The 238,317-nt window shown below is 41.6% G+C and overlaps 1 protein-coding gene across 3 annotated transcripts; it reads left to right on the forward strand.

The window, feature by feature from the left end:
* The first annotated feature begins 44,690 nt into the window (after nucleotides 1–44,690).
* Nucleotides 44,691–216,672, forward strand: EPB41L4B (erythrocyte membrane protein band 4.1 like 4B). Of its 3 annotated transcripts, XM_030490937.1 has the most exons (26): nucleotides 44,691–45,049; nucleotides 96,325–96,429; nucleotides 107,301–107,343; nucleotides 109,546–109,624; nucleotides 113,045–113,089; nucleotides 113,889–113,941; nucleotides 118,229–118,349; nucleotides 118,994–119,081; nucleotides 119,608–119,696; nucleotides 120,382–120,451; nucleotides 120,624–120,793; nucleotides 120,891–121,000; nucleotides 123,002–123,032; nucleotides 123,527–123,560; nucleotides 124,601–124,668; nucleotides 142,326–142,507; nucleotides 148,166–148,281; nucleotides 157,850–157,975; nucleotides 161,413–161,487; nucleotides 169,204–169,271; nucleotides 181,765–181,869; nucleotides 186,158–186,296; nucleotides 186,768–186,845; nucleotides 205,809–205,877; nucleotides 210,052–210,215; nucleotides 211,833–216,672. In XM_030490937.1, the coding sequence occupies exons 1-26, from the start codon at nucleotides 44,768–44,770 to the stop codon at nucleotides 211,900–211,902; spliced, it is 2,580 nt and encodes an 859-aa protein (XP_030346797.1). In that variant the 5' UTR covers nucleotides 44,691–44,767; the 3' UTR covers nucleotides 211,903–216,672. The 3 variants fall into 3 exon arrangements, with proteins under 3 accessions (XP_030346797.1, XP_030346806.1, XP_030346817.1); XM_030490946.1 differs by lacking the exon at nucleotides 161,413–161,487; XM_030490957.1 differs by lacking the exons at nucleotides 142,326–142,507; nucleotides 148,166–148,281; nucleotides 157,850–157,975; ... (6 more) ...; nucleotides 210,052–210,215; nucleotides 211,833–216,672 and adding an exon at nucleotides 127,474–128,917.
* The last annotated feature ends 21,645 nt before the right edge of the window (nucleotides 216,673–238,317 follow it).

Raw genomic sequence — 238,317 nt, forward strand, 5'->3', positions numbered from 1 at the left:
CTTTTTCTGATTCTGCTTAGACACTACACACAAGGGGTGGCTGAGAAATTCCTTTTGCTATATTTCCTCTCTGGATAGATTTGTTTTTTCCAGCTCTGAGCTGCTGCTGAAAGGAGATGAGCATCAAAACCTAGAAAATACTGAAATTGTCTCCTTAAAAAAGAAAAATCTTCTAATAAAACCAGCTCTAAATATCAGAACTTCTCTCGAAAGAAGTATATAGTGTTCTGACGAGTCCGCCTGACCTAGCATGAAATTGGAAAATGAAAACCAGAAACACTCCCATCACTCTGTCACGAGTGGCCCTACTGTGTTATGTGCTCTGATTTAGAGTGCGTTTGTAGTGTCATCCACATATCACAGGATGCTTTCTAACGCACAAACGTGAGACCTACATAAATGTGATGGTGATTTTGAGGGGTGGCCTTCATCAATAAGATGTAGGATTCACAAAAAGTATAACTTCCAGATACCATCACGAATACATAGTTTCTCCTCCTGTTCATGTTACTAATGGTTGTGCCCAAAAGAAGGCTCTAAAATCAGGCAGAAGAGATTAATGGGGTAATAGCTGGTGGGTACAGATTATAAGACATGGGAGAAAGAAGGGAGGAAAATAACTGTGAAAAATAGTAGCATTGTTTGAGAAATCAAAGTGCAAGTATCCTAGGAAGAATAGTAAAAGTAATAAAGAACTGCAGAAATACAGAGATGTAGGCTTTGGAGTAAGCTTTAAAATCCTCTTTGCCTAATGCAGATAAAGTGCTTGAAGAGGGTATTTCACAACATATCTGCAAGTGCCTGGTCTCAAATCTCAGGAGCAGAAGGAAGGCATCTTACGTATAAAATGGATGTAGCTGAAGTGAATCAAGTGAATAATGAACAGCCACTTGGCCACGCCAAGGGACTACCGGTTAGACACCAAAATAAATGAAAATAGACTGTTCAGCACCTATGCAGGAATAGAAGGTTGGATTGCTTCTCATACAGAAGTCAAAGCTCAGATGTTACAACTCTGCAGCTGTAGCAAATGACGCAGAATTAGAATGTGCTTGTAGAAAATCTATTAACAATTACCAACTGTTTCAAAGTCTTCTTTCTCCCCTTCTCTTTCATGAGTGTTTCTTAATTAGACTATTTTTCAAATGTGGTTACTAGCTAATGAGAACCTTCAAAACAAAACAGGGTTAAATTGACAATGATTGTGAAAAGATGCCCAAGTTTTTTTTGCTTTAATCCTTTGTGCCAAACAAACTGATGTTTTCCCTACTTTCATAACTTATTTCAGAAAATTTGGTTGCCTCAGAATAAGTATCTGCAGGCAAACAAGAAGACAGAGGTTGCTATAAATACACCCGCACCCAGTTTTCATTCTCAGCTGCTCAGCATGGGTATACTAGTGCAGGGAAATAAGCAAATCCTACTGTAGCTAGAGTTCATTACAGAGCTGTAAGTATTTATCACTCATCCCTTTAAGCACATTTTCCAAATAATGCAAATGCAGAGCTACCTACCAACCTTGTATTCCCTGGTGCACATTTTTATGAAAAATAATGTTTACAGCGCTCTTGCTGTCCATACATTAATTACTTCAGCTTCTTTAAGCAGGTGTGGATTGGAGCTTTACTGACTGAAGTGCACACAGCAGTGAAGAGAAGCTTTATTCCTGGTGATATTTTGATCAAAGGAAGTCCAGGAGGTATAATGCCAAGGGGCACAGAAAAGGCAGTTTCTGTCATGGTAACACATCCTAAAGCAATTGGATTCACAAGAACTGGAGGAGGAGGAGAGGGGAAAAAAGGTAGGGTACATGGCAGGAGTTAATTTCAAGGGAGGGCACCGTAAGGAGCTGCAGGGAAGAGCAGGGCATCAGTGAGAAGTCAGAAAAGCCCGGAAAAAAAAAGGTGAGCTGGCAAGGCAGAGGAAAAGATAAGGATGGAAGTGTAATCGAATGCCTTGGAGTTACACTGAATGTTAGATAGAAAAATGGAAACTAGTTTGTGTGTCTAACATGGCCTACAAAGTGAAATGGAAAAGTCAGTGACGGAAAAGGAAAGAAATCCTTGATGCAGTTCAAATGTCTGAGAAATAAAGAAGAGAAGCCAGGAGAAAGAAACTGCAGGTTACAAAAATGCAGGTTCTCCCATGTTTCTCTGGGTATATTTTTTTCTTTTTTCTTCCTAAAAAATCTAGATGTGGAGGGCTGTTACAACTTAATGGCTTTGGCCAGAGACGCTGAGATCCCCAAAGTTCCTGACCCTGCAGAGAGTCCAGGTCAGTGAGACCACATGGGAAGTTGATGCTGGTCCCCACGACCAAAACCTTGCCACATAAACCCAACGGTGACTTGCATAGCTAGATAGGTCCTAAGAGTAGTCAAGATGGAAAATGGGACTTCTTTGATCACAAGTTAAACAGAAGAAAAGGAGAAGGCAGGTATTACCTCATCCGTATTTGTAGGACTCCGACACTACTGCCATTAAAATAATTGGGATAAAACCCAAAGAGTGTTACAGAATGCAAGTGTCTCACTGTCTGCCCTGAGTGGTGGGGTACAATGATGAGGATTCTATGGGGATTTCCAGGTTTTGGCTCATTAGTTAGGCTTCCAGGGGCAAGCAGTTGAGGGTAAGAGAAATTATGATGGCAAGTACAGGAAGGTAAAAAGACGCAGGATGTTACTTTTCAGGGGGATTGTTAGTTATAAGGTAAGACAAATATCATCTGTCAACTTGACACTTTTCTATGCTTTCCTACATATATATATGTATACATATATATAGGTAGTCTTTCTTTCAAATGCTTAGTTATAACTCAACAATTTCTTAGAAAGTTTCTTCCCTGGTACTTTGCATGTTTTATTCCCAAGACAAGAGAAAAGAGGTGGAAACAAAACTGTTCTCAATACAAATCAGATCAGCCCCTTCAGTTTCTTTGTTATGGTAATTGGTAATTACAGGAAAAAAAATACCTTAATTTAAGATGAAGATTGCTCCAAGTACCTTCCCTACACATGATCTGTCAGCAGCCCACCTATGGATGACACCTACACTGGGGGTTAGAACAGGTCATACAAATTCTCTGAGCAGCCACCAACCACAGGTCTCTGCTCCCCTTTCCCTAGCACCTGGGGAACAACTACAGCAGTACTGAGACTTGGAGAATCAAAATGGGATCCAACGAGAGGCAGCTCTGTTACACACTATGTTTTCCTCCTTGTTTAGCTCAGTGGATTGAAAATTACATGGTGCTGGTGAAGCCTTTGAGCTAAAATCAGAAGCTTAAAGAGGGTTAACCCCTCTAAGTGAAGAGTCGTTGCCTCATCATCCTCTGATGGAGCCAGAGAGATCATTGTCCCTGTAAGGATGACTGTGGCTACAGGGTCTCTGCACACCTGCCTCCATGAACAGGACCTTCAGAGCAAAAACCTGCCCAGCTTCGTGCCTGCCCGCTGTACTTCAGCAGAGCGCTTAAGTGACTCCTCCAAAGCCAGCTTCTGCACATGTCCCAAAGGTGCACTTAATTTCCAGCTGGAGACCTGACACGTTTCTGACCATCACTAGGCTACAGCACTTGCACTAACTTGCAAATTCAGAGTTGTATTTGTACCCAGTTCTTGTTTTCATCCTGGCTTGAACCCTTGGTCAGAGTTACAAGGTTCACTGAGGGCCTCGATCACGGGGCTTGACACTCCCCCAGCCTGCAGGTGAGTTTTCCTGGCAGTCTTTGGTAAGCTTTGCTCCCAGCAATGTGGAGGAACTGCTCTGACAAGTACCTGGGGGCTTCCATGGGGAGAACAAGGGGAAATGGCTAAGGTCTGATGGAAGGCTGTTAAACATATTTCCCCAGCTGCTTAATTACCTGGTTGCCTTCCTGGCCATGTCTCCTTGCTCACACACATGGGCATGTGTGTGTCTATGCACAAACACATACATAAAGCACGCCCTTCCAAGTTCAGATTAGAGGACTGCTATTCAAAACATGAAAATTTTTTTATTTTTTATATTTTTTTTTCCCTGAAGCAAACAGGTGTCATCCATGCTGGAGAGATTAGATATGGATAAATTCAATGTAAGGCTAATATCAGGCAATTTTCAGAGCAGAACCAACATTTTGGATGTTGTGGATGCCCCATCCCTGGAAGTGTTTAAGGCCAGGCTGGATGGGGCTTTGAGCAACCTGTCCTAGTGGAAGGTATCTCTGCCCGTGGTACTGGGGTTGGAACTGGATGATCTTTAAGGTACCTTCCAACCCAAACCATTCTGTGATTCTGTGATTTTTAAAATGGTCTTGGAAAAGGGGGAAATATTCATACTTCAGAAAAGTATTAGTTAGCACTGCTGAAAGCAGTCATAATTTGATTCAAGGATAGCCTTGTCTCTTTGTTTCCTACTGAATGCTTTCAGGAGCTTGCTTTCTAATCTTGACAAGATACTTGCGCTTATGTATGCCCATTTTATATTCCTGTGCTCTTGTTTTTTATTTCTGAACTATTATAAAAAAAGGAAACAAAGGAAAAACCACTGATGGGAAAGAAATTTCCAGCTGAATTTGGGTGCTTGACAGTGTTTATAGGTGCACTGAACTAAAAACACAGCCTCTCAGAAAATTTAAAACAGGCATTCATGCATGCTGTATGTGCTGTATGATACAGCACAAACAAATTTGCCAACAGGTAATAAATGACTAATGTCAGTGACTACTAACCTCAAACAAATATATTTCACTGTTAACCAGGGGACGTGTGCACTCAAATGCAGTCACAGATTATACAGTACCATTTTATACAGTACCATTTTATAGGACATTGTATTTGTCCATGAAACCTTTAAATATAAAGGTAGAAGGAACTGACTGTGTATATTCAGTGAAAAATACTGAGTAATCATGCCACACCAATGGGAGATACTATTGTCTGGAACGGAGCAAGCTCAGTGTTGAACCTTACTCCCATTGAGAGGCTGAGCAGTACTGTATATAGATAGTGTGAGAAAAGCTACTGAAATCTGACATTATCTGGACTTTCTGGTGTGCAGCAAACACTTCTTTGTCTTTTACTGGCAATTTCTCAGTTCTGACTGACTTAAACTGTAATTGCATTGGTATTATCACTAGCGCTTTGCAATCTGGTTTTGCTTTATGAGATTTTTCAAGAGTTGTTTTGGTGTTCCCACTAATTCTTTCCTTTATAGTAAAACCAGTTACAGGATTGCACTCTCTCACTATTGATTTTGTATATGTTGTGTTTGTATAATATGTTGCATCAGAACTAAAGTAACGATTTAAGTGGTAAGTGAGCTCATATGGGAGCATCTCAGGGTGTGCACTGCCCATGAAAACATAGCCACTACATTAAAAATAATGCTTACCCCACAGAACCACAGCAGTTTCACACTCTGAGTCACTCGTTCCCTATTTTTTTAGCTTTTGGCCATTTGAGCCTTAAATAAGAGCAGCCACCAGCAGCATCCTGTATCCCCGACAGCTGACTCTCTTGGCACTGAACTGCAAAGGCTTTCGCTGGACCCAAGGCAGCCACTGTGGATGGGGAGCTGCTAACAAGGATGTCACTGTTTTCCACAGAAATAAACCTCAGGTCTTTCAGCTGCAGTTAGGTGACAAGGAGGGGCCGGCAACAAAACTTCCAACAAAGAGCTTTCCTTGGGAGCCTGTTTTTAGTGTCCACAGCTGCCAGAATTCCTCCATCAGAAGTCACACCTGATGCCCCATCATTTCTGCACTGGTTCAAAATACCAAGAGGTCAGCCTGCCTTGGAGGGGCAAGTACCGGCTCATCTCCTAGGGGTCCTGTTGGGAAATGCCAGTGCTTTCTAATAGCCACAGGCAAGCACCTTCACCCTGGCTCAGTAATGCAGAAGTGCAAGAACTCCTGCCTCCACCACCCTCTGCCAGAATTCTATGGGTTCTTCTCCAGGTCTCCTGTTCACCTACTGGCCAGGCCAAAGCTTTACTGACTCCATTAGCTCCATGAATTTATAAAGGCTCTGAACCCCACACAGCAGCACATTAAAACTGAAGCTGTTATTACCTCCCAGCCACCTGTCATGTCTTCTTGCTTTAGCAGACCAGGGTGAAAACCCAGCATAAACCTGTTCCAGTCAGATGACTCTCTCATAACACTAGTGAACAGTATGGGACCATCCATACAGGAACCAGGACTGCAGCCATAGCTGTCCCTATGTCAAGCATGATGGCATCTAGCATGAGATTTCATAGGTTGTAACTTGCCCAAGCTGTCCCACACATGTCCAGTCACAAACTCTGAGCAGCGTTCAGAGAAGCTGGACACATTGTCCAGGGATAGCTGGCAAACTGATTGGAGTGGCAGCAGTTGCTCTGACCTGCCTGCAGAGGTCCAGAAACATCAGGCAGGCCAGCTCTGCCTGCTCCGATCACCTTACAGGGATGCTCACAGCAGATCTGATGCTGGCAGGCAGATCAGATGTATAGCGTGTGCCCCGTGCTGCCTTCATCTACAACTGAGCAACTGCACTTGAAATGCATTCAGGCCACAGCTCATGTGGCACGTCACATGGGCCCTCGTGCTTCGCTCCAGAACTTCCCAGCTGGTCTTATAGCAACCCCATTTCTATGTCCTTGCTCTCTAGAGCTGCTTGTTGCAACATACTGGCCTCAGTCCTTGTGGGTTTTGGTGGTGTTATCGGCGCAAAGGTTTGTGATATTTTTAAGGTATAAAAAAATCCTGTGCATTAGGTCACTACTTTTATAGAGTCAAATATTTGGTGCAAAATCACATTCACACTTCATTTACCAGATCCCATAGCTCCAGAGGAATCAGAACCATTTGTTCCTGACCACACGAATATAACTGAGAACAGCAATGGAGAGCAGCTGGGAGAGGTTATCTAGGTGTATTTTGAAGCCGGTTTACAGGTCAATAAATATAGGTATATTCGCTATAGTTGTATCCGGAAGCTGCACAGATAGAGTTGCATGTTTGCAGACCATAACGCTTTCTAATGTTATTTAAGAAGGGTAACACTGAAATTGCTTCCTCTGCCCTTCATGAAGGTGTGGTGTAATGAATGACAGAGGAAAGCCACAGCCTTTGCTCAGAGACAATTTACACTTTCTAAGTGGCTCCTGAACAGCTGAAGTCAACCAACTCATGTCAATGAGAGTGGAGTCAATAAAGATAATTGTATTTGCTTAGCTCAGGGGACTGGAAGGATAGGTGAACTATGCAGTAGCAGAGCTTGTTGGGAACCTAAATGTCTTTTTTGACTTTTTAGGCAGGGGAGAAATCCTTCTAAATTGGAACCAGGAGACAAAACTTTCAAATTTTACACTACCTAAAATTTCTGGCAAATGTTGACTTGGTACTTAATAATTTTCTCTTGAGTCATGTCTGAGCATTTCAACAAGATAAAGACCTTTGTTTTTCTTTACCTTTGTGGTTAGTTTCATTTATGGATATGTCATACGAAATGTAATGTAAATTCCCATAAATATTCAATGGGAATCTCTTCTGCCTCAACTTTTTGACCTGTTGCAAACAGTATCTACTTAAGAAATCATCACATTCCCAAAAGCTGGTCTCTTTTATGTGTATAACAGAGTTACAGTTATGGCTTTCTAGGTATTTTATAGTCAGATATTAATCCCGCACTTGTTACATTGCAGTTTCAAGGGTCAGATTGTTTCTCTGTTGGAGCACATTCTGGGAGGGATAGGAAAGACTTATTGGAATACCCTCTGTCCTCTTAAGTTTTCATCAGTATTAACCTGCAGCTTCCTCAGTCCCTCTTGCTTCCATTTTTTCTCTTTAATGAGCACAGGGAGAACTGGTCTGTTATGAAATACCAGCAAGATACAGACAGGCAATATCAACTGAAAGCATAGCAGTATGAATAGGTTTTAGCAAGATAGCAAGAAAAGCTCAAGTTCTACTCCCACTCTCCCCATACCTTAAAATCCTAAGAAACTTGACAGCACTGATCCTGGGACTAAAAAGTAACTTTGTTCTTGTGAGATGAATGAGGCCAGGCTGTATTCGGGGCTGTCATACCACAATACATTAAAAATGGCCAAAAAGATCAACAAAAGCATCCCTTTCACACAGCCTGCCAAACCTGTGTGTCTCCTGGAAGGCCAGCATTCATTTAGGTACATCAGAAAACACCTCAGCAAAGGTGTTCATTATGCAGAATTCACTGTATTTCACATTCAATTGATTTAAAATGTTATTTCTCACAAGATGTAATAATATACTACTTTATAAAAGTACATTGTATTTTAATTTTTATTTCTTTATACAAATACATACAAATATATTTCCATGTGCGTGTTTATACAAACTAAATTTAGAGTTGTGTTGACAATAATTTGTTGGGTTTTCCTTTCATCCCTTTATCTGTTTTTGCATCTCTTGGGATTTCTTTGAGTTTAGCTCAAATTAGTTGCCTAATGTGGGGATGCGATGCCTTTTGAGATGTTCTCTGCTCTCCCACCTGGCCTCCAGCAACTGCTCCAGGGACCTGCCAGTGCTGTGCAGACCCGTCTGCAGCCTGAGGGTGCCCAAAATGGCACTAGACACCTAAAAAGCTGAATTCCAGTTGGCAATCCCTTCACTGAGGGAAATAATGGAGGGAGAGAAGCATGAGGCACTGACATGGAGATTCAGGTTTATAGCTGCTGCTGCCCACATTGCTGCTTTTGCAGTCTGGTAGTTGTTTCCTAAGTGCTGCTGCAGGATGGCTTTGCGTTTTTAGTCTGCTTACACTGTTGTTAGAGATGCCTGTCAGGAGCTGCAGCCCTTCTGTTTCCTGACTGAATGTGCTTGTGTGGGGTTGGATTTAGTGAGGATCCCCATGGGAATGGCTTCTAGGTGTTCTTGGTTCCCTTCCCAGCCTGGTTTCTCCCTGTGCTACAGACACCAATCCAGGTGCTGGGGGTGGAGGTGTGTGGGATTATCTGCAGTCCACACGGAGCAGGATTTAGGATGCTTAGCAGAAGCAAAGGGTCTCATCTCTCCAGCTCACTGGCTGCAGCATGTTGCCTGGGCTGGAAATGATGCTCTGGTTGCCCAGGGCCCACCACTCAGTATGACTCCTCAAATCTAACCCATCTCCTGCACTTTGGTTTTTTACTTCTCCCTCTTCCCAGTTGCCTCTCAGGATGTCGTATTGTATTCACTTCATTTGAGAAAGCCTAATGCTTTGAAAATACTTGTGTGCCAGAACTTGATGCCCATTTCAGTTTACTGACAGGAGGTAGTTAACAGTGGCTCACGCAGAGCAGACCTCTTACATATTTGGGGGACAGAAATGGAGCTGCATGAATCACAGGTCTTGTCAGGCTGGTTTTAACCAATGGTCCCTCTTGTCACATCTTCTGTGTCCAGTGATGAGGCATCCTAGAGATGCTGGTGCTCCTTTTCAAACAGGAACATGCATCTTAGCCTCCTCATGTGGGGATTGTTCCATGCCCTGAAACACAAAACCTTAAATTCCTCCTACAAACACGGTTTCACTTCTGTGAACAGTTGAGCCATCTTCCACCTTTTTTGAAGCAGGAAAAAAAAGGAGAATTATTAGAAGTAAAATATGTTATTAAATGAGAGCTGGCATGTGTCAGGCTTATTGATGGGAACTTGCATAAAATGTAATATTACTTCATTCCTACCTTAATTGAAGATATTTTCAGCCTAAGTGATGTGTAACTGCTCAGTGATTTAGCTCTCTTTTATGAATAATTACATTACATGTATTCTCTCTGGATATTTCCATTGATACATAGGATGTGTCTCTCAGAATAGCCTGTAAAGGGGTCAGGCAGATCTTGCTTTATTGAATCCCTTTGAAAACAGCATATATTGCCTTCTTAAAGTCAATGGTTAAATTAATAAACACAATGAGAAACCTTTCAAATGAGAGGAACATTCCCTCTGCTTATGATCTAATTCCCTGGACACCCACTTACTAAAGACTTGACAGGAGTAACATGAAGCTACAGCATTCACTATGTGGTTCATTTTTTATGAAACAAGACAGAAAGAATGAAGCCTTGTCTGTGTTTGAAAGCTGTATCGTGTTTCTGCCATTTCTTTAGGCATTCTTACAGAAACCTTTCAGTTCTCCCTTTCTCATCTTCTGCAGGCTAATGTATTAGCAACAGCTTTTCAGCGATTAACAAAATGATGGTGACTTCTGCATGAAGCATAGGAAGAGACTCATTCTTACCTGTGTACTCACGAAACAACCAATTTCAAACTGTGACGAAAACAGAAATAATTATAAACACTTCTGCAAATAAATCTTCAAGAGCTGTATTTAATATTAAACGCCACACAGAAAATTTCCCAGGCAACAGGCCAAGCTGAGATTAACTGCATATTTTTAAAGAGGCGTTTGTAATGTAAATTCAAAACCAAACAGTAAAAAACACAGTGACAAACCTTTACATTATTGCCACGATCTCCATCTAGACCCAATAAAATAATAGACCGGAAAGCTGCCAGCATCCAAGCCAGGAGTATGCAAATGCCCTATTCTGCAGCTCACTGATAGCAGCTGGAGAGCTGAATTTTAAAAGCACCACTTCAAAGCTTTTCTAGGAAATAATTAAACACTTAATGATTTTAAAGTTCCATGATAGCTCTAATGCCAAATTGTTGTTTAAATTAATTTATTTAACTAATTATCAACACATGTGTCTGGAGGATGCTTCTCTGTGCATATTTGTGGCTCTGTTATAGTGATGACTAAAACAAGAAATGCGGTGGGGCACAGGGCTTGTCCCAGGGCACCAGGGCAAGCTGGGTAGGCAGTTGGTTCTGGATGAGGTGAAAAGTCTCTGTTTCAGACCACAGAGTTACTTGATATAGTCTTTTTTGGTGCCAACTGGGTCTGCTTCCAGAGTGAACTAGGAGGGCATCTTCAAAATGCAACAAAAGACCCAGACTTGCCTACAGCAAGGAAGAAATAGCTTTTGCTTAAGGCCTTGCTGGGTGATTTCGGTGTTTCAGTGACAGCTAAGTTGGCTCCTGCCAGTTTGAGGGAGAGAAGACAGAGAGGTCAACCAGCAATGCCAGGATGGGGCAAGTACAGGAACTTCCATCTCTGTGCCTGAGGTGTGGGGCAGAAGTCCTGGCAAGAGGCATCGCATCAGGGAACCTCACTTGGGCAAGGGGAATGAAGGTGTGTGAGGAGGGTAATCCAGCAGATAAAGGTCCACAGTAACTTCAACAGCTTGTTCTAGCAAATTGCCTCTTGCACAGTTTTGAGGTCATTTCCCCTCCCAGAGCATTTATACTATCACTTCATTTTTCTCACCCTCTGTCTCTGCTTGTTTAGATTAAAAAGTCTGCAGCACATGGGCTGTGACTCTGTAGGTGAAACCAATGGGCTTAACAGAGCTTTGCTCTGAAGTCAGCTAGCTCCCGTTTGAAGTGAGAAATAGTAATTTCAACAAGGAGATAAGCTGGGTGAGAAAAAGCAATCAATCCCAAAATCTAGTCTCACAGTGCAGAACCCCTCCATTAAAACTGCAGTTGTGTTTTCTCAGTGTACTGATGCCATCAGTGAGGACATACAAAATTTATGAGGATTCTTGACAGAGAAGTGAGGGAAATGTGACAGAAGCCTTCACGCTCAGAAAAGGTGGGAGAAAAATGCATAGGAAATGATAATTCACAGTTTCTCTGAGTGCTAAGGGACACTCTGAAATGATGGGGCAGCCCATTTAAAGTAAAAAGCAACTCTGTTCCACGCCACCTGTAATTGAAATGTGGCCTTCATCTCCATGGTATATGTACCTCCATTACATGAGGTGAAGGTCGCCATGTGCTCCCCTTGTTCCTACCCACTTCCCATGTCCTAAGGGAACTTCATTTGCACCACCTCTAGGTATTCGCACTACATTTGTCATGCCTTGCCACCTTTGCTCATCGCCTCTTCTGGTCCCAGAACTCACTGTAACTTTGCCTGCTCTTCTATGGGTCAAGCTTGAAGTATGCTGAAGGGTTACTGCAAAGATATTCATAGTGCCAAGGGCAAAATAGTTCTTGCCTTGTGGATAAATAGGAATTTTCACCCGCTGGGTCTCTGAATTAAAACACGTGGCCTCAAAAGGCCGTAAGTCATGTTGGTGAAAAAATTCTTCACAAAAACACTGTGTGGAAAAAAGATTGAGAGCCTTGTAGCATGAAAGGGGGAAAGAGAAATTCCAACCAGCCTCGTCTTGTAGAGGGATTAATCCTTCTTTATAAATTAGCCTCTTTGTACCTTTGAAACATGTTTGATCAGATTCCAAATCATGGCAGTGATTTGTGCCAAGTGGGAAGCTGAGGAATAGAAGAATGTCTGATATTTAAATATTTTACCAGCCCTCCATCTGGGTTAATATTTTATTAGCAGCAAATATGCCTCTCTGCTAAGGAGCCTACAACTACTACTCACTGTGGTGAGATAACAGGTGGTCTTGCACAAAGGTAGTGTGAAAGACAATTGTTGATGCCGCTCACATCTCCTTTCTCAAGAATGCACTGAATGCATCCACATTGATGGGCTTTTGCGTTCTCTGTGCCTTGATTTGCAAGTCTGAGGCACATACTCCAGCTTTTTCCCCATTCACATTGCTTTCTGCAGTACATACCAACCTCTGAATAGCTGCATCATCCTAACCATACCAGACTGCTGGGTCTGTGTCTGATCAGGATGGTGCTGTTAAGGCAGCTGGCAGGTCAGTGGGATGGAGAGGTTTGCAACACTATGTGTAAAAGTTGTTCAAGCCTAACTCTGAGAAAGTGTTTGCCAGTGGGACAGGCATGCCCATGATTTGCCTTCCTTCTTTCCCCAGAAAATGTTTCACTGCAAAGGGCTGTCAGCCTCTCCTTCTGTAGGGAACACAAGCACAGTGAGCTCTGGCAAGAATCACATCACCAGGTCTCTGCAAAGATCAGGCATGGATATGATAGAGCAACCAGCAAGTCCCTTGACCACAGCAGGTAAGTGTAAGCACTGTTATTTGAGAAGATTCTGCTTTTTTTCTGTGTCTTAAGGCTGTAAACTGGAGACAAACTTTCAGTTTGTTTCTGGGATGGACTATGCATCCAGAGGAGTGAAACAGGGTGGTGGTGATGCCTCCTTAGTCATCCATATACCAATAAAGCGGATGTTGTATATGTGACTACAGGGTTCTGTGCCCTGCATAGTCTGGGACACTTCCACTCCTGGAAAAGCAGGATTCTTGGTTCACCAGGCACTCTTCATACTATTTCATCTTGGGATGTCTCCTCTCTTCTCTTTGCTCTCCTTTCTTTATTTCTTTTAGAAGAATGCAATTCCTTCAGCAAACAGTAGGATCTTGGAAGATGGTTAGCTCAGGGCTCAGGATGCAAGGGCCAGAGGAGGATGCAGGAGTAGATTCTGTACTGTGCTGCAAGCTGATCCAGCCATGAGAAACCATCTTCAGTACAGAAAATGTAGAAAATGTAGATCATTATTTAAAACAAAACAAAACAAAAACCCAAAACCAAACCAAACAAACCCCAAGACAATTTCTCTGGCAAGCTGCCTCTGAGGAGCATATCAGTCAAATGGTAGCATAGGGGTGAATTGGCAGGCTGGGAGTATGGGAGGATGTAATGATATTGTAAATTGTCCACACGAAAAACTAATATATTAAAGAAAATGACTGATGCATTAAAGTAAAACTTGTGGGAAATTTGCCTGATCATGTGATGCTACCAAGTCTTGAAACTTTCTTTTCTTCTATTTTTATGCATATCTAGCTAATCAGTTACACCCAGGCTTGCTGGCTGGCCAGCTCATAGTGGAATATTTATTCTACCAGAAATACTAAAAGTATTTTCTTCCAGTATTTTGGTTGAGGAACGCACAGAAGAGTACCTGGAATTTGCATGAAATTTAGTATTTGTAGAGATTGTGGTAGTGACTAGGACCACCCTGCTTTTGCTCCTTCCTCCATTCTTTCATACTGGATGTCCCACTAAATTAATTAAAAAATTGGGGAGCCCTCCAGTGGCTAAAATTATAGAGCCTAAATTATGTGTATTAAAGAGGCATCCAAACATCTGATGGTGTCTTCGGATTTCGCAAAAATCCATACAATTTAAATATGGAATTTTACAAAATGTTACCTTTTTATTGAAGAGAATTTTTTTTTTAAGGTAAATCCAGTAAAGTACTTGGGGAAAAAATTCCTAAAGGTTCTTTTTAGAAAACACCCCCAAATGCAACATATAAACTATCAACCTCCAGTTGTTAGAAAACTCCCTTTAAATGTAAGCTGCAGGAATTTTAGAATGATTTGCATTTGGCAATAAAATTGTATTCCTGCTCCTCAGAGTGGTACTTGGTATTCTGTTCCTCATTCCTCAGAAAAGTCAACCTTGGGGTGGTGGTGGGAATCAGACTCTTGACTCTTGTACAATCTCTACACTGATTCTTTAAAAGCCTGTATATTGCAGATTTATGCAGAAGTGATGACAGCCAACAAAGTTTGCTGTTAAAAGAAGGGAGAAAAGTATGCAAACCTAAATGCAGATTTGCAGCCCAGAGCAGTAGTTTATTGAGGTAAACAAAAAGTGTTGAGGGACTCTGCTCTGGATTGTCCTGGATCTCACTTATAAAATGCTTATTGATTTCCATGAGAGGAGATTTGGACTAGAAGTCTGTGGGGAGGTGTTGTGAAGAAAAATACAATTTTTTAGTCCTTAAGATAGTGACTGTGTTGTACTACATGCTTGATATTTCTGTTAGATCATGGAATTAAGCACAGAGGGAAAATAAGCAATATATTTATAAATGAGGACATTTGGGACCATTTCATCTGTGCCTAATTCCAACAAACTGGAAACCCAATGCAAAGCCTATTTAAGTTGATAGCTTTTGGCTCAGGCTCTTGGAGAAGGATAAGTGGATCAAACTAAGAAAAATGCTAAATCTCCCTTTGAGCCATGAGACAATCTTTCCACAGGAAGCAACTGCTGGGCTGCTGGCCGGCTTCGCTGTCAAGTGGGAGATGCCCAGTCCAAAGCCTGAGCTCACGGTCACCTATGGCTTGTTGTCAGCGCAGAGCAGCCATGAAGCAGAGCCAGTTCAGTCACCAGCCTTGAAGAGCCTCCAGTTCTCTAATTAGCTGCGAAATGACGTTGGCACCTTCAAAGACTTTCTGGTATTTCTTTTCCCCTCCCCTCAAATATTGCAACAGGTTTCTGTTGCCTTGAGCACTGCCTCACAGCCTACAGGTGATCGCAGCGCTTCGTAGGCAGCCTGAGACCCTTCTCCCAGAGCCCACACAGTGGGACCTGCATCATACTTCTCCCACACAAGAGGAGGGCTGCACCATCTCAGGGTATACATCACCAAGACAGCTGTGTACCGACATAAACCCTGGTAGAGCTACACTGCAGGGAACAACAGCTACCATAAGAAAGTTGGAGCATCAGCTTCAATCTGATGGAAACATCTTTCCACGTGAGTATGAGGACGGCCAACACCATGGACTGCTGCACCACAGCCACCATCTGCTGCTGCTGTCTGGAAGGCCCCCTCCTGTCTGCCATTGCTTGACAAGTCCAGCAGCTCTTCCCTGAAGAAAAGGAAGTGCACACAGCAGCCTTCGATCATCTGCAAAACACAAAAATAGCATGGGGTGCCTACAAGTTGAAAGCGGTCTGTGTCAAGAGCTGTCAAAAGCTGTGGTTGCCACAGGGATAATTGGTTTGTGCCAGCTGTAGTTGATGGGTACCAAGCTGATGAAAGGAGACAGGATAATATGCCTTCTGTTGTTTAATTAAGGATTTTTCTAAATCTGCAAAACCGAAAGCTCTGGATGCTGAAAACCACCCGAACGTACCCCGATATTCGCAGCAATGGGAGAATGCTAGGAAACAGGATTCCTCCCAAAATGCTCAGGCATCTACATAAAGCACCCCCTGTGCAAGAAAAGGCCGTTTGGCGATGCTCTTGCCCTTTATTTCCCACTGAATTGCTCCCTGCAGATTAATGTTTGTCAGAATCTTCCCTTATCACAGGGGTTGCAATCTTTACTTAATTCCCTGAGGGAGGGACATCTTGGGTTATTTTGCACAGTGCAAGTGATTGAAATACAACAGCAAACCGTTAACATGATCCCAAAAGCACTGGCTCACAGCCCAATATCTTTTCTACAGACGTTTCAAAGAAGGTGATGAATAGCACGTCAGAGAGCTGCTCTGTATACCAAGCACTACTTGAAGGATTGTAAATAGATAAAACTAAACAATCCACAAACATACGCTGATATAAGGACAGGTACACAAAAGGTGCTGGGAATCTCAGTTTTTGAATTCTACTTTTAATGGTTAGCTAGGTATCAAGAGGGGATGTTAATGATAGGTATCGAGAGGGGATGAACAGCTCTCAAATTTGCAGCTAATCTCATAGTAGGAGGCAAAGACTCCATCATGCAGGCAGTAGCCTTATCTGGAGGATATAGTAATAAAATCCAACCTGGACAACACAAGCTAATACACCCAGAAGAAATAAAGAAACATATGTAGCTGTTTTATTGGGCTGGAGGTACTTGGAAAGCAGCAATGTTTGAAAAGTGCTGGGGAAAATGACTTGGGGAAAAGCCAGAAAACCAGCTGTAAACTCACAGTGTGGCAGGCAATAAGGCTGGGCAGTTTAAGAGCCTTGGCTCATGGTTGCAAGTCTGGGCAACACGAGAAGGGTGACATTTATCTCACAGAACTGACTTCAAACTTAGAGGAGATTTTCAAATGTAAACAGGGGAAGTTCAGGTTAGATATAAGGCAGAAGTTCTTTACTGTGAGGATGGTGAGGCACTGGAATGGGTTGCCCAAGGAAGCTGTGAATGCTCCATCCCTGGCAGTGTTCAAGGCCAGGTTGGACAGAGCCTTGGGCGACATGGTCTAGTGTGAGACGTCCCTGCCCTTAGCAGGGAGTTAGAACTAGATGATCTTAAGGTCCTTTCCAACTCTAACTATTCTATGATTCTACGACATACTGGGGGGAAAAGAAAAAAAAGACCATTTCTATGCCATCAAGTATTAAACTTGTGAAGAAGGGGCTGGTGATCTCACACACCTCCCCCTCTGAATTCTCCCACGTCAAGGGACCTGCTCCCGGGGTCAACTCCCTTGCAGGAGGAGCAGTGGTGGCACAACCATCCAAATCAGCCAGGGTCCCCGGGGCACCCGCTCCTGCTGGGGGCTGGTGAGTGCCCTCCAGCCCAGCTGTGCTCTGGTCCTCAGCTACAGAGGTGACAGGCATCATCAGAAGAGGTGACAGGAAGAGGAATAGAGGTGCAACATCCCCTGCCCAGCCTCAGGTAAAGCAGAGTGGCTGGAGAAGAGAAGAAGGAGGAAGAAGAGTGGGGCAGACGAAGCAGGTCAGGCCTGTGCTGACTAGTGCTAGATGCAAGGTTGGTTTCGCAGCTACAGAGATAGTGCTAGCACCACATAACTGAGGTATTGCTTAGCAGAGGGCATATTTGTCCTCATCTCTAATATGAGAGGATGGGAAAAAGTTCAGAGATGGGTAATTAGGATCCTCAGATGTGTGGAATGGCTTTTATACCAGGAGCAGCCACAGAGTCCAGGACCATCCAGTCCAGGAAAGGATGTATCCAAGGATGGATGTGCTAGAGGTCCACCAAGTGGCATGAGATCATGGGTAGGGAATGACTGTTGATTGTACTATGTGGGCCTGGTGTCCCACCAGGACCCAGTGGCACCAGAGGGTGGCCAGGGCAGAACTGGCAAAAGGAAATGGTTCTTCACAGAGATGGAGGAAAATAGTCACACTGGATCAAAACCAATAGGGTGAACTCACAAACATCCATGGCAAGCTTTTAAATACCAGAATAACCCTTTGGATCAGGAGCTGAAAATATTCAAAGGCTGGAAGAATATTCTGGGAAAACACGCCTAACCTGTTCTTGTGCTCTTGCTTATGTGTCCACTATGATTGTGGTCAGAGGCTCGATACTGGGTCACGTTGACAAATAGTCTGACTCACTATGGCCACTCTGAAGTCTCTGATGACATATAAGTGCCACAGGTTTCCTTGTATATTTTCTCTTGCCACAGCTCCTCTTGCCACAGCACAAGGGCTGCACCAGGCCACTCCTGGTGCCTCCCTTCTCTCTGTTTTTATTGAGACAGCTGTTCATGATAGAGCTACATGTTTCTATGCCTCCAGCGACTGTCTCTTCCAGAGGTCAGTATCTTCTCCAAGGCAGGACAGGCAATAACAGCCCTCAGCCCCAAAACAAATATATGCTGTGTGACTGCATGCTGCTACTGAGTTGGGGTCTCAGGTTATGACCACTCTCCTCTCCCACGTGCACTGGGCTTGGATCAACCCCTTGTTACTTTGCAGGTGGCACTGGCATCGGCAGCTCCCCGGAATATGCATTGCATGTTCAGCTTCTCCATTTCTGCCCTGAGGTACACTCTGGCTGCTTTTGAAGATTGTAAAAATAATCAATAATAGACTAAATTGCACGTTTTCTTCAGGCGCCAGGTCTGCTTACACATAATGAGTGTTTAGGAACTGAGGAAGGCATCCCAAAACTACAGAAATTCTTTGGTAAACCTGAACCTAGATTTTTTTTCTGTCTCTTCAAGCTCTGTGATACCAATTTTATTGTGGTTAGGGGCTAAATTTAAATCACTAGCACAGATTTGGATGGTTTTGCTTTTATCACATTTGGAAACAGAGGGCTAGTCCTCCCTTACACTACTATTTCTTAATGATGTGCTTTTGCCAGTGAAGATGAGTTGGTAAAGACATGAGGATTACATTTAAATTCAGCTGTATTTGTAGTTTAAACATGCGGGAAATGAGATGAGGGGAGGAAGAGCTTATGCTAATCCAAACAAATGGGAGAGCTCATAACGTTTTCACATGGTTTATTTGAAATCACATTAAATTCTGTTTACAACCTGATGCATCTGTGAAACTGGGGGTGCCAAAATACACTCACCGGTTGTAATACAACCCCTTCTGGTCTTGTCATGAACATGTGCAGCTCCAGGGATGCTTAAATCATGTGTTGCATATGCAAAGCACAATAGAATTTATTAAATAACTAATCCATAAAGCCCATCTTTTAATTCATTCAGGTGGGCAAATGAAGGCAGAAAGAGAGAAGTGACCAGCTTGTGGCCCCACAGCAAACCTGCCGGAGCTGGGATGGCAGTGCAGGAATCTGGCATTACCCTCCCAAGCCCTAATTGTCCTCCCAAGGCTGCAGTAAGCCTGCACCTTGGCATCCCAAATGAGTGATTAAGCACCCTCAGCAGTGTGTCTCCCAGCTCCGAAGGAGAGATTACTTTGCAGAGGAAAACAATGCTGCCTGGGCAGCTAATTAATCACCTCTCTCCTCTTTGAAAGGCAGTATCGGCCCTGCTTCACACCACTCAGAATATGCTCATGAGCCCCTTTGGCTTGGCTGTTTCTCAGAGGTGATGCTGGTTCCCTCTGCCAAGCGCTCCATCAGCCCTAGTCATACCCCATCCCAGCTGAGTGGGACAGTTGATCTTGAAGCCCTTGAGGAGATGAAAGACAGAGGGCCCCTCTGCCCTGAGCCAAAGATTTGACTTTCTAGTTGCAGAGCTGGCCAGAGCAGTGTTTCTAAAGGCGGAATTGTCTAGTTTGTGTTAATTTCATCCTTCACAAGGTAAAAGAAAACAGATATAATAGGGGTACTAGAAGAAAACATCCTGCCAGGGATTGGTGGGGTGGCCCTCTTTGAATAGGGAGCTGCTCCTATTCAAACTCTGCAGACACTGCCCAGATCTACAGAAAGAGGACACTACCCTACATGTATTAACCTTTTTGGTTAGCCTAATAAGCACTTCTGTGAAGAATCAGAGAGGGCAGCTCACCAGGTGGTTTTTACTGCTCCTTGGTAAGCCACTCCAGCACGAGACATCAAAATGACACCACACGTCCTCATGAAGCCATTCAAAAGTGTGCATGCAAAATCCTTATTCTGAACAGAAAGTGGTGTAGGTTTTGTTTTCTTAGGAAGTCATTCTTTACATCAACATATGTATTCAACTGTTCGTTTCCCTAAGAAATAAATACACGTTTGGGATTTTTGGAATCTTTTTATCCACTTTTGTTTCTATTCCTCCCTCTTACTGCTTTAAAACAAGCCTGCTGGCCTACATTTGCAATGCTGATAAAAAGTGTAACAACATTTCCAGTATTAAATATTTTTGTTGAAATCATCTTGAGAAAATAATTTTTAATGAAACACATTTACTACTTCTCATCTCTGTGCTATGTCTGATTTCCTGACTCCTCAAAATGACAAAAAACATTTGTCTGTTCAGAGATGCTGGCCTAAAGCCCATTACACCCACAAGCTGTAGTTTTATCATATGAAATGTTCGCCTAATTCTCTATACCATGGAATTATAACCTTAGTTAAGGGAAGAAAAAAAATGCTGTTACATAAGCAATCCCACCAGAACATGGAATTAAAGGACAAATCCAATCTAGGCAACTCAGAGGAGTGGACATGTACTTACTCTCTGAGATTACCTGTTGGCAAGTGCTAAGATACCACAGGGAGAGGTGCTGCTATAAACAGAAAACTCAGAATGCTGGAGCTAGAGCTGAACTGCTCCGGAGAATAACAGAAAATACTTCTGCTTCTGCTTTCTAGCACTTGTTCTCATGCAAGTGTAGCAGGTACCCTGTGCAGCATGGGATAAAAGAAAAAAGGATGATAGTGCTTCATTGTGCAAGATGCAAAACAGCTCAGGTAGATGTTAAATTACCTCAACTCTTGATTTCAGTGAAAGCTAGAAGTGCTTTGTTACGCCACCGGATGAGGCAGAAGAAGGAGGATGATGTGCTCAAGGCTTTCAAGCAGCAGCTCTGCACATACGACAGCTTTCTTTTGTTATGGATGGAATGTGACACAGGTGGAATTTCTTCGTGAATTGTGGGTATTTCTGCAAATCAATTTCGTGACATTGCAGCAATTCCAACAAATAACATGACATTTTTCCCCTCTTTCTTTTATAAATCACTCATTTGTGTTTTGTAGGCTTAGGAATATAATCATCGCCCAGTCGCATTGTTCAGTAAAACATTATGTTTCTTTCTCACTTTCTCCGGTGACCTAATCTAACAATGTGCAAATAGTTTTTGGTTTTACTGTGTCTACTTTGTACCTCCTGATACCACAAACTCCTCTCAAACAATAGATGAACTGTTTCTGTAGCTTTCTTTTTACCTAAAATTGATGTAGCAACTTCATTTTGAATATACCAGTACTTCCCAAACTCACATTTTTGAGGGACATTACGCTCTGCTTCTCAGCACACCCTGACATGCTCCTGCCTTGACAATGCTGAGCAGCATGGGGGCCCATCTCTTATCGCATGCCTCCCTTCCCAGCTCCTCTGTCTGTCCCACCAGCAGAGCCCAGTTTGAGGGTGACATCAAACTCCTGCCCAGGAATGTGCCATGACAGCTGGGCATATGCAACTGCCTGTGTCCAGGAAGGCACAGTCCCCTACTTATGCTGCTCCCTTTTGCATGGGATAAATAAATGTTCCTTGAGGGTGAGAAAAAGTACAAGAATGAACATGCCTCTGCGCAGCCACAGTTACAGCTGATGAGCTTGTGCATAGGGAAGTGCGAGATGAGACATGCTCCAAGGCTTGGAACTCAGCCCATGCCCTGTCCCCAGTGGAATGCTGTGACTACACTGTCCCTGGGTCACCTATGTTCTCTTTCTCTCTTCCACTCGGTGTTTAGCAATGCCATGTAAAGAGGGACAGCTTCTCCAGAAGTATGAGTGCCCCAAGTCCTATCTGTCCACATGTTGCAGCCTGGGGAGGTGGAAGATGCAGACTTAAACTGTCCTGCGCAGGGAACAGCCTTTTGCCGCCTGTCTGCAAGTGGTTTCTTTGGGCTACTTTGTGAGCTTCCCTGTTGGCATGCTGACTCCGCCAGCACCACTCCTGCAGCTCCAGCACAGGTTACCAAGTCAGCCTGGGCACTGCCCTGCCATGGGCTTGGGCCTTCTTAAATGTGAGTGAGCATAGCTGCCACTCACAGAGAATCCCAAAATAGAGAAGAGCAGCTGACCACATGATGATATGTGAAACAGGCCCCTATAAAGGTAAGCATTGCTTACAAGGACAGCCCTACATCAGTGGCAGTGGCAGCCGCCACACTCGCTGCTTTCCAGCCCATGGTGAGCATGGTTGTGAGTGGGTTGGCCATGACAGCAGCACCAGCAAGGCATTAGACAGATAAGGCTGTGCAATAGGATGTACCCTGCTCAAGAGGGAGATATCACTGTCTCAGGACAGACAGCCACTGGTGGCTGCTTGGCAAGCAAGACGCCAGTGGTGTGCTGCTTGCCAGGAGAAGAGGAAGCCCATGCAGCACAGCCAGCCCAGGGTGAAGACGGGTCCTTGACAAGGGTGGGCAGGCTAATGAGAGCAGCAGATCCAATTTAGCAGATCCTGTGTGCGCCACTGAGCGTGCAAGCACTGCAAGGGCAGGCACCTGCGTTCAACAAGAGCCTTATGCACCAGCTAGCCCAAGGCCTCCTCTCTCTGCTGGGCTACTGTAGCTGCTCCTCTTTGCCTGTGAATGGCTTCCTCCATAAACACGCATCAAGAATATACACAGCATATGCATCAGGGAGCCAGCTAACTCCTGAGGGCACAGTGAATCAGCTTTTAGAAATGGCAGCAACTTCTTTCACCTGTTTTTTTCATGTTAGAGTAGCTGAAACAAATTAGTTACTCTGCTGCCTTAAATCACTGATTAACTTCAACAGAGACTGTATTTTTGTCATGTGAGGTTTGCAGGCAAAAATATTATTGTCAGTTAGATCAACTGGTATAGTTTGAAAAGTAGCCGAGGTTTGGGACATTAGTTTCTTTTTTCAATCTGGAGTAGAAGAAGCATAACTAATACATTTTTTTTGCAGTACAAGTGAATCAAAGTGAGTTCTTCTTTTATTTTGACAAAAGTTTGTATTTTTTGCACCTGATTTGCACACCAGGTAAACATCAGAAAAAAAAACCAAAATTTTTGTTTTCACTAATAATGGAATAAACTTAGTCAAAAGAAGCGTTCAGAACCAAAAGTCATTTTGCCATGAAGATTATGTATTTGTGACAAAAAATGTACGTTCCAGACTAGAAACAGTTAATGAAAACTCCTTGTTCAAAGAACATACACTCATAGCCATATTCAAAACCCATTGAAATCAGCAGCTGTATCTCAATAAGATCCAAATGACCTTCGAACAGGTTCCTTTTTAAAAGAAAAGAAAACCACAGGGCTGTTACAGTGAAGCTCCCCCTTCATTAGCTCAATTAACAATAATGATTGCAAACACTTAACTCCTTTCCAGGCTCTTCTTCATTGGTTTTTGCAAGCAGCAAAGTAAAAGTGACCGTATCAGTGTGTGTAGTTACTCTACACCCTAAAAGTTCAAAAGAGAAGTGTTACCACATACTCAGGTTGCACTGTAAGGCTTCCAGCAGCTCTGGAAGAGGTATCAGAAATGCAATTGATTTGCACCCACTGCTGTAAATTCATTGTTTCTCTCCTGTCAGTCACTGTCAGGGGTAGTGTAGGAGAATGGCTGAGAAGCAGATGGCTTCATCTAATAAATTTTGCAGGCTCATTTTTAAACTAGTGAAGCAGTCAGCACTGACGGCGCTACGTAAAAACCCTTCTACCCGTCCCAATCTTTGCAGCAGCACTGAAAATGCACTGTGTCCCTGCTGGTCGGTAGGCCAGTCAGGTAGGCAACTCCAGCTCCTGCTGGGACTGGTGATAGCCCATTTCTCAATTTCCAAAACGGTGGTGCAAGTTTCTCCCTCGATATCAAATATCTTCTGGGGGAGTCGAGAAGAAACCTGGTGGATGGGAAGAAATAAGAATATATTCTTCTTCAAACCATCAGCTTGCACCTACTTTGATGTTCCCTGATACAGCAATGTGTAGGATTGTCAGGTCCTCTTCAGTATGCATAAGCAATGGGGACTAATTGGTAGAAGGTGCTGCTGGTGGTTTTGCTATTCTCGGTGGGACTCTCTTTTTCACTTCCTGATATTTCCGTCAGCTATTCTCAGCATTAGGCCAGGAAGGCCCAAGCAAAATGCTGAATATGCCTCCAATAGCTTTTCCAAGTAATGCTACTTTATTGTACATATATATGCACTATTCGTGTATATATATACTATAAAAGGTATGCACTATGCAAATAGAATCATAGAATCATAGAATGGTTTGGGTTGGAAAGGACCTTAAGATCATCTAATTCAAACCCACCTGCCACGGACATGAACGCTTCCCACTAGACCAGGTTGCTGAAAGCCCCATCTGACCTGGCCTTGAACACTGCCAGGGACGTAGCATTCACAACTTCCTTGGGCAACCTGTTCCAGTGCCTCACCACCCTCACCGTAAAGAACTTCTTCCTTATATCTAACCTAAACTTCCCCTGTTTAAGTTTGAACCCATTACCCCTTGTCCTATCACTACAGTCCCTGATGAAGAGTTCCTCCCCAGCATTCTTGTAGGCCCCCTTCAGATACTGGAAGGCTGCTGTGAGGTCTCCACTCAGCCTTCTCTTCTCCAGGCTGAACAGTCCCAATTTTCTCAGCCTGTCTTTGTATGGGAGGTTAGACAGACCCTTTTTGCTGCTATGGCAAGCACCTTTTCTCTAAGGAGAACACAGTGAATCAATTCTTGTCGTCAGTAGAATCCAGGGGGGAAAAAAAAATAAAATCTTTCTTCATGGGTTCATGTAAGTGAAATATTTAACATATTCTGGAGACAAAAGTTAGTTTTCTCATTTTATTTCTCCAATTTTACAAAGAAAGTAGTAGTGCATGCATATTCATGAGTATATGAAATTGATGGGAATAATTATGCTATTCCGGGTAGTAGTAAAAATGGTTACATTTTAGTCACTTTTAGCCTGAGAACCACTGTGGAAATAGTCACTCGAATGTTTAGAAAATAGATTATTGAAGAATAGAGGATTCCTGAAGTTTCTGTGTGTCAGAACAGTCTCCCTTTTTAGAAGGTCTGCAGAAAGTGGACTTGATTGTTTATATATTTTTTTATATTTTATATAGCATATCCTTTATATATTATAGAAAGTATATATAATGATATAATACATTTTAAATACATATTATTTTTTAAATATGTAAAACATGAAGTGAAGCAGGTAAATTGTTGTTACACTTGTTTTGCCTCAGGAGCGAAAACATGTTGTAGGGTACTCACCAGTATAACCAGGCAGCTGTCTTGCAGGTCTCCACAATTATCCATCGTGAAAAAATCCACTGTGGGGAAAAGGAAAAATGTCAAAGAACTGCTAACAGAGTTTCAGAGCAAAATCACGTCAAGATTTATTCTTCAGCTCACACTGCAGTTATATGAAAATTTTGAATGACTTTTAAGCGATAAATTCCTGATTAAGTCTGAAATGTTCTTGGTTTGCTTTCTGTCTATATTCTTGTATAAAAGCAAACCATTTGGTTGAACATTCTTGAAAAGCTATTTTTGGTATGCATAACTATCCACAACTTGCAAATCTTGCATATCAAAATGCAACTCCGCATTTCAAACATCATTTAAATATCATCAAACATATAATCACTTCCAGGTTACAGAATGCTCCCTGTGCAATACTGAAGATTTTAAACAGAGAAACTTTGCTGTGAAACCAGCCTTGAAAAAAATGGTCATTGAACACCTGATAAAAGGGCACTCTGCTCAAAGACAGAATGCTCAATTCACTGACAGACAAAGCAAAACTCTTGGTACAACTATGGCATCTCCCGTGTGCTTACAGAAGCCCTGGTTAGCGTCAGATGTAATGGCTATAGACATAATTAATGCAAATTATGCAGTGCTGCAAGAAGATGGGGTTTCTAGAACTCATGTTCATTGCTGGCCTCTGCTTCTCCAGGCTGCACCTGTTTGGGGAAACATTATGTATCTACTAAACATGTCCTTTTTACTTTGTCATATGCTTCTGAGTTTTCCTGTTAAAGATCAAAGGCAGCTGATACCTTCCACCTTCAAATAGGTGGAAATTCTGAGACAGGGAAATTGAAGAAAAGAACTTTCACCTTTCTCAAACTCCAAGTCTGGAACTACTCATATAGTATTAGAGATGGTGTTTTGTAATAGAGACTTTTGCTGATAACTGCCTCTCCAGACATGCTTTCCTCAGACTGAGGAAGAGAATCTATGACTTCAATGACCAGAAGTGCCTAATACGTCCTATATGCCCTAGCACTATGGATATACAGGTATAAGGACTTCCTTACATAAATCTTCTTTCCTAACCGAAAATATTTCATCATGGATGTGAAAATAATGTAGAATCCAAATAATACTTTTAATAAAATAGTGGCAGGATTCAAACCCTGCTGTGTTTGCTTACTGCAAAAAATTACTTTGGTTTTGTGAAGAGTCAAGTAAGACATGGCACTGTATAATTTGCTTGCATATGGATTGAGATTGCACTTAATTACTGTTTATGGAACAAACCTTTGGAAACTGGAACGTTTCAAGTAGTATCCAAAGCAGAAGGTACAGGGTTTTGCTGTTTCTTTTGTGTACTTTTTTTTTCAGCAGGTATTTGGCCTATGAAAATAGGGCATGGCAAGAAAGCAGGCTTGTGAGCCTTCTTCCAGATTCAAGAGATTTGGTCTATTATTGACATTTCAGCAGGCGCAGAACATCCAATTATGCTCACAATATACAGATATGCAATCCTTGCTCCAGGAGAAATATGCTTCAAAGCCCTGATCCGACTTACAGATGTGGGCAATTCTATCCTTGCAGGTGATGCTATTGAAATCAGGGAAACTTCTCTCCTGATGCAGTTTCTAGCAGCTGGAGATGTGCTTTTTTGATTTGGCCCTTGAACATTATTTGAAATATGTTGTGATGCATTTACTCACGGTGGGTAACACATTACTCTGTGTGGACTCCCACTGACTTCAAGGAGTCTGCTCACAGCCCAAGGACCCATTCTGCAGTCAAAATCTGGTCTCCGGCATAATGTATATTATCACAACAAAAACCCTTGTGCACCTCTGGGGGTGATAGCCACCAGTGTGTTTGGTGCTGCTTCCTATTTATTCTCGACGCAGGAGGGAGGAAAATCTGCATCAAGTCTTCTTTTGAGGCTACACGTGTCATCAGGAGAACCAGCAGAGCATTTCTTACAAGCTGCTATGTGCATTGCTCCCACCTTTTAAGGCTGCAGACTTTTGGGTCCCAATCAGTGTGCTGCCCTGCCCCATTTATGAGATCCAGTGAAGTTATTTCTGTGCATTGAATGCATTTAGATGCCAGGACAGCGGGATGAGTTTTCTAGCCCAAATAAGATCCTCACAGCTAAGTTTAGGGGAAACTCCAAAATACCCTATTGATGTTTGGAGGTTTTTTTCTTCCCAGTACTTTATTCAATTTCTTCACTCTAGAAGTATAACGAAGTGATTGGATTGCATGTCCCATTTACCAGGATGTCATTCAAAGACAGTGACTGCCTGCTTTTAAAAGGAAATGGACTCTCTTTGACCATTTCATCTGAAGGGGATACATGCACAGAAGCAGGTAAGAAATTCTGTATTAGTTTTCAGTGAAATACTAGTAGCTATATGGCTGGCCCACTGCAAAACTCTGAGTAGAAAACACCAACACTGTGCTTACAAATGCAGGGATTTCATTCTATTGAGATATTAGTCAACTTCTGTCAGAGTATAGAGGTATTTTTCATATCGGACACTTTCACACTGAAACCATGTGATTGTTCAAAACAAATGTAATAGAAACCAACCAAAACCTTTCTTCTGGGGAAGGAAAGGGGGAAAGAGGATGAGAATAAGAGCCTCTTTTTCTATCTTACTCATCTTGGTGACGAATAAAAGAGTGTGGTCCCATGCTTAAGACTGAGATATAAATAATTGTCACTTTTTGGCCTCCAGCAAAACAAACCATATGTCTACACTGCAGCCACTGCAGGTCGCATAAGCAAACCCAAGTCAGGCTTCAATTCACTGGCTGGATATCGCTCCCAGGCCTGCCTTGGCAGCAGGGAGCTCAGTGCAGGCTCACCTCTCCAATCAGCCGGCAACTTGGACAATATTGCTGCTGCACCTATGGTCAGCAGCAGTGTCTAAGCCAGCTGGCAGCTTTGCCTCTCGGAGCCTCCCCAAGGTGAGGAAACAGTACAGACAGAAAAAAAAGGGGGAAAAGGAACAGTGAAAATGGTAAAAATCAGTATTCCCTAGAACAAGAGCAGTTGCAGCAGCTGCTCTGTGTTAACTGGTGACTCCCTTTGCTATGCAGAGACATGGGTCTGTTGGTCTGGTCAGGCTTCTCTGCTTCATTTCTCCTCTCCAGACATGGCAGAGCTGGCTGTCCTGCATGCTTTCCTCCTGCTGATGCAATGCGTGTCATATGAAAGCCAAGAGAGAGGGGAAAGCAGAGAGGCACTCATGAAGGAGGAGAAAGCAGAGCAAGGTCTTGGATGGCTCGCGCTGGGGTTTCAGTGCTCACTGGTAAGTGTAGCCAGTGGTTATTACTCTTTCATTTGCAGTGTCTGAGGTCTAGGGGACCATGGACCTCAAGGTATGTGAGCAACTGGCCGTGTCTGAAGGCTGAGCCACAGCAGCTTTAGCACAGTGTCCTTCTATATTTCATTCCATGGAGGATCCTTTTGCTAACAAGTCCCCCAGGAAATACCAATGGCAGAATAACTGGTCGACACTTTTGCCCCCCTGGCCCTGTATCTGTTACACCCAACTCTTCACACTCTTGTTCATTGATTTTCGGTAGAGTCCATGCCACATTTCTCTTGTTTACCAGACAAATGAAAATATCAGAGGACTAAACAAGTCATTTGGTCTCCCTTTGGCACTTCTCCAAACACCAGCATTTAGCATCCCAGGTAAGTGGCACACCTTATGGTCCTCCCACAGGCGGCTGTGGCTGCAGCTCCTGTGCACCCTCGGGTGCCTGTGACCAAGCCACAGCACTGCACCCTGGCAGGTGGGCACAGTAACTCCTGCATACAGGACAAACTAAACACAGCAGAGTATTTCACAACCAGGTGATACACAGTTACAGGCACAACCAGATTAAAATCAGGGTTATTCCAATACAGAATTATGGTACAGTGTGTTAGAACAGTCAAAGTCAAATGAGACCCATGTTCCTCCTTCATTCCTATGGCATACCAATTTCCTGGCTTTGGTGCATTTATCATTAATAAGGGGGGATTCAGGTGAAGGTTAGATCCTGTGCTACACTCTCCCTCCCACCTCAAGTCAGGAAACTAAATGTAGAAAGAACTCCACAAGAAAATTAGAGTATTATGTTTCTATAAAAGAATTTCCAGAAAGTAACAGGTGACTAATATTACTGATGCAACATGAATACAATAGATGAATTTCAACAGTAAATCACAATTATGATACATATGCCTTAGGATATTAAGACGTGATGTAAACTTGAGATCTTTAGAGACCTCTGATCTGTGTTCCATTACAGGCACCCAAAAGCAGTGTCTCATTAAAACAAGGGGGGGAGGGGGGAGAATGATATAACACTGAGTCTTTAAAAAGCTGCTGCATTCTGCCATAGGAAAGATATGTTCTTATCAGATTTCTGATGTAATCATGAGCCTGCGGCATGAGATCTTGACGTGCTATGGTGATAAAATTCTTACTGAAAAGTTTCTGTGGTCTCGGTTTTCTTTCATTATATTTAAGCAGAGCTTCAAACAAAGAAGAAAATTACTGGGAATGGCCACAACCAGGTAAAACAACACACTTCTTTCTATGACAACAGTCCAACTGGTTCCAACTGGATATAAGGGAAAACAAATCACCCTGAGGAAAATTAGGGATTGGAGCAGGTTGCCCCAAATTGTTGTGCAATCTCCATCCTCGGAGGTTTTCAGAACACAGCTGGCCTAAAACCCTGAGCAACCTGGTCCGATCTCGGGCCTGACCCTGCTTTGAACAGGAGGTGGGACTAGAGACATCCTGAGGTGTCTTTGGACCCAAATTTTTTATGTTCATCATAATAGTGGGTGACAATCCTGCTTTGTGGTGATTTATTTTTTAACACAGACAGGGGGTTTCCTTTCTTATTGGGGAAAAACAAAACCTTTTGAACATTTACATGAAAATGGAAATGTAGGAGTGTCAGCTGCACCTATCTGAGCCTTCTGGCTAGGGTGGTGGCTCAAAAGGTGAGAGACCCAGCTTCACATCTCTGCTGCATGACTCAGTAGAAGCTTGCACCCTGCATCCCTCCAGATGGGTCGCAAATGGCACTCCATTTGGATTAATGTTTGCATCAGCCTGCTAGCCATCCTTGATTTGTTTGCAGTCACCTTTGTGCTTTTGGCTCAGCGTGGTTTGAGGATTAAGTCCTAAACTGACTCCAAATCCAGCAGCGGTCAAAGGTGGTACAGTGCCTGCTGTGGCTTGGCCCAGCCCCAGAGGTTGCTGTAACTTGTTTGTGGCCCCTTTTTGTTCACAGGGCAGCTCTCTAAGATTCCACAGTAGCCTGAGAAAAGATGTGTTGCTGATTTCCTCTTTCTCCTTGGCACATACCTGGCACAGCCCGGTTCTGGAAGGTAAGTATCAGATAACAAGAGATGTCAACACACAGATCAGTCTCTTTTGCCACCTCAGAACCAGCATACAGAGACTGCAAGGGAGCCCTAAGAGGGGAGCAGTGTTTTCAGCATCAATCTGAGAGGCCATTCAGTACCTTTGGAGACTGACTATGCTGCACAGAGCAAGGAGCTTTTGATGACTAACCCTGCTCCTCGAACTGTCTCCTTCTGCGGCCTCAAGCACAGCATTTCACCTCTCTGTTGCAATTTTTTCATCTGTAAAATTGGGATAATGACATTTTACTAACTCGCAGGACTGCTGTGAACTTTAATTAAAGCGGGGTTTGTAAAATGCTTTAATGAAGGAAAGCACTAAGAACAAGTAGATTATTTGTTTAAGCTGGCTGATGTGGCACTGCTAGACTTGCCCAAATAACTCAGGATCTGTATGTACACACCACAGATTATTATTCTGTATGCTTTTAAAGATACGCACTGCAGGGCTTGGGTCTTGGGCAGGCCCGATTCAGTCTGGAAGTGCCTCTTCCCAAGACCAGTGTACAGCACTTACCTTCACTGCCCACCTTGTTTACCTTTATTTTGCAGACAGCAAACAACTTTGATCTACCAAGGGCCACTTTAAAATGAGGTACAAAGTCAGATGGTGGGATAGTCTGCAATACCAAGGACCAAATGCAGAATGTCCTTTCTGATCCCTTGTTTCCGGGTATAGGCAAAGCCACTGGTACATACAAATTACAGATAAGAAACTGAACGATTTCTGTACTGCAGTGGCAGGTATTACAAGGTGACAGCACTGCATCCTCTTCCTTAGTGTGTAAGCAGGAGCGGTGCTCTGTGATGGAGCTGCTCTGCTTTGCTGTCACCACACAGACACAGACCCTCCTCTGCCTTGGGCTGTAACTCGCATCAGGCAGCTGAGGCAGAGTTTCTTGCAGAGAAGGAAGCACCATCTCCAGGGTGAGCTGCAGAGAGAGGGAAGGGATTGCCCTGCCTGCTGTCTCCAACTCTTCACATGCTCTCAGACATCATGTCGCTATTTTCCCTGCACCGGGAAGCCAGCCAGCGAGGCTTTGGGCATCTGGCAGTACTCAGCAGAGGGGTGACTATCACATAAATCTATTCAAATACAGTGTCTCACAAGTATAAGTCCATCCAGACACTGTCTTTCATTTTGCACCTTACAGCAGGCAGCGGGTGATTACTCTGTCATCCTTGCATCTTCCAGTTTCTTTCTACTTTTTGGGCCAAGAAAGAATTAACTGCTGTGAGCTACACTGAACATCTGAGTAAGTGGATGGAGAAAGGCATCACCACAAGAGGCAGAACTGGAACCAGCAATTCAAATCTGACAATCAAAGGTAATTCAGGCCCAAGCTGCGCGTCTGGTCCTTCAGGCAGGCAGTCACAAGGAGACTGCTGGGACAATGTTCCTCTCTGTGGGGACCTTTCAGTGTCCTTCTTCTACACCTACAGAGGTGTCTTCACTTCAGTCTTACCTAGGGACCATGGCACTGCCCCGCTCCCTCCCTGCTTGCCCACTGCCTGCTTGTATCCTCTTGGAGCATGAGAAAGGACCAGTCCCTCCGGTTAATTCATATGGAGCAATGGTGAGGCCTGTCCATGTTCTTCTCTGAGGAAGATTTAATCTGTCTGGCTCTTAATACCACCCTGTTGCTCTTTGATCAAGGATTATTTAAGCTATTATTGAAATATTGTGCTCAGACCTCTATTACGGCTGGTATTCACAGAAACAATACTTCTCTCTAGCTGAGCAAATAATGTCGAGCTGTTTCTTTTAGACAGAATTCCACATACTTGCTTTATGTTACTTTCACGCTGCTGGTCAGGAACAATGATACTTGTCCAGGGCTACAAATAATTACTGGGAATCATATTTTGGTGACATTTCCAGCAAGCTTCTACAATGGAAATCCCTTTGCAGCATTTCCAATTCCTAGGCATGTCTTTAGGAATCAGACATCCAACTGGCTTTCAGGTTTTATATTCTGACAAGACTTCCTCACTGCGTTTCCATTCGTTAAATTTAAGCCATGTTTGCAAAACATCAGACATCTAAATCAGTTTTTCTTTTGTCAGATATGAAACATTATTGTCTGGAAAGATCAGCAGCCACTAATTAGTGAAATCCATGCTGTTTGTTTGAAGGACGTACTATGGACACCTTGGCTCTCAGGTATTCTCAAGATTGAGTACTAGCACAATATCTTTTTAGGCAAGATTGTTCAGAGCAGTGGATACGCAGTCAGAGCAGTGACCACAGACAAAGATTAATGATTTTAAATGTTTGATGTGGCTGCTCAGTTTAGATACCTAACACGGAATATGGATGGACATGCATTTTCAAAGCAGAGATGCTTAGTCCAGCCTGAAAAATCAAGCTGCTGAAGCGAGCTACAAGTCAGGCATAACAAATTAGTAGGTGCTATTGATAATCATGAACTTATGGCAAAGTTCCTGACAAGTTTTTTTCTTGTTTTGAAACTGTTCTTGAGAATCACAGAATCGTCATAGAATCACAGAATGGTTTGGGTTGGAAGGGACCTTAAAGATCACCTAGTTTCACCTGCCCTGTCATGGGCAGGACTCCTTCCACTAGGCCAGATTGCTCAAGTCCCCATCCAGCCTGGCCTTGAGCACTTCCAGGGAGGGTGTACCCTGCCACCCTGTTTTGTTGTTTGTTTTTAATGAAGGTTCACAAAGATGTTTCTAAGGTACAGGAAGAATAAGAGAACTCCAACTGCTGCCCCACTTAACAGAGAGTATTTGCACTTGCTGAGCTTTGTCATGCATTTGAAAACTATTGTGTTGCAAATCCAATAATCCAAATTATTGTTTGCTAATCCAATTAGGCATTTTAATTAAACTGTGCAAAGTTCAGTGCTGCTGTGAGATTTTATATCTGGGGTTTGGTTCATTTTATTTTATAATTCTTGGGTGTCATCAGATGAAGGAGCTTTAGCTCAGAAAAACAAAGGTGTCTGCATACTGGCATACCCAGCAAGTAGCTCTCAAACATTCCCGTCACTTTCTCTGAACAGCCAAACTAGATAAAATTGCAGATCCTATCATTAGCAAAGGCATCCAGTCCAATCCTCTGCCACCAGCATGCTCCCAGCTGTATATTTACTACTGTATCCTTGTGACCTTCACTTAACCTTCAAATCAGGCCAGAATACTCCTACAGGGTCTGGGCCCAAACTGATGTGAAAGTTTTGTTACATAAACTAGCAAAACCCAGAAACAGACTGAGGGAGTGGGTGCACATGAACTCTTGTTAATTCACCAAACTGAAGTATAGCTAAGCTGTAGTTGCTTTGCACTTGACAAATGAGCCCTGCTATTCAAGCACACCCTTCACTCCACAACATGTCTTGCTACATCTATTCTTGGGCTTGCAGGAGAGAAGGAAGAGGAGAACGATAACTCCTCTGTGGCCACACAAGTGAGCCCTTTCCGTTTATACAAAAGAGTGAGCGATCCACACAATATGCTCTTCTTCCTAAGAAAAGCAGGAGGGATGCAGAGAATCAACCCTCCCAAGGAGAGAGGTCTGATGAGCTAATACATCCTGGCGTGCTGCTTTCAGGGTCAGCATGAGCTTCGATCTAGCAGCCAACTAGGCTCCAAGAGTGCAACCTTTCCTTTTCCCTATGCACAAATAATGCTGTTTCCGAATCAACTAAAAGTGACTGGCCACCCTGGTAGGCAAGCAATATGACCATGACTCCTCATCCTCCATTTGTAGACCTTGCCCACCAATGGAGGGATGGAAGAAACAGCAATACACTGCCCTAAAGGCACAGGGATAGGACAGGCATCCATCTCTCCTGACACTTCTGGGAAGGCAGACTAGTATAGCTTAAACTTTCTTCCATGCTGCTACAACAACACCAGGTGGACATGAGGGAGAATAGAAAAGACATCCTATATATCTCTAATTTTATGCTTTGGAGCCTTCCTCTTTTCTTTGCCATGCTCATAAAATCAGATTAATTTATTTTATTTTTAATTACTTAAAGTAGTATTTGATTCTTTTATTTTCATTATTTTGAATTTTATTTTGAATGATTTGGAATTTCTTTCATTTTGAATGATCTTACACCTCCAAATGTCTCCTCCAAATCTCTGTTTCAGGGCCCTTTTCCTGCTGTGGTGTGGCATGTTAGACAACCCTTCTGGTTGATGGGTGGAGAGTCATATTTCATGCTGGCACTGGGGTTCTCATCAATTGCTGATTGAGGTTTGTAAAATTACACATTAGCTGATAGCCGAAATCTATAATTGCACTATTAACTATGCCTGCCAAAGGAGGCAGGAGGAAGATTCAAGTCAGAAAGCCAAATGCAGACTATCATTCTTGTTAGTATGATCATTTGTTCTGTCCTGCATCAGCATTTAGGATCAGCATTTACGATACGCATTACCTGGGACTGGACTTCAAGTCCACCCACAGGCACCAGCAGCCCATCTACCCATCTATCACGACTCTGTGGAAAACTCAGCATCAGTGTCTCCCAGGTTGCAGTGTCTGCTCAATCGGTGGTTTTACTCTGTAGCAAGGTTATTTATGATCTGGACTATGGCCACCTTCCTGCTCACCCTTTTCCCCCGCCACCTGCAGAAGCAGCCGGGGAGCTTTTCTCACCCCTCCTGACAATTGTTCTGTATGTCAGAGCAGGAGGTATTACCCCTGGACGGCTCCCAGCTTTCCCAGTTGGCTGGGCAGAGCTCCAGTTTGGGATCCAGTTTGGGATTGCTGCCAGTCTTATCTTATCTATGGAGGTTTTTTGCCTGAAGCCAAGGCCTGAAGGGTTCTCGGTCCTCACAAGTGAGTGGGATTTTTTGGTCTGACTTACCAAGGAGGCTATACCACTCTGGGTTCCCTTTCTTCTTTTTATGTAAACAACTCTGTAGTCTGTGTAGATGTGCCTCAAGGCACGTATAGGTACTCTTTAGGAATTGAATAAATACCTCAGCTACACATTTAATCTTAGCAAAAGTAGGGAGTTGCTTCACCCTGCAAGATGGCCTTTATTATGTAGATAGATAAAGAGGTAGTTTTCAGAGCTACATCTCAATTCTAGCTTACTAGCTTATACCTGGCAATGTTCCTATCTATCTGAGTTATCTGAAGTCTCTAAAGTAAGATTTTTCTGTTCAATGTGCTTGAAAAATTCGGTTTTCATCCTTATAAACCCCTCAAATTTTCATGACTGGGCATGCTTAGTTTCAGAGTTCGAGGGAAGGGAAGGAGATGCACGTGAAGCTATGACATGATGTTTAGCAAGAGCACACGGTAACAGTGATCCGGAAACTAGGCAAGGCTAAGCAGAGTCCCATTTCTTCTGTTGCCCTTGGAAAATAAAATGGGATAACCTTTTCTTCCCACACCTAAGCAGGTCTTTCATAGGCACTGCCTGACTGGCCGAGGGGGCCGGGCACAACACAATTTTCTGACAAGCTGCTCTTTCAAAGAACTTGTGCATCAACAAGTAAATACTCATCTCCATCCTATTTATTGTTTTTTTAACCTGAGACATGAGTCTTCCTCCCACAGTGAAGGAACACTTGGTAAATTCCTGACTGGGAGCCCAGCCTCTCCTAATATTAGCTTGCACCATCATGCAAATGTAGTCCTGGTGTTCCCACACTCTAGTGAGGGACGTGATCCCAGCTTCCCACCACATCCAACAGCTGCCTACAGCCCATGTCCTGCCACCACTGAAGATTGGATCACTGTGATGAGCATTTGCTTCTCCTTCAGCTCTGACTTGGGTTTTGCTAGCCTCTGTCACTGGATGTACTTGTTGCAGCCCTGTGTTTGAGAGTCTCCCTGCTCTGGTTTTGAAACGCAGTAAAACATTAACTGCTGAGAATACACAACATCGGCTGCTAACATTTAAGAGAGATGGTGAAAGCAAGATTTTAATCGTAATGCTTTATCTCAATGTCTACATGTAAACCTAATTCAGTAACTTTCTGTTTACCTTTTCTGGATAACTGTATAAACCCGCTCAGAAGTTTCAAAAGACACTGAAAAACCACAAAACCCTGGGTATTTTATTTTTTAATTTAAACTCCCAGCAAAGCCTGAGAAGACATTAAAGCTCCTGAAAAAAAGTAAGCAGACTGTTTCTCCACATTCAAGAGATACCAGTAGCACATTGAACTTCTTTTTTCACTCAGGTCAAGTAAACTATATTGCCTCCAGTTCTCCATTAAATAGGATCCCAGCCTGAACACACTGAAGCTTGAATATTACAGGGTTCCAGGTTGATAGACCCTAATGCATGGCTTGATAGGCCTGAGACAAACTTTGTGCAACTCATGCCTTGGCAGAGACAGTAACATGGTGCTATACCCCTGTGGAAGACCAGATCTAGCAGAGTTGAGATCTCCCTTTTCTTCCCACCTCTCTTCAAAAGGCCCCCTCACCACCCCGGAGCACAGAAGGGGAGCAGACAGTAAACCTCACTGCTAGCCACAGTCCCTGTTTCAGTGAAGCACCTAGAAATCCTTCCCGGCTATCGTCGATCCTCTGCATTGCTTCATGTAGGGCAACCTCACTGCACAATGTTTACAGCCGTCTATTTTCCCATTTCATTTTGCTGATCCGTGATGGTAAGAATACTTAAATATCCAAACAGAGACTACTTCTGTTTGCCTGCCTGTTAGCGCAATTTTTTTTACGCCTGCCTCCAAAACTGTAAACATGGGAATCAAACATCTGTTGTGCTTTCAGCAGGACTAGGGATTAGAGTGAGGTACAACTACTATAATTTTATTTCTGGCTTGGATTTTTTTCATAATTGCCAAGAGTTTTAACACAATGATCTTACACACAATATAAAAGAACTTACATTTAAATAGGCTTACAATTATTTTCACTATATATTAATAATTTGGATGACACATGCCTTACTCTTTCATGAGCTGCCAAGGCAAAAAAATCTCATCCAGCCCAGCAAACTTCTCTCTGCATGGCTTCACACCAGTGAACAAGAAAGGAATGCTCCCCAAATTTCCAAGCTTCACCTAAATCTGCCCAGTGACTTTGCCATGTCTGCAAGTGGTGCCATCTATCAGGGTTTAAGACAGACATATTCTGCACTGCAGCTGTTAGGAGAATTCATGTTCAAACTTGTAAAGGAGTCAGGCCACTGCATCAGAAATATATATGCAGTCAACTGAGTTCAGGTGTGGCTGAAAGCATGCCAAGTATTTAGGAGAAAATACCTATGAGATTATTGTTCTTACAAAAACTAAAGGTATGTAAATGGATTTGTTCATATCAGGCAGAATTCTTTTTATCAGTCATGTTTGCTTTTAGAATGATTTGATTTTTAGACAGATTTCCGGTGTGCTGTAACCTGGACTACACTTCAGGGAAATTTAGATAGAGTTGTTTCTGTCTCTTCATCAATATTTTCTAATATTGCCAAAGCTATCAAGCTTTCTTATGAAAATATTATAAAAACATTTCTTTATAATTAAGTACTGGGATACATATAAGGAAAAGGATACATATATGTTTGACACTAACTGACCTTTTCTTTTTAACTTGCCCTGATCAAGATGTGGTACTCAGCACTTTGCTGTATGTTGTTATGTAGCCCTGCCTCCCAAGCAGTAAAAGTCCTTCACCAAATGTCTTCTGATGTTTGTTTTTCCGAGAAAACATGTCTTTCTGTATCACTGTCTGACTTTTGAAAGATGAGAAAAGTAAATTAATTTCTTTGCATGCTTGGCACCCACTGCCTGTCCTCCTGATTAACTTCAGAAGACACAAATTTCCTTCCAGTGATGTAAGGAGGATCCTTCTGATCTTTCTGCGTGCTCCAACCAGTCTACATCAGTTTACTTTTGGGAAAGGGCTTCTACAAACCTGAGAGAAGTTTTGCCCTGTGATTCCAACTGCCAAATTGCTATAAGCATAGCAAAATCTCAAAAGGAAGATGAGATGGACCCTTTTCTACCCTCAGCAGCATCTTTCTGTGGTCTAAGCATCACTCCACCTTACATTACCATCATCTGACAGAGGATCTAGAGAGAATAAAAATACTGTTAAATAAAAATGGGTTTATGTGACAACAGAAAAGAAAACAGCCTCAGCAGAACATTAGTGTTCTGAGGCTGTCATTGCAAGATGGCACAGGACAACGTATGTAGCATAGCGCAGGGCAATAATAAGAAAGAAGTGTTGGGCAAGAAGGAACCTCTGTTGACAGTATATGTATACATTAATACTTGATGGAGGAGGTGAAGGAGAGGAAAAGAATTCAGAGAAGATTTCCTTCAGCTGGTGCTGTACTTCTTATGAAACAAAACCCCCACAAACTAAGCAGGAAAGCAGCATGTCAGAAAACTTAAGTGATCAAGTAGCTGTTAACAAATTTAACATCATCATCATATTTTTCCCCTGTGGGTCACATATCACAGAGGTCCTGCACTCCAGTCCTACCATGGATTTTTTTTCACTGTAAAATAATCTTGGATTTGTGGCTGACAACTGAACTTGGAAGCTAAAAAAAAAAGCCTGTATACACACGAGAGGACTGTACGCTTTCCCACCAATATGCCCTACAACAGGAATAAAAAGCCATACTGTGGGGTGAACAAGTTATTCAGCCCTCCTTCAATTTTCCTCTTTTGAACATCAATGCAGGTTCCATTTGAATGGCAGATTCTTGTTCTGTGGGAAGTAGATGGTGTTATTTCACTTTATACTTAGGTTATCAGACAGACACTGACTACATTTTAATGAATATATATTTTATATACTAAAATGAGCTGTTTGCTGTCTAGAAAAATGCAGTTTCTAAAAAAACAACAGTGACAGAACATTTCTACTGTATGATCTACTTTGTAATAATTCAACAGTTTGGTTCCATGTCCCTCAGTTTTCAGCAAAACCTGTGCTAGAAAATGTAAATTTACAATTTGGAAATAAAGATTGTATTCCTCTTATTACTGTTTTTATTTAAACTATTGGCACTGATGGTTCAGTCTTTCAGCCCTGATTTTTCCTTCCAATTTTCTTGTTCGTGGTAGACATAGGACAAAAAAACTGACTCGACAGCCGTGGCAGAGGATGCATCTTTTTCTTTCTTGTGGCTTTCCCTTCTGTTCCCTTAGAAATACTTTGCTTGACTCAGCTCTTCATTTGTTGACTAGTTTGTCTCCAACAAGCTCCTATTCCTGCAAGTACAGTGCCCTGTCCTTCTTCTGTCCCTTGTTCTCTGATTCTGAAACAGTCCAAAAGATGAAGCGTCCAAGTCACCACATGAGGAGAGGATCTCCTTTCTGTTGCCAGCTTAATGTCCTAGCAGTGGGGTAAAAGCTCTTGAGCAGCTGACTTACTTAAGCTTCTTTCAATTATCCACAACTAATGTGAGGTTTATTCATTATAACTTCCACCTTTGTTTTATTTCTATTGTGATTTTTGATAAATGTTGAAGGTTTCCAGCTTTTTCACAACCGGTTCATTGCTCCATCATACCTATGCAAGGTACCACTCAACATTGGTGTGTCAGTCAAAGGGTTCTTTATCGCAAGATTCAGATCTTATTAATTCCTGCACAGCACAAGAAGCCATGGGTATCTCTTTTCAGTGGAGATATAATTAAAAGACATGTAATTACTGTCAGAAAATATTTCAAGGAAACATTAGTGTTTCAGCATGTGATGTTTGTTTATAGGTAATATTCTGAGTAGTCTTTCAGGCTCCCCTAAGATTAATATCAAAACAGTTTACCAGCGGAAAGGTGCCTCTATTTTTCAGCTGAGCATCTGATACCTTTGCAATTTAATGCAGCATTGAAAAACTTTTTCACTAATGCTTTAAACCTAATCATAGGTTTGAATATAAATAATTTCTATGCATTGAGGTTGGTACAAATCTGATAAGATCCTCACCAAAGGAAAGAACATTTGATTAAGTCATATTGAACCTGCTCATTGTAGGCATTGCAAAGTGTTCACTCAGCAAGAAACATTTTATTTCTGTAGATTTTCTAATGGAAAGGTTTTTGTTCTTACATCTTTATCAACAAACCTCTCTGGATATACTAGAACGGCTCTTTGAGTGGACACACTTAGTCTGGAATGAGCCACTTTTTTATTTATTCTGACAGAAAGAATAATTTTTTTTTTCCCCAGAATATAAGGATTATCATGAGCAGCAATAACTGCCAAAATTCATGCCTACTGTAACACCGGTATTATTCCAAATGGAGAAGTATTAAGTTTCTATGCTAATACTGTTCTTTTGTAACACATTGCGGAGATAGTTGAGGCAGTATAAAGGAAAGCCCAGCCTACGACTGTGTGGTACCTTTGCAGGAATACATCCACTAGCCCCAGCATCACGGCCATACCATTTGCATAACAACATTCTGCCTATCCAAGTTCATACTTCCATGACAATTGTGTAAGAGGGATTCTTTCTGCTGCTAAATAGCCACCGCATTTCAGTGTTGGTGAAATAGTTCTACATACAGTTATCCTTTTTTTTTTTTAATGAAAGTGCTTTGGGCTCTCTCTAGCTGAAAGATGGCATAGAAGTGCAAATTATCCTTAGCTGTGTAACGCAAAATTACCTCTTGATCTGTATATAAAGCAATCCTGAAAAACAGAGGCATTAAGCCTGCTCATACAACTGACATGCTTTTGGGGAAAATGAACAGATAGAACTGCCAACTGCTACATGAATGTAATCCAATGAATGTTCATCCTGAACTCCTGAATCTCCTTTTTTTGACAAAACAGATTAATTACATTTATAAGTTTAGAAAAAAACAAAACCCAACAAATTCATACCCGATAGATGAGCAAATGTATGTCATAACTCCCTAAGTTTCTTCACCCCCCTCCCCAGTTTTATTAACACAGACATTTACGGGACTGTTAGTGGTTTGCTCCCTATCCCCATTAGGGTGGCTGGCTCCATTATGAAGCTTTCAAATAGCAATCAGAAAAGATCTGAACAAAACCAAAGAGAGCAAGAATAAAGGGCTTATCATGCTTTTATTTTGTTATTTAGCCATGACCAGCAATAGCGTTTCCAATGCTTACAGATCCCCCATCTTGCTGCCGCTACTCAAATGTCAGTAAGGATTTTGATAAATACTCTCCCATTTACACGCTGCTTAGCATTATGACAAAACCACTGCTAAGCCTGGTTACTTGCAGGGATTGCTACTAGAACTATGATATTGGTTAGTACAACTAGGTCACCACCTTTCCCATGGCAGCAATCAAATACTCCATCAGAGGCAGACGTTGCAGAGGGCAGATATTTTGATAAAGATTTACAAATAATGCCCTTAACTACAGCACAGATAAGGATCACAGCCATTTCTGCTTGTGCCTCTCATTGAAAGGCAAGCAAGTAGTAGGCACCCTAAGGAGGGACTGCAGGGCAGAGGCACCAGCAAACCAAACCACTTTAGGGCTTGCCCACCTAAAAATGAAGAGAGGATGTAGATGGGTGGAATGTATAAGTACAATCCTAAATGTAAATACTAGTTTAAATACCTCTCATCTTGCAATAAATGTATCATGACATCCTCAGTACCCACAGTTGCTCAAGCCTCTTGTTTCATGGCTAAAGATAGCTCTGCTGTTAACATGAGACAAAATACTGGTGGAATTGTTTTACTCCAGAAGAGGCTGGGTACTAAAGAACAAGCTTTATGTCCTCCCACCACCAGCTCCTTCGGGAAGATCCTTTACCATGAGCATTATGTCATATTGCTTACTACGAGATTTGATGGCAGTTCTGTAAATACAGCACTGCCTCTGGGGTATGGCCACTGGCTTGTACTGTGTGTGCTGCTAATGCAAGTCAAGCAAGCCTAGGTTTATGTAGTTTGAAATACCAGACTTCTATTTTCATGACAGAAGTTGAAAGAGACAAAGGGCTAAAGTCTCACAGCTGAGTAAATAAGCTTTTTTAGCATTGCAAAGACCTGCCCAGTTTTCTGCCAGGCCAGACCTGAGTGATGCCAACCTCCCTTCCACCCCACTCTCCTTTGCTGGAGCTCTGTCAAGAGACAACAGTATTTCTGCTGAATTGCTAACCCTTAAGATCATTTGTGTTGCTTATGGTATGCAAACGAGCTTTATGGTACTGTGATATCTTCATAGAATCACAGAATGCTTTGGGCTTGAAGGGACCTTGAAGATCATCCAGTTCCAATCCCCTGCCATGGGCAGGGACACCTACCACTGGACCAGGTTGCTCAAAGCCTGGCCTTGAAATCTTCACAGTGTTCAAAGCAGTGACAGAATCCCAAGGTATGCTGCACAGGATCTGAAAGAAATTCTAACTCTGCTCCTAATGCAAAGAAAAAAAATTAGGAACCCCCCCCAAATAAGTGTCTGCTCTTGATTGTGAACATCAGCAGGCAAAGATTAGCACCTTTCCACTCTGTTTCTATAAAAGTTCTTTTATGCAGCTACGCAGTGCAGAAGGGCTGGAGATGCATCCCTGCCAAAGACCATGCAGTTTAGTGACAGTGTTGGCTGATAAGACACTTCAAGACCTGATCTAGTGCACTAGAGAAACACGGAAAAGGATGCAGAAGCAGCAGGTAGTTACCTAACGCTATCAAGTCTCAATAAAAAAATGACAAGCTGAGACATTTTGGCAGGCTTTTTGAATACCTAATAGGGCAATGCTTGTGTAAACCAGCCTGGAAGCAAGGTTAATAAATCCACAGCAGAAAAAAACCACCAAACTTTAGAAGCAGCAAATTATTTCAGCTCAAAGCCCCTTAGATCACATCTGACCATAGGGTGACAGCATTAGTCCTACCGATCGTGTCCGTGGGACATGATTCACGTCCCACGTGAATTTTATACATGGCAGTATTTTATACATGGCAACTCAGCAAAAGCGCTCCTGCCCGAGCCAGAATAACCAAATATTTAACTTATTGGAAGAGCTACTGCGTGAGATAGTGTTTGTGCCTATGGAGTTGCTATGACACTTAAATAAACACATACTGCTTCCTCACAGCTGCAGAAACTAAAGGGAGTGAAACCTCAGGAAGGTCTGGCTGGCCCGCTTTACCACGGCATCATATTCTCCTATGTTTCCTCAAACCACCAGACCACGTTGATTGCAAAGGCAAATGCGGGAGCGTTTTCGCACACCGGGCAGACGCGTTTGTGTTCAACGGCTACAGGCAGCACCACTGTCGGCGGTGGTGGTGGTAGAAGCGGTGCGGTGTCCTCCTCCTCCTCCCCGCGGAACCCGCCGCTTCGGCCTCCCCCGGGATTGTTACTTCTCCATCCCCGCTCGTCGTCATATCGCTATTAACCTCCCTCGTCCCCTCTCTCGCCCGTCCGAAGGGGCGGAAGCGGCAGACGGAGGGAGGGAACGCGGGGCGGGCGCAAAGCAGAGAGCTCGGCGCAAAGGACGGGCTGCCCCCGGCCCCCGAGTGCGCGGCCGGGCGGCACGTCCCGGCGGGCCGCCCCCCGAGCGGAGCCAGCGTCGGGAGGCGGCAGCCCCGGCTGCAGGTCTGACCGGGGGAGACCCCGCGCCCTCTCCCCGGCCCGGGGGCGGTGGCGAGGGGGCAGCCACCGCGCAGACACCGCCCCAGCGGCCAGCGTGATCGTTCCGACTACTGCAGAGCCGGGGCAGTTGCTGGAGGAGCGGCGCCGCTCTGCGCTTCCCCCGCTGCGCTGCGGTGCCGCGGCCGGCGGCGAGCGGGGCTGAGGCGCTGGGACCCGGCGGGCCAAGGGCGAGTGCCCCAGCCGCGCCACCGCCGCCGCCACCACCACAGGTGGGCTCCCGGCTACCGCCTCAGCAGCTCCCCCTGCCCGCCGCTCGGGTTCCCCCACCTCAGCGGCGGCAGGAGGGGCCGCGGCGCGTCCCGCCCCGCCGTGCCGGTGGCGGGCGGCGCTGCAGAGGGCGGGGCGGCCGGCGGGCGGCGCGGGCTGGCTCCCGGCGGGCGGCGCTGCTGCGTTGCCCTGGGAGGCGCCGCGGGGCCGGGCGCGGAGCTGCGGGCTCGGGGGTGTGAGCGGCCGGGCAGGGCGCCCCCAGGATGCTGCGGTTCCTGCGCAGGACCTTTGGCCGGCGGTCGATGCAGCGCTACGGGCGAGGAGCCGGGCGCGGAGGGCTCGGCGGCGAAGGGGACGAGCGGGACGGGGGGCTGCGGGGAGCCGCCGCCGTCGGCTCGGGAGGCTTCCCCTCCTCGCCGCACCCCGGAGGGGTCACGCACAGCGCCGGAGCCCCCGTCCACATCCCAGCGGCCGGCGGCAGTAAGCCGGTGCTGCAGTGCCGCGTCCTTCTTCTGGACGGGACCGAAGTCAGCGTGGAGCTGCCGGTGAGTAACGTGCGCTCGCCTCCCCTGCCTGCGGAACGGCGCCTGCATCTCCCCTCTCCCCTCCTCCGCATCGTCCCCCCCTGCCTGGTGACAGGCACCTGCGAGTGCCCCCCGCCGGCTGCACAACATGCGCCGTTCTCCGGGAAAGCCTCGCTAGTTTCTTCCTCTCCGCGGGCGTCGTCGCCCGCTTGCCTGCACCTGCTGCCAGGTGCGCGCCGCGCCTCTCCGCTATGACCGCCGCTCCGCTCGCCCCCCGCTGCCCGCCCGCCCGCCCGCTTCCTGCCGGCTGAAGCCGCCTGCCTCCCTCTTCCCTTTCCCCGGAGCGAGCGTGGAGGTGGGCACCTGCTCTCCTCCCCCTCCGCAGCCAAGAAACAGCCCCCTGCGGCGATGCCTTCAGCGGCGCCGCTCCGGAGGGGGTCGCCCCTGTGGTGCGGGCGCTACCTGTGTGTGTGTCCCCAGCTGGGGAGAAGGGGGTTTGCCCGCATACCCCTCCCGGCGGCACTGCCGGCCTTGGGAGTACCACGGCATGCCGGGGCGGGGGACGGGGACCGCAGCGCTCTGCGAGGGAGCGGTGCCTTTGGCCTCCGCAGCCGGCCGGGGCGGCCGCAGCACCTGTGGCGCCGGCGGGGAGAGCGCAGCAGGGCGAGGCCGGCCGTGAGGGGAGACCGCGCTGCGCCCACCGCGGCGGGGGGCGGCCGGGGCGCCGCCTCTTCGTCTCTTGTTTCTCTCCCGCCCCTCTGCTGGCGGGAGGCGAGTGGGGATGGCCGGGGGATTGCGGCGCGGAGCCGCATTGCCCTCCGCCTGGGGGGTTCCCGAGGTGCTGCCCCCGTCCCGGGCAGGTGTCCGCGCCGTGCGGGGAGGGACACACGGGCGCAGCGCTGCGGTCCCGGGTAACCCCCGCGGCTCTGGGGCTGCCCTCCAGCCGCCGGCCGTGAGGGGCGGCCGGGCCGCCAGCGCCTCAGGCGACGGGGGGCCGGGTCCGCGGTCCGGGCGGGTGCGCGGACGGGGCCGGCGCTGAACTTTTCCCCCTGCTGCTGCCGTGCTGGAGGAATGAGGAAGGGCTGGTGCCGGCCTGCGGAGCCGTGTGTGCGCGTTTGCCTGTGCCTGCTTGGTGAACTTGGGCCGCGTCTGTAGGTGTGTTGGCATCCCCTGAGGCCGTTGTGTGTCCTCTTGTTTCTCTTAAAGGAAGTTGCGCGGTGTATATTACTAATCTACAGAGTTTGCCTTGTGCCAGACATCCATTCCCCACAGCTGCTAAATACTTGATACCCGTCCTTTCTTGCTGACTTTTCCTCTCCCTATTGAAAACCAAGTTTCCCGTGAAATAGGATGGAAGTTTATCATAATTGAAAAACATTTAATCTTCTTTCCATTTCAACCCAAATAGTCACCAGCCATTAAGCTTGGTCTGCAAAAACAGGTGGAGAAACTTACTAATAATGACAGTCACAGTCTAATAAATTCTGAGTTAATTTATTCTCCAGTAGTGTAAAGGAGAGAGTTGGAGTTTTTTTCATGGCACTTTTTTAATCGTGTTAGGTGCCTTTCATGTTAATAATTATTTGTGTATATTGGCATCATTTCACTAAAACATGGAATTTGGCAACCCTATGATTTCTGTTTAAAAGAAACTGAAGAGATGGAGTAAGACTCTTACAAGTGAATGTAGAAGTATGTGCATAGAGCCACCTAGAGATACTTGCTGTAGAATTATCAGGCCTCCCTTGCCATACAGACTAGATTGTGCATTTCCAGATATTGGAGATGCTAATATGTTTCCTCTCCTCATATCTCCTTCGTAACTTGCTGCAGTCCTTCTAACATCCTGGCACAAATATTTTCTTAAAATGACATGGTGAATGTTATCAGCATGCTAAGGATTTACTTATAGAGGTCTTTGTAGATAAGTTCAGTAAATATTTTGCTTAAGGTTATACTCCGTCTGATTTATCAAGAGTTCAGCTTTTGCCGAAGAGCCTGTTTAGGATGATTTGTGGTTTTGAAGCATCAGAAAATGAAGTGATGGCAGTCTTTGTAGTCCTTGAGGGTTGAAAGTAGATGGAAGTATCTGCTTGGTCTTGCTTGAATTTGACCTCCAAATGAAGCCTAAACTGCCTGTGCTTGCAGAATGTGAGCTGCACATGTGGTGGCTGTAGTTCATTTGTCCAAAGATGGGGTAAGAAGTTGGTATTTTTTCCCACTGAAATATCTAGACTGGTGGAGGGCTCTGGAGAATGTAATAGCTGTTAATATTTTCAGGATTAAAAACTGTTCTGTTGAATTACATATCTGTTCTTCATGCTTTTTCCCTTTCTTTCACAGAAAGAAACACCCACACTGAGAGTTAGAAAAACTGAAAGAGGCGTTGCACCATTTATAGCAGTTCATCAGTAAAGTTTCTCTGAGCTTTGCAGCTCTAGATTTTATGGCCTGGAACAGAACGTGCTTTAAATGCTCGGAAGTTGTGGTACAGGACCAGTTAAACTGAATGAATCAAGTAGCATCTTTTCCATTAAAAAAGTAAATAGTGTATGGTTGTTTCTCTCCATTTCAGCTCAAATCTTACGAAAGGGAGGGAATGTGAGCTTCATCACCAGTGAGCAGCTTACCCATGAACTCAAGCATGTAGATAATTGCAGAGGACTTTACTGTGCTGCTGATTGTGTCTTCAAGCACTTTTCAGGAGATACTGGCATCTGTAAAATGGGCTCTTTTTACTACCTGCTAACATTACACCCCGGTTGTCTCACCAGTGGAAAAAGGAACTTGTTGATACTAGGACATGATACTCTTGAAACTACAACTTTTTAGGCTTCTATCTACGGCTTCACTTAGTAGTCATTGAAAAGTTTATTAGATTTTAAAGACTACAGGGTCTATTTGTTTGGAAGAATGACAGGAAAGATGAGACTGGCAGAAAAATGTGTAGAAAAAAACGTTTCAGGGTTTTTTGTTGTCGTCTTGTTTTGTTTTTTTTAAATATTCAGGTCAAGCTAAATCCTTGAAACTTTTGCCCAGGTTAAATGTAGCACTCACCACCACAGTGTTTTCTCATATGTGGGGGCTGATGGTGGCGTTGGAAAAATAAATCCTACATCAGTAAGTTGATAAATGTGTTTGGGGTTAACATTTTCATTTGTGAGATAGTGTCTGTATTGGAAACTGCACATCTAGTAAGCTCTTGTCTGCTCATGCTGGTAACAGAAATAGAGATCTAGCCTGATTGCAGAATCCTTCCTTAGCTTGTTCTTTAGGCTGCATAGCAATATTGTGACCACTGTCACCTTTCTTCTCTATTTGCCTTTCCATGCCCACTTCATTCTTTTTAGTGCATGTCTTTTACCCCCAAACTACCCCATCTGCTAGCCTGCTGTCCGGTGGAGCTCTTTCAGTTGTAGGTGTTCTCTGGTTTCCCTAAACTTGTTTTCCACTCAGCTGTCCCCTTACAAATATCAGCATAAGGTTATTCTGAGCACTGTAGATACCCCTGGACAATGGTTTCTATACTCAGCTTCTTGCATGAAATTTCAAGGATTGCTTAATGAATGATGCTTTTTTTGTTCACTCCTGAGGCAAGAGTCCAAGTACTTTGAAAGTATCCTTTCTAAACAGGATAATGCACTGGATGGCTTTTTAAACCCACGAGCTCCTCGAGGCCCTGTAATGAATGTGAGATGCTATTAAGGTTGGATCTGTTGTATAGGAGTGAGTGGCAGTTGACCAGTTCTGTTGCTGTGGGGTGATTTCCCATGGGAAGGGGAGCATGAATGGTGCCATTACTTCCTCTTGACCTGATATCACATGTCTGCACATCTGAAATCTGGTGATAAGAATTGACGCAAGGAGAAAAATACTTGCATTACAAGCCGTCCTTTCCTCCCTCTCACATAGATATCCGTGTATTTCTTTTTACCCTCAAGAACCTGTTTAGTGTCTTTTATGTTGCATCTTCACTTACATAGGAGGCTGTTATTCGTTTAGGGTTTGTAACTCAGCTGTAGGTAGATGGAAGGCCACTTGCTCACTGCTGTCAAAATGATCCTGCCTCTATTTTTCTGGAGGACTCATGACTTTAATGAAAGACAAACTGGTTATGGGTGATGCTGTGTTCCTATATAAAGAATGCAGGGAAAGATCATTGACATTTACGAAGCGGTGATGATGCTTGCTACTTAATACGTAAACGGAACAGACTATAGATGGCTTTCAGATGGGGCCCAAAAGTCAAATCTTTGTTGACTTTCGGACATGGTTGTTGGCATTTCTAAAACTGGAGTCTCTGATTTTTAATTCAGTGCATCTTACGAAAGCTTAAAGGGAGGATATGAAGGATGGCTATTCCATGGGAGTGTCCAGAGTAGCAGGAATTAATGTCCCTTTCTTAATGCCACTGAAAACAGTATTCTGTGCTAAGTTGGGGGAGGGCAGGAGGGGAATGAACACATGTAAGGTGTTCCTGGGTTTGTGTAATCTAAGTGGGATAAAAAGGAACAATGATAAGCTTACTCTACTTGGAAATCCTCATCCTGCAAAGCAGATACAGGATACCTTACATTTTCTGTGACATGAAGCTAACAGCAGTCAATGTGTTGTTTGTTATAAATAATCCTTTCTAAAAATCTCCTTGCTCTGATAAATTTCTGTGCTGTTATGAACATCATTGCAAAGACCTGTGTGATGTATTCGAAGGGTGATGTTTAATGATTAAATTAATGAACAAGTCAAATATAACTCTTCAAATCTATGAATTGTTTTCAGATGGAGAGCTTTTGTGTTATTTCTTTGCCTTCCTTTTGGTGTATCTCTTTTAATAATTGTTTCAGCTGCTATGGAAACACTTCAGGATAGGGATAGTAAATATTCTTCCCTACTTTTTTCTCATCTCTAGTCTTCTATGTATTGTATTTTTTTCTTGTTGGAGTAACATAAAAATAAAATCTGCTATCTGGCCTCTATGCTTACATCAAATGTAAATATTAAATTAACTCTTGAGTAGTCACCTCTGTCTTAAAATTGTTGGTTAGTGTATTTGATTTGATAAAGCTATAAATATTGAGAGAGAAGTACAACTAATTTTTTCTTTTACATCACACGTGATTTCCTAATAGCATTTCAGGAATATTAACCCTAGAGAAATGCACTAATATGCATATAGACACTTGGATTCAAGTCATTCTCTGGAGCCTTCTAACTGAGGAGTTACCCTCCACCCAGATAGATAAATTATATGAGATGGGAAACAGGACTTTTTATTAATTCTTTAAAACTGTTGTCATTTACGAAATTGATAATATGCCGCCTTTATGCAGAAACTACCTTTCAACAACATAAAATTAGAGTACTTGCTGGAAAATGTTAAAAGCATATTTGCAGCACTGGAAATGCCTCTCATGCTCATGAACTCCTGTGGGAACCAGCACCTGCAGTCCACTTCATAACAGATCAAGCTCCACTTTTAGAAGGGGTTGGGTATTTTGCTTCTGCAGCTCATGTTGAAATGCTTTTTCATTACCTTGCAGCTCAGATCAAGTAACTGTAGCTACAACTCAATGTACTGTCTTCTGGCAGTAGCCTTTGATTATGTTATCCATGTATGTTGATGCATTGCTATGAAAAGTATTCATAGTAGAATCATGTACAGAATCAGGGACATACACAGCCCAGAGAAAGAGGAATGAGATGGGGTATGCACATGTGACTGCAGCTGTGCTTCAGAAATGCAGTGTTAGGTTCCTAAAAGAGAAGAGGGAATTTTAGTCCCTTCGTGTACTCACCAAACATCCCAAGTAAATCTACAGCAGGCAAAAGACATTTCAACACTACATTGTAGAAGAGGGAGACAATGGACAGCGTTTTGTTTTGGCATATGTTAGTTCCATTAGTTATTTATGGAAACCAAAACCATTTCTTAGTGCATTACAGATTGACAGGATGACAGGACTGCTGCTACAAAGAGTTGACAACCAGTGAGGGGGAGAAAGCCAATGATGGGAGTAGTATACTGCAAAGATAAAAGTATCGGCACCTAGTACTAATTCTCTGATGGAGAGCTTATGCCTCTGAAAAGATGAGGAGAAGATAAGGTTGATGTATGCATTCTTTTGGAAGCCTTTTTAGAATGGACTGTGTTTAGTCCATACAACTATGCTTAGGAAAGTAACCATGTGAAACCTCAGTGTGGCTGGGCCTCTTGTTTGTCAGCACAAAAAATGCAGTTCGGTAGCAGCTGTTTGCACTGGGTGTAACTACATGATCATAAATGCTGGAGAAACTCTGAAGACCACCATGGATTTGAATGGAGATGCTCTATAAGAAAGAAACCTTCAGAATAGTTAGAAAATAACTATTTTTTTATCAACAGTGAACACCTATTATGTTGGGGTTTGGTTTGTTTTGGTTTTTTCCCAGTGATTGTGTTCTACAGCAAAACTGTAGTTTCAGGCTCGTAGTAGAGGTCCTGAAAAGGAAAAAGAATGGGTATGTAAAAAGATCCTACGAGGCAGGAGATAGGAGCAAAGATACTTTGGAAATGCAGCCCATATAGAAGAGTGAACAGAGGACTAGTTTCATCTGGATAGCAGGAGATACATTGTCTATCCATCCTTTCTGAAATTATGAGGGGACAGATATCTCTACTCTTGTAGACAGATATCTCTACTCTCTACACAGCACTCTGTGCGTGCTTTTCTTCATTTGTTTCCTTATGCTTCTACTTGTGATGCCTCTGTAAATACCTTTTTTTTCCTGTAACTTTCTCTGAGAGACTGATTTCAATTAGTGTGTCTCCTTCTCCAAGCATAGGTCCATTTCCCAATTCAGGGCTTCTGTTTTAAATTCCCAACCATTTCCACCTACTCTTCTCCTTTGCAGTCTCCTCTCTAAGCTATTCTCTATACTTTTTGTGTGTGGATATGATCTGTATTACTAGCATGATACCTACTGATTTTTGGTTTGTGGTTTTTTTTGTTTTGTTTTGTTTTAAATGAGAACAGATTTCTTCTAGTTTTGTGGGGTTCTTTTATCTTCCTCTGTTTTCCCCATCTATAAAAGCAGTTTTCTTTGCCTGCCAGGTGCAGCTACACAAGCTGTGAAACAGTTTACCATGGAGGATCTCTTCTGGGAGACAGTTCAAAGAGCACTAGAGGTCCGCTTCCTTCTGGATTGGGCCTCAAGCATAGTTCTCTGTCCTGTTCCCTCCTACCAGTTTAGATAATTTCTGTGGTTCTCTGCAGTCCTGTTCCTTCCCCATGAAAATGCAATTTCCCTGCTGTGGCCAGGGGTCTGTGGCTGGCTCAGCAGCTCATTCAGCAAGCTTAACTAGCCAAGTGCCCTGTCTGTCAGGGCACAGATGGTGCAGGTGACCACTTGTCCTGACCATTCCCACTTGTAGGGCAGACACTAGGGGAACATTGGTAGCGATTGGTGAAATAGTTCATTTAAAGGTTAAACCTCCTCACTTTTAAAATGGATGTTTTCATGAGACAACAAAATTGGACCTGAAAACTCAGATGGTGTGGAAAGGAGGTTGGGAGAAGAAGGGAGAACATACATGTAATCGAATTTACAGACCCTTTGCAAAATAAAATATAAGGATAAGTACAAATAATTTCTTTTCTTTTTTGCTAGAAGGATGAAGTCAACAGCTGTTAACTGTACATACAGTGTTGCTGGGTTAGTATTTTAAGTCACTTGAGAAACACATGGGGTTTTTTAGTATTTGTTTTCCAATGCAGACTGTGGTTCTTTTATTCTTTTATTAGATGTTCTTTTCTTTCCGCATTAGAAATATAAGGTTTGGAGGGTATTGCAGTGTTTAGAATGACCATCTGCTCTTCATTTGTCTTGCTATTTCCATTTATGGATCCATCTATGCATCAATTTAAATATGTCCCAGACCACTAGATATATAGTGATGAGATTATTTTCAAATAGTTGTTGAAGTTCAGATTCAGACTCCAGCTATGAAGCATGAAAAAATATTAAGACTTAATTTGTATTATCTGGTTTTGATCTGTACAGATTCAGGTTATTTCCCTTCCTTGTTGTTATGGAACCACAGTTAGTTTATCCAAACAAAAGACCAAATGCTGTCCTTTTTTCAGTATACTGATAAACACATTGAATTGAGATGTTACTGTATTTCATTATTTTAATATATGTGGTACAGTTTATATGATAGAGACTGGAAATCCTAATAGATTGAATTAAATGTTTGTGAAATACAAGTAACTTTACACAAATAAGTGCAGAGTATAGGTCTTTTCTTTAGAAGAACTCATGTGAACATACCAGTATCAAATATATGGTTAGAAAAGCATGGTGCTATAACTTAGGGATTGTAACCTGTAATTAAATTACTGTAACCTGCAACATTATTTCAGGGAATAACTTATCCAAGGATGAATTGCATTGTGGCTGATTGAAAATAATGCTTTTCATAGTAGTTCTTTGTAGTACTAGTAATTGATCTTACGTGTTGTTTTTGTTGGTGTTTTATATATACATATAAAAATAAACATAGACTTGAGAGGAATTTTGTAGCTTAGCAGTCTTGGCTGGGAAAACACCAATTTGTTTTTCTGCCTAAATTGAGACTGAACAAGAAAATCACTTCCCATTTTTATGTTCAGAGTTTCTTACTGTGTATGTTTCCCTATGTGAGGTCTTGCAGGTTAGATGATAAGGAATTTCAGTTGGTTGTGTTAAGCTTTACCATTATTCTAGGGTGTGAACAAATTCTCATTATTGATGGAGAAAATAAACACTCCAACTGCATCATATCTTTTTTATTGGTGTTGAATGAAATTGTTTAATGTTCTAATGTTACCTGCTTTAACTGTGCAAGTGAAGGCTTTCCTCATTTTCAGAGACAAGGAGCAGTTCTATTAAGTTTTTCCTTCTTCTCCCTTGTTCCCATCCAGGATCGATCGAGGCTGTCATTTAAATAAATCTCTTTCATACCTTGTTAGTGGTTCCCAGAGCTGTGATATGGTATGATTTTAAATTGAGGGCTTACATTTATGTGAAAAGACCAAACCCAAGAACTTTCATTTTTATAAGCAAATCTGAAAACACCAGTACTCTGTACAATCGTTGTGTTGCAACAAAGATCACTATTCAGCAGAGATGCAAACCCTCAGTATGTAGGTTTTATATTCAGGCTACTTACTGAGTAGAAATTCTTCCCGAATAATGAACCTTCCATGAGTGCTTTGCTTTGAGAGATGATGAATGATGAGTCTGTTATCTCTTTGAATTAAGCAAATAAGTGAAGAGTGGTGGTATTCTTCAAAATAGGTCATATCGTAGGCAGCACCCTAGAAGTGTAAAGACCAGTGGGCAGTATCCACTTACTTTCTCTTATGTTGTGATCTTTGGATGCAGATGTATATCTATGTGAATTAAAGCATCCTGCTGTAGCTCTGTGGAAGAAAGAGCTTGTTTAATAAAGCAGCAATATAACATGTTTGCTGTGAAAAGACTTTGTTTCTTCTCCTCCCTCTTCCTTCTACTTCATGTATTGGGCTTGATTTAGATTTTTTTCTTTTTCTTTCCCTGCTGTTCAGCAATGAAGAGAGGGTGGCAGGACGCTTTCCTCTTTGTTACCAACATGCCCTTTCCCTGAGGAGGAGTGTTCCCAGACCTGCTCCAGGACAGCTCCTGAGCTGGAGTCTCATCTGCCAAGGCCACGTTGTGAGCTGTGGTTTGGAACGCATAGCTGCAGGGTTGGCTCTGCATGAGCACAGGGTCAGCCTTGCAAAATTAATTCTGCGCACAGCTCTCAGCAGTGTGTTAGAGTTCTGCTCTTGACTTCCAGTTAATTAGATGTTAATTGTGATGAGTTTTCTTTTTAATGGGGGGGCCTGCTTACTGAGACAGCAGAGATTGCTGTTTCCTTTTACAGAGGCCAGTGAAGCCATTAAATATTGACTGTAGCATTTTTCCTTTTCTCCTTCCTCTAAGCTCATGGCTTAACCTATCATCTGCCTGTACGTCTGCTCTGTCTCCCTTCACTCCCCTCCTCTCCTACAATGGTATTTCACAGTTGGCTTTTCTCTGTTCATGATGAACTGTTACAAAACTTATAAAATAGGGAATGAAACCGTTGTTTTTAGGTGTGAAAATAGGGGAGCCTTTGGGCCATCAAAACATTTGCCACAGTACTCAAATTGTTTGTTGTAAACAGTAGGCACTTGGGAAATTTTTTTTTAATTGATGGATTTTTGTAGTTCATGAAAGGTGCTTAAAATATTTTAGAAGGTCAGTCTATGAAGAAATAATCTGCACAGCAAATATTTGTATAGTATTCTTAAATTTAGAACTGGAAACAAGCTGGGGTTACTCTCTGCCTTCACTTCTTTTACCTCTTGAATTCTCAGAGCCGTCCCCTCTTTTGTTGGTATTACAGTTGCTTTTTTCCTGTCTAGTATGTTGATGTGCAATTCGCATTATAAATTTATCTGATAGTAAAACCTTTCTGACGCATCAGAAGTTTACAAAGTATGAGGAAAATGAGGAAAGAGTTCGAGCGTTTTGTCTGTAAATTAGCAAAAAAAAAGACTGGAGTTGATGGCTGCATTTCCTGCAGGGACTGGGAATAGAAAAATTCAGCGCTGAGAAACAAAAACAGTTGGGTTTTGTTTGCTGGTATTGAAATTTTCTAGCAGATATTCTCATTTTACAGTTTGTGTGGTTGGATTTTAATGTATTTTCACATTAAACACCCAGCATATTTTGGTTTATAATTTGAACACACAGTGTATTTATTTATTTATTAAAGTTCAGCTGTTTTGACAAACGTTTTGCTTCAAGAATATGGTTATGGTGGGGAAAGGGGATCTTAATTTCTTCCCCTCACATTATGGTGTTAGCTAGTGATAGAAGTACTTCTAGAAGTATTTAATCTTTGACAGAAAGGGATCGTCTGATAACATTTCCAGCGTGATCATAATCTGAAAAATTGTCCGACACAGCAAAAAAGATGTGACCTTTTATATATACAAAATATTGTTAGTGAGAAGTTTGTTTCAGAAACCAGATTTTTCTCTGTTACAACTGTCAGTTTCTTAGCATTTGTGTAATGTCAGTCGTCTTTCCCAGCTATTTCAGTAAGCTGAGTGCTGGAAGCTTTCTAGGAAGAGAAAATAGTTTGAAGAACCTCTGGCTTCAATGTGACTTTCAGGAGCTGTTGAAAATGAGCAAACTGAAGTGCAAGTGCTATCTTGAAGGATAGCCCTCAAAATGAACTCTCTCTCTTTTGCTTTCAGGATTTCCAAGGCATCTTACTGTTTACTGAAATCAAAAGTTACTTCTTAATTTAAGGCAGATACAGTTTTTAAGTAAAATCAAAATCTTCATCAGGCTGTTCAGAAAAGCTGGTTTTGGCAAGCTACAGGGCCAATGAACGGTTTGGTTGCAAAGAAGGTAGGGCAATATTTAAAGAGTGCAAATTCCTCTTTCTTGCATATGCACTAACCTCATTAACAGGATAAGGCTGTCAAGACTAGGGCAGCGCTAAATGACTTGTGGGAGCTACTAAATACAGATCCCGTGAAAAGTCCCAGGCCTGGGGAGCTCTCGCTGCAGAGAGCAGCTCTGGGCAGTGCTGCCTGCTTTCCTGCAGGAGTTTTGGGTCAGACTCCAAGTCTCAGTATGTATCTGGGAAGAAAGCTTTTCTCCCGGTTTTCCTTTCGTGAGTCTTACAAACTGGTACAAAAAGTTTGCAGTCTCCTAAGTCTGTCTGCATTGCAGAGCTGATACAGGTGAGATGGAGAATGAAGATGTTCTTTTGTTTCTGTGGTCTTGTACAACAAAGCGAAAGCACTCATTGGAAACAAACAGCCAGATACTTGTCTGATCCAGTGCAATCCAGCTGCAGTTTGTGGTGCTGAAAAAATGTCCCTGAAGGCAAAATATGAATTCAGTGCAGTTCCAGAGAGACAAGATGTGACCACTTTGTCTACTTCCCAGACTGTCACCTGCTTTGTTTGAGAAGTATGTTCTGTGAAATTCCAAACTTGGGTAACCTCTGCACAGATGGAGTACAAGTAAGCTCTTTGATAGACAAACCAGGGAGTGAGAGGCTGGGTGCAGGGCTGATGAGGAAATATGTGCTCTGGAGTATACTTCTGTTTCTGCCCTATATGGGGACATAACCTGCAGTGCTAATAAACTTGGAGTGGTTTCATCACTAAAGGATAGGTTATAAGTGCAGAAACAGGCACCATAGTTAGAGCTAGGAGGCAAGCATGCAGCTTTGGTTTCAGAGCTAAATGAATTTATAGTGTTCTTCAAAGCAACTTTTGTGTCTCAAAAGCCCTTGTGAGGCTGTTGGTTCCTACGGCAGAAAGCAGTAGAATTGATGTTTGAGGTACCTAGGATTTATGATTTTCTTTTTGTAGTTCTGTGCTGGAGTAGGGAGAGAGTGAGTTTTCATATGGCCTGAATAAATGAATACAAACTTATTCATGCTAACAGGACTTCCTGGGTTTTTTTACATTCAATTATTTTTCAAAGTGAATTGTTGGAATGAAGGATTTGTAGAAAATCTCTGATATGCTTATTGTTACCTGTTTGTATCTTCCCTCCTGAAGTCCTGGCAGTTTCATCACCACTTCCAATAAAGCTACCGCATTTACTATATAAGAAAATTTGTTTTAGATAAGTGGCTAGCAGAGGTTCCAGCTGTCTCTGTTCCCATTTGTTCCTCCTTTTAACATCTTTTGTTAAGGCTGTTATGATGGTGATAAATGGAAGTCAACTGTCTGTCCTCCCTAGATATCATTTGGACTATCACTCTTTAATAAAGAGTCATACGGCTGGCTTGTAAATGAATAGGTTCTGAACTGTAGATTTGTTTCAGGTCAGAAAGGATCATTGTGAACACTTAATCTGTTCTCCTTCCCTGATCAGTCTCTAGAATTTCTTCCAAGAACATGTTTTAAGCCTGTCACTTTTTAGCATCAGCTCTCTCCTTGGGTCTCATTACTTTGTCTGCCTGTAAGTGTCTTTAATGAGAAGCAGTTACTTATTCAGGTTATACATGGACTCTTCACAGTGATAACAGGTATTTTATTGTATCTGATATTTTTATGGTTCCTGGTATGTCCTGTCCTGATATTTGAGCAGGCATGTGATGAAAAGTCCTGGTACTATGAGGAAAAATACATGAAGGTATGTGAAATTCACATGCAAGCCACCTCTTAGTCTTACCTTTGATTGTCTAAATAGATAAAAGCAAAACTTATTTCCAGATGCTTTTCAGACTAAAATTATTCTTTGTAGCTTTTCTTATGACTTTGTGCATAATGTGCAGACTAAGCTGGGCACAGCAATGTTATAATGGCTTGCTGAATGCTGTATGAAATGGCATTGCCCTTTATTTGATGTTCCCTTATTAAGCATTCATGGCTCCTTTCTTGGTGTAGCGTTACACTAAGAGCTCATAGTCAGGTTTTTCTGTTGTTACACCAGAGTTCTTACAGTGCTGTTGAAATCCAGGGCACTATCTTGGACCTAGTGTGTGTGAGTGAAACTTGTTCCTCTGTGTGTGACCTGTGATTTCACTGAATTCAGCTGGTGTGTTGATGCAGTTCTGCGTCCCCAAGTGATGCAAATCAGTATGTGCAACCAACAAGACCCATCATCTCCTGCTACTGTGAAGTTTTGTGAAGTTCGGCAGGGGGGATTTTACTAGTTCCCTCCCAGGAAAAACGGAGTGACTGTAAGCAAAACACTTCAGGATTGCATTGACAGTGCTTGGTGGCTGCTTTCCTCCTTTCCCTTCCTGATTTTTTTTTTTCCACTTTAAATCTGCCTGTTGTGGACTATACACATCTATTTTAGGAATACTTATGCCTGTTTTTGTTGGACTGTCTCATAGGCTGTGTTTTGAGAGTACAGATATTTCATGATCAATAGGAGTTCAAAGAATTCTTGGCTTCTCGTTCCAATCCTGGTGCTGTAGGCAGATACCTGCCCTTTCAGCTGTTTGTGGGACTGTGCTGAAAGCCAGGTCAGGGATTGGATCCAGGGATGTTTCACTGTTTTTAAAAAAAAAAGAGGAAAAAAAAAAAGAAAAAATATCTTTTGTGTCATTGAATGGCAGAAATTTGTTAAAGGTATGGCATAAGTCAGGGGCCAAGCAGTATGGAAAAACCTGATGGAGGGCACGGGGGGTCTTTAAAGTGAAAGTGCTTTAAAAGCCTTTGTGTTGTTTAGTTGGGCCTTGAGGGTATAAATCGCTTTTTAGGACTGGTTTGATTCATGTACCTTGTGTTCTTGTAGTTTGATCATGTGAGTGCCCCTCGTCTGCCCCATTGAAGTCAGACAGATTAGTATGAAGTGGAGAAGAAACGCTTAGTTGCTGCAGCAGTGTGGTTCAGTGACAGAAATTGTGGCAAGTAGCTCACGCTAGATCTGCCAAAGTCAGATATCATGCAGAAACATATTCTAAGGTTCCTTATTGTGCAATCAAATAAAAGTGTAGGCTTATGGAGGAAGAAGTTAGACTTGTTTATAAGACTTCATTTTCTTGAAATCATGATGAGTGGTATAAATTATGCTGCTGTTGTTTAATTTATTGCTGCCTAGACCCAGCCATCTCTAGTTTTTATTTTTGTAGTGTAACAGAGAGCCAGAATTGATAAGGACAACGAAGCTGATACGGAAATTAAAGATTCTAGGAATTTTAGAGAAGGTCACCTTTTTCTAGGTTCCACCTCTGGGGTTTCTAAATAGAACCAGGGCTGAAAAGATCTTCTTATGGCCATTACATGATATGAGTATCCTGTGAAGAAGTACTTATACACTCTTTATTCCTTTAAGGCTGGCTGTAAGTGAGGTGAAAGTCTATGCTGTTGAATGGAAATGACGTTACACTGAGCAGAGTTTGGATTCCTAACCTGTCAGGGATCCATTAAATTCAAGTGGTTTAATTGTAAATCTTTATTTGTAGATATTCCAGAATTGAGTCTTACTGCTAGTACAAATCCAGTAATTCTTGATTGTGAGTAAAATGGAAGAAACAATTTGAGTTGACACTTGTAATTCTCAGTTTTATTTATTTGTTTCCGAGCGAGAGGCTGTAGATGAATTTGACTTCATGTTGCATTTTCCAAATTAACTTTACAAGGTTTAGTAATTAAATCACTTTTATGGAAAGAAACTTTGTTTAGGAACATGATCTAAACCAACATTTTTAAGAAGCAGGTGGAAGATTATTTATGTCTTGAAAGCGCAAATGGGCAGTTCTGAATAATGTTGAAAGAGTTTCAGTGGAAAATATGCTTTTAGCTCCAAATCCACAAGTTACTACAGAAAGACAGGAAGACAGGTTTCAACTAGAATTACAAATATTTTAAACATTTGAATTAACATGCTTTTTTTTTTCTTTTTTTGAGAAAAACAGTTTTATGGTTTTGCTTCAGGATTTTCTTTCTTTTTACCAGCTAGCTGTGTTCTTCTGATGGCTTGTGGAATAAACCCAATTTTCAAAATGCTTGAGAAAACAGAGTTCCCAAGCCATCTGGTGCTTCTTTGTGTACATGCGTGCCTGCATCCATGTACAGTCAGGGATGTTGCACTGCAGCTGCAGGGTGAGTGAGATAACTTGGGTTCCTGGTCTGGGAAGCTAAAGGGTGAAGGCATGCTGACCAGAGAGGTGCTGGTTTTAGTGTTCGTGGGTGAAGGTTTCTAGTTTAAGATTTGATTAATTTTTGCTTATTATTATTTACTTATTTTCAGCTGCAGGCATTTGCTGCTCCTCTTGTGATGCTCCCAAAGCATCTTTGGAGGTGTTATACTGTCTGGGTAGTAAGGTGACAACGTAATCCCCATCTGGACAGAAAGACTTGAAGCTTTGATAAACTGCTGCAAAAAGATTACTGGAGATTGTCTAAGACATTATTGCTTTTAGCTGTCTTGCTTTGTGTCTAAAGTGGCAGAAGGCTGTGTGTGCGCCTGTATCTCAGCCTGGCTGTTGAATAACCAGATGTGAGACCATGAGATTCTGCAGTGCAGCAACCAAGACAAAAGTCTCTGTTTTGTGGTGTTGGAGGAAATGGTGATCTCTAGCAGAGTCATGGGAGCAGGTGCTTTGTAGAGAGTGCTGATCTATTCAAGACCTGCAGCAAGATTGCCAATTGGGCCTCCATCTTAGTAAGGAAAAGTCCACTTTTCTAGCATGCTTCACCAAGAGAGTCACCAAATCCATTGCTCTTGTGTTACCATGAGCTCACTGTTTCAGTTCACAGGCACTCTGTGGCTGTAGTGTGACAGATGTCATGAGAGTGGTTTTCTGAGGAGCTGGGAGCAGCAGTTTCTTGCCCTATGAGGCTTCTTGGTATGATTCTGTATTGCTCTTTCTGCATCCACAGTATTCCTCTGTAGGGATTTTTGTCTGGAAAGCCCCCAGAAACTACTACAATTTTACTTCAGGAGCAACCTTTGAGTTTTATACTGGCCAAAATGGGATATGAAACCCTGTCTGCAAGAGAAATTGGATTGATAAACTACAGAAACATAAGACATAGCCTCTTGACTATGCAAGATAGAGGAAATTAGTTTAGCTGTAATGCCTTTTTATTTGGACTTTGTTCTAGAAGCAGAATTTCACCCTGCACAAATACTGGAAGTTGACTAAAGATATTGCAGTGTTACAGCACAAAGTTCCTTTTGCTTTGACATTCCTTATTGGATTGAGGTGACTGTCTTCTGATAACCTTGTAGGGTGGAAAAGATGAGCTTTCCTTGTGGAACACCCAATATGCCTAAGTTAAAAACTTAAAACTTTTTACACAAAGCTGGCTGTGAATTTGGCTAAGAGCAGTGCTAAAGCACAGACAAAGCTGATAATATACTAAAATACAATTCTGTCTGTGCTACAACTAATCTAGACCGATTATAGGTATTCTTAGTATATATTAGTGACTTGTGACACACTTGTAATCACAGAAAAACAAACATTCGTCATAAACTTTTCAAACTGGTAGATAAAATTTGATTTGGTATTCCCCAGCCCAAGTGCTTTAGGATAGCAGGGTGGAGTGGTGGGGGTAGAAGGGCAATTCCAAACTAGTGAAGTTAAGCCCTCTGGTCACTTTTGTTTAACATTTCTGCTGATTCTGAGAGGGGAAGGAAACAAAGTCCTCATGTGAATTTATGTAGAGTTTATGACTTCTCTAAACACATGAATTACTAGTTCATTCTGTCAGAGTGCAATAAATAAGAATAGGTGAAGTTTAAATGCAATACTCTTCTGCATTATCTAAAATTCTTTAGTATATTTCATTTACAACTTTGCCAGCCTCAATGCAGTAGGTGTGTAGTTGGTAAATTGGCAGATTTCTGTCAAATTTGTTTCACTCTAACTGCTGTGTTCAGAGTGTGTAGTTCAGATAAACTAGTAGCAGGAGGGCTATCTGCACTTACGATAGAGATGACAAATCAGTCTACTGTGCTATTTTTGTGTTTAAAACTTTGTTTATATATACGTATATAAGCTTGTATGTGGTTTGTAACAACCATGTGTCTAAGGATAGAAAGGACTTAACTAAATCTCAATGTGCTTGGTTTTGGTCAAGCTGCATTGCCCCTAAAGAGTTGCTAAAAACCTGTAGCTGAGCTTCCTTTCCTCTAGAAAGAAAAGGAAAGCTTTCTCTTCTTACTGCTGACACTGCTCTTAAGCTTCTGCATTTAAATATGAAACTCTATTGCCTTTAGTTGGGCGTGTTAGGCGCCAAGTGTAAAAGCTTTACAGTACTTCCTGGATTGGGTAACAAGCCACAGAGTAGAAAACAGTAAAATTAGTGTTGCTGACAGTATTTTAATTTACCAACTTTACATGCTTTCTCAAGGATGGTCTTAGTTTGAAACATGCCATTCCTGTAGTGCTGTGGAGATGAATATGGTTAATTGAAACATGTTAAGGAAAGTGAGGAGAGGAAAAACCACCTCTTCTTTTCCTTTCTTATATTCCTTCTCTCCTTCTGTCTCTAAGCTGATCATCCTTCAGATTCAACCTGGTATCTCATTCAAACTAGACCTTTTCCTTTTTTTGATACTTTCAGTATGAGGTTGTCACAGTAAGTTATGATCAAGATTTCGGCTATCATTTGAGTCTTAAGTTTGCTATCAACATGGCATGTGTAACTTGAATTGTAAGTGGATTTGTATGTGAGTAGCAGATTGAACAGAACTTAAAGAATATGCTCGAAAGAAGGAATCCAGATCATGTTCTTTCTCAAAGATGCCATTTAAATAGAGCTGCTTTTCAGGCTCGTCTGCCTGAAAAGTATTTTTTTTCCTTGCTGGTAAAGATGGGGGAGGGATATCTACGTTTTATTTGTCTTGGTGTCATCTTTAGTTTGTTCTTTTTCCGCATGTTCCTGGGCAGTGTTTAAAAAGCTGTGGATGTTCCACTCTTTTGATATGCAAACCTCTGAGAATCTGCCAACCGATCACTGCAGCTTTCTCCAGATTTCATGCTGCTGACACAGGAGACAGCTATTTTACTGTGGTAATCCGTTCCCATCAGATTCAACTGCATTGGCCAATATATTCAAGACTGTACATTAATGTGGTGCTGTAACTGGATTTTTTTTGTCTTAGTACGCCTCTTAACAGAGCTAACCTGACTTCCCTAGTGATTGTCCTTCACACACCAGTTCTGTGCGCTTTGTGTTTCATTCTCTGAACTTGAAATACATAATGTGCCAAGCTCATTGCATATTGCTTTCCAGCCTGGTGGACTAAATGTATACTTGCATAAGTACCATGGGGAATGAGTCAGTCAAATGGTAATTACCTTCCCCCATCTCCAGAAACATACTCTTTTCTCTTGATGTTTTGGGTTGAACTTCACTTTTGTTCGGAAAATTTCAAGGCTAAAACTTGTATTTTTTTATGAAATGAAGCATGTTGTTGATACTTGATGACAGGGTGTTGAAGAAGTGTTTACTACTCATGCCTTAACTTTATCTGGGACCTTGGTTTTGATGAATGTGGATCCTTCAAGAACTAAACTTGTGGAGGAAATTTCATTTCTGTAGAGGAAATTTCATTTCTGCAGAAGGCATACCTTATGACTATCATCTATAAAGTGTCTTTTAAGAACAAAGGCAGGAGAATGATGCTGCCAACCTCAGACTGCTAATGTAATTTTAGACAATAATTTAAGCGAAGTAGGACAATTGTATTTGTTTTGATTAGATGAGGAGAAATGTTGTAAACTGGCTTCTGTGAAGACCTAGCAAATAAAGTATTACTCAGACAGTCAACTAGTAGAGATCTTTATGATGCTCCGGAGTTTGGTACTTTGGTGTACAATTTGTTCAACCTGGGAGAAAAGATTTGACAAGTTGTTCTGCTTCAGCCTTCTAGTGAATAAGACCATGTGTTGAAGCTCAGTAAAAAAATAACAGTCAAAAGGTGGGTTAAACTGAGTTTTACAACCTTAGTGATAATTTGGATTTAGCTAAATGGAATGTTAAGCATTAACACATGAAAAGATTAATGGCAAAATACTGAAATTAGAAAATGAACAGCTTATAGCAGTCCATTCAAAGTGCATTTTTCTAAACAAATATGAGCTCATATATTTGTCTTAAAGGCAGAGATTGCATTAACTCTACTGCAAGCCTGTGTAATTTATTGTAATTTGTTTATAATAGTAAGAAAGAATGTTACAAACCATGCAACTCAGCATAGTCGTCATTCTTTTTGACACATTGAATTTGTATGGTGATGCAGCAGTCTTAACAAAAAAAGGTGTCTTCAATTTGCTGCATGCTTTTAGGAAAAAAAAGAAATCCACCTGAGATTGTCAAGCATTGACACCCTTAACAATTTGAAAGTGTTTGCTAACTTGCATAGAAATAGGTGCAAATGTGAGATTATGTGAATCAGGAAAGGCTTTTTTAAATACATAAACACTTGGTATTTTTGAATAAAATCTGCTACATTCCTCAGTGATCTTGTACTCACAGAATGCAGTAACTTGGTGTTTTTGCTCTAATAATGCTAAAGTACAGCTACCTGTTGTTCAATAAAACTTCATTATGTATGCTTTGTGACTATCAAATGATCTCTGTTTTGAATTACCATGACTCATTTGGGGATGGGCTATGATGGCAAACCAAACACATGACACTGAACAGTTTTTGTTACTTACATTCACTTCCTGGAGCTGTTGTGCTCTTCCATGAATTTTTAGTGACTGGTTCTTGACTTTCTATCTTGGTTGTATGTTGGTGCATTCCGCACTTGCTTTGGGCAAAGGAAATTACAGTACAGCTCTGGAACCTAAAGATAAAAACTGGTAATAAAAACTGGTTTCTAAATCAGTAGATAAATAAACTGGCACAAGTACTTAGCACAGTGTTGTGAAAACTGTCTGATGTAAAACCAAACTTGAACTTGGGAAGATAAATGATGAGTTTATTTAGAAAAAGAGGAAAAAAAAATGTTGCCTCTGTTATTCCAATGTAGAGGATGTACTTGTTTAGTTTGAGGGGAGAATTGGAGCAAGAATGAAAAGGTTTGTGATCAAAACTAGATTTGCATTCCTGAAATAAAAAGATTGTTTGATAGGGGCAAACTTGACCGCTGTCATTAGGATAAACATCTCCCATGGTCAAGCAGTAGTCAGATAATTTCTGGTTGCCTTTATTACAGAGATTCTGTTATAGATAGCCGGAAGATCTTTTCTTTATATAAGTTGAACTGTCATACTTGCATTTTCTAGTGTTGGATTTTTTTCTTTTTTAAAAAATTTTATGTTAACATTAGTTTTTAAAATCAGGGTTGACAAAAGGTTTCTGGAAACTAATGAGCCTCTGCTGTGGAAGGTGTGGTGTAAAGGTTGGGAACCTTGTGTTTATTTAAAATGTCACATGAATAAAGGAGCTGTAAAAGTGAGAGGAAGGGCAAAGGCAGTAAGAATGTGACTTTGGTGGCTGACTGCAGCATGTGTGCACCTTTAAAGGCTCCAGACCACAAGCTTGCTTTGTTGGTAGTCATCATCTCAGTGAACTTCTGCCGGCGACATAGAATGAAGCAGAACTCCAGCTTCCTGACTAATTACGCTGAATGTTACACCTTGCTAATAACAAATTCAAGCAAGGCACACACTTGTAACATACTTCAATTCTGATTCTTCCTCCTTCCTGTGGTAATCATGTTGTCTAATAATAAAGGTTTTCACAAGCACTTTGTACAATTTAGAAGTCCAGAAAAGCTAAAGTACAAATGATGATGTTATTTTGTTGAGAAACTGGGTTGACTGTGCCATCTTTCTTCTGAAATGAAGAATTCTGGCAGCCCAGAATGAGCAAGAAGTAAAGCAGGATGTAATATCTGAATAACATCATTACTTTAACAAATACAGTTCTAGAGTTGTTTGGAAAAGTAGAGGCAGCTTATCCAGAAAACACCAATCATTAAATGCTGTCATTTATAATGTCCATTTAGCATGTGTCCATTTAGTATGAGTGCCAATTTTCAGATAAAAGAAGTTGATGGGAACAGATTCAGGTCAACAGAGTTGGTTTTATTCCTGATGTTTAAGGGATTATGTTCTTTTAGTTCATGTTGTTAGAAGCTTTTTGCCAGGAAAATGCCTCAAAGATGAAACAAATCAACAATAAGAACTCTATTCAGTAGCTAAAACATCCTTCTTAGTGGCAGTATTTATGTATTGAAGTTGAATGCTTGTCTACTTTGCACAGGTCTTCCAAAGTAATTATCATGTATATACTGTTATATAGTAATTAAAACATTGGCAATTTAAAAGGCTGTAAACCCTAAAAATGCCAGGCTTGAGGGAAACCGTGTGTATGTATGGTTGCTGAAGCAATTTGTCATGTCAATTGGGAATGAAGCCCCTATTGAAAGCAAATGAACTAGGAAAGAACTGATCCAGCTATATTGTAAATGAGCCTTAGAAATGAGTATAAAGCTAGTGTTCATTCATACTGAAAATCTAAGATTGCTGCTTGTGACACTGGAAGGATGTTTAACTGTTGCATGATGATTTTATTTTCTGAAAGGGTGTGAGGTAAGGAGGTAGGAGGCGGGGGGGGGAGACACTTAAGAAAAAATTGTAGTGGCATATTGTCAGTCTTGGTACTCTCTGTGAGTGGCCTTAGGAGTGCTGTTTAAATAGGGGCTTGTGGTGAAAGTGTGTCATCGCTAATACCAGTGAATTGTAGTAGTTCATAATCAGGTGTTTTTGCCTGCATGGATCCATTTTTTGATGATGTGCAGATTGTGTCCTTTTTGTTCAGTAGCATCATGTATACGGCCTATATGCTCTTGCATTCCCTTCCTTGAAACCATGTTTCAGGTGCTAATTTGTTCTAGTTCTTGGTCCCAGAGAGCTGTTTGACTCCACAACACTATACTTGAAGCTTGGGAAGATACAACTAAAAGTTCTGGACAGAACCAGAGTAAGATTAGTATTTCTGAGTTTAGTGTGGTGCCAACAAGCTGGGACCTGCTTATTGCAGTGCTCCACCCTTGTCAGGAGGCAAGTAGGCGGTGCAAACAGTAATATCTCAATAGGCCTTTCACCTGGCCAGAACAAACACAGATCTGGTAGACTATCTTGGCAGATGATATGCAGCCAGCCATGATGAATTTCTCTTCTGTAGTTCAGATTTGGTGTAGATCTGCTTCTCCATACATAAAATACCATGCTTTGTGCTCTGAAGTAGGTGGCAAGCATCAGACTGCCTTTGTCGTCTTAGTCTTCTCTATGCCTACTTCTTTTTAAGTATGGTTTTAGGGGGTGGCGATTTGAAAAAGTAGAGAGTCAGTGAAAGTCTTGCAGTCAGTAGCATTTAGTTGCCCCTCAGATTCACCATCTTCCATTTTGGAAACTGATTTGTTAAGAGAATAGGCCGAGACTGGTCTACCATGCAATAGAAACTTTTTGCAAGATAGCATTACTGATAAAAGTAAGTGCTTTTTCACCTGAGCTCATCCTTTGTATTTCACTGTTTGAAAATTTCTAGGAGGGATGTTTTACACTAGCTCTAGTTCTGTATCTTCAGCAATTTTTGTCTTGCCAGTATTACAGCCTGTATAATAAGCCATTTTTGCGCCCTGCTAATGTAATGTCTACTGTTGCTCATTCTCAAAGCTTGCTCCCTGAAATCAATGCAGTATGAAGAGCTAGGTAAGCCACTGTCTGCTTGAATTAACGTGCTGCTGTGATCTTTCTACCTCCTTTTCCTACACTTTCCAGTTGCTTAGCATGTTGGGTTTGTTTCAGTTAGACCAGAATGTTAGTTGTACTCATTCTTCCCCAAGTAACTTTTATGCCTGGGAGATTTTTGGGTCCATTAGTTTTGTTGGATGAGCAAATGAGGACTTTGTTCCTGGTTTGTCCAAGGAGACTTCTAGCTAACAGAGGTGCTCTTTTCCACTTCAAAAAGAGGTCCTGGCAGCTTGTGTCAGCATAAAAAGTGTTTATGTATTGGATGTCTGCAGGGCTGCTGCTTCATCCTAGATGCTCCTTTCCCCAAAATAATTCAGCAGGAGCCCAGTTCTTTTGTTCTTATTTAGGTAGCTTTAAGGTACCCAAGACTCAAGTGATTCTTACCTTGCAGACTTTGAGATTTGCTGTTTGTTGCCACAAGTGGAAAGAGAGTAGGAGAATGTGAGGGAACAGTTCTTGCACAACCTGTGGTTGGTTGGGCTCTGGGCTAGTCTTACTCGGCTTGCATTCCTCCTCTGCCCCTGTTTCTTTAGCATGGTTGGTGTGGAGATGAGGCATTAGCAAGGGAAGCAGGACAGCAGAGATTAAGTTACCTTTATATAGAAGGCACACACGTCTGCAGTGGTTAAGAAGTTCTAGAGCTCTGCACAGGTGAGCAGTCTCCATGGACAGTGGCAGCTGGGTGCTGTCTGAAAAGTCTGAGGTGCTTGCCTCGGAGACATGGAATTATCAGAGACATGTTTTCTTTGTGGAGACCCAGTTACTGAAGAGAGATAATGGTGGGGAGCTTTTTTCCTGTGTACAAGGGAGCACCATATCCTGGTCTTTCCAAGAGCGAGAGAGGGCTGTGGTGAGTACAGGTTCAGAAAAGAGGAATGTTGCTGGGCATTGAAACCAAAATTAGGGTTTGATTCTCTTATCTCCCGCCTGCCTTCTGATAAACATGGAAACTGCAGCTAAATTTCGCAATTCGAACCTTTGGTATATGCCTTTTCATGTCATAATGTAATCTATTGTATGATAATTAGTCATCCAGGATATAACAGAAGCACATAATGATTTTTATGCTAATTGTGCTGCGGACTTCATGGCTAAATGTTTGTGTACGGAGGGGAAAAAAAAAAATCACAGCAGTATCCACACAGAACTGATGTAATGGTTGCAGATGTCTTTGTAATCTTGTCTGGTCATTACAAATGGCCTTTGGCAAGAAATTTTATAATTTGCACAGGTACCATTCTTGCCTGTGATAAGGAGCTGTAGAGATGCAGTACATACCTGCATAGGTGCTTAAAGGTTAGGTTTTGCTACGTTTCAAGAGAAGCATCTGATTCCTAGTGGTGGTCTGTTGTACCTTGGCAAATCTCCAGCATATTTGCTGTTCACTTGTGCTGTGATCTGCTGCAAAGGAGCTAGTCATACAAACACATCCGTATTTTTTTTAATCTATTACCATATAAATAAAATTTTGCTGAAAGCATCCAAAAATAGTTTTATTTTTTGGAGTGCATTCCTTAATCCTGTTATGTAATACAGGTGTGCGTGACTTGTTGTTCAGTTGCTAAATGAAAAGATAGAGGAATTAACATTCCCTTAGGAAGATAAACAGTTTTCTTGGAATAGCTGCTTAAATAAATGAGAGATCGTGTCTTACCCCTCCTCCCCTCAAAAAAGGCTGAATTAATGGATGCTTTCATACCAGCCCTTAGGTATTCTGAATCTTAATTTAAACTTGAATGAGGCTGGAATGTTGTTTGCTCTTGTGAGTGTGTGCGCAGTTTGAAAAAGACATTTATGCTGCAGCTCTTAATAGTGACACCTGCTTTGATTCCTAATTGTTCTCTTTCTCTGCTTTTAAATGACGCACATGCCAGGAGGAGTTGCCTTTTTTTATGTTATTTTAAAGAAAACTCATTTTGGTGAATTTCTTGAAGTACTCTCTTAGAACAAAGGACCCTTACTCTTATTGCATGTAAATATTTACATGTCAGTTTGATTTTCTGAATGCAGTAAATCTGTTCCTGAAAGCTGATAACATTTAAGAAAACAAACAATTCAATAACTGTTGGTGGCTCTTTCATGTATGAGAACAAATTACTGAGACAATTAGAACAATGGCTTAGCTAGAACAGATAAATATTTTTTTTTTGTCCCCCAGAATAAATTGGAAGGGTATGGAGTACTTCTGTGCCAGTAAAGGTGCTAAAATCCCAGACAGCGGACAACTTAGAAGTTTCAGTAAATTAGAGCATTTTGAGTATGTAGAAACTGGCCTGATTGCTTGCAATAAAGCAGCAGTGCTTCAGGTGAAAGCTGAACCCACATTCCAGGATTATCTGATGTGTATTACCAAGAAATGTTCCTCATGTTGGAGGAAATATAAACTAGTGCTATTAAATAAGCTGGAGTAAAGCAGGCTTCTGCCAGTCATAGCTTGCTTGTAGCAGAGTGTAATACACAGCAGAAACTAACGTGGAAAGAATTATTGCAAACCCAAATCTCTCCATCTGAGTTTTGGGTGTTGAAACAGCAGAGTGATAACTGAGAATTTGCTTCCGCGCTTGGAAGCTGGCAGACATGCAAAGTGACCCAGAATAAAGAACACTATTACTAGCAATAGTATTGGGAACAAATACAGCTTTTTATAAACTATGTTCCCAATGAAATTATTTGGACTTTGTGCAGGCTTAATTGAAAGCAGTCTAGACCTCTGCCTGTGCTTTACATTGTTTTCATCTCAGAACTTCACAGGCAGCTGTTTAACAAATGGAAAAATAAGGGACTGAAGCAATAGCAAATCTAGGGTTTAAAATCGGAAGTTTGCTTTCAGCACTGAGTTCTGTTTGTTGTGTGGATTTTTTTCTTTGTGTTATTTATTTGTTCTTCATCTGAACCTGAAGTGTAGCTGAAGGTTATGTGCCTTGGAGGGTGGTGGTGCGTGCCCACATTTTTCACTTCATTTCAGTTGGGTGCACGTTCCTTTGGGCTGCCTTGTAAATACCAACCTCTGTGTATGTGTGTGTCTTTTTAATCTTGATAGCATTTGTTTTGATTTTGGCATGCATATATATTAGCCCCCTGGTAGAGATGAGTCACATCTGAGACACTGTACAAGTGCAGTGCTGTTTATCAAGTAGTAATTTCAGACTTCATTTAAATACATTTCGTTTAGCTTGAAGGTGTGTGCGCCTTGAAGAACAGGCTTGACAAGATCTTGAAGTGTAAGTTGTAGCAAGGCAAATTTGATCTGTAAGGAGTTTACAGCTCTGAAGAGCAGTATTAAGAATTGTTGAAATGATGCAGAGAACACAAGAAAGATTTTGTACAAGATGAAAAATACAGAAGAAAATAGAGAATGGATAATGTATAAAATCAGACAGTTGGGAAACATTGCTGAAGTCAATCTTGGAAAGAAGAATATAACTTATAGAAGGAAAGTTCTGCTATTTACCATAAAGCTAAGCTGCTAAAAAGGATGAAAAAGAACAAAAATTATTAAGTAGAAATTAAAAAGAGGAATAAACAAGAGGAAAAGAGTGTTTCAGTCTTTTCTCCTTTTAAAATACGCCTAAATGCTGTGTGGCAGTGTCCATTCTCAGGTGTGTGGGTGAGACTTCAGTGGCTTGAACTGTTCTGTCAGGACCTTCCTTGCATTTTGTGATTTCTAATTCTTGCACTAAAGCACAGAAGGAGTGCATGTCTCCTCTCTCAGGTTCTTCTTACAACAGTGGTAGGGAGACAGAATCTAGAAACCATTTAATCTTTTGTCTTTGTTAAGAGTCATAGACTGGCTTATTATTTGGTTAAAAGTCTTACCTTCCTGTTCCTCAGCAAAGGCAAGGGCCAAGTCCTGCGTCTAGGGAGGAACAACCCCAGGCAGCACTAGATGCTGGTGGGGGGAGCATCTTATCGATGAGGGTGGAAGGAAGATGGAGCCAGGCTCTTTGCACTGGTGCCCAGTGGTAGGACCAGAGGCAGTGTGCACAAGCTGAAGCACAGGAAGGTCTGTGTGAACATCAGGAAGAGCTTTTTTTACTGAGGGTGACCAAGCACTGGAACAGGTTGTTCTGGGAGATGGAATCTCTATCCATGGAGATACTCAGAAGCAATCTGCACAGTAATGGGCAACCTGCTTATAGTTGGCCCTACTTGAGCAGGGGAGATTGGACCAGTTGACCTCCAGAGGTCCCTTACAACCTCAACCATTCTGATTCTGTTCTTAGCATGGACAGTTGTTAATTACAGAAGAAACTTTCTCTGAAGATACCAGGGACTTAATACTGCAAAGGCATTTTGTACCACAGAAATGCAAGTGGTGGTGTTTGTTTGCCCAAGATACTGGGGCAGAATCACGTCTCTTTGAACTATTTGTCAGCCTTGTTTTTGCAAATTTTCAAAGGCAAGAGATCCCAAACCATCCTTTGGAATCTTTTTTTTTTTTAGTGTTTTAACTATGAAAAGTTTAGTCTAATCCACATAATTTCAGATGCAAGTTTAAACATTATTGCTCCATCCAAACATTGGTGACCGCTGTCTTATTCCTAACACACTTGTGTGTGTTGAGAGGGTATACGTTTAGACTGTTGTGATTGGGCTCTGGGTTCTTGGGTGGTAGGCAGGGTAGCCTTTCGCATTTTTGAGACAAGCATCCAAAACAGCCCTGTTACTTGTTCTTTACAAGCTGTATTTGCTAAAACCATTATCCTTGCAGTTCTCTCTTGGGTGCTTTATCTTTCTCTGTCAGCAGTTTAAAACATGAAGCCCCAAATTGAGTATGGGATTCTGGTTGTGATTTGTTATTAGCACCAAAGAACTATAATTGCTTTCCAGACCTCACTGATTGTCCAGGGTAACAATCCTCCTAGAAGTGGGACTTGCTTCTTTTGTCAATGGTCTAGTATTGACTGTATGCAGTTTTTAATCCACTGTGATCACCTCATTCCCCTCTGCTTCACTGATTTATTTCCTTTGTATAATATCTTATATTTGATGTGGGGGTTTTTGTGTTTAAACCTCTTTTGGTTGGTACTCTACTAGCATCACTTCGACTTTTTAGTGTAATCTTTAAAAAAAAGCTTGGTGCAGAATTGTTTATCTTGGACACTTTCGCCTAAGTTACCTGAGCTGCGATCTTGATGCCATCTATAAATGTTTAAAAGCGTACCCATTCTGTCATCCAAACCGCTAATTAAAACTGTTGGAAATAATCAGATCCAGGAAATAACTTAAAATGCTCTTTTGCTGGTTGTTTATCTGCTGTCTTGTGAGTGCAGTTGATCAACCAGATGAGTCCCCACATTGCTGTATATCAGATCATATTTCTCCAAGTTATTTGTGAGAATGTTTAGGGAAATTTATGTTTGGAACCTGTTGAGATAGAACTATACTTTACCTGTAGCTTTCCTTTCAGCCTCTGGGTTAATTGCTTTGTTGGAATGGAAAGAACAGGCTTTGCTAGGAGGTAACATCCACCTTCCCTTCAGGTATATCTTCTGTGTTGTAGTCATTTGGACTCTTCAGTAGGAAACCTGGATACCTGTGGAAACCTTCAAAACAGTATGTCCTATGGAAATACTTGAAATGCCCTTAGTGGGAGGGGAGGAAGTAATGTAACATCTGTTATGTACTTCTCCTGTAAAGAGAAGCCAAGTATTTTACTTGTGTAAACCTCAAATACTGAGAATTTGCAGAAAGAACCCATTCTAACGATGGAAAGAGGACAGTCCTCTCCTATTCCGATAGAGGCCGCAAGTTGGAGAAAGTAGCACTTAAGATTTTTTGGCTTTTTATTTAAGTAGTAGACTGGAAGAAATAGTATATCAATAGGCTCCTAGCATGGAAATACTTGTCGTCATACTATTTGCTGTAACATTTCCTAGACAAATCAACCCCCCTTTAAGGTATACTGAGAATAAATAAATAATTCAAAAAGTGTTTGACCAGGACCTTTGTTCTAAGGGAACATGGCACCTGATTTGTACATCAGAGGGATTTTTTTCTTTGTTCTTTTTAGTGGGGATTTGCTTGCTACTAATGAGTACAGATAGGATCCAGTACTGTGGAAGTACTTATGCAAGCTGCCTTCTTGGAGGAGACCAGTTTGTATTTTGGGAGCTTTTCTCTTTGTATTTATCTCGCTGAAGTGCCACTGTGTTATTACAAGGATTTACTTTGGATATTGCTCTTTTCCACTTCAGTGATAACTTTTCTTGCAGAAGAATGGGTTATGGAAGCAGCTTTGCTTTTCTGGTATCCTAGGTTGATAAAGGAAAAGAAATAGATGCTTTTTCCCTTTTCATAGTATGAATTCTTGGAAAAAAAATGGCATATGGAAGGTTAGTTGGGATTAACAGTACAAAGCCTCTTTCTAACTGCTCCCTGCCCGACAGTGGGGCTGTGTGGGTGCAGGATCCAGGAGCAGTCTGCACCTCTGGAAGAAGCAAGCCAGCAGGCATTTTTGAGGCTCATGCTGCTGAGGTATAGTTGCATGTGCATCCCTCCACCTGTAATAGACCAGAAAGATTCCCACCTTGGCCCGTTCTGAACTGAACTTCGTGGAGTGCCTGCAAACCAAGAAATACCTCATGACTTGTTCATTTTTATTTTCAAATCAGTTATTCCAGCCTTCTGTAGGAAATGCCACTTCTTTGCACCAGAAAATGCTGCCTACTGCAGACATCTCAGAGCATTGTCCTGTGGGCTGCTACTCAGTGCAGTATTTTTATTAGTCAAAAAGGATTGGGTATTCCCAGTTGGGAATTTCTTCATAGGGAAAGTGCTGAGGGTCTCCACTTGGGTTCCATTTCCTAATACATGGTGAAGAAATTAATACCTAATTGTGTGCATTTAACAAGAGTACGTTTATCCAATCTCATTGCCTTCTGTGGCAAAATGGCTGGCTATATGAATGATAGAAGAATAGTGAATAATATTACCTTTTGAGTTTACTAAGGTTTTGGAAACTGTCTGCAATAGCATTCACATTTGGAAGTTGAAGGTAGTATGGGCTGGCTGAACAATCTGCTTAATGGGTTGAGAATCAGCCGGACTATTATCGTTAGTTGAACATCCAGCTGGCAGCTGACATGAGTGCAGTGTGACAAGGGTTGATTCTGGGGTCCATGTTTTTCAATATGTAGTGATTTGGATGATGGCATATATTTGCAAATGACAGTAAATTAGTGGGAGTGGCTAAGATGGCATATAGCAAAGCATAAATCCCAAGAGATCTTGAGACACTTAAGGATTGGGATATCAGCGGCTTCATGAAAAAAGGCTAATGCTACACCCATCTACAAGAAAGTCACAGAAAACTCTGAAAGATACAGGCTTGTTGTGCAAAGTTGTGCACCTGAGGCATAACAGTACTGTCAATCAGTACAGGCTGGGAAATAATGGGCTAAGTGGCAGCTTTGCTCTAAAGGACTGGAGGCTATGGTTGAAACCAAGTTGAATATGAACCGGTAGTGTGCTGTCATTGTCAATAAATCTGGTACTGTGCTGTATAGGGAGTGTGGCCAGCAAATCAAGGGAAATTATTGTTCTTCTGTACTTGGCACTGACAAGCCTACACCAGGAACATTCCCTTTGGGCCCACTAATTTAAAATAAATGTCAAGAAACTACAGATGGTTCAGTTGTTGGTGACCAGCGTGGTCTGTATGACCTGCAAGGGGAGACTGAGGGGAGTGAGTTTTGTCTGATGTACAGTAGGCTAAGGGGTGATCAAATAGCAGCCTGCAACTACTTGGAGAGCAGTTACAAAGGTGAGGAGGCAAGCATGTCTTTGTAGTGGCAGGTGATGTAGCAAGACCAAAGAGCTGTTTTCAGCTTGAGAGGTTCACACTGGACATTACGAAAAATTTCTTCCCTGAGAAGATAGTGTTGCATTAGACTAGATTATTCAGAGAAGCCATGAGATCTCTACCCTTAAAGGTTTTCAAGACCTGGCTGATCTGTCTGTACTTCCATCCTTATTGTGCCTGGATCTGCAAGGCAAAGAATATATTGGAGTCTCGTGTCCTTTGATAATTTTACATTATCTTGGTTTGGTTTACTTTTATTTTCCTTGGAAGTGTGTATGTATAGATGTGAAACTTCTCTCAATTCAGTGGAGATGCTTTAACATGCTCTAGCAGCATGTTTTGCAGTTAATTAATGTACCTCCAGCGTATGGGGGGGGAGAGGTGGGGAAATTAAAAAAAACCACCATTGTATCCCTTTGAACAAGAATGCTTTGTTCAGCATTGGCACCAGTAGTCTTTTGGGCTTTTCCTAGGGGAATGTGGTAATCTTTATGGCTTTAGGATTGCAGTCTGTTTTTTCTTCCTAGCAAGGGACTGGAGTCTAGGCAGATCTACTAGGCAAGGGCGGGGGGGGTTGTGTATGTTGTTGTTTTTCAGAGTGTTGCATTTTTTTGTTTTATTTTCCCTATAATGATGAGAAATATCCTTCTACTAATGGAATTCTAATAGTGCTGTTGGGAAATCCTTAGTATCCTACTGGGCTTCGCTGCTTTAAATCAGCCTCTTGGCAGAAATGGGACTGAGAACGCGAGATCTAAGTGTGTATAGGTACCTTCACATGTGCACCTGTGCACACATTTGACTGCTCTGGGGAGCTGGGAATTCCTCAGAAGCAGTTCTGTCTTAAGCTCCTTGTGTTTCACTAAATCAGCATCTCTGTCACAAGGGCTTTCTCTGTCACTGATGGATGGCGATTCAAGTTCAGCATAATAGGAAGCAAGAAACTTGAAAGCAGTAGAGAGCTTGTGAAATTCTTAAGAGTATGTTTAGTAATCCCTGTCTGTGCCTTCAAGAATTAGTAAAAACTATGTATATTCACACAAGAAGACCTGAGTTTACTTTTTGAGTGTAAACATTGGCTTGCCACAGCAGTATAATAATCCAAATCTCTGTGCTTAGTATGTTTAATATGAAATAATCTTTTATTCTGAGTAGTACAACACTGATTACCCCTCTACCTAAATCTTAGTTGCTGCTTAATTATTATCTTTCAGGAGTAGTATGCCATACCTCTACACCTGATATTTTTTTGTCTGGAACCAACAGTAATTTTGTAATAATCATCAAATCTAACTATTCCATGGTGGGCATGTGAATGTGCTGTGCTGTGAACGCAAAGGACAAAATCTGAGTTGCTTATGAGTTTGTGTTTGAAAGCCATTGCAGGGTAGTGGGTTGTGTGAGAGCTCTGCTTCCTTTCTCTTAATTTGAGGCAGAGAATTTGTTGCACAATTTTCTGGAGCTGTTCATCTGGGCAATGTGTTGCTTGGGCAATCCTTTGAGTATGGGCTGTTGATTCAGGGCCTTCTGCCAACTGATTGCCCAATTCGTTTCCCTCCTGTACGTTAATTCTTGTCTTGCAATCTGTACTCTAGTACAATTATTTACACATGCAAGAATTTTGTTAGTTTTGGAAAACTTTTATCAGTTTTAATAAATCTGTCCATAAATATCTTGTCTGCTTTGGTTTTTTTACTGCCATTTTCTTCCCCCTCTGGGGCCTCCAGATTGGGCTTTTATTTTTGGTTTTGTAACGAAAGAAGCTCTTCTTAAGTAGCTTTAAATTACAACTGTGTTTAGGCAAAAGTTAGAATGTCTTCTCTCAAGTTTTACAGCAGTGCAAGGCCTGCTGTAAATGGTATGAGATACTAGATCACGTAAATGGTGTCCACCCAGACACCATGAAGGCATGGCTATACTGGGCATTGCAGGATCGGGCAGCAAGATGAATTAGTCACCTTGGACAGATCGTGTAAGACTCAGTAAACTGTATTTACTGTATCAAGAAAGGTGTTTGATGTATTAATGCTAGCAATAACCTATGAGTTCCAGGCTAGTAGAAGATGAGCAGCTATCTTCCTTTCTTCCTTCACATTGTCTCTTCCCCAGGTTGCATTCCTCAAATGTACCTCATATATGTCAAAACTTACACCTGCTTCTGTGGTTCTTGTTCCGTTCTCAGTTTTATTGCTGTCTTCTCTTGATTCTTACATGCTCCACATTGTTGTCAGCCTTCACTTCTTTCAGTTGAAGCCTTTTCTTGCTTCACAGCAGTGACTTTGATTCTTCAGTTTCTGGATCAGTAGCATATGAGATGTTAAATGTATGCTCCTGATATTGCATGCTTTCTTTGCCAGATAGCTTATCTGCCTGCTATGTTTAACACATACAAAAATACTCCTTTTGTATTAATATTGTAACATTGCATGAACAAAGGGTTATTTGGCTCCTAGCCCCTACACTGTCTGAAAACATCAAAGTAAGATTTAATTAGTTTATCAAGGTGCTGGAAAAAGAATACAGGATCAATAGCTGAAAGTGCAAAAAATGCAGATGCCATCTAGAGCTGTTGAAAAAAATTAACATGTGGTTTTAGTGCATGATAAAAATACAGTGTGATGATGTCTGTTCCAGTACATAGTGTTACATGTGCGCCAGCTTGTTCTGACATGTAAATAAAGCAGTTCTAGTTTCCTTATGAAGTTTTGTAAGTAGTGCGGCATACCTGCTGATACCTTCCAAAATGAGGAAGACGTTTGCGTAAGTTCTCTAACTATGATGTAAACAACTCTAATGAAAAACACTCACTGCTCTACATTCCACACTCAGTTCTTATTCATCTTGATAGGTTATATTCAAGAATTTCTTTATTTTGAGCAATGCCTTTGAACCTTTTTTGGTCTTTGAATCAGTCTCACTATGCAGTGGGAAATGATAGCGTTTAATCTGGTTTTTAGTATTGAGGCTTAGTAGCATCAGGTACATAGCCATAGTAGTTGTAGCAGAGCCGTTCTGCTGTGGTTACCTTGCAGACTTTCTATTCTGAAGCGGGTACTCAACTTTCTGAGAACTTCCTCTTTCTAAGATGCGGAAGTTACTCCAGAATAAATTGCTTGTAGCACAACCTCTGCACGGGGGAAGTGGAATGTCAGTTACCTTAGAGGGATGCTTTCCCAGGCTTTTGTGGTTAGTATCCAAAAGGTAAACAACCCGTACTCATTCCTTCATCCATGTATCCCTTGCAGGCTCTTGAAGACAACTGACAGTTCTCTGGAAGATGATGTTTTAAGCATTGACTATGTTGGGTTAAAACAAACGGGTTAGACATGCACATTTCTGATCTTGTGTGACTTGGGAACCAAGTGTATGGATTTCTTTATCTTTTTTTTTAATGCTTGCGTTCTGTAGTTAGGCTTCCATTTTTCATACACTTGACTAGACATTACCAGAGTAGAATAACAGAGATGATTTTTTAAGCTAGAGTTTGATGTCTACCATTATCCTTGTACTTCAGCAAATTCCTACAATTTAATACTTGCCCTAGTTCACGGTTTATCCTGAAAATTCAAAACAACCAGCAGCTTTAACGGTGATGAAAGCTAGGAGACAGCTGGAACATAACATGAGAAAACGCTTTGCTTCTAAATGCTGCATTGTAAACAAAACTGCATTAATTCAGTATGAGTTACACACAAAGTCAAGAAAGGCTTGTTACCAACACACTGTCAATCTTATATCTGTTCACTTGAAGGAAGCTTAAATTAGGGGGTGGGGGAAAGTGGGAAAATTTATGACTCATGGATTGGGACATAATAAATCTATATCTAAGTTTACATTTAAAGTAACATAAAGCTTTAAAAATGCTCTTAAAGTGTTAAGTATTTGTCACATTGTGGTTTGTAAATTTTGTGTTTTCATGATTCACCAGGGAAAATAGATTCACTGGGAATGAGAGAATAACAGGCTGGAAAGGGACAGTTTCAAATACATGAGATTGCACAGCCCCTGGATGTTGGGCAAATGAGGCTGGAAAGCATTTGGTGTTGCTTGCAGGCACGTGTGCGCTCTCCACTGGCTCTGTGGCCAGTGAAGTCTTAGCACTTCACTTTCTATGGAATCCCTGAGCAGGACGGAGTGCTCTCACATCAAAATAACCTGTATTTTGGTGTGTTGATAGTGCTCGTATCAGTAAATACATTATTTTAAAAAAAGTTTTCTTAATGGAATGCCCATGGTTACTGAGTAACAGAGTATTATTGCCTCTGTATGTTGGGGATAGGGAGGGAGGATGAGAGAGACAAAGGAGCCATCCTGTTTCTCTGAGTGAAAGAGGTTTTATTCATTGAGGACATGAGCTCAGTCATCCGTATTGTGAGTAGAGAGTATTGCCTTTCAGTAGCGATGAGTATGGCAGATCTAAGATAACCTTCTTAAGATAACTGACTGAGGTGACTCCCTTCTCTCCACCCTCCCCCTGAACACTGACTATTTTGAATCTCATGCTGAAGGCCTCATAATCTCCATGTGATGTATTGTATGACTAGATACTGAGGTCAAGACTGTGAAGTCTGTGAGGGAGGGCAGGCATTTGTATTGGGTTTATGTGGCAAGGTTTTGGTAGTAGGAGGACTGCAGGGATGGATTTTGACAGAAAATGCCAGAAGCTGTCTTCATGTTGTATGGAGCCAGTTCCAGCTGGTCTAAACACAGAGCTGCCACTGGCTAAAGCTAAGCCCATCAGCAATTTTGCCAGCACCTCTGTGATAACTTATTTTAGAAGGGGTAAAAACCGCATAACAGCAGCTGAGAGAAAGCCGTGAGAATATGTGAGAGGAGCAGCCCTGCAGACACCAAGGTCAGTGCAGCAGGAGGGCAGGAGGTGCTCCAGGCAGGGGAGCAGAGATTGCCCTGCAACCCGTGGTGCAGACCATGGTGAGGCAGGCTGTGCCCCTGCAGCCCATGGAGGTCCATGATGGAGCAGATCTGCACCTGCAGCCCATGGAGGACCCCATGCTGGAGCAGGGGAATGCCTGAAGGAGGCTGTGACCCCGTGGGAAGTGTGCACTGGAGCAGGCTTCTGTCAGAGAGAAGCACACGCTGTGTGAGAGGAGCACACGCTGGAGCAGTCTGTTCCTGGAAGACTGTGCCCTGTTGAAGGGTCCCGTGCTGGAGCAGCAGAACTGCAGACCCTGAGAAGGACCCGCACTAGAGAAGTCCATGAAGAACAGTATCCCATGGGAAGAACCCCATGCTGGAGCAGGGGAACAGCGTGAGGAGGAAGGAGCAACAGAGATGAAGTGTTACGGACTGATCGCTACCCCTGTTCTCCATTGCTACTCAAGGAGGGAGAAGATAGAGGAATCAGGAATGAAGCCTGGGAAGAAGGTGTGTGGGGAGGTAGTGTTTTTAGTTCTGTTTTTATTTCTCACTATCCCACTGTTATTAATTGGCAATGAATTAAATCTTCCCCAGGTTGAGCCTATTTTGCTCATCATGGTAGTGATCTTCCTATACTTGTCTCAGTCTGATGGGGCATATGGTCCAGCCTCATAACACCTTTGCAGCCTTTTCCAGATTTTTTTCCGGGGTGCTGGTTTGTCAGCATCCTTGTGTATTACCTTCACACAAGTTACCAGTGCACCCCAGCTTGGTGTCTTCCAAAAAGCCAACGAACATGTGTTCCATCTCTTCCTCCATATAGTAGACGGTGTTAAATTAGACAGGTTCCAAAATAGATCCCAGAGGAATTTCCCTTTACAGCTGGTCTCCAGGTAGTGTACAAACCATGAATTGCTACCCTTTGAGCTCAGTGATCCAGCCATCCGCAGTAATCCACCTATCTAGTCTGTAATGTCCCAGCTCAGATGAAAGGATGTTGTGGGAGACCATGCTGAAAACCTAACAGTCGAGATAAATAACTTTTGCTGGTCTTTCATCCAAGACTTAAAAGGAGGGTATAATTTAAGATCTTCATTGTGTGTGACTGGTGAGTGATTGAGCATTCAGTTTTAGTTGCTTGTTTTCCCCCAACATATGGTATTTTCTATACAGTGAAATGCAGAGCTGAGTCTCTCTTAATCTACACTCTCTGGCTGTATCAACAGTCATATGTGCTTTGCTGCTCAGCCTGAATAAACTTCATCACATGCTGTCTCTTTCTGAATCGACACAGCTGAACAAGTGAGCTGACACTTGTTCTTCCTGCATCATTGGTAGAGTGTTGTATTTGGTTGCACTTAAAGGCTCTGCTGGCTACATGTGCATGACTTTGAAGTCAGCTGAGTTGTCAGTGTTGTTTAAAAGCCATTAGGTAGCAAAATTGCCACTACAGTCAGAGTCTGGCTTGCATAACTTTGCTCCAACAGAAGAACCGGAGTTTGCTTTTGACTCTTGTTGTCCAAGTCTGCAAGTCTGGAAATGGGAAACTCTGTTTTCTATTAATAATCTCCCCAGGGAAGTGGTGTATTCCCCAACATTAAACACTTTTAAGGTTCAGCTGGACAGGGTACTGGGCCATCTTGTTTAGACCGTGCTTTTGCCAAGAAAAGTTGGACCAGGTGATCCTTGAGGTCCCTTCCAACCTGGTATGCTATGATTCTATCATTAGTAGTAGAACAGGGAATTAGGACAGCAAAATTTGATCCTCCAGTGACTTAGTCACTTTTCACTCAGTCAGTATGCTTGGTATTAATGCGGGTGGTTTAAGTTTAATTGAATATTCAGTTGAAGTATTGTGAGTTTGTGGGGATTCTCTGCTCTTCACTGTCCCTGTGAAGGGACTGTGTTCATTTCTATTGTGAAATAAAAACCTTCTGAGATGGAAAGCCCCTTGTTGATTTTGTTTGTTTTATAGACAAACATTTTTGTTAATACCTGCATGGAGGCTGTCCTGCAACTGCAAAGAACTGGTGCTACAGCCTTTGCTGGGGCTACCACGAGTGATTTCATTTTTAACTAGTTCATTATCCCTCCAACTGAAAGCTATGCTGTGAAGTGGCTTCATGTTTCAGTGGCTTTTGGATATGGACTTGACAGTGCTGACCATGATATACATGCTGTGAGTAAAGAATTCTTGCCACTTGTTTCCCTGGATTAGAAAAAAATAATAAAAAATGTTTGACTAAAAGACCAAGTTACCACTTTAAGTAACTGAGATGATCGCAGTTCAGCCATGTGTGACTGGCCAATTTGGAATGTTTTATCTGATCTGTCTTGAGGTCCAGACTCTGAGAAAAAGATTTCTGCAAAAGATGTCAAGCAGAGCAAAACTTGTGTTGAGGTGAGATACCCAGGTGGGAAGAGCCAGCCAGAAGGAATGCCCCATTAACCTGCCACAGTAAACTGGGATCATTACGAGTTCTACTGAATCTCTGGCAATCACTGTGGCAATAGTGGAAGTTTTTCTGTGCTTGTGTGGTGGTCTGAATCAAGAGTGTAAGCTCCTGTTGAGTATCTGTTAATACACAGCTAAAACAAGTAAGCTGAAAAGCAGATATTCTTTACTACTTTATTGTGCTTGGGGTCAATTTCCACTACAGTCTTTGGGATTCAGTTTTATTTCCCTTGACATGTAAATGGCCGGAATCTGTTTAATGCCATGGAGACAGGCAGGGCAGCCAAACCTCAAAGTGAAAGACAAAATTGAAGGCTTCCTGCAAATTACTGAAAACTGCAGCCTCCTGCAAATGGATTTTCAAATCAAACCATATGCAGGGTAGCCTTCTAACTATTGCTAACCTGTCTATATTTTCTGGAACGTATGTGCATGTAGCATGTACCTTGGATCATGTATTTTCCTTTTCATCTGCATTTTTACAGTCTTTCAAAGTACATCCAAAGGAAGTGCTGGCATACGGTATTCCCTCCAAGCAGGCAGCAAAAATTGGAGCTTGCAGGAACCTGACAGGGGAGAAGTCTGACACGTGCAGATTTGTGTTTCTTCTTACTTGTCTGCCTGTCTTTTTTGAAAATGACACTTTTCCAGATTCTGATCAATACTGTGCTTTTCTGCATACTAACAATGGAATCAGAGGTTTGGTTAATAACCACCGCTTTTATCTTCTCAGCCTCTTACTTATCTTGATAGGATGATCTGTTGGTTGGCATGAAATAGAAGAAATCAATTTTAGCTATAACCCAGTCTTTCTGCTTCTCATGTTGACACTCAGAACTTCCAACTTAACTGTGTTTTTTTCCTTTAATTAAAAAAACACTCCAGACACATTAGTCCTTGTTCATCCTTCAGAATGTAGATAAACAGCACATTATGCTGCCATGCCTATTCCAGCACTGTAAGGTGTCCATTTCCCCTTCAGAGCTGAATATTTAGAGCAAGAAGTTGGTTTCTGTAGCATGATGAGAATTTATCTTGACTTGTATAATTCCTTTGCATCAGTGAGAAGATTAGAGTGCTGGACTTTTCAATACAATAAACCTAGGTCTGGCATTAGGGGTTTTTTTAGCAGAGGAGTGGCAGCATCTAAGAGGTGATTTCTCTAAGCTTGAACTATTGTTTATTCTGACTTTTAAAAATTATACTAGTGAGGGTTGGTTTGGTTTTGGTTTGTTTTTTGTTTTTTTTTTTTTTTTAATATAAAAACCACATCCACATGGCTGTTCTTATTGCATCTTCTGCCTTGCTAGAAATAAATGTAATTTGTAGTGATTTTCCTTAATTGCATCTACTTGGCTAATTATGTTTGTGTTTAAAAAAAATTATGTCTTCCTGGCTGCCCACTAAATAAAATATTTTTAGTAGCAAACTTCCCTCGTCTTTCTCTGTTTTCTTTTTAAATGGCTGATTATAAACCTGCAGTAGAAGAGGTTTTACTGACTTTTCTGGATCGCTGGATTTCTGGTTCTCTTCAGAGAGAAACAAATAATTGGAGTTGATTCTTCGGAGAGGTCCTATGACTTAGTGTATAAAAGAACAAAGAGTGAAGAGTGCTGAAGTCTGTTGGGTGTCTGAATAAATAGGTAACTTCTTAAAGAGTTCGTCTTTGCATTTTAAATCCATAGAGTTTCTGAGGAAGAACCACCTTAGAGCTTTGTCCTCAAGTTCTAAACTCCCTTTGCGGTCACTGGTTCTATGTTTGAGATCTTTGAAATTTGTTTACTGGCTGTAACTGTCAGAGTGATCAATAATTAATATGATTTATATGGAAGGTTTAACACTTTGTACGACTTTGTGCCAGATAAAGGAATAGGGAATTAATGCTAATATTAGCATGCATGTGGAATTAATTTTCTGCCTTGAAAAGTGCCACAAATAGTATGTATTATTGATTAAAAAAAAAACCCCAACAAAAAAAAACCCAAAACAAAAACATAGAAACAATTGACTCTGAATTATGTGAACATAAACAGTATGCATTATTATGCTGGAGGAGAGGAGTGGTTCTGAAGAACTCTTAGTTTTATCTAGACATAGGTAAAAGTAAATTCCTGCAGCATAGATGATGTGATTTTTCTAAAGGAGTCTGCACCCTTTTACTTTTACAGGTCAGCAGGTGGAGGTGGTGGTGGGGATCTTGTTCTGTATGTTCAAAGTGATTTGAACATACAGAATGATCTATAAGGTATAGTGTAAGATAACAGTTCTTAGAGCAGCCCTTCTAGGTTTTGCCTTCCAGACACAACACAGCTTTGTGGCCTCTTTCTTGCCCCAATATCCAGTTTTTGAGAAACAGTTTTTGGCATGACGGGTCCCATACCAGGCTGTACAGTGTGACCCGTAAGTGTTTTTGTGGGGAGGGAGTTCAAAAGAACTGTTAGCTTAAATTAGTAGTGATGTTACACTGATGGAACTTCCCCCTATAGGAAGTATGTGCTGTACTAGGCATATAGCTGTACAGCTGCACTGGCAAATCTCTTGGGTATGGGTCAGAAACAGAACCTGTGACTTGTCTGGCTGGGATAGCAGGGACTGTGCTGACTTCCTTTATAGAAGCCAGAAGATACTTTTGGCTTCTACTGCATGTGTGTCTGACTGGGCAGTACTGCTGGTCTTAGAGAAGTCTATGCTGGAGAAAGGTTTCCAGTAAATCCTTATCAGTAAACTGTTCTGTTGTAGACAGTCATAGTGTCCTATTTAAAAACAAGTTAAAAATATTGGGAAGAGTTGAGCACATAAACGTTCAAAACATATATGAAAGACGTGTGTCCATATGGAAAATTCTGTTTCTACAATTGCATCTATTTAAAACCTCTCTCACGGAGCATTCAAATGCATACATATAAGAAAGCAAAAAAGTCTTTTGAAACTTTGGTACTGCCATTAGCATAAGATAATGGAGAGTCTTTGCTAAACTCCCCTGGGATTCTCTTCTGATAACATTTGCCTCTTTTTCCTCGTTCTCTTTTAGGTCAGCTTAGTTTATGCCGGTGTTCTGTGTTATTTCTCAAATGCAATTTAAAGTCATTACCTAAAATCTTCTCTCTTTCCAGCAAAATGGCACCTGTATCCCACTGTGATACAGGTGCAGGAGGGCAATGATCAAGTCACTTGAGGAAAGAATAGCATTCTGTGTCATGTGTTTGACGGTATCATCTCTTAGAGGTAGCTGCCACTTCAGCACAGCTTAGCTTTACTGCATTCTACCTCTTTCTCGGGGGATGCAGAACTGTAAATTATATTTTCAGTGAAATCATGTAGGTTAAGAAGTCTCAGCATAGATTTTTGTTCTCCTCATTCTAAGATACTTTGTGTTTCCTCAGCTGTATGCCTGAACCTAAGGGGCATGTAGTATTTCAAGCAGGTCAGGAGAGGGAGCTGGCAGTCTAGGGGTGAAAAAGAATCTTCTTTCCGTACAAATAACCATTTCCTTATTATGCCTCTGAGTGTCAAAGTGTGATGAGGTAACTTGTCTGTATCTGAAATAACAGGAGTCTGGACCCACCTCTAGGACATAAAATTACCAGTAAGGTTTTTTTACTACTTTGTTCTGTGGCTGACGGTAGTTTTTATCTGTTGCCCGAGGATCCCATTTAGAAGTGTTGACAGTGCTTTTCTCTTGAAAGAGGTCTATGTTGCCAGTAGTACATATGGGTGATAGGGACAGTAAGCAGAAACTCTCACCTTTATCCAAGTCCAATAAAACGAAAATGTCGGTGTTGATTGTAATGTTGCCAAGAGTAACTGCACTTATAGGGCACCCATCACAGTATCTGCTTGCCCTTCATGTGGCTTTTGGAGAGATTAAAGACTCTTCAAAACAGCGTGCCCTTCGGATGACCGCTGACATAATCGAAATGTAAAACTGCCCTGCATAAGGATTTCCCCACTGCCATGGGTTAGCCTTAGCCAACAGGCTCCCACCCAGCCCCTCATTTGTTCTCCCCATCTGCAGGATGGGGGAAGTATGGAGATAAAAGACAGGGATAAGAAAGCTTGTGGGTCAAGATAAAGACAGCTCCTTCCCAGGCTGAAATCTCCTTCACTCCTGGCTTTTGTACCCGCTTTCTTCCCACCACCACACCACTTGTGGCCAGTGAGTCCATTGTGGAGATGGCTGGAACCAGCTCCAACATCTTCCCTGAAAAAACTAGGAAGTGGTGAAATTCTCCCTTCCAGATAACATAGGTCTTGAGACATGGTGGTTTCATGCTTCTCTTTTAACCAACAAAATGGATTTCTGATGCTCTAGGTGTGCTACTATAATTAGTTCTTGAAGGGCTGTACTGTAAGGCACGATTAGCAGAAGTATGTGTGTTGAAAAGAACTGCAAAGACAGATTTCAGTAAAAGTTAGCATTGTAGATATCATTTTACACAGCTGGTCCACTTGTACTTGCCCACTTGAGGAGGAGGGAGAATGTGTTTTGACAGTGGGGAAGGAAGTGAGTGGAAGCAGGGATGCGTGAACTGGCAAAGGAAACCTTATACACACCCTTCAAATCTCACCTGACTTTCTTGAATCTGTTTTAAGTAGTGCCATACATATGGCATCTTTCCAACAGATTACGAGGCATGGTTTTGGGCTCTTTAATGATTGTTCTGCATGTAAGGTAATAATTCCCTCTCTGCTATATTTTCTGTATATTCTCTATGATGCTGTACTGCCGTTCCAATCTTTGATTCATCTCAATGAGTTTGTACTTTAAAATAAAGATCTTTTTTTCATTCCTGTTGCAGAGCTTGAAAATAACATATTGTTCTTCCCCCCTCAATTCTTTTTTTTTTTTTTTTTTTTTTTTTAGTATTCACAAGTAACTGCTCTTACATAGCAGGCAGAAAGCTTAGGCTAACACAAGAGACTTGGCCAATGTCATGCTAGCATGGTAAAGGTATCATGATCTGACTAGAAACCCAGTGCCATTTGGGTTTATGTAGTGCTTTGGCTGGTACATATAAAATATGGTGATCTATTTATTTGTTCTTGTTCAGGCTTCTCTTCCATACCAGTTCTATAGACTTTTTACCTTCAATCCTTGCTGTCCTGTGAAGCTTGTGTTTTGCAGTCATTAATCCCTATTTCCAGCTTCTTTTAGCAGGAAGTGAACACTGATTCTTCTTGCCAGTAATTGATGGAGACATGAGAGTATGAGTTCTGTTGGGAAATGATGCTGTGCAGCAGTAGTGTGGTTTACTATACCCAATGTTTGGTGATTACTTATTTTTCTTATAACTGTAATTTCTCTCTGCAAACTGTCATTGACGTATTTGTCTCAGAAGCCTAGCTCACTTGCATTGTTATGTACCACTCGCAGAGACAATGTACTTAAATAGTAGTATGCTGTTTCTTGAGGTTCCCCGTATCTCCTTAATGGGATGTGACCAGTCAGAGTTACACATATTTGAGGGTTATTTTTATCATAGGCTTTGAGAGTGGCTTGGTTTGTTGGTTGGATGTTAGGGGTTTTTTTGCTTTGGTGTTTTGTTAGTTTTTGAGGAGTTCTTTGCTTATAAGCTGCTTTGCTCAGGAAATCAGTTTTAGTTTGGGGACTTGACAAAAATGACTGGCAGCGAAATGTTTGTGCTTTCGAGGTTATAATAAGTAAATGCCATTCAGTGGATTTTTTTGTCTTCTGATGAATGGTTGGGGGTTTGGTGTTGTGTGTTTGGCATTTTCTGTTGTTTTGGGGTTTTTTTGCAGGGGGAGCTTAAGGTGATTTTTGGCTCTCATTTTTAGCTAATTTCTCAAAGGGGTTAGAATGAATTTTGTTCTCCTTCAGCTAAAAGTTCATATGCATCATCAGTTGCATTTTCTTCTGGGTGCGTTCAGGAATGCTGCTTGTTTTTGTGGTCTGTACTACATTTAAAAGTAATTTGCATGCAGTAGCAGGCTCTGAAGCAATCGTTATTTGAACAGTGTCACATTTTCAACTGAGCTTGGAGCCAGAAGTGAAAACTTGAGTCAATGGTTGACTTGTAAGAAAATAACCTAACATCTTTGCATAGCTTGAGCAAGTTAGCCAGCCTCATAGAAGTATGATGTGTTAAGAAATAACTTGCTTTTCTTTTATTCTTAACACTGAATTTATTGTGTATTGAAAGAAAGCAGTATTTGCATAATTTCAAGCACAGAAATGCAGCTCTCTCCACAATATCATGAATCTGTTCATTAGGTCCCCTGGGAGGAGGGTGGGACAGGCACCAAGGTCATGGCTAGTTTGCAGAGAGCAGTGTGCCCTCTGCAGAGTGTCATCTCTGGATGGAGGCCTGGAAACTGGAACTTGAAAAAGTGTTACCATGTTTGACAGTGCTACCTATAGCAGTGTTGCTGGGATGGATAGCATGGTTTTCAGTGCAGCTTTTGTAAGCCCAGCCATGGCCTCAAATACACATACTTGGCTGAAGCTGTTAGATATCGTAGCAACTGTGATGTATAATATGTATCTCTTTTTAGTTGTGCTGACTCTAATGCGCCTGCAAGAGCACATCCAAAGGATGATTTCACTGTAGTCACATACCCCCTAATGACTAAGCTTGGAATGTGCAGAGAGTGGTATCCATGCCACCCTCCTCCCAAGGGTCCTAATGAACATATTTATAAAAATATAGAATTTTGTTGCAATTTTGTGCTTAAAATTCTGCAAATGCTGTCTTTTTCAGTACAGGTGGATGTGTTTGAGAAACTGACTAGAAGAAAGCAAGTTAAAGAATTGTAGAGTCATAGAATCATAGAATCGTAAGGGTTGGAAAGGACCTTAAAGATCATCTAGTTCCAGCCCTGCTGCCATGGGCAGGGATGCCTTGCATTAGACCATGTCATCCAAGGCTCTGTTCAACCTGGCCTTGGACACTTCCAGGGATGGGGAGTCCACAGCTTCTCTGGGCAACTTATGCCAGTGTCTCACCACTCTCATAGTGATGAATTTCTTCCTAATATCTAATCTAAATCTACCCTCTTTCAGTTTAGAGCCATTTCCCCTTGTCCTGTCGCTACAAGCCCTTGTAAAAAATCCCTCTCCAAATTTCTTGTAGGCCCCCCTTTAGGTACTGGAAGGCTGCCATAAGGTCTTCCTGGAGCCTTCTGTTCTCCAGGCTGAATCAGCCCAGCTCTCTTAGCCTGTCTCCAGAGCAGAGCTGATCCAGCCCTGCAGCATCTCCGTGGCCTCCTCTGGACTTGATGGAGCAGGTCCATGTCCCTGTTGTGTTGGTGGCCCCAGAGCTGAGTGCAGTACTCCAGGTGGGGTCTCACCAGTGTGAAGTAGAAGGGAAGAAGCACCTCCCTCAACCTGCTGGTCACGCTTCTTTTGATGCAGCCCGGGATACAGTTGGTTTCTGGGCTGTGAGCGCACACTGACGGCTCATGTTGAGCTTCTTATCAACCAACACCCCCAAGTCCTTCTCCTTGGGCCTGCTCTCAATCCAGTTGTGCTTGAGATTGCCCCAACCCAGGTGCACTTGGCCTTGTTGAGATGTGAGGTTCTCAAGCCTGTCAAGGTCCCTCTGGATGGTATCCCTTCTCTCCAGTGTGTCATCTGCACCACACAGCTTGGTGTCATTGGCAAACTCGCTGAGGGTGCACTCAGTCCTACTGTCCGTGTCGCTGACAAAGACGTTGAACAGGATTAGTCCGAACACTGACCCCTGAGGGACACCACTTGTTACTGGTCTCCAGCCAATTTCTTATCCACGAAGTGGTCCATCCATCAAATCCATGTCTCTTCAGTTTAGAGACAAGGATGTTTCATAAGACAGTTTCAAATGCCTTGCACGAGCCCAGGTAGGTGACGTCAGTTGCTCTTCCTTTATCCACCAACTCTGTCACCCTGTCGTGGAAGGCCACCAAATTTTTCAGGAATGATTTGCCATTAGTGAAGCCATATTGGCTGTCACTGATCACCTCCTTATTTTCCATGTGCCTTTGCATAGTGTTCAGGAGGACACGTTCCATGATCTTGCCAGGCACTGAGGGAAGACTGACCACCCTGTAGTTCCTTGTGTCTTCCTTTTTTCATTTTTAAAAAATGGAGGTTTCCCCTTTTCCAGTCAGTGGGAACTCCACCAGACTGCCACAACTTCTCAAATATGATGGATAGTGGCTTAGCCACTTCATCCACCAGTTCCCTCAGGACCCATGGGTGAACCTCATCAGGTCTCATGGACTTGTACACCATTCAGGTTCCTTAGATGGTCTCAAACCTGATCTCTTACAGCAGGTGGTTCTTCATTCTCCCAGTCCCTGCCTTTATCTTCTGTTTTTAGCAGTGTGGCTGGAGCACTTGCTGGTGAAGACTGAGGCAAAAAAGTTGTTGAGTACCTCAGCAAGAATAGATGATAACAAGCACCAGGAGTCAAGGCTAATTAGAAGACCAGATGGCGTTATGCATGTTTAGCCTGTAGTATGTCTGAAATGCTGGGGAACAACTTTGCCTATGACTCTTCAAAGGCAAAGGAAATTCTCTCTACTAAGCACATAAAGCCTTAGTTATAGGTTTGAAAAATGGGTTAATAATAGTTCAGGTGTAAGAGGACTGAGCAGAATATATGTAGCTACCATGTTCCAGGAAATGACAGAGAGAGGAAATGCTGATGCGTCCCAGCAGTTATAAGGCCTGTAGAGTAGAGAATCACTAGCTACAAATGCTCCTTTAGTAACTTACTAGAAGGTAAAACCTGGTGTCTGTGGCCATGAGATCGTAGCAGCACACTCTGAAAAAATATTTTATGTATTGCAGAATGCATGATCCTGTGTTTTCTTTAGAAAAAGAAACTAAATCTGCTCTACCTACTCATTTCTGCTACTACTCCCTACTCAGTTTGGGACACATTACAGTTAATTGGCTTTGACCTTTTTCTTGGCACTAGTTTATTTTACTTTTTTTTTTTTTGCTATCATTTTGTCAACTTAGAGGCTATTTCATGTACCTCCTGGAGTATTTGACAGGTTGTTTTCCCAAGCACAACTTCAACTATTTCTGAAATCTGCTAATAGTTAGTTTATAATGCTGTGATCTCAGCTCTCTAGTGTGACTCGATAAATACAGCCACTCCACTTGGGGTCACGTAATGCACTGTGCTTGGTTGCTTAATACACTTCCATTTGGGGAAGATGTGCAGAGAAGCTCTCCAGCTTTGCTGTGTGTGCTCTAAGAGTGGTCGATAGCATTCTTGAGCTGTATCTGCACTAACATGGGACTTTTCTGGTTTGTATGTCTCCTTTTCAAGCCCTTTGGCAAAAAGCTTTCAAACAACTCTGGAATAGCTAAAATCAACACTCATCAGCCTGTTTAGACAGGGCCAGTTGGTGTAAGATGTCACTGGCTAATGAATTTGCCCTTTCCTTCATGCCAACCAAAAGCATGTTAAAACCTCTTGCCTATTCACATGTCAAGTCTGGAAGAGATTCTAATTAGAGAAGTTAATCTTTGTTTTGCCAGGTTTTCGCTGACAAGAATTTCCACAGATTCCCTGAGACTGGAAGTCTTTGACAGCTAAAATTTAGCCCACTTGAAACACGGGCCATGCGACTGTCACTGTGGCTCTACATGGTGCTTTATACCCACGCCAATTTGGGTCCTTGTTGGAGGACCCAGCGATAAGTTAAACATGTAAATTTTCTTGATGCTTTGATGATTCGTGGTCCCAAAGAAAATATGATGGGGAAAAAGCGGGAGGGAGGGGGTATTTAAGAGGGGCTCCCAAGTTACAGAGTGAAGGAAACTGGCACGACTTTCAGGTAGGACAGGGCTGACTGACATGAAACACCTTTTCTTAGATTACAGATAAATACAAGAAGTTCTTTACTGTGAGGCTGGTGAGGCACTGGAACAGGTTACCTAGAGAAGCTGTGTCTGACCCATTTCTGGCAGTGTTCAAGGCCAGGTTGGATGGGGCTTTGAGCAACCTGGTCTAGTGGAAGGTGTCTCTGCCCATGGCAGGGGGTTGGAACTAGATGATCTTAAGGTCCCTTCCAACCCAAACCATTCTATGAATCTCTGATCTTTGTGGGTTTTTAGTTTTAGGAGTTGCTCATCATCGTGAAGCTTCCCAACTTGCAAGTGTAATTCAGTCTATGTTTCTTCAAGGGCAAAGAGAGGCAAAAGGGAACAGAAGTGACTGCTCCATGCTAGTTCAGTTTTACCAGGTTTTGTAACTTTCATTACATCACTATTCCAAATTATAGTAACTTTCATAACAATAAAGTAGTAACTGTACATAATAGTAGATGTATATTGTTTGTTGCCATCTACTCTCTTTTTTTAAAATCTAAGTTACACAGGTCTCTTTCATCTGACAGTTCTGAACCATCTGTGTAGCAAGGTAGGACTGTAAAACAGTCTTAGTTTAAAGTTGGGTATTTTCATCTGTCTCTTCAGAAAACAAGCACAAGTTGAAGGTCTGTAGAGAAAGTGTGATTTGTTAAAGTCCAACTGATTAGATCTACTCAGAAAATTTTCCTGGATGAAATCAGTTTCACATTCTTTATATGGTACCGGGTTTTGAAAGAGAAAGCATTTTTTTTTTATCGCCTTTATCTAGAAGAAGGGGAGGAGGAAAATACTGTGAAGATCAGAAGTTTCTCATCATACGGACATTTTTTCCATTAGGGACCACTTTTATTTATGCATATGCAATTCCTGAGGAAAAACCCTTCTATTTTACCTATACCAATTTTATTAAATGCAATTATATTGCATTTAATTTGATGCACAGGTACCAATTTATCAGTCTGCAGTCTGACTCCCTAGCTTGTCACACAGTGAAGAGGCAGAATGAAGGAGAACAGGTCATCCCTTACTGCTAGTAGAGGAAAGGCGTCACTTTTATCTCCCGCTTTAGTGTAACATCTCAAAGAAAGTTTTTTGTCAGCAGTTTGTTGGCTGTAGCAGCTTTATCACCTAAGCAGTATGAGCTGCTGGGAAAGCTCATTTAGCGACAAGTTAAATGTTATAATCTCCTGTAAACTATGTATGTAATACTGAATTTTATAGCCTAGCCGTGCTGTACACAGCTATTCTCTGTGTAACACACATGTTGAACATTAACTATTGTTTGGTTACAGAAGGTGGAGTGTGCTCACTCTGGTTTCTATTGGGTGCATGGCAGTCAAAGATAAACATGCTAGTAGTTAATGCCATAAAGCAAGCAACCAGGAATAGAGAGATCATAGGGCATCAAATCAGTCGTTCCTACTTTTATGAATTTCTCATGTCTTATGGCTTCTTTTAACAAGTGCTGAATTGACTACATATCAGAAAATGTGTTCTGGATACCTTTTAGCAAACTTTGGCTTATAGCGATTATTGTACATCTAAAGATGATGGTTTCTTAGGAATGTATTGCTACAAGGAGCTGTTGTATTCTCATTTTCTTTAAGAATGTCTATTATTCACCTCTTGCTCCTCCAAATTAATAAAGCAGTACTTCACAATGGTAAATTAGTGCTTAATTTAAGTTTTTGTGCAGCTTCTTTTAATGGAGCCCCGAATACTGTTCTTGAAATTTGGTAAGATTCGATTTCTGTGCTTCTGCTTTGTTAAAACAAACAAACAAAAAACCCAAACAAAAATCTGCCAAACCCCCCTCAAAATCTGATACATACACCTAAGCTTGCTTGGCCTTCTTTGAAAAATAGAGTGAGATTAAACTCTTTATCTTGTTTCTGCTGAAGAAGACAGATTTTAGACAGCTTGGAATCCTGGGCAGCAGTTGTGCATGTTATGATTGATGGTGCTTTTGTGCAGAAGACCAAACGGAAGGAACTGAATGCTATTTAGGTCTTCAGCTGAAATCAGTGAATTTTGCTACATTTTGTGATGAAGTGTGAATGCCTAATATGTTAGAGCTTTAAAAAATAAAAGATCCTCAAAGGTATGAGGGACAGCAGACACAAAGTGTTTCCAGATCTGTACTTTCCTGTATAAAATAGGCCTGTAGCTTTGGTCTCTTATTGATATTTATGATCATCTTATGTATTTTTAGCCAAGGGGTTTTTGTTCTCAGGAACTTGAAAACTTCCTTCCTTAAGTAACTCAACATGGTCTGCATGAAAACTTGGTTTGTAATTCCCTCTTAATCCTACCCACCCGTTACATCCAAGCTTTGCTGCTTCTAGTGGTTGAAGTTGAAGCACTAGGTATCTGAATTCTTGGCTTACCCTCAGAACAAGTACACAGGCCAACGCAGCCTAGCTTTAGGATCAGCTAACTTTTCTACTAGAACCGTAGCCCATGACTGGGGTTAGTTTTGTTTCCATGCCTGTGTTTCAGATGGCATGCCAAGTAAGAATTGTTGCTTTTTTTTTTTTTTTTTCCCTTTTTTGTTTGTCCCTGTAAAGGATGTAAAAGTTATTGCAGTTAGTAACATTACTGAAAGATTCTTATCAAATTCCATTAATTTTCCTCAAAGTGCTTTTCAAGTATTCAAGCTGTCCAGAATTTAGTTTGCAGCTGGAGTGGTGGTGTGGCACTGCATAACTGCAGATTTCGGGCAGATGTCAAGCAAACTTTTCCTGGAGAATTTGGCTGTCTGAGGTTTAAAATGCCAGCTCTGTGACTTAAAGGATATAAGCCTTTCTTTTCTGTCTGATACTTTGAGTTAGAGTGAACTTTGACAGTTTTCTTTGAGAGTGAAGTCTAATGCTGTTGGAATAGCTGCAGACAGGAACAATGTGTCACTGTGTCTTTCTTGAAGAAAATAAATGTCAACACAATTCTTTAGAATAATTAGTAGTTCTCTTTAGAGATTATTTCCTATTGTGCATCTCCTCTTCCCCATTTGAACTTAAAGAGAAATCCACCCAAACAAACCAACCCACACCCACCCACAAAAAAACCCCAACAAAACCTTTGTTTTCTGTTACAGAAAAATGCAAAGGGACAGGAGTTGTTTGACCAGATTGTGTATCATTTGGACCTTGTGGAAACTGATTACTTTGGCCTACAGTTCATGGATGCTTCCCAGGTTACGGTGAGTATAACTTTAGTTTATTTTTGTGTTCTGTGGTAGTTTGTGTTGCCTATTATAAATGTTTTACTGGTGCTGTTTCATGGAGAGATGTAGGCATTAGGGGACATGCTGCTGAAACAGCTGATAGCATGTTTGATTCTTACACATAAAGCCAAATCCTCTAAATGAGTCACGTGACGCTTTATATGATATGCACATGACATGATCGCACATGGCATGATTGCACATAAGCAAAAAACCAATAATTGTGGGTAAAGAAAAATGTTTTATGTTTAGTAGGCTCATGGTATTAAAAATGGTTTACATCTCTCTCGCAAGCAAGGGTTTCTTGTAACTCCTATCTTTACTGTTCCATATACAGATTATTTTTACTTTGTAGAATTTAGTTTCATTTAGATGTATTTGAAATAGAGAAAAATTTTTCTTCTTTTCCCCTATCTGGTGACCTCCAGCATCTACAGGTAAAATGAGGAAGAGAAAGGACCATATTTACAGATGCGGGTAGATAGATGTATTAGGAAGATAAGGTTAAAAGACTGCAACCTTGTGGTTGAACTTTATTGCTATATATTTAGTCTTTTCCATTGTTCATCTTATATGCTGAGGTATTGATATGACAGCAACCTGGGTTGTGGACAGAGAATATGCAGACTTGAAAAATAAGTGTTTGCTTTTAGGTTATCTGGTCAGTAAATGTTTTGTTCCATAAAGCAACAGGTGACAGATGTATTCACTGCTATTAGAGTAATCAGAAAATATAGCTGCAATATTGACATCTTGTGGAATGTAGCTTCTAACTTTATAATCTTAGAATTCTCAGCTTTATTCTCTAGCAAGGGTGGGACAATGTGATCAGGTCAGATCAGCATTTTATCAGGTGCATGATCATCTGGTTTACTAATAACTTTGGACAAGTCGCCTGTTTGTTGTTTAAGTATTATAACGACTTGCTATTGAGAAAGGGAATCTGTACTTTTGGGGAGAACCGGTGTTATCTATTTAAACATTATCCTGATATCCCAGTTAATTTAAGGGTATGTACTTATCACTGGAACATGGTCTTTGAATGTAGTATGTCCATAATGGGATTGGGGTTTTTAGGTAGTTTAGTGGGTATGTTCCTGATAACATTTGTTGCATAAATTGTGTGTCTTTTTATGATGGACCTGATCATAAAGGACATAGCTAATAGAGCAGAGCTTCCTCAGAATAGGCGAAACAGGTTATATTATTACCGATTGTCAAATCACCTAAAACTTGGTAGCTAGAAGAAGTTACCTAGCAAGGAGTTCTGTAATGTTTTAAAGAAGGGAAGCAGAAAGGGGGTGAAACATTTGTTCCTAGTAAGAAAGAGGGCAGATCAGAAGCAGATGACCTGGCTGAGGTAACAGAGAATGCTTATTTTCTTGTATAATTGCAAAACTGAAGGGCTCTTTTGAGTTGTAAGAAAGATGCAGCAGAGATGTGAGCAAGTATGTTTTCCATGGGTAGCTCTATTCCAGGTGTTCAGGGCAAAATGTGCCTGTATGTGTGTTTTAGCTTTGTGTGCTATTTCTTTCCTCTCTATTGGATGGGGAGTAAAACTTTGTGTCAACAGTTACAAGAGGGGTAAGTGCTGTGAACAACATCTGGGGGGCCTAAAAAAGTCAATGCTAGTTGCAGGACTTTGATAGTAAGGTTATGCATACCTGGATTAGGAGGAGTGTTTAGGACAGAGTTCTTCACCTGTGCTGGAGTGTGAGGCTGAAAGCTCTCATTTACATTGTGGGTTTGGGTTTTTTGTCTGGCTCAAGCTGGTCAGAGAGTAGAGCTTTGAGAGCTTCAAGGCACAAGCTTTTATGTTCCCCAGCACCCTGTGCAAAAAGATTCCATGCTTTAACATCCTTCCTTGGTCTGTTTTGAACTTGTGACCTACTCATTTCATTTGTATAGCTGTTAATGCATAGTCTCTGTGTGCTTCTGCTTAGTGCCAGCCCAGCCACAAAGTGGCAGTTGCGGGACTGGGGAGTTAAAGTTCTGTAAACTCCTTGAGGCTCTGAGCCTTTCTCTTTATTATATTTTGTTAAGTGCTAAACATATTTACGCCCCTATTATAAATAAGAGAGCAGAAAATAGTCTTTGAATAGTGGAGATTACTTCTGTGTGCTTCCAGGCGAGCAGCTTTTGAGTGCACTGTTCCCTGCAGTCCTATAACTTTGTCAGAGATGAGACAAGCAGTGTTGATAGCTGTGATTTTGGGGAAAAAAAAAAAATCATTATTAGAGCTGATCTGCTTTGAAAGAGAAAAAAACTTTGAACAGCTTATTTTTAATACCCGAAAAAAAGTTTTTCAATACAACCAAAAACCATAAAGTTGTGAAAAGCAAGATTTCAGCAGCAAGACAGAAAATGCTGTAAAGCCTAATTCAGTGAACTCTGCAGCAGTTTGTATCGTGCTCTTTGAAGATATCCATGAATAGAAGAATGTAGACAGTCATCTAGTAGTTTATTCTAAAGCAAAGTTGTGTGTGCTGTTGTATTTTAAGTTATCTGATACTAACTCCAGAAGTAGAAATACTCCAGGGGACATGGATTGTTAAGTATTATTAGTGTGGGGAAGAATTGATCTAGTAGAAAACCTTTATTCATAAGTGAGGTTTAAAAAGCAACACAGATATAATGCCTGCTGATGTTCAGCTCTTTGACTGATCACAATTTATAGGTTATAGTGTGGGATAAAACTGTACTGTAGTCACATTATAATGGCTTTGGACCAATTCTTCTTTTTCTACCAGGCTCAAGCAAAACTGATACTTGGTGCTCTGCTGCTGTTCTAGTGGTGGATCTTTCATTGTTCTCATCCTTTTTTTAAATTTCTGTTTTTGTGTATTTTTTATAATATGCATAATATAGTAGTACAGTGAGAACTAGAGTCCTGGATGTTTCAGCAGGTATTGATTGGGTCAGGGCCTTGTAGGGACTTGGTGCTTCATGACTGTGTCTGCTGCATCTAAATTTTCTTTTAAGGGTTCATTGTCATTCAGATCAAGAGGTTTTTCATCTACTTGCTTTTGATATTGCTGCTGTGACTTCTTAAGTGTGTGAGGGATATGGAAAAATGTGCAACTCAAACCAGTCAATTAGCCTTAGTGTGATATCTGGGAGTCTTTTTCCTTATGTACTCTTAATACTGTAACAACAAGGGTCCATTAGGCAGAACGAAATAGGGACAAGCCTCACTGTTCAATACACTGAATGTTGGGAGAAAGGGATACTGGTTAATATTTTGATAATGCAAAAGGTTTCTTTTCTGCTTCTAGTAGAAATATCCCATTTCCCCATGAATAAACTGTGAAATTCATCTGTGACTCTGTTTCCCCTCCCTAAATCTCTCTTGTTCCTCTGGATGACGAGCTCTTTAGGACTGTGGTTGTTGCAGGATGTGTGTCTGTGGGTTGTAGCCCAGAACAACAAATACCAGTTGCAGTTGGAGGGTCCCAAGAGCTGTACAGATAACAATATCCTGTAGTACTCAGTGCTTCAGTTACTAATAGTGATAGTGATATGAAAACCAGTTCAGTAACTGGACAGAGGCAATGTGCTTGCTTCCATAACAATGCAGAACATGTGATCAATGACTTCTTCCAGCTGTGGCTGTCCAAGGCTATATTGCAGTCTAGGAACACCCTGTGAGAGACTCCAATACACTAAGAATTCCCAGAGCATCTCCAGGTTTTAATCTTCCAGTAGCACTTACTGTTTCCAGGAGGGTTGGAGACTATTTCTCTGGCACAGACTTGAGAAGTAGCTATACAAGGCAGGTGGTTGCAATACTGTCTCTCAGTGGTGCTTCTCCACCTCTCTTCTAAGTGTAGAGAAGTCAAGTCTCCAGTCTATCCAGGACAACAAAAAGCTTTTGCCATTTTCTTTTGTCTTTGTGCATGGCCAGAGTGTAAGCTGAAGTGAAGGCTGTAGAGGTTGCTTCTGACAGAAGATGTCAGAATGTGCCAGTGGTAGACAGAACCAGTTCCAGACAGCTCCAAAAGAGACCCACTGCTGGCTAAAGCTAAGCCCATTATCAATGTTGGTGATGCCTCCAGTGATGTCCAGTTGGAAACCTGTAACGAGTGGTGTCCCTCAGGGATCGGTGTTGGGACCAGTCCTGTTCAACATCTTTGTCGGCGACATGGACAGTGGGATTGAGCGTGCCCTCAGCAGGTTTGCTGATGACACCAAGTTGTGTGGTTTGGTTGATACGCTGGAGGGAAGGGATGCCATCCAGAGGGACCTTGACACACTTGTGAGGTGGGCCGATGCCAACCTTATGAAGTTTAACCAAGCCAAGTGTAAGGTCCTACACCTGGGTCGGGGCAATCCCAGGCACAGCTACAGGTTGGGTGGAGAAGAGATTCAGAGCAGCCCTGCAGAGAAGGACTTGGGGGTGTTGGTTGATGAGAAGCTTAACATGAGCCGGCAGTGTGCAGTTGCAGCCCAGAAAGCCAACCGTATCCTGGGCTGCATCAAAAGGAGCGTGACCAGCAGGTCAAAGGAGGTGATCCTGCCATTCTACTCTGCTTTTGTGAGACCTCACTTGGAGTACTGCGTACAGTTCTGGTGTCCTCAACATAAAAAGGACATGGAGCTGTTGGAGCAAGTCCAGAGGAGGGCCATGAGGATGATAAGGGGGCTGGAGCACCCCCCGTATCAAGACAGGCTGAGAGAGTTGGGGCTGTTCAGCCTGGAGAAGAGAAGGCTGCGTGAAGACCTCATAGCAGCCTTCCAGTATCTGAAGGGGGTCTATGAGGATGCTGGGGAGGGACTCTTCCTTAGGGACTGTAGTGGTAGGACAAGGGGTAATGGGTTCAAACTTCAACAGGGGAAGTTTAGATTAGATATAAGGAGGAAGTTCTTTACAGTGAGGGTGGTGAAGCACTGGAATGGGTTGCCCAGGGAGGTTGTGGATGCTCCATTCCTGGCGGTGTTCAAGGCCAGGTTGAACAGAGCCTTGGGCCACATGGTTTAGTGCGAGGTGTCCCTGCCCATGGCAGAGGGGTTGGAACTAGATGATCTTAAGGTCCTTTCCAACCCTTACTATTCTATGATTCTATGATAACATATTTAAGTAAGGAGAAAAAACTGCTGTGTAACAGCAGCTGAGAGAAAGCAGTGAGAATACGTGAGAGAAGCAGCCCTGCAGATACCAAGGTCAGTGCAGAAGGAGGGGAGGAGGTGCTGCAGGCGCTGGAGCAGAGATTCCCCAGCAGCCTGTGGTGCAGACCACGGTGAGGCAGGCTGTGCCCCTGCAGCCCATGGAGGTCCATGATGGGGCAGATCTGCACCTGCAGCCCATGGAGGACCCCATGCTGGAGCAGGGGGATGCCCAAAGGAGACTGTGACCCCATGGGAAGCCCGTGCTGGAGAAGGCTCCTGGCAGGACCTATGGCCCCATGGAGAGAGGAGCCCACGCTGGAGCAGGTTTGCTGGCAGTAGCTGTGACCCCTAGGGGACCCACACTGGAGCAGTCTGTTCCTGAAGGACTGCACCCCATGGAAGGGATCCACGCTTGAGCAGTTTGTGAACAACTGCAGCCTGTGGGAAGGATTCATGTTGGAGAAGTTGGTGGAGAACTGTCTCCCATGGGAGGGACATGCTGGAGCAGGGGAAGAGTGTGAGGAGTCCTTCCCTGAGGAGGGGTGAGTGGTAGAGACAACGTGTGGTGAACTGACCACAGCCCCCATTCCCCATCCCTTGCACTGCTTGGTGGAAGGAGGTAGAACAATTGGGAATGAAGTTGAGCCTGGGAAAAAGGAAGGGGGTGGAAGGAAAATTAAGATTTGTTCTTATTTCTTGTTATCCTATTCCAATTTGATTGGTAATGTTAAATTAATTTCCCTGAGTTTAGTGCGTTTTGCCTGTGACAGTAATTGGTCAGAGTGATATCTCTGTCATCATGTTTACTCCCCCTGTCCAGTTGAGGAGGGGAATGATAGAGCAGCTTTGGTGGGCACCTGGTGGCCGGCCAATGTCAAACCACCATGCCAAAGCAAAAGCTGTCTCTCAACTTCTTTGCTTGATCTGTTGGTATTGATTGTGCACTACCGTGGAGAGTCTGGCTTCATCTTCAATCCACCCCTTGGGTAGGCTTCTTGTCCTCAGGCTGAACACCCCCACCTCCAGGTCCCGAGGGCTTCAGTGGCCCTATGAGAGTCTCCTTCTGTTGCCCTGGCACAGCAGCCCAATGGACTTCAGTCACTCTTCTCCCCTCTCCCTTGGGGCTCAGCCTGTAATTTGGGGGTGCTGTAATTGTCCATGCTGATCTCGCAGAATCTGTTCTTAAATAGTTCCTCCAGCAAGTTTAGAAATGCCTTCCTGTGCTCCAACACTCTTTTGCTCTCTCTCTGCAGTTGTATTGTGCCCCATCACCCTGCTTCCTATTGAAAATACTAGCCAGTATCACCCCTGGTGTTCATTACATCTTCAGCTGTATATGAGCAATTTATCTAAAAGCAGTTTTTCTCTGCATCTGCATTTTTCAAGAGGAACATAACTTTCCAGGAGGAATCAAAGAAACTTAGATGAGTGTAATGAACAATATTCTCATCGTTTTAAGCTGTAAACTCCTGGGAGCTTATACCCTTTCTAAGTATATGCTTGTGTAGGCTCTGAGTTTCTACGTGACCCCAATTCTCATTTGGTTTTCTGCTTCTACCATAATATTATTTAAAAGGTGACCTTCAGAAGAAAAGAGGAAAGGGCTTTTTCTCTTTTGTAACTTTATTACTTTTTAACTTTATATGTTTAGAAAAGTCCCAAACTGTGGTTGGTGGGTAGGGTTTTCATTGACTTTGTTTTGGTGATTCCTTCCTCCCATGTGTTACATATGTTTTTATCCTCTCTGCTTTAGAAAGCCATGTGCCTAATGGCAGACAGCTTGGCAGGGTTCAGGTGCCTAGGAAATCAGACAGCAAAAAGACAGTCGAAGTGATAAGTGACTTTAGGTTTTAAAGGTGCCAGCTTTTGTTTAGCACACCTTCTTTTGCAAACCTGAGCATTTAGCACAGTTCTTCCTCCTGTACCTCCAGGTAAGGCTTGAGAAAACATTTAAGCAATGTTTTTCAGAAAGCAAATAAAACTTCCAGTAAGAAGGGGCTTTCTCTTATTGAATAAGCATAAGGAAAACAGCCTATTCAAGACATTCTTCGTGCAGTTTAAACTAGTAAAACAAACCAACCAAAAAGGGTCAAACACAATTTTTTTCCTTTTCAGGTCACCTTTGAGGGCTGTATAGAACAAGACAAGGATTTTTCATTCTTTTAGGAAGCAAGTAGAGAGACGATGGAATTTGCAAAGCTCAGGTGTGTGAAGGGTTTGTGTCAACCTGTGGTACTCCTCCTTTCAGTCGTCGTTTGGCAGTCACTGTGGTCCTTACGTAGACTGCACCAGAAACTATAGTTTATCTGCTGTATTTTGACACAAATACATCTTTCTCTTGCTGTGTGACTATTTTGAGAAAATATTGGTTGCTATCACTTATGAAGTGTTGAGGTACTTATTTTTTTCATCTTCAGTTAGATAAAGTGAGTGATCAACAGAAGAGCATGCTGAGATACGTACATGCTTCCACTATTTTAAGAAATCTTTTTTTTTAAATGGTGTTTCTCTCATGTGGAATTGATTGGAATGTGTTTTCAACACATGCAATCCCAACAAGTAACTACTGGTTTATGTCAGTTAATACCATAGGAAACTATTAATTTGGCAAAGCAAAGAAATTGTACTGGGATAAATGGAACTTAATCCAGGGTTTAAACTTCCTGTTTACCTGACAGAATTAAAGGAGTAACCTCATTACTCTCCGCGGCTTCCTGAGGGGGAGTTGCTGAGCTCTTCTCACTGGTATCCAGTGATAGGACACCTGGGAATGGTTCAAAGCTGCATCAGGGAAAGTTCAGACTGGATATTAGGAAGCATTTCTTTACTAGGAGGGTGGTCAAACACTGGAACAGGCTTCCTAGAGAGGTCGATGCCCCAAGCCTGTCAGTGTTTTAAGAGGCATTTGGACACTGCCCTTGATAACATGAAGTAGTCAGGCAGTTGGACCAGATGATTGCTGTAGGTCCCTTCCGACTGAACTATTTGTACTGTCCTGTTCTGTTTTGTTCTAGTCTGTCCTAAAGTAATCACAGAATCTTGATTGCCTGCAGTTTGACCAGGGTTTTGTTTTGGTTTGGTTTTTTTTTCTCCTTAGTGTGAGCCAAGTAGCTTACTCTTTGTGTCATAACACAGTCCTAAACCAATTAATCCTTTTCCTCCTCCTTGGATACTTCTGAGTCCAGGGGGAATTTGGCATTGTATAGTTGAAATGACTGGGTCAGCCTCTGTCCTACACTGTGAGATCCATAGATAAGTTTCTTTGATGAGTTTGGATTCTGAAATGGTGTACAGTTGCTTAGCCAGAGCACAAGATAGGTGGAGCTACAGTGACAGATGCTGAGAGAGAAAAAGTCCCCTCTGGTTCTGTTCAACTTCCTAGTGAGACTTCAGAACTCATTGCTTTCAATTTCCTGTTCTTGAGTCAGCAAGCAGTATGCAGACAAGTCCAAACCTTTTTTTTTGGCTGTAGCTAGAATGCTGTTGCACACAATATCTGACTTTTAAACTGGCATTGGTTCACAAATCTGCATGACCTGGTAACTCTGGGCCAATAGTACTGCTGGTCCATGTCCTATCTCTGTTTTTGTTTTGTGATCTGTGTGGTGGCCACATCACACACAGATGTGATGTGCAATGTGGGATGAGGGTAAAATGGCAGCTCATTCTTGCTTCTGAAGAGGGATGAGTTTAATGTTTGCCATGCTTTATCTCCTGGAGCAGTCTGCCTCTGGCTGCTTGGGTATGGAGAGTGAATGATAGTTTCCTGTCTAGGTTATAGACTCATTCAGTGGTCTGCACAAGTAGTTCACAGAGTCTCGTGATCTATTTTTAAACCTCCTTTGAAGTATTTACACTTACAAATAACCAGTTTGAAACTTGCTGTATTTGAGTGTTGATACACCTAGAATACCACATACAAGATTGTGACTGTCAGCGGTTATTTCATTGGGAATTATTTTAGTTCAGAGTGTGTGGTGCTTATTTCTGAATATGGTAGTAATGAGCCACAGACGAAAAGTTACTGGAGGATTTTTGCCTGTAGTATAGATGTTATTTATGTTTGGTTTTATTTAACATGAAGCCAAACTTTTAATGGAATCAGTACATTTGTCTTTGTGAGTGGTTTATCTTTAGCCAAAATAAATATTGAGGTGAAAAACATTTTTGTAGCTAGGTGTTGGAAGCATAAAAGATTAATCTGCCCTGGAGGTGTGAAAGTAACAGAATTTATAATTTCAGTTCAAAAAAAAAAAAAAAACACCAAACAAAAAAACCGAAAAAAACCAACGAAACAACAACAAACAAAAACACACAAAAAAAAAATCCACTGAAGTTTAATGTTAATATCAAAAATTTGAAATTTCACAAAGCTTCTGTGAACTGCTCTGGTTTCTGGTGTAATTCTTCATAAAAGGGCAAAGTAGAGTCAGAATAAATTACTTGTAACTCCAAGGAATGTATTTGTATGAGCTGCTGTAATGTTTTATTTCTATTCTGGTAGAGATTTCTCAGACTGTAAGGATGGATTCCTTGGCAGCCTCATCTAAGGGAGTCTAGCAAGTCTCATGCAAATAAAAGCACCTTCAGAGGAAGTGTTATTTCTTTTTCTCTTTCTCCTTTTTGTGAGATTTATTTACCTCAGGGGTCGTAAGTTATCAGACTTTTGATCTATACCCTTCTCTATACCTGTGATAAATAACTTTTTGCTTTGGCTTGGGGCAGACTTAGTAAATAAATACCAGCGTTACTATCCAACAAATATTTTTTCATATTTATTTAGCTGTGGTAGCATTGTGTTAGTGGAATGATAAGTAGTCATTTACAAATTCTTCTTTTTCTGAAAGCATGAATGCTTTAATAGGGAGGCAGAGGTTTTTTCCCTTAAGATTTTGTGCCATAGTACCTAGCTTATGATTTTAAAATAAATATAGCAAATACTTACTTCAGGGAAGTCCAAATATTGGTTTATTACCTTGTGTGACAGGGGCATTTACATGGGGTTGCTTCAAATCACATTGCAGCCTTGTGTAGGACGTTGTGCAGAGACAGTCAAATGTTTCAGCTAAGTTTAGGACAGAGATTGTTTATTGCTACTCTTCTGTAGACGCAACTTGCACTGACAAGAGAGTGCATAAACTCTGTTGGGAAGCATACTTTTTTTTGTCATCAGAGATGCATCTGTTAAAGATCTTTTGCCATTAGTTCAAAAAGAGGAGGTGGATATGCATCAGTGTTTCCCAAACCCCCAGTATTTAGTGAGGGTTAAGTATTCATCTTATCTTGGAAAAAACTTGACTATGGAGCAGTGGAAGGCAGGATAGTGCAGGATCTGGAGAGTCTTCATCAAACAGGAGAGCTGAAAAGAAAATGAAACCCAGGGGTTTGGCCTGGTGTCTCAGGGGCATTTGGGCAACAGATGTTATACCTGGTATGAAAGAGTATGTTCCTTATACACCACTGCTTTGTGGCTTTGTTTTTTGAGGTTTCCTCTCTGGAAGAGTGAAACTTCCCTGGAAGTACTGATACAATTGTAAGTCAAGCTTTTCCCCATCAAAGAAAGTAAGTTGGTAAATGTGAAAATGAACACTTGTGCAAATGTATAAAAGTTTAGGAAATAAATATAGCAATATTTCCTCTTAAAAGATATTTTTATCTGTTATATTTTACTGTAATTAGTTTATTGTGTCAACAAAATCTTTAAATGGAACTGCTTTTAAATGTGGATTTTCTTTTTTTAGCACTGGTTGGACCATTCAAAATTCATTAAGAAGCAAATAAAAAGTGAGTACCATGTCTCTGCCTGTTTATTTTGTTACTTCCTTAAGAATATGAACTTAGTGTATTTGAACATGATCGTGAATGTTTAAATATGGCCTTTAATGGAATAAATATTTCTTATGAAATAGATTTAATGGCTAATTGGCTGACTGTATCATGCTAGATGCAAGAGCACATATAAGCGATAGACCAGCCTTCAGCAGCCCTTGTTAAACATGTACTGTTCATCTGAGACAGAGTAGGTTGTCAGGTAATTTCAGCCTGATCTGTGAAATCAGGTTGCCTGGACACAGACTGTGGTTTCTGTCACTGCTGCTGATCCAGAACAGATTTACCGATTTTTATTTTATGACTTTTTTCAAAGACTGAATGGAAAATATTTCATTGTGTAATGGTTAATCTCTTTTTACATCACGAATAAAACCAGCAGAAATACCTGCTGTTTCATCGAAGGGAGTTTTAAGTGGAGAGGTTGGGTTTGACCGTTGAGTTTGTTGTGGAAATTGGCTACGGCAAGCAAGTTGCTTTTGGATCTCTAATAACTTGGTTGCAGGCTTGGTACAGTATACCATCAGCGCTAACATGTTTTGTTAATATACTGCAGTTGGCAACAGCCGTAGATAGCCATAGATAATCTTCTATGAGATTAAAATAGAGTGTTTTGAACGGAAATTGTTGACCCTCTTGCAGGATCTCACAGAAATGGGTCTTGATTGCTTCAGTGGTGCTTTGCCTTTCTTTCTAATAAGTATCCAAATATCTAGATGATTTTTGTAAATAGCGGAGCTCTTCAAAGGCCTTTAGGACAGTTTGCTTTCACCCCATGGTGTGTGGGTATCATTCTGCTAGAATAGACTGTAAAGATAGCTGCTGTAGGTAAGGTTTTGGTGGTTGGCTTTCTCTCATCTTTTCATCACATCACAGACTGCTTTACCTGAAGTGACTAAGGGATTTGCAGGTGCACTTTCTATTATAGCTGTGTCCTTCTCTTGATCTGCCTTAAAATGTGGAAAACCGATGATTCTGTAACACCTTCAACCAGTTTAGTTGCACTGGTTTGTCTGTTTAATCTGTGAAGGGCATGTTTTAAAAAGAAATTGGCCAAGCCCTGCCCTGAGGAATACCGAAGAGGGAAGCAATTTGATGGGTGTTGTAAAGGTCTGTCTCACAACAGGATACTTTTCTTTACCTTGCATTCAGCAGGTGCTTTGAGAAGAGTTCCTCTTTCATGATGGATGTGCTCACTGCTCTTTTTTTCCCAGCAGTGGGCAGGTAAGAGTCATTATCTCACTGATGCAGACCTTACCAGTAGTGCCTGACTGTTAGGCGAGGGTACTATAACCTGTCTTCTAGGAGCTATCATTGGAGACAATGTCAAAGCTCTAATAATTACAGGTTTAGCTGCACATGTTTTAGTAGAATGGATCATTAATATGCACACACATACTGTGTTGATGTGGTGTTACAGAAGACCTTAGAAAGGTGTGAAAGAGAGTTACTTTTCTAGCGCTTGATATACCAGCAGGCTGTTGGTCTGGAAGATAATGCTTAGGCAGATAAGGAAATGTTGGTCACAGTCTCATGGTATCTGGGTAACATTATCTGTGTTACATAGAAAGTCAGATCTAGCAGTCACCTTCTGGTATTAGAAAACAATTCTCGGAACACCGCTTTGTGGAATCTGTTAGCTTTCTGTGTTCACGGGTGCCTTCCAGAGTCTTCTCCAGCACTTTTCACATTATTTATCTTACCTTTTCTCATTCACGTACATCAATTGAAATCTGATCTGTTGGGTCGGGTGTTTTTTGGAGTTGTGTTTGTGCCTGGTAACAAGAAGCATCACCCTCTCCCTCCCTCTCCCTTCCATCTCTGCCTCCCCCCCAGCAACAGGCAGTGTACCTGGAACTTGCTGCGGGCACACCTCTTTCAACAAAAATGTGTTTGCCAAATGGACTGTTGCTTGATTAATCTAATTATTAGAGTATCAGAAAGTATGGTGGTAATCTTTTTTTTTTTTTTTTTTTTTTTATTGCATGCATTTTACAATTTAAAACCATGAAATATTGGCTTCTTTGAAGAATGTGAAAAACATACCTTGTTTTGGATTTCTTGGGTTGTGGGGTGGTGGCTATTGTTCTGTCTTAGGAGATCCGCAACCAGTGTAAACTTTTTGTTTTCCCCTGTTTAAAATGTCTGCATATACAGTTGGACCTCCATACACATTGCATTTTCGAATAAAGTACTATTCATCAGAACCGAACAACCTTCATGAGGAGTTTACAAGGTAGGAACCATGCATGGTTAACTGGGTGGCTGGCAGAAGGGTAAATAAGACGTCTAAGGTACATGAAGGTGCTATAAGCAGGTGATTTGAGATTTCTTACTAAAAGTAGTCGTTTTATCTGACTTCGTAGGTGTTTTCCTACTGTCAGAGAAACATCATCTATTTTATTTGCTGCCAAAACCCATTTATGGGCCTCTCCAAGTGTTTTAGTCTGTAGGAGATGCTGTGTTCTGGTGCTTTGAAGTTAGCAAAGAAAGGCAGCATCGGGTGGGGAGAGCTGCAGCTGGGAGTCAGGTGCTCTTTACACCAGTGATGCCTGCCATACATCTGAGAGGGTTTTCCATCAGGTCCTGTGAAAATGCCAGCACTCTGCTTTGTTCTCCTTGCTCTGAGAATTGGGGATGATTTAGTAATGGTACAAAGGCCACAGAATTGTGGGAATAGACAGCTTGAGTTCTTGGTTAACAGTTGATTGACTGAATCTCTTCCACTTCCCCACGAGTTCTCTGTGGTGCAAAAGACTGCGATTGTGTAAAGTCACCTTAGAATACCTGGAGGTTGTTTGTTTCAGTCTGGTGGGCTATTTTCAGGGCTGTAAGGACTACACCTTGCTGGGTTCGTAACACCCTGGTGTGATCTAGAGGATATTCTGAAAACTGGGAAAGGAGCAGCTGGACGAAAAGGGTTTACTTACCTTTTGTATCTGCCAACTTTGTGTCTTCTTTGTATAGTAATCATCTATCTTAATGTTATTCTTTTTTTGTCTGTTTCTCACCGTGGGGCACTTTCTATGTCTTCTAATTTGCTTGGCAGTAGTCAGTATACTCCCAATCAGCCTAAGGTGCTTAAAGACTGATGATTGTTGTAGTTCATGTGCATGTGATGTTTACATTAAACTTACACTTGCAGACATAAGTTTACTGTCTCCTTTCCTATCTGCTGTGTTGACCATGGTGGGTTTTTTCCACTGCCTGAGACAAGATCAAAGAGCTAATTATCACCACCTTATGATACTGACATGGAAGCTTTAATATCCACTGTCAATTTAGTGCAGCAGTGTTAATTCAATAAAAGAACATATTCCTATACAATATATGATTAACCTGTAGAACTCCCTGCCACTTACGTGATTGAATATAAGATCTTAAGGGAATCAAAAAACCTGGATGATTTGAGCTCATCTCTAATGAGAAAATGTGGTTAAATTAGTAGGAATAATATATATTTTCTGAAAATTGATTTAAGTCTTCGTACATCAAGGTGTATGTCTGACAAGTATTACGTTTCCCCTGTGGTCAAATTATTCCATTACTGTCTACCGCAAGATTTCTTGCTTAATCCTCTGAAGCATATGATCCTAGTCACTGCAAGATGTGGGTTTCTGAGCTATGTGATCATTGCTGTGATCGAGTAAGACATTTCCTCTGAAAGTTTTAACCTCTGATGCGTTGTGATCTAATTGTTGCTGAAAGATGACGTTTCAGAAGACTATTTTAATTAGAAAAACACTTTAGTCAGCTAAATTTTCAGTATTATGAACAATTTTGTTTAATTATAAGCTTGACAGAAGATCACTGTGAAACTGTGGAAGGAAAATGAAAATGAGCTAGAAATTGATTTTACAGTGAACAAATAGTTGCATTTTTCTTTTTTTGTAGAGGAGAGTAATTTTGAATGTTGCTGGGTTTTATTAAGACTCTTTATGCTGGCTGGGTCATATTTTCCATGTAGCATGTTGAGTAAAAAGTGAAGATTAACAACTATATACTCAGAATTATTCCAAATGGGAGTGGAATGGGAGTAAGAGGAAGAGTAAAAATTACCATTAACAGTAACCATGGGCGGGCCTGGTTGTGGGGGAATGTTTGAAATTCCTTGTAGAGACCTGTTTTCTAGTAGACTCCAGTTTGTAGTGAAGATGCAAATGTCACATTCTCATAATAAGTGCAAAGTTGAAACCCATCACCCATTCTGTCTTTTAACAATTTAACAACACAGTTTAAATCCAGTGCTTTTTGGAAGATATCTTCTGCCACCTGTATGGGACCTGTTTAGATAGTTTAGTTAGAAAAACAACAAAGGAATGTGTCTGTACATGTGTGTTGTGGAGAATTTGCTGATTTGGAATATCAGCAATTGAGATGCTGATGCTTGTCAGTCTGTGTGCAGAAAAGTAGCAAGAGTAAACCATACCAACCAGAGCAGAGCTGTGGTGCTGTACAGGCCAACTGACACTGGCAGAAGAACTGCCTGGATTTTTCTTTCAAATTTAGAAGAGTTCATGAGATTGTGAATCATCAGAGGAAAACAATAGGAACAGGAAATACACTTGTCTACGTTTAATCTATGCATGCAAATACCCAGGTTTGATTGGCATGTCAGGTATTAGCCAAGTATGTGAATCAGAGATGTGACAGAGCTAATGTGGATAAATCTGATTCTGCTTTAGTGTGTCATGAGAAGTCTTTTTAATCTTCTTTTTCATTTCCGTTTCCCTGTTTGATTCCAACTATTCATCCTTCCTCACATTCACAGCACATCCTCTGTGATGAAAAACACTTTGTCTTTCTGGCTTCTTCGTAAAGATAGCAGAGGTTTACTTACATTCACATTTACTGGGTTGACACTCAGTGGTGCTTCATGCTTTCTTCGCTTGCATCACCCGTCATTGCAAGCCTCACCCTGCAGTGTCCAGAGCAGTGCAGAGCCTGCCTGTGCCACCTTGTCTTGAACAGAGCTCTTGCATGACCTGGGGTGCTTCTACAGGCCTCAGACCCCAACTCTGATTGGCTGTGAAACATGAAATGTGCCTATAACTGAAAATTAGCAACAGCTTAAACTACTACTACAGTTTGAAGGCTGTAAATTCCTACTTGGCCTCCTGAATAAATGTGTGGGCTCTATGGAGTTCAGGTTTCTTTTATTCAGAAGTTTTCTGCTATTTTAAGTGATAATTCAGCCTGGGCTTTTTCTTTTGCCAGTGTGGACTTTTTCTTGTGTTCTGTAGTTGTGTTTGAGAAGGTAGTCCTGAAGTCTTCATGCCTTTGGCTCTAGATCATGTAGTTCAATTCTTACTTGCATTGGGAAAGACTCAGATCAGGAGAACATCAGAGTGTCAATTACATTTAGATTGCTGTGGTGTATGCTCAGATAGAGCACATGTCTAAACAACAAGGCTTTGGACAATGTCCTGAAGACAGCCAGCAGATGAAAAATGTTCTGTTCTTTTTGATTTTAGCGAAAGCTGTGGGAAGTTTGAAGATTGCAGGTTGTATCTGGTGATCCCAAAGGCCCTTTTTCTTAAGAGCAAATTAATGAGTATGTTGTGACTACTCAATGAATTGTGATATTTTTTAAGCCGTCGGGGCTAGAAAGATGACATTATATATACTTTTGACTTTATGAATTTTTATTTGTCAGGTACCTGTTTGTATTACAGCTCCGGCAAGACATTCTTTCAGGGAAGTAAGTACCTCTTTGCTCTTGCAACTGTAATTTAAAATATTTACAATAGTTAATCACTCAGTGATTTAAAATTTTACTTTAACTGTGTGATCTTTTTAGTTCTCTATGGTGTTCGTGAACAGATTATAAACATGATTTACAGTTCCACATGCATGGGGGTTTTTTTGCTTTAGAATACAGAGATAAATGATTTTGTGTGCATCATGATTGTATTGTTGACAAATAGAATGGGTAAAGACCTTTAATGGATTGACCAGGTGATGGAAGCACATAAAGAGCAAAGACTGTCCTGATTGTAATGTCTTGAAAATGTAACATGTGCTTGCCATATTTTTCAGCATGGTGGGTAAAACACAGGAGGAAAAGATGAAGTGCAACACTTTTTTCTGTACAGGTCAACCCTGCAAAAGTACTTCATGGTGTTTATAGTCTCACCCTAGCCAATAAATTCACACCAGCTTCATTTTTTTTTAGTTACAAAGCCGGAAAAACTCAAAGCTATGTTCTAAAATACAGTGTGGAAGCAAAAGTGGTCTCTTAGTCAATTTAATGTTGTCTCTATTAGTTCAAGCTTGTTTTATGGTGGAGCGTATCATGTGTTTAGTGCTAATTAGAATGTACCAAATTAGGAAATAATCATATGCAAGTAAAAAATAATTGTAGATGTTTCGTATCATTAGTGGTTTGTGGAAGTTAATGTTTCCATTTCTTATATCAAGCTACTTTTTAGCTTTATTGCAAGAAGAATTCACTGAGAAAGATGACAGGATTTTTATACCTTGTTTTTTTCCTTTTCAAGACTGAAATGCCCATATGAAACTGCTGTTGAACTCGCAGCTCTTTGTCTTCAAGGTATAGTCTCTTTTCATTCTTTGTTACTAGTGCTTTCTCATTCATCATATATAAATGCCTTTCCTTTACCTGAGGAGAAGAATGTTAGATCACTTTCGTGCCTTTGCCCCATTCATAGTTTCTGAACTCCGTAAGCCAACATTGGCACAAGAGGAAGAAACCTCAAAGGAATGCATAGGCAAAATGTTTCATGGCAACCAGGGGCCAACCAGGGAAGAAAGACCTCAAATAGCTGCTCACTGAGTAAGAAGCTGTGGTGTGTGCACAGTGCTACCGGCTCAGCCTGAAGAACCATCTGGCCCTTCAGCACATGCTGCATAGAATCACAGAATCAACTAGCTTGGAAAAGACCTTTAAGATTATCAAGTCCAACCATTACCCCAGGACTGCCAAGACCACCACTAAACCATGTCACTGAGGGCCTCATTTACATGGTTTTTGAATGCTTCCAGGGACGGTGACTCCACCACTTCCCTGGCAGCCTGTTCCAATGCCTGATCACCCTCTTGATGAAGAAATTTTTCCTGATAGGCAATCTAAACCTCCCCTGGCACAGCTTGAGGCTGTTACCTCTTGTCCTATCGCTTGTTACTTGATAAAAGAGATCAGCCATCTCCTCTCTCCATCCTGCTTTCAGGTAGTTGTAGAGCTTTGCACTAGGTGGGTCCCTGTGGATGTAGCTTTGAACATGGGCTTCCTGCTGCTAAAAGAAGGTGCAGTGAACTGGACCACTCTAAGCATATCGGCAGCAAAATTAATTGTAATGAATGCTCTCTCTCCTTCCTCTGGTGGTTGGCAATGGCACATGGAATGCTTAGGCAGAGCCTTCTAGTTTAATACAGCAATGGAGATAACTCAGTGACTCTGGATGGACTTGACAGTCAAAACTGGGAATTCAGTTCCAAACAGCAACAGGTATAAATCTTAAGGCAGAGGGTTATTTTTCTGCTCCAGTCTGGCACAGCTCTGATGGTTAGGCGTGCAAGGAACTTCTGCAGGCAAACTCTTTGTCTTTTTAAGACAGAAAAAATCTGGAGCCCATATTTAATTTGTTACTTCCATTTTCAGAGATGAAAACACCGGTAACCTTATCCCGGGTCTAAGCAAGTAGAACCAAGCAAAAGGCAATAGTTTGATGCCTCTATGTTTTAGGTAGTAACTGACACCTGTGATTACTGTGTAAATGTAATACCACAGCCATTCCATCATGTTTATAATGTCCTCAGCTAGGTACCAAAGCTAATGCTTCTTAACACTGTGTGTGGGAACAGACTTTTATACTTTCCTGCTTCTTTTTTTTTCTTCAATTTTCTGCTATTTTGACATCATCACGATAAGTTTCTTCAAAATTTTTTCATTATTTCAACTAATGTAATATCTCTGCTGACATATGCTATAAGTAACATTTGATATAACATTTAATACATTTTACTGACATTGGAAATTTAATTAAGCAGAAGAGATTTAAGAAATGTCGAATGATTACTCCCTCCTCAGCAGGTTACATTTACCCTGTAAAATCTAATCTTGCTCCTTAGTGAGCCTTTCCTGAAAGTGAAGAAGTTACAAATGGCTATTTAGGAATTGGTAGGCTAAGGCCTCTGAAAGAAAAGCCTTTTCTTTTCACAGGACAGCTTTAAACTTCATACGTTTTCTTTATCATCAAAGTTGTTCCATTACAGTAATTCTTTCTTTGTTTCAAGCAACAGTTTCCAAGGATGGTGTTTTGTGTGAATCATCTTTCAAATATCAATTGTTAGTTTGTTGCCAGGCCTATGAGGAAATTCTGTAGCAAGTAACATTGATTTGCAGTAGGGGTAACTGGTGAAGCAGATACATAATCATATACTTCGCCTAGGGATTATCTACAGAAAGCTTGTAGTCAAACTTGAATTGTCACCGTTGGAATAACTTTTTTACTACCTCATTAGTCTTACTTGGCTTTCCTATTTAACTGGGTATACTTCTGAAACTTCTAACTAAACTCAAAAAGAAAACATTTTCTCAGATCTCCAATTTTCAGTTCTAATCGTAAGACATCTTCCCAGGATAGTGAAAACTTTTTCTTCCTTCTGTGTAAAAGAATCAACAGTATATTTACAGATAAACATGTTTTTGTGGTTTTCATAAACCTTTCTCAGAAACTTACTTTTAAATATTTCCCCCAGTTTATGCAGTTACTCATTAAAGAATACAGATAATGTATGCAAATGCATTATGTGACAAGCCACCACCCCCAGAAGAAAACAGCAGACAAGGGGCATGCCAAAGCATAATACTTTGTCATAAAACCTCAAATGAAGAGATGGGTCCTCTACTGTGCCCTTGCGTTGCAAAATGTTAGTGCTGCTGAGCCATTCAGGGGTCGTAATTCCACCAGCAGAGTCACTAGTGAGAGCATCCTTGTACTGAGCCTGTGCTTTCCCCCTTCTTCCGCTCTGCAGGGAGCTGGTGAGACTCTTGCTGGCTCTTACTCTTAAGACTTATTTCTTAGAGATTGAAATGATGACGTAGTTTGTTTGCCTGAAAGTGAATAAACAGTGAGTGCAGCTATTGGGAAACAAGGGTGATATTTTTCTTGTACCTAATACTTCTGCCCTAGCATCTCTGTGTATCTTTTGTCCTACACACTCATGATTCTTCTCGTCCTTACACATCCTCTTTATGGCACAGTCAGCTTTCATTCCCCGCCTTCTCTCTCAGTTAACTAGTAGAGAAATCTCCCATGTTTTTCCTAGATGGTTGTCAACACATTCAGCTTCAGATTCTTACTTTTTTTTTTTCCCTCCCCTTGAAGTCCTCCTTGCGAATGTGTGTTGTGGCTCCCTCTTACAGCCTGGAGACTGGACTGCCAGTAATTCTTTGCCACATGTGTTAAATAGGCTTCCCACTTAGATGAAACAGCAGCGGGGCTGAGATAACTCTGTTAAAGAGGACGTATAGATAAGAATAATGTAACTCAGCATGGAAGAATACTGTTGAAGAAAGAAAGATGTGTGTGAGGAAAGAGTTAGAGATGAAGATCGGTTGACTCAATTATTTAATATCCTCAGGAATGCTGAATGTCTGAGCGAAGCTCAAGTGGTCAAAACCACCTAGTAGGTGTATCGGTCAACAGGTTGCATTTTGAATGTAACCTCTTATGTTCTAATGTATCCTGCTAGGTATTTTTGAAGACTGACAGTGAATTAAATTTTTACAACTGTTATGTCTAATACTGCCGTGAAGCAATAAAACTGTTTTCTTCAAGGGAGTTTATTTTATTTCCCTCTATGCTTCACCTTTTTTTAACCTTTTTCTTTCCCTTTTTTCTTTTTTCCTTTTGCTTTTCCCTTTTCTCTTATTTTCCTTTTTTTTTTTTTTTTTTCTTTTTGCTGGTGGTGGTAGTAGTCAAGAAACACTGACTGACAAAGGCCTGGTTTGGAATCACATCATATGTCAGGGGGTGACGTGGTATTGCTGAACTGTGTATTTGCCACTGATGTTTGTGTCTCAGTGCTGAGGCAGTAACGTTGTAGCCTCTTTGTACAGCTAAAAGATGCCAGGAGCAAAGCAGGTTGCAGGCACAAGACAGTCAAGGGCATCAGTCACTGAGATGCTCAGCACTTGCATCTTCTGCTGAGCTCAGTAGAGTTTGCAAGTGTTCTGCTCCTAGAAAAGAAGATATCAGGCCCTGAGCAACTGAGTAGAAAGTGACACCTCAATTGTGTTAATGCTTTGGCATTTCTTTCCTTAAAAATTACTTAGTCTGAGTATTACACCACCACTGTGGTTTTAAAAAGAACCCCACAACTTTATCGCTGGTTTCTTAAGACTAGGTATTATCTTCATGTTCTGACACGAACAGAAACGTAACTAAGCATACAATAGAATGGGAAGTGTTTTGGAATGAAAAGTACGCAATGAGAGGAAGTTTCAAAGTAACCTCTTCTGAAACAGTAGTACATTGATTTTTGCTTTTAGTAGAAACTTCATTTCCTTTAAATGCTTTAAAATCCAAAGAAGCAGCTTTAGTTAAGATGGTTTAGTTCTAGCATTCTTGAATGTCAGAATTCTTTACCATAACCTTACACTGCTCCTGAAAATGTACTTGTCTCATTTGTGCTGTAAAATCTGGTTTGAGTTTGCAGGGAGGAGGTTAACTTACAACATCAGCACAAGTGCATTCTTCTACAACATACTTAGAAACTTACTTACATCATTATTGTCTGTGTGGAGATTATGGACTTAAATGTTTCTGATCATCTCATGATCTTTGTTTTTAACTTTTCAATTGGTTAATTGCAGCTGAGCTGGGAGAGTGTGAGCACCCAGAGCACACACCAGAACTTGTGTCTGAATTCAGGTTTGCACCAAACCAGACAGAAGCAATGGAATTTGACATTTTTCAGAAGTGGAAAGAGTGCAGGTAGGGTACCTGTGTGGGAGTGGACTCTCTAGGAACAGGAGGTTTTCTTCTCTTCCAAAGTCAAATACATCCACAAGAACCCCTTCAACAGATGTGAAATGGTGATAATGTTTATCAGTTAAAAAGTATTGTAAATAGATTTAAAAGTATTGTAAATAGATTTTGAGCGCTCCCCTTCCCTAGAAATGGCAACTAATAATTTAGGGAAAGTTGGTGGGTGAGCTTCAATTTCTTTTCATTTTTTTTAGATGATTTTGTAACAGTTTAAACAGATCTTTTTACTGTTTATGTTGGAAATAGTTCTCTTTCTCTTTCCCTTCTTCTTTCACACATCTGCACATAGTTTTGTATTCAGGGCAGTAGTAAATTCTTTTTCCTGTGTTTTGTTAATAAATATGATACATTTTAGTGATTGTCTTATCTGAGCTTTCATCCTTATTGTCAATTTTAGACCCTTTTCAATTTTCATCCCTCTGATTTACTTTTCATTTGGAGGGAAGAAGGTAAAAACATAAGCTAAGCTTGAAATTCAGTGTCATTAAGATTGAGGTCCCAGATAAAAAGATTAGGGGAACAAATTCTGAAACATTTTAAATTGACAAAAATTACATACCATAAAATATAAATAAATTTTATGTTCTTAGGGGGAAGAGTCCGGCACAGGCTGAATTGTGCTACTTGAACAAAGCTAAATGGCTAGAAATGTATGGTGTAGATATGCATGTAGTTAAGGTAAGATCCATGTGATACTTTATTATTGTGGAGTTCCTGCCCTGGTGTGGGTCAGTACCTTAGGGATGTCCTTGTGGTGGTGTGGGTTGCCCTGTGGCCCGTGGTCCCTTAGAAGCACCTACCTCCTGCAGGGCTCCTCCCAAGAGTGCCTCTCCAGCCATGTCCCCCAAAGTGTCTCTTTCCAGATGTCTTTTCCCATGTCCCTCAGTTTTTACCTTTTGTGTCTCCTTCCCCTGGTGGCTACTGCTTGCTCTTAAACACAGGTTCCCCTCGGTGCAGTGTCAGTGTAGGGCTGTTCCCATGGGCAGCACACAGCCCCCTCCCATGCAGGACACCCTGCAGCCTCCTATTGCCAAAACCTGCCAGTTTGCATCCAGTACAAATGTATATTCTCCTGCTCTGTAATGTTAAAAAAAAAATGCAAACCTTATTGTTTAGTTTAAAACCTATTGATTTTGAGATACTACTCTAGTCAGATTTACACTACTAATGGCATATTGATTATTGATTCTGTGCTTGCTTGCAGGGAAGAGATGGTTGTGAATATGCTCTTGGACTGACACCAACAGGCATATTGATCTTTGAAGGAGCCAACAAAATAGGCCTATTCTTTTGGTAATCTGTTTTTGTGTTACATTCCTTTCTGCTTAAATACTGAAATTTTTCTCCTTTGCATAATGGTATCTTGGCTATATTTTGTAATTTAGATTGAATATGCAAGGTTAAAACATCAAGGTTAAATCCAAAGGTAAATTGGCCTGCTTAGAAATACCACTCTCAAACTGGCTAGGTTGGAAAGACCTTTAAGATCATCAAGTCCAACCATTACCCTAGGACTGCCAAGACCACCACTAAACCTTGTCACCGAGGGCCTCATATACATGGTTTCTGAACACTTCCAGGGATGGCAATTCCACCATTCCCTGGGCAGCCTGTTCCAGTGCCTGATCACCCTTTCTGTGAAGAAATTTTTCCTAATATCCAGTCTAAACCTCCTCTGGTGCAGCTTGAGGCCGTTACTTCTTGTCCTATCACTTGTTACTTGGGAGAAGAGACCGACCCCCACCTCACTGCAACCTTCTTTCAGATAGTTGTAGAGCGTGATAAGGTCTCTCCTGAGCCTTGCCCAGGCTAAATGTGAAACGTCTGTCACAAAATAGCCACCTTTCCAGGAAATCAAACTTTCATTACAATTCCTGAAGTGTTCCAGAATTTCAAATCCCTTATACATTTTGGGGGATGGTCCTAGATTGCAGAATGACATTTTCCAATTAATTTTCTTTTTGCTTCTTGTGTTTAGGCCTAAAATCACAAAAATGGACTTTAAAAAGAGCAAGCTAACACTTGTTGTTGTAGAAGATGACGAACAGGTAACTTTCTTCCCTTAGTTGGGCCTGATCCAACAGGGTGTGGTGTGTGCTCAGGCTGGTAAGAACAAAAGAGAGGCTCAGCACACTGTTGGCCCAGGCTGTATTTCTCCTACCAAGGATAATAACTAATACCATGCATGCCAACTTCCAAAGCTTTTGTTTCTGCATTTAGGGCAGAGAGCAAGAGCACACATTTGTTTTCCGGTTAGACAGTGCCAAAACGTGCAAACATTTGTGGAAGTGTGCAGTGGAACACCATGCTTTCTTCAGATTGCGAGCCCCAGCAAATAGTAAATCTAACAGATCCGACTTCATAAGGCTGGGATCACGCTTCAGATTCAGGTATTTAGCAAAGTAACAGCAATATATTTGGGTTTATACAAAGGAGCAGCATCCAGCAAAAGGCAGTAGTAAACTTTGTTTATTTCTGTATTTGAAGTGGAAGGACAGAGTATCAAGCAACACATGGGACAAGGTTACGCAGAACTAGTACATTTGAAAGAAGGCCCAGCAAGCGATACCCTTCTCGAAGGCATTCAACTTTTAAGGGTAAGTGTTTGTACTTGTGTTCACTGAACTGGTCATGAAGGTGTCCTGTTAACTCGTATAAATATCATATTGCAACCATAAAATCTGTACCACAGTATAAAAAGAAAACACATGTCAGATCACCTAAAAAATCAGGATGTACATGTGTTTTTTTTCTCTGAAGTTGGAGTCCATTGTTCGTATCTGCCGGCTTTAATCTCTGTCTACACTTAATTCTTCCATCCCAAATCTATGGAGAGGGAGGTACCTATGGTTTCTTTTGTTGCTCCAGTGAGCAGGAAAGAAAAGTTGCATAACACTCAATGAAGTAAAGCATATAACACTTCCTTTGACGAAGCGCATTTGTTGTGTAGAGTGGAGCAGCATCCAAAAGGCTTGCTGACTTGCTTATATAGCCAACAGTTTTAGGTTATTGAGCAGTCTCATTATGCAGTTGTTGCTACTTTCCTGACTGTGTTGGCTTGTTACCCACCTATCCAGACTCTGACCTTAAATAGCTTTCTCTGGGAGTTGAAATGTGCTGAATTTGGAAACAATGACAAGGAATTGATTTCCCTTGTGGTTTTTGTCATTTTTCCTTCAAAACTGAAGCTGAGATTTTTATTCCTTGTAGAAAAACCTAGGAAGGAGCAGTGCAAGACAACTCCTTCTAAATTCTGTATTACTTGAGGTTGAAGCTGTAGTTGCTGCATGATGCAGGGTGACCTACATTCCCTTAGGATGTCTTTGCGTTCCTTTGTGTTCCTAGAATATGAACCTCAGTTCCATGAAAAGTCCTTGTGGTATTACGGGGGGCACTTTTATTTCTCATGTATAGGGGGGAAAGCGTAGCAAGCAGGCATGCTTCCTAGAGGCTATAACCTCCTCCTCCCACCTTTAGTACCCTCAGTTTTTTATGGCAATGCAAATTCATTAAATTTGTGAGATACTGTTATGTGATACATAATAGTCAGTTATATGGTAAGTGTGGGTGATTTCATAAGTGGAAGTATGGATTACAATAACAGCATCTGTCAGACCTGCAGGTTGTATGTCATATCTCAGTGCTTCTGCACTTATGTCTGTGAAGTGGGGGGAGAAGAGTGAAAGTGTGGCTTATGCTCAGTTTAGTTCTCTGTGCACAGCAGCCAAGCAGAACTTCTGACAAAACCAGATGATCTCCCTTCAGAGCACTCAGCAGTATGTTTGTTAAGTTAATGCAAAAACTGCTTTTAGATGATTGAGTCCTTACCTAGTAGCAGCCCACAAGCGTTGGATTCTGTCCTAGCTCAATCTCTTTGAGACTTCTACAGTGTCTCATTAACTTTGTCATCCACTTTCTGTATTCAGCAGAGGCTTGGATTTTCAGCTGTATCACTCAGCAATTTTTAAGTGCTCTTGAAAAATATGCTGTTTGTCAGGAAAAAGAAACGATACAACCCAGTTACTCACAGCTGCCTTCTTCACTGTTCTTTCCAGCCTGTCCAAAGCACAAGCCAAGACCTTGTTGCTCAAGATTGCTTGGTGCCTTCCCTTGTTCCCAACTGATGGGCTGTTTTGGCTATCATCATTCACTATAATAAGACACAGGCTATTACCAGCTTCAGGAATACTCTGGTTTCAGTAAGATGCAAAATTCCTGTGAGGGTTAGCTTCAGATTTTCAAGGGACTCAGTGTAACTGACATGGTAGCTACAGCGAAGTGAAGAAGTAGTGTCCTGGTTGTGCAGAACTTGATGTGCCAAAAGTCCTTTTGTGACATCTGGGAAAAATACTCTTGACTGCTGTATTTTTTTATGGGCTTTGACTCTTGCAGAAACAGAGGTTTGTGTCTCCCGCATACTTAATGTACTCGCACAAGAGTGCTACAAAGCACAGGGCTATACTTGCGATTGACGCATTTGTGCAAACATGTCTGTATGAGGATTGGCTTAAACTGTAGTATAACATCCCAATCACAATAGCTGCAGAATGACTGATATTTCACACGTCTTAAGGTTTTTTGTTTTATTTCTTTTTAAGCAAACAATCCTGTGAAAGCAGCACAACTGTGGTGAGTGCTCAAGTTCTCTCTATTGCTGTTGTCAGGCAAAAAGGATTCTGAAGACCATTTCTGCATTAGGATTTGTCAAAACAAATTCTCTGGTGTGGGATGAATGAATTGCTTTGGGATCTCTCGTTATGCAGCACCAGATTCTTCTTGGGGACTGCCTGTGAGACTTCAAGTGCTTTCATTTTTTAATTTTCTTTTGGTGTTTGAAATTAGACTAAAGTAAAACATATTTCCTTTCTTCTCATTGCTATTGAGCTAACTTATCTAGCATTATTTGTTCCTGCTTCATAAACGTAAAATGAAGAAAAAAATTTTGCACCCCTTTTTCTTGCACTTTAATTCCTGTGGTGTATATTAGAATAAAATATTGGTGTCCTTAAGAATACAAATTTTACTTCACTGTACTACCTCCCTGAAGAATAGAACTCTGAACTATAGGAAATGTTGGCATAGATGTATTGATCATATAAAAGCTAATTTTCTTTCTCCTTTAGTGCTAAAAATACTCCTGAAGTCCATAACTACCAGGTAAGAGCATAACAATTGTTGAGGAGAATATTGTCATTTTGTTATTTAGTAGTAAATATTTTTGCTCTCTATAATTACCACAGCTGTTTTGCTTCCCTTTCCCTTCCCTTACTCTGGGGTAGGATTCTCTGAGGAGGTTCAGAAATGAACAGCATCACACTGGGAGTTACAGGGAAAGTGGAGGGACTCTTCTATATTCCCCTGTGTTCTTGGGTGCTCTGCAAGCTGAATACACTCCATTTGCCACACTTTCCCTACCCTTTCTGTGAAATCACAGGTTAAAGCCCTTGGGACAGTGAATATAATAGACCCCAGGAGACTGCTCTGTGAGCAAGTTTTTGTCTATAGCAGCCTCCCACACTGGATGATCCCTGCCAACAAGTTCAAAGTTTCAGTTATCTCCCCCATCACAGTGCTTAAGGAGTTCATTGCTGGTCAAATGGTTGTTTGTTGGTTTGTTGGTTTTTTTAAACAAGCTCCTTTATACACTTTAGGGAAAAACCTTACCCAGTTTTCATCTATGATACCAGCAGTCATTGCTACTAAGAAAGCAAGCTGTGCTTTCATCCAAACCAAGTGTGTGCATCAGAACTTAGTCTTAATACTTGTTTTTATTAAAAGCCTCACTAGTGATTTTGTTTCACTGTTTCTCCTCAGGATCTCATAAGAGAGTAATGTTGTCACCAAAGATAGGTGACCTTCTGAAGACTGCTGTTATAACCTTTTTCACTCTCCACCTTTGATTAAAGCTGACATTCTTTTGATGTGCTTTCTATGAGAAGCCCTAGATGTGCCAGGTTGTCTCTCAAATAAAAAGGCAATTTTCTTTGCATTTTCCCATGAGTGTGCCCTAACAAGCGAGCTCATCACCAAGAAGTCTCATGTATATGCTTAATGGCATGGGAGAAGGTCTGAAACAGTGGGGTTTCTAGGGCCCACAGGGAGCATGTTCCTCATGGCCCCAGGAAAATAAAAAGTTAATGTGAATAGGTAGTTTTTATATGATTTTCATTAACCAGGTTCAATGTTTTCACTTGCAGCCACAGTATCATCCTAATATACTTCCTGCTCAGCCACACTGGCATCCACATACACCTGTGAATGTAAGGTAAGCCATCTTCACTTTGTGAATGAGATGATTACTTCTTTTGTTATCTTAATCTGTTGGCATGAAGCTTTGGTGGATGTACTGGGCAGTTTTCTGCACATGAAAAGCAAACAGAAGTTAGACTTATGTGACATAGAGGCAGTATTAAATAACTTCTATTTAGATTTTGCTTTGGAATGGTCTAAGCTCCTTGACGAAAATTCTGAATTTGAAATACAACTTCAGTGTATTTCTGTAGGGAGTATGTTGGATGGGAAGGTGCTCAGTAGCATCAATAAAACTAATTGTAATTTGATCAGTATTTAATCTTCTAAGACAAGGAAGAAACTAATTTTAGGGTAAGGTTAAGTTATGAGTGAACAGATTCTTGCATTGCAGCACTTTTTTCACCTTTTGCAGAAATGTATATGGAAAAATAACATGTACATGGAACAGTGTGTCAGGCACTTTCCAGATAATCAGTGTTACTGAAATTATATGGAATTTTTGAGAACTGTTTCACAAAAATACTCCTGTATGTGGTTTGTGTTATCTTCTGGCATACTTTATTTTGTAACTAGTAATGAGAAAAATTGTGTGAAAATAAATTTTGGAAGAAATTCAGTCTGAGTTAGAAGCAGCTTGGTGGCATGCACAGTGGAGGCATGCACCCGCTGGTGGATATGTGTCTATGCATGTACACATGATAAAAATCAGCTGCTATTTCATCCTAATACAAAGTAACCTTTCTAGGCTACTCAGTTTTTTAGACAAGTAGTCACTGTCTTGACTGAAAAATACCAATACCTGTTATTCCTATTCATCTTACATTTTTATCTCTATGTTGTTTAACTTCAGGATAGGTAGACCTCATTCTTAGTTTAGGCAAGCTCTGGAGATGAGTCTGAGCTTAAAATGGTTGAAAAGACAATTTGGTCCAAGTTCGAGTCTGAGAATGCAGGAAAATGCAAATACTTATTAGAAATTCTTACTAGGCAGAGAAGCAGACATACTCATTTTCATCTCAGAATTTGTAGCATAGAGCAGTAAAGCAGATACTAAATTTATGCTACAAACAGAAGACTTTAAATTGGGTAATTAACTTTGCCTGTGCTTCATGTTCCAGATTCTTCCTGTTTAGGGTTTATTTGTCCTTCTAATTGTGTGTGGTTTAAAATGTACAATTTCACATTACAGAAGAGTGATTGCTGAGAGAGGTTAATGATTTTATAAATCATTTGAGGTTTTGCTGAAATTTTTGTAGATTTCTTCACTTATGATACAAGTCAGTAACATTTTATAGCCAAATAGTTCACCCTGGAGCAGAGTGATACTGAAATAAGCACAATAATGTATTGTAATGTGTGTAGACGTTCTCCCCCTTGAGCCCCTCCAATGCCTGGGCAAAGATTAAGGTCAGTGAAATACGAACAATGGCTTTTTTATAGCTAGGCTTGAAAGGCTAGAAAACATACATAAAAGCTCAGTTGTGCAAGCTTGGTAGAAAAGGTGCTCAGAATTTTCGTCCCAGTCAGGTAGAAGCATTTAAATACGTGGTTAAAGTGGAAGCTTCAGGTTGTTCTAACTTGGGGTCGAAGTGGAAGAGTTGGATGTTTCACATTCTGGATAGCTTGATTTGAGAAAGCTTAATCCATTCAGCTATGAACTCGAGATCAAACCACAGATTCATGAAATTCTTTCTGCTGGGCATGCAAGTCTAGAACACGCCAAGGGCTGAAATGGAAATACATGTGCAATACATGATGTTATATATGGGGTGTTTTGTTGATTGATTTGTGAAGTACTGTGTGAATTTACGTCTGTCTCCTTAGTAAGATCCTTTCAGTGAAATTGTTTGTTTGCGGTTAACTTAATGTTCAGTCTTCTGAGAAAATTCATTCCAGTTAACATTTGTCATTATATAACTTTAGGATATCTAAGAAAGGTAAAATCTAAACCTGCCTGTGCATCTGCTATCATAACAAACAAAAATAATAAAAATTACCAAAATAAGTGCAACTTCAGTTTGGTAGTAAGGGAATCCCAAGTACTGTGGTTTCCTACATACTGTTCACATTTTTTTTAGTTAGTTATTTATCCCAACACACACACACGCACACAAATGATTCAGGAGACTCTGTAGGAGTGGTTGAGGTTAATGTCTCCAAGCAGCAATAAGTAATGAACAAATTAGGAAAAAAATATTTTTCCTCCTAGTACTTTTTGCTAGTTTCACTACAGTCACAGAGAAATACTGGTACTAACTATGGACTCTAGGTGTTCATCTTAACAAAACGCAACTGTGTAACTCACAGGCTGCTTCAGTGTGATTAACTGCACCAGTGCTGAGCGAGGAGCAATATTTACAGAAGAGCAATTTTTATTCTTAATAGGATTGCTTTTTTTAATTTTTTAGACCTTAAGTATATATTTTCATGAGCTCAGCTTTTTTTTGCATGATATGGTTTATTTTACTAGATTGTTGTTCGCATTTAGTTTTCCTATAGCCTCCTTCTCCCTCCCCACCATCCCTCTGGGATTCAGGAGCAGTCATACACAACACTTGCCTGTAACACTTGAAAACAGAGTGGGTTTTTAAGGACTGAGCTCTGATTCAAAGCCTTTCAAAACCAGCTGAAGATTCCCAGTTGCTTCAGTGGCTTCTGTATCAGACACATAGGTTTGTCAGCAATTCCCTCCCTTGCTGGTAGCTGCCCATCCCACTGTATGCATGTTTAGCGCTTTCTGGATGAACTCATGTTGCTGTGTAGCACTCATAAGTTTACTTCCATCTCTCACTAACCAATAACTGTGCAAATGGTACAGGCCACCCTATCACGATGACAGGCCATATTGGAAACCCCCCACAAGTGGAGAGGACAGCAATTTACGATATATCCAGGAACAGAACCAGAAGAATTTAGGAGGCGTCCAAAGCATGGTGTACCAGGATAAACTCATGACGACACTCTGAAAACGCCATCTTCATTTCACCTGCATCTCAGACGATCATTGCATTCCATGGTCCTTGTCTGTCTGCAGTACGTTCAAAGTGTATTGTGCATAATGTGTGTGTCTTTGTATGTACATCCATCCTTGTTTAGTGTTCATGGACATTCTTGGGAAAAGTATTTTCCATATCTTTGTAAAAAAAATCTTGAAAAAACTTTTGTGAAAGCTGATGAGAATTTCCAGTGCCCCTAGACCAGAAATATTCTGGGGATTTACATTCCACTATACTTTGGAATCTGTGACCCTCCGCCTGTTTGGTGAAGATCAGCCCTTTGTGCCTCAGTTATTTTTTTTTATTACCTTGTTTCTTTTGAGTCAGATTAATACATGAAGTTTTGAGAAAACTTTGTAGTTGACATGCAAGTAGGAGTTTGGAGGAAGAAAAAAACAGAATTCACACTGGCAATCAAACTAGCTTGTGGACCATCAACAAAGGGAGCCTACTGAGGTAGTCATAGGTTTGGGTGTCTTTTGCTTTTAATCTTTTGTGTTCTGTGGCAAAAATAGAGGTACTTGCCTAACTTAAAAACAAGTATGGAGAAAGAACACTATAATAAACTTCATGGAGTATGTGTATTCATTTTTGGACTTACTGATTATATTGATAGCATTCCCCAAAACCATACCTGCTGCTATAAAGGCAAGAATGTTAAAAATGAATCCTTGCTAAAAGGGTGCTGCTGTCTTCTTATTTTTAATGTGATTATGGAAGTGAACTATACAATCGCATAAAACTACCTACTGATAACTTCTCTTTGAGTGGATTCAAAAACACAGCTCATAATCGGTACACTTCAAGATGAGGACAATCCAGTGAAATAGCTCTATTTTTATAAAGTTTTGATGTTTAGATGTTTGCAAGTTGAATGTATATTTTACAAACTTAGGTCTTTAAATAGGTTTGGCTGGTATTTTGATCACTTGCCGATTATTATTTTTTTATCTTATTTTTAAATTGGAAATCATAGTGCCATCTTCACTCATGCATCTGTTTTAATTAGGCCTTACCTCTGTGGTCTCTCTGAAGTTGTTGGAATGAATCTTCATTTGGGATATTTTAAAAATGAAGTAGTTTTTTACTTGATTTTGATAAATACACATTTATAAATGGCTATAACTGGATTTTTTTTTAGAGCAAATTTCATAGTGTTTTACTTTTTGTGAAATATGTTTGTTTACAAATGCTATCTTTTAATATTTGTTTTGATCTTTCCTGTTTGTGCTAAGTACAAATAAAAATTTTCAGTCTTGTTCTGGTTATGATGCATTATTTAATTGTGAAGGATTTGGGGGGAGGGTGGGTAGATATGATAGAGCTTATGCTTGTACCTGTTTTGCCCTGGCATCAGTAACGTTGTGCTGGATCAACATTTTCAGTGCAGTCTGTAGAGGGGGAAAACATTAAGCAATTGTGCCAGTAAGATGTGATGATGTCAGAGTAAGGCCTGAGTTGGGTAATCACAGAGGCTGACTTCAGTTTCCCCAGGCTACTCTTCCCTCTGTTCAGTAGTGGTTTATGTAGGGAAGGAAGGAAGGACGAGAAACTTTGCTGGAACTGTTGGAATAAGAGCCTAGTTTAGCTGCTGCTCTGAATGCCCTCTGGAGGAGGCTTTTTTTTTTTCTTGAATACTCACATTAAAGTGGAGCATTGTTGCTTCGTGATTCACACTCCTACGTCATAATACAGTATTGTTCTTGTCATATAACTGCATTGGCTTCTCTGTGGCTTGTTGTCAGTGTTCCTCCTCATCATGTGCTGTTCCCTGTGGTTTGATTTGTTGCTGAAGGTGCACTGAATGAGGGATCTCCCTGACAGATGTCAAGAAAAGACAGCACAAGGCCTAACTGATACTTAGGTATTAAAATGCCTCATGCAGGAGGTCTGCCCACTGGTGAAGAACACCTGTGGGACTCGTGTTCTGCAGTTTGTGTGTGTCACCTTGAGGGAAGCACTTGTCACTCTGCTTCTTTGGAGAAGGAGCTCATGCACTCTGCGTTCCCCTGTTACTTTTTCATCCCACATCCTCCTTGCTGTGTGCAGAAATCTCTGTAGCAGCCCAAAGCACTGAGCAATCAGAATGGGTAAGAAGAGATCAATTTCTCTGTCGTTCCTCGCTTCTAGTCTTAGTTGGCTTCTTGCATCAAATGGGCTGGGATACAGTTGGGAAGAGGGGGAGTATATATTCTACCTGCTTCCTCTCCTACCCCAGCACTGCTATGACTGGCCTGTGCAGCGTAACCTCACCTGAACAAAGGTGGATACGGGTAGTATCCATCTGAACAGAGTAGTACAAATAAGTAGCTTTTAAATTGAAAGCACTTTGGCTTTCCTAAAATTAGCACACTCATTACTGACAAAGTATTGTTTTTAACAAGTGACTAATACAGGCCTTGTGATGTTAGGAATTCAATTTTGTCTTTGAAGCAACACAGAACACTGCAGGTGAAACCAGATTACGTGGGGAGAGAGAAGGAAAGGTAGAAATGTTTGGTTAACTTTGCTGTTAAATGTAGTAGCACCTTTTGTTTAAAATCAAAACACTGGGAAAGTTCTGGCAATATAAATTGATACTACATCCTAAATTTGATGCTGCTACAGGAAGGCACTGGTGTTTATAGATGCACAAACTCAATCCAGGGACTTGATAGCCCCGGTATGTTGAGTATTATATGTTATGTTGAATGATTTTTAACTAGGAGTTACTCATGATGAAATGCCACACAGTTTTTACCAAAGAGCATGTTATGCAGTCATGCTGGATACAGGAAATCAACACACGTGTTCTAAAATACACAGGGAAGTTGGTTTTTGGTTTTGTTTTTTAAAAAGCCCTTCAGACTGCTTGAGAAGGTACCTACGCCTTCTGAATCCAATAGAAGCATGTTTCAGGGCTACCCTGTTGAACCCTGTGTGCAAAACTTTCCTCCATCCCATTCTGAAGTCTGTTTCATTGTGCATGGCTGAAAATTGTCTTTTTACAAGTCCAGCACACACCTGGAAACTCTTCAGTAATCTGATTACAGGTGATAAACACTATCCTCGCATTAGGATGGAGGGTGGTATGTGCAGGTACAGTGCTAGGCATCTGGGAAATTGAATTGATCTGAAGTCTAGCTTATAATCAGTGGCATTCTTCCATGTGCTGGAGAATTGCTTCATACTTCTTGATTGAGGGTATCTTCTGATGATCTCTTTGCATCCTTCCTGCTGCATTCGATAAAGCTGGAAACCAGTTCTTCCCCAGCAGAGCTCAGGCCTGGCTCTCCACTCTGTAGATTCAGATTTGCTCGGGGGTTACTTTTGCCCTGTAATAACTCTGTAATCCTGTGTCCTGTCCCCCAGGATCTGGTAGGGGAATTGAAAAGCTGGGTGATGCCACTTCTGTAACTTGGGCTGAAATATATTGCTCTTCAGCCCCAACCAGGCCCTGGCATGCAAACTGATGACTAATATTGAATACCGAAATACAACACTGAAAGTGATGGCACTTTTGGTTAATTGTTTTAGGTGTGGGCTTTTTCTTTAAACTTTAATTTTCAGCTATTTTCTCTCGCTGATGGGAGTCACAAGCAAAGTGAACAAAGGGATCAGGTTTTGTAATGCATTACCAAAGCCGGCAGCAGGGGGGTTGCACGCTTCAGGAGAAGAATTGAAAAGTCCTTCCAGACCCTTTAATCAGTGAACCCACGTGCAGATTGACCAAAAGGAGGATTGCTTTCTCATATTGTGGATGGGAACAAAGCATATATTATGGCCTCATGATGTAAAATGCTATTTTTCCTTCTTTCTGGGATGAGTGTTGGCAGAAGATGCCTTCAGCCTGCAAGAGAGAGAGAGTGCTAGAGCTTGCAAGTAATTTTGAGAATGGAACTCAGCTGCTGGCAAAGAGCGAGCTGGGAAATATCTAAGACAGGGAAAAGTGAAACCGGGTATATCACTTGCTGCTCAGGCATTGAAGTTGGCTAGATGGAGTCCTCTGAGGGGGAAGAGGAAGACAATTCAGCACTGCAATCATCTGTTTTCAGAGGAGGTTTTCCACAAGTCATTGGAGTTTGGGTATCTAGCAGGCTGGCTAGCTCAAAAGAGAGAAGTTTTGGCACGCATCCGTCTAACCTGACACACCAGATCTCTGGAAAGACTGTTGGCGATGAGTGGTTTTCCTCATGCTCTGCAAAGGAGAACCAGCAGACTTGAGGGGGATGCTGTCACTGCAGCATTGCTGATGGTAGCCAAAGAGACTGTTGGAGCCGGAGCTGCTGCAGATCAGCTGGCATTAATGGACATAAAATAGGAACTGTATTTTTTCTAAATCGATCTCAGACTGTGTGCGTTGTCTGGAGGGCTGATCCACCAGGACCCTGGCTTTTTGTCAAGACCTGTGCTAGCCCTGACAAAATCTGCTTTGAAAGCCAACTTGAACTAGCATTTTGCTGGTCAAAGCCTCTTGCACCCTAACCAAACTTGTGCTACGGTGTGACGATCAAGGTTTTGAGCCATTTCAGAATAAATACTATTCTCTATAGTCGTAATGCAAATGCTTAGAAAAACACGATGCCCTTGTGCATGCTCCTGAGTTTTAGTGGGCGAAGGGCCTGCAGGAAACCAATTGTCCTTGCTCACCTGGCACCAGGCACATAGAAAGATGAAGCTTGTGGACCAAAGCCAATGCTAGTCAAGTAATAACAAAAAACATGTAAAGGGATGGACCACACTTTTCTAACTGCCTGTTTGCAGTACATTGCAAAGCAGCCTATGGAAATGATGAAGACCTTTTTCAGCTTCACTTGTTTTCCAATGTACGGTTTGTTGTTCCTTGAAGTGCCTGGCCAAATCTGCTTCCTTTCTGAGTATATGTGCTGTGCTTTTGTTGCCACAGCATCACAAAGAACAGGTGAAAACTTTGATTCAGCTGGAGACCTCCCTTGATATGAGTCATTTCCAGTAATAAGCTGCTGCAGACTAAATGCTGCTCTCAACTGCTATGACTGTTTCATGACTCCTTTAAAGCAAAACAACTTACTTTCAAACAGTTGGTTTCATGAGCATTGATCTAAACTTAGTTTGTGAAGTTCACAAGTCGAGCCTCTCTGTGCACTGCCCACTGCGTGTATTAGTATTAGTAGGTGCATGCTACAGAAAATGCAAAGCATGTCTTGTAATAACTTGCATATTGCTTTTAATTTCTGAATGCATTATACCTTCAATTTGACAGGAGGAAAAAGTATTGGATTTTTATTATTTTTTTTCTTTTTTAATACTGTATTTCCCATCCACGTTTCCTAAAGATGGTGGTGGTGTTTTAATTTTTTTTTTTCAGATACAATCTTGGCAGTCTTGGCACACAGATTGATGAAGATGAGAAGTTCCACCAGCCTGATATCTTAGACCCAGTGTTACTTCTTTGGTTTGTGTTTCTGGACTACTGGCTTTCTCTTAACTCTGTGGGGCTACTTTTGGTTTGGTGGCATCTTCTCTTCCATGATCTGTTGCATGTGTCTTTCAGAAGAAATCTAGTTCATTTTCAACTCTAGCAGAAGCAGCATTCATGATGACCTGCCTTAGTCATTACACCTTCTGAGAACTGAGAAATATGCCAATTTAAAACTAAGATAAATGTTGAGCTAAGGCTATTGGGGAACCAGTGGAAATGCCCCTCGGGTTGTGTTTTCAAATTGCCACCACAATTACATTTCCATTTTGGATATTTTTTGTACTTTCTGTCTTTTAGTTTGTAATAGGCTTGGTTTTTCCTTTCCCCTTTTCTTTTTCCTCTTCCTGCTTTCTAGCACTAGTGATACGACCTTCAACTTTCAACTGTCAAACAACAAAACCTGCAGCTCATCATATCAAAGGTGAAGATGTATTGGATTAAGCAAGAACAGATGTTTCATATAGGAAACAGTTTGAAAAACGTAGAGTTCCTGCCTTAACAATGTCTTATGTTGGTGGATTATAAAAACAGATTTTTTTTTCTTTTTTTCAAATGAGGCAGTGAAAATATCTTTTACTTTCTGTGCCCTGAAGAAAATGAAAGAAGCAGCCGTACTTAGTAGTAGGAAGCACTGATCTGATACAATTAAACTCCATATAAGAAGCTAATAATTTTTTTCCTCCTAACCTATAACAGGCCTGTGCTGAAATTATAACCACAGTGGTTTCCCTGCCATTGATTTCTGCAATTTTGAGAACCTTAGAGAAGTAGAAATACAAAGCACTAGCGCATCTCCAATGCTCTCTAAATTGTGTAATGAGGTAGCAATGAGCTGAGTAGCTAAACAGATGACACAGTGGCTGTGTTTCGTTTCATCTCCAGGGGCCAAGCCCCTGAATTTTGAGGCCTCGCTGGCAAGCAGCAACGCCAGCATGGGTTGTTCCTCAAGCCAAGTCTTTCTCATCAGTAGATGTGCAGGAATCAAACAGGAAGGAAAAGCTCAGGAAAAAAAAGCAGGGAAAGAAAAGGGTTTATGAGAAGCAGAGTTTTACAGTGGAATGTGCAATGAGAGGAACTGGAGAAGGAAAAGCAATGAAGTCTGCTAGAGACCGTGGGAATGGAGAAGAGGAATGAAGGAGGCAAGGGAGCTTTGAGACTTCAGCGTCTGTGTCTTCAGCACCTGAAGCTCACTGAATCAATAAACAAGGCTGATCAGAAGCAAGGCTTCAAGAAACTTGAATGTGAAACTGGATGCTGCTTCTCTATCAAAATTTTGAGCCCAGGAGGCCTCCATTTGTATTCACTCATTTTCAGATTCTACTGTTGTATTTAAAGTGTCTCTCTTATTCTCCATTTCTGACTTTAAAAAACATCTGATAATTGCTTTTAAGATAAAGCGAACGGTTTCTTGCTGTAACTCAGGTGAGTTGCCCAAGTGTTGCAGTGAGAGCAGAGATGGGACAGGTTGCAAATTTGTAAATAAGAAACCCTTTGCTGTGCTGAATGATTGATTTTTGTATTACCTTAACCTGTTAAGGCTGTCTGCTGAGCAGCTAACTGGCTTCACTGGTAGCATGTTAAAAAGACAAAAATCTATAACCTAAACTGAAGTCATTGGTGTGGCAATAGTGTCAGATATGTTCAGTTATGTTCATGCTGGGCTTTAAAGTTACAGCAATTACTGAAAATTCGGAAGACCATGTATTTCTTAGTAGGACGTTAGCAATATTCAGAATCTGGATATTTTAGAAGTATGACACACAGTTTGATTAATTTATTTAAAAACATGGGTTTTTTTCAAGGTATTTCAGCTTTGTAAGGACAGAGACAGAAAGGAGATTTTGTAAGGTGGGAACTTATTGTTAAGGGAAGCCAAATCCAGTGAACTGGCTTTAAGGCTAAAGTGATTTCACCTTCCTAATCTGCAAGATGTGAGGTGCTGTAGTTTCCTAGTTTCCAAGCCCAACCTGCAGAAATGTTGAGCATGTATTCCAGAGATGTAAACGCACATAGAGCACACATTCATCCAGCCACGCAGAGCAAAAGAGGTGGAGAGCAGTGCCTTTACCAGCACCCACTGACACAAACAGCAGCACACAGACCTGGGACAGCACTGAGAGCTCAATCCTGTTCTGCATACACTCCCAAAGAAAATAAAGACTGCGGTTAAGAAGATGGCCTGGACTGCCGTGATTGGGGCTTGACCAGTCAAGCATACTGACTAGCAGTTTCCTTACATGTGGCTTGTTCTTCCCTGATGCACACAAGGAAGAACATTCCCTTCCCTTGTCTCCTCAGAGTTATCCCTGCTTTTCCTCCGCATTGCTCCTGGTTTTGCTAAGTCCAAACCCAAATTTCCTAAGGCTACCTAGGTAGTTATGGGGTATTAACTGATACGGTTTCCTAGGCAGGGCTGGCCTTGCATGGTTCTCACCAAAAAGTCCCTGATACTCCCCTTTAGTGCTCTTTGGCCACTTTTCATGTAGCTCTCCTATAACTACCTGTGAAATCCGGCAATCCTTCAGGACATGCTCTGTAACATTTGCTAAGTGCTTACACTTCCATCTGTTATGTCCAGCAGCAACTTCTGTCATATCCCGTGGTTTCTCATGTTCTCCTCTGTTGGCTAAGTCTTGGGCCCATGTCTGCATCTCTGTCTGCGTGCTTTGGTAGGTATGTCATAGTGAGTAGGGGAGAGACAGGCAGATGTGCTTAGCTCACAGGACCTGAGTTATTTAATGGGGGAAGTGGTAGGAAAGGCTGTAGCATGCTTAGCAACCCAAGATCAGCTACAGGCTGTCTCAGAGGCCTCTCTTGGTTTTCTCCTATTTTAACCTGAGTTATTTTTCTTGGATTAGCCACTCTGAGCTGTTTTGTTTCCCAAGGACAGGCGTACATTGTCTGCCTGTGACTGAAAGGGGAAAGCAGCGCTGGCTTGGGGTAGGATTTAGTCTGGTTTAGGAAATCTTGTATCTGCTTTTCAGAGTTTTTCTCATCTGCAAGGACATCGGGAACAATGAATTTTTTTGACAGGTGATTAAATATCATTAGCTATCGTTATTATAAATTAAAACCATTTGTAAATGAAGAAAAAGCAAGTTTAGTTCCTCATGGGCATATTTGTGCGACAGTTTTGCAAGGCAGCATTTTATGTAGAGAAGCATCTTTATGTAGAGAAGGTGAAATCTGTGAGGACAATGGCTTTGTCGAGCCAAGATTTGTTTCTTGGTATTTTATTAGAGCATGCTTTGCTGCAGGCTGTGTTCTTCTTGTGGAGAATTCCAGATTACTCCTGCTTCAAAACTTGGTTCAGCACCCTGTACTGCAGGAAGTACAGGGTGCTGAGCTAAGGTGCATATACTTCTATCTCCTACATGAGAAATTCTCTCTGTCACCATTCTGAACACTTAGTTCTTCATGGTCATTTTCTCTTTCCTCCCAAGGTTGGTTTGTCTGTCTAGGAGAAGGCTGCTGGCTGCCCACTCCGCTTTCTGAGGTGTTCCTAGGAGTGGATGGGGACTGCTGATCATCCCTGGCAGCAGGGAGAGAAAGCTGCGACACGTATTCCCAGGCCTTTCCTATTAGAAGCAAATGGGCCAGCTCTCTGGTCATCTGGTGATGTCAGGGCAGAGCATGGAAACGTAACAGCTCAGTCAGCTTTAGTTACACTTCTCACGGTTTTGGAAACCAGTTCTGGCCAGTAGAAAGGTCTTGGTTACATGGTGTGTGGGGAGGAAAAATGGCATAGGTTTGGTTTTAGTGATCCCAATCCTCCTTTGCTTAGGAACTCATTGCTTTTATATGTCCAGTCCTTGGCTGCAAAATGAAACTTCATCCTCTCTCTTTATAAGCAGTGTTTCTGCCATGGTCTGCATTCCCTCTTGTACAATGCTGGCTTCTCTCAAAGTCTTTTGCTTCAATCAATGGTTCTGGCTATTAATTAATACCCAGAATACCACCCTCCTATCCCCCTGTTGCCTCTTCATTCCTCTCCACAGGGAAATTTCCAGAGTATGTGAAGTTCCTAGGTGCTCTGTGCTGCTTTATGTGCTCTAGCAACACAAAGGTGTGTGAGATTCTAAATGCATTTAAAGCAAGTTTGGCTAAAAATTCAGTTAAGGTTATTTGGATGGTTTTAACTTCTTTTGAAGCATGGGCAGGGAATAAACCCAAAGTGTTTCTTCCCTTAAAGGGTGAGACTGAGCACAAAAATGAATGTTTGGCTTAACATAGCTGTTAAATCTCATCCCCAGCTGCCACATTGAAGCTTCACGTGCAGTGGCTGCTTTCCTTACACTTGAGAGCCTCTCCATGTGCACACATTGATACACATATATGTTAATGTACGCTTTAACCAATCCACTGATGGCCATTTGGGAGCACATCTAAAGCCCATTTCGATGTTGGAGAAGGTATTGTTACATTATGGTGATGGGTGAAATGTCTCCTATTAGGGAATGTTGTGGCTGGGGGGAGCATCCCAATGCATTCAGCAGGAAGCCTACAATGTGGATTTTAGCTGCCAAAAGCTGCACAAATCACCATGAGGCTTGCTCTGAGCTGCGGATGGGGGAGGATTGAGAGGGGTTGTGAAGATGTTTGTGTAAAGCTTGAGGGTTGCTAAATATCAGAAAATTGCAGTGGTTCAGTGCAGAAGCAGTGTTCAAAGCGAAGAATAGAGGTGGATGTGGTGATTGTGGAAGGTTATTTATTACAACCAGACCTAGAAACCTGGGATGTTTTTTAAAACCACTTTTGAGCTTATAGCAGGGAGGGTCCAAACTCAATGCAGAGTCATCCAAGAGGCACGGTAGTTTAAGCCTGCTTTCTGCTGTTGCTCTACCAGGAGAGGACAGAAGAAAGCCCCACCATTTGCTCTCCCAAGTGTAACTTCAGGCAGGTGGGAGGTGCCTACAGGAAGAGTGTGGAAGAAGGGGACATGGACAGGGTGCAGGAGTAAACCATCTCTGGGATGCAGGTGGAAGATGTTTATGCAGGGCTACATAGTTATGTTCTACACGGAGAATGAGGCTGGCAGTTGGGAGGGTGGTATGGAAAGGCAATTACTGTTTTAAAAAAATCTCTATTACTCACAGGTTACACCAAAATGGGAAGTCTTCTCGCACCAGGCCTGTTGTGGTTGAGAGAAAAGTCCTGGATGGGTTATGATCTTAGCAGATGAGAAAGTTTAGAACACAGCCCAGGAGGGATTATATGTTTGTGCTGTTAGGTAGGCGTACCCTGCTTCGCAGATGAGGTTGTGGAGGGTGGAAGCCTGGCCAGTTTTTAGGAACGGATCTGGCATTCTTCAGGATCAGAAGATCAACATGAATCAATGACCCCAGGCTATTTAGGAAGAAGTAAATGTCAAGTTCCAGTGTATCAACAAGATCAGGTCCCGTAGGACATGGGAAGCAACCCTTCCTCTTTGCAATGCGTTTGCAAGGCCTCAGCTGGAATGTGGTACCCAGTTCTGAGCACCACATACTGGAGCAGAACAGGAGCCAGTTGGGCAGATGGGGATGACAAGATGCATCAGAGCTGTAGGAAACGTGTGATCTATGAGGGGCAACTGAAGGAATTGGAGCTCTTCAGACTCTGAAGGGAGATGTGAAGAGCCATTTTCAAAAACACAGGTTTGTAGCAAGAAATAACCTGTTCACTGTGTCTGTGATGGATGAGAGAGGAAATAGCAGGCTTCAATTGCAGTAAAGGAGACAGGATAAACAAAGGAAGTAAGTGTAGGCATGGCAAGACACTGAAATTGATTGCACAGAGAGGTCATGGAGCCTCTGCTAGTGAAGGTGTTGAAGGCTCAGTTCAGCCAACCAGTTAGGGTAACATTGGCCTGCTTAGTTTGGTTTTCACATGAAAGGTGGATAATTCAGACTTTCAAGCACCTTTCTGTTCCCCACTTTTTTATGATCTCTGAACACTTGTATGTGTGACTTGTACACTAGACATATGATTTGGTGAGGCAGTAGATGGCTGGAGCACGTGAAATACAAGAATGTCAACTGAAAATAGCTATTAAGCAAAGGGCAAGGAGTATAAAATTAGGATAAAGGACTAGTAATGTAAATTAAGAACATGGAAAAAGTAGTCAGAAAATACATGTTATTTGCCCTGTTCCTCAATATGCTGCCATTTTGGTCAGAAGAGAGTAATTACAGGAGATAGAGGCTAAAGGCAATACCAAGTGTCTTGTGAACTTTGAGCATCTTTTTGAAGGTTCAGCCTCCAGTAACAGAATCCTCAGGAGTGCTTTGCCAAAGGGAGGAACAGAGAAAGAAGAAATGTTTTCTTCCTTTACATAATAGCTTGTGGGGCCCTGCCTCATTTTACTGGAAGGACAGGAGTTGGTTGTATAGGAAGCAGCTGGAGCTTGTTGAGAAAACTACGCAAGTTAATAACAGAGGAAAAAGAGAAAGCCTGCAGGACAGCCAATAGACTATTAAAAGGTAGAACAAAGATGTAACATTGACATACTAGGAGGGCCAAAAGACAAATACAAGAGGTAGGATGAAAACTGATACCTGTCCATGTATGCACATAGTCTGAGAGCATTAGTTAATGTCCAGGGAGCAAGTATAAAAACCCAGAGGGTTTAGGATACAGTCAGAAAGTTGGTTCATTGAAAGTTGAGAATAAATCAATGGGTTGTGGAGGGTGCATGAGCATATTATCTTTTCAGGTAAGCCAGACAGAAGCTATTAATAGAAAGAAAAGTTAATGGCAAAAAGATGCATTGAGGGGAAAAGTCTCAAGTCTCTAGGTTTAAGACAGTAGAAGAACAGAAAAATAAGTAAAAAACAGCTATGGTGTATGATAATACTGATGCCACCTTGTAGAAACTGCACTAAGATGCCCAACGTGCCCCTAAATTATATCATCCATCAGAAGTGCAAGAGTTGACTGACTGCTGAGATGAATTTGCCTCAATATCTGTTAGTTGCTCTCAGCTGTGGAAGAGTGCAGATGACTGCATCCTTTTAAATGGGCCAGAAGTTTCCACATGGGATTTCACATCAGAGTGCACTGCCTGGGTATTGACAGCCTGACTGGAGCTTTGCAACTTACTGTCCTCAAGGATTGCAGTGCATACTGGAACATCAGCTTTGCTGGGCTTAGCTCTTTACTTCACTGAAGTAATGGTCTCCCTGCATTTTGTATGGTGTGAGCACCCCTCTCTGATCAGTCAAGAAATACATCTAGAGAATTTGGTGCATGTTTGGCCCTGTTCCAAAGGGGTTTTGTCTCATTCTGTTGCCCAGATAGTTACCATTTTAGCATGGAAGCTACCTCATGCCCATAGCAATATGAGGAATCAGTGTAAGGATTTGGTGTGATCTCATTCATTTTGAAAACACCGGTTGAAAATCTGCTAAATCAGCCTGCCAGTGGGTAAAAGGAAAGCAACTCCCAAGCTCATGGGGGTTTGTGTCTTGAAAAACATTTAATCATAGACTGAAAAAAGGATGTGCTGAGGCTCCGACTCAAAACTGATCTTATTTCCAATAAGGGTTTTCACTGTGCGAACAAAACCAGCTATCTTCTGAGTCAAAAAATGTCACTTCAATCCAAGGTGCTCGGAAGGAGAGTGCAGGAGAGCTGTTACAATTAGTGTGTGGTCTCATTAGCCTGTACCATTTTCCTCCAGTAGGCTTGATTCGATTATAACAGTGAAGATAGTGAAGCAGTTTCAAAGACAGACCAGTCCCGGGATTATCTGAGCTCACCAAAGCTGTCCCCTGTGGATCAGACACCTATTTGTACTGTTTCCTTAAGGCAAATAAGCATTCAGAAGTGCCTTTATTGGCAGTTGTTGCTACGTGCAGGGAACCTGCCAAGCTTAATATACAAAATGTTCCCCTCCCCTCCTCCTGCTTTCAAAAAGTAACCAGCATAAAAGTGTTATTCAATTACTACCCAGTCAGAAACCTCATGTTGTCAGAAGCTGTTACTAAGAAGACAGCAGTTATTAATGATGTACCAAGTGGCATGCTTCAGCATATCTTTGGAAAATATACAGATGTGTTTATTTGCAGATGACTGGTTAATTTTGTTTTGAATCAGTAAGTAATCTGCAGAGAACATATGTAGCAAGTAGCTAGGTATAATTTATTCATTGTTTCCTTAATTAGTCTGTTTGGTTTTATTCCATACTGTCAGGTTTTCAGCTGCTGTTAGTAATAAAAGCTGAAGGTATAATTTCTTTAGCATTTTTGAATGGGCAGGGGATTCATCTTTTCTTGGAATGAATTGATTTACTGCAACTACCGTCTAATGTAATACTATAGGATAAGTTAAAACCTTATAAAAAATTTAAGCATTCCTCTGAGGAAGAAGCAATCAAGTCATTTGCAGTATCTGTATAGAGTTATCTCAGTCTTTTTTGTTTACTGGTATGGAGACAAAATATAATTTCTGGAAATTCATCATCATTTCAAACAGTAGTTGAAAGAGCACCAGTTAAACTATAGAGGAAAATCAACAGTGTCACTTGGCACCTCTGAGTTAGAGATGATGAATTAAAATTTCAGCATGTCTCAATTTCTCTGTATGTGTTATTAGACTGATAACAGTTCATCTGACTAAACATATGCAAGAAAACCCCTCTTAGTTTGCCAGAACACATATAATTCCTTTTTGACCAAGCATTATTTTGCATGTTGTTACCTCTAAAATCTATTATTTCCAATGGGAACTTTCTCCACTTTTCCCAAGTCACAGATTTTTCATACAGCTATTTTGCGCCATGAGTTTGGAGGCCCAAACTTTCTCAGGAATGCGATGTTATTCTGGGACTGTTCCTTGGCCTGCTCTTCTGTCAGTTTCGCTTTAAGGAAGCTATTGTTTGCTGCCTGTCCCTTTGCTATCCCACTTTCCTAAAGTTGCAAATTCCAGGAGGACAAATTTTGATGTTTTCGAGGATTGTATTCCATCAGTCAGAATTTGGCTCTGCATAGGAGTCTAGCAGAGGTTGTGTAGTGTGTAAAATCAAAACTATTTCTGATATTAATAAAATTATACCAAAGAACAAGAGGCATCCTTTTTCCTCACCTTACGAGTCTCCTGGTAACAGAAAGCTAAGGATTTGGGATATACCTCATTAAAAATGTTGTTTACAAAGAATCTAAGCATTTTTCCCAAAAAAGTTTGCACTCTGTCTCTCCAAAAGCACCATTTGTCCTACTGCTTACCGCTCTAATATGAACTGAATTTATTTTGTAGCTATCCCTTGAACAACAGTGATCTGCATCAGTTCAATATTGAGGAGAATGGTGGAACACCATATACTGCAAAAATACCTGCAAGGCACCACCACCACCACCGTCATCACCACCACCTCACGAATTATGGCGCCCTTGCTCCAGACAGCAAAGACATTGTTTCTTCTGTTCCAACCCCAAACAGTAAGTCCACTGCAGTAAATGTTATTTCAGTAATTGTGCTGCATGCAGATTTGTCTCTGGCAAGGAGGCAAAGGAAACACAAGGAAAACAACACAGTGTTTCAGTTTTCCCTCTTGAAGAATATGCTGCTTCTTACTATTTGCTAGCTTTGTAAGTGTGTGCAAAACGAGACAGGACTTTTGCAATTTCCTGGCTTTGCTACAGGGCTGTGGGATTGGTGTTAGTTTGGTGTTCTGTAGCTGAACAAATACCCAATTAGTCACAGATACTGAGTCTCTAGCCACTTGGCTCAGGCTATTTTTTCATTGTTACTATTTATTTGTATAGTTTCACAAACTTCCCTTCATCTGCCATTGTGTTTTGCTGATCTGCCCAGCTGTCCTTCAGCCCTCGTTATCTGGATCTGGCTTTTACTTTCATGCCTGGGCAAAAACAACAGAAATTTTGGAGCACTGGACAATCAGCATCTTGCTCTTAGTTTGTGTAATGGGAACAATTCCTGCTCAGCCTTACCTACCATGACTGGAGTGTGCTTGCTTGCTTGGCCGAGAATTTCTTGGCTTGTAGAAAGCAAAGAGGAGAAAAACCTTTCTATTCTTGTTGTAATCTTGGAGAGTCTGGGTGTAAGTCTCCGTAGCTAAACATGTACAGGCTTTTTTAAGGGTACATAGCTTGGCCAAATGTTCATAGCTTTACACAAGAACTGGAAGAGAAACAGCCCTGCCACTGAGTAATTCTACTTCTTGCTCTCCAAATTTATAATCTCTGCACTCTGCAGTGTGTGAGATGCTGAAGCTGTGTAAGAATCTCAGAAGATGGGCAAAACAAGGTATGAGCTATCATTTTCCTTGCTTCATGGGCATAATAAATTCTTTCTTTGCCCAGTTTTTGCCTTCATAATTGTAAATCACCCTGAGATGGGCATCTGTTGTGGAAACTTTCAGCCTGGGCTTTTAATCTGGCAACTTTTAAGTTCCTGAAACTAGGATCTTGTAATGGACAATGCTGGGTGATTGTGATTTTAGGCTGTCCCACTTCTTTTATTGATTGAACACTCAATGCTGGCATACATTCATGCGGGGAAGTGCCTAGGGTTGGCATGGCACCCCCACTTGGTGCTGCCACAGAGGCCCTGGCCAGGCAATTGGGCACTCCAGCACCGCCAAAGGGTATCTTGGCCACGGTCTGCAGTGATCCGACCAGTGCCATCGGTGAGGGTGGCACAGGCCATCCTGCTGGGTACCTGCTGGGCCTCGGCCAGCTGGCCATGGGCTACCCTGAGGGGTGGCTGAGCGCTGGCGATGGAGGGATGCTGGCAGGGCTGATCTGGACAGCCTCACTGGGCTGTCAGCCTGGTGCAGCGGGAGGCAGTGACCTTTCTGGGGGGTGTGCCAGCCCATGTTTTTCTTTCTCAAATTAGAGTTGAAGCACGCCAGGAAATTGGGTCAGAGCCAGCTCTGCTGCTGCTGAGTATTCTGGCCCTGAGAACGCTGCAGACCCCACTGCCCTGTTCCCCTCCAAGGTGCTCCCCCCATCCTGTCTATGGCCCACAGCCCCATGTCAGCCCCCGGGATTTAGCTTCTGCCCCAGCAATGGTGCAGCAGGGCCAGTCTCCACCTCCCTACAGCCCTACCAAGCTGGGCTCACCTGTAGAGCAGAAGGTGATTTGAAGCAACAGCAAAAACCACAATACAGGGTGTTTATTCCAGCTCTGTGTCTCCTTTTAGGCTGCACTGCTTTTGTACTCCTCCTTATAGCTGAAATAACCTTAGAAACAGCTTAGAAAAGCATAAGAGCAAAACATCAGGAGCAGGTTTGTCCAGGAACAGGTTGCCCAGAGAAGCTGTGGCTGCCCTATCACTGGCAGTGTTCAAGGCCAGGCTGGATGGGGCTTGGAGCAACCTGGTCTAGTGGAAGGTGTCCCTGCCCATGGCAGGGGGTTGGAACTAAGTGAGCTTTAAGATCTCTTCCAGCCCAAACCATTCTAAGATTCTATAATTCTCTTTGTGCCCCGTCAGTGTTACCTTCAAGATGAAATGTAGGGCTGAGGAGGCTGTGTCCCCCAGGCATGGGAAGAGCAATGCCTCTCCCCTAAACCCCACAGCCCTCATGGGTCACAGCCTCTCCAGCCTGTCCAGCAGCTGCAACGCTCTGAATGGGATTTCAACAGCCAAGAAGTTCATGTAGCACCTATTCCTGGAGACAGATTTACCTTTCTCTTTGTTTTGTCTGCTTAAGGCTGTTTCATGCTAGCTATTTGATTAGAGAAAAGGGAATCAGTGCTGGTTCCTGACATGGCCTAATGCCAGCAGTGCCAAATGCCAATTCCCGGTTTCTCTTAGAGAACAGAAAAGGATGGGACACCTCCCAGGGGAAGCTGTGGAGCAGGCATGCTGACCATGTCCAGCTGAGCTCTTCAAGCAACTGTACATAACCATGCACTGGCTTGTCTTAATACAGGCATGCTGCCCCACAGCAACCCATCACTGATCCCCTGAGGAGACAAAGATGGTTTTCCTTGAAAGGCCAGTCTGCAGTTAGACCTTGCATGTTTACTCTGTTAGAGTGGCGGCAGTGTGGGCAGGACCACTTCCCTTAGAGCGGAATCAAAGTTACTCATTTGCAGCTTGAGGTGAGAGGTCTATGTGCCTTTTCAAGGTTGGTGCTCAGGGGGCTTGCTTTGGTTCGGTTTGTTTTTAATGGATTCATTAAAATGCTGCTCATGCTATTTCAACTGAGAAAACCATCTTGCAGGGAGCATGTGGAAAAGGCTCGTGGTCTATGTGCTGGAACAGGAGCATGCTGTCTGTCAGTCAGTTATCTAGGACAGCACACATGGCAGAGTGTGTGGGACAAGAACAACTCAGGCAGAGAGAACACACTATCAGGGGTCTGTGTCAGGAACATGGGGACCACGGGGGGCTGATGTCTGGCTCCAGCCTGTGTGGAAAGGCCACTACTGTCAAAGGGTTTCTAGGAAGTAAGTGGTCACTAACCTGGGGACAGTCTCGGGGAAGAGGGTGCTTGTGACCAGAATATCTCAAGTGGAAATGCCTGGAGAGCAAAAAGGTCTCATAGAGGGAATACACTATCCTAGTGGAAACTTCCTCATGAGGCTGACAGAGGTGAGGCCATGCATACCAGCACTTCAGTTTGGCTTCCTTGTGGTTTTCAAAGGGACTGTGAGCGTTTTGTGACTTCTTCCAGTTCCTACAGGCTGGACTCGTCTCTGGGGTGGCTTTAAATTCATCTCAAGTGGAACGTGGAGTGACCCATCAATATGTACCTGACATTGCACCAAGAGAGGGAGAAAGCATGTGCCTTTACTCCACTTACGCTTATTCTGATAAATGCCAAAATTCCAGTGCAATTCATAGGCCATGGGCAGGAGAGAGGGAAATGACAGTATGCTCAGCCAAGGTTCCCTTTAAATACTAGTGCTTGTTTCTCAGCAAACACAGCCTGGGATTTTGTTACAGAAAACAAACCCGGTCCAGACCTGCCCGATTTTTCACATTCCAAGTAATTTGTCTACTTCAATTACTAGAGGAAGTGAAACGCGGTGAAACAAATCTGACGTGTGTTTACGAAGGCAGTTCAGCAGAAGATGTTGTTTTCCTGCATTCAGCCTGATGCTTGTATTTGTGATGCTGCCCTTCACCTCAAAGCTAATGTACACAGATCATGTCTTTTTATGCAGCAGATCTTGCCCTGGTGTATTCACAGAATCCCAGTCCCAAGGACCACCGTATTCAACAGCTCTTAGCCTTGCAGTGCCATCACCACCGCACAGAGGGGTTGAGCTGCTTGCTAAGCCTAATCGGCACAGCAATGTCATGCATGGGTTACCAAATGCACATGAGCAGATCCACTGGCAGCAGCTGGGGCTATCACTGAAAGCAGATGCCAACAAGTATGCAATGTAGCTTGCTGAATTTTTATGATGGAAAATGATGAACGAAAAGAGAGGGGCCAGCTTGCCTCTGGAACGCTGGGCTGAGCTTGCAGGTTATCACTTAAAAATAAGCATCCTTTACTCCTAAACTGCTCACTACAAAAGTCCTTGTGTAACCCTGAGCAGAGAATGATGTACTACAGACTGGATTTCAGGTTGAAAACAGTGATTTAAAAAACCCCAGTGCTGCCAGATGCTTTCTTGAAATGAAAGCCTGGTTTTGCCAAGACTTAATGCTGACTCAGGAAATGTATGCGTTTTGTAGTGTAGGTCTTCAAAGTTTTGCCTTTTTTCTTTTTTAATCTGTTCTCAAGTTTGCATTAAAAGGCTGCAGTGGCTGCCTTGTTTTCCCAGAGCTCTCCCTTCAAACAAAAAAAAAAAACAGTTTGAAAGTCAGTTTTAAATCATAGCAAACTTGAATAAGATAATTAAATAAGGCACTTCCCCCCTCCTTTTTGTTCTTTCTTGACAGGAAAACAGAATGATTGTGTTTCTAAAAAAATAGCAACCAACCAAAAAAAAAAACCAAAATCCCAAACCACTCAAACACAAAACATCCCCAAATACCACATTGTTATGTCTTATCTTATGGCTGTGGTGATTTATTCCCAGGTATCACTGGGTAGTTTCACAGTCTCATATCCACAGAAGCAGCTGTGATGTGAGAAATGCCAAATTCTTGCATCACTAACTTGTGATGAGAGACCACCAAGGGGAGGTCAATACTGGTACTGTAACCCCTTCTAGGACATTATTACCTCAGGGTCTGATAATGTTTCACCAATGCCAAAACCAGCGTGTTTCTCGTAGCCCTGTAATCTGGTTTTAGCAGCTTGTCTTTAGTCAGCAAAGCTCTTAATGTATATTTAAACAGCTGTAGAATTAGATCTTGAATGGGTAATATTTAATATTCTTAGGACAGCTTAAAAACCTGATCCAGCCTAAACTGCAGTCAGTGCAAGGTTTTTATTGATTTCAGTGGGCTTTGAATCAGACTCCAGAGATTACAGACTGTTCTCAACTGTTATTACTTAAAATCCATGGTAAAAAGCAATACAGGAGGACGCAGAGATCAGTTAAATCATCACATGATGAAGCTCATTTTTCTCAGAGTACTTGCAAATATACAGATATATGCCACACCATCCCCAATATGTTGGCAGAGACCTTTCAGGGCTGTCTCAAAAAATATTTTTCCTTGTCTCTCTGTGTCGGTGGCTTGCTCAAAATCTCTGTTGACAAAGCACAGCAAATTCCTGACAACAGTCTTAAAGAGGCTGGCGTATAAATAAAGATGTCTGAGAGAAGCCAAAAGCTATACTCTGATCTCTTTACACATCACATGTTCTGAGAGTGGCACCTTGGCTGCATAAATAATCCCTCTGGTGTCAACTGAGTTTTAGAATGCAGGGGGGTGGAGAGGGGGAGGTAAGGAGAGAAGTGTCTAGCCCAAAGCTGGCAAAAGCCCTGCTGAAATGAAGGGATGGGTGAGAAGGAGGAGGGGGAGGAATTGTTTGCTAAATAGAAAAAGGCAAAATGACCCAACAGGCATAATTCTGAAATATTTTAGAGGGTCTTACAGGGAACATGGTTTGCTGACTGCTGTCTCTTCAAATGCAGCTGAGTGTCTTGCTCTGCAGTTCTTCTGTAGCTTCCCTTCAGACTGTTTTTTTTTTCTTTCTTTCCTTTGGGCATCTTTTTAGAACTGAGCTCAGGACTTCCCCTTTTTTATGATGAAACCTCTCATCTGAAGAAAATAGAAACGGAGAGTGTGAAGGTAGTTGGACCATGGCCAGCCCTGCACGTCAGCATGAACAAGGTATAGCACATACATATATACTTTTACATATATATGCCAGAGAGCCCTGTTGTCACTTCATATTCAAAAGCTGCTGCTTTTTCACCTTTAACTCAAATCAACATTCATCTGCAACTGGCTTGCTTTTTAATCACCTCTCACCATCTCCTTATGGATTGGGGTTTGGTTTTTAGATTGAGCATTTCCTTCGCCTTTGCCTTTTAAAATTTCAGAAGCTGCTGCAACAATGTTATTGATGTAGTTTTAGTTCAGTTGTGAAGACTTAGTCATCTAGACAGCCCAGAGGTGTAAAAAAGTAACAACACTTTAAGTGATAGAAAAAAAAAAATTTAAAACCTTGTTTTTCTACATGAGGAGCCCATATTATGCTTTAAACACCCCCTGGCATCTGATGGTAGTGGGTGTTTTGTGAGTGAGTTTTTGCAGGGGTGGCAAAACAGCCATGTCCCACTGTTTCTGCCAGAGACCAGAGGCCAGCAGGTCAGTGGCTCCTTGTATCCATGTGAGGCAAAATCCACTGTGGCTCTGCTGTGGGGTGCCTCAAGCTGGGTCCCAGTAGAGCCACAGAAGCCTGGACCTCTGGTTTGCAACCACATCAGTCCTGAGCTGGGCTCAGTAAGGTCAGTGAGAGCATTGCCACTGGCTTCAAATGAGGTGGGTTTGTGCCCCCAGTGACTGTACAGACATGTTGAAATGTGGTATGCCACGTTTTCTGTCACTTCAAGGGAGAACTCAAGTTACTTTCCCTTGGTTTTACAAACAGCCTTTTGTTATTGATATTATTTCAGTGAGCATTAGGAAATTAAAAATTGAATGGGGTGTGGAAAAGTGTTTCAAAAATACAAACACAAAGGGACTGTATATCTGTATAGCATAATCTTTCTTTCTGTGGATGAGGGAATCCAGGAGATGGAAGTCAAGGCTGAAAATCAGGGAGTCAGGTGGTTCTAATAAAAAAACCCAAAATCTTGAAATATTTTTCTTTCAACATTCTAGTTAATTGAAGTTAATCCATAATGCAGATTTTCTGTCATGAAGATTTGCTTGAAGAACCATGTTCAGGGTGTGTCATGGGGTGGTAGTGTACTTTGGCTAAGGACTGCGGTTCTTATGCCTTATGAATGTGGTCATGAGGCATTGACCTATGTCATGACTTTTGGAGACTTCTGAATGAACAGATAAAAGTGGAGTGCTTCAGACATTTCCCAAAATCTATTTGCTTATCAACTGTGAGGAGCTGTCATTTTATCCCACTAGTTGGTTCGAGTGGGGATAAAAAATCATAAAGTAGACAAACTGGGGTGAACTGGAAAAGAAGCTGTCATTTTCCCATGGACATTTCTCAAGTTGTTCTTCTAGAAATACTCTTATCTGGTAATACGTATGGTTTTTTTATAGGCCAAGCTAATTAAGCATTGACATAGTTTGCCAAAGGAAAATTCTCCATCTCACAGTCTCATCCAGTGAACATCCAGGTCTTATGAGAGGAACACTTTAGTTCAGGTGTAATTACTGATACTCTACCTGAACCCCAGCTGAGAACATTCACTTAGGTACAATGTCCAAAACATGCTTTAAAGGACAGTCGTATGCTATCGAGCTTATTGTCAGCTCAGTTTGGCATATAGAAAGGGCTAAAATGAAGTGAGAGGTCTCTCTCCATATTGACCACAGTGCATGAGTGGTTAAACCAGTCTGACTTGTGTTGCACAAAAGATCCGAACAGATGATCTCAGTGGTACCCTTCTGATCTCATAATGAGTAGATTTGTGGTCTCTTTTTTCTTTAAATGAAAGCTTTAAACACTTCGATCCTGTATTCCACCCTGCTGTGCAAGTAGTCCCAGTAGAGTCCCTGCAACTTCTGCCTGGCAAAGCCTGACTTCTGATCCTCTCACTCTCCTTCTCTGAAAATCCATAGAGGGAGAGCTCAGCTCTTCTGTAATTAATGGTTTTCTTTGTCGTGTCCCGACAGCTCTAGAATCTTGTCCACAATCAAATAGACTATTTGTATAAGGACTAATTAGCAGAACCCAGTATCATAGCAAGTCTGTACTTCACAATAAGTGCAGCTGCACAGTAAACACAGCCTGTGTCTGCTGCAGCCATCAGTCAAAGTTTAGCTAGTGAAAAGCTCTTGCAATGAGCACCAGGAGCTGCTAAATGCTTCTGTTTCTTGCAGAAGCTCAGCAGAAGGCAAGTGTAGAGACATGGGCTGTCTAATGAGAAACCTCTTCTGGCAGTCATAGTGGGTTTGGGCTTAAAAGCTGGACAGCAATCTCATGAATAGAAGTTACCATGTGCATGCAAAGGAGGCCAGTCTCTCAACATTTATTAAAATTGCCATTTTGAGCCATCTGAAAATTGTACATGCTCTTGAAACAGGCCTAGAATCTCCACTAGAAAACACCTCAGCGATCAAGTGCTCACATTACAGGTTGTGAGTTGTGACCAAGAAATCATTCTCAGGTTCTTTTGGCCCCTTGCTTTTGGTTTCTTCCTCAAGCACCATTTTCTGACCTAGATCCTAGTGAAATGTATACACAGACCTCGTAAAGCTAAAACAAACAAACAGCACGGCTTTGAGTGGACCCTCCATGGAGTCGCCTTAGCAAATGGCTTCTCCAATGAAAGAGAGGGACATACTATAAATATTGGGCTGACCCTGAGTTAAAATGCTGTGGAGCATCACCCAGCACAAAGGCAGCAGGGCAGGTTAGACAGGATTGAACAGCTCTGATCTGGGACAAGCATTTTTCACTGGCCTTTAAAGCAACTTTGGTTATGGTAGTTAACTGGCTACTCAGTCCAGCAGCAAACAGATTTTAATGAGTAGTTAGGGTATCTAGTTTCTGGCAAAAACCCTGAAATGTTAACAGCTCTCCTGCACCACTCCATTGATTTCTGTTCTGCTAAGTGCTTTTTATTCCCTAGTTTTGCGTCTGAAATATTATGCTTAAACAAAACCAGTGATCCAGTTCCAAAGCTGCTTCATTTGCTCTATTTCTGAAAATAAAGCAATGGTTTCCACATCTATTTTGGAGTCTCAACTTTCACTCCCTTTCTTCCTGTTGCTAATTATTTTTTTTTCAAGCAAAGTGCTTTGGGGCTGGAATTTGTCAGGCTTAATAATCAACCCATAGGAGAATTAACAAGAAATTGGGTAAATCAGATTCAGCAGTTAATTAATTTGATTGTCTGCTACAGCAAACTTCGTCTCATGGGAATGATGAATGGATGTATCCAGTCTCCTTTCCAGAGCTGTTTGGTACAGTGGACGTGTCTGTCCACCTACTGAATGATAAAAGTCAGTTTCAGCATGCATTTCATGCCCTTCGGTGCTAGCAGACGCCTTAATTTCCAGGAGAGACAAACCTGAGTGTTGTAGCTGTGAATGTATTTCTGATTTTCTTTCTTGCAAGCCTTTCGTTAGAAACATATGTTCACGCACCCGCCTTGCTCCATGTGTGCGTGTGTAGCCACAAATGTATTGTTAGCATTTCTGAAATCTTGGGAGTCTAGTAGTTAGACCAGATGTAATTATTACATAAGAAGAAAGAATACTAATACAGTTCAATTTTTTTCTTCCCATTTTCGTGGTGTTATGCTCACCCTTCCCATACACCCTTGGGTCTTAAGGTTGGTGATTTAATTCTGGTGAGGTCTGAAGGGGTGTTATGATGGTCACAGAATCATAAAATCATTCAGGTTAGAAAAGACCTTTAAGATCATCAAGTCCAACCATTAACCTAGCACTGCCAAGTCTGCCACGTCTACACACTTTTTAAATACCTCTAGAGATGGTGACTCAACCACTTCCCTGGGCAGCCGGTTCCAATGTTCCATCCAGTTATGTTCATGGTTTCTTCTTCATCACTCTAGGATCCACTACTCGTCCTTTTGTATGTTTGCAAACATGCTTTTACACCTTCTTTCTTGAATGTAGATGTTCAAGGCCAGGCTGGATGTAGTTCTGGGCAACCTGATGTAGTTGAAGATGTCCCTGCTCATTGCAGAGGGTTTGGACTAGATGACATTTGAAAGTCCCTTCCAACCCAAATTATTCTATGATTCCATGATTCTTCATTGATCTGCATCTTCATGTTACACCCAAATATACTATACATGGTGGCTTTTACATTGTTATGCTAGATACTACGTCTTCACTCTCTTCATTACCTCTAAAACCAGTTTTGTCCAGCTTCAGGTCTGCACTTCTTTAACTGGTCATTTGGTGAGCTGTTTATAGCTGTGGAGTCTCCAGTGCCAGCCTGCGCTCGTTATGCTATCACCCCATGCCTGCGCTCCTCTACACCATCTCCTGTGTCTCCACCTCTTAAGGCCTGTGTTAGCATACTAGCCCTGTGCAGCTTTATACTACATCATGTTACAGTCATAAATACCTTATTCTACAGAAACGAACTGCTTGTGTTACTGTTTTCTGTATAAAATTATTGCTGTTACAGCTAAATCTGGTAAAGTTGCAGGCAGATCAAGAAAGGTTCAGCGTGAGCCTGATGAGCTCAATGACTTTGTTCAAAGCTTATGGCCTTTTGTTGGCATGGCAGTAACATATTACAGGGCTACCCAGTTACATTACTGACTGCTTGCAAATGAAACCACTTTCAAAACAGCTGTGGAACTACCTGCCCCATGCACAATTGCAAAGCCTAAAGCTGCTGCAGTTCCAAAAATCATTTGTAGTTTAAAAAAAACCCCAAAACCAACTCACTTTGTTTATATATTTGAGACTCTTCTGTGTGATACACTGATCAGAGGATATACCCTGGGAAACATGACTACCATGACTGAGTAAAGCTATCATGAAGCTTGGCACTGACAGATGCAGGATCTAATAATATTGAGCAATAGCATTTTATAAAATAAATTTGATACCAGGAATTAAAGAGGTTTGCTCCAAGGATAGAAGCATAACAAGATTTATTGAGAGTTATATCGTTCATTAGACCAACTGATAGTTGACCGGAGGAAGGTCTTGTGTGTCTGACAGCTTAATGCGGGGTTCTTTTGCTTGTTTGTTTTTTTCCAAATGTATTTTTCTAATAAAAGATGCAGCTTCTGCTTGCACACTTTGCCTCAAATAAGAATAGCACATAATCATACAGGCCTTGTCATTGTGGTGACTGTTTGTAATTGGTGTTAGCTATTGCATGGGGGAAAAAATCAAGAGATTTACCGATGGAAAGGGGGCGAAAGAGTCTGTAGATTTTGTTGCACATTTGCAGATGTAGTTGCATCCCAAGAAATCAAAGCATTTGACCTCACAGAGCTAATGTGCATTCAGAACCTATACATCTGTGTTGTCTTCATTAAAATTTTACCTCCTACTAGTAGTGATGACTAGCAACGAAGAATAGACCGGCATTCCTAAACAAAATATCGATTCTATTCTTCAGATGTCTCCAGCTAGATGTGTGTTCTACACATACTTTTTGACTAAGAAGAGACTATTGATAAATTCACAGAGGCAAAAAATCATGCGTCTTGCTCTTGGTATAAAGTGTGATGTGGAACCAAACATGAATCTTTTAAAGCAGAGAGAATGGAAATGTTAAGTACAGGAGTGGTTTTGCTGTGTTTCATGCAACTATTTTTATATTCTGTGTGTGTACTTAATATTCAGTTAGCTTTGCAAACCAAAGCCAGTGTCATCATTATCTAAGACTCTACAAATCTGCCTTCTGTTCTAGTATCAGCAAATGTAATTGAATTTAAAGTAAATGTTTGAGAGGAGAAAAGCAAACCTAAGACCTCAATTATAGAAAGAAAAAAAGACATCTAGTTTTATGCATGTATATATCTGAGCTTGTTCAAACCACTTCTATCAAACCCAGTTAAGCGCAATTCTCCAGTGTTCTCCTTCTCTGGAAGAATAAAATTCTCCATCAGTGGTGAAAGTGATGTGAATACATTGCTATTTTTTAGCACCAGCAAAAGTGTAGATGCAAAATTGAACTGTTATCAAGTATCTTAACTTAATGGGTTTTTCCACATTTTTAAACCTTTTAGGATGAGTTTGGATTGCAGTTTTAAGCAAGAAGATGATTTTTTTTCGTTTGACTCTCAGACATTCACTTGAAAGGAACATCTCAGATTCTTTGGAATTGCATAATAAGAAATGTTAAAATTGGAAGTTTCAATAATATTATGCCATGTTTAGTTTTCTAATGACTTCCACTAATGACTAAGAATGCTATTAGTTTATAAATGAGAATGAAATTTTAATAACTGCAAACCTGGTACAGCATTTGAATACCCAGCTGCTATCTTTATGCTTCACTCATCACTGCAAGCAATAAGGATTCTGGAAATGTAAGATCTCTTTATTATACAACAAAATAAAGTAGATTACAGCTTTCATTCTTGCAGGATTAATATATAGAGATTCCTAATGCAGGCAGGGTTTAGATCTTTGATTTTCTTATAAACCAGTGAAATGAGCCATAGAAGGTGCTGTATGGATTTTCTTTTGCTTTCTTGATTGCAGTTATACTTGAGGAGTTAAACTGGGGGATGAACGGACTTCTATGTAAAGATTAGTGGCATTAAGGACAATAGGAACTGATACAGATGCTTACAAGTACTGATAGTCTGCAGTACAAAGGTGCTACTTTGTTCTCTTTGTACTCTGTGATTTGAGTTCACTTTTAGTCTGGATTTTCAATGCCAGTGATTGTATGTGTAATAGTCTCAGCTAATCAGCTATGTGAAAGCAGAATTCAGTAATGATTCAGGATGTGCTGCACTGTGGCAGAAAAGCGCCAGTGCCAAGGCAGGCTGGCAAAGAAGCCTTTCACAGATGTTTAGAAGCTAGAGGAGGTCTGGGTCAGGTCAAGCCCCATATGGGTTTTGTGTGCAGTCAGCATTTCCACTGAGGCAAGGGAGATGGTGGCCTTCAGCTGCTGGTTCAGCATCTGGTGAGCAGGACGAGGCCAAGCAGTGGTTTCAGCAATGTCTGCTCTTTATGTGTGAGCAGTCACTAAAGGTGCTACTGGTCCTCGTGGGGTGTAAGCAAAGCAAATTTTGCTTGCTTGAAGGTAAAACTTTCGAAGTGCAACCTAAACAAGAGCCAAAGTAGAACTGAATGGCCAGGAATGGCTTCTAAGAAGTCTGCAACCACCACCAGCAGCAGCTTTCCCTTCTCAGCCAGGTCAGTGAGCACCAGCGTTTGGACCTCTCAAGGTCTGAGAATCTCAGTTTGAGACTTGCACATCAGATCCCACGCTGGGAACAGTCTCCATTACATGGACTCATCTGGTATAATCCTGAATACAGCAGGACATTGAGACCTTTTGAGGGTTCCCAGCTGTAGGGCACACCCAAGGGCTTTTATCTTGCTCTTGGTTAATGTGGGGAAATTAGACAGCAAAGGAAGAACGCAAGGACTAAAAATATCCATATCCATCTGGGATATGGGACTTTGGAACTTTGAATTACATTATAAGCTTGTGTCCTAAACAAGCACCAGTTGTCTTGATTTAGCTAGTAAAATACAGTTTGCTTAATCTTGCTTGACTGAAATGATATTTAATTAGTATCTACTGTAAAACAAAGGTGGGATTTTGCAAGGGCCTTTTGAAATGCCACTGCTTAGTGCGTTGTTCTTTCTGGTGTTAAGAATCAATACACTTAAAAGTTGACAATAATAGCAGCCCTTTAAAAGTATATAATAGTGCACTGTGGCTACGAAGACTACTGGTGAAGGAAAAGTTGTGCTTTCTTTACAGTTAATTTTGTCCTTTTGAGTAGCCTTACTTCTCAGCTTCATGTGTACCACAGAAAAGACACCTATGGCAAACAAATATTTCATGTTGGGTTTTTTCATATGCTTGCCAGAGCTACCATTGTATTCAAGACTGAATAGATGACTACAGTTCCAGAAGTTGCTCCTGCTAGATGCTGTCACTTTTAATTTTAAGTAATTTCTTCTTCACTTAGGAGGAAAGCGGGGAGAATGAAAAGTCCAAAAATATCTCCCACTAAAACCTGTAAAAGTAGCTTGGCAAATAAATATATAAGAATCATTAGAAATCTGCCAGAAAAAAAAAAAATCCCGTGATCAGCAGTCCTTTAATAGTTTTTCAGTCGTTCAAAATCATACCTGGCAGCTATGGCATTTTGGATGCAGAAGTCTGCTGGGCCAACTTTGCTTACATGTGAGAAATACCTTGCAATCTTGATAGAGCTCTGCAGAAGTCTGGCTCTTTCCCTCCCCAGTGTTTGCAGAACAGTTTCCTCAGGCAGCATAATTGCATTTGTGCTTTGGTCCACTTGCAGAAAGTGTTGCCCAAATCTTGATGTTTCCTTTTGATTGTGATTGTTCATGGACCTGAGAGAAGAGTCAGTAAAACTCTTGTTACTGTCAGGTGGTGGGCCATGGGGGAGGGCGGAAGGAAGGGTAAAGGAAGCAGGATTTGAAGTTAAAGGGCTAATCATATAGTAATTTCAGTGGCTAAAAAATCACCAGTTCTGTCTTGAAATACTTTGCCAGCGGTGAACCTCAAGGATGTGCTGGACCTGGTTGCTGATGCCTTGTACCCATTTTGGCCGAAATCTGAATGACAGCATTACGTCTCTGTTCTGTCTGGGTGTATACGACCACTCAATCTTTGCAACAATGAGAGTGGAAAATGAATGTATAATCTAGGCTGTTACTTGGTTGTAATTCAGGTCTTATTTCCGGGAAGAATAAGGAAGTTTGCAATGGCTGTTATGTCATTGCCCAATTCTTCTTTAAAAATATATGATATTACAATTTGATTTTTAAAAAGTTCACATTTACAATCCTGATCTCATTCATACCCAGTTTGTTTATATATTAGTATTACATTGTCCTCTTTTTTTTCCTTTTTTTCTGCATGGGAAGTTTATTCATGCTGACATTTCTGCTGGATGTAGTTTGTTGTAGGCAAAAAACCTTTAAGTCATGTTTGAACAGGTCACTAAACCAGCTGTCCTGAGGGTTTTGATTTCTGATCCAGATCACTGCATAGGTAAAGGATTGACATCAAGTGGAAACAGCAGCAACAGCGTTTAAATTCCCTGGATTTTTCTTTTCTTTCTGATGAAGGAGATTTTGCTTGGCTTGTAATTGTGTGGAGATCCCTTCAGATCCCTCAGAAGTTAAATTTGCAAAGCCCCTTGACATTCTTAGGGTGGTATAAGAAACCAATGTTCACTACAGTCGAGTGTTGTGAACCTTTCCTTCTTCTGCCTGCTGTGGGATATTTTGAGGCAATGTTTCGCTTCCTCAGTGTCATCACAGGTTTGGACAACCAGTACAGCACCTGGCTAGGCTTTTTCCATGTATCTGCACATCTGTTGCTTGCTTTTATTACTCAGGCTTCCGTGAGGCTTTTCTTGTCTTGAAAATAATATAGCCATTAAATATTTTGAAAACGTTTTCTTCTAAGATGTATCTGGGTATGAACATGGAAGTTTTAACCAGTATTGCTGAATCAAGTTGTTACAAGTAAAAATTTCACCTTTGACCATTTTCTTATCTTTCTAATATATGCCACTGTGCTTGTCTTTTGTGTTAAATACAGGGTGAAGACAAGAAAGTACCGGAAAAGACTCTTCATGCCCCTGTGTCACCTTCATCTGTACCCGACCATATGAAGTGCAACATCCTCAAAGCTCAAGTGGAAGCTGCTTTTAGAGTGGGCGCCCAGGTAATCTGTGTTTAATGTTTTGCCTTTATAGTTTCGGCATAGCTTACATTAATTTTCCAAAATCACGTCATTCCTGAGGAAGCACCTCATTTTATCTTAAGTATCCACATTAACCTAGCTCTTTCTAGCTGCCTTTCAGTTTCTTCCGGGAACTCAAAATGATTGGTATGATGGAAGTAGGAAATTTGTCCTAGCTGACATGATTAATACAGTTGAGAGAGGCTGAGAAAGTAGGAGTGAAGGCCCCAGGAAATCTCCATGTTTTGATTTTGTCACTGTAGTTTTTACTTACTTTGTAGCTGAGCAACAATCACCTCTGGAGTTTTCTGAGGCTACCCACCACTCATGGAAACTGTGGTTAAGGTGTTCTAAAGATAGTATCTATGCATCCAGATGCAACTTTTATTTTAGGGGATTAACTTTAGCTGTCTGAATGTGAAATGTTAGCTAGTCTATCGTTTTCTTACTTGGACTTGTGCTTTTGACTAAATTTTAGGCTGCTATTTTTGCTATTTGGTCAGAGGTTACATCAAATACATCCTGTTTCAAAAACACCACTAGTCCTGTAATGATGTCATGCAACTTAAAACTGATGCTAGATGGCATGACTGTAAAAAGTTAATTTTCCAACCAGAGGTAAACCCAAGTGAAACCTAAAATATGTGATTTTTTTCAAGTGTGTTTTGTGGACAAAAGATAATGCCATTGGTGCCAAAAATAAAGCCAAATAGAATGCTTTAGGAACAAAAGTAGAGGCAGAAAAACTGGTATGACTCCTATTCAAAGTTCCTCTGGTATCCTTGTGCATGATATTCTCTTTGAATACAAACTATGTTGGTATTTCCATCGCTTTGTTTCTTTTCATAACAACAGAACAGGTCAACTTGCCCTGCAAAGGATTTTGTTAACAATCATCTTTGTGTATTTGTTGTTCCCTGGCAGATCTTTCATTTGAGAGCTAATTACATCTGGTCTAGCTAGACATAGAGAAGTATCAAAATTTGGTTATTCTGACTGCCCTAGATTTCAAGAACAGAAACCATAAATCTGACAGCATGTGGGGGAAGGAGGTTGGGGTTTTTTTTCAGTTTTTGCTTAAAGCAGTTCTCTCACTTCTTTGAATTCTGTGTTGTTTCAACTGTGGTTTATGCAGTATGTTTGTTATTTGATTGCCCTTGCGTTTGCCCTCTTTTTTTCCTGTGTGTCTTTTCTACAGGATGTCATGGTATATTTCTCACATTCGTATTTTCTCCTGAATATGCTTAATGGTCATGTTTGACTGGATAGTTAAAGACTGGAAGCAGTGTGTGCGGTTGCATTCAGAATACAGCATTACTAAGGCAAGATAGGAAATGTGCTTAACATATGCATCTCGCAGTTCACCTGCCCTGCCTTAATTTTCCACTCTGAGGCTTTTGAAGGGAGAACATCCTGGGTTGCTTTTTCGTGCATGCCATAACTGTATTCTTTAGCTGCTGCTGTGTTGCAAATAAGTTTCAGAGCAAGCTGAACATACCTTTTTTCCCTTTTACCTGTATTGTTTTGCACAAGGCTTTAGCAGTCAGATTGGATTAAGTAGGTGTCTGTAGGATTGACATCAATGAGAAAAGTCCTATGATTTCCAGGGAAGAAGGGAAAAGAAGACTGTTGCAGGGTAGCAAGTATTGTGGAAAAATAATGGCATATGGTTCAGTTTGAAATCCCTGAAGCTTTCAGTGCTATAACAAAGTATGGCTTAAGCATTATAGCCAGTAAATTAGGATGTCACCTTAGTCTTGGAAATCCTCATTCAACTCCCTGCTTAGCCACAAAACTGCCTGTGCAACTAGAGATGGGCTCTTCTGCACTTGAGCTCTCCTCCTGTCAACTATGAGATTACGCTTCTCAGATACATTGCAAAAATAAACAAGCAGAGACCAGGCAATGGTCAGCTGTTACCATAAGAAGCTGTGGCTACACAAGCGCTGGCAACGGCAGGCAAAATGTTCGTGGTGAAGGAATGAGTAGAAACATACCCATCTATCATCTAGAATATGGAAGGAGAGAGGGGGGCTACAGGAGGCCCTAATAAACCACTGTACCAGCATACCATAAAATCACCCCCCCAAAAAAACACCCCAAACATCAACCCGAACTAGCTGAGTACCTGTACCCAACCTATTTCCCAGTGAAAATTCAGTCATCTTATGGAAAAAGCAAGCTGGGATGGCATTACACTGCCCAGAGACACAGCATCCTTTGAGGGAGCATATAAGAAATAGTTTCTTTGCAGAAGACAACCACTTAACTCCATGTATTCCTTCAGGGCTGTGATCCTACCCCTCTTTGACCCTATCTGACATATCCTGCTGCCCAGTATACCTGGAGGTCTAACTGTGTTATCCTCTGCCCAATTCTATCTTTTGACACCAATTCCATATTAAATCCCAGAGAAGTCCTGCCTCTGGCCTTGTTCTTAAGACTTCAATTTCTCATTTCTCATTTTTTGTACTGTTATATTTCAACTTACAAGGAAGCCAGGGCAAGAAGTATATCTAGGTTCTGTAAGGCACAGCCTATAGTCCTTGAGCTGTAAAGCAAGACAGTCTGATTTTCCTCATGTGAAGCATATATCTTCTTTTATTTCATAGTATCACAAAAAGGATGGGGATTTGCTCCTCTCTGTTTTGTAAAGGAAGAAGAAAGAATCAGATTCTATCTATCTTATGCATACACTATTTGAAATTAAATTTTCTTTTAAAGGCCCCCAAAATCTATGGTCTAAGTCATCCTTTATGAAACTTCATGGAGCATCTTCATTATACAGCTAGGTGTAAAAGCATGAGAAAAATACTGGTGCACTGTAGGATCGCATCCAAAATTAACAAAAACTATTGCTTGAAATATTTGTAACAGCTCTCTATTCCTAAGCAATAGGAATATTTTCGATACCATATGCTACTAACATCAGGATGTGACAAATTTATGAAGGCACCTCCTGCATGTAGTAGAAGAAGAAGCTGCCCCTCATCAATTCTGGGAATGGAGTGAACGTTTGCAAGTGGAAAATATAAACTGGGACAGAAATTTTCTGTAGCTTTATCTTTATGGCAGCCAGACACCAACACAAGAGAGAGCTACAGAAATGAATGATTCCAGTGCTTAAGATATAAAAATAGGGGAAATTATGCAATACCTTTGAAAATATATTCTGGAAGATAGTCTCTGCACTGCTTCATTTCAGAATTAAGCTGAAGAGCTGTTTATTGCATTCCTACAGGGCAAAATACACGGTCTCCCATGGCTATAGTCCTGATTTAGAGACCGAAAATTTGTAAGTTTATGGTGCCGATCACTGAGCCCTGCATGTGGTTGAGAGTTATAGAGCAGCAGGAAACTAACACGAGTGAGTTTGTTTATTTGATGAAGATGGAAATATTTATGTGCCGTTCTGCTAGATGGAGAATCAAACTCCAGTGTGCATGGGGGTGCTGGAAGCTGAATCCAGGAGCACGCTGCCACAGATACCAGAGGTGAGAAACATGAAGAACCCATACAGAACTGTGGGAACCTGTGGTTTGCACAGGGCACGCCATACGATATCTGTAGACCTAGAGCAAATGAGTAGTGTTTCACAACACACCTTTCAAACTGTGCCAGAGGGATTTGCCACCTTCTAGCTGACAGACTGCATATCACAGTTCCCACATAATTAAGCTCAAGGGGAGCACTAAACACTGTGAAGCAACTGACATCTTTTCTTTTTTTTTTTTTTATTCTTTTCCTTCCCCCCCCCCCCTTTTTTTTTTTTTTTGCATTTATTCCAGACTCTTCATTTAAGAGGGAGTGGTATAAAGCAGCAGTGAGGAGCTGACAGAATACAAAAGACCAGCTCTCCCTGGCATTTAAAACCCGTTTGCAGCTTGCATGACTCAGTGCTGATATGCTGTGATTGAGCAGACGACTTGTTAGTATCACAAAGAGTCCTTTTTGCCAAACAGTTCATGGTCCAACTGATGGAGGAGAGATGCTAGCAGGTTTTGGTTGCTATTTATATCCACTTTGGCTGGGGCAGATTCTAATTATCCTTAGAATTAAGCACAGGCTCCTGAGCAAATGTACAGCTATCTCAGCAGGGCAGCGTGTCTTTTTGGCGGGCAGTGTGTGCTGTGTTCTAGAAGTTTGCCTTCTTTAAGTGGTGTTTGTATTCGCCACCTGGTACACAAACTTTCCTGGGATTAATGTAAATCTAGCAGGTTAGCACAGGGAAGAAACTAAGATCCTGTTTCTCACAGATTTCTACCGCAGCTGACTTTTGCACTACTCATATCTTTCTCTGCAGACAAGGGAAGGCCAAGCTCATTTTTAAGATACCTTTCTGCAGTGTGGTTTATGGAAGACAAATAGAGGTAACATTACCACCTGAGCTGCTCCTTGCTGAACATTATGGGTGGTTAAAGGTAGTTTGGAGACCTGGAGTTATTTACAAAGAGCATACAACTTTATCAACCCAAGGGAAACTCTTGGATATCTTCTATCAGCCAGGCTTGGGTTCTTGAGCAACCGATTCCCCTGCCTTGATTCTGAGTAAACAAAGGGACATTTACACTGAACAAAGGAATGTTCAATTGTCTAGCTCCTTTCACACACTAACTTTCTTCACAGGCTTATACACATGTAAATTTTTAGGCCAGGTCGATAGCCATCTCTCTTTTTTTCATCCCTGTCCTAGAAACAAGTACAGACCATGATTGTGTCATTTTGCTTCAAGTACTGCGAATACATAAGTGCAAGTTGCTTGTGCTGTCAGGAGTTGCCTCGAGGAAAGGACTGGACTGTGGTACAGAAAATGTCTCAGGACATGCATGGGTACAGGTGTCATCCTGCTGCCTGTGCTGTCTATAGAGATGCAAGCCATGGCTGCAAATGCAAATGAGACTGGGATCTATTCATTATTTATGGTAGAAAGGGTGCACAAGTGAGGTGACTCACAGTGCTAGTCTGTCTTATCTACATTTTTCATGATTCTTTGCCTTTTTCATTGTGCTGTCTCCTTTAAGGAGAAATTAAAGTGTGAGGACTTCTCAACTTCAAAGTCCAGGTGCTTTTGCCATGTATTTCTAGCAGAAAATCACTTTATATGAGCTAGGTCTTTGGAGCTTTATTCAGTTATGGGGATCTCGATTCAAACCCCAATCAGGTCATGAATGAAAATAGAGGTGAAGGGAAGACACTTGAGGATTTATAATCTTATGCGATCTTTCTTATAACAGGACTTAAACAAATCCTTCTGGATCCCCGGAGGAGTTCTTAGCTTTCACTAGATGTTGACTTAAGCACCTTGAAAGGATCAGCTTTTCCAACATTTTAACCTCTTTCCATGATGAATTAGATGCTGTTTGCTTCCCTCTCGTCTTTTCCTCCCTCCCTCCACCTGTGCTTATTCACAGCACTGAGCTACTGCACAATTTGACAGTCTTTGCACAGAGATCAGAATTACGTGAGTATAACAGGTCACAGCTGAGGTGTTCAGGTTGTGGGCGAAGCTTGCACAGCTCCTTATGTACATGATGCCTTCCTTGCTAAAGCTGTTGCTGTTAGTCACCCACTTGGATGAGCAATAAACTCACTGGCAAATTTCAGGCTAAGTAAAAAGAAGCAACTGCGCTGGAACTCAACTGGAACAGCAGCGTCAGTTTATAATTGCTCATAACAATGGAATCTGAAAATGGCTCAGCTTCAAATTCTCTGTGTTCAGTTGCCACAGGGAAACAGGTTTGCTGTGAGGCTACAGGAAATGAAGGGTGTCAGAGGTATAAACCACAAGATTTTGAATGTGCGTGATCAATATACAATACATGGCAGCTCATTAGAAGCATGTCAGCAATGATACCTCAGACTCAGGCAAGGAGCTGAGGACATGATGCAGCAGTCTTCCTGAGGTACAGAAGGGGAGGGAGGATTTAGATAAACAGAATGTGGGAAAAGGGAAATCTTTAATTTATTCCCCAGGATACTGAAGGCAAATGTGGCAGTGGTGTCACAAGACTGTGACAGTGCATTGTGGATATGTCAGCTATGTCTCCTAGCTGGCATGTCTGTAAGTGCTAGTACATGATAAGACAAGTACTGTTAATTGCAGTCATGTATAGGAGCCACACCACAGCCCAGGAGACACATGGTGCCAGGCCCTGTTCAGAGGGCCAAAAATAGAGTAGTCTGTTTCCAAGAGACCTAACTGTGATGCTTTTCTGCCTGGAAGGATACATTTGACATATTAAATCACCAAGGTAGGTTTACCTTGGCAGGGCGTTCTTCCTGGTGATGCGTTGCTTAGCCTGTGTTATCTAATGAGATCAGCCAACAATCTGCATAGCTGACAAATGACCAAAACATTGGTGAAGAGCTGAAAAATCTGGTATGCTTCAGGCCTCCTTACCATCCAGAAAGAGCCAGGATAGAGAAGCATTTACAGCCCACTGCAGTGAGAACCATTGCTTCCTCACTTTTAAAGACCTCCAAACAGGGACTGTAGTGATAGGACAAGGAGCAATGGGTTCAAACTGAAACAGGGGAGGTTTAGGTTAGATACAAGGCAGAAGTTCTTTACTGTGGGGGTGGTGAGGCACTGGAACAGGTTGCCCAAAGAAGCTGTGAATGCTCCATCCCTGACATTGTTCAAGGCCGGGTTGGACAGGCAAATCCAGCCACCAGGGCTTATGAATTCATACATGGAGTTCCTCCCATGGGCTCGAAAGTGTTCCCACCCCTGCTGGAAAGCTCGGCAGAGTCTGATGTAGGTCCCTGGAGCATCTACCCCCTCTCTAAGGCTCCAAAGGACCAGGGTGCTAGGAGAGCAGCAGGGATTATGGATGCTCAGGAGTCAACTGAAAAGCAGTCTGAAAACTGTCAGGATCAGCCTGGCAGCCCAAAGGTAGATCTCTTAGGCAACTCTGGATACAATTTGGTATTAAGTGCTTTTGTCCTCTTTTCATCTTTTGGTGAAACTACTATTTCTTAGCAATCATCTGTGAAGAGAGCCTGTACAATGGCATTTCTGTCCAGGCATGTTTCTTGTCTCTAGTATGATAAAGCAATGCTTTACCTTTGTTTCTGACACCATCCAGAAAGTTAATGGCATATGAAATCAGAATGTTAATAATTTTTCTTCTGCTCTGAGCCCAGTGCAGATAAGAAAAGCGAATGACATTGTGTGGATGGATTATATGGATCAACCTTTAATTTTGTTCGTTTTGCAGTCTGGTAGCCAGCTTGTTTCTCTTTGGGTAATTATTAAATGAATTTGCTTCTGTATAAATGATGTTTCCAGGTCTGGTATGCCCTCAAATATCTCCCTCTCAGAGCAGCAGCCTCTGTGTGAGGGGAGAATCTGCTTTAGGTGAGGAGATGTGAACAGCTCCATGCTCTTGCCTTTGTCGTTACACAGCTCAGTGCTGGCCTTTTGTGGGTGACAGAGCCTCTGCCCAGCTCTCCATGTACACTCCCCACCAAGCATCTCCTGCTAGCCTTGGCTAAACTCCCCTGCGCCACTGATGGAGGGCACCCTGCAGTAGAAACCCAAATCCTGGCCCTAGCATGTGTGCTTTTTTTCAAATGAAGGCAAACCATCTGGGATTTATATTGTGAGACTTGCGTACAAGTATAACCCTTGGTTTACATTCACATAGAATCATAGAACGGTTTGGGTTGGAAAGGACCTTAAGATCATTTAGTTCCAACCCCCCTGCCATGAGCAGAGACACCTCAGACTAGATCATGTCACTCAAGGCTCTGTCTAACCTGGCCTTGAACACTGCCAGGGATGGAGCATTTACCACTTCTTTGGAAAACCTGTTCCAGTGCCTCACCACCCTCACAGTAAAGAACTTCTTCCTTATATCTAACCTGTTTCAGTTTAAACCCATTACCCTTGTCCTGTCACTACAGTCCCTGATGATGAGTCCCTCTCTGGCATCCTTGTAGGCCCCCTTCAGATACTGGAAGGCTGCTATGAGGTCTCCACTCAGCCTTCTCTTCTCCAGCCTGAACAGCCCCAACTTTCTTAGCCTGTCTGCATACAGGAGGTGCTCCAGGCCCCTTATCTCCTCTGGACTTGCTCCAACAGCTCCATGTCCTTCTTATGTTGAGGACACCAGAAATGAACACAATACTCCAAGCAGGGTCTCACAATGATGCAGCCCAGTATACATCTTTTCAGTATGATTGAGGAAGTATTTGTGTGGTTAGTGAGTGTGATTTGCAGAGTTAGGAGGAAAAATAAAAGAAACATGCTGTCACCTGAAGATTTACTGACATTCTTCTGAAAACAAACAAACAAACCAAAAGCCAACAAGTTCAGTAAGGGTGGTACAGTTCCTGATAGCAGAAGCTCTGCACAGAAGTGTTTGCAGGTACAACATTTTCCTATGTCTGTTTATTCATAGGCATGGAGGAGAGGCATAGGGTGAAGAGAAGTAGCCCATCCTTATTAATATGTACCTGCCAATGCACAGCTGTGGCACCCGGTGTACACACCTCATCACCTGAGGCTGTTCAGGCCACTCAATTTTTTTATATGCTCTCTTTCTCCTTCCAGTTTAGAGTGGGATTGCTTGTTCACTGGTGTGCAGCACTTACTTGTGTGTACAGGAGTCTTTTCTGTTGTCTAAAGCATGAGTAATAATGAAGAAAATTAATACCAAGAGAAGTTCCTGAGGATACTGATCATGCCGTTTAGGAATACACCACTATTTGAGATGCTGCCTTAGCCTTCCAATGCAGAGAAGGCAAAAGACAGTGGGTATGTAGTCATGGAGCTGAGAAGAAACCAAGGGTCAGCTATTAGGGACTAATACAGCAAAGCCCTCTCAACTGGCTAATGAGGTCCATGGCTTATCGTGTTTAAGTAGGTTGAATTCTAAAAATTTAATTCCTGGTCACAGTCCCTGCATTGCATTCTTGATCTCTATATTCTCTTTTCTATTGTTGTGTTCAAGTGCATCTTAAAATGCAGCTCAATTAATTTGGTGAAAATTGGAATAAAGTAAAATTTGTGGTATTAAAAAGTAGCCCATTTGACATGTAGTAAGCAGCTAGCTTGTCAGGCTTAACAATAAAATATTGTTAAGACATCAGCATGGAAGAAGAGACTGTGTATTAAGTTTCTGACAGCTGGATTCATGTTTACAGCTTTCAGAAACCCAACAGCTTTATAAAAAGCATTATAATTTCTGTAGAACAAAGGAAGATTACTTCAGTGCTCATCTATGCCAACAAAGAATGATTTTCTATGCTTTCTCTCAATTCCTTAAAAACCATTTTTCCTTTCAAGAAAGCACTCTATTTTGAATAAACATTATGCTAGACAAAGCTACTAGAGCTGAGCTAAATTTCTTGAAGTTGTTAATTTATTAAAATTTGAAAAATTGCACTCCTGGTTCTGAAATTATGCGTGGTGTGATGCTAGTTCACCAATAACCTTAACTGCAAAACATTTGGTGGCTGAGTTACAATGGTGGTGTGGTTATGTCCACTTTTATCTGACTCCTTAATGTTTAGAGCATTTGCCCAGGACTGAGGAAACCTCTGGCTGATGGTTATATATAAAAGCACAATGCTGGGGTGGAGCTCCTCCAGTGCCTACTGCTGATCCTGTTCTCCTCTGAGTAAGCTAGCTCTAAATTAGCTTCCTCTGTGTAAACCAGTCCCCTAGGAGAAGGACAAACCTGCTGATGAGGTCCAGAGGGTCACCTCTCTGTTGATGGTGGTTTTAGCATCAGTATACAAGGTGCAACAGCTCTAATAGGAAGGGTTACAGAGGGACTTATTTCAAAATGCTTCCTAACCTATCACCTTAGGTATGTGCTTGGGCTGGAGTAGGCCCAGGGCAGAGTTCACTCTCTGCTAGGCTCCCAGTGGATCCAGTTTAATTGCCCATACAGTTAATTGTGTGTACAAGCTGGAACATCCTGTTCCCGCCATGGCTGAGGCTCTGGTAAACAATGACCTGGGAAGTGGCAATGGGGGTTTTGTTCTCTCTGGCACAAGGGGGAAACGAACCTAAAACTATCACATCTTGGGAAGTTTTCCCAAGCACTGAGCATTGCTACTGATAGTTTGTAGTTCTTTGCTAAGGTATAGAAGAAACTCAGCTTTGATTTTATTTCTTTTTCTTATAAGTACCCTCAAATACAGTATATCAATGTTTATTGAATGGAAGGTCTCACGTCAAATTTACAATATTTTTATATGCCTGTAAAATCCTTTGACTTGGATTTTATGGATTTGAAGGAACTTGTCTCATGTTATTTGAAGAGGATGGGACTGACACATTTAATTCGACTTGATCCGGACCAATGCCCTCAAATTATTGTGGTTCAGATATTCAACACTGAAAAACCACTCTGTTGTAGGATCATTTAGCAGAATGCAAATGTCAGACCCTGCCAAATCCATTACTGATTTGGAAATACTTGTGTGTCTTCAGCCAGTATTTTCTGTAGAGGGGTGCATTGTTGCACCAACACTGGCATTTGCACATAGATTGTGGAACCCTGCATCTCAGTTGAAGAGTATAATCTACCAACACCTGCCTGAACTGGGTGTTTGCTGGGTAATCAAGCAATTTTCATGTGAGTCATTTTGTGATACTAGTATTTTCAAATCTATAGACAAATGGTATGTGAAAGACAGGACTCTGTAATTTAGCAGAGGGCAATAATGGGTGAGATTTTCTGTGATTTGCATGTACAGTGTGATTATATGTAGGGGATCCCATTTTTCAATTAATTTTCAATTAATTTTTAATTGAAAAATCCCATTTTTTCAATTAAATACAATGAAGACTGTATGAAAAGTTGGCATCATTATTTTGATTAGACTACATAAATATTTATTCTACTCCAATTAAAAGAACAACTTGACTACAGTATGTTTGCCTGGGCTGGTTTTTATTACTTCTGCTCAAATGCTTTCTGGAGGAACCAATGTTTTCTTTCTTCTTCTTTATCTCTCTCCAGTTTCTTTCTAATACTATTGCTCTGCACATTGTACATTGTAGCTAATCACAGCAAATCTCAACTGTAAGAAATGAAAAAAACCCCATTTCTGTGCCTTCTAAATGCGGGCAGAGCAGGCATTTTGGGTATTGCAGTTTTCTGGGGTGCTTACAGGAGTATATTTTTAATAAACAGTTGTATTATCCTAAGTGTATGGATGTCGCACTAAACTTTGGCTCTTTCTTTTAACAGGCTGTGAAAGAAGAGTCCTCTTTTGTAAATCCCAGTAAGACCTCCAGCCTGCAGGACCCTAATGTAAGGTCTGTTGTTTCTTGTCCATAGGCAAAACATCAAATAAATGCATGATGTAGTGAGGCATTTCCCAAACATTATCTCCAACAGGTGTTACGGGTCAATTTGCTCATCCCAAAGTTCACCAAGCAATGACCTGAGGGAAAGGTGTCTGTCAGAAGGGTGCTTATTTTATAACATATATATGTGATATATATATCACATATAGTTGAAGAATTAATAAAAGCTCAGCTTTAAAAGTCAGGTGGAGTGTATATACTTAAACAATTGATAAACGCTCAAGGTAAAAATGAGGTCCCATGACAAACTTAAAAAAGCTTATGTAAAAATAAGTCAGTTTTCATAACTTCTATATCAGAAACGTGCTAGATATTCCAAACTGGAATATCCTTGTGTTTTTCTGATGGCTCATTTGCAGGCAGTAGTGACTAGTTTGGATTGTACTTTTATTCTGTTGATAGTGGATAGAAGCCTTCCTTTTTGGAAATGGCCATTTTGAAGAGGCATATTAATTGCAAACATTATTCGAATGGCACAGTGTACTGTCTTCCAGCAGGTGACTATGGAGGAGGTTACCGCATGAGTATTTGGAAATTTCCTGCCTTTATATGTATGGTAGTACCACCACTTTGGACATCTTAAATATCCAATCCTAAGAGGAGAGTTGAATGAAAAAAGATTATGGATTTAAAGCATGGCAATCACACTGGCTGTTAATCAGCTTATTATGCATGTGTATATACTATGTATATGCATGTGTAATATATATATGTATATGTAATATACATATGTACTAGAACACTAGTTATTATTTTATGTTGTAACTAGCTTTCTAATGGTGACTCTTGCAACCGAAAGCAGACATTTAAGCATCTTATAGAAAAGTCTGAATGAGGGGGGTAATGAATTACATTTGACAGATCACTGATGTCAAAAAGAAATAGTTATAGTTGTGAAAATTTGTCCTCCCTTTTTTCAAATGTGTATCTTTCCTATAAGGTGAAAAATCACCAATAGTCTTCAAAAACCATTTCACTGAAAAATTCCTTTCTGCTCAGATTGGACTAGCAGAACTGCTACATTTGCTTAGTGAAAGCAGCTACCTAGTGAAGAACGGTGAGGATGGTTGGTGATGCTGAGGCAGGAGGAGATGTGAGAGACAATGCTATTGCTTTCTGTGGCAGTCTTGGCTTGCCTGCAGTACATCTGCAGTTCCCCACAAGTCTCTCATCTCAGGACGTCTTGCAGAGCTGTAACTTCTAGCCTGGCAGGCCGTGATTTTCCCATTTGTCCAAGGGACTGCAAAGTCTAGTTGATATTTAGAATCACCCACTTTTTTCCTGTGCCATTGCCCTTTTTAGGCCTCTACACCACTTTCTTAAGACCACTGAGAAAATTCATCACATACATAACACAGTAACCTATTTCTTTGTTTAATAGAAATAGGTTTCATGTATTGTCTTTGCCACAACAGCCTTTGTTGGGTTGCTGTCACTTCCAGAAGCAGTTCAGGAGGACCTGGCTTGTAAAGCCCTGTGTGATTTGGAAAGTGGCTATAGACTTGTTTTCCTTACCTTCTGAAAATCTTATGCTGAACCTCTGCATAACATCTGTAGAAAAGGCTTTCTATTTCACATTTTGTAATAGAGTCTCTCCTGCTTCATCATGCTGAGCTGTAAATGAATTGTGTGCTTTGTGGGGTGAACTACTATTCAACATGAGTAAGGATGGCAACCTGGCTGCAAAGCTAATGTTACTGTTTTCTTTTGCACACATCCAAGCTTATAAACTTGTAAAGGCCACTTTGGAGTTCTCAGTATGCAGCAGACTGGTGTATGTTTGTCTAATATTTATTTTTATCTGGTTTATGTAAAGCATTGTTTCCTCTACAGTCAGTTGTGCCAAATGAGATGGTATTGTTTTATTGCTTTGTGTCGGTGTCCTGGAGGTGCAAATATACAATTAATCAGTGCTCAGGGACAGACCAACTTTAACAGCCTGCATCCAAAACTCAGAGAATAATGCAGAGTAAATTCAGTATCTAACCAATTCTCTGTCTCCTTCAAGTGGCTTTCCTTTCTGCAGGGACATATGCACTCTTACGGACAGCCAGCATGTGACCTATTTGATAATAACATCCTCTCTAACCTCTATTTTGTGGACTTGAATGGGCACAAATGAGCCTTTGCTAGGAATTGCATCTGAGTACAGCTAGGGGTTAGTTCATACTGATCAGACAAGTCAACTGGGATTTTTTCTATTCTTTAGTTGAGAAATACACAAATATCCTTTGCAAAAAAGGGCCCTCCCTGTGGAATATAATTTTTATTCCTGCAAGAACCCATGCAGACATTCCTGTAGACAATACCTGTGTGAATATTTGAGGGTGTTTGTTTGCTGAAATATCTTGCCAGTTGAAGCCAGTATCTGTTGCAGCTATTTAACAATACCCTGCTCTTTTCATGCAAGGGATTTATAGCAGGGACAATGAGTTCATGTATTTCATTACAGATAACTGTACAATGCATTAGCAAAATGCTCTGCCTTTTTCCAAACCCACACCATTGGGAAGTTTGTTTAGGCTAGCTAGTAAGCAAACATATGCAGTTTTGATCATTAACTGAAGTGTGAATCGTTCATACATATAGGGAAATAGAAGGTGAGGAAGGGGAGGGCAGTAGTGCTTGTTTGATTAAAGAACTGTGCTCTCTTTGCTACCATTTTGTCTGCTCATCCATTGCCACTCTGAAGATTACACTTCTAATGAATTAACTACTTGGATATGGCCTGTAATCCCCCTGAGCAATTATTTTAGCATCTGCCATGGCAGACTCAATTTGGCTAACAATTGCTATAGCTCTTTGTAGAATTAGTTCTGGTTCAACTATTAATTACTCATATTTATATGTGGTACAGCCACTTTCGCTGCAAGCAGGTCTCCAGTCATTTTGTTGGGCATGGCCTTGGAATTATGTTGTGTTTATGCAAAGTTGCCATGTATCAGTCAGTTTATTCACCTGTTTTCTGTGTCTGTTGACAAACTGCAGATACTTCTATATCTGAGTCAGTTTAAATATGGGGAAAAAAACCACAGCTGAAGCTGAAATTGCACTATTTTGTCAGCTTTCAGGAGGGGAAAGCTTGTGAAATTTGCTCTGTCATTTGGTGCAAAGGCTGGAAGTGTAAGATTGTCTCCTGATCTTTCTGTTAATAGCTAACCTGTACATGTCAGATTAAGCTGCGGGAGGATGTGGGACCACAGAAGAGAACAGTCCTCCCTCCTCCCTGCTTTTGGAGAGCAGTGCTGTATGTTTCTTTATCTAGCTTTCCCTCCTCTGGACAGGATTTTTTTTGTCCTCTCAGACTGTTTCAAGTGCTGGTTCCCATATTCAGTCAGGAAAAAGCTAGTGACTCAGTAACCCAATACGTGCTGCACTGTCCTAGTTACACTCTCCTTAAGCCTCAATTAGGACTGATATAGTGCACTATGAATTGGGACACAGTTATATGTTCCCCTTGCTGACCCTGCTGCTTTGCGGATAACCTCTAGCAGAGCAGCAGACCTGCACAGTGACAGTAGGGGAAATCGTCTGGTTACCTCAGCTGGATCCATCTGGGCTGCACATGAACAAAGTCAAATGAGAGCAACTAACAGGAAGGGAATTTCAAAAGCAAGTTAAACAGGAGAGCCACGAGTTATCCTGATAAGACACAGGAGCCCTACCAAGAAGAATTAGACATGGCTTTATTACAGCTCTGTTGTAACAGACTTGAAAGCACACACGTCTTCATCAACACCCAAGTAATACATACAGAGAAGTACAGCCCAGCTATATAGCTGAGGCATAAGCACTTTGAGCAAGGCAGAACTTAATGTTGGTTTGTGGAAGAAGAAATACCTGAAAAAAAGTGTTATTTATGCATTTGCATTATTTTGGTTTTTATACTGCCTATATTTAGTCAAAAAGAAATACAGTTAGTTTGCAGTTACTACCTTGCTTAGTGAGGCATGCTGTGTTAAGACATGTAGTAAAAATGTGTTTGTGTGGACATCATTGGTCTCATTTGGAACCTGCGATGTCAGTCATTTTGCAGTGATTTTTAATGATACTTCTTTTGGGATGTAGAGTCCAAGTCTGCAAAGGAAGCAGTGATCATGTCAGTCCTTTTTGTGACCAATGAGACGAATTTGTCTTCCACTAGAGCTAGAAAAGCCTTTCTAACAGAACATTTTCTTCTTTAATGTTGTAAGAGAAGAATCTGTCATGGTGCTGAATGGGCCAGAAGGGATTATGAGGAAGTAACAGAGGTATTTCCATGTCTGTTAGAAACTTCCTTACACTCAAGTATCTGAGTTGTTGTCCAGATGGAAGTGTTGAGGGAGAAGTGTTCAGGGAGAATTCAGTGATCAGATATCTAATTTAATTCAGGTTTGAGATTACTGCATGTTCTTATGTATAATTTTGGTAAGGCTCTCATCACCTGCCTCCAGATGGGATTTTTTTATTTGGTTCCTTTAGCCTTGAGAGATCAGGGTTCAGGCTGCCTGCCAGAACATTTGTATAATGAAGGAAGTATAAAATACTGTAGGAAGTATAAAAATAACAATTGTGGTCGCCCAGTTTCTTATCACCTCCGGTCACGCTCTCCTGTGATCAAGAGATCCAGCTCGTCTAGTGATTAGGGATGCAAAGGTTTCTCTCCTGCAGCGTATCAAGCAAATGTGAATCACATAGTCACCTCCTCACCTTTTTATAAACCTCACCTGTTTCTTAGTGAAGGGGTGGGCTGCTAAAAAGGTAAACTTTTAAACTTTCTTTCCAGAAATTTACCACTTAATTGTGAGCCTGCTTCATTTGTAAAATATAATAAATATATGGCTAAACACAGAACCCCATCAAGATAATTCCTTCCATTATTCCTCAAAGCTTTGCCAGACAGAAGCACCATCTGTATAACTTTCCCACTGCCTATACACAAACTTCTGCTGAAGACTCTTTGAAGTATCTGTTTTCCCTCTGACTATGACCATCTGGGTAAGCCTAAAGCATGTATATGCGTGTGCATGTGCACACAGATTCACACACACAGAGTTTGACTATATTTAATATAAAGTCTATTTTGTTCTCTTCTTCAAATACATCTGAATGTAAACCCCAGATTAACACTGCTATACCTTTTTCAGTGAGTGAAGACCAAAATGTCAGGAACTGCTTATTGTTTGGAACCAGGCAAAATAGTGGCTGTCCTTGGGCATAGCCTATTTGCCAAGCCAAGCTTTCATCTTGGGACAAGTCAGAAAGTGGAAATGTTAGTAAAAATGCCTAAAGTTAAACAAAGTTTGGTGAGGAACTGAAGTTAAGTTGGTAAGACAAGAATTACCAGGCAACAGGATTTGCTCATAATATGGTTTTTTTTCTTTATGGTCTCTTGGAGCTCAGGAAAGCTTAGACATGATATATGTCTGATTCAGGTGATCTGGCTGAAAGTCTTCAAGTGCTGGTACATGTAAACACTAACACCCTCTTCATCTGCTAAATGTTAGTCTTTGTTTTGTGAGTAGTATTTCCCTGTTATGCACACAAGACTATCCAGATGTTAATATAGATACACTCTTCTGAGGTTGTGTTTTAGAAAATCGAAATAGTAATTGACATTGTTTCTGCGAAATTTTAGTTATTTATTGTAGTATTATAGAATTGTTGATTGGAAGAGACATCTGGAGGTCATCTAGTCCAGCCTCCTGCTCAAAGCAGGACTTTACCAACACAAGATCACGTCAGCCATGGCTTTGTCTAGCTGGATTTTGAAAACCTCCAAGGATGAAGATTATAGTGTCTCCTATATGCAGAATACTGATCAGAATACTGATCAAATGTGTAAACACAAGTTCCTGCATTTCTGAAGCAGGTGCGCAAGAGCTTTCAGTCAAGCACCCTCTTCAACTGAAGCCCTCAGGTTGCCCGGTCAGTTAGTACTGTTCTTGTTGCTGTTGCCTCTTGCTGTTTTGCACCATGTGGTACATTTATGGACTGCAATATTTATTTTCCCTTATAGCACACTTCTGGATTGCCACCAGCTTTGGCATGCTTTACATCCCACATGGTTCAGGATTTGTCTGTGGATTTCTTTCTGTTTAGACCAACTGCTGCATCACCCTTTGTTGATCCTTGTTATCCAAATTATCTCATCTTTCATAGGATTGCAAATAGCAATATTCTTCTTCTGTGGGAGTAGGTATAAGCACCAGCTGGAGCTTTGTGCATTCATTTATTCTAATTTTCTTTGTAAATCTTCCCATCCAAAACCAAATTACGCTATTACATTAAGACTAATTACATTAGGAGCTGCTCAACACGTAACGTAAAATTAAATGTTATCTCACAGAGCCTGATGATGCTGCGCACCAGAAAAGAAGGGTGGAAAGTATTAAATTATATCAAGTTATGCAGGGTACAGATGAATCAGAAGTAATAGCAGGCACTCTTCTGAATGCCCAGTACGGAGTAAGCTTTGCTCGTACAAATTGTCAGAATGTGATTCCTCTGCTGAGGCTTGTGCATCTGCTATACACTGGGCTTTGAGTTTGGCTGCCTTTCAGTTTACGTGAATACATCCTACACCTTTTCTGACCAAAGGGATGATTCTTCTTACATGTATCTTTTATATATCACCAAGGGAGGAGTGTCATTCAAGGTAATGTCTGCATTCTTATGCTTTTCCCTTTCATTTCTCACCTTCACATATTATATTAGCATTTGAATTATCATCTTTCAGTTTGCCTAATCTATATACATTTTGGATCTGAAACTAAATCTCAGTATCTGTCTTTATACATACACTTCCAATGAATGTCAGGGTAGCTTTTCAACAGCATAGAACTATGTGCACAGGGAGTTTTTAGTGCGTTATCCAACAGTATGTACTCTGTGCACTGACTTTTTCTATCAGTGACACTGACTTAGGACTCTTTGGAATCATAAGAGTTTTCAGGTACGTCGCTTCTAAGAATCACAGAGGTGAAGTTTTGGACCAGCTATCCAATGAGAGCTATGGTAGGAGATATCCACATTGACAATTGAAGGCTAAGAATAGGCATGTCACATGGATGATTCTAGACAGCTTGTTTCCTCAAGTCAAAGACTTCAATTGCCTAGAAAAATAGATATATACAAAAGAACTTTTAGGCAGTTCCGAATTGATGCTGATCAAAAATTATGTGCTTAGTTTTACCTGGCATTAACTGCAGTGAATCCAAGCAGGTTGTGTTGTGTTTTCTTAGAATCAGAATGGACTTAACTCTACAAGGCAGAGTCTGAAACATAACATTTAAATATCTCCTTTTAAATGTATTGTGAAATATTCTAGGAAAACTTAAAACATTATCTAAGTTGACTTCTTCCTAACAAATATTGATTGCTTTTAAAAAGCTGCTTTTTCATTCAATCTTTATCCTAAAAAATAAAAAACATTCATTCTCCAATGGAAAAATTTCAACCAGCATTTCCAAAACCAAAGCGAATAGCTAAACATACATCAGCCCGGCCTCAGTCCAGTGGACAGGCTAATGGATCTGCTACTCTGGCATTTTACAGGAACTTCACCCAGTAATTTCTGCATCAAAGTCATAACTTCAAGCTGAGCTCTTGCATACCCTTTGCATGCCAGTCTGCATTGAAGATTGCAGATAGGACACCTAGTTATGTTCTTTGACTTCATTCCAAGTATTATTAAAGACCTCTTTGACCTGTTGCCTAAAGTCAGATGCTGATGAATTGTTTGTAATTGTACTATTAATCTCTGAACTACAGAGCAAGGAGCAATACTCAGACCTTTCAGTTGAGGTTAAACTGATGAAATACCCCACTTGAGGTGCATTTCTTTGGCTGTGTCCTGTAAACTGCACCTAGGTTCTTTGGAAGCCACAGCATTTACAATGGCTGTCCTCGTTGCTGTATGGAGAGGTAGGATTCGTAGCTCAGTTTGACCTTAGATACCGGGTGTTGACCTGCAACATTACTCTGAGTTGGGGGAGAAGAACAGTTTCTATATCATCATTATCTGTCTGTTAGACCACAGGAGCATCACATTTTCATCTAGGCTGCAGATACAGTTTCATTATAATGACAACGCAGGAGAGGGAATTTTTTGCTTTGAAAGAAACAGAACTCAAGTGAGGAGGGTAAGGAAAGCGCACAAGCTGATTTTGGATTAGGCTGCTGCTCTGTAGCAAGGAGCTTTGATGTACAGCTGCCATCTATATGAAAAAGAAAGTAGAAAGAGGAAAAAACCTTTCTTCAGAAAGTTTGATGATGACAATAGCTTTCAAATGTTCAAATAACATTTTGGAGAACTAACCTGTCTTCTGAGAAAAGCTACTTTATCAAAATGAAAAAGCACAAATTATTGTTTCTTAAATTCAGATGGCCATAACTTTGGAAGAGAAGGAAGTGTGAAATCCTTAGAGCACACACTTAGAAAAATTGTGCATGCTTGTGTGTGTTTCCTTAGTGTGCTAGGCTGTGCCTTTGATGCACAAGACAACGAATCTATCAGATACTCTTAGTCTTCTTTCTTCCCAAGATTTCACTACCATATTCACACTCAAAGGAAGTTCCAAAGCAAAAAAACAGCCAGTATTTTTTTGTGGGGGTTTTTTTTTTGTTTGGTTGGTTTTCCCCCCATGAATCAGCACCTGAAGGAAGGTCAGCCTTCATGTAGATGGCTGTAGCCTTATAAATCATGGGGCTCTTAGTACCTACCCCTTGGCCTTAGTCTGGGAGGATGGAGGGAGAGAGATTGTTCCAGATGGCGAAATAGGCACAAACAGAAGCAAAGAGGATAAAATCTGTTAAAGACAAACGCAGAAAATGGGTTCACCCAGCAGAGTCTAGTGGTTTTAAAATTCTGAACTGAATCCTCCAGGGAAATAGAAGTTATTTTATCCCTTTCAGCTTATTAGGTGTACAGTTGTTTGCTCCCAGACGGCTCACTTGCCACATTTCAAGCAAGTATAGACGTCTGGCCAGAGCCAGCTTGGCAGGGGACAAGGGAGGCATGTCAGTCTGTAGAAGCCATGGTACACAAAGATGTGGTGCAGGCAGCAGCATAGTCCCAGTCTCCCCATTACAGCTGAGCCAGGGTGGGGTGCAACACCCAGAGTCCCTCGGCACAAGCATGTATATCATGTCCCCAAGGAAGATTCAAGCTAAATCAGTGGACATTTGTGGTCATTTGAAATGTCCCACAGTGTATGATTTTTGTGAGCAGCTTTGGTTTCAGTAGCCCTGTCGGCTGCTACTCTGAGAAAAAAACAAATTGCTTGGGTTTAGGGGGGATCTCTCTCTAGGACTTGTTTATGTTTCTGTGCAGGCTTGTGAAACGGGCTGAAGTAGGTGTGAAGTAGGGTGTGCTGGCTGCTGCTCAGGGGTATGCTAGGGCTCTCAATGCACAGTTTTTGATGACCTGGCACTGAACGCTGACGTTTGTGGTTGTTATTGTCATTCTCACCAGGAACTGACAGATTCTTATGTAAGGTGCCAGGTCATGAAGTAACTCTGTCTTGGTTCAGTACCTTCATTTTTATGCTGTAGTGGTTGAATACCATTATGGGAAAAAAGTTTGGTATGAACTAATGATAATGAAACTGACCCTTATAAAGGAAATGTAATATACTGCACATTTTATTTTCTTTTTAAGCCTGAGTCCCACTGATCCTTCAACACTTCAGGTTTTGTTCAAGTTATATAGTTTGTATAGGACTATAAACCACAAATGGTGATATCTGGATGTAATGACTCTATTTAAATAGACAAAGTAATTGCAAGGCTTCTCTTCAAGAAAAGAAGCCTTTCCATATAAAATAATACATTCTGGCTGTAGTATTCAAAAGATAACAATAGAAGTTATTCTGCTTCATAGTTGCCACTTTTTCAAGAATATCAATGAGATCCTTTTTAAGAGTTTGTGTGATATTAAAGTCTGCCATTTTTAAAACACAGACCAGGCTCTGAGTTGATCAAGCTGAGCACTGCTTGCATCTGGTTGCAGATGTGAGAGTAGCAACAGTTTTGAGCATGTTCAGACTGAGGAAGAGTGTTTACAGATGAAACAGGAGCTGTCACAGGATTTTTAGGCTGCTGTGGAAAAAGCTAACCTAGCAAGGTTTTAATGAGGGCAAAAATCCAGCTCTGCAGTTCGTAGGACTAGTCTAACTTTTCATCTCATGCTAATGGCCTCTTTGGATGGAGACATCACCACTACTCCTTTTCATTCAGAGGTAGCTTCAATTTACAACCTAGATAACCTGCAGGTTCTCAAAATGTGCAGTTAAATGCTGCCTTTGTCTCTCACAGAGGCCTGATAAATATCAAGAGAAAAAAAGCCACACCTTTGCTGCTCCACACTCTGCTGTTTTCCTGAACCCCTTGATAGTATTAGTGCATCATTTGCTATCATTGTGAGGAAACATTTCTCAACTTACGTGTAGTTTATACCAGTTTATTTTTGTTCCTGCTTTCACTGGGTTGATGAAGAAGAAGTTTAAAACTCTTAAGTATCCTCATATAAAGGTATTGGAGAATTGTGAGAACTACTCGTTCAGAGCGAAAATTTCAGCTAACGTGTTTCAGAAAACTTGAGCTGAAAGTAAATGGCATTACAACATTCACACCCCTTGAGGATTTGACCATCAGATGCAGTTTTTAAATGTCTCTTAACATTTTTATCCTGCTTATGTCAGAACTTGAATTGAAAATCACCTTGGGTAAATCGAACTAGTAATTTTTTTTCAGTTCTCAAAAACTACCTTTGGCAGAGCAAAAGTTGCCTAAGAAAACAATAGATAGAGCAGTCATCCACTCTGAAGCCTGACTTCATGAAAATGACATTGTGAGCTTCCATCATGATGTTGATTCACAGATTTCCAGATCAGACATACTGACTTCAAGATTGAAATAAGATCATTTGGATTTTTTACTTGTCTTATCCTCCCCTTATTTGCCAGCCTAACAAACTCAGCAAAAGATCTCAAAATCTGGCTCGATTGTTCTGCATTAATTTTATTGCAAATCTGACATATAAATGACTGACCTTGAAATTGGAATTTGGGAAGGGGCAAGGAATGAATCTTGCTGCTATCCTACTGACTTTTTGAAATTAATGGGGTCAAAATGCAGGGAAAAAAATCCAAAGTTGCTCCATGAGAAGTGGAACTAGTGGAGTCATGTATATGATTTGTATATGTCCTTTCTACACTTGTACTTCCCATTGCTCTACCTTATGTTCTGTGACCTACCCAAACTCTAAAAAATAAAACCTGAGGATTGTGCCATCATCCCAGTAGGTTCTGTTGTAGCTGGACAGCAGGTTCAGAAGTTATCAGAGAGTTAATGAAGCTTAAAACCTGCAGGGGCATCAGAGGGAACTGCAACTATGAAGATTAAATATGCTTATCTTATTATGGTCTTAGAAGGCCAATAAGATGCAAGTAGACTCAAAAAACTCAACCCAAATTTATAATATTGGAGACAATACTGTGCCACATCTGCCAGCTGTGGAATGTACCTCAGTGCATGAGCAGTCCCACCAGCAATCACGTACTAATTTAGTACCTGACTTCAGATTAGATGGCAGAATACCATTTCACAAATGATTAATCAAGACTTTCAAGTTACTCTTTTAATGTTTGGAATATTTATTATGTTTATAGCATTTGTAATACATGTACAATTTATTTAATCATAATGTGTTGCTTCAAATAAAAGTAGTATTTAAGACATTTCATGTGTCTTCATGCCACTCAAGCTTACAGTTGAAATGGTCATGAAGATCTTGTATTTAGTATTTATGCTATTTGTATTCAAGCCCTAGTTAACTCTACTGATAAATGGTTAAAGAGAAGATCCTTTTATGTGGGTCTCCTTATTTCCATTTCTATCCTTTGCTGGAGCTCTGCAGATGTATTTCACATTGACGAGCATCTCAAACATGCCTGAGTCTTGCCTTTTTTCTAGTAAAAATCCTTTTCTTGGATCAAATCCATGAGTTTATTTCCCTTGAGCTGCTCTTTCAAATGCAGCAGGATGATGTTTAATTTCATGTAAAAACTATTTTAATCAGAACAGGTTTCTCAATTCATAAAATAGTTTATAAAAATGTTAAAGACATTTTTTGTAAAAATATTTCTGACATGACTGAATTGCTGGGCTGTTATTAAAATGTTGTATTTTGGAAACAGTGACATTTCCACATGGTCTCTTACATAGGTTCTGTATTTGTAATCAGTTGCTGCTTTTATAAATGGTATGCAGTGCACAGGAGGGTGAGTTCACACATCCTTTTCTGTTCATGCACACTGGCTTGTGAACTATAAATGGAACAAAAGGATGAACTTCAGTGGGCACTTGCCACTTTTATGTGTTGATGAGTTAGAACTTTGTTGATATGCCTGAAGTAGTTAAATAAAGACTGTGCCACATATACTTTTCTTGTTATTTTTAGAAGTCCAGCTCCAGTGCGACCTGAAACTACGCCATCAACTGCCCCTACAGAGAAGCAGGAGGTTAAAGTTTCTCGTGTGAGGAAATTAACAAGGCAGTACAGTTTGTGAGTAACGCATGGCACTATCTTTATGTTTTTGCCTACTACAGCTGAAAATGAAGCGGGATGCTAATTACTGTTCTAGCTATGCCTTCTGAAAGGCATAAATGCAATTACATGATAATGATCTTATACTGATACCGTTCCTTTCATTACTGATAATCTTCAAACTTTTAATATGAAATGCATTTGCTGTCCTTATGCAGTTGCTAACTGTCAGAATTGCAGGCCCTCTGCCTTTTCCTGAGCTTACAATTAGGAACTGAAAACCTCTTTTCCACTTGAAATGTCAAAGACCTCATGTGAGCTAAAGCAAGCTGCTCTGTTTGCTTCACTGCAACCCCGTTTGCAAAATGAGGAAAACGGTCCTTGTTGGATGGTCAAGCTGTGCAGCCAGGCATTGCTTCTCGGAAAGTGCACCCTCTCTCCCCCTCTGTGATTTTGTCACATGCAAAAATTGCGGAGACTGCTACAGCTACAGTTAAGTCTTAGTCTTGGCAAGGTGATCTGTGCCTATAGGGCTTTGGCATCCTGTTTACACATAAGTCAACTGATTTTAGAGTCTCTAGAGGTGTGAAGTACTGAAGAAATGTGGAAATCGATTTGTTGTTTTGTCCTTCATATGAAGGGACAGACAACACCACCAGAAACTAGGGGGGAAGACAGGGATAATGTCAGCATAAACTTATTAGTACAAGAACGCAAGTGCCATAACAAAGAAAAAAATATGTGTGTGTTCTATGCGGAATGGCAACTGTTAGTCCCTCCAGCAGTTTAACATTCTAGTGTCCCTCAATATATAGCAACATTAGCAAACGTTTTCCTCGTCTCCAAATGGATTCTAATAAATATCAATATGTAATTATTTTCTGTCTCCCTCTTAAGAACACTGGCTTTTGTTATGAAAAAAAAAAAAGAGAAGAAACAATCTACATCACCAAAACTGAAAAATTATTTAGAAGAAGCAGAAGAATGTATCAATTTGAAACTAGAAGGAAAATGAGCAATTAGCCAAATTGGTGTTTGTCAAAGAGACCAAGGCTGACATATGGGAACACACAGCCACAGCTTGGTCATCAGCCACATAGCAGGCTCTCTCTTACAGCGACACATCAGCCAGAATGGTTTGAAAATGAGACAGGAGATGGGAGTTGACAACTCAAGCTGGGAAGAGAACCCAGCTTCCCTTGCTGCTTGCTAATCCTGAAGATAATGTGTGACAGGAACTTGACAGCATTTGGTACGAGCAGTTTCCCAAGGCCTGAATGAAGCCGGCTCACTCATTCTGCCCAGCATAGCCCAGACAGCAGTGTGCTTTTCTTGAATGAGACATCACTTCTACTACCTCATTTTCTACAAGCCAGGGGAAGGAAATCTCCTACGTTTTTCAAGATGCATCTTATTTTTTCGGATTTTTATATAATGCAGGGACTTGCAGATAGCAGTCAGCAAAGGAAAACATGGTGACACTGAGAGAACCAATTATTTGATGCTCATCATATGGCAGGCAATGAACAGGATGCAGTGGCTGGTCCTATTCTTTGAGCACACTGATGTGTAAGGAAATTCGTATCCTATTGCAGGTATAGTCACAGGTTTTGTACAAACACTTAGAAAAGTTTTTGATTTAAGTTTTAACCTAAACAGGTTGTTAAACTTGGTCCTCAAATACTGCTACATGGAAAACAAAGAGAACAGGGTTATTCTATGTAGATAATTTTGACGTAAAGGATACCTGGATGATGTTAAGTAAGGATAAGTTTGGGTTGAAGATAGCAAGGCTAGTGAGAAACCAGTTTTTAAGAATCTGGGTGAAAAAATTGCTCTAGGGTATATTAGGGCTGGAGAGGGCATGTTTACCAGTTAGTGACAACCAAATCGTAATACGTAATAGGAGAGAATAATGAAAATAAGTACCTCAAGGCGTCATCACTGAAGTAATATCAGAATCAGCTATTACTAGATCATTCTTGTCTGAGAAAGTGTTTAGCCAATCTGTTCTTAAACAGCAAAGAGAAACTCTTTGCGCCAGAGACCGAGCACCTCCCTTTCCTGTACATGGTCCCCCAGAGCCACTGAGCACATGCAGAATGACAATGAGGAAAGGGTAAATGAAAATGAGTGAGAGTTTGTCCTAGAGACAAAGGAAAGGATGCCAGGGGCTGTTGGGAGTGACAGTACCATGGAGAATTCAGCAGCATCTGGGAAGAGCAGAACCTGGGAAGGCAAGAGCTGAAGTGACAATCACTGTGGTGGGAGGCAAGTAGAATGGAAAGGAGACTAGAGGCAAGGTCAGGCAGAAAAGGCAATGGTGTTATTACAGACACATTGAGAAGCAACATTTAAACATTGTATTTATATTAAAAAAATAAACAATGTGTTCAGGAGTGAATTCTCAATTTTTGGTTGTTGAGTTTTTGAGGAACCATTTTTAAGCATGTCTTGCCCTCATGTGGATTTTCAGTTGTACAATGTTTGACGTGAGAAACAGCACATAAACACATCTAACCACAGATGTCACCTGTTCTATGACCATGTGTAGGGCTGAAGACTCCCTAGTTAAAAACACAGGCTGTAATTTAAAAATTCTTTTTCATAGACCCAAATTCTATTAAATTTAAATTATCTTGTGTCTGGAATGCAAATATGGGGAATGCAAAAGAAAAAAAAGGTGAAGGAGTATTGTGAAAGGAATACAGTGAAGGTCAATTCTCAGCCTTATAGCTGGCATGCTAATATCTTGATGACTGATAAGACTAGACTCTTACCCTTAGTTTTGGTTCACAGATGCTAAGAAGCCTTTCTGAACTGGCAAGTTCTCGACAACTTTCCACTTCCTTCTACGCAACAGAGCAGCTTTACCCAGCAAGGATGGGGAGGGTGCCAGTGTGTTCCTGCTGAGAGTGGGGAGCAAGGACTGAGAAAATGCCAGCTACATGTTTCTGAAAGAGAGATTAACTAGGTCAACAGCCCAACACTGGCTTGTTGCATTAATAAAACATCTATTGAACAGGTCCAAAAGATTTTGCATTTTCTTTCTAGCAGAACAACAGTGTATTGTACATGCTTTGATGCTGAATTGTACCCTTACCCAAAGGAAATAAAAAGCGAAGCATTGGAAAGATAACATTGATCACCATAGCTTTATATCACAATAAAAAACCATTGCTGTCACACCAAACAACCCACCATAAAGCTGTGTATGTCACATAATTTTGAAGTACCGTGTTGCCCAGGCATGCTGCCTTCAAGTAGCACTAAACCAAATACAGTTCTGTTCTGGAAGTGTCTGTCAAATAAGCATGGCAGGCTTCTGTGCACTGTGCCTACCTAATTGGTAGTTCAAATAGGTGCCATTTTACGAGCAGAAATATTTTTTCTTATCATTTTTTCTTATCATTTTTTAAACCGTCAAACTGTAGTCTTTCCTTTTCACACATCATTTCCAGTAATAAAGGTTCTGTAGGCCAAATTTTGACTCTGTTTACCTCCATGCAATTGCAATTAGCAATTGGAAACATCCCTGCTCAGGGTTGACTGATCCCAATGATTTGTAGTCAATGGAGCTCTACAAAAGTAAATGAAAGGATAATATCCTCTACTAGCTTTTGTTTAGTGGTGACAGTAGGTGAGATGGAAAGAGCTCAGCTTGATGGCCCAGAGCGCAAGGGAAGCATGCAACCTGGTTTTAAATAAAATGTTTTCTCTGTAATAAAATGTTTTCTCTGTTTTCCTATTCTGTAATAGGAATAAATCAGATGGGAAAAAGATACCCTCACAAGAATGTTTCTGAAGAGCTCCTTTTTGGAGTCAAAGTCCTTTAAAAACAGTTTGAAAGCAATAGCACAGACTATCTGCGTCAAATCTCCCACTGGTCTAATGACAATGAAGCAGTCGGTCCCGTGGATGGATCTAACCAGATCTATTCTTATCAATACTGCCAGCCTTCATGGAAAAGAATAAACATTACCGTTAAATAAGTTTATTTAGTCATATATATATTTATATATATATAGACCCAGTAGCAAGACTACTTGCACATCAGACCCATAAGGTTTCCATTTGCAGATGAGAATTGCCTAGCCAATCCACTTTGGAGGAACCTTTAAAGCTTAAAAAATGTAATTTACTTGAAAAGTTAGCTGCAGTACAGATAGAAGAGTAAACAGAATTTCACTCCAAAGCACTACAGCTGACATATAGACAGGTTACCACCAATGCCTCCTCCAGAAGTATGGGTAAAGTCTGGTGACATTTTCTAATGAGAAGATCTGTCTGCTTTCATCAACTGCAGTGATGAAGATGACCTTCCTCCAGCATTGGCAGCAGCAGCAGCAGCATCCACACCTGTGTCTTCAGCATCTCCTGGGTCACAGAAAACATGTACGCCACAGACGTCAGAAGGACAAACACAGGTTTCACCTGGTGGCAAGGTAATATACAAAGAAATGAGCTTTTGTCAGATGGGAGAGTATTCAAGAAGGGTGGGAGGGAGAGGCAGATAACATGTTTTCCTTAGATGGAGTAATTCTACATTTAGGAGTAGTTTTTAATGCAGAGTTGAAGTAATATATTTAACCTGTTGTATAAGGAAATATTTAAAGCTTGCTCCAAGACCCAACTAAAACCAATAATAGTTTTTATCAATGTTACGGGGGCACTGGATCAAGATTAAATTAATATTTACCTTGATTTCAAAGGTGCATAATTTTATTGTCTGTCTTTCCTGAGCAGCCAATACTTTAAAAAACATGGTGTGAAATCCATTTGGCAATCTATGCTTTAAGAAATAAAAAAACAAACAAAAAAATAAAAAACACAAATGAAACAAAAAGCCCCAACAACCAACAGAATTACAGAAATTCGATGTCTTTTTCAATGCTGGGTTTCTTTTTTGCCTTTAGAGTTCCACAGATGCTGGAAGTACGTTTGCTTTGGAGCCAGGTGACCTCCTGATGGATTTCACAGAGGCCACACCTATGGTAAATAATTTCAGTTTGCAACCAGGAAAATGTGAAAGTTTTCAGTAATTTGCGTGCAGCTAAAATGAATGGGATACTGTACAGTGTGTTGGATAGTGTGAAAGACTAAAGTAAGTTTCCTTGATATTCAGTGGTCCTGAGAATCCATCAAACTCAGCATCTCTGAAAATCAGTCCACATCAACAATATTATGGCTGATATTCTGCATGTGATTTTTTATTGTTGGATGACTTCTCATTTCTCTCTCCTACCTGGGTATCTTTATACCTTGCTGCACTGGTTTCACAAGCTTCTTTGTCTGTTTAACGTGAATTCCTAATGTGATCATAGATTTGCTTTTCGGAGTTGTCTGGAAAGTCTCTTCTTCTCCCCACAAGACCTTACCCAATAGCCAATCAAAAGACATGTACCTGCACTTTGGTTTTTCGTTAGCAGAGTGCTTTGCTTTGCTTTAAGGCAAAATAGTCTATAACATGTTGATTATTAACTTCTTTTTTTAGACGTATGTGATTTGTGATTTTGCTTAAAAGCCAAGGAGAGATGCTGGTCCTACTGAAGTCAAAATGCCTTTTGACTTAGTGATCTCAGAATGATCCTTAACTTTCTCCAAGTCATCTTGCATTGAAAATAGCTCTAATGTCAGATAGCTCTTCTGTTGTCCAAAGCCATTTTTTCTGTCTTCTAGAAACCATGCTTAAAGCATATAAAAACACAACAGAGACAGCACTATGGTTTTGGCATAAGCCTTTTTGTATTAAAGTACTTATGTTGTAGGCGTTGCTTTCACTACATCGTTAGGTGCTATTTTACAGTATTGGAAAGGCACTGTGGGGATGTGCCTTTTCCTTCAGAGACTGTATTGTACTCGGCTGTAAATAATTGCTAGTGTCCTGTTACCACTGGATGAGAGATGTGGCTTCCCCTGCCAGTCTCATAAAGCAAAGCCTTATCCCTCCTAGGCCCCTCCCTACTTGCAAAAGGGATGTGAATATTCAGCCATGGCTTTTGGGCTTCAGAGGCATGTTGAGGTAGGTCAGGGTGTACTATAACTAGAGACTTGCTGCTGTGCATGGGTAAACAGGTTTGATGCAGGGGACTGGGCAGGGGCTATGGAGCAGCTGAGACTGTCACTGTTATACTGCAGTTTGGGAATGGACACCAGCTCTAGAAGGGTAAAGAGATCTGCAAAGCTATTATTTCTTATGCAGCTTCAAGTATGTGGAATTGTTTCTTCACAAAGTCCTTGAGGATACTTGACGGTCCCTCAAATACTTCAGGGGGTTCGATAAGCATGTTCTTCACCTTACACCAAAATGCTATCGGCACCCACCCTGTTCATCCTGACCCTCTTCTTATCTTTGCCCTTCAACCCAGCCAGCTGAACAGTCTTTGTGCCCCAAGACTTTCACAGTGCAAGTGTATCTCTGAACTGTGGCAAATTGAAATTTAAGGGGTCTTCTAGCTCCTTGAGCCCCTAGGTCTCCTTGGTGGGAGAACTGTTCCAGCACTAGCAGCTGTGATGACAGCATAGCGCGTACTGCTTCTACATCCACCATATAGGAGAGACCTGCTTTTGCGCCTGAAAGTACCATTGCAGACTAAGGAGCATCTGTGGAAATTAGGTTTACCTGAAAGCCCCTTGAATGCTGGATGATGAAACTATTCCATTTCAGAAAGTGACAGGAAGAGATGCGTTTAAGCTGAACAATTCCAACTGCTCCCCTACATTTCTGGGGGAAGGGAAAATTAAAAGGGAGCAAAGTAAAGCAAGAAAGAGGTGCCGAATTCTGCAGCCTTTTTCAGTAGTTTGGGTTGACAAGACACAGGCAGGCTGAAACTGAAACTACCAGAAAGGAGGTTGTAGCGAGGTAGATGTTGGTTTCTTCCCAAGTAAGAAGTGATAGGTTGAGAGGAAACGGCCTCAAGTTGCACCAGGGGAGGTTTAGATTGGATATTAGGAAAAATTTCTTCACTGAAAGGATTATCTAGGACTGGAATAGGCTGCCTATAGAAGTGGTTATGCCACCATCCCTGGGGGTATTTATAAGATGTGTAGATATGGTGTCTAGGCATATGGTTTAGTGGTGGACTTGGCAGTGTTAGGTTTATGATTGCACTTGATGATCTTAAAGGTTTTTTCCTTTCATCATACCATATCTTACTGTATTAAGCAGAATTTTAAAAAATGAGTCATGGAGACTTTAGCAACTGACCTGCTCTAGATAACAGGTTTGTTTTTTGTTTCCATTTAACAGAAGTCAGCATTACACACTTTTCCAGCTGAGGATTTAGGCTTTTTTCCCCAAATATTTTATCCAGTCATGCTTTCCTATTTCCTACCCCCTATCCGCTGACATAATTTATCCCATTGTATATTCATAAACTAACCTTCCATTATTTTCTTGGTTTTAATATTTTGGAGAGCATGTACTGCACAGCATCAATCAACCCTTTCTGTTTAGTTTAACATCTATAAAGGTCAGCTTGTTCTCTACAGAGCAGTTATTGTTTACAGACCTTTCTCTGCAGTTTCACTGGCTACAGGCTGCTCTCAATTGAGGTTTGAAAGAAAAGTTTACTCTTCAGGGAGAGAGGCTCCAAACTAAAGCAAGCTAAGGGGAAATGCATAGCTCTGAGCCAGTCTGATTATTTCATAATTCTGTTGTGATAACATGTGCTGTCATTTGAGGGTCAAGATGGTGTACAGCTTACATCGTGTTACTGTCAAGTCAGTGGTAGTGTGCTGGTTTTGCATGCTATGACCTGGCCCTTGGAAGGTTGCTTGTTAATTGCACCCATTTGTTTCACATTCAGTGACAGGTACAATGTCTAAGAGGGTCATTCTTGCTGCCTGATTTGGGGCACTTGCCTGAGGTGATAGGGTTAGAAGTTCAGGTTCCTGCATACTCAGGGGGTTTCCTGCAGAGGGGTATGCAGAGAGCTGTCTTCTCATTGTTGTCTGGAGTAGAGACACTAAGGCACCTAAATTGGACACCTAAAATGAATTGTGGGGGTGTGTGTGGTGTGTGTGTCATGATCTTTGCTGCCAAAATTCCTCAGTTTACTGGAGAAGAGTTAATTTAAAGCAGTTTTAGACATCCTCCCTTCTGTAATGTTACCGGTTGAGAGTAATTAATAATCACTGACTCAGCTGCAAGATCTTCATTGTTCAGTGTCTAATCATTGATGCTTCTTGCTGGCATTGGGTTTTATCCATGTTTTACTGCTGTTGCCCATACGGTAGAAGCCTTAATACATGCTGAGAGTTACAGTTAGAAGTGGAGCTCACAAAATGAAATTATAATATAAAAATGGAAGGATTACTGAATGGATTGGATTAATAGAATTCATGCAGGTGCCCATGCAGAGATCAGAACACTCAAATTTGTCCAGCGGGTCAGCCTGGAGGAGCTACTGTGATATGTACAAGAACCAGCTGAGCTCTAATAGTCACTTAGTCATCAATACTTAGACTGCCAGTAACAGCAGGGCAATTATGAGACAGACTGATTTCAGGAAATAATTTTGCAGGAGAAATAATATACATTTACTAATGCAGATTGCCTAGAAAGAAAGGTATCCTTCTGTGCTCTGCACTCCTCAAACCATGTGGTTTGTGCACGCTTCCATTAATTTTTCAAGTAAATCCTACAATTAATTAACTACAACGCACTACTTGCTGTCCTTAAAATCATTGTAACATATGCAGAAGAAAATCCCTATCTTTTTATACCACTTAATTGTGACTTTGAGCACTGTACCTGACTTGTATGTAAAAAAGATTCATTTCTTTCTGCTTCTGTGTTTCAGAAAAGAAGTGGATTTTAAAAAATAATACAACATTATACATGAAGAATTTTGAGCATCCTTAGTGTGGTTTATTAAAATTAGTTTTATCAGTGTAGTAGGCTCTTTCTGCCACCAGTCTCTTTGGTTTGACCCAATGGAGTAGGACAAAAGAAATAAGAATGAACAGGTTGATACACAAAATGGAGCTAATGGACTAAAGTTTCTAGTGCAAGGTGGATGGACTAAATCATGATCACATCTGAAGAGATATCAGAAAACACTGGTTTACAGCTGGCTATATACTTGCAAACTATAAGCGTTCTTACTTCATGATGTATCAAGTGAATAAATTGCTAGAGCTTCACCTGCCATCTATTGGTGAAAACAGGAAGTAGAAAATTATTTGCCTTATCAAAACAAGATGCAACATTTAAGAGGTATAAATCATCAGTATGATAGTTTAAAAAATGAAAAATAAATGGTCTTCAGTTTAAAACTAGATATTTTTATTTAGGATGGGTTGGAAAAATGTTTCTATTTCAGTAATAGCATTACTAGTATATGCAATCCTATTCATTGAAAGCGATCTCGCTGAGTTTGAAAGAGTACAGAATTTGATGCATTAGCATCTACCGTTTTGAAAACCAAGTGAAAGTAACCAGGTCAAAAGCCAGTCATCTCAGGGTAAAGTTATGAGAAGTACTAATAACATGATGGAAGCGATAAAACATCCTTGCAAACTCTTAAGTAGATAGAGTGAGCAAGGGGTAGTGAATAAAGGAGAATGAGTTAAGAATCTCTTCATTCCACTCCCCTTTAAGATTTGTGATGTTGATAAAGAAAAGTTGATTGTATTTTTAGCTGCTCAATTTTTGTGACAATTTTGCAAGACTGCAATAAGCCAAATAACAGAGCGGGAAATGAGTTCAGTGTTTCCTGCCTTCATTTTAAGGAACTTTTCACTTACAGTGCAAAACAATTTTTCAAAGAAAGAAAGACAAACATGTCAAACTCTAATACCCCCATAACCAGTCCTTTTGGCATTGAATTCTAAACAAAAGCAGCTATAATGTAATTCAAGACTAATATTTGATAAGAGCATTAGATAGCCTCTATCTGCCATCTAGCTGGCTAGAGTATAGATCTAGTATCTCTGCATGCCCTAAAGGTCTTTAAAACCTCTCAGTCAGAGACAAATTTATAAATGCTTTATTTATGGTGAACTACATGCTGAAGATAAAATAGGTCTTCTCAAGAAACTTATGAAGGCTGTGAGATATATTTCAGGATTAGAAGGTTTCTCCTTTTACATCTTCATAACAAAAGAAAAAATCCCAAACATTTCTTAGTACAAGATGAATTGGAAGCAATAACTCTGGATTCAAAGAAGTGTTCAAAAATGCCATTTTCCAAGCCAGCTTCTCAGTTAACAGTATTAGCACATTCAAGCTTACATGCAACGGCCAATTATGAGCGAAAGAATCTGCAACAAGAAGTAGTTTGTCAGTTATATGTATAGATAAGAACCAAAAGCAGTAAGCAACAGGATAAATATACATTTATTCCCAGTTTCAACTTCATGCCCTTTAACTCCATATTAAACTAAGAAAATGCAAAGAGCAGGAATTGCTAAAGCAAACAACTTTAATACAAAAACCTTGTAGCAACAGACAATAGATCTAGTTCCATATGAACTCAAGGAATATTCTTAGTTTACAATGTGATTGCAAAGGACCATTTTTTCTACTGCAAGAAAAGAACATCAACTAGATAAGAACACAGCTCAAAGGGGTGCACTGTAATGCCCAGTCAAATTGAGTACGAGACATGTGACTGGGGGTTTGCAGAAAGTCCTCACTGCTGCATGCAGTGCAAGGCTCCTGGGAGCACACAGCCTGAACTAAGCAAATGCAAATTACCTGAGCATCATTTAGGCTATATAAAGCATGCTAATAACTAGAGAGGGGACTTAGTACATTTAAAACCAATCACAGCACTTGGGCAGCCAGCATAATGGGTGAATACATTTTGGATTGGATTTTCATACTCCCTGATAGCTGCTGCTTATAGTCTATGCACATAAAGCATTATAAATAGGACTTGCAGCTAATGTGTAACTCTGCATGTTCAAGCACAGGGCTTTATTGGTGAATGCCAGTCTCATAAGCAGTCTATTGAGTTACTAATATGCAAGATAAATTCTCAGAGACTGCCTCTTGGATCTTAGTTTAACATTCACTAAAAAATGTAAACCTCTGACTGCTATTGAGCTGTTTGGGGATTTGCTCCCATTCATCTATTATAGAAGGACACGCAGAGTCAGTGAAGGAACAGAATGAGAGAATGCTAACAGATTAACTGTATACATCTAAACATACTTTTTAATTTGCCTCTACTTAAAGTAATTTAAATTCATTGGCTTAATGAACGTTCTTTCCCCTGTTATCTCTATGTTGAGCAGAAAAACAACTCAGTGCACCCTGTAAATGTATGACACATGATTCAACACTTCCCTATTTCTGTAACTAATTGCAAGTGAATTCTGCAAGAAATTAAAAGATCCACAAAGTGAAATCCATTGCTGACTTTATACCAGTGGGCACCATAATAAATTGTATACAATGTGTACATGATCAAGGAAAGGTACCAAAAAGAGATGAGGGTGTTAAATGGAAAAAAAGGGCAGGGAAAATCCTGCACTGTGCCTGCTTTGTGTCTTCTAATTCACTGATTTTAAATAAGGAATGGCCCACTGGCTAGCTTTTTCTAAAACTTGACATGCAGGTAAAGGTGGAATGTCATAAGGTAGTTTGGATCAAGAGAGCATTAGTTTTTCTCTAGAGAGGTGATAAATTCTGCCACATACAATTATTACCTGATCATTCCATGACAGTAGCAGCTCTCTCTTTTGCTTGAAATCAACAACAGAAGAAGTGAAGGAGATCAAGTAAATGCAAACAAACAGATTTTAACCTGGCTGACATCTACCTCCTGCTTCAAGCTGAGAAGGCAAATCTTTAGCAAATCTTTTAGAACCTGCATGTTGTTATAAATCAGGTCTCATATGTTCAATCATACTTTTGCTCAGTATCTATTTATTTTATTTCAGATTATTGTTTTACTTTTGAGGTGAATGTGTTTCATGTCCTTAGCAGCAGTAAGCAGGTGTAACATTGCCAAGGAAGAATAAAAGTGAACAATAGATACATAGGGCTTTTCAGACAGTGCATCAACTTTTGGATGTACTGGCTGAGTCTTCTTTTCCACTCTGCAGTAATAATGTAATAGAAAAATGTTCCACTTCTATGCAAAAGCCTGCTTGAAACTAGGTATATCGTTTTATGTTTTCTCTCAATGAGACAAGTATAGTGATGAAGCTATTATGGCTCAAAGTCTTTTGATGAAGGCCTATTAATCACTTTTCCTTCGGCCTGAGAAGTATGTAATTGCTTTTGTCTCAGCACGTGTGAAGTTCATAATCTCTCTTCCTCAGTGTGATTAGTGACGATTGCATTTAGACTCCAGCGAGTAACTATTGTGTGTTTGTTTTCTTTCCTACCCACTAATGAATTGATATATGTGTAATTCAAATTCACATTGTTCCAGTGTGATAGCAAGTATGATGCTAACTGCTTGGGCTGTTCTGTGGAATTTCAATTGAATGCCTCCAAGCACCAGCAGAAAACGGAAACATCTGCTTTCCGAGCTGTTTTTTGACTGGTTGGGTGGCTCAACTTGTAAAACCAGCAAAAAGAGCAAGTAAATTTTCTTTTTATTTGCCACTCAATTGAATAATCAGAACTGATAGGAAATAATTTATTTTTTTTTTCCATCTTCTTTGATTAAAGTAAAAGCTGTTTGTCTACATTTTCTTTAAAAAGCCTGTATTTTGGAAAACATCCTGAACTAAATGTCAGGGAATGCTAAGAAGGGTAGAGACAAGGATCAAGCCGGTTTGTAATGTTTTGATTTTAGCAGTTGTGGAGTGTTTCAATTTCAAGTAATGTTTGTTAATTAATTTCAATGAAATCATGTTTCCAACCAAAACTTCTTTTCTAAATTGGCACTAAAAACTCCTCTGACAAAATGCTGAGTGAAATCATTTAGAAAATATATTTTTTTAAGTATAGAGAAAATTAAATCAGCACAGATTCTTTTCTAACACATACAGTTTGAATAAGTAGGCATTTTCTGATGAGAATTCCTAAGCAGTTCCAGTAGCAGTCTCTTCTGATGAACCACAAGTGGTACCTAAGTGACAAGAGATTTTCTCTTGTGGCCTATCTACTGATTTGTCCTCTGCTTTTTACTGTTATCCACAACAGTGGGAAAATCGCCTAGTGAAGGATAACATCTATTTCATTTGTTGTAGTCTGTCTACTAGCAAGCAAAACCAAAACAGAAACCACATCATTGGCTTGTGAGATTTACATCAGGACAGATCTTTCGTTTTGAGTTTGCACAGAGCCTAGTACAAGTCTCATAACTGAGAGGAATGGCAGTAGTAGAAATAACCAGTAAGTTGAGCTGATAAATTTGCATAAATCTCAGCATATCTGTAGTAATTCCACAGTGTCTGTGCTGTGCCCCAAATACTGTAGATCATAGAGGAAAATTGTAATTTTATTGTGGAAGGCAGAAAACAGGAGTTGTTTAATTCAAGCTAACAAACTGTCATGATAACTGGATTGAAAACCACTGAACTTGGTAGAAACTGTCTTCTTCTGTTCATTACCCCTTGTATCACTCTCCGAAAAATGAAATTCTAAACTGTTTTGGGCTGAGGAAAAAAATTTCCACGTAGGTAGATGTCCTATGCATCCAATTTAAATCAGATGACTAGAAAACAGTTCTTTCATACTCCTTAGAGTTATTCCTTGGAACTTGTCCACAAATTGATCTCTATGGAATAACTGTGGATTTATGGCTTGCTTTATGGCTTGGCATCCATCTCATGCTCAGCAACCCAAGACCAAACCCCCCCCACCGTCCAGGAGGAACATCCAGTGAGGTCAGGAAGTGAACCTCTACAAAACTCGTTCAGCAAGTTAATGTCATTTATTGATCCTCTACCGAAATGTTGGGTAGAGTCTTGCAAGTGCTCTGAAACATCACCTAGCCACTGCTGGCAAAGTGAGAGATTTTACCAGAATGGATTTTGATGAAGGAGCTACCCATGCCATCTGGCATGCACACCAAGCCATGTGGACATGCTCTGCTGAGAACCCTGTTGGCAGTGCTGGAGAAGGGAAATGTGTGCCAAGCACAGTGGGCTCTTACCACCTGAATTTGTGCACAATTTGGCACTCATCTCATGCTGCAGCCAACTAGAGCAAACTGTCAAAATCAAACCATGAAGCTCAAGTGCTCACATCCAGATAAAGTCCATGTGTTTGCGTGAGTGGCTGAACTGCCCAGACTTCAGACAAAGCTTGTTCTCTTCAAAATGTCTGTGGTCAGCAGAGCGCATGTTCGTGTGTGCCTCTACGGTGATTTTGTCCTTTAGATCTCTCCTGTCTTGCTGCTAGTGGTTTGGAAAAAAGGTTGAAGAAACTGTGCTTTCTCCTTTCTCCCTCACCAAGAACAGGGGCACTGAGGCAGTGTGGGTAAAGGGTTTTCTTCACATCTACAGCATGGCTGAAGTGGGCATATTCCTTCACCAAAAACAGTTAGTTCCCACGCTCATAGAGAGCACACTCAAAAAGCAGCAGGCACAGGATTACAACAAACCAAAACCCAACAACAAATCAGAATGATGCTCCCCCCACCCCCAGGAAAACAGAGTATCCCAGGTCTTAGCTTTCATCTATCCTAGGGCTCTTGGGGAGAAAGTTAAAAGTAACCACTCTAAGCCCCCTCATTGTACCCCACTAATGAAGTTGACAGTTTCTGCTTTACTCACGTTTAGAAATACTTCAGGGTTTTTCTGAATCGTTTGAGTTAACTATAGTCTTCCCAGGGACCATAACATCGACAGACAGACAACAGCATGTTTTGGCCTCCTTCATCAGCACACGATGCTGGGAAGGGTCCTTGAAGGCATCAGTGCTGGAAACGTGCCTCACAGGAAATCCCCAGCTCCCAGTTTGGCTTCCCTATGAGCCCCTGCTGGGATGGGCAGGAAGATACTGAGTGGGGACCAGCATCTGCCTGTGACATTTCATTCACGGTGTATTTGTTGCCCCGAAGAAATGCCACAAGCAGACCTCCAGGGAGAGGACTGTCACTGTTTGGCTTCTCTCCTATTTCCCTTTTCTTTTCCTGTTCACGGCACATTATAATCTTCTTCAGTCACTTTCACAGAGATGTCTATAATAATGGATCCCCTGGATCCTTTGCCCAATAAAAAAATTATGGGGAAGCAGAGTTCTGCTCAAATGATAGAGCAGCCTTCTGGCATTGAAACTGCTGTCACTCCTGGGCCAAGCAGAAGAGTTCTGTACTTTTCTTCTCAGTCCAAAGGAGAAATTTCTGCTGTAATTAAGAATGGGCGAGAGTGAGCTATGTGCTAGTAGCCCTAATCAATTGGGATTATCCCTTGGCTGGGACTAATCTCTTTAGCTATGGAACATGCTTGAGTAGAGTGTCTCAGACTGGGAGACTGGCTCTTAAGGTAGCATCCCAATTTGTTCTTGAAAAGATGGAAATAAGATGAGAAAAAGAAAGAAGGAATGATACATTTACTTTGATAATGAATTGCTTTAATGAGCAACTCAACAGACACAGAGGCATCTGATGTGTTCATGGCACCAAATTTTCAAAGTATTACAATGCAGGTATCTGTAATCTGTAAATGTGTATGTCTAATGAGCTCTTGTGTTTGAATACAACAAGATATAAATTACAGTGAGCACAGAATCTTTGTGTTTTTCCAATGCTTGGTGGCTGGTAATATGAATGATTCCACAGCCAAGGGTGTGAGGTTATGAATAAATAGATTTTTATATGTAACATCACAAAAGATTTACTAGATATGGGATTGGATTTCTTCATGCATGAATCTCAAACCAAGCAAAACATTGTTCTTTATAGACTTGCAGCTTCTATTCGAGTTGGTCTGACTGATAGGATCAAATGGCTTTGCACACGCTACATTTAAAGAAGCAGTGTTCTGTTTCCACAAGGTGTGTTGGAAAGGGTGACATATTATGTTGGAAAAGGGATTATTGTCATACAGAAGCTTAAGTCAGAGCAGACTTTTAGAATAGTGAGCCTGGCAAACTGCAGCACAGCACAGCAGTCAGCACTCCTATGTCTATTTGGGGAGATACTAATCCATGAGAGGTCACCAAAATTTGTAGGCAAATGCATCGTTAAAGGCTGCAGTAATCACTAGGACTAGTCACATGCTGAAGTTGAAAATATGCTCAAGTGTCCTTCTGGATAGATATAAAAGTAGAGCACCAGTTTGTAATTTTAACACTTTTCCTGTAGCTCCAACTGACTTTAATCTACCTGTGGTATTCTTTTCCTTTAGAATAATGAACTCTATAAACTCCTGGGGATTTTAGCAGAGCTCAATAGCCTAGGAAAATAGGACAAAAAATTAATGCAAAGTATTTCTTACTGTACTGACATTCAAGGAGACTGTGTTTGGTTGAGTTTCTGGACCCTTAAGGACTTTCAGCCAGCTTTTGCTGTTATACAAGTAAAGATTGATTACAGTAGAAAGCCAAATTATTTATAAGGATCAGGCAGTGCACTGTTTGTGTCGATCTAGCATAACTTTACAATAGAGGAATGTGATCCTGATACTTTTGAGAAAGTGCAGGTATGCCCCGCGGTTAATAGTCAGCCTGTAGTGAAATGTCCCTGGGTTTGAATTCTCTGTGTTAATAAGTCATGGAGTTATTGGATGATGAGCTGTCAGTGTCTATGCTTAGAAATAATCAGGCGTGGCTAGTGGTGAGTTTCCATCTGGTACAGAATGCATGGGCAGTCTGCTTGCAGGCAGTGAAATCAGGAAATAAATGGCTTACCTGGGGCACTCTCAACTGGCAGAAATCGCAATATTCATTCCCTCCTCTTCATGTTATCCATCTTTAGTGACTTTCTCCTATGACAACAGCCTCCATCTGCAGAAGATGCCACTTGATTTTGTTGTCTGTGCACTGTGATCTAGGCACCTGGCACTGGATCATCAACGATTTCATTGGTAAAGACCAAGGGGGAAAAAAACTAACTTTGTATTAGCTGTCCTAGCAATGCAACTAAGAGTACTTCAGCAGTGTTGGAGAGCAGCGATATCCAGCGAGTACACCTACTGCTTCTCGTTTGCTACATTTCTGCATTTTAAGCAAAGGCAAGCAAATTCTGCAATCTTTAGTCTGCATTTTAGCCAACGCATCAAGACCGTGACATCGTTTTGCCTTGCCATGTTTTCCTCAGGGGATGGTGACTGGGCTGACAGCCCTTGCCGAGATTGTGGTGAGCCCATTTGCTCACCTTCACAGCATCAGCAAAAGAGTACTGAATACCCTGAAGACTGTGAGAACATGGGACACTGTCTTGCTTTTGTCACATCTGAATTATCCTGTATTGTTTTGAAGAATGTCTTCTCAAAAACAGTCTTAAGGCAAAGCTACATTGTAAAAATGATCCAGAACATGCATTCCCTTCCCATGTGCTGTAAAGATGCTGGGCTGACTTAATAATATTACCATTGTCATTCCCTGTCCCTTCCCAATACCTCTGAAATCGCTTTGCTAGCAACCCATAATTACAACCCTTAGAATGAAGATCAACAGAATACTCCATCTTTAAAGGCAGCACAAGCGGGATACTAGCATCAACATGATGTGCAGGGCTGCCCTTGCAAAGTAGTACAAAAGTTGACATGAAGATTCAGGATTTTGTCCATGGCACCTTAACGATTGTGTTTTAGGTAGACCTGCTTGTCAATAGCATATAGCTTATATGGTAGCAACAAACTACTACACATTAAGTATATGTGAAATGCTATAGCTGCAGCAAAACCAAGTTTTAGCAGAAGCTGAACCTTGTAAATCACTCCCACAAATTTCCTCTTAAGAGGGAGGAAAGTATCTGTTGGAGAGGGAAGTATTAGCCCTGTCGTACAACCACTCAGTGAGACATCAAGAATATAGTTCTTGCTGCCGGGGCATGTTCCAAGACAGTGGATGCAGCCTGCAGCAAGGTCTGGAGAAGGGCTGGCATATGTCAGTGAGCAGAGGAATGGCAAGTTCACCGTTTGAGAGGACCCTGAGAGAATTTGGCTCAGCAAGAATACCATAGGATGTCCATGACTTTCAAGGTGGAGTTCTCTCAGTTTTCCAAAAGGAATCAAGTGGTACCTGTGGGGAGGTGGACTCAGTCCTGCAGGTCTGTGGAATCTTGAACCAAGCAGATAAATCAGATGAGTCAAACAGCTGGATTCACTTACACTGGTTCTTAGGTGTCAGTGAATGTTCTTGAAAGCATTTCCTTGAACTCCAGTCTCTGCCAGTTTTTTGCAAGATGAGCAAGGGAGACCCACAGACCAGATGGAGCTAGGACGGAGATTTCACAGTATTATCTCCCCAGAGGGAGTGACAGTAGGCAGGGAGGCTCTGAACATGTAGTGTCTCCCTGGCTTAGTGGCTTGTACAGAAACCCATCCTCTTCAGAAACCTCACATTTGGTGCCTTAGGGTATTTTTACTAGTACATTTCTGCAAAACTGCCCATCTCTACGTGTATAAATGAAATCTGTTTGCTGACACTGACACCTGGACATCATTTCAACAAGTGGAAAAAATCCTGCATCCAGTGAGAGGAAGGTGGCCTGCAATGCAATGTGTGTGGGATTCGCACCAAGCGTGGTTCATGAAGGCATTTAGTTCACATAGCCTTGTCCAAGACTGATTAGGCAATGGTACTGCTGATTTATGTCTCTATCCTATTGCAGGTTTATTGGACTGCATTGGTTTGGTCTGGTTTTTGCCCTTTCCATCCAGGCACTGACTATGCCTGCCTACCTATCACGCTGGTTTTGTTGCCACTTGCAAATGGCGTGAACTGGGGTTGACATTACCTGAGTTATTGATCATTGGAGCTGAGAACTACTCCCACTCAAAAGAATTTGTCTGGAGGTATCGCATGGTGAAAAACACCAGAAACTCTTTGGTTCACATTTTCTGCCTCACTCATTTCAGCCACTGAAATGGTACGACAGCAGACAAGGAGCTTTACAATTGCAGAGTCCAGAATCATGTCACTGGCTTTGGAAACCAGATCTAATGGTTAACTGGTGTTTTTTAAAGTCACATCACGTCGGGCCTGGGAAATGCCAATGCAATGCACTCCAGAAGTTTGGGCTGCTGATATTTCCTAATTTGATGGGTAGAAACAAATCTCTGTGCTGTATGGATGTGCTGGTATTTAACTTATGTATTTTGAAATAAAGCACCACACAATATTTCTTTGTCTATATGTGTGTACTGAGGGCTGTGTTTATGACACCAGTGCAGGTGTTAACAGCTTTGCTTCTGCTGTGATGCACAGGAATATAGTGAAGTGTTTGGCCTAAAGTTTGTCTTCCATCTGGCCAGTATACAAAGTGACAGTGCAAACCCATCAAGATTGCACATTTTCTGCGTCATGTTGTAAAGGCCTCCAGTGCAGGGGATGGGAGTGAAGGAAGTGTTGACAGCTGAAAATGTTACTGGACATTTGTAGAAGGAAAGAAAGTTATGGCAGAGCAGTGAATATACTGACTACCCCAAATGTTAGAGAACAAAATACCCAAAAATGTTTTTGGTTTTTTTTTGGTCACAGCAAGGACGTTTGTCATATTCCCTTTTGATAGAAATACCAAAAATAGCTGTTTTTTTTTTTTTATCAGTTAATTTGATAAAAGTACTCTTTCTTTGTCTCCATCCACTTGTGTTTGCATTTATGAGAAAGTTACAGGCTATTTTTCTCCCAACCCATCTAAAAGGTGTTTCAGGAAATTACAATTGTTTTTAGTGAGATTTTAAATTCTGTCCAGAAGAACTCTTTGCACAAATGCAAAGAAAAGTGAAAGGTTCTTGTCCTGCTGTCCCTTTTCTTCCTTCACTCTCCTTCATTCTTCTTTGCAGTAGAAATATAATGGAAAATTAATGCTGTTAACTCTTCCGGTTATGGCAAAGATACCTCCAGAATATGTCACTTCCATAGACATGTAACAATGCAACAAGAATCTTTGAGTACGAGCAGAAAATTATCCACAAAGGAATAAAATTTGTCTTATTTTCCCACAAAATCACTGCGACTGTAATATTGACAGGTTTTTGGATTTTTCTCCTGAAGGATTAGTCAACCACTGGACTTTTCCTAAGACTGTGCTGGTCCTTTTTGTATTATTCTTTCCCCTTTTTTTCCTTTCTTTTTGTTAAGGGTCAACTATTCTCTTAAGCTGAGTAAATTCTCAACTTGCCAAGCTAAATATTCCAGACAAGGAGATACTTGTCCAAAGTAGTTATTTTATGGTAATGCACCCTGACCTTTCAAGCAAGGGGCACTTGAGGTTGTGAAACAAGCTCTCAGCATGCGAGAAGCCACTGGAGCGTAGAACACGTTCATGCCATACCCCTTTGACGTGGCAGTTACTTATGATGGGACCTGCCTTAAAGGTTGTTTTATGGTTGTGACTTTGGCTGCAAGACTCTTTTATCCCTGCAGAGAGAGCAAGCATGCTTGAAATCAAGTGTTAAAAGTCTGTCTCTGCTGTTCCTGAGAGCACAGCTCTGACCTCTTGCTGCTCATGACATTTCTGTAGCCTCTGTGACACCAGCTAGTCCCTCTTGCTCCTGTGGAATAGCCTGATTGTGCCAGAACATGCTCATCTAAGCAGCTCTACAACATGGACACAATTGCTGCTCCACCTGCCACCACAAGAATTCCTGTGCTCAGCTGTAAACTTCAAAGCTGTTATTTGTCTTGTTTTGTCTTATATCAAAGTAGACAGAATAACTCAGCAGCAATCCACGGGCTAGCAGTTACTGTGTTTTGCTAGTCTGAGCAGCTGTAATTCAGCTTAATGAGACTGTCCTGCACATAGAGGTGCCCACCTCCTCTTCCCTCTTCCTTTTCCTTCCCCTCGTATTTGCAATCCCAGGCAAAGCCTAGAAGCTGCCGAAGGTCTCCAGAGGCTGGAAGACCTGTGGGTTTGTGGGAGATGGTGGTGATGGCTCTGCTCTTCTTTTCTCTGTTTCCAGGTGGCATCTTTCAACAGATGCTGCTGCAGCAGGGAGAAGAAAGCACCCAGGAGAAGTTTAGGGTCTGCTTCTGCCGCGTGAGTCAGATGTTTGAAGATCTGGTCTGTCTTCCTCCTAGGGCAGGGAGAGTGGCTATGTACTGTGTGGGGAATGCATAACATTTAGGTCTTTGCCTCTGGTTCTTCAGGGAGTTGTTTTGCTTTCTCAGCTACTCTGAGAATTTTGAGTCCATGCAATAGACTCAAGCCCAAGATAAGGGTCAGGAAGAGACTCACACATGACACTGCTCTCCTTGTGGAATGGGAATCACAAGGTTGTCTTCCTCATCCCAGATGCTGGCAGCTGCTGCTGTCATCAGCACACTGCTGGCTGTGGTGGACACGTAGGACTGTCAGGACAAATCGTATTCCTGGGTGAAAAGACTGTTCAAATTTCCAAATCCAGTTTCACAAAACCCAGTTGCTTAACTGATGTTTTCCACATGACTGTCTCCCCATCCTGCATATTCTCAGTCTGAAGGTGTTCTCGAATATATAAATTTTCTTTGCTGTTGCATGGATGAGGATCTTGTACCTGCTTCCTACTGAAAAGAGCCAAGCCATCAATAGATAAGAATCTCTTGCCAGTGCTGTGGAGACAACAGTGTTGTCCCTCTGCTTTGCCTGTGGGAGCTGGCAGCAGCGCTCATATTAAGATGCTGGCCAAACCAATAAACTCTGTTGTACCGTTTGAGTAACAATGGTCTCTTCTAAGAGGGAAATAAAGATGAGAGGAAGAAAGAGCAAATTCTGGGGGCTAAGCAGGATGGTTTCTGTTTGACACTCTTAAATTGAACACAGTATGGTTTTTTTCCCTCTGCTCTTTAATTTCTGTTTTCGATTTCTTTAAAATGCCGGAAATTGGTGGGTTTAGAACCTAGAGAGCCTTTCATTTGTCAAGATTGTCTTACTCCCAAGATTAAATAAGCGCAGCTCCCTGAGAGAGAAATTCACTCTGATAGCTAAGCCAGATTAACCATTTTTGCTGTTCTGATGTGTAGGCTGGCCTCAGGAACACCCACAGATTGCAGTACTGACTCTGCAAGAGTGTATTCTGCATGGCTGTGTGCCTCAGCATGTAATCAGGGCTGACTCCTCTTATGTGCCTCTGGTCCCAGATCCCCATGGGCTCTCGAATATTGTTCTGCGTCCTTTTTTTCTGTGTTCAGTAACTGTGCTTCATTTCCTAAATGAGACCAACCTGCAAAATTAGAGAGATTTTAGCTGTAGAATATCAAACTCATACTGCATATGAGCAACCAACTTCCTACCCCTGGTTGCCTTTGGCCCAAAGATTGTGTTTGTAATGGAGTGCACTTGTATTTTGTAGTGTAACATATTGTATACCCTTTATAACCGGAGAATGACAACCTGGGCTCATGGATATTTGCTGTCTCTCAAGTGAGACATGCTACAGCTGCCCATGCTTTGTGTTGGCAGACTTGGCTCTGGCTATGAAGAAACATAACAAACTTGCTAGGAACTATTGCTTCAATCCAATGAGTGGGTTCAATCAGCAATGTAGTATATGTACACTTTGCTAACAGGCTTGAATATAAGACTATAAAAGGAGTGTGAGATTAATGTGTTTGCACAGAAAATTGCAATTTCAAAGAATTTCTCCCTTGCACACTTGTTCATTTATGCCTGTGTAATTGACTTATAAACACCTTTATTCTGTTAAAAAGCTATTTACATGCTTAACTGCTTGTTCACTAGCCATACGCCTCGTGTGTAAAAAGCCTGACAATTAATGCCAAGATTAATTCCACGTGTTTGCAGAAGTGGGCCCACAGATGGCTGCTAATTTCCCTTGGCATCTTTATAAGCCAATATGTTTCTGTTATTTTATTTCCAAAATAAACTATGCATTTACTTTATTATATTTGACATCATAATTTCAGGTTTTGCTTTGGACTATGAGGCTCAGAGCCCTCGGGGTAGCTTTCCTCATTATTAAACAACAGTTATATAGTTGTAGTTACTGAATTATGTTTGAAGAACATGCTTAACAAACAAATGCACAGCAGTTTCTATAATAAAGTGAAAAACACACCTTTGTAAAATGTGGTTTTCCAAATAGAAAGCATAAAGTGCAGTTCAAAATTGATACCTTTATTTTTTATTTTGTCCTGTCTTTTAATGAATGAAAAATGTCTGCATTCTAAAGAGGAAAATCATGAGAAAAAGCATTCACAATGAAGTGGGACAAAGATTGTTGCTGATTTAAATATTACTTTAATCTCAGTTAATATTTGAACAGCAGGGCCTGATCACACCAGTGACCATACTCTCATGAACCAAACCCTGGGAGCTCTCAGGCTTCTCAGCATATGGATGTGTTGGTCTCTCACTTCTCCATCTCCAGGCACTTTTCCTAAGGTCAACCCTTTATCCACAGCCCTCCTCTCAACACAGGCCTCATAGCTGCCTGAAACAGTTGTCCCCAGTGCTTTTTGTATGTATGGTGTTCTTTCAATCCCAACTTACGTGATTGATTGCCTTCATCTGTGTAACTGAAAATTTGGAAGTCTAAAATTTGTAAGGGACAAGTTCTTTAGCCAGAGTTCCTGCACTGCAGAATTTGCTCCTGTGCAAAATGTAGTGCTGGCTGAAGGAAGCAGGTAATAATCCAATGGCTGTTGACAAAATTGGAAGATAAATTATATATGCAATCAGCTCCGTATTTGCACAACAGCTTTAATTACATGGTAGAATTAATTTATCGAGTTTTCTTATTTATGCTTTGACTATTCATCATCAGGTTTCTGTATGCGTTTTTGGAGGGGTCTTTTTTGGTCTGGTCCAATTTCTGCTGAACTGCTCTAATTTGTTGGATATGTCATTGTAGTTGCAATGCTTTGCTGCTTTTTTTTTCTTTTGCTTTTGCTTTTTTATGCTCTGAAAGTAACATCTTTTTCTTTATCTTTTTTAAAGATAAAGACATTCCCTGCTGATACATCTAATCCTTTTTTCGATCCTTTTCCAACAGTACCACAGTTTTCTGTAAGTAGAACGTGCAACTAAAAAACTGTGTATTTAACACAATTCCAATTATTTTTTTAACTGTGTCAGAAACTTATATATTAAGCAATCCTCCAAAAAAAAAAAAGAAAATCCAAATAGAAATTAGAGTGCAAATCAGTTAAATATTCCCATTATATAAATAACTTGCCTGCATTCAGACATTGCTGCTTACTAGACAGAGGACTAAGAGTTAATGGTCAAGGGTCACCACTAATGTGGTCAGTCCCAAAATGTTGTTCAGTTCAGGACTGTAGAAGACAAGTGTGAAGTTCCACAGCATCTTTCCAAGCAGCAGTAGAGGAATGGGAAGACTTTGTCCTCTGTCTAGTGATTGCATGGCCTCCTGCCTGAAACCATCTGCTGTGCCATCACAAAGAGGGGCTTGATTTTCATTGAATTTACAGCTGAATTTTAAGTAAGAATTACAGTTACTGTTGGTGATTACAATGGTATCCTCATATAAACTCCCATGTTTACTTAATAACTTGAATCAAGTATTGAACTTAATTCCAATACCTAAATGGGGGGCTACAAGAACACTGGAGAGGGACATTTTACAAGGGCAGGAAGGGGTAGGACAAGGGGAAATCTCTTTAAACTGAAAGAGGGGAGATATAAGTTAGATATTAGGAAGAAATTTTTCACTATGAGGGTGGTGAGGCCCTGGCACAGGTTGCCCAGAGCAGCTGTGGCTGCTCCATCGCTGGCAGTGTTCAAGGCCAGGCTGGATGGGGCTTGGAGCAACCTGTTCTAGTGGAAGGTGTCCCTGCCCATGGCAGGGGGGTGGAACTGGATGATCTTTAAGGCCCCTTCTAACCCAAATGTTCTATGATTCTATGATTCTTGTTAAACTTGCGCAGAAGTTGGGATTTAGGCGTTTTGATAAGATAAACTATTAAGAAAACAATTATAAGGAACATAGAAGCTAACAATCCCCTTATATAAACAAAACCTTTATATATAAGGAAACAGTTATTTGACAATTTAAAAAATAAGTCCAATCTAAGTCCTACTTTAAGGGCATTATGTAGTAGTATGACAAAATTACCTGGTCTGTAAGAAACACTCTGATTGTAATTACAAACCACAATAACTGACTTACAGTTTTTAAATTACATTGGAAAAATGAAGCATTTCAGACTTTAACCTTTACTTATACTGGTAGCAGCAATCTACACCTGGCATATAATCAGAGATAAGTAACTTCAATCACTGTTGGGCCATGTGCAATAACTGTCTGTGTTTAATGATTTAAAAAGAAAGGCTTTTCTTTCACAGTAAACCTGATCATGGGATTGATCTGTTGGTTTTCTCCACATAGGTATTTTAAAGCCAAAGTTAGTTAGCCTTCCCAAGCTGTGTCAGTGCCACTGTTGAGCTTTAATTAAAGGTACCCGCAAATACATGGGAATAAGTCGCAGCACCAGTTTTCAGTAGGTCAGCCAAGCCCAGATAGTACAACTGTGGTAGAAGATAAACCAAAGTTACAGCGTTTGTGTCTTTCATGCTACTACTTTATATAAGCAAGAAGATATGCCCAAAATAACTTTCCCTGTAATTAGTAATGATTGTTAGGAAATTGGTTTTCTGCCTATGAGAGTTATGATAAAAGCAAAATTTAGGAAGGCTATATAAAATATTTTTTCATCATTGGGGCGATGGAACTTCAAAATGTAACAGAAACTACCCTGATATACTTACCCACAGAAATTTCCATCTTGCAGAAAATGGCTGTTGCACGGCAAATTCAAATGTTGACATTTTTGTAGTGCTCTGTTGGGAGAGAAGAAGCAAAATAAAATTTAAACTAATCTTTCTGAAGTTCCCTCTTCTCCCCATAGAGTCCCATTTCCCTGGGCAGAGTGGAAGGTGGAATCCAGAGCACAAATACTTAAAACACCATTACAATAAAAACCTAATGGTGTATGATCCATCATAGGTTTCCATACGTGAGTGAGTTACGTACAAAGAGGTGTGGTAAATGAGCAGCTACGGAGAGGACTGCATAAAGATGGGAAAACAATTAGGAAGATCAGTTAGACTTTGGTCCTGTGTTTCATGGTCCTCCATCCCAGCCCAAAGACACGTGCTTCTCCCCAGCAGCATTTCAGTTCATCCTGATGCACGGGCTCTGTCGAGGGCTTGAGTTTCTTGCCAAAGGCTTCCTACACCACAGGCAGGAGCTGTAAGGGAAGGGTCTAGATCAATGCTTGCACTTGCAGGCAGATTTAACTCTCAATGTCCTCAGGTCACACACAGTCCCAGATGGTAACATTTGTTAATGTTTTTCCTTATTTGTTTGGGTTTTTTTCCTTTTTTTTTTTTTTTTTTCCTCTTGCTTCCTGTTCTCTTTTTTTTTTTTTTAGCTTGGAGTAAAACTTTGAAATGTCATTGAGGGGAAAAAAGCTAAGAATGGTGACATTTGGAACGCTTTACCTTTTGCGTAGGGCTTCTAATTTGGTGGTGTATATGTTGCTGTGTTCTTCTTAGCAGAGGTAAAATAAGAGAATGTGGTTGCCTGGAATGTTTAAAAACAAGCTGCATGCCAGGTAGCCCTCTGAATTTCAGACTTTTCTGTAGAGAAATGGCAGGCTCCATGACCATACTCACAGGCTGGTATGAGTCACATAGATTTAAATTCATGGAATTATATCTGTTTAGACCAGTTAAATATTTGGCTCAAACATATTGTGCAAGCAAATATATATAAAAAGATGCTTTGGATATATATACTGTAAATATACTATTATCCAGAGCAAACACACTTTAGGACTCAGGGCAAATCTTCAGCAAGTGTAATTTGTCATCGCTCTGCTCATTCCAGTAAGGCTGGGAGAACTTCCATCAGCTTCACAGAGTGGTACATCTTCATAAAGTAAATTAAGATCTGGCAGTCCTCAGATCACATAGATCCTGTATGAGGAACACCAAATTTGATACTCCTGAAGCTTGTAAGGTTGAGTTTTAAAAGTTGAATGGCAGAGAAGTTCAAACAGACTGTAGTAGCCAGTATTTACACACATAACTGGTCAGGTGTGGAGGAAGAGTTTCCTTAGTTGGTTTTACATTTTTCATTTTACTAATTTTGTAGAGTTAATGGAATTCCTTTTGCTTCAGAGATTGTTTTGGAGCACATCAGATGCATTTAGCTGAAACGTGAGCAGAAACATGTTAGAAAGTTGCAATGGGCAAGCAAACCTAACACAGCCATTTTTTCCTGGGCTCAAATAATTGTCCCACTTGTTAAATTGATTTGTTTGTGGTTAGCATTGATCCTGTGTGGCTTGCAGAATTTGAGAAATAATTAAGACAGACAAAAAAAAAGTTGCTATTCAAGCAGCTGCTCCATTATGATGGTGACTTATCTTCCTCCCTGCCTTAAAGTCTGAACCAAGTCCAGAAGAAAAAGTTGTCATGAAAGAAATGCAGCTGATACCAGGAGGGTACTATCCACTGTGGTTTGCATGAGAAATAGCCCATGCCAAAAAGCAAGACAGGGCTGTTTTATTTTTAGGGTTCTTACCTCTCCAGTCGTTTTATCTGTCCAGTCTTTGCTGTAATACTGCAGTGCTGAAAGACAGGAGATGGTTGCTTGCTGTTTGTCTTACAACAGCATTTCCAATATTGCTTTTATGTTACCTGTCACTAGATACTGCAAGAATATATCTCTTGAGACATGTTCCAGTTAGTAAGTATGGGAAAGGGATGGACACTTTGAAACTTGGGACCCATTAGAAAACTGTATAGCATTTCTGAAGAATAATCCAGAAATCTCATGTAGTCAGCATTCTGCTTTATTTTTAGGGAAAACACAATAATGATAAGCATAATAATGATAAAAATAATAATAATGATAATTCTCCAAACTGATTATGTCTTTTATCCAAATGCTTCCAGTCCCATACATGGAGTTTTATCTCACATAGGGCATGTTGCCATCAGGCTTGTCCCTTGGGTGCAGCTCTGAAAGAGCCATCAAAACAGGTGGCTGTCCAGCACCTACGGAGGTAGTACTGAGCAGCTGTAGCTACAGCCTCCTGTTCTCATTATTACTTGTTGCTACTGAGTGTTTGGCAATGAATTGGATGGTGAAAGATAGCAAAAGCTAATCTACACTTTTTTCCTTTCTGTGTCTGTATAATTTTTTTTGTAGGCAGAATTTGCAGACAGCAAATTACAATGCTGTACAGTGCAGTCATCCCCTAAGATAACGCTGGTAACAAAATCGCCCGTACTGAGATCTTTGGCAGACACTATACCAACTCCAACGGTCCAGACAGTATACACGTCGCATAAGCCGATTTCGCTGGCAGACAGGTACTGTGCAATTCTTTCACAGAAATACTATGGTGCTCTCTGCATTAAAGGAATCTGCTTGATTTCTCTTTTTCTTATTATAATAATTATAAATAGCCATTTCCCTGATAGTAAAAAATTTCCACTTGCTGCTTGACACCTACTTCAGAAGAGGTGGGTTCTGTAAAGAAATATCTATAACTCTCATCTGCTCCAAGAAAAAGCCCCTACCTTGATTAACTGCTGCAGCCAGCAGTGTACCATTTCTGTGGCCAGTGGCCTGAAGAGTAAGTGTTGTGCAGATTTTCCCCAGGCAAGTCTGAACCACAAAGGTTTTCTCTTAATAATTGCTGTTGCAATTTGTATTTTGAAATTAAATATCCGTGGGGGAAAGCTGAGGTTAAGAAATGTCTGCTCTTCTAAATGAAAAACAGACCCTGGTTTTCTTTCTTTTTCCTCTTTATTTTTTTTTTAAGTAAGTCATGTCAAGCTACAGTGGTCTTTTTTGTAGTTTCTCAGAGAAAAAATAAGTCATCCCATCTTTCCATAGGCAGCCTGCTTTCAGTTTCCTATTCTTCCATCTTACCAGTTTTGCATGCTGGCTTCTTATTCTAGAATGTAACCACAGCTGAATTTCCCAAGCTGATAAATTACTGAATACAAATGTAAAAGTGGATATGCTCAACATTTCTGGAGCAAAAAAAGTCCTAGGCTTATGTTGAAAAGCATTTCTTTGGCATCATTATAAACGAGGCTCTTTTACTTTCAGATTCATGGTCAATTCCCATTTTCATTTGTGAATTATTTCTTGCAGATGGTGGTTTAATTGCACCTGCACACTTGTTCAACATTGCTAACTCACTGAAAAATTTATCATCCCAGTGAAAATGTAATTCTGAAGCTGTAGTGCTGAACTCAGCTTCTGTAGGATGTCTCGAAGACAAGTGGGTGATTCCACCCCGGCTTGTTCATGAATGGGTGGCCAGGTTTCTGCACTGCAGTTTAAATCTCCAAACTGTTTTACAAGTGTAAAGATACTTAACTGTCAGAACAACACAGTAAACAGTTTCATGTTGGTTTCCCCCTCTTTCCCCTACACACACTATTTATTAAGAAATGGAATCACTAACTCAGGACATTGCCAGTGTTGCAGAGTGTGCTGGCTCTGGAGTGATTTGGGGTGTGAGAGCAAGGACTTTAGGCTCTGCTTCCCACACCCTGATGTGTGCAGGACTTTAGTAAATTCCGCGAATGTAGATGTTCCCAATATCAGACCACACTGAGGAGCAGAAGGCTGTAACACCAGTCTTTTGTGATGGCATTTACTGTAGTTGTTTCATTTATAGAGTCCTAGTCCAGTTTCCTTTGAAATCAGCAGTCTTTAATGGGGTGAGGTGACATCCTAAACTGTTTTGCCATGTGGGTCTTTTTATGTCCTTTTTCTTGCCTCTGTTTGCTCTTCAGAAATACCAAGCGGTACTTGTTTTTGAATCGGTCATCAGTTATTGGCCTTTTCACTGAATTGAGCCTGACCTTTTCTCCCCTCCTTTGGTATTTTGAAACTGTTAATTATATTAAATTGAAATCTGAGACTTATTGTTGTCCCCATAATTGGCTGTTTGTGCATTAATTACACAGCGCTGAGACTCTGAGGCGTGAACTTGAGAGAGAGAAAATGATGAAAAGACTATTGATGACAGAATTATGAAATTCGCACTACAGTCAGATGGAGACTGGATTGGGGCCTTTCATGTGCCTTCTGTCTACATTCCTCTGCTTCTGTGTACTCAACATAATGCATCAGGAAAACGTGTGATATACCTGGCTCGCCTGGATTCACCATGGTTGGTTAAAATTAAGTCTCAGCTAGACTTTAACTTGAAGGAGTCCCTTTATTCATTTGCTGCTGGGAAATCAACCTTCAATCCTTTATCTCTCCTGAGATTTTATACTATTAACACAATTAATTTCTGGTTTGGTTTTGGTAATCTAGGGCAAAAAGGATCAGCAAGGAGCATACTGATTTCTATTGGGAAACACTGTTCTGTACATATGTTAATAAGTGCACAGAAATTAATGTTATGCAGAATATTTTGATAGTAACATAGAAAATATGTCATTTTGTACAACTGAAAATTGCAATGAGCTACTGCTATTTGTTAAAGAACCATTTTTAAAGCAGAAGAATGATTATTACATCCTAACCCCAGGACTGTTAGTTTCCACAGAAAAATAAACGGCTGTCTTACTCAATTCTTAACCTTAACCTTCACTCAGAGATATAAATAGCTGCAAGGGGAAAAGACACCCCATCATACAGGTATACACACCCAACACTCCCTATAGATTGTCATCTTGACCTAAACCTTTAACTAAATCTTACTCTATTTCCATTAATGAAAAAAAAATCAGTTGTTTAAAGTAATTTGCTACTGACTTTCTAGCTTGATACTGACTTTTTTTAACTGAGTGAGAAGCTTTACCCTCTCCAGGTTGCCTAAGCATTAGGGCTTGCCCACACTCAGACAGCTTCTGCCCCAGCACTGAAGGCTGCAGAGCCTCAGCCGTGTGGACGTAGCTCATGCAGGGAGCTATTTTTCACTTCCTGGGTAGATGAACCGCCTTCCTGACTGACATGAATTGATTGATCACTTTAAAGAATAGTAACAATGATAGTTTATGGCATAGTTGTGTCTATACCCTCTTTTTCACTCTACTAATCAGCACATGTGTACTGGCAAACCTGTGGAGGGTACGCCTGCCTATACGTCCCCTTCACCGCAAGCAGCCTCTACGTTCAGTGGAGCTATCTCAGGCATCAGGTGGGGTGGGTGGTCCAGCACTAGCAGAACCACAGCCCCAGGGAGGGTGTTTATGGTATACAGGTAATGCTACCAACTATTTCCTAGGTAAAAAAAGAAGAAAGAAGTTCTCCATTCCTCCCTGTTCAGTAGTGCAGGGTCATCTAGAAAGCTACCAACAACTGACTGTCAGCTACAAGGTACTCTTCCAACAGGAAAACTTCTGTGCGATTTGTATGGCTGAAGATGTATATTTTTCTGTTACTCTGTATGTTCTCTTGTTTGTATTAAGATAAAAGATTGCCCTTAATTTGACACTGATTATGATGGCTTTATCTCAACTTCAGCAGTTTGTTTGTGTGAAGCCTGGGAAGTGATTGCTGTGAGACTGGGTTTCCTTCGGAGTTAACTTACACTGTTTTTCTGAAATGAGAGTTCTTGAGAGCATCGTAGCACTGTGGATTGCAATGTGGATGTATAAAGTTACTTGTCTATTTTATATTTACAGGGACAAGAAATTAGCATTAGGCTCCCCAGTTAAAATCACCAACCCCAAAATTTCAGTTTGCCATAAAATGGGGCAAAAAATCCAGCACAAGTGTTAGGTAGAAACTCACAATACAAGATGTAATGAAGTAGCTCAACATGAGCAATGGGCACAAGGAGCCACAGAAACATACCTGGATGGCAGATTTCAGAGCGCTCAGGTGACTTTGCTGGGTAATCAGTTACGACTTGTACACTGTCCACCTTCTAGTTACAGTCCCAGGACACTTCTGCTCCTTATGTTTAAATGTGCCACTCCATCAATCCAAGGTTATTAAAGATGGCTTAGGAACTTTAAATCCCTATGAAGAAATCAGAAAGGAGGGGAAACACAACAGCCAGAAGAGCCTGCATCTTCCATGTCCTGTTACTCTTTTCTCACCGCTTCCCAGAAGGTACTGGGGGATGGAGAAGAGCAGCCCATTTTGTCTATGCTCAAGTGAAAGTGAGCACTGTGAAGAACAAATAAAAGAATATTGTAATTAGAGCTGCTGTTTTGGGAAAGGAAAGCAAAGTAAGGTTGAGAATGGCACAGCACGGACTCCAGCTGAACCTGGTCTTCTGCCTACTGTTAGGCAACCCCCAGTTGTGTGTGAACTGGCAGCAGTTTCACAAAGTCATTGTCAAGGAAAAACAGAAAAAAACCCTGATCTGAACGCATACATCAGCTGTACTGATTGCCAAGGAGTGGACTTTGGGAACCCCGCAGTATGCCTTCAGGTTTGGGGGCAAACAGATCCAATTACCCAATCAGGGCAGTCTGGTCACATAAGCAAAAGCCTTTAGCTAAACTGAATGCCTGACTCAGACCAGCCCATCAGTTCTGGCTTGTAAACAAGCTATTTATTTAATATTTTAAATGCAACCTTTTGCTCCCATTGTATAAAAATTCTTGAGCTGAAATAGAACTGGAGAACAAGAAATGTGAAGCAAGGTTATTTTACAGCGGCCAAGTCTTTATAACTAAGTCATGTTCTGGCATAGTTGAGAGAGAGCAGATACTCCTCCCTCCTTGGTTCCCACCAGGAGAAGAGGGAAAGGCTCGCATGGCCACTTAGGTTCTGGGGGATGTTTTCCACAGAACAACCCCAAGTATGTTGCCTTGTCTTGTTTTAGTGTCTTATCCACTGGCTGCCACCATTTCCTATTTTGCAGCCTAATGGAGCTTTATTAAAACTGTTTTACTGTTATCAGACTGAACTTTTAACTGTGGAATGTCATCGCCTTGTTCTTTCTTACTGTGTACTTTCTTCAGCCACGCTTAAGTGTCTTGGTTTTCACATCCTCTGAGTAAACACTCCTGCCTCACCTCTGTTTGGGAATTACAGTGTTAGGACACGTTACCCAAACCTACTGTAAACAAGACAATGTCAACATGAACATATGCTGAGGGGCAGATAGTCTAGATTTGCCCCTAGACTTTAACTTTACAGGTGTTAAAGGATACTCTGCCGAGGGTATGTCTATATAATAGTGCAGAAGTATCTGAGCTAGCTTTAATGAGCTTGCATATGTAGTTGTGGCAGCATGAAGCCCAGCACCGGCTATCATTATCATGTACATTGACACGTGTAAAGATAACGCATTTGAACAGCAGCCTTCTGAAGCATGGTCTCCAGAGTTGGTGACAGGAAAGGGTGGCTGAAAGGAGTTTGTCTCTTCAGCTCTCCTGGGAAAGGGTTCATCTCACCTAATGTTAATATGCCCAACTCTCACCTGATGAGAGATCAAAGGAACTGTCTTCCGGAGGTGCCTCTGACTTAAATGTCTACCTTTATATTGCTTACAGTTAAGTGAGATGAATCCTGCTCTCCGTCCCTCTGGTCAGGTCTACATTGCAAACCCTTGCCGACACGGACATATCATCCAGGGTGCTTTGAGGTATGATTTGTGATCGATGTAGCTCTGCCATCAAAAGCCTTGCACGTTAGGTGTAAATATACTACCAGAAACACCCTGTTGTCAGAACAGCTTGTATCCCTTATGGGGAGAACAGAGAGCTGGAGTAACTTACAGTGTCATAGTAAGCACAGAGGCTTCATTACAGCTGTGCCCAGTTTGAGAGGCGCTGGTTGATGAAACCTCCTGCTATAGCCATGCTGGCAAAGCCTGGCAGGGGTGGCCCTGGCTTTTAGCAGTGCCCCGGATGATGCTCTGACCCGCTCAGCAGATCCCAGCTTTCCAGCGTGAAGTCTCTAAGCGGCAGAATGCAATGTTGTCATGTTTGGGTGATTCCAGCAAAAATTATTGGCCATTTAAATAGCTATGCAAGGAGTTAAATATTTTCTCATATTGCAGTCTCTTATGGAAGCCAACCAACTGTGCTTTGGCTTTGTGTGGTTCAGCTGTTCTCACTGTTTCGTTTTAAAAGGAATAACTGGGTTTTCTTTCATTGTTTGAGATCCCACCACTCTATCAGGTCCCACAGCGTGTGCAGATTTTTCATGTTTCAAACATCCTTAGGCCCTGAAAGTGCAATGTTTGAAAATTAACTCCTCCAAAGTTTCAGTTTGTGGCTTCACATCTCTCTTGCAACAGGATGCCTACGTGCCCATTTGAAACAGAGCTGGCAATGCAGTGAATTGTTTCATTGGAGGCAGCATCGTGTTTTGTTTGAACTGTTTACAACTATCCTTTGGTTTTCTTTTTTATTCTTTTTTGTTTCTGAATACATTTCTGGTTCACTGGCTACAGAAACCTACTCGTAATTATGCAATGGGATATTGTTTCTTTTTTTTTCTTTTTATTTTTGTTTCCTTTCTTTTTAATGTCCTGATGTTCAAGGAGTTTGCAATAAATATACTGAGGCTGCTCTGTAATTGCATGTAAGATCAGCCTCACAACTGTGTTTTGTAAAGTTAAGTGCCGTAAAAGAACCTGTAGATGACGTGGAGAAGGAGGGAAGGGAGAGTAAGTGGAGGAGAAGGCTTCTCTGGCAGCTGCAGCTTTGGTGGGTAGCAGCTTTAAAGAAAGACTGCTCACACCATTTTGTTTCATCCGAGTAGCAGCGTGCATCATCAGACAGTGTATGATGGCATTTTGTTGAAAACATGCCTAGAGAGAAACTTTTACGGCTCAGCTGTTTACCTGTTCCTGTATTCATGCCTGCAATAAATGAGATGAAAAATAAATCACAGAGTCTGAGCAGTTTGTAGTCAAATCAGTCATTTAGGAGGCATGGGGCAGTGTGCCAATTAAAGGAAACATTTGTTTGCTAATGAAGTGGATTCATCTTTACAAAAAATCAAGTACAACCTAAGGAAAAAACAGAGAATTTCTTCAAAAAGCCAAGAGGCTTTTATCCAGCTTAAGGTTACAGACTAGCGTTGTAGGGTACCAGTCATCTGGTGGGTCATTAGTTGGGGCATGCTTTGCTGAATGCCAGAGCTGGAAAAACACTGGCAGCATCAAGGTGGAGAAATATGAAATGTGGCATGTTGCTGGTCTTCCAGCTGGGGCTCAATAGGGGAAGAAAAGCACTACTGGAGTGGGAGGGGTGGGGAGAAATCTTCCTTTTCACACAGGGCTGAGACACCGCAGGTTATTAAACTGCGTCAGGCAGGAAAATTAAAAAAACAAACCAAGCAAACGAAAAACCCAACAACAAGAAATTCAAAGCCCATTCATTGTAAATATTTTTTTAACACAATTAAAACATTTCACTCAGATTTTTGCCCTTGATTTTGCCATTCTTTAAAATGTCTAAATGAAAAGTTGCTTCAGAAGGAAACATTTCCATTTTCTTTTGTTCAAAGATCTCTAAATCAGGACATTTTGACATTTAACTTTCCCAATGCACTTACGAAATGAAATCCCAGTAATGCTCACCCCATTTTCTGAGGTTGCCAAAACTCTGTGTTCAGAGGAATATGATCCCATCCCAATTTCTCCAAATGGGTATTGTTCTATTTTTAATCTCCATGCAGGGAAAGCAGAGAAGAAACAGATCAACGTTCCTCCATTAGTACTCAATTTGTACCAAGAAAATTGATTATCCAGCCAGCAAACCTAGTTAATTAATTCCCCTTAATACATGTCTTTCTTTGCTAAAGGAATAGCGTTCTGGGGTGCAGGGAAATGAGAAGCTGTGTGCTAAAAGGTCAGCAAATACTCTCCATAACTTGGCTGCAACTGAGAAGTGTGAGGACTTGAGAGATGTAAATCTGAACAATGTTTTGGTTTATTATCAGATGACTGATCTATGGCACTGGTTGCAAGGTCGTTGAGATAAATTCTATTTCTCAGGGGACATGCTTTCAAGAGCAGAAATCCAGCTCTGCACGCAGGCAGTGTTAACTGGGGGCAGGGGGGAAGATGAGGCAACAGTTACCAGCCTGGCTGTGTTGCACAAATGCTGCTGCATTGGGGCAGGAAGGCACCCATATAGGTGCAGGTGGGTGGAACAAACCCCAACTCTGGTGAAAAGCCATGGCCATGCTCTTTCAAGCGCAGTGAAGCCTTTGGGGCTGGCCAGCAGTGCGTTCCCTATGCCCGTGCAACTTGCCCTATAGGACAACCATGCAGCAAATGCAGTGCCAGGGTTGGCTGTCATCAGACCTGCTGGAGGAGATGACAGTAAGTAAAAGACCTACCATTTCCCTTCCCCAGCCACCCCAGGACAGGCCCATGGAGTATCCCCAGCTCATAGTGTCAGATGAGGAGAGCGAGCTTGCCCTTTTTGTGAGAAACTGGGCATGGGATCAGCTTAGCTGTGGCATCAGATGTGTCTGACAACCCTGACCATTGCAGCTATGTCTTATGTGCTGCCAGTAGCACATATGGTATGTGAGGTGCCTTCTTGACAGGCTTTCAGGTCTGCAATGGTCAGGGGAGAAGGGAGGAAAACAACAGGGAGAAAGAGGAGCAAACAACCCACACCATCACCTGCTGGGTGGCCTGATGGCAAAAGCGCTGCCAAACCAATGTTTGCCTTTTCAGTGTATTTTAAAACTACATATATAAAATTGCATCATTACATAGGTAATATGCAATTGATGATAATTATGTGGGTTTTAACAAGCATTTCTACAGTGTGTGTGGTAGATGATGCCAGTGACTGCACAGCTCTGCCATCAGAGTATCTGGCACAGCAGTGAGGTGTAAAAGCCGCATGGATCTTTACTGTTTCATGCACTGATTATTCAGCTTTTCAAGCAGAGAGCCACTTAGCCTCCTGCATCGTACTTCCTTTGCCTTTTGTTAGCAAACTCTTTTGGAAAGCCAAGGAAAACAGAGCACGAATTCTTTTCTTCAGATACTTGGTCAGTGATGCTTAGCATCACAGGGCCCCAGTGAGGTCAAGAACTCAAGTTTGGGGTTTTTTTGAATTATTTACCTTGCTGCTTTCAAAAGCAACCACCAAAAAAGTGATTTCTGTGCTGACTCCTGCTCTGCTCTGGCTGCTGGCCCCATCCAGCAGCATCAGGCTTGGCAAGGGCATGGGGTGGTTTGGCAGGAGGCGACAAGGGTTGGTTGTTTTTTTTGGGGGGTGGTGGACTGCCAACACCCCCCAGCACTTTCTTCCCTCCTGTGGTACATTTCCTGCTGTGGCTGACACAACCTCTGCATCCTCCAAGGTGGGATGTGCGCTGCCCTGCTGGGAGCTGGGAAGATGCTTGCAGCTCCAGGGTCACTCAGGGAGGGTTTGGGGCTGGTGGGGCCGAGAGCTGTGGTGGGTGTCTGTGTGAGGGGCACACGCAAGAGCTTGGGCTCTGGAGATTTTGGAAGCTGCCTTGCTCCTGGGTGGTGCGGGCATGTGGAGATGCGTGAGGCTGTGGGGAGCATCAGTGTGACTTGTCCTCTACCTGGTGTGTGAAATTGGGGATTTAATGGCAAGGGTATCACTGTGAGACTGGTCACTTCTCCCTCCTGCAAAGGAGTTTCAAACTTGTGCCCTTCAGAGCCCGCAAGGCCAGTCTGTGCTCAAGGAACACTGTGAGTTCTGTGGCAGGGCTGCGGTCAGTACTTTCAGTGGTACGGGTGCTCGCTCTAAATGAGACCCTGCAGTACCCCCATCACACTGGCTCACAGCTCTTTTGTGGCAACACAAGGATGACAGCACCTCTGAGAAGCACCTCTCCCTAGGCTGCTGTCATATGGAGACAGGGAGGGAGGGAGGGAGAGCCCTGAAGCCAACTATCTTTGCAACCCAAGAGCACTCCCATTTTTTCATTTCCAGCCTAACAAGCCAAGGCTCAGGGTGGGTTCTGGCCAGCTTGACAACTTGCCCTGGTGATTGCAAACCACCAGCAGCAGAAGGTATCTCCTCTAGCCACCTGCTCCTCAGCCCCTTCACGTCTCTCCATGTCATCCTGCTGATCCTCTTCCCTCCTCTATTCATCACTCACCACTGACAGGTTCATGGCTGACAGCTTCCTTCATCCCCGTGAGCACCCCTCCCCTCCAACACATACACCTCTGGCTTTGTTCGCTTTCCAGATGGAAGCCTTTTGCATTTCTGAAGCCCCTTGCCAGCCCTCACTTTCCCTTACCCTCAGTAGGTCTTCCTCCATCCACACTTGCCTTCCACCCTTGCCCTGTGTCGTGCTCATCTCTCCATCGCCCCTTCATCTGCCCCACCTCTGGCAAGCTCTGCTGACATTGCGGCTGCCTCAGCTCACTGCTGCTCATTGCTTTTAGGCCTCCCCAAGTCCAAACTTTGAAGCACTGGAAAGAAATGGGGGAATATGGCGGAAAACAGAGAGTTCTCATCTCTTCATAAAGCCAAACTGCCAACTCATTAATCCCCTTCAGGTGCCCTCAAGTAAGTGCTCTCTTCCCAAAGCAGCACAGCTGGAATTAATCTTGCTACATGTTATGTGGTAATAAATCACAAGGACAGCCCAAGCTGCATGCTTTTCTTCTTTACCCCAAACTACTGCTCTGGCAATGAAATCAATAACAAACTTCTGGTCTTGCCCACCTAGTCTCACATAAAAAAACATACCATCAAGTCTCAGTGAAACAGTTTTAATTGCTTTTTTTTCCTTTGTGTCTGTGTGCTGAGAAAAACAAAACAAAAATCAGGCCTGTAGAGCAGCATCTAACAAACCAGAATTGTTAAATGTCTTCCTGGAAGAGGGAAAAGTCTTTCTTCTGACAGTCATAAGGGTATTTCCAAGCAGTCTGCACTCTTTCTGCCCTTGTGGGATTTCCATCTCCCATCCTGCCCCAGCAACATGCTTTTGGTTCTCTCTCTGGAAAAGCTGCTTTAGCATTGCGACTTGAACCCCTGCACCGCTGGTCCTGTGTCCTGTCCACAGTGGCTTGAAACATCTTCTCACACAGGAGCTGTACCATGGCTGCTGCTCCATGGGCTGCCCAGCTCAGCAGACCCAAACACCAGGAGGTGCAGGTAAGCTGACCCTGATAGATCCCATTGTAAGACCATGTGGAGCTCAGCAATGAGTTTGGCAAAGAGGAGTGTGCTATGGTAGGTGTCAGCAGCCCGGTATTCAGAGGTGACCCATCTCCTAGCTGTGTGCATTACCTAGAAACTGAGTGGCAAAAGCTCCAAGCTCCACGTTCTAGGGACACCCTGCTCCTGAAAGAAATCTTTCTGCAACACTAAGGTGGCTTAGTTGATCTCCAAGGGCCACCTTTGCCAACCACAAGGCACTGTCCCCACTGGCCTGTTCACCCCTGCTTGCAGAGCCCTGGCTGCACAGCCTTTTCTGCTTGAACAAAGCTCTTGCAGGACAGCTTTGTTTGCTTGAAAACCCTTCCAAGGATGCAGTGCCCAAGCCCCAGAAAGGAGTTTTAGGACATGCAGGATTTGTCCCCTGTAGCTGTGGGCCAGTTCAGGGCAGCTCCTATCTCCCTGAGCAGCTCTTGGGCATCCCATCCTGGCACTGTTGTCTCCAGTTGGGAGAGTCTAGCACAGCCCTGGGTCTCTTTGGCAGGTCTAGTCCTGAAGTCCAATTAGTGTTGTTTATGCTCATATTGCAACTGAAAGAAAGAAAAAAAGTGGTGCTTCAGTAGGTTCTTCCACAGCCTGTAACTGCGTGGGCTCAAGCAGTAACTGAGTACGTTTAGCTCTAGCTACTACGTGAAACCTATGGCTGCGTAGTTTCTCACTTACACACCCAACACCTGAACTTTTGCTAGTAGTAAACAAGAACATATGTGTGGACCTGTTTGGAGTGACCTTTGCTTTTCTGTGCTCTCAGGTGCCTGAAAAGGGATGTGAATCTTATCCCACGAGCGTCTCTCCCAGGAGGAGACTGTCTTTCAGGCAACTTGTACAATATCAGACTTTAAAATCACACTAGTTAGCGGTGCAGAGTTGCTGGAAAGGAGAGCAGTAGGGTGGGATACCTATACCTGTCCCTATGGGGCCACACAGGTGGTAGCATCCTGCAGTTTTGGGGTGTAAAGCCTTATGTGGGGCCCACAGGCTGGCCAAGAACTGCAGCAGCCCGTCAAGGATGGGACGGGAGGACAGGGCTTGGTGGTGGGAAGGTGCCAGCACCTACAGCTCCCCAGAGCACCCCAGGGCAGGCACTGCCACCACCCCTACCCTGCGGTGCCTCATGTCACTGTCAGACGCCTGGGGCTCAGCTCAGCTTTCAGCGAATTTACTGCAAGCCATTTCATTAATATGGAAGAGTGCCTTTTTATAAATGCTTTGCTGTCCTTTGCGGTAGACAGAAAATCTTCCCTGTCAAGGCAGACAGTTGCTCTTTGTGGCATTGCTGAGCCCATCGTGGCAGATTGCCCCCACGGCTGGTCCATCAATCTTCTGCTAAAAGCTGCTTCCTTCTCCTATCTTTGTTTACCAAATGTGGTGAAGCAAGCTCCCATGAGACAAAACAGATCCCATTAGTGTTTGTAGAAAATTCAAACTGTCCATTATGAAATTAAAACAGGAAACGAAGCAACCTGGGGGGGAGAGAGACTCCTCTCCCTAATCACTTAATAGAGGCCCATATATCTTACTAGAGCTTGCAATAAATCACACCTTGTTATCGGCCAGATGTGCAAGCTTATGAAATCTGAATCCAAATGTTCATCTCTAGCTAATGTACTGTTGATTTGTTCCTCATTTCCATGTCTTATGGAAAACAGAATGGACAAGATGATTATTTTTTTCTTCATGCTTATATAAAGTCTGCCTTTTTCTTCTAGGGAAGCTTTGGCCTGGGTTCAGCAAGGCACTTACACACGCCCAGCTTCAGGGTGGGGCTGGTCTCCCCAGCCTCTCTCCAAAATAGCTGGAGTAATTCAAGGAGTCAAAGCAAAAGCACTCGCCTATGCTGAGTGCTGTGCCAAGGCTTTAAATCACGAGATATTCTTACCAGGCGCATTGGGTAAGTTATCCTCGGCTGTTTTCCTGCGTGCTTTTTTGCTAATAACAAGAATAACAGAAGGTGAGAAGTTGCACAGCCTGCTCTGAGAAAGATAGGAGAGCTGTTCTCCTCTCTGTACCTGGTGTGGCCAGGACTGGGTAAATCCTCAGGGGTGAGCCGCACCTGTTTGGCTTGCACTGACTCACGATGTGCATGGACCTCGTCTGCTGCGTGAGAGTGGACACGGGCAGAAGCTCTGGGAGGAGGGTTACTTGGGCCCCATGTGGAGGGACAGCTGAGCTGGGAAATTAAAGGAAAGGAGTCTGGCATTGTGGACGTCACTAGGAATGGAGCATCGGCTGGGGGAGTTGGGTGTCTCAGGAACCAGGGTTCAGGAGGAGGAGGAGAAAGAGGCAAAAGCAGCTAAAGCCCAGAAGCGCTATTGGCTTTTTAACTTTGACCTTTTGCTAGGCTGTGCTGCAGGGTATGTGCCCTGTTGTCTGCACTCTGAAGGGAGGGGAGGCTGCAGAAAGGCAGAGGGGGACTGGAAGCTGTGATGTGAGCTACTGATGGTGATGTCGCTCTCCTGATTTCATCCATGTTGCATGTGCTGGTGCCAGCCTGGGTTTGCTGTGAGTCTTGGCTCCTCTGCTAGACTTGAGGCTGCCTGCAGGTTGCATCTGGCCCTGGATACATGGCAATAGACTTTTAGGGATGTTTCGGGATATCTTTTTTGAACATGAAATAGATAACCAAGTTCAAGACTTGAGTGTGAAACTTGGATGAGGAAGAGGGGACGTGGAGAGAAGTCTGGGTATGGGATATATTTCACAAACAGTCAGGGGGAACTTCCCACTCAAATGTGAGGCACATAGAAACGTATCTGTGACCCCTGGCTTGCAGAGCCCTGGGTGATCTGGCAGCCTTGATCTGTGGTGCAAGTGTCTGGTCCATATCCCTCCCACAAGCACTGCAGAGCACAGCACAGGAGATGCAGGGAGTTTGTGGCCTCTGGGAAAAGGTACAGGAAAGCATGGTGGAGGTCTTACTGGTCTCCTCCCTTTCTGAACTAAAGGAGAGGAATGGGGCAGGAAAGAGTTGCACCAAAATCTGCATGGGCAGCAGATAACTTCGGTTGCTTCATAGGTGATTATTATATGTTGCTACAAATAGATGAACCCAGCATGCTGTGTTAACTTGTGGGATTCTTTCTTTTTACTGCTTATTAATACAATACTTTAGAAGTGTGTGTTGGCAAGTGGAAATGGACTTGAGAGACAAGAGGAATACTCCTCTGGGCCTTTTTCTGCTTTGAAAGCAATAAAAAATAGCTTTTGGCTTACAGTTACACTGCCATACTTGATTTATTTTTGTGTTCCTGGGTTTCTCTTACTTGTGTGTACATGGTTGTAACAGAAATAAACTTCAAACAATGGGATTTCATCACAGGCATGTACATGGAAATGGGATCACTTCAGAGAGACAAGCAATGCACATATAAATGTTAACTGGACATTGAACCCAAAGAAGTGTCAGATCTCAGAAAGAGATGAAGTGTAGAGAAATCTGAAGAAAATCCCAGTACAGGCATTCCTTAGTGAAAAGACATTAGGAAAATGCAGCAGTTGTGGCCCAGTCTGGAGCAATTGGGCTGCTACCACAGGAGATGATGCCTAAACAGCTAACCTTGAAAAATTCTGGTTTGCCAGCACTGTGAATCTTTCTTGAAGTTGTGAAAATGTGACAGCTGCAGTTGGTTAACAGAATTTCTATTAGGTAAAATACCAGCAAGGTATAAAACCCCAGCATGCTGTTTCAGCTCATGTTGTCTGGAGATAGCTTGGCTGCAGAGAGCCCAGACATAGCCCTGGGAAGAGATGCATAAGGAGAGTGCATTGGCATTGAGGTGTTGAGGATCCTTCCAAAAGCAAAGCCTGGTGATTAACATGGGATCACTCCAAAACAGGCTGAAATCCACAGTCAGGGCAGCCCTACTGAACAAGCTTTCTTTGCCTTTGGGCTCTTGAGAGGCAGGGAGAGGGCTCACCACTGAAAAACACTCTAAAATGGACAGAAGCCATTGGTAATGTGGGTAAGTGCAGAGGCACCCACAGTCTGAGGGGAGGTGAGGAGGTTAAATCCTGGCAGAGTTTCCTCAGCTGAATGGCTCCAGGGGGATGTAGATGGATATAAATCCCTCTCCTGTGAGCACAAGATCGGGTCTGCAGCGGTCAGGCTTGTTCAGGAGCTGAGAGGAATATAGCGTTGCCGCCACTCTGAAGAGATCTCACCATTCAAAACTGAAAGAGCTCTTGCTTCTCCTGAGAAAGAAGACTGGAGCGTTGGCACTTGCCAGGGCGGGGTCATACCACAGCAACACTCGTGTGTTTCAGAAATGCTTAAAGAGGGAAACCAGTAGAAAAACTAAACCCCTAGGAAATAAAAGGGCAGAATTAGGATAACTCTCCACACATGAATAAATGCTCATGTCCACACCTGGAAAGAAACCTACCTGTACAGTACCAGTGAGGAATAAATAACTGGGTGTATTTGCTTTGATGGCATTCCAAGCTCTCTGGAAAAGACTTTATCCACAGTCATACCTGTATTCTCTAATCTATGGACTTCCTTTCTGCCCAAAGAGTTTACCCTCAGCCTGCTCTGCTTTGTACTTCACAGAAGTGGCAGGTGATGGTTCACTGGCATTTTTCAAGTTCATTGATTTTTTCTGCACAATCGCTGTGTCTCATGCAGGATAAATATGCAAGAGAATAAAGCCCTTTTGTGGGCAGAGCTATCTGCTCCAATTGAAAGTCAGCAAGGTGGGGCTGCTCACCCATCCTGCTGAGAAAGGTTTACGGTTCGCTTTTCTCCAGAGCTACCATGGTCTGTAAAGGCAAAGGCAGAAACACAAGAGAAGGAAAGGCAGCCACAAAACCTCAGGCACAAATAGTGATAACTTCTCCCTTTAGGTCTGGCTCAGGGAAAGAGTTTTGGGCCCCCTTGGGGATGGAAACAAGAAACTATCTTCCCATTTGACTTGTACTATGACTGTGGAGGCAAGACTTTGCATACTGGGGGGAGAGAGAGAAACCCTGAGAATCTCTGGTACTACCTGGCTTAGAAAAAAACACACAACCATAATCTGTAAATGCACCATGTTCCTGTGGGTTGGACTTCAAACCTTTCAAAAGATAGGTAAGACTTAAAAAAGTATTCAGGTGAGTAAAAGTTATTTCCTGGACTTTACTGCACTGAATTGTTGCACAAAATGCGGTGGAAACACCAATGCCAAGAACAGGGTTGGTGAGAAGGCAGGAAGGTGTTGCTGTAGCTTGAGTAGAGTTTCCTTACCCTGTGAAGACTCCAGCAATGGTAGTAGTGGGAGTTTTGATCTTAAAATCCATTCTAATTCAAAAGAGGGCATTTTGAGGAAAGGTGTTTCCTAGTGTTACTCAGGCCTCTGCTTTTGCACTGGTTTGTGTGCCCAGCCAGATTGTAGGTTAGGGGAGAAGGAACGACTGCCGCCTGAATCAGGTTGCTGTCCTGCTAGAGCACACCTCTTACCACCTTCTTTAACAAAGAAATGGAGAAAAGTACATCTGTTTTTTTCAAACTGTCAAAAAAGCTGTTTCTTCACCCTGATTTCTTCCATGAAAAAGAAAGTGATGCTTAGAAGTATTCAGTGTCTCTAAAACATATACTCAGAGAAAGGGAAGAACTGTGCTGGAGAAATGGTTGTCCCAGTGTGACCTATGACAGCTTCGAGCAGCCTGGAGAACTGGTGAACTAAGCCGAGGGCATCCCGCAGGCTGTCCTGGCCAGCAGACAGAGAAACCGAGGCAGCCTTTGTGCAGCCTAATTTGAGCAAGATCAAAAACATGGGCAAGGGTAAGCTTAAAGGCACCAGCAAAAGGCTGAAGGACAGAGCTACAGCTGGACAGTAGCCAGAGTCCACAGTAGGTGACCAAGAAGAATGGGCATCTTGCACACACAGGCAGGCGAGCTCTTTTCATCAAGCCAAGTTTTTTTCATCTTGTCTTCTCAGTGCTCTTGGAAAGGACTGCAATAAAATGAAAATGGGACCAGCAAAGGTGGAGGGAAGGAAGGAGACTCATTTAGAAGAAATAATCTTTAAAACATTGCCAAGCTATCCAAACTGCCTGCACCCAAAGGATTTAATACTGTTTTTCTCAGCATCTGCTGATCAGGTCACATGCAGCATTTCAATTTGCACTGGTAAAAGAAATACAGATTCTAGCAAGCTCTTACTTCATTATCAAAACCAACATCTCAAGAGGCTCTGGGTTTCTAGTTCTGGCCCTTTTGAGTCCATTATAACCACAACAAATGGAGCAAAGCCATTTGTGTAGAGCTTGACAGGGGAGGGAGTGAATCATGGCAACAGTATGTCACAATACCATACCACAGCAACAAAATCGGATGAGTAATCTTGGAGCTTGCCTTGAGGCATCTGTCTGGCTGATCTCACAGATCTCACTGCAACAAAATGTCAATGTTTTAATACCTTTGACATTTCTTTAGCTTCAAGAGGCAGTAATGAATCTTTCTTGGATACTTACTAAGAGGTGGTTGTATCAGAAAAAGCAGTTAATTCTTCCTATCTGAAGAGACAATACTGGAAATAATCTTTTTTTCATTGAATGGAAGAGTAACCAGCATCAAATAAAAGCCTGGTTAATTAACTAAAGTCATCGAACAAGCCTCAAATGGATTTAGTTTCAAGTAGCAACTAAATAGATTTAATGCCTAGGAACTGCCTAGATACCTCAGGCAGATCCTGCCTTTTCTTTTCCTCCGGAAATGTGTATTCAAGGAAAGGTAGTCTGTGATGCACAAAACCAGAACAAAGCAATGCTCAAAGCTTAGTAAGCAAGTCTTACTATAGTTCACAAGAGGGTACAGGCCAATTGCCTGCTGTCAGCTCTATTCAGCTTGGGGCCTGTACAAATACCTTCTAAGAAACGGGAGAAAACAGAGCCTGGTAGAAATTAGCAAGTTTCTGAAGGGCTAAGGTAGAGGACTAAGCTGCCAAGTAAAGGAAGACAATGCCTGTGACTTAGACCTGCTTGGAAAAGATTACATTAGGTTTGTATATAGCAATGGTGATGTAGATGCTCCTTCCCCGTAAAAAGGTAGATGCTGCTCTGTACCCATACAGATCCATAGGACAAGATACACACATACAATATTTTTAGTAAGCTTTAAGGAGCAGCCATCATTGAAGAGCCCTGTCAGGCAGCAACCTCAGAATGCGGTTGCTATCCAATATATGTTCCCCTACCGAAACAGGGCAGCCACACAAGGACAAAGTTAGTGTGATTGTTGCAAGACAGCAAAGCTGAAAGGTTTGCCATTTGAAGCTAGCCTTGCAAAGCGTGGTAGGGCTGAGGAGGGTGCAAAAGAGCAAGGCTTTACAGATGGGTGGTTGTGTGGGGACCTTATCAAGCAGATATTTGGTTATGCTGCTGCTCCAGCATTGCTCGGTTCAGGGAAGGAGATGTTTGATCACCTTGGGCACCATGAGAGGGTAAGATGCACTTTGACATTGCACTGCTCAAGGCATCATGGAGAACATGTGGCATTTTCAAAGTTATTTTTAGGTTTTCTGCAGTCTGACAAAAGGTTTTTTGCAGAAGCTGACCAACCAAGTCCCAAGGTCAAAGCAACATAGCTGAGCTAGCACATGGCTGTGCTATAAACCAGATGTAGCACTGCATTGATGTATCTCATCTATTGCCATATATGCTCCTTCTTCTGGATCAGTTTAGTCAGTATCAGCTTGGGAAAGAACATGGATTCACAGCAAAGACGTTACCCAAAAGTCGGAGGAGTGCAAAGCAATAGGAGCTTGATGAGCAATTGACTCTGCAACCTCTTCAGGTCTGGTAACACCAACAGAGTATGCCCTCAGCTTCACCACAGCTGTCCCACTGAACCACTTGCCAGTGTGAGAGAAACGCTGTTTCACAGTGGCAAAGCACCATCAGATGGTGATATGTTCCCTGCCTGGGGTTAGGTTTCTTAGCAGGCAGGCTTAGCACTGTGTGAGAGGCTCAGAGAGGTTTCATGAGTGTCCCATATGCTGCTCTCTCCCCCTGTAGCCACACAGGTCTGCCAATCTGCCTGAAAATGAAGTGAACAGCCACCCTTGTCCTGCTAAGGACTGCCTATTTCCATTCAGATGCCACGTTTCCATGTGAAGCACCCCTGCTGTGGCCACTCTCTAAGGGCTTCTCCAGTCCTATTCATTTTTCTCTTGTTCTGTGTCATTGTGAGCTAAATAGATGACAGCTATTTTGGAGGGAAGAGGGGAGCACGGTGGCAGGCGGGACTTTAAGGCCCTAATTGAGGAAAGGCGGGAGGTGCATTGATAGTCCTCCCTGGCTCCTGAAGCATCGTCTTCACTTTTTGGTGCTCACTTACAGGCTTTGCTGAATAGAAGTGCATGGTAATATTCTGGCTGCTTTGTTATCTGCAGAATGGATAGGCTCTGTTTAATAAGGTTTGCTTTCAAAAGCACACACACAAAAAAGTGTGCTTTATACACGAGCTAGCATTGTATTTTTCTACAGTATCTTTTGAGATCCCAGAAAATTTGTGAGAAGAAAAATTTTCCTTTTATGTTGTCTCACTATCACTTGTGGTCAGATAATTAAACATTCGGGAAGCCAAAAAGTAGGCTTTATACCTTTTTTATTGAAATATGTGGGCAACAGTTCACTTCAAGTTAAAACGTGAGCAATGGAATAGATTAAATGAATCTTCCCTCAGGTAGAACTTTTAATGATGACTTGATTCTCTGCAAGGAAAAATGTTTTACTGTCCTTTTAAAAAAATTTCAAATAGAAAAATAAATTACATTTTGTATCACTTTAATGTGATTGAATAGGGGGATGTTTTTAATTAAGACAAAATCTCCATGTTAATAGTCTTGATTAAAGGGGCTTTTAAATAGTTTATCTGCCTGGCTACATTCCATCTGTAAGCTCTGCTGAGGATGATGTCTTTCATGTTGAATTTAAATGCATATTATCCCTTTGAACTCTGCCAGTCCACTTACTTGAAATATTATTTTTCCCTTCTAGCCTGTGGAGTCAGCTCACCAAGAGATTTTGGTAATGTCACTCTCTGGGGAACTCCGCTGGCTTATTTGAACCTTGAGCTAGCAGCTGGAGGTAGTATTTCAAAGCTCACTGTGATCTGCTGCCCCATTTCAGTGCCAGCCCTACAGCAGGGATCTGTGACATCCATGTGGATGCATCATCTGGAACAATGAAGGTTAGGCAAGCGGCTCACATGAGGGCTACACACCTGTACAGATATGGACCACAGGTGCTTGTGTGTGTTAAGAAACTGCCAACCTGCTCACCCATCCTGCCAGTGAAAGCAGTGAACCTGGTCAGGGCTAATGAATGATACTGTCCTTTGTGGTTGAACTGCTCCTCTACTGCTCAGTCACAGAGGTTTGCGGGACTAATCTGTAAACTGGGGTTGATGTGAGCAAATGGGAATTATTATTCCAGAGTGCACAAAGGTGAAGGTTCTGTCCCCTGCACAGCCCTCAAATGGACATCATATTTGCTCCTCCTGGAAAGCAGAGAAGTGAAAGCACTTGACAAATGGATCAAAATGCTTGTGCTCTCATTTATGCAAGTGTTACTTCGCAAAGGTTTCACTGTACATTTCTTATACCGGAAGGGTATGCACTTGGCTGTTTCTGTTGCCCAAGCAGCAGACCTGATGACCTGGAGTAGGCAGCTGGGTGAGCTGCTGCCTGTCATGGTTGTGTGCAGCCAGAGGAAGATTTCCTGTCTACAGATGCCTAGCAGTGGGAGGAGGTGCAGGTTGCAGGGGAAGAACAGACAGGACTGCAGAGGATATTTTTGGGGGGTAAGAGAAGGTGCTGAGGGTTTACAGAGAGTGCCTAGCACCCATTCAGGCCCTCTGACAGTCCCTGCTTGGGGTCAGGTACCTGTCAAACCCTCCCAGTATGGGAACTGCTAGAAGAAAAGCAGCACAAGAGAATGAGACCTCTGACAACAGAGGACAATGAGTGAAGAAAAGCGGAAGTGATGTGAGCCTCAATTGTTCAAACAAGGATCAAGGAAGCACCAGAAATGTTTATTTTTGCTGTTCTGCCTTCACACTTGTTTAGCTAGCACTTGTCAGCACAGCCTGTATTGTCCCTGTGAGCGTCTCTCAGGCCCATGGCCAGCTGCCCTGCTAAATGTTTTACATGCAATACTTGTAACAGTGTTCCTCTGTGAAATGGGGAAGGATGACTCTCTCTGTTAAAACTATGGTGCTGTGGAAGAGCTGGAAGAGATCCCTTCTCCTCCTGAAGTTGAAATACCAAACCTGTATCTCAAGCCTACACAGGTCTCTGGGTTCCCATATGAGAAATGCAAAATGCTACTGGATTTCTTCTTCTTTAATAAAATCGGAAAAGTAAAGCAAAACAGTCTTCTACTAAGAAACAGTAACTTTGCATAGCTGTAGTTCTGGAGGTGAGTTTCATAAGTGCAGGTCCATGACTGGAAGGATGCATGCAAGTTTTTAAAAGTAAAAGTGGTTAAATAAGCTTTTGACAGTTGCCCCCAAAGTAGAGCTCAAATAGAAAAGAGCAGATAAAAATAAACATCTCTCAGCCCTCTCCTTCATTGTAGGTTGTCAAATGGGACAGGTGCTGCAGAAAAACTCATGTGTGATTGTGTCATTAGAAGTTGAGTCATCGTGCGAGGGCAGGGAGTGGGGTGGAGGGGCTGCAGGGACTGCTGGCAACCTTAACTTTGATCTTCTTCTTGCTGGTCAGAAGCAGGAGTTTCTTGTGTTTTGAGAACTTCCTTCTAACTGAGAATGAAAAGCAAAAATGGCGCATGGATAAAACTAAACAAGGTAGCAGTTTTCTGCTGCTGCTAAATTCTTTGGATAGTGGCAAACAAAATAAATATGAATATAATACGAACAGTAGGATGTCATGAGTTTGGACAAAATGGAAAATCAAACAAGAACTCTGATTCCCTGAAGAAAATAAGAAAACTGAAACATTGCTCTTGACTTTCACTTTGAAAATATTACCAATATTGATACTTCGCTACAAATGAGAATTCTGGTAAGTTGGAGGTTTTTCGCTTTGTGTTGTTTTAGCAAATGAGTGATTCTAAAAATACTCCAACTACATGCTGAGACATTTCATGAGAAGAAGCACTGTTTACTATGGATGGAAAAAGCTGTGCTGCTTCACAAGCACTAGTGCCACCAGACATTGACTCATCCTTGAGGGGCTACCTGAAGCTGGGACTACAGCAGGATCCAGCCCCTGCCTGGAAGTTACCATTTTGTCTGGAGGCTGCACAGTTAAATCACGGCCCCTCCTCAGCCAGTCGAACTGCCCTATCCACCTGGATGTCTCTCCTCAGCACATGACCTGGCTACAAAAGGACAAACTAATCTCTCTTGGGGATGCCCAGAAGAGAACTCAGATGGCAGATTTAAAGTGTCTACATCATGCAGCAAATACCAGCTTAACTGCTTTTTCTGTGTGTGGGTTCAGGGTTTGTGCACATCTGCTGGCTGTAGAAAAAGCACCTTGTCCCATCGTGGCCTGAGCTTGGTAAAGCTGTTGGGCGCTGGTGCAGTAACACTGTGGCTGCCTGCAAGGAGTGGTGAGAAAGCCTCAGCTTAGTGCTCTTTTGCTCTTCGCTGCTACATTTTGAGGGTGTTGACATATGTGAATATTTTACAGCTGCAAGAAGAGGTCTTTGTGCACATGTGGGAGAAGTGGCCATTGGAACAGGGAAATCTGGATTTCTCTCCAAGTGACAGACTGATGTCTAGATTTCCCCCTCCTCCATTTTCTCCCCCTCTCATCGATGAGCACTGTTTTCAGTAAATGCTTAGAGACTATTTTCCTGTCTCAAATTGGCATAGCAACAGCATCAGAACAAAACTCAAAAGCATCGACTTAACGACATACTGAAATGGCTTCAGAATTCATAATAGGATCTCATTTATTTGAAGTGTAAGGGAAGGGCTTGTTGCACAGCATACACCTTAGGCTGTTGGAAACCTTTCCTCCATGCACATGTTGACTGCCAAATGAAGATAAGCCGCTTAAATACTTGTTCTTTAATTAGGTTTATCCTTGTAAACATCTGTATGAAAAACATTGAAGTAACCTTAGGCTATATTACGTAGCTGCATAGTAGAAACAAGAAAACGTAAGTTACACATTATTTATTGCTGGTGTCACATGAAGATCTCAACAAGAAAATCACAACCATTTCTCAATTCTACAATCTCTTTTGTTAGCAGAAACAAGAGATGTAACTGTGGTTACAGATGCTCTCTCAAGGAGGCAACTCCACCTCTAAATAACTCAAATACAATGGTTTTATCCTCACATTAACTGGTATAAGTGTTTCTGAATCTTGGCCATTACACAATGTTTTGTTTTAGTCAGTAACACTGTTTTATAAAACATGCCTGTATTCTAGCATCTCTGGGTAAAAAAGCCATGTTGGACTCTGACTTCATTTGTGTTATGAGAGTAAACCTGATGTTGCTAATTTAAATATCTGCAACAACCTAAATAAATTATTAAAAATTTCTCTTTTAACTTCATTTACAAGCATTTCAAAACAATATATCCAAGCTCTCTAAAGCTGCTTGCTGTTATGCCATTAGCAGATGTATGGGATCTTTTCTACACCAGAGTAAGTTGGTTTATGCTTAGTTCATCCCCACAGCCAAGGTTCAAAGACTTATGCAGGTCACAGATGTTAGTGAAGCCTGCAAAGGGCGTAACTCTACTCCATTTGTGTACCTCTTTGGTATCCAAAGCCTTCAGAATAGCTGACTTTCGCTTGTTTTAGATGTGAACAAGAGGACACATTATTTTAAAGTCAGTGAAGCCACTTGTGTGCCTGACTCTCTCTGTCATAACGAATACGGACGTGCCTTTAGATGCCGAGGGAAGCTTGACAGAAAAGCAGTGATTTGCGCTGTAATTTCCCCCACAGTGCTGCGTAACTCCCCCTACAGCCCGAAAAACGACTTTTGCAGTCCCACTTTTGCAGTTTTCCCGTCATTTGCATGTAGGCCTTGCTCAGCCTGTTCCTCCAACACTGATGGATCCCAGACATCACTCTGCATGCATGCACGACCGTAAGAGGCAGGGATGCAGCGGTGTGCACCGGGATGCGCCGGGATGGCTCCGGCTGCCTCAGGCTCCCCCAGGCCGCCTGCGGGGTATCCCGTCTCGGGCCGGGTGCCGGGGGAAAGGCTCCTCTCCCGTCTGGCCGCCGCGGCGGTCAGGAGTTACTGGGGCACCTCGCCTCACTCCGGTGGCTTGGTGCCCCTCGGCGGCGGGCGGCTGCTACTGCCAAACCGGCCGCTTCCCGGGAAGGATCGGGGAGCCAGGCTGGGACGGCCGGCGGGGGAAGCAGCGGTAAAGAGGGTGCAGGGACCAGGGGGAGAGGGGAGATGTAGGGGTGCAGCCCCCATCTCCCAGCCAGTTGGCTGGCGGCAACTTCCGCAGTAGCGTAGGGATGGGTACGGAATGTATCCAGGAGAAGCTCGCCCTTTTCTCCCCACTCTTTTCTCTCGCCTCCCCTGCTCTCCTTTTCCCTTCCTCAAACAACAAGCTGTACTTGTAGCTGTAAGGTAATGCGCCATCGCATTTGAGAGTGAGAGACATCATCTGCATCCCGAGCCCAAGCTAGCATGGATAAAGCCCTAGGTTCATTTGGGCAGGGGAAAGTAGTGCCCAGGGGGCAGCAGTCGGGGCTAGGGTTCTCCAGCCCAAAGCCAGGCTTCAAGCCTGTTCCTGGGGGCTGCCCTTCACCTGGGCTCCAGCATCCCAAGAAGAAGGAGAAAACTCCCCTGACCCAGGCATTTTCCCCTGGGCTGTTTGAAGCAGAGCATCCCCTCCTGTAGTCTTCACCCAGGAGGAGGGACAAGGCCCAGTTCCTTGACAGGAGCACCTTCACTGCAGAGGGGCAAGCCAGGAGGAGCTGCTCTGCTGACTTCTCCTGTCTGCTTACATTTCCCTGGCAGATAAGGGCAGCATTATTCTTATCATTATTCTTGTTGTTGTCATTGTTATTGTTATTATGGTGAGGCACTGGAACAGGTTGCCCAGAGATGTTGTGGATGCCTCATCACTGGAAGTGTTCAAGGCCAGGCTGGACAGGGCTTTGAGCAACCTGGTGTAGTGGAAGGTGTCCCTGCCCATGGCCAGATGTTGGAACTAGATGATCTTTAAGGTCCCCTCCAACCAAAACCATTCTATGATTATCATTAATATTATTATAATAATCCTAATCATTAGTTGGACTCAGAGGTGTTTGAGTTTGGGCTGAGAAAAGCCTGTTTTAACTGCCTGTTTTCCAGAAGGAAAACTTACAGAACTTTTATCATAACTCTTCAGATGGAGTCTCATGAGGGAACAGGGTTTTCTCTTTTTTTTTCATTTCTTATTTCTAAGTTCTTAACTAATTAGGATGAAATGACATTGTCACACAAGGAATTAATTGAATTCTGCCAGTACTGCTTAAACTCTTTAAAGCATTCCTACCTAAATAAGCTCTTTGCTAATACGAGCTGAATTTTGCAGCTCTCAGGGCCAATTTTTCCACAAAAGTAAATGGTATTTATGCACAGGGAGGCCTCAATGCAATGCCCTCTATTGCGAGTGCTAATAAAAGACTGCTCTGGTTTGGCTCTTTATTGGAATAACACTATAAATAACCTCTTTGTAACAAGGACTTTTTTAAAAATGGGAAAAGTTTTGCTCCAGACCCTCCTGGTGCACATTGTGCCACCATCTGGCAAATCTGGCTTTCAGGGTCACTACACCTCCCAGCACTGCATTCATGCTGGGGAAGCGAAGAGTGCCAAACAGGTAAAAAAAACGCAGTTTTGAGAGGAAAGGCATAAGCTGCCTGATGTAAAGCAACACAAAAATAAAATCTGCACAGTTGAAGTATGCTTTGGGAAGGGTCCATAGCACTTACTGAAGCAAAAGTCATGCTGATTTACTGTCTAAGACTGCTGGACTTAGGCTTTATATTGGTGTATGTTACGCTTGTGGAAAAGAGCTTGGAGACATCTCATTTTCCTACATTAGATTAATTTTATAGAAAGAGTGCTGTTGTGAGCAGTATTGGCAGCGGAGGCATGATTGCCCTTGGAACAAGACCAGATACATAGCTCAATGGCAGCAAAAAGATCTACCAGTGTTGAGAAAGAGGTGACATAATGATTTAATGCAATTTTTATTTGGATGGTAACATATTTAGAGTTTATATTTTCTTGTCTTTCTCCAGAAGACCCGAAGCCTCCAAAAAGCTCACTCATCTTTGTTGACTAGCTTTCAAAAATAGCATGCATCTTTTTCCTCCACAGTGTTTCAGGTTTTCTTAGTTTTTACTTTTCTCAAGGAGATATTCTTAATGAATTGGCATTTGACATTTTTTCCTTTGTCAATCAGGTTTGTACGTGGTGAAAAAGCTCTGCTTGCAAGAAATTCCTAGCATATTTTCTCCCATATCTTAGTCTAAGTAACTAACACAGCAAGCATGTTTCCGTAGAGTCACAGGTAGTCAACTAGAGCACGGAATGAATGACTATTAATGAAATCGGGGTGATTTCTCAATTTCTACAATTTTTATTATCATTTAATAAGTGAAAGCCCAAGATAAATTGCTGGTAGATATGTTTGCCATATTGAACAAGATTGTGGTAAGGGTTTGAGAAAACTGCATATGAGTTACAAATTCTGGTTCAGGTTACTGCAGAGTTATTGTAAGAAAACTGCTGTCTCAGGAGTCATTTTGTTACTCAACACTGGTGGATATGTACTGACTTTTTAATACACATTGATTTGATGGAAATAAACAGGAGCATTAAACTTTAAGGTGCTGTTCTTGAGCCTTACTCAAGACATACTGAGGAAGTAGCTGGGAAGAGGCAGGGCAGTATGAACTTAACCAGCTTCAGCTTTTTGGGGTAACGTGGGAACAGCTGTAACTTCTAAAAAGCTGAGTAAGGAAGTTGAGCCTCTTTTAGCAGGAGAAATCTCACTAAATCATGCGCAGAAGCAGAAAAGCAACTGGATTGGGCAGGATCCAGCCTAACAGCAGGGGACTAGTGGGGGAATTTGTTTGACATGGGTGGTCTCAAAGGAAGAGCGGCACAAAGGACGTTGTATGAGGGGTTTATGCAGCCTAACGGTCTGCCAGTATCACTGGCCTTTCCCCACTTCTCTCTTCATTGATCATGCCGTGCTCTTTTATGACTACTGAGGTTTTACCCTCTCTCCCCCCAATACGGGAGCTGCAGCCACTCCTGAATAATGCAACCAGAGACTCTGAGACAGCATCTTTCCCTGAATGTTATGTAAACTATGACTTATTCCCAAACCTTTAATTTCTAGTCCAAATGCCCTGAAAAGAATGAGCCTCCAGGGAAACGGTGTACTTTGAGAGACAGAGCCAAGACAAAAGGCAGGATAGGCCTCAAGGGATGGCTGGGGATAATCCCGGTCTCCAGCCCTGGGAAGATACCGCTAGACAGAGTGCTAGCACCAGAGAATTGCCCAAGCTAGGGCAATTAATCATGCAAGGAATTTGACTGCTGGATACCCCTGAGGCAGGAGACGGCGCACGAATCAATAGAAATTACTTCATCTCTAATTCACCCAAATCAAGAGGACTCTTGAGAGAAGGACTTTTTATAAGAGCCAGTAGTGATAGGACAAGGGGCAATAATAAATCTACCCTGAAAGAGTACCCTGAAAGAGGGTAGATTTAGATTAAATATTAGGAAGAAATTATTTACTGTGAGGGTGGTGAGGCACTGGCACAGGTTGTCTAGAGAAGTCGTGGCTGCCTGGCCCTGGCAGTGTTCAAGGCCAGGCTGGATGGGGCTTTGAGCAACCTGGTCTAGTGGAAGGTGTCCCTGCCTGTGGCAGAGGGTTGGAAATGGATGACCTTTAAGGTCCCTTCCAACCCAGACCGTTCTGTGATTCTATGACTCCCGCTGTCAGAGGACGGTGATGCCTTCCAACCCCGTTCCAACCTCCTTCCAACCCTTCCAACTGTTCACACACGGCATGCATATGTTCTGTCTAAGAAAGGTGTCACCAGCACATGCAAGCTGCGAAATCTGGCATTCAGAAAGTTTAGGTGTTTGAGGACTAAGGCTGCTCATGCAACTGCTGCTTGGACTCCTTCTGCTAAAGGTTTTTTGATGGCAGCCTTAACTACTTGATCAGATAAGTATCTTCCCTGCAGAACTGCTGTGCACGAGCAGTGCCGTTAGTTGCAGTGTAGCCCTTTCTGTCTGCTGAAAATTGAAGATACTCGTTAGCGCTCCACCAGTCTCAATGTGAAATTGAGATTGCTTCCGGTAAGCAACCCATTTTTGGGACAGGGACAACCTTCAGGCAAACACAAGAAGTTC

Source organism: Strigops habroptila, chromosome 1, assembly GCF_004027225.2.
Source record: "Strigops habroptila isolate Jane chromosome 1, bStrHab1.2.pri, whole genome shotgun sequence".
In the NCBI taxonomy this organism is placed as follows: Eukaryota; Metazoa; Chordata; class Aves; order Psittaciformes; family Psittacidae; genus Strigops; species Strigops habroptila.

Coding starts and splice junctions, on each gene's coding strand:
- EPB41L4B (XM_030490937.1), top strand. CDS start 44,768: ATGCTGCGGTTCCTGCGCAGGACCTTTGGCCGGCGGTCGATGCAGCGC. Junction 123,561..124,600: donor CTGAAGTCCATAACTACCAG/GTAAGAGCATAA, acceptor TTTCACTTGCAG/CCACAGTATCATCCTAATAT. Junction 205,878..210,051: donor CAACAGTACCACAGTTTTCT/GTAAGTAGAACG, acceptor TTTTTTTTGTAG/GCAGAATTTGCAGACAGCAA.